This window comes from Vipera ursinii, assembly GCF_947247035.1.
Source record: "Vipera ursinii genome assembly, chromosome: 1".
Classification (NCBI taxonomy): Eukaryota; Metazoa; Chordata; class Lepidosauria; order Squamata; family Viperidae; genus Vipera; species Vipera ursinii.
The window spans coordinates 36,923,518-37,202,398 of record NC_139512.1 but is presented as its reverse complement, the minus strand read 5'-3'; the positions used below and the strand labels follow the sequence as shown (position 1 = coordinate 37,202,398).

The 278,881-nt window shown below is 38.1% G+C and overlaps 1 protein-coding gene and 1 long non-coding RNA gene across 7 annotated transcripts; one reads left to right on the top strand and one right to left on the bottom strand.

Moving 5' to 3' along the window:
* Window positions 1-37,296: 37,296 nt before the first annotated feature.
* On the bottom strand, window positions 37,297-187,867 carry BCL11B (BCL11 transcription factor B). Of its 5 annotated transcripts, XM_083349057.1 has the most exons (5): window positions 186,726-187,867; window positions 169,733-170,104; window positions 110,429-110,635; window positions 47,497-49,299; window positions 37,297-40,826 (listed from the first exon to the last, which is right to left on the bottom strand). In XM_083349057.1, coding segments are annotated over exons 1-5 (2,442 nt in total). In that variant the 5' UTR covers window positions 186,784-187,867; the 3' UTR covers window positions 37,297-40,824. The 5 variants fall into 5 exon arrangements, with proteins under 5 accessions (XP_083205183.1, XP_083205180.1, XP_083205181.1 ...); XM_083349054.1 differs by lacking the exon at window positions 37,297-40,826 and having other exon boundaries at window positions 45,293-49,299; XM_083349055.1 differs by lacking the exon at window positions 37,297-40,826 and having other exon boundaries at window positions 45,293-49,299; window positions 169,733-170,101.
* Window positions 64,231-91,040, top strand: LOC310632114. Of its 2 annotated transcripts, XR_014490772.1 has the most exons (4): window positions 64,231-64,365; window positions 64,769-64,930; window positions 89,689-89,890; window positions 90,789-91,040. It is a non-coding gene; the product is annotated as an uncharacterized lncRNA (long non-coding RNA). The 2 variants fall into 2 exon arrangements; XR_014490773.1 differs by lacking the exon at window positions 90,789-91,040 and having other exon boundaries at window positions 89,689-90,069.
* Window positions 187,868-278,881: the final 91,014 nt, after the last annotated feature.

Here is a 278,881-nt window from a genome sequence, read left to right as displayed (position 1 = left end):
TATATATATATATATATATATATATATATATATATATATATATATATATATATATATATATAAATATATATATATATATATATATATATATATATACCGTATATACTTGAGTATAAGCGACTCGAGTATAAGCCGAGACCCCCAATTTCACCCCCAAAAACTGGAAAAAGTTATTGACTCGAGTATAAGCCGATCCGCCGTTCTGCAAGCCTCTGCCGCCAGCAGAGGCTCGATCCGCCATTTTGCAAGCCTGAATACACAGGAATACCCTGTGTGGCCGCGGCTCGTCGGCAGGTCTCCGTTCCTCCTGCCGACCTTTGGGGGAGGTTTGGGCGCCTCCCCAAACCTCGGCAGGTCTCCGTTCCTCCTGCCGACCTTTGGGGAGGTTTGGGCGCCTCCCCAAACCTCCCCAAACCTCGGCAGGTCTCCGTTCCTCCGCACAGACCTGCCGACCTTTGGGGAGGTTTGGGCGCCTCCCCAAACCTCGGCAGGTCTCCGTTCCTCCTGCCGACCTTTGGAGAGGTTTGGGCGCCTCCCCAAACCTCCCCCAAACCTCGGCAGGTCTCCGTTCCTCCTGCCGACCTTTGGGGAGGTTTGGGCGCCTCCCCAAACCTCCCCAAACCTCAGCAGGTCTCCGTTCCTCCGCGCAGACCTGCCGACCTTTGGGGAGGTTTGGGCGCCTCCCCAAACCTCGGCAGGTCTCCGTTCCTCCTGCCGACCTTTGGGGAGGTTTGGGCGCCTCCCCAAACCTCCCCAAACCTCGGCAGGTCTCCGTTCCTCCTGCCGACCTTTGGGGAGGTTTGGGCGCCTCCCCAAACCTCGGCAGGTCTCCGTTCCTCCGCGCAGACCTGCCGACGTTTGGGAAGGTTTGGGCGCCTCCCCAAACCTCCCCAGGTCTCCGTTCCTGTTTGGGGAGGTTTGGGCGCCTCCCCAAACCTCGGCAGGTCTCCGTTCCTGTTTGGGGAGGTTTGGGCGCCTCCCCAAACCTCGGCAGGTCTCCGTTCCTCCGCGCAGACCTGCCGACCTTTGGGGAGGTTTGGGCGCCTCCCCAAACGTCCCCAAACCTCGGCAGGTCTCCGTTCCTGTTTGGGGAGGTTTGGGCGCCTCCCCAAACCTCCCCAAACCTCGGCAGGTCTCCGTTCCTCCGCGCAGACCTGCCAACGTTTGGGGAGGTTTGGGCGCCTCCCCAAACGTCCCCAAACCTCGGCAGGTCTCCGTTCCTCCGCGCAGACCTGCCGACCTTTGGGGAGGTTTGGGCGCCTCCCCAAACGTCCCCAAACCTCGGCAGGTCTCCGTTCCTCCGCGCAGACCTGCCGACCTTTGGGGAGGTTTGGGCGCCTCCCCAAACGTCCCCAAACCTCGGCAGGTCTCCGTTCCTGTTTGGGGAGGTTTGGGCGCCTCCCCAAACCTCGGCAGGTCTCCGTTCCTGTTTGGGGAGGTTTGGGCGCCTCCCCAAACGTCCCCAAACCTCGGCAGGTCTCCGTTCCTGTTTGGGGAGGTTTGGGCGCCTCCCCAAACCTCCCCAAACCTCGGCAGGTCTCCGTTCCTCCGCGCAGACCTGCCGACCTTTGGGGAGGTTTGGGCGCCTCCCCAAACGTCCCCAAACCTCGGCAGGTCTCCGTTCCTGTTTGGGGAGGTTTGGGCGCCTCCCCAAACCTCCCCAAACAGGAACGGAGACCTGCCGAGGTTTGGGGACGTTTGGGGAGGCGCCCAAACCTCCCCAAAGGTCGGCAGGTCTGCGCGGAGGAACGGAGACCTGCCGAGGTTTGGGGAGGTTTGGGGAGGCGCCCAAACCTCCCCAAACAGGAACGGAGACCTGCCGAGGTTTGGGGACGTTTGGGGAGGCGCCCAAACCTCCCCAAAGGTCGGCAGGTCTGCGCGGAGGAACGGAGACCTGCCGAGGTTTGGGGAGGTTTGGGGAGGCGCCCAAACCTCCCCAAACAGGAACGGAGACCTGCCGAGGTTTGGGGACGTTTGGGGAGGCGCCCAAACCTCCCCAAAGGTCGGCAGGTCTGCGCGGAGGAACGGAGACCTGCCGAGGTTTGGGGAGGTTTGGGGAGGCGCCCAAACCTCCCCAAACAGGAACGGAGACCTGCCGAGGTTTGGGGAGGTTTGGGGAGGCGCCCAAACCTCCCCAAACAGGAACGGAGACCTGCCGAGGTTTGGGGACGTTTGGGGAGGCGCCCAAACCTCCCCAAAGGTCGGCAGGTCTGCGCGGAGGAACGGAGACCTGCCGAGGTTTGGGGACGTTTGGGGAGGCGCCCAAACCTCCCCAAACAGGAACGGAGACCTGCCGAGGTTTGGGGACGTTTGGGGAGGCGCCCAAACCTCCCCAAAGGTCGGCAGGTCTGCGCGGAGGAACGGAGACCTGCCGAGGTTTGGGGAGGTTTGGGGAGGCGCCCAAACCTCCCCAAACAGGAACGGAGACCTGCCGAGGTTTGGGGACGTTTGGGGAGGCGCCCAAACCTCCCCAAAGGTCGGCAGGTCTGCGCGGAGGAACGGAGACCTGCCGAGGTTTGGGGAGGTTTGGGGAGGCGCCCAAACCTCCCCAAACAGGAACGGAGACCTGCCGAGGTTTGGGGACGTTTGGGGAGGCGCCCAAACCTCCCCAAAGGTCGGCAGGTCTGCGCGGAGGAACGGAGACCTGCCGAGGTTTGGGGAGGTTTGGGGAGGCGCCCAAACCTCCCCAAACAGGAACGGAGACCTGCTGAGGTTTGGGGAGGTTTGGGGAGGCGCCCAAACCTCCCCAAACAGGAACGGAGACCTGCCGAGGTTTGGGGACGTTTGGGGAGGCGCCCAAACCTCCCCAAAGGTCGGCAGGTCTGCGCGGAGGAACGGAGACCTGCCGAGGTTTGGGGACGTTTGGGGAGGCGCCCAAACCTCCCCAAACAGGAACGGAGACCTGCCGAGGTTTGGGGACGTTTGGGGAGGCGCCCAAACCTCCCCAAAGGTCGGCAGGTCTGCGCGGAGGAACGGAGACCTGCCGAGGTTTGGGGAGGTTTGGGGAGGCGCCCAAACCTCCCCAAACAGGAACGGAGACCTGCCGAGGTTTGGGGACGTTTGGGGAGGCGCCCAAACCTCCCCAAAGGTCGGCAGGTCTGCGCGGAGGAACGGAGACCTGCCGAGGTTTGGGGAGGTTTGGGGAGGCGCCCAAACCTCCCCAAACAGGAACGGAGACCTGCCGAGGTTTGGGGACGTTTGGGGAGGCGCCCAAACCTCCCCAAAGGTCGGCAGGTCTGCGCGGAGGAACGGAGACCTGCCGAGGTTTGGGGAGGTTTGGGGAGGCGCCCAAACCTCCCCAAACAGGAACGGAGACCTGCCGAGGTTTGGGGACGTTTGGGGAGGCGCCCAAACCTCCCCAAAGGTCGGCAGGTCTGCGCGGAGGAACGGAGACCTGCCGAGGTTTGGGGACGTTTGGGGAGGCGCCCAAACCTCCCCAAACAGGAACGGAGACCTGCCGAGGTTTGGGGACGTTTGGGGAGGCGCCCAAACCTCCCCAAAGGTCGGCAGGTCTGCGCGGAGGAACGGAGACCTGCCGAGGTTTGGGGAGGTTTGGGGAGGCGCCCAAACCTCCCCAAACAGGAACGGAGACCTGCCAAGGTTTGGGGACGTTTGGGGAGGCGCCCAAACCTCCCCAAACGTCGGCAGGTCTGCGCGGAGGAACGGAGACCTGCCGAGGTTTGGGGAGGTTTGGGGAGGCGCCCAAACCTCCCCAAACAGGAACGGAGACCTGCCGAGGTTTGGGGACGTTTGGGGAGGCGCCCAAACCTCCCCAAAGGTCGGCAGGTCTGCGCGGAGGAACGGAGACCTGCCGAGGTTTGGGGACGTTTGGGGAGGCGCCCAAACCTCCCCAAACAGGAACGGAGACCTGCCGAGGTTTGGGGACGTTTGGGGAGGCGCCCAAACCTCCCCAAAGGTCGGCAGGTCTGCGCGGAGGAACGGAGACCTGCCGAGGTTTGGGGAGGTTTGGGGAGGCGCCCAAACCTCCCCAAACAGGAACGGAGACCTGCCGAGGTTTGGGGACGTTTGGGGAGGCGCCCAAACCTCCCCAAACGTCGGCAAGTCTCCGTTCCTCCGCGCCCTGCCTGCCTGCTTCTTTCCGCTGCGGAAAGAAGCAGGCAGGCAAGGCGCGGAGTTTGGGGAGGTGCGCGCGCACCTCCCCAAACCTCCCCAAACTTCGGCAGGTCTCGGACGGCGGTGGCTTGGGAGAGGTGCGGGCGATCCCGGAAGCACCAAAGCCTCGGCCGCGCACAAGTCCTCGGTAAGTTTTTTTTGTTGACTGGAGTATAAGCCGAAGTGGAATTTTTCAGCCCAAAAAGTGGGCTGAAAAATTCGGCTTATACTCAAGTATATACGGTATATATACATATACATATACATATACATATACATATACATATACATATACATATACATATACATATATATATATATATATATATATATATATATATATATATATATATATATATATATATATCAGCATCCAAATGAATAAGATAATAGAGCCAGAGAAAATACATGGAAGGTTATTACTTTGCTGAAGAAAAATTGATGAAGTTCCATAGAACTTTGATATGGAAAGAGAACACACTAGAGTTGCATAATTACCAAGCAAGGTTTAAATGTCCATATTAAGATATTTACACTCAAACTGTCAAAACCTTTCCTTTAAAAATATATAACAATACATTTCAACCTGACAAAATCAATGCAAGACGAACTCTTTTCATCATAGTATCATTTTCATCACAGTTTCAAAAAAAGTGAACCCCTTTTCCCTTTACCCACTGTGCCAATGTATTTATGGAGACAAATCCTTCCCTTCTTCCCTTTTAAGATTAGAAATCATAGCGAAGACACAATGGGGAGACTTGAAAAGAAGCCCTGCCTAGTCATTCATCTTTAGTCAATAAAAATGACATGTGCTTGCTTTTTTTTTCAGGCAAAAATAGTTGATGGACAAAACTGGCCACAAGTTAAAAACTGACCTTAGAGATCTGCAGGTTTCCTTTCTGGAATGAATTTCTAAAATAGTATCACATAACCATACTTCCCACCAGCTTTCATTATCATTATCCTTCTGGCATCAGGTAAAGGCTGACTAAGGCACCTATTTCTGTTGTATCACAGGTACAGAAAGCTGAAGTTCAGATCCCAACATCTCCAGTTAGACGTTTAGGACTCCTATCTAAAACCAGCATACAAGTAGTCCTCAACTGACAACCATTCATTTAGTGACTGTTCAAAGTTATAACAGTACTGGGAAAAAAAGTGACTCATGACTGTTTTTCACACTTACAAGCTTTGCAGCATCCCCATGGTTACGTGATCAAAATTTGGATGCTTGGCGACTGGTTCGTATTGATGATGGTTGCAGCATCCTGGTGTCACATGATCCCCTTCTGCGCCCTTCTGAAACGCAAAGCCAATGGGGAAGCCAGATTCACTGAATAACCATGTTACTTCAAATGAAAGGCTGCAGTGCAATTCACCAAATGCAGTTGTTTATTTTGTTTATTTGTATTCCACCTTTATTATTTTAACAAATAATTCAAAGCAGCAAACATATCCAACACACCTTCCTCCTCCTATTTTCCCCACAACAACCACCCTTTCTGGTGGGTTGGGCTGAGAGTGACTGGCCCAAAGTCACTGGGACTGGAACTTTTGGTTTCCTGCTTTCCAACCTAATGCCTTTACCACTGGACCAAACTGGTGATAATTGTGTTGACATCAGTACTGTGTATCACTGGGCCAAAAAATATAAAGATGATGAACCAGAAAGAACTAATTTCAGTGGTGGGATTCAGCCGATTCGCACCACTTCGGCAGAACCGGCAGCTAATTTTTTTGTTGCCCAGGCCCAGAATGGACTTCCGGAAGCGGCATCCACACAGAGAACCAGTTGTTCACATATTTGAATCCCACCACTAATTTGTATGATCAAAAGTGAAGTGAATTACACATGACAGCAGCCAAGAGTTTTACAAAAAAAAGGTGAACTTATTAAGAAGAATTGGTACATAAGTCAAAAGAAAGATGGGTGCCTTGCATGTTGATAACAGAGATGAAAGCTTCACGAGTTGAAATTTGATGGCAATTATTGTCATGTGGCAAAAATAAAGGGGAGGAATTTCTTCACATACCGTGATAGCCAATGAATCATGGCCTCATCATTATTATGTAGAAAGAAGTGTCAGTCCATGGAATATGATAACAAAGTTTTAACCAAACTGGTGATAATTGTGTTGACATCAGTACTGTGTATCACTGGGCCAAAAAATATAAAGATGATGAACCAAAAAAAAATCAAATCCCAGCATCAAAATTTATGGTTACAGTTTTGGGGATGCAAACGGTATTACTCACATGTATTTCATTGAATCTGAGAACACTATTAATTTAGAATGCTATATTGCGACACTCAAAACTTTGAAACAATGATTAAACAAAATTTGGAAGTACAAGAAGGAAGTGTTTCTGCAACATGACCTCCCTAACCTCACACAGCATGAGCCATCTAAGAGCTAACTACAAATGAAACTCCTCTCTTACCCCATTCACCATATATTCCAGATTTGGTAGAATGCAACTTCCACCTCTGCCCAAAAATAAAGGAATTTCTTTGTGGGTAGCTGTTTAATTCAAATGAAGAGATGGAGAGAACTGCTAGGACCTGGTAGAAGAGACAAAATGTGGAATTCTTTCATGACAACTCCATTAAACTTGTATGTCACTGACAGAAGAATATAGCAAATGGTAGTGATTATACAGTATATATAGTAAATACAGATACCAAAAGAGCAAATTGCAAGAATTATTTTTTTTTATTTCTATCCCACCTTTATTATTTTTACAAATAATTCAAGAAAGCAAACATATCCAACACATCTTCCTGCTCCTATTTTCCCGAGAACAACACTTAGGTGACTTAGGTTGAGAGTGAGTGACTGGCCCAAGGTCAGCCATCTGGCTTTCGTTGCCAAGGTGGGACTTGAACTTATGGTTTCTTGTCTGGAGCCTTGACCACTAGATTAAATTAAAACATTCATATTTAAACTAAAGCTAAGAGTCAACATTGACTTGATAACATATAATCCAACTAAAATTATGAAGAAGAAGGCATATAACCTTCACATAGTTTTCATTTAATATTACATAACAGAGGTACAAATAAAATTTTAAAATGATAGGAAATTCAATGAGATGCGAAAATCAAAGGAGTTTATAATATAATATAATAATAATAATTTGGAAGGTACCTTGGAAGTCATCTAGTCCAACCCCCTGCTCAGGCAGGAAACCCTATACCATTTCAGACAGATGGCTGGCCAGTCTCTTCTTAAAAACTTCCAGTGTTGGAGCATTCACCACTTCTGGAGGCAGGTTGTTCCACTGGTTAGTTGTTCTAACTGTCAGGAAGTTTCTCCTAAGTTCTAGGTTGCTTCTCTCCTTGACTAGTTTCCATCCGTTGCTTCTTGTCCTGCTTTCGGGTGCTTTGGAGAATAGCTTGACTCCCTCTTCTTTGTGGCAGCCCCTGAGATATTGGAACACTGCTATCATGTCACCCCTCACTCTTCTCTTCATTAAACTACACATACCCAATTCCAGCAACCGTTCCCTATATGTTTTAGCCTCCAGTCCCCCAATCATCTTTGTTGCTCTTCTCTTTACTCTTTCTAGAGTCTCGACATCTTTTTTACATCGTGGTGACCAAAACTGGATGCAGTATTCCAGGTGTGGCCTTACCAAAGCATTGTAAAGTGGTATTAGTACTTCACGTGATCTTGATTCTATTCCTCTGTTAATGCAGCCTAGCACTGTGTTGGCTTTTTTGGCAGCTGCAGCACACTGCTGGCTCATATTGAAGTGATTGTCTACTAGGACTCCGAGATCCCTCTCACAGTTACTACTATTGAGCAAGGTACCACCTATACTATACCTGTGCATTTGATTTTTCCTGCCTAAATGTAGAACCTTACTTTTTTCACCATTGAATTTCATTTTGTTAGATAGTGCCCAGTGTTCAAGTCTGTCCAGATACTCCTGTATCTTAAGCCTATCTTCTGGAGTATTGGCTATTCCTGCCAGCTTTGTGTCGTCTGCAAATTTGATGAGTTTGTCAGCTTTTTAATGCTGGGCAGGTCAGAGTAAACTTCATGAAGACTGTGGGAACTCTAGTGTATTGCTGAAGGATATGAAAACAGAGTCTTGGGAAGCTGACAGAGATATTTGCTCTTCCCTCTTAAACCAAAGAAAAACAAGGTGGGGCAATCTTGAATTCCTTTGTTACTACCTGCTTCTTCTGTGACTAAGCTAATGTTTACAAAACAACTTTTGAATACCTTTCTCAAAGTCATCTCAATACTCTTCTATAGGTTTCATCTGCAAGTGCTTTAAAGGCAATAAAGGTGGATATCAATGACCAAGAAGCTAAAGAAAAGGATTGTGTTATTTTTATTAGATGTGACCAGCAAAGAATAGAGTATAATACACAATCTGAGCATTTGATGATTGAATTCTCATTTGAAGGTTGAATGGCTTCCCCATTTTGGTGTTTCCTCATAAAGTTGATCAATCAGTTGTTGAACAATATCATGGCTACAGTTCAATTTTTATTGCCACATGATGACAAAGCCACAGTTTATTGATCATAATTATAAGTATCTCATATAACTTGAATAAATATATAATAATCATACGCTGCCTTAATTCCCGCACGTTGTCCATTTCATTGCTATTTATTTATCTTTATACATCTGCAATCCAACCTGGACATTCAGAAACAATACAGGTAGATTCTAGTAAACATAAACATTCCTGTTCAAATCAAATTATTAACAACAAAAAATAGAACCCAATAATAATTTTATTTTTAATGATTTCACATCTATTTGCGATTATTCATAAGAAGATTATACCATATAATATCTCATCAACATTAAGTCCCATTGAATTGAATTTTTCAAGAAAATATTGACAGGATTGAAACCTTAATACCAAGGTTTTAGAGATGGAATTGTACAGTATGTGTACAGCACCTATATCTTGGCCTCCAAACCTTTGCATTGTCACATTCCAGACTGAATGTCTGAATAGGGCTACTGTTTGGGGAAGATGACTGAACTTGGATTTGGGAAGAGAATGCAATTTAATGTAATTCCGTGTGTTTGGAGAGCAGGATGTTGTGTAATAACAGAATGTCTGAGGTTATGTGAGATCAGTGTAAAATGGCACTTTGTAAGTCATAGGAAAATAGACTCTAAAAATGTATAGCTTTATTTTAAGGTCATGCCACCAGATCATCTGGAAAAGTGTCTTTTTGTTCTGGCCTGATCTCTGTCATAACAGAGATACTTGGAATATTACATGTAGCTATTTCTACCTATCAGTGGCAGAACTACTGTACAGAATCTGTTGAACTGTTGCCAGCTTCCTAACAGTAGTTGTATAATAATGCCACACTTCAATCTGTAACATTAATTTCAGAAAAGTTGAGCTGCCTCTAATACTTTCTTAGTGAGGTAACTTCCTTGAAGGCTGACATACAACACCTTGCCATGTTCATCAAATAACTAATCTTATTCAATTTGGTAATCTTAAATTTCAACTCGTACTGCTTATATTATCTTCTATTTTAAGCTAATGTTTATCAAAAAGGATGCGCATCTGCAAATTGTAAATAATTACAGATGTCAAAAAATATCTACAGAGATTTGGAAAGCCTAAGATTTTAGCTATCTGGAAATAAATTGCTCATACAACCTTAATAATGATCGTTATCTCAGGTCATAGTGCAAACAATTAATATTCATGGATATCATTTTGCAACAGTTAATAATTGGGTATATTACAGGACCTTCATGTTTGCTTTGCTTCTTGCCCTTATTGGTAGCCATCTTTCAAAAGGTCACATAAAAATGTTCCATAGATTTTTTCCCCCTGCAGGGTCAGATCAAGTATTTTAAGTGTATATCTCATAAATAAATCAAATAACATAAAAACAAAAAGTATGGGAAAATAGCAGTGCATATTTTGCAATGTGTGCTGAAAAGAAGAAATTAAGAAAATGGCCCTTCAGTGCCAGTGCATCTCAGTGACAACTTATTTTCTTGTGCCAATTGGAGAAACAAGATTAAAAATGAATGTAATTCTTACCCAGACTTCAGGCCAATAGAAGGCAGATTAAAATAATGTTGTAAGTCTCTGGAAAACAAGGCTACCAGTCACTTTCTCCCTTCCCAACTCTTGCTGACACACATATTTTGCATAGTAATATAATAATAATGAAAACATTTTTTGCTAGAAAGTGTTCCCCTGCCAGTGTGTTTTGGACACCTCACTGTATCACAGAAAATAATGGGGAACCTTTGAATATTACTTATAAAATTATGACAGCAAAGTTTGCTTAATAGAGTGATATTCTATGTGCTGTGGTAAAGGCTAATTTTTTAAATACAGAAGAATCATGTGGTAATCTAAGATTGGTTACAGGTGTGGATTTTATGCTTGCATTTTTCCATAACCGTAGGGGGAAGGCATAAACTTTTCTGCCTGCTCAACAAATAGATAAAAAAGTAATAATTCTGCCTCATTGTTTTTGTGTGTTCAATTTTTCTTTGGGCAACAAGTTTCTTAAAAGAGAAAACAAAACATAAAGAAAGCTATAATGGCATGAGTGGTGAATTAGTTATGTCTAGTGTCTGACTAAAACTAGAGACTAAAGTCTCCTTAGGAGCTTATTGGCCATCTCTGAATGAGTCACTGTGATTCAAAGCTTCTTCACAAAATAGTTGTTAAGGAGAAAATTTGAAACAGGAATTAGGGCCCTAGTGGAAAAGTAGCATATAAATTCTAGAAATAAATAATAAGTAGAGCAAATAATTAAAACTTCTACTTCATGCATGTTCACATTTACTTCTTTGAAATCTCATGGCTTGATTTTGTTAATTAGTTAACTAATCAGTAAATTCAGTAAAATCAGTAGGCAGGTATATAAAATTTGCCACTACAATTCCTGTTGCTTGCAAATGGTCTACAAGTAAACCCCCCCCCTTTTTTTTAACTATAATCTATTATAATGAATTCACCAAGTAAAGGTGATGGAGTTAGTGGAGATGGTATAATTGACTTTTGACATTTTTAAAAAGGATGTATCTTTTTTTTCCCCCTACTTGGATTCCACGTCTGGACTTTTTTTTACTCAAAACTGAAAAAATGAAACTTTTATTTTAGGTTTCAGTGATTAGACTGATTATTTAATTATAGAAATGGCTTAAAATGTTTTGAAACGTAAGGCAAAAGGCTGATGTTGTATTATTTTTGCAATGTATTGCACCAAAGAAAGTTGGAAGTCATTACTTTCTCTCTTTCTCTCTCTCTCTCTGCACTTTTCTGTCTTCTTTCCTTATTCTTATAACTTTTTTTTACATTATTACCTTATAATGAAACTTAATAAAATTTATTATGGTGATAATGGTCTCACACAAGTAAACTTGAGGATGAATAGCAAAAAATAATGTGGAACCTATGGCCACACTATCAAAGCCCCTCATCTCTGACACATGAGCAAAAAGGGAGGTGGCTTCGAATTACATAGTTGTAACCACTACCTTGAATTTTTGGGCAGATGCCACCAATGAATCCTCTCCTTTCCCAGTGTTAACAGTCACAAAGAAACCATCCATCAATATGCCAATGATAGGAGATGAGATGAGCATAGAGGTTTGAGAAATGTTGAGTTTTGTTATATAGTCCCAGTTCTGCAAGCCCATGAAACAATTATTATTATTTATTATTATTTATTTAATTTATATACCGCCCTTCTCTCAAGAGACTCAGGGCGGTTAACAGGGCAATACGTAAAAGACAGATACAAAAGTTAAAATTATTAAAACATGATTAAACAATGCCCATAGTACAAATTTAAAATTAAAGTCATAATAACAAACCCACCCCATCCCATCAGGCCAGGCCCGCTTCCTTAAAGAGATGGGTTTTAAGGTCGCGCCGGAAGGAGCGGAGGTCGGGCGCCATCCGGAGCTCTACCGGAAGATGGTTCCATAAGTCCGGTGCACCCACAGAGAACGCTCTCCCCCTGGGGGCCACCAGTCGACATTCTTTGACCGGCGGCACCCTGAGGAGGCCCTCTTTGTGGGAGCGTACTGGGCGGAGGGAAGTTGACGCCGGCTGCAGGTGCTCCCCAATTATTCTATGGGTTTCCAAGGTGGGAATTTTGACAGATCCATGTTTTCATGCTTAAACATGATAAAATGAGTGCAGATTGAGTGTGCTTTGGAAATTCTGCACCTTCACAAGTCACTAAACATTTATTATCTGGAAAACAGTTGTATTTACGATACTAAAATGTGCATGTAAATATTAACTTATTACTTACTTATTAACCATTATTCAGTTTGCAAAGATGTGCACTGCTGGATGGTAATGAGAGACAAGCAATATTAAGTATTAAGCAATGACTTCTTCCACTAGAAAATATTCTATTTTAATATCAAAAATGATTTGCCAGTATAATCACCCTCTTCTGAGAAAGATTTTCTTCTATTATCAACACACTTTTTCAGATTTAGTTTATTTTTTCCTTTTGTGTCTTATTATTATTATCATTGATTGCACAGTCAACCAGATGTTTAGATCAGATTTGGCATTTTTATCCACCAGGAACTAAATAGACAAATGTTGTTGTTTGGTGGTGTTGAAGATATTGTTGCAGGATATAAGCTGCTCAGAGTAAAGCTGCCTTTTGCAGTTGACTAATGGTGATTTAGTCAATGCCAATGATGTTCAAGTGGTGTTCCAAATGTTTTGGGATTGCACCTAAGGCATGTTTTACTACTAATACTAACTTTGCTTCCTTTTGCCACAGTTGTTCTATTCCAGGGGTCTTCAAACTCGGCCCTTTTATGACTCATGGACTTCAACTCCCAGAATTCCTCAGCCAGGAGTTGAAGGGCCGAGTTTGAAGACCCCTGTTCTATTCCTTTGTATTTAGTTATTTTCTCCAGTTCTTTCTTCTATTCTGCTATCTCCAGATATTGTTGTTGTTGTTATATTATTATTATTATTATTATTATTATTATTATTATTATTATTATTATTATTATTATTATTATTATTATTATTATTATTATTATTTATTATTATTATTATTATTATTATTATTATTATTATTATTATTATGTACTGGGTGCCCTCCTCTTGCTAACATTAAATATCTTTCAGAGTCAAATAAATGTAACCCGCTCACTTTCTAATAACTTGGCATGTTTTTTTAGATATAGGAAGAAAAAAATCAAACTATGTCTTCAAACAGCTTTTCATAATGAAATATGACTGGCAAGTGTCCTTTTTTTCTAAAGGGGGACAAGTTACTGCACCTTTAATAAATTTAATCCACTTCTGATTACAGAGGAAGAAAGTTCTTTTTTTAATCTTACAGGAAAGGAATATTGCAATAACTGTTCCATCAGTTTTTTAAAATAAGATTTGCTAAAGGTCAGCATATCTCCTGGTCACATATGCAGCAACATTGAAATTTTTTTGGCCAGGGAATAAAATAGATTCTATCATTAAAAATAAAAAGCATGAGGACTTCTTGAAAGCCCACAGGGTTCCCCCCCCCCCAGAAAGAGGAGACATTTTGTTATCAACTAGCAATCATAAGATTTTTAAGCAATATCTCTAATCTGCCTCTCTTTCCTCCCTCCCTTCTCTCCTCTTTCCTTTTCATATCAAGGTCTTTTTATCTTCCAATTTTGCATCTAAAGATGAGGTGAATGCCATTAGCTCAATTCAACCTCAAGTGTAGTCAGATGTGCCTGTGATTTCTGAAAGGCACTGTCTAAGGTCACATTAAAATGTATAAGAGCTTTTTCTATTCCTGAAAAGGGGGCTTATTATCTATCCATGGTGTATAGGAGTAATAGCGATGGCTACAGACATGGGTGAAACCAAAGAGAATGTCAGAACTCGGTGAGGGGGGGGTGGTTCTTAGGAAACTTCCAAGGTTTCCCATTCAGAATAGCAATCTTAGGAGTTTTGAGACAGAATAAATTATTTTCACTAATTCAGTCACAGGTTTATGTATTTGTTTTTTTCATTTAAGCAATGGACTTTTGTTTTTTTGTTTTACCAAAAGTTTTAAACTCCAAGATGCATCTTGAAAACAAGTGGCTTGCATTTACAAAGCTGTAACATTCTGGCTACAAAGAATAGATCCTGCACAGTTGACCCAATTTGAGTTCATACAGTCTGGCAGGGGAAAATTGTCTGAATCTCAGGTGCTCCACTATTCTGGGTCTAATAGACCCTCTCTTGCTCTAATATTGAATTATTTAGTAGGTTCTCAGGATGCACTGTATCCTTAATTGACTTTATTAGCCATGTTATGTGACCCCTGACCATTGTGTGCCATGATTCCACGGCTTTTTAATGTCTCTTGCTTTTTCCCATTTGATTGCTCTGAGCAATGGTCGGGACACTCAGGTTTGGGGTACCAAATGTACTTTTTCCCTTTAGAGTCCTGCAGCTTGCAGATGGTTTTCCCAATAGTGATGAAAATGGATTTTCAGGACAACCTAACAATATAAAGAGACCTTTCTGCACAGAGAGATATACATTCAGGCACTCATTTTTATACATTCAAATGCAAGCAACTTAGACTGGCAAAGAGCTGGAAAAGCATGCAATCCATCTTAAGCCTTTCTTCATGTTTGGTCATCTGCACATAGGAAACTGTAGAAGGTATAACCTGTACTCCAACTTCACAAAATCATTTTCCACTATTTCTGTTAAGAAAGAAGGCAAGCTTATGCCACATAATTTATAGCATGGCCACATTGCTTATCGTACCCCAAATTCAGCACAAAATCAATGAGACATTGAAATATTCTAATTTATAATTCTGTTTCTGCTGATATGGCCTTTTCATGCACTGAACCAACTTAGGACTTTTCTTGTTGGAGGCAATAAATAAGATTTGATGTCCCACCATACCATGAAGAGATGACTGGGCCAGCATTTCACTTTTCCTTCAACATGAGATCAGCATCCATTACCACACCAGAGGATAGTACAGTAAAGTTGCTTGATTTCAAGTGACATTCACTCATTCATTCATTCATTCATTCATTCATTCATTCATTCATTCATTCATGTATTATATTTATATAATCCCAACCATATCACAAGAGACCATAGCCTGATAGCATAGCTGGGTCTTGAGTGATTGTAGAATGCTAAGAGGGATGGAGCTAATCTCACTTCTGGGGAGAGAAGATTCCGTAAGCTTCCTCACTGGCAACCAATGAAGCTTGTGGAACAGAGCTATAATGTGTGCCACAAGCTGCATAGGACCACTCTAGAGGCCTGCACTGCTGCATTTTTCCTTTGGCTGAAGCTTCTGAATACTCTTCAAGGGCAGCCCCATGTAGACAGCATTACGGAAATCCAAACATGAGATGATTAGGGCATGAGTGGCAGTGACCAGTGTGACCCCCACAACTCAGGAATGGGCACAACTGATACACAACATGACTCCTCCCTAGACATCGCCACTGATCCAGCTGTGAGTGAATTTGAGTAATTTTGCCCAATAGAATGCTGGGGAGAAGCAATTTTTTTTTCTTTTACCTTCTTTTACATTATTTAAAAATATATTTAACAAGAGAGTTCTAATATTTACTAATTTCCTTTTTCTCTTATATTGCAAATCACAATAAGAATTTCTGAAGCTTTTAGGGAAAGCCATAGCCAGGATTTTCAAGAGGTATGAGTTCTTCATGCACAGTTCTTCATGCGATCAGAACCAAACATACGAGACATACATAGCTCTGCCTTGCAGCAATGTGCCATTATTTCAAGCATTTATATTGCCTGAGGCAGCTGCCACATTCTGCTGGCCCTAATTTTATTCCTCATTTCCTAAGTAGACTTGTCTCCCTTTTAAAATACTAAACTATGTTGTATTTCACATTGTGTGCTTTGTTATTTATCACACATTATAAAAACCACCAGACTTAAAATTAGCAAGCCAATGTATCTTTTTATTTTGCTGTAATTATGTATGTTGAACCTCACCAATGACCTTCTAAGTATAATGCTATTGTTATTGTTATTTCAAAACAACATTAAGGTTTGTTACAGGTAAAGTGAACAGTTGACAATGGCTGTCTGTGTTTCATCTTGGTTCTCTCCCTCTCCCCTTTTTACTGGAAGAGCATTGGACCAAGGGATGTAAGGGCTTTCAATCCATGGTGATTTTCCTTCAGAGCCAAGGGCAATGTTGAATTACCAAAGTATGATGCCTCGAAGAGACAGCATACATGCTCTTTCTACTCTACAACATTCGGCTGAACTCCTATGACCTGGGAAAGAAGCTGCACTCTCTTGGTGATCGCACAGTCAAAGAAGCACTGGGCCTTTGCTGCATAAAACAAAGGCTCACTTCCCTATGTTTAACAGTTCTGTCTCTCATTCTAAAGAATGAATGCACCAAAAGATCAAGATAGAAGGGTTTTTTTCCTTATGAATTACATTATTTTAACAAGTGCTTTGTTAGTATGACTGTCATGAGTTCAGTAGCATGGCATTCCATGTCCCTTGAGATCAAACTAAGAGCCTTGCTGTATCAGAAAAAGGTTTAATTTGTGTAACATCCACTTCCCACAGTAACATCTGGAATTTAGAGGCATGTTGCCTCATAATAACATAACCATTATTGATTTGTAGTCATCAATAGCTTTATCCTTCCTTAATTTGTCTGCAGTATTTAAACTGCTGGAAAGATCACATGACAGTTTCCATATTCAATTATGCACAAATAGAGTGAACATTTTTAAGTGCAAAATCTCTGTCAGTAGTACTTGGCATAAATTTGTTATGATTATATTATAACCCCTAACCCTGATCTTAATCCAGTAATGGCCAGTGCTTCAGCTGCATATTTGGATTTACTAAATCTGGTCATTTTGACCCAATCATGTCATTATGCTGGGTCTCTCATCATGTTTGATTTTGGTGCAGAAGAGACCTAAGCAGGCAATCAAAGCACTTGGAGCCAGAACACCACTTAGTTAGTCTGAGCTGTCTACCTGCTGAATACATGATGTGAACATTACCCTTGTTTATATTTTTGAGGTATAATGAAATATTCTCTCTAAGCCTGCCAAATTTCTTGTTTGCATTGAAAGTTGGCATTACTTAAACTCTGAAGAGTATTGTGAGCTAAGCCAGGTTTCCACAACTAATTCATTTAGCATCCCTGAAGTTCCCTGGTAAATTGTAAGAATAACCAAACACACATGGTGTTTTATATGTGTGGGAAAGACCTTTTGAAAGATTCTTTTGAAACAGTGTTGAACAGCACTAATTCCAGCTAGAGCAAAGATGCACAAACTGAGGTTCAAGAGATAGATGCAATTTGTGAAGGTGGTTTTTCCAGAATTTTCTAAGAACTATTAATTTCTAATATGACAGGAGGAGGGTATGATTAAATTTAAGAGTGGAGAATAATCTTAAGTTTTCTTTAATTTAATTGTATTTTCATAGAAATTAATGAAATCAATTTTACTTTTTGTCTCTCTATATTTTTGGAATGGCTTCTGGCGGATATCATAAAAGACTACATAGATTCTTGAACCTCCAAATTTGCTTACCTTTGCTCTGAGGTATTCATATTCTGATGGTTTAACATTGTCCTAATTGAATGTTAGAACCACGTTCCAAGGTAATGAGATATAGCAGGAAGTTTTGGACATGGTGATCTCTCCAAATGGTAGAGTATAACACAATATGTAAGAAGTAATAATTCTATCACCACTAGTTTGCATCCAGTAAGATGCTTGGAACATACTAGCAGTATACATCTGACTGTATGTTATGAGACTGTATTGTTTTTATCTTGAGGTTTAAAATTTCTGTATGCTATTTACTTCTTTTAATCAAAGATAGTGCAAAAATGTTCAATAAACAAAAACAAGCCTGTATATATTATATATATTACATATTTATTGCTTACATACAAAAGAGACTTACATCTACATTTTCAATAACAGAACTATTTCTTGGAGAATAATATTTTTATGCCAAAGGAAGAGAAGAGTCTAGAGTTCTAGTTGTCACTCACTGGAGACAGAATGTATCTCACTCTCAGCAACTAATGCAATACCTAAAAAAATAAAATGGGCAATCAGTGTGGTGGAACTTGCCATAATAAATCTATTGTGTTCATTTCAGAGTATCTGCAAATTGACCACTTCCCTAAGTGGGAAAATCATATCGATTTGCAAATTGACACTTTTCCACTTTTCTTTTATGTAGGAAAATAAATCTTGAGTTACTATTTGATGTGCTCTTGGACACAATGCTTCAACTTGGTGCTCAGCCAGGTGAGATAGGACCAAAACTTCCAGAATTTCCAGGCAGCACAAATCAGATTATGGAAGATGATGATGAACATTGGAGGCCCAAACTACAAGATATTACATTATCATCCTACTATCGTTGGTCAAACTTCATCCTTGCTATTGTGCATAAACTTCAGGATGCATTTGCTTGAATGCTAAAACTGCTTTTCATCTCCATCATTGCATCATACATTTATAGTTTACTGGCAATCTCATCAGAGAGAAAGAAAGAGACTTGCCAATTCCATTTACTGTGTCTCCATTTTCTGAAGGTTTCCCCTGAAGGAGGACCATCAAATCGTGAAAGACTCATGAGATTTACAAATTAAAGCCAACTAAAGTGCCTGTTCCAAAAGCTGAAATGATTATCATAGACTCATCATAATATATTTATCATGAAGTCTTATTCTGCCCATTCCAGCCATGAATTTGGAAAACAGTACACATACGCACAGTGTATACACACACACATAGACACACACACACACACACACACAGAGAGAGAGAGAGAGAGAGAGAGAGAGAGAGAGAGAGAGAGAGAGAGAGAGAGAGAGAGAGAGAGATCCCTCCATTTAGCAATTGCAATAGACATTTAGTTCCTCCCTTTTTTTGTATCTCTAGAAAAATGATGTTTCTACCTACTCTAATTAAACTGAATATGGGGGGGGAAACATCCAAAATGATACCAAGCCATCCATCAAATTAAGAGCCTTAATTCTGAAGTTAATAAAATGAATATCTAAGAAGTACAACAGTTCTAGTTGCTACAACCTAAATAAAGTATATTTGTAATTATCGAGGGGATGCCAAAAACACTTTTTTCCCCAGAGGCACATAAATGTGACATTACAAGAGATAAGGAGAAGGGCATTTTATGAGCCTCCATAGTTTGAAGGACTTAATAATAAGGCAAGGAATATTTCCACAATACTGTATGTGCAGTTTTCAGATGTCAAGGTACCATGATGAATATTTACATTCTTAATTCTCTATTCACAGCTGATGCCCCAGTAGACTAAAACCTTACACAAACCAGCTGAAAATGAAGATGGCTACAGAAATCCATTTCCAGTTTTAAATCCCTCTCACCACAATGATTTTCTAATCAAGTTTACTGTGACTCCTAATTGTGGATTACCAGCTTCTTTAATCTTCTCACCTGTGCTGGGAAAGTAGGTATCAATTGTTTTCCTTTCTGTAGGTGGGTCTATGAGGATTGGTGGTTTCCATCTTTTAGATGTGCCTCCTGCATTTCACTGGAACAGAATATTTTGTTTCTTCTTGGATTTTTTTCCCCAGAATTAATTGAAAAACAATATTATTTATTGTCAGCATTCCAAAATGGAGAAAGGATAGAATAAAAGTTCAACCTGTCTCTGTACAGTTGGGAATTGGATGATATCACAAAATTTAATATATTTCAGTTTTAATTATTAAATATATTCTCATATCACAGTATTTTAAATTATTTCATTGCCATTCTTTTGAGAGGTAGTAAAGAGAAATAATCATTAAATTTCATCCTTAATGAAATGCTGAAACTGAAAGTAACTATTTATAAAAATCAGACTAGCATTGAACTGTTACAGATATACCTCCCTCTTCTTCATATGATGTGCTTCTGTTACATATTTAGCATAATGAGCTACTTTATGAATAATCAGTCCTGGTAATTAGAAAGACTGTATCAGTAATTTTAAAAGATGCCATTTTTTCTGTCATTTTTATTTCATCATAAAATTTAGGAATTCTTTAGAAGAAGAAGATGTTAGAGAAACTCTCGTGCGTAGAAAACTTATATTTCGTTGTTGCCTTTATTTGGTTAGGAGGTGAGTAAATGGGATATATTTGAATGTTCTGTGTTTCATCATCCTTTCCCCAGTGATCTACAACCTCCCTGGCTTTCCACACTTAAGTCAAATCCCATGGGAAACATTATTGATAGAACTCCCATGGAATGTTTTTCATTGGGGTATGCCTTGTCCTAGAAAGTGTGATCTAATTGTTTTGTCCTCAAGAAATCAATTCTACTTGAAACTTATGTCAGGATTTCACCTGGAATCTTCCCCAGCCATTCCTGAAACTGGCAGAGATCACAACATATGCAATCTTATATCTGAGCTATGATAATAAGCCATGAGATAGTTATAGATTATAAAATTGTTTGATACTCTTTGATGTGCTATTTGACATCCCATCTGCAATAATTCCTGTTAAGGTACTGCCTCTCAATATTTTGCACATGTCATTCTAACTCTAAACACTTGATATAATGTAAGAGACTGAAAATGTTAAATTATACAGCAGAATGTAATTCAAAATATATAAATCATTGGATTAAAGCATTCAAAATTACTTGATGAATTTGATAAGTATTATTACAAACATACAAACTGCTTCTTAAGGATGCACGTTCACAAAGTGATTTTCAAAATGCTTGGAAGGGAAATAAAGGATAGAATACTTTATAAAGTTTTAATGATATAACAAACTAAAGCCCATAGAGAACTAGGGATTTAGAAAGTTAGAAAGATATAAAAAAACTAAAGATGAACAGTGACAGATGAATTTTATGCGGAGAAAATTCTGGGAAGTTTGATCAATCCCACTGCCTATGATTAGAAAATTATACAATATATTGACTACATTAACACCAGGGAGAAACAGTTTATTCCCCTTGCAAGGGTCACATCTGACAGGAAAGGAGGCTTCGAATGCATCAAGTGCAAAAACCTCCTATGATTTGTCCCAACATACTCCCTTATCTCCATGGTGGCAGAGAAACCATGACTCCTTTAGTATGATTCCTCTGCATGGAGTCATCCTTTTCTACCATTAGACTTGGCATGACATGGAATGAATGAATGAACGAATGAATGAATGAATGAATGAATGAATGAATGAATGAATGAATTGTATGGCGTTGCTACATTAGCCAGGAGACTACAATGCTAATGCAAAGTAGTAGTTTGCCTGCCTGTTTACCAGCTCTGAGGTATCACAAGGCAGCGAACTAGCTTTGCACCAGAAAGAAAAACAAGTGGCTTTTCCTGCAGCGTCATCCAAGGCCCTTCTCCCTCACCGAAGCCACCTCGCAAATTAGTGTCACAACCAGGAAAGTTCAGTGCTGGCAAGATTCTAATCGCTGCATGAAGCACTGGTTTGTCTCCCCACTAAAGCGGTACTTACTTATCTACTTGCATAGAACAGGCTTTCAAACTGCTAGGTGGGCAAAAGCTGAGGCAAGTAATGGGAGCTCACCTTGCCACACAGTGCTAGGACTGAACCGCTGGAGCAGAGACCCTTTCCAGCATCATTAAGCCACTGAGCCATCGCACCTTGAATGGATGAATGTTTGACCACAGAGGAAAAAATAATCAGTGGCACCCATAGCATCTCCCAGACTCTGTAGGGCTGCTCTTCTAATCTGAGAGCAGTTGCCATTCATCTATTTTCTTTGAATAAAAAGAGGCATCTGATCCATGCAACAGACTGCAAAAATAACAGGTCACATGGACCCTCTTAGAAAAGTTTTTATTCTCTCCTCCCAGATACGGGGAAGCTTTTGTTAAAAAATGATGGTTGCTATGATCTTTTTGTGCATAATTAAAAATATGCACACATAATTAAAAATAAAAAATATATAAAGAAAATATATATTTCTTTGAGTTCAAACTATTTACATATGAGGAATCCTTAATGCTCTCTGAGCTTGGTTGTTTTCTTGCAGACATTTCCTGACCCAAACTCGGTAGCCTCATCAGTGCTAGTCAACATTAGTAGTAGCACTGATGAAGTTACTTAGTTTGGGTAATGAAACATCTGCAAGAAAACAACCAAGCTCAGAGAGCACCAAGGACTCTTCATTTCAAACCTGAGCTACAAATAGTGTCCTTTATTTATGTATATGCAATACTATGTATGCTTTTTGATCAGTTAATGTAAATTATATATGCTACAATTGCTCCATTTTCTTTTATTGTTTAACATCATTAAATAAAAATAATAGTTTATATTATCACTCCATAAGTTGGGTTTTTCCCCATTATGGCTTTCAAGTTACTTTAAATTAGATTGATATGTACAATGACTGAGATGATGGTTCAGAAGCAGGATCTGGTATTATTAGAACATTGAAAGAAAAGAACTGGAAAAGTGGTGATAAACATTTGTAATTATCCTGTTAAATCCTTTGTGACACCTCAGAGATGGGAAATAAGAGAACCTGCAATTAAGACAATGAAAGCTATGTCAGGCCACAGTGGCTCAGGACAAAATTGTATCTGTACTATAAGAATAGCAAGCTTTCTAATGTATCAAATTCCATCAAGGAAAGTAACACATAAGTGATTTGTTCATGCATAAAGATTTTCTAACAAATGCTAATTGGCAAAGTGAAAACCAAGAACAGAGCAGCTTCGGAGAACTGGCAAAAATAATTTGACGATAATTTCTTACTTGCAGAGTCTACATCCCAATTCTGTCATATTTATATTTGTTTATTTAATAAAGAATAATTTACTTATTAATTCTTTTAAATCTATGCTGATCAAAAATACACCTTTTTCTCCTAAATCAATTAGAGGGCTTTTTTTTAGCATTTCAGATGTTGTTTGGACAGCTAAGCAATTTTTGTTGTATATTACAAAACAAAATGTTTACAAAAAACAAAAGACAGGAAATCAATATGATGTCAGACAAATTAATTATCAATAGTGTACAGAGCTAAAAATAATGGGATGAGATCACCTACTTAGCTCTTTTCGATGGACTCTACTTCTATAAACCTTTTGTCTAGATCATAGCTTTGATAACTACTTTCTAAGAAAAGAATGCATTCCTTAGGGATCACTGATACTTTGGTAAAGAATGGGCTCTTTTAATAAAAAGTTGCATTTGAATCCCAGTTGCTAATTTTAAATTTAAGTTCATTGTCTTTCATATTAAGCAACAATACAGATATCCTAATATCGACATCAACATGGTCTTGTTTGGAATTCTCTTCCTCTCCTCCCATTCCATATGCTTTCCCACCCACCAAAAACTACTACTAAAGGCAATATAGAAATACAGATATATCACTGGATTGAAAAAAAAACATTGACAATCATGAGAAGCACATTAAATAGTTCCGGAGTTGAACTATAATAGCATTTTATCACCTCATAAAGCCAATAGTTCACATCCATGCATTTGACCCCACTTTTCTTACCAAAGCACAAAGCACCTTCCAGATGAATAATGCAAATAATGTATGTCTGCTTCAAATGACATACTAAAACTCTATAGTCTTGTAGTGATGTCCAGCATACCTGTTGTGATTCAGTGTCAGCCTGTGGTTCCGGCAGCTGGGTCGGATGATTCTGAAGAGGGAGGAGGAGGTGGGGTTTGGAGAGCCTTTGGTGTCAGAGGGAGGTTCTGATGCACTGCAGGACTCTCAGCCTGGCCCCTCCCATCTTGTTCAGACTCAACCGTGTGAGCACGAGGGATTGGAAAAAGATGATCCACAGCTGGCTCTGTTCAGGGACGCTAGGAGCAGGAGGCAATCTAGCAGAGCAGAACAAAGGAAGGCAATGTGGCAACTCGGGAGAAGGCAATGAGAAGCCACGCCTTGGGACTGCTGATAAAAGGGGAAGGTGTGGGAGGTGCTGGTTGCTGAAGGCAACCGTTTGAAGATCTTCTGCTAGAGCCCTGGTCTGTTATTCTTGTTTAACTCTTGTTTAACCTTTTGGTTTAAGTCTTGTTTGAACTTTTTGTTTCACTTTTGTTTGAACTCTTTGGAAATAAATTTGGTTGGGTTTTTTCCAGCCTGTTGATTATAAAAAGGGGTTGTCCCTGACATTCAAACAGGGCCGGTCATAGGCTGGAACAGAACAATACCTTCTTCACTTATTTCAGTGGATTGATTGAGACATAATATTAAACCATAGTTCACTGTTCCAAGAATAAACCAAGTTGGCCTCCAATTATCTTGTGCTTCCCTTTCTTGCTCCAGTATGATTACAGAAAAGAACTCAGACAACTGTGCTTCCACTTTAGATTAACAATAGTTTTAATGTCCAGTCTGCATCAAAGATTTTGCTAGTCTTAACCTGGATAGCAGAAAGAGGTGAACTTAAAACCATTGTTATGAAGCTGACTTGTTTCTACTAATTATTGTAAACATTAACTGTAGTTTAGAATTTAGTCTGGAGATTGGAAATGGTAAGAAGAGCATATCGACCAGGAGAATTGTGTAACACTTCACAATGTTTTTTCACTATATTTTGATGCAGTCTTTAAATGATTCATCTTTCAGTCACAGGCTACTAGTAATTTCCTAGACATAATACAGATATTTCATTCATTAAGAAAGATGTTTTGCATCAGGCATAGGCAATCAAATGTGTTATCATATAGCAGTGGGCATCCACAGGAAAGGAAAGAAGGAATATCAAATACTTCATAACACCACTTCCTGGTTGCATTCCAAAACCAGCACAAGTTACATGATGTGTGATATTTGACAATAATGTCACAATGTATGTGACACCATCATGGATTCTACTGAACACCTATAATTACAACTCCCACATTTTTTGTCACTGGTTTGATAGGAGTCAAGGAGGTTTGGAAAGATATGACCACAATCTTTGTTCTGTGAGCTTTGGGGGAACAGAGCAAGGAATGGGGCAAGGAAATGAAATAATTAAAGCTTTCAGAAAAGAATAGCACTTCCTCCTTCCTTGAGTCATTGTCCCCAATACAAAAGTAGTGGATTCTCTTAATTGTTATCACCAGTTAGCACCCCATTTATTCATTTAAACCAAAATTTAATCATGGCAGCATCTCATCAAGAATGGATAAAAAAGGCAACTATTCTAGAATAGAATAGAATAGAATAGAATAGAATAGAATAGAATAGAATAGAATAGAATAGAATAGAATAGAATAGAATAGAATGGAATGGAATGGAATGGAATGGAATGGAATGGAATGGAATGGAATGGAATGGAATGGAATGGAATGGAATGGAATGGAATGGAATGGAATGGAATGGAACGGAACGGAACAGAATGGAACAGAATAGAATAATAACTTTATTGTCACTTTAAATGTACACTAATTGGCATACATTAAAATGAGATCTCATTGCATACAGCTCTCATTGCATACAGCTCTCAAAGCTCTCCAATATACACTGCACAAATGACAAAAAATAAATAAATCATGCATATATCCACATACTGTACACACATATATGGCCCAAACAACACAGTCTAGTTCGGATGTGGCGAGAAAAACAAATCTTGAGAGTTTATCAGACAGATGGCATGGGGAACAAAGCTGTTACAGAATCTGGTAATCCTACTAGAAATTTACTAGAATTAAGAATATTTAAGATTGATTCTAGTATCAGACTCAGAAGGGGATTAAAATGTGAAAAGCATGCAAGAAAAATAAGGGGAGCCGATGACAAAGGTGTCTATGGAGGAATGATAAGAAAATAGTGGAGTAGAAACATTAAGATATACAGTATTCAAGGTTGTGTATATGACAAAGATTTCTGTAGAGCCCTGTTTCTTTTTTATATAATTTTTATTGAAATTTATCATAATATAAAATACAAATAGAAATGAAAATAGTAGGGAATGCAGAAGAAAAAAAAGAGGGAAAGTAGTGTGAGGGGAAGGAAAAAAAAGAAATGACTTCCAATTTCTTTAGTGCAGTAAACTACAAAATAGAGTTGCAAACTCAGCTTTATACTTTTACATCAATGGTGAAATACTAGCCATTTTTATAACAGCAAACTAATCATAACCCAAAATCAAAATGTCATTTTTTTCTGTTTCGAGCACAAAATCTCGAAGCAGTCTCCAAGTGGAAACAAAACAGGGTACATTTTTTTCTTAATTAAAACAATTGATTTTGCCATTTTTGCCAACTCTTGTCACTTTTTTGATCCATTCTTCCATTGGATTTTTTAACATATATATATATATATATATATATATATATATATATATATATATATATATATATATATATATATATATATATATATATTGAAGTTTATTCTAATGTAAAATACAAATAGGGGATAATAAGGGAATAGGAAAGTGAAAAGGAGAAAGAAGTGTGAGGTAAAGAAGGAAAACAAAAGTTGTAGGTCAGTGGTTTTCATTTTCAGCAACTTTAAGATGTCTGGACTTCAAGTCCCAGAATGCTAGCTGGAGAATTTTGGGAGTTGAAGTCCTTAAATTTTCTGACATTGAAAACAATGTTGTAAATCTATAGAAACAAACTTGATTTACTTCCTAAGGCAGTATGGGATATACTGTATTTCTCATGTTATATTAACAGTAGTGTCTTGAAATATAGCTTATATAAAAATATAACAATTTATCATGTAATATCTTCTCTATAACCAGCACCTGACCAGTTATGAGCAACAGAATTTTGCTTCAGCAAAAGCTTACAGCAAATCTTTTGCACAATTCATAACATAGATAATAAGCCAAATAAATCGAACCCTCTCCCTTTGGACAAAATAAGCTATTTCAAAATGAATTTCCCCTCATTTCTCTCCCCCACCTTGTTCCTCAATTTCAAGAGGCAAGCAAAACTTATTTGTTTTTTAATGCATATTATGTAAGCATGTTTGTTCCCAGATTGAGCGTTGGAGTGCCAACATGTACCAAGGGAACACAGAGATGCTGGCACAACCTTAATGATCGGATGCATTTATATCCAACCAAAAAAAGGGGGGGAAGGGAGAAAACAGTTATCTCTCCTGTCAACATTTCCTATAATATGTTCTTCAAAGTTTCTTTCTGATTGAATACATTTGAGAGGTATGCTGTAGGTAGACAAGATAAATTAGTGCAAAGGGCAACAGCAAAACAAGAGCTTTGCAGTGACTTTATGTGTAACACCATGGTCACCACAGAAGGCAAAATATAGCAGCATACCCCTTTCTATCACCTATCCAGGACCAACCATTTCAATTCAGACCTGCCTCCATCAGCAATTATTCACTTGGTGGCAGGAAATAGGGAGATGAGATAGCAAGGTTATTACCATCAATCAATGAGGACCAAGAGTTGTTTGTTCTCCTTTCTAGAAGTGCCCTTTTCAGTGGTCTTCCTATCATGTCATTATGACTGTGATGAGCAAGATATGTGTTAAGAAACATGGAAAAAAGATTGATTTAATAGCCCAAGTGAAGGAACATCTGTGATCTAGCAGAGTAGAAATAGCTGGTGATTGTTCATTTCTTGGATAAGAACAATATCCATGGAGTCAGTTGTAGTAGTGTTTGGCCATCACCAGCAGTCAAGCACTTAACTGGGTAATATCAAAGTGGGGAGGATGAACTTAGCACTTTGTGTTTGCAATAGTGGTGAATATCTGTAGCTCAGGTGTAGAATGAGGATGAAGGTTTGTTCTCCGAATTTGTGGGTTGGTTTCTGAATGTTTCATTACAAGGCTAGGTAACATCTTCAGTGGAGTTTAGGGGATGTCAGTGTCAGTATTCTTCTGTTTGTAAGGGCTTTGTGTAGTAAGTAGGCATGTGTCAAGTGAGGGTCTTATAATGCATCTTGTGATGGGTCAGGTGTGAGTCATCAGTGTGGGTCATGTGATGGGGAGGTTACATCAGGTGAGGGTTATTGGGAGGTGAAGTGCTGCTTGGGGGGCTTGCATGGGTTGGTTGAGAGTTGCTGCTGTCTCTGGTTGGCTGTGTGGTTGATTTGGATTCTGAGGGGTTTGTAGGTTGGTTGTAGGTCAATGTGTCTGTTGATGGAATTGCTTGTGGAGTGCCAGGCTTCGACGAACTCATGAGCATGGTGGGTGGTAGCATGGCCAATGATTTTTGTGTTGCTCCAATCGAACTGGTTCTGTTTGGTGTTGGTGTGGGTAGAGGTTAAGAATTTGGGATCCTGACGTTTGACTGCCAGACAGTGTTTGTGGATCCTGCTTTTTAATTGATCTGATGTTTGTCCCACATAGAAGTGGTTGCAATTGTTATAGTTGATTTTGTAAATTACATTGTTTCTTTCATCCTTCTGTATCTTGTCTTTGTTTCTGGGTAATTCCTGGTGGAGTGTGGCTGTGGATTTGTGTTGCTATTGCTATTACACTTTGTGTTTCTTTAAGAATTTATCATGTTAGCCTGGGACTTCTAGCAAGAGAATTCAGGATTGTATTGGCAACATAGATTCTCATAGGACATACAACTTTGGTTAATGACCACTCATTCAGTGACAATGGTGCTGAATGAGTGGTGGTTATGACCCGTTCTCAAAATTCTGACCAACTTAGTATCTGCGTGCTAACATGATCACAATCTGGGTGCTTGACAATTAGCTTGCACTTAATGATGTTTACAGCATCCTGCAGTTATGTGATCATCATTTGCAACTGTCTTGCCAGTTTTCCACAAACAAAGTTAGTGGGGAAACTGGCAGAGAAGGTCACAAGTTACTTAGTTAAATCTCTTCCCCCCCCCCGTGAACCTCCCCTAGGCCCTCTGCATTCAGCCACTCAGACATCCTCACACACTATCTCCAAGCCTCTCAGCACTTATGCTACACTTCCCTAATCACTTGCATGCCCTCTCCCACCCTTTGTGCACACTAGCACATATTTTCCTATTCGGCAAATGGGAAAGCCTGTTCTCACTCTGTGCCTCTCTAGCACCAGGACAAGCCCTCATTCTCCCTCCCAGCCAGAAGTAGCCACTTCACCTGCCTATTTGCAAGCTTCTGGGACTTCCTGCCAGCTTCCCCACTGAGTTTGATTGTTGGAAGCTGGCAGATAGTTCCAAGGAGGTGATCGCTTAATGACCCAATAATCCTTGCTTAACAACAGCAACAGGGCCTACAGGGATTGCCATCACTAAGTGATGCAGCCATGTGGCCTTATGCTTTATGACCACATCATTTAACAATGGAAATTCCAGTCATAATCGAAGGACTACCTATAATGAACATTTGCAATCTTCTGTTGGGCATAACTGATTATCATTTCTAGCTTTAATAATGTATAAGATCTTTTTACATGAAAACTCCAAACCAAAATGTATTTACAACAAATAGATGTTCAAACACAATCTTTCAACATACAACATGACTCATAAATGCATAAACTGATAAGCAATATCTGCTGTAGAACAGGTGAGACTTGCAAGACTCTCAGTGGCGAGAGCGTTTCTTCAAGGTGCTTCTATGAATTCTTCCTTCTTTCCTATCTCTATACTGCTTTTCTATTGTCTACCCACTCACCCCATGATGGAGCATGCTAGGTCTTCAGTGAACTGTTTTACAATGTTTGCTCCTCATAAACAATTATTTTCTTTTGAAGTTTTTTTTTTAAAACATATTTTTACAAAGTATTTGCTACAGGTTTCTCCAAATCTGCTGATACCTTCTCCTTTGATGTGAATAATGTTGCATAAATATGCCTGTTGTGTAAGATACAGAATAATGACACAAACAAATACCTGTTAAGGAAAAACAAAGCAGAGAAATGTACAATTTATACTAAATAATTCCTAAAAGAAAAAAATATATTCATTTCTTAATATTTAGATAAGACATTTGCTTTCATTACAAAACAAGGCCTGATTTCAGTATGTGTATGTGTGTATAATATACCTACACAGTGATATATATAAGGCTAAAAATGATTAGTAAGCAGTTAAAAAGGGTGAGAGGATAAAAGCTTTATTTAAGATAAATGCAACAATATGTCCTTGTCATTTCTTGGCTCTGCAGCTTGCTGCTTAACCGAAACAAAAACAAGACAAAGTGAGTTTCCTGCACTTTTTTTTAACATTTGAGCAAACAATTTAGTTTAATATTAGAAACAAGTTTACATGTGGTTGCTTAGGAATGAATAATATTCCTTGATGCCCTCTGATATGCACCAAACTGCTCTGGGATGTTTTTGCAATTCAGCTTGAGCAGTTACCAGAGTATGCAGTGCAGAAGAACATGACATTGTAATCTTGGTCATGTTTTATTTATACAGAGCAGTGGAGCCAATAGGGTGTGTTAACAAACAAAGATGATTGCTTCAGGGGCAGTCTCTCATCCTGAGGTAATTAAGACAAAGTAGCTTCCCTAGCCGAGAGATACCCACTGCAGACAACCTTTTGTTTTCCTTTGCTAAAATGATCTGCCTCAACCAGGCGGGCAGGGCTGTATCTGTAGAAATTCAGTGGTGTTCTTTCATTGGTTAAAAGATCCATCATTAAAAAGGGCAGAACATAAATTATATTTCTTTTAAAAATCCATATTCCTTGAAAGCCACCAAATAGAAAATGTCAGACTCCAAGATAGAGCTGGATCCACTGAGGGTGGGGGAGTAATAATAACAATAAGAAGAGACTAAGATAAATGAGGAAGGCAGGAAGCTCCTAAATTAAAAGCATTATCTCAATGGCCAACTACCACTGCTTTGTACCACATATTGAGAGAGGTTCAAAAGCTATGATTTCAACCATTTATCTCTTTTAGGGCAAGATATGAAGGAAATCAGCCAACCTGTTGCTGTCTAGATACATTGGAACTGCAATGTACTTGTACTGATGATGTTACCTAGTTTGGTAATAAAATATCTGCAAACAAACAACCAAACTCAGAGAACACTAAGGATTCCATGGTTTATTCCTGACTTACAAATATTCTTTTCCATATGTTGGAACTATAACCACCAGGACTCAACAAAAGCTATGTTGCTGAAAAAATCTTGGAACTACAAACCGCAATACATCTGAAAAGTAACAGGTTGTAGAAGACTAATTCTAGGGCTGACCCAATGATGTTATGTTGTCTTAGACAAAGAACAAAAAAAAGGCCTCCTGCCATTATTCTATATATTGAAGTGGTCCTTGCTAGCAGCTGACTCTTACTTCATGATATGGTGACAGCATTTGTGAAAAAGATTGTGTAATAGTAATGAAATGCAAACTGAATATGTGAATGCAAAAGAGATCAATGTACTGTAATTTTAGGTTGCATTAACATAAATACCATTTATAAATCATGACAAGTAATAGTTCCAACCTCCGCTCTTTGGGGGCAGACCCTATCTCAACCACCATATTAAGTTATGGGTATCACTTTTTAAGAAGGATTCAGATATACTGGAACAGATTCAGAGTAGAGTAACAATGATGATAAGGGGACTAGAAACCAAATCCTGTGAAAAGAAACTGAAGAAACTGAAAATGGTTAGCCCCAGAAAAAGAAGACGGAGGAGAAATCTGTTTTTATGCATATATTTTAAAAGGTATCACACTGATGAAGATCAAGATCTATTTTCCGCCACTCCCAAGTATGGCTCCAGAGCAATGATTTCAAGTTCTTTTAAGGTGGATTCTTAGCAAATGTTAGAGAAGAAAAAAGCCCATTCCAAACAATAAGAGCAGTTAAAGGATTGAATTGGAGAACTTGTATATTCTCTTTCACTGTATGCATTTAAGCAGAGGCTAAGGCTAAACACATTTTGGAAGCGTTTTAATTTGGATTCCCCATACTTAGCAGAAGACTTGATGATATTTCTAAAAGACTCTTTAGTCTCCATGATGGTACAGTTTCTCCCTGGAATATGTATCAGTAGTGTAGTATTTTTACAGGGTCCCCTTAAATATCTTCATCCTCCAAAATAAGGAAATAGCTGAGGAGCTCAGCAAAAAAGCTAGGGACATCTTTACAACATCTGCTTTCTGAAAACACGTATTCACTCTGTCCCCTCAAACCTATGACTCTTTGACTGTTCTCTTTCTAATTATGCTTGTGGAATTTTTTTCCAGAGAAGAATAGGCTATCAACCATTGGAATAATAAATTACACAATGGCATTTGATAACTAAAGATTTAGCAGAGATGTATATATTCGCCTTTGTTCCCCCACCCTAAAAATATGTTTACAAATAAATGTATCATTAAAGAATAAAGAGCAAAGTAAAAATTATGGGGTTTTTTGTAGGGTTTTATTGGCAATGTGACTTGCACAGTATGGTTCAGTTTTTTACTTCAATTCAAAATTCAGAAGCATATTTGTGGCATGAACATGTGGGATTTTGAATTCAAAATATGTTTCCCAAGTTGTTCTGCAATATCCCTTGAATATTGGGCAAGGAACAGATTTTGTTTCTCCTTTTTTTCTTTTAAAAAAGAGCACTAGCTTCTGTTATGAAAGGAATATGTAAGTTTTCAAGTGATAAAAGCAAAATGAAAAGTTTAACTATTAATCTATAAAGCTATATACTCTTATGTAAAAGAGGATTATTTCACTTTCCAGTTTTGCCCAGAAAAGTGAAATGCCAGCACTGTTTGCAAACATTCTTGTAGAGGTACAAACTGCAGGCCTAATCTCTATAGTTTCTCTTTCAGTTGGCAGGTCATGTAGGCATTTAACCCCAAATTCACAATGGATGTAGATGTGTCTTCATGCTGTAGTATAGAGACAGAAAAGTGTATTTGTAAATACTGTGAAACCTGGAATTCATCCATAGTCTACTGATGAACTAATAAAATTCAAGCCTTTATGTAATCTTAAACCATTCCATTTTGAGTACTGGATGTATTGTGAAACCAGCCATATAGAAACATTTTAGGGATGCAAGCCATCTCCAATGAAATTTTAAATTGTCCTGCTTGATATATGCAATGATCTTCTCCAGATTGCTTTGAAAAGCATTATTTGAGAATTGAATATATAACATCCCTACATTTGGTAGACAAAGATCAAGAGCAATGTGCTGTTTTTTCTACTATGAGTTAGACTCCCCCCCCCCCGCCTTCAAGATTTCTCCATGGGGAGGATTTTACAACTTTCCCTGATATAATTCTGCTATATAAGAGAGAAGTAGACTTCAGATATTAAGGCACTGAACACTCAACACTGAAAGACTGGGTAGTTTTATATCTCAGTTTTTTGTTTTCTCACTAAATCAGGAATGCACAAATTTTCCCAGGGGAAGATTGCAGAATTTACCTTTTGAGCAGCATATCAAGGATTAGGATGATCAGAACTCAGAAGAGATTGGGGAAGGACAAAGTTTAATTTGATTTAAATTAAATCCCAATTAAATAAACTAATTAAGTACAATTTATTAAATACTTCTACTTCTCCTACATTAAAATTGAAGGATTTGGTGACAATGTTTGGGGGGATTCTAGAAACTGTATCCAAGGTTTTCATGGCTCTTAGCTGGTATATTCCTGCAGTAAATCAATTTTAAAGAGACCAACTGGTATTCTCAAGATTTTTAATGGGAAGATTGCTTTCCTGTCCAAAAGGTCCCCAAGATGGTATATATATATATTTTAAAAATACACAAAATAAAATAAGCCCATATTTAAAACAAACTGGGGAGCAACTTAATCCAAGTTGAAGTCTTCATTATAGCACAGGGAAACATTAAAGCTAGGGAAATATTGGATCACTATGATCTGCTTCAGACAGGAAGGCGATGCAGAGTGGTGAGGATGGCAAAAAAGATTGCCAGTTCTCTTCCTTCCATTGCTTAAGCAGGGTCCACCATGACCTGTTTTCCTTGTTACCTTCTGGGATGAGGCTCCATGGTATCTGAAGCAGAACATCCAGATTCAGTCAGTTTTATTCCATACAGTATCAACCTTGTGAACTCTCAAGCTTCCTTTTTCCGCTATGGACAGGATGGACAGTGATCAATATTTATGTTATTTATATGTAAGGGTGTAAATTTATACATGTGTTATATATACCGTGTTTAAATGTGTGTTATGTATGTATACACTTTTGAGAGCAAGCAACAAAATTTCATTTTAATGTGTGCCAGCTGCCCACAGTAAAAAATGACAATATTCTCTCTCTCCCCGCCCCACAAATGAAATTTGCCACACATATGCAACAATCTAATTTTCTATGTTTGTTGATAAACCTCATTAAATGTTAAACAATGAAGTAAAAACAATCTCTCAGACAGCCACAGACCTTTTTGATAAAACAAATGTTGGTTTGTTCCAGAGATATAGTGAAGCCATAAGTATGAACTCTAAGCAGAAATGCAGGATATACACATACATCAGAATAAAAAAGTAGAAGGAATTTAATTATCTACATAGTATGTGTCAATAAAGTAATTTAGCCACATTTAATATCAGTTGCAATCATCAAACATTCTCAGAAGCCCCACATAGTGTGCATTACAGTGGTCTAAAACAGGGGTTCCCACCTGTGGGCAGTGGCCCACTAGTGGGCTGAGGAGTTTGCAACTGGGTTGTGGAAATGGCCGGCAAGTGTGCACACACATCCTCACTTGCAGCAGGCAAGCTTGACTGTGCTCCAGTTACATGAGAGGCAGGCATGCATGCACAATACTTACACAAATGGAGCTGCACACAAGTGTGCACTTGCTATCTGCTTGCATGAGCCATCCCCTCCCTCCCCCCAGTCTGCAAAGCCAGAAACGTTGGGGGAAACTCTGGTCTAAAACACAGTGCTCAGATTCACCTTTTGCGGAAAAATGCACAAGTGAAATTCTAATTGAATAAACCAGATTATTCTGCTATATGGTTTCCACCCAAAACCTGAAAAAAGACAGTTTCTTTAAAAGACTGTTACATTCAAATACCTGTTGTCCAAATCGCTTCTTCCAAACCATTATTGAAGCACGCATAGCCCTAGACTGGGTTCTCTACCTCTGTGTTATGCTCCTTTCTTCAAGTGGTCAGGAAATACTGCCCAACTTTTCTATAATACTAATTGTGGAAAAAGAGGTATGTAGGAACACTTTTGGAGTGGCAAGACACATAGTATCTGTTTAAGGGAGAAAGAGAAGTCTCTGTCTTCTAAGCATAAAACTCTTTTTTTTTCTCTTTTCCTTTTTCCAAGTTCAGTGAGATATTTATATGCCTCTGAGGAAAGGGTTTTGTCCAGTATGGCAGGCGGCTGGACAGAAAGTGTCACCAAAGACTTCTTTCATTCTGGGCTGTTTTCAGGTTCATCTTATCACCTCTCCACATACTTTTGGAGAACTGTGGATATATGATGTATAGAGTTGGTGCAATTAAAATTGTTTAAATGTATTTGAAAATGCCCTGATCTAGCAACCTGCTCTGCTTTGTAAACAATCATGCACATTGTTGCACTGATCACATTATTAAAAGAAGTGTTGTCCTTTGCTCACAAACATTTCTGTCCTGAAAGAGGTTGAGGGGAGATATTTAAACAGGTATTGTTCTAAGAACTTTGAAGGTACCCAACTAAAGCTGCCTTTAATTAGTGTCCTCTGAAGCATTTACCATTTCTATTATATTCATCCCATTCGATCAAAAAAATTAAACATCTCTGAATCTTTCCCATTATAATCTGTGGATGGGTTTTTTTCCCAAATCAAATTTCGTAGCAACTCAGATTGAATCAGGTTGCTCTCAAATTTCAGAACATAAACTTGAATCAAATCATGCCTGTTGTGAATCCCCCAATCATCAAGTCATATTGAATCAGAGCTGAAGGCAACAGGCCTCATAAAAATTACGTCCTGATCGCCATCATAGCCTGATGTTACCTGCTAATTTAAGAATAACGAAACCATGTAGATAAAATTATGTAAAAAACCATCTTAATTACCCTGCATTGTTTGAAAAATCTTAAAACGCTGCTTAATCCCAACCACTGCTGAATATCAAAATAGGAAAATATGACCCACATCATGATCCTAATGTGAATTCTGTATTTTGTGTAACTTATCCATCCATGGTCTCCACATACAATTGTTTTTTCTCCTGCCCACTTTTTAATGTTTCTTCCAAGTTTTGTCAAGAATTGGGGTGGAAACTCCAATCCTTTTATATAATCCTACAACCCACACAGCTCAAGACAGCATCATTAATGGTGAAAGATGTTATATTTCACAACTAAAGCCAGTTTCCTTACTTCTAGGTAAAAGGCTATCACTGATATTTTCTTGATATCTACGTAGTCTATCATTCTCAGTAGGATTTTTTCAGCCTCCTGAAGTTTATGTACCCAAGGTATCCTGAATGTGCATAAGCACAATATGTTTCTTAAGTTTACTCTAATGCCTTTGCACAGTTTCCTGAAATGCGCTACTGCTTATTCCCTTTTTAACTCAGAACACATCCTTTTCAGTTCCTAATATTCTTTACTGCTCCTTCATCAAAACACAATGTTTAAAGCATATTTATTTGAATGTGTAAAGTTCTCTTAACTTATGCTGTGAACAAAGTGCTCCCTAACAATCATTTTAATGGTGAAGACTGTTTGTGCATCCCATACACTCCCATTCTCTTCACTCTACTACTGTAGATATCACTGAAGGTATAAAGCTATGAGGGCAGTTAAGACCTGGACTTTGGGCCATGATTCAACTTTGAGGAATTATATTTCAGCCTTGATTACCACATTATTGTATTGGTGCATAATAATATGCACTATTTTTTATTTGTTGGTTTTGCTTTTCTTTTAAGTAATGCCACTTGTCTGAATTGTGACTATATAAATAAAATTTGAGTATGACGTCTAAGAAACTAGACTCACTCCTTGAACAAGGAAAACAAGTACTTGAGTCTCTTTGAATGACCACAACTTTACTTTCAGATGAAACATTTTCCTTTTATCCACAAGTCTACAAAGTCAAGAAGGGAAAATGAAGAGGTGTTCTTTACAAATGTTTGAAAGTACACTTCCATATTAAAATAGTGTTTCTGGGACTGCTGTATACAAGGAGCTTAGTAATGTATTTTAACAATCCTCCCCCTCCCCCTAAAAAACATGGAGTCTAAAACAATTTTTTAGTTAAGGAAAATGTCTTCCATATAATCCATGCTAGTTTGAACTCCTTCAAATAAGCAGTAAAGACAATATTTGGAGATCATGTCAAATGTCCAATTTATTAGTTTTTATAACTTGAAACTGGAACAAACGTTGTTTTGAATGAGTGTACAAATGAAATGGTAGACACATGCTGAACTCAACAATATGACAGTAAGGGGAGAAAAGAGGCCAAAAGTCTTGTACAGAGGATAAAAGGAACAATAAATATTTTACTAAGTGATATTGAAATGACATCCTGCCATCTCAATATTTGTATCCATAATAGAAAATGTGCTCCTGTTTTTTTTAAATGGAGCACAAATACCAAGCAATAATAAATAGTTCCAAACTTGTTGTAAAAGACAAAACCTCCAAGTAAACAACAAAAGCTCATACAATAAGAAATAGAAAAGGTAATAAAAATAGTTTACTTGCTGGTACAAATGCAAACAACTGAAATCAACAGTACTTTGCTTTGCAATTCTAAAATACAAAGAGCACCATAAAATGAGTATGCCTGTGAAAATAAAACCTTGGACTGTGATCAGGACTAGGATGAAATGCTGAAATCATGACAATATTCAAAAAGTACATCTTAATTTTTTTATTTTAAAACCTTTTTTTATTAAAAAAAAAAGTCACTGCAGAAATGCTCTGTGAATGAATTTTAACAAGTGCGGGACAGGCTTGAAATATGGAATAATTTTGACTTAAACAATTTTTTTTTTCAGTTGTAACAGCAAAGATAACTAGGATATGCCCACAATTGTGCCTTGTAAAACTGGAATCCTAAAAGCAGAAAAAGTGGGGTCCTGCTAGTTTCACTGAATATAACGTTTGTGTTTTAGAATACCACACACTGTATTCTCAGGTATTCAAATCACAACTGCCGATGGTTCAGTTTTGAGTTCATCTACAATGAAAAAGACAGTGACAGATCTGAATTCACCTGATTACAGAATAAGATGAAACTAACTTCTTGGAATGAAAATTATACTCCTAAATTTTGACCAAAAATATTCCAAAATTCACTGACCCATTTCCCAATGTAGGAAAAGTCAAATGCACAAAATACTGTACTGTGCCTTTAAGAAGTTAATTTTATTCTCTGCTCTTTGAAGTTCATTATAGATACAACCAGTGAACTGTCTTTCCACAATGGATTTTACTACTAGCATTATTTTATCCCTAATTTGGAAAAGATGAACAGAACAGGTTAGATGCATCTTCTTTTCCTGACCATAGCATTTCCTAAAGAGAGTTTACACTTGGACATTTTCGACTGAGAGCAAGGCCCTCACCTGAGTTTTTTGTTCTCTGCCCCTAAATTTAGCATATGATGCCCTCAGGAATGGAAGAAACTGAGGAGAGGAATAGACTGCTGGGAAAGGAGAATTAATGAAGATCTAACTTTTCATCTACTGATGGATCTCTCCACTGCACAAGGAACTTCTCATGGGCAAGAAAAGCCCTCTTGCCAACTGAGACATTTTAGATCTAAATCTGTGTTTTGTTTTCATGATCAATTCCTCTCCAATGATTTTTTTCATAACATTATCAGTAGCTTTTTCACCAGACTTCAGCAATCACTGCCTGCCTTACTCCACTCAAATAAAATAAAAGATGGAGGGGAAACATACCTTAATCAATAAAATAAGTACAGAATTTCATCCTAGTCCTTCAAATATTTGTAAAATTTATGGAATGTACAATTAGGAATCAACAGTAGCAGCAAAGCAGACAAAAGAACACAGACTGGCAAAACCTGTACAATGGTCCCTTTCTTACAGGGAGAAAAAAAAGTAGGATGCGCCTGGACCAATTTTTACTCCACTGCAATTCACAGTTGTACTCAACAGAATGCTGCTCTTTCTTCTTTTTTCCCTTTTAAAATGACTTCAGCTGAAAGCTGTGAAGAGAATGGGGTAGAAGGTGGAAATGAACAGGTACCCTGATCCCATAAAGTCTCCAGATCAGGCCCCTCTGAAGGAAGAAGGCTTTACATAGTAGAAAACCTTGCACAGTTGGGTGAGTTGAGGTCTGGTTACACATTCCCTTAACCCACAGTTGACACGAGTGCTACCGTCTGTTCAATGATGAGAGGAGAGCAAACAGACCACTTCATCCCTCAGGAGATGCAGTGCCATCTAATTCAGTATCGCTGGATACCTTAAACACACATATAAGTTTTATGGAATGTAGTTAGAAAGTTTACATTTGCTAGGAAAAAGTCACCTTCCTCTGGGGTGAGGGGAATTGTGGAATGTTAAGTCAAACAAGTTCACAAAAATGAAATTTCTTTTAACAAGAGACAACAGCCAACCACCTAGTTCAACTATACCTGGGAAGGCCTTGATACAAGGGGTCCAGGCAGCTTCAAAGTTATTACTGCCTTGAAGGAACAAGCAGTTTTTTTAGGCCATTTCTGACAGAAAAAATATTTATATATATATTTATATTTTTATATATATATATATACACATGCACACAACTAAAATAGTGAACAAAAATTTTAAATGAAACAAAATTTAATAACCCTAACACCCCCTCCAATAATTAAAAATAATAATTGGTTTTTTTTCTTTTACCCATAGGTTGTCAAACAACCATTTTACTTTACCTTCTTCTGTACAATAAGGTCTTGACATACAAATTTTTTTTACTATTTTATCCTGCCAAATTAAAAAAATATATTATGGCAGCCTGTTTGTTTGTTTTTATTTTTATTTCCAAATTCACTAACAAAAAAGTACATTAAATCCCTTTAAAAGGACAAGCGTACAGTTAAAAAATTACAAGTTCCAGTAAAAATACAGCAAGTGCCTACATTATATGAATCAACCAATATCAATATTCATTCCAGAAGAGGGAAGGGACAAGGTGGGTAAGGAAGGAAGAGATAAAAATAGGTACAGGTCAGAAATGTGATTTTTTTTTAATCTGCAAAGCAATAACAATATTAAGCATTTTTTCTAAGTACTTTTTCTACATGGTGTAGCAGTCACCTTTTAATCCCCAAATACAGTTTCTATACATTTTTTCTTGAAATAAAAATTTAACACCCAAGGCAGAAAAAAAAATACTAAAACTCAGACTTTACAGTTACAGTGACAAGAACAAATTTTATAGACCCACCATTTAAATTTTACTGCAACATTTTCAAGGAAAAAAGAGAAAAGTTTTTTTTTCTTTCTGGTTTTGTAAAATGCCCAGGCATTCTCCATTATTACAAATACTGGTCCACTTTTACAGTAATCAAGAAATTTTAATATATATAATATATACTAAAACCCCGTCACCAAAAGAAAACAATATACACATGGCCATTATGGCATTTTTAATAACCTATTAAGCAAACTTTGAAAAAAAAAGATTGCTCAAACACACATACACACATTTTTTTTACCCTTGTATGTATTCAATACTGTAAACGTATTTTAAGACAGAGTGCACTAAATTTAACTTTTTAAAAAATTAGCCGTTGTTCCTGAATTATTTTTCATTCAATGATAACAACTTGCAATTTGTGTCATTTGAGTTTTAATTCAGCAGTAAATCATTTCCATTCCATTTCCTAAGCAGCGTTGTCCTGAAAAAAAAGAGAAAGGCTGAGAATAATTCAGCAAATGGATGTCCGAAGTTGTGCTGGATATACATCTTCATTTGATTGGGTCTTATGGCATTTTCATGTCCACTATCTTCAACCAGGCTTTTTTTAAAAAATGTAAATGTGGCTCTTTGTTTTTTCATCTAAAGAACATATCTTTCTTGTTCTATCTTTTTTGAAAAGTCTTTTCATTTCACAAAAATTGTTTGCATGTGTCTCAAGAGACTGAAATAGGAAGATCAGTTTTCAAGGCACTCACATCAAATTGATATGGCAGTAGAAAAACTGTCCAATAAATTATTAGTTTTTTATAGTGCCAGTATTGTGAATGCCATGCTTAGCAACACTGACACTTAATCTCAGATGTCCCCCCTTTAATAATTTCACCCATCTCTGGGCCAAGCAAAGACAAAAATGTTGTAATTTCTTGTTTAGAAGCCACTGGTCTTCAATGCAAACAAATAAACAAAAAAAATAGCTTTAAAGTGCGGGTCAACAGAATCAAAATGTAAATTTTATAATAATGTATACTAACTATATCAGGGGTTTTCAAATTATTACCTAGAAAGTCTTAGGTTATGAAGATTTGTATATGGATATGTGTTCACGTGTGTTTTGTTTTTCCTTCCATCCAATCATGTCCGATTCTTGGAGACTGCCTGCAAGTTTTCTTGGCAAAGTTTCTCATAAGTGATTTGCCACTGTCTCCTTCCTAGGGTTGAAAGAAAGTGACTAGTCGAGATAACTCAGCCGACTTTGTGTTTAAAGTGTGACTAGAACTCACACTCTCCTTGTTTCTAACTGGTTTCTGACTTAACCACTACATCAAAAGCACACATACATACACAAACAGATAAAGATTAACATTTCATCTGAGGGCACCTGTTCTGGTCTGAAAGGCTAAAAGAACAGCAAAGAATTAGAGCTATAATAACTTGCAAGAAGTATTATATGTCAGGATGAAAGGACCTTTGTAAATAAGGGAAAGCATATTGTTCCACATTTGATCAATTAACATGTCAGTTAAAGAAATTAGGCTTTGCTCTCAGTCAAAATACTCAAGTTGAGGAGAAGAAAATGAAGAAGAGCTTGTATCTCTTCTAGCCACTGTCCATGCTTCCCTCAGAAGAACCATGGAACTAGAAACAGAAAAGCAAAGCAAGTGAATAAACACTACAATATATTTTCTTCTTTAAATCAATGTTATTTACCAAGTGAAGGTTCCGAATTAAAAGGGTTTTCAATAAAATATTCAAACAGAAGTAACAGTGAAGCAACTGGTGACTTCAGTAAAATTCAGGGAACATTTCAGCAATTCCCAATGAAAGAACCTCTATTTACCATTTACAATTTAATTGGAAAAAATATTTAATATAAATGAAGTATCTCCAATAACTATGCAATGTGTAAAATGGGACTGAAATGTTTTTAGCAAAACAAATGTACAAAAACAGTGTATGTTTTAAAAATGCTAAATTAAAAAATGCATAAGTCCAAAGCATCTTATTTAAAATGGCAGAGTTCTTAAGAAAGTTTTAATTTCAGATATTAAGAAGAGCTTTGTATAACTGTATAAATTCAGAATTTATCAAGAAATTGCATTCTACATTTTGTTAAAGGACTCAGATCTGCAATTTCAAACACAAACAGTTTAGTGAAATCAAGCACCTTTCATTTCAATACCATTTGAAAGGCTGCAAAATTTAAAACCTTAAAAAAATTAATGCTTACAAGTTGTTTAAATGGCACCCTCCTAAGACTGGTTGTTGACCTATTTTCCCTACAATAACATAATTGTGCATTACATGAGAATATTTTGTCAATGAAAAAATGCCTCATCAGTTTACAATTGGTCCTTATATAATAGTTGCTGTACCTATTATGTCTATTATTGTTGGGTATGAGTTTGCTACTGAGGTCCAACTAAAAGGTTTACTTTCAGACTTAAGTTGCATGCTGCTATATTAACGTGTTTTCTTTTTTACTTTTTTCAAACACTTTTAGAAGCTCCTTTAGGAGTTTTAATATTTCCACTTGCCCCACACATTAAGAAACATTTTGATTAAACAGCCATAGCAACTATAAAAACATTGCTGTGTTTAATGTAAACCTGGCTGGCCACATAAGCCAGTGCAAATATACCTGTGGGCCTATCAAAAGTTAAACTTTCATTAATTTTGGGAGCAATATCTGCCTTGTGTCTACTCTCATCTTGAACTAATTTAAAAGCTATGAAGATTGTCTGAAGAGTTGCATCATGTTTTATGTGATCATACAAGAGCAACTTTTTAAAAAGAAAATGCTGTTTACATTCTAATATCAGGGTCTAATATTCTTACATGTGTTCCCATGAGAGTTTAACTGTGATGATTAGCAGCCTTATGTATTGGCTTCAGCATGCCATTAGTTAGAAATCTGTACAAGCTGACTACAAATCACCAGCAATATAGGGGCCTGCCAGGTACTCAAAAATCTTTGCTTCTGTATCTCCAGCAAGCAGCCAAAACAGGAAGCCTTTAGTGAACTACCATATGTGGGTGGTAGGCTGTTTCTAAGGCAACTATTAGGGTGTTGGATGTTATGCTGGTTGGTATCTGTTAAATACTAGGCAAAGTTAGGGAGACATATAATCTTACTGTTTATTCAGTTGTTCTTTTAAGTTGGCCATTTGAAAGAGAGATGAACTTTAAATATGAGCCCAATTTAAGCATTACCTTAGGAGACTAAAGAAGGCTGCAGCTGATCTCATGAGAACGCTAGATTCTCGTGAGAACACCCGCCATAACCCTGCTTGTACTCCATACAATTATGGTAACATAGAGGATAATGTCAGAAGAGAAATTAAAGGATCCTACAATGAAGCTGTAAATCTCTGTGTTGTTGTTAGTTGCAAAGTCGTGTCCGACCCATCGCATCTCTGTGTAATTTACAGTAATACTGAGAATTGAGTTTGGAGATGTATGTATTTATTCCAGGGGTCTTCAAACTTGGCCCTTGGCATGCTGGCTGAGGAATTCTGGGAGCTGAAATCCACAAGTCATAAAAGGGCCAAGTTTGAAGACCTCTGATTTATTCATTCAATTATTCATTCAATCAATTTGTATAGCTGCCCATGTCAAACCTGTGACTCTGGATGATGAAGTTCTTGGAACAGTAACTGAAGGAAGCAAAATTGCCATCTTTCAAACAGGTAAAGAACTGTTGTTCCTAAAATTAAACTGAATATTATTTTCATGTTCTGGAGATATATGTTTTGAAATCATCTAGGGCATATACTTCTGTTTTTCCTATACCCAGGGATTCAGAGTGCTCTAATGATATTGGCAGTCCCTTATTACTGCATTCCAAATATGATTTTACTCAATTATAGAAAAAAGTAATAAATTAAATCACATAAGAAGGATAATACTGAAAAGTCCTGACTAGTCCTGCTCTCTCTTCTTCAACGGCACAACTAGCTATCGTTGGGAATCTTATTTTTAAAACATGAACCTCTCATGGCACATCTTATGTTCCCCAATAACTGGTGTTTTGAAACATACCATCTTTGATTCAGGAAACAATGTAAGGCCATCGTGTCTACTATTCATGGATAAAGAAATCATACGCCAAATATCTAAATCACTTGGCATAAAAATTAGAAGGGAGGAAAAATCATTATAGTAACAGCAGATTTAATTTATACTGAATCTCACAACATTCTACTTTGCCGGATAATCCTGATTCTAATAACTGAAAGAAAAGCTTCTCCACAGTAGACATAATTTTATACATGTTTGTTTTCTCCCAAGCTACTTGCTTTTATCTAAGCTAAAAAGTCCCAGACGTAATGTTTCCTCACAAAGCAATTGCTTTTGCCCCTTGATAATTTTGTTGCTTTTCATGCATTTTCCAGTATGTTTTTATGAGATGCTGTGACCAGAAACATAGATAGATATCTGAGCGTGATCACATAATGAAGATAACTATTGTATGTATCTTTATGAAGATATTACAGTATCAGGAAATTAATTTATTTTTATTCCTTTCCTAATGATCCCTACTGTGGGGTAACACTTTTGCTGTTATTGTTTTTAAAAGAATTGTACACGGTCTCAATGTTATCTTTAAGCTAACTATCACTATTTGTAAAATCCATTTTCTGAGTGTATATGTGCCAGCTACATTCCATAAAAAAACTTATGAAATTAGGAATATAACGTACATAATATACTTTTTGTTCTGAACTGCAATGACCATCTTAATGCCCAGTTATGCAGTTTGAAAAAAGCTCTATTAGAGCTCTTTGCAATCCGTTGTTTTAACCCCCTAAAATAATGAAATGTCATCAAGCAAATTGGCCACTGGTTGCTCAGTCCTAATTTTAAACATTTATGAATGCATTTAAAAATACTGGCCCCAAAAACTAATCCTTAGGGAAAGAGCTGGATTATACAACTGATATGGTTTATTCTTTATTCAGTTACTAGCATGGCATATTACATATCAAATGAAATGTCTAGTTTTCCAGTGATATAAGTACATCTTTAAAATTCTGTTTATTATCCATCTTGTTTAAAGTACATGTTATTACATCAGCTAATTAGCTGGCATCCAATTTTTTTGCATTGGAGGCTGCAAAGTGTTAAAATTGTGTGAAATTTCCTTTCAAAAAATATTAGAAGAAACTAGAGAAAAAGGATTAACCTATTTTATAATTAAATAATACTTATTTAATCAGGACAACATTTAGGAAAAGTTCCTGGTATGACAATGATTTAAGATTTAGAGCCGCAGTCTTTAATTGATTAATCAGCTTTAAAAAGCATATTCACAATCTTTAACAGGGCTTACTCTCAGAACAATATTCTCAGCATACAGTACAATTGTACCATAAGTAAATAAAGAAATCTATGATTAATTGGGCAACTTTTTTGTTAGTCAACTAATACAATTATAAAATGCCAATAGTAAACATCATATAAGAAAAAGCATTTTCCCCTAACAATTACAATATACTGTCTGATTTCTACTGAATCTGTCCAGTTTGGCATTGCCCATATGAACAACACTTTGCAGAATTTCAGAAATGGATGTTTCCCAGCCCAACCTGAGGATGTCAAAAAATGAACTGGGAACTTTTTGCACACAGAGCATGCACAATGTACCCTTTCATTTCACACACATGGAATGATTCCTCTAAAATGAACGCCTACTGTACATATTCTATAACAAAAAACGTAAATTTTTCTTCAGAGGTTTTGTTTACTCCTAAGCAAATTTATGCAGATTTAACCTGATTGGTTTTTCAGTGAATGGCATAATCAAAATATCATTTTACTCATATTGTATATTGTGTATGCATTTCTTGATGCACACATATACTCACACGTTTACTAATTAAACTACTCTTCAGTTAAAACACTCGCTAGTCTTTTGCTGCATATTGGTATGGAATGGTCAGTTACTGTAAATGTACATATTCAGGTTATCAAGTAAAAATTACCATGTGCATAATGTGTAATGTGAACAAAGATAAGCAGCATGCTTGGAAAAACAAAACATCAAGCTTTCTTTGTTTTGCTTCCTAAGATTTTCAATGAATCTCTCAGAACTCTCAGTTTCTCCTTATTTAATGAACTGTGTAACAGAAGTGGCAGAAAAGAAAACGGATAAGGCATTTAAACAAATTCCTTAAAAATAATGCACAAATTTTGCTATTGCTTTTGTTATTATAGCTGCCTTTAGAAAATTTGGTGCCCATTTTTTTTATCTCAAAATGTTTATTTTAGAATCTGTTAAAAATAATATTTTAAATAAAGGCCTCTATTTTAAGTGGCATCATCAGTGCTAATTTTTAAATCCAAATCCAAAAGAAAGTGCTAAAATTTTAAGATTGTTATCCGCGACACTATTTAATATTTCCTAATTCTCCAATGATATTTTTTTTCTTTTTAAAGGACAACAACAAAAACATAAAATGTTGGCTTCTTCACAAGAAATTACACACACTCAGCGTAAGATTCAACAAAGCTGCGGCCCTCTAAAATTATAATTTAAATTGATATGCATCTCCCCTTGTAATGCAAAGAATCTCAGGTTACTATTGGGGAAAACTAGAATGGGATACCCAACAAAATTTCAAAGGAAATCTAAAACAAAAAAAAGTATTAAAAAAGTACCTGCACATGCCAAAACATAAACAAAAAAACCCAATAAATACAGAAATTATTGCACAGTTAAAAGGCTTCACAATTTTTACTGCCTTAACCAATCCTAAGGTTTAATAGAACTTTGTAGACACAGATTATATTTAAGTGCCAAATTCTGGCACCTGCCATAGTTATACTAAGATATGTTTATGGAGGCAAGTTAGGTCAGCTTTTCTCAATTGGCAATAGTTAAACTGTACAACTTAAATGTTACCTAGACCCCTGCTTTTAACCCAGTTGGGGGAGGGGGGCTTAACTTCTTTCTGCCTGCTCAATTTTTACATCATTTGTCAGCAAGTGTTCGCCATGCCACTTTTTCATGTGTTTCTCCAGGGTGCTGTAAACACTGAAGGGCATCTGGCAAATGTCGCAGCGGTAGACCTCCTTCCCTATCTGGCCATGCGTTTTCATATGACGTGTCAGCTTACTGCTCTGGGCACATGCATAGTTGCAGAGCTCACATTTGTAAGGCCGCTCTCCTGTGTGGCTCCGGCGATGCACCGTTAAGTTACTGCAGTTCTTAAAGACCTTGCCACAGTATTCACACGTGTCACTCCGCCGTCCTTCCTTTGAACTGGGTCGACCAGGACCAGGTCCACTGATATGGGGGGTGCTGCCTCCACTCGCCGTTCCACTGCGCCCTGAGAGACCACCATCCAGCATATCACCTGGTGGAGTAGAGAAACGCAGGCTTCCATTCTCTGAGGAATGCTCAGAAGATGTTGCAAAGGGGGATTGTCGGGAGTCTGTGAATCCTAGAAATGGATCCTTCATGAAGTGCCTTGATGCTGCGTATCCTACCAGCCACTGAGAGTAAACATTTTCAGAAGGTATTATTGTTGCTGGTGGCAAGTCCAAATCTTTTTCTATCTTTATTCTTTTGGAGGAGTTATTTAAATTGGGGCTTGTGATAGGGGTGGGCTTACGAGGGAATAGTCCTGGGAAGGGTTCACCTGGCCCAAAGTTTCTCCCATTCACTGTCCCTTCCTCAGTGCGGTCAAGTTCTCCAGCTACTGAGTCTTCATCACCTGTGTCTCTCTGGCAAAGGTCTCGAGGACACAGATCTCGCTGATCTGAAGACCTTTTCATAAAGCCACCTCTTTTCTGCTTTTCAGCCAACATGTCACTGTATTGCTGGATAGTACCGAGGCTTACATTCTCTATCACTTTTCCTAGGACAAGGGATTTTTCATCTGGCAGCGATTTGGAACCATTCTCTCGGTTACGGCTTAGTTCTGAATCCATGCTAAAGCTCGACTCAGGTCGACTTTCATTTTCCAGCTCCTCTTCCTCCTCCTCTTCCTCCTCCTCTTCTTCATTGTCATGGCCTAGAGAAGGATCACTCTCATTCCTGAAATCTGCCTCACTAGACTTGAGTCCCTCCCCAGTAAGTTCACTTGTGCCAGGCTCTGGGGAACTTGTAGCAGATAATCCATCATCAGACCTCCCTGTCATGGATCCAGCTTTGTGCATATGTGTTTTCATATGGCGTTTTAACTTGCTGGCTTGGGAACAAGCATGGTCACAGAGTTGGCATTTATAGGGCTTCTCTCCTGTGTGACTGCGCCGGTGGACAATGAGATTGCTCTGAAACTTGAAGGTTTTTCCACAAAATTCACAGGACTTACTCTTTGCCTGAGGCTGAGGAGGCGTAGTGCTGCTTGGAGGCATTGGTGGCAATGGAGGGGTGTTCAGAAAAGGAGATTTAGGGCTTGGCTGGAAAGGATTCAATAAGCGATGCATAGGGTTGCTGCGACTAGGCGAGACTGGTGGCGGGGTGGCATTGTTTCCTGCCAGTTCTCGAAGCCTTCTGGAGAAATCCATCGCTGGCGACTCAATTGCCATGGGGTTTAAACGCATGACTCTGTCAAAGGCACTAGGATGCTGGGCAACTAACCCCATTTCTTCGGCACTAAGGCGATGTGGATCCAGATGATGACGAGGTGGCGGACTGAAGAGGGGAGGTGTATTAGGAAGCCGACCTTCACCAAAGCCAGGATGATCACGCAGGATGGGACCTGTCATTCGTAAGAGACTAAAAGGGTTATTGTCACCTAGGAAATTCATCAGCGGGGACTGTGCAACAGTCTCGGGTCCCAGAGGAGGAGGGATGGTGATGCGTGGAGTAAGGGAGCTGTTTGAAGGGCTAGTTTCCAAGTAGATGCGGAATCCATGTGTATTCTGGGCATGCTGAAGCAAGAACCAAGCGCTATTAAAAGGGTGCTTGCATGTTGTGCAAATATAGCTTGAAGGCTCATCTTTACCTGTTGAGAAAAAGAAGGGATAGAGAAAAAGGGAGAATAATTAGAAAAGTAACCTAGGGGACTGTAAATAAACTTTACCCCCAACAGTTATAGTGTAAATATATTTAATAAAGAAGGGGCATCTGTTCTTGTTTAACATAACCTGTACCTGCCTAAAATCCATATTCATCCTAAACCAGTAATTTCGGTCCTAACTTATAGCAGAAACATTCTTTAAAGTTTTAATGCCAACTTAGAAGAAACCAACTTACATTTCTCCATATTGCAATCCAAGGTTCTACTCAATCACATTGAGCATCTAGCAAAAACTGAATGTTAGAATCATGTCTAAATCTGAAAAATTAATCTTGTGTTCAAGTATTCCATCTTTCCTTTTATCAAAAGCTTTGAACATGCTGATGTTTAAGCTACTATAATAACTGAATAGTAACAGCTTTTAGAACTGCATTTGAATTGTGTTTAATGTAACAATCATACCCATTATTTATAGGAAAACATTAGCAATTTATTTGCCTTTCTAAATATCCTTCTTTTTCCTTGAAATAGCCAGAAGAAAGGTTTGAAAGTTCCTAGAAGGTTTTCTCAAAGGCAGCATAGGCAACCTATAACTCAACACTCATGATTTTACAAATTATAAAAGGGAATACTGGACACAAAGGGCAGGATTTGTTATCATTATCTAAAATGTGAATTCCTCCATTGTGAAGCTCTAATTCAGAGAAATTCCTAGGTATTCCACCTTGATTTTTCAAAGCAGCTGTTTCATGCAGAAAAAAATTAACATTTTCTAATCTTATTTTTTTTTTATTCCCAGCAACAATAGGAGTGATGGACCAGGAGAATATCATGTTGATCTTCCTCTTTCCCGACTTATGCTAGAACATAATACATACATACCGTAAAAAAGAAACATGGCAATATGATCAGACATACTAACTGCCAATGGTACATGGGCCCTGACATTTAATTATTTTGATCATGGGTACTTGCCCTGAATATGACAAGACAGAATAAATGAATGTGAGCCAGTTCATGACTGAAACAGGAAACTGTCTTACTCTTATATACAGGCTGGGAGAGAAGCTAATCAGTAAGTAAACCAGGTAATTTAAGCACACAGATGCTACTACCTCCCAAAGTGTTGGCTACATTAAGAGTTAAAGTGTACTAAGAAATAACAAATAGGTGGAGGGATATTCATGCCTTGAGAATATAATACTCTCATTCCCCCTTCCCCCCAATTTTAATAGTGGGCAACACTGGTATTTCCAAATGTATGGTAGAGCTTTGGAACAATATGAATTTCAACTATAGCTTTCTAAAAGCAATTAAAATTGATGTTATAGTCCAAAATGTAAGAAAGGCCTCTTAATCCTAGCAGTTGAGGCATTTGACAGAGAGAAGGTGTTTTATGCCAATTCTGAGGTTGATTCAACAGTCAGTGCTTCTATTATTATTATTATTACTCAGTTAAATATTTCTTTCTTCAAACTAAATGTGAAAAAAAATCTAGACCATTAATGCTTCTTAAAAACACAATGGTAGCATAAAAAGTGATAGAAATCACAGAGGTATGTTAAAATTTATAGTATATTCTGTCAAAAAGCTATTTGAACAATACATTTTGCCTCAGCTTACCCATAAATGAATTTTAACAAATCCTTCTTTTGAAATGTGATCTAACAGCAAATGAGGTACACAATCTTATAAAGCGATATAGCTTCAAAAGAATGAATGTTCCACTTCCTTAAACTGATTTTATGCAACTAATTATTTTTTATTTATCAATAATAATTTATACCACTTTTTATGCAAATATGACTTGGAGCAATTTACAAATAAAAATTATACAATAAACTAAAGCACTGTAAAGTGATCTTAATTAAAATTGAGGTGTGGGTAGAGAAAAGGAAAGCAGAAGCCCTGAATGAAAAGATACTCTTCAACTGGCCCCTAGAAATATTGGTTGAATACTCATGGCCAAGTGAGTCTTCCATTTTTTAAATCACCAAAAGAATTTGCTATCAGCTACAAGGGATGTTCCTGAAAAATAGCTGTCATAATTAAAAGACAGTCTAAGGTCAATCCAATAAAAAGAGTTTCAAAATAGCAATTGCCCAGCCCTAGCCATTGGCATTTGTTTCCTGTGGCTGAAAAAAAAAATTTAAACCATATATTTACTGTACATTAAAAATGCACCATTTTTTTTTCTACATATGGCTAGAGGAGAGAACCAAAGAGTAGGACTTGATTATGTATTAGCGTTTTATGAACCCAGATCACACGCTGTTTGAAAAACTAACATATGTATGTAGAGGGGGGGAAAAGCTTATTACAAAAAAAAAATTCACCATTTTGAAAGGCAAGAGAAAATTAATCTATTTCACTTCTGCTTCCTGCTTCCCTTTCAAACCCCACTTATTAATCTGTGTCCCTGACATAAAGATATTGGTATGAAAATTTAATGGAGATAAAAATAGGCCTTCTTTCACTTCATATCTATTGCCCTAAATGTTTTTTGTTCAGCAACCCCTGTTCACAATGCTAAGAGACTGACTAAAGCTCCCCAACTACTAAGGTTGACAGATTCATTTCTGGGTTTTTTTTCCCCCCTTCTTCTTTTTCTGCCTGCTTCACTTTTCACAACCCTCAAATGCTCTCCTTAAGATTTCCCCTTTATTTTATATGAAGTTCTATTATAAATAAATAAATAAAATGTTCATTTCCATATTATCACTTCATGGTTATCATGCCTCAAAATTGCCCTAAGCAGTGTAAATGCTCACTTTTAAGATCAGAACAACGTCAAAAAGACTTTGAAGATCCACTCCGAATATTTTTATATGCTTAAAACTTGCCAAGTAGTTTTAAAATACTCAAGATGGTCAGATAGCGCTGTAAAGTGATTGCTATAGTTGATGCACATTGCCTGCTTTGGAAAAAATGTGCCGTAAGGTTAGTTTCACTGTGTATCTAAGTTGTCTTAGCTTGGCTTTGCATATTATACATAAGTGGGGAAAAGGCATTTGAGTCACACTCTTTATTGTTACTAAGGGTGAAATAAATGTTATGGTGTGGAGGGCAATGTTCTAGTCCAGGGGTGTCAAACTGCCGGCCTGTGGGCCGGTTTCATTATACCAAAGCCGCGCCCACCCCATTGCCGGCAATGCAAAAAGAGTCACGACATGTCACAGCACGTCACGTGATGTGGTGAGTTTGACACCCGTGTTCTAGTCAGTTGGTCTTAAAGGGGTATTCCATTCTTTTCCTTCATTTATCTATTTTCCTAACCTTTCACACTTTTAGCATTCTGGGTCCGCTGAATATGATCAATATTGCTAACCTTAAGGTGCTCATTTCTCCACACTTTGGTGTTCCTGAATGACTGATAGTTTCCTCTTGTATACCAATGGTATACATAAGGTTCTATATTGTGAGCAGAAGTGTGCTACCTGAATACAGGATATTTCCTGTCCCCAGTATAGAGTGCTCAACTTCTGGCATATGGCCATGAGAAAAATGCAGTTCTCCAACATGTAAAGTTGAATAAAATTCAATTTATACTTCTTTCTGCTTCCTTGCTTTGTTCAAGCTTATTTCTTTTTTATTGCTTTTACAATAAATCTGTTTAAATAATTAAGAACATCATTATAATTCACAAAAAACCATTCCTTTGTCATTTCCATCTGCATTCAGACTGTGAAAACTGCAGTATTCCCCCTACAAGTAGATAGATACACCATAATAATACTACATAACTTTATATCTATGGAGATTCGCAGTCATCCAGGTCATAGTTAAGGTGTTTTTTCACAAGGCAATTGGGCTTTCTTGTTTTTCTTTGAAGACATTTCGCTTCTCATCCAAGAAGCTTCTTCAGCTCTGACTTCCCTTCCATTCCCCACCATCCAGTCAGAACTGAAGAAGCTTTTTGGATGAGAAGCAAAACATCTTCAAACAAAATCCAGTTGCCTTGTGAAAAGGCATCTTTGGTACAGTAACTCTAGTAACAATAATGCTTGTATTTTGGAACGCATAATAAAGTCCATCTACAAGTGACCACAAAATAACACAATCATATATGAAGTGCTATGCAGGACTGACATTACAAATCCTAAGCTTACTGTTGATGTTATTTTGATTCAGAATTTGGTTACAATAGCAAGTAGGACTAAACAGGAACAGCATGAGGTCTATTATCTCATATTTAATCAGCAACACTTCTGAAGGCCATTTTCAAGAAGGGTTAGAGTTCCAATATAATTCTACAAAATGGGTTACTAGAAAATTACAAGTGGAAGGTTAGATTAAATCCTCTGGATATATTGGATGTGCTTATCAATTTAATTCCATCAATAACAATGGATAATTTTTTTTAATTTCTAAAAATCAAATTCATCATATTTTAAGGTTTTTTGCTTCTATAAATCAGATTTCTATAGAATTAGAATTTTGATTTATTGATCAAAATATCTGATTATGTATATTTGACAAATGTGTATTGTTTTCAGGAAAAAAACAGGACATTTAATTAATTGCTTAGGATGATGTCACACCAATTCAAAAGATATAGTCTTGTGCTATTATGATACCCTTTTGAATAAATCTTATTATCATTTATATCATTTATTTCTTCCAGAAGCTTAAGGTGGCCTATACAATAGTTTCTCCTCCAATTTTTTCCTTCAACAATCCTGTTAGATAAATTGGATTAAAAGAGAATAAGCTTCCATGGCAGAGTCTGATCTTGAACTGGGGACCCCTTAACGACTACACCATACTGGTTATCATAAGCTAATTATCTCAGATGCATTAGTTTTACGGATGGTCAAATCATTTTGAATTACATACTAGTAGTATTAAAACAAAAGGACAAAGGAAATGGTTATTGTGTGCACTTAGCTTTGAAAAAAGTCCTCTGTCCTCCATCAATTACCTTAAAAAATTACCTCTCTTCTCATTTTTAAACAAGCATTCTAATACCAGCAGTGTCAACAGTAAGATTATTTACCAAATAGATAAATTATTCTATATTTGATTTTTCATCATTTTTATTTCTAATATTATGCAAACTTACTTAAATGTAAACAAATTAACTGTATAATACATGATCATATGTGCTATGTTAACAGAATAATACATGACTATTCATGTATTTTTTTTCCTTGCAAGGAAAATAAAATTAATTTTAAAATACAATAATTTCTTCAGTTAGCCCACATCAACTCCTTATTCGAAATCATTTTTACACACAATTCACTTTTGGTATATAAGTATTATCAATGATTTGGTAACCACTTAGACTTCTAACAAATGTATTTCATTAGATTAAATAATGATTCTTGAGTATCCCATAGCTTAAACCTATACAAGTAATTAGTTTGTACATTTGCTGAACCCACCCTATTTTGAAATATATGTTTTATTCTGAAAATAATTGTTCTCTTCCTTATTCTGTGATGGCTGGCATTATGTGCAAAACCTGTATGCATTAAAAGGTAAGCAAGCAAAGCAAAGCACATCCACAGCTCAAGACAGGGCTTCCCCAAACAGCTCTGTTTCTTGCTGTGGTTTTGCCTTGGGTTGGACAAAAAGTTTTCCCAATGGACACTCAACAAAGAATGCTGGACAAATTCCTTCTTTTGAAGTATCTTTAATTTCTACCTTGTACAACCTTTTTTGATGTTGGAGGGGCAGGGAGCTGCTAGTTCTTGCTTTATTCTGGTTTAAGTCCTTGCTAGTCATCGTTCCATTCTGATTCAACCTGTCTCCACTATACCCAAGCAATCAAACTCTTGCAGACAAAGATCTGTTTATATTAAAGATAAAGAATTTGGGGGATTTAGTTCCTGGTTGCTATGGTGTTAACACTAATTGTTTTACAGGATTAACATAAACAAAAAAGCAATATGGCTTCAAACTCAATTTAAACTATGTGGCTACTTTTTCTCCTAAGTTTCATTTAAATCTGTGGTTCTTTAAAGTGAAGAGTTATAACCTTATGTAAGATTTAACATATTATGTATAAAAATTATTACTAATTATATATTTGGATTCTAAACCAGGTCTGGCTACATTTTTTATTCAATAGACAAAATGTCTACTGGACAAGAAAGTAGAATATTAACATTGTGAATATACTTCAACCAACAAAAGGGCTGATTATGAGCAAGCATTATGATGCAATATGCATCATGTAGAATTCTCCTGATCTATTTCCAAATGTAAAGGCTTAAACAGGAATTTTCAAAGCTTTTATATTCTACAGTTGTAACGTTTGTAGGTATTTGGTGAAAAATATGCTATTTGGTAGTCAAAGAAGCATAAATAAGGGGAATCTGCTTCTGTTGCTTAGGTTTCATAAAAATAAAACACAATAGTTAATATATTTTTACAAATGTATATAAGCTAATTATATTTTTACAAATGTATATAAGCTAATTATATTTTTACAAATGTATGTACGCTAATTATAACAGAAAGAATAATGTAACAGTGCTTCCTATTGTAGCATTTTAATTCAATAATTTTACCTGTTTTAGTTTCACTTGCTTTAGAATTTTAAAATAGCAATCAGTAGAATTTTAAAACAGGAATCAGTAGAACTGTGTCTCACTATATCACTTTTCAAATTTGTAAATTTTCTGTTTTAGCATTATATTTTATATTTTAATTAAAGTTGTTATGAAATAAATAAAAAAATAACCTAGTTACAAATACACTTGAATTTAGAGTGTAATCTGTATGCATGGCTGAAAGAAATACACCACAAAATCTTAACTTTTAAGAAAACATCAAAGGATTTTTTTTACAAATCAACATCAGACATCATAAAAAACAAGGAAAAATGTGGAATCAAGATTTGTAATGGAAAAAAATATTGGTAAATCTAAGCATCTGATTTGGAAAATATTAAAAAGAATATGACAGGTAATTTGGTGTAGTGGATAAGACATCAGGCTAGAAATTGGGATATTGTGCATTGTAGTCCTTGCTTTAGGTATGAAGCCAGCTGGGTGACCTTGGGTCAGTTCTCTATCACACTAGGAAGTAGGCAGTGGCAAACCACTTCTGAAAAAACTGCCAAGAAAACTGCACATACTAGTCCAGGCAGCCATCAGAAGTCAACACTGACTCAAAGCTATGCACACACAAAACACAGAAGTACAGAAGATGGGGTTATATTCAACAGCTTTTTAACTGATCTCATCAATACAGAAATGTATAGGAAATGAAACCAAAGTAAGAGTTGCCCATAGGTGGGGTGATTTCATAGAATTAAGTGACTGATTTTGGCACACATGCAGTCTTCAACTTACAACGATTCAGTCAGCAATCATTTGAAGTTATGACAAAAGTGACTGGTCCTCACACTTACCACCGATGTAGCATCCCTATGGTCATGTGATCAAAATTTGGACACTTGGAAACTGGCATATCTTTATGACAATTACAGGATTCTGGGAATCATGTGAACTCAATTTATGACCTTCCCAGCTGGCTTTTGGCAAGCAAAGTCAATAAGAGAAGCCAGATTTGATTAATGACCATACAATTTAACTGGGGTAACTCTCTTAACAACTGTGGCAAAAAAGGTTTAAAATTGGGCAGGGTACATTTAATAATTGCTTTGCTTAGCAATGGAAGTTCTGGTCCCATTTGTGGTCATAACTCAAGGACTACTTGTATTTTTAATAAATAACAAACTTGTGGGAGAAGACATTATTTATACTATGATCACTATTAGAGGATGACTTCTCAATAACACTATTTCACTTGTAAGAGCTGGATTGGAAAAATATTTTACCACTATTGAAATTGTTCTCTCTTTCTCTCACTATTTGTTACTAAATTAAATCAGAGTCAGAGCAGGCCATTCTGCCCTAGACCAAAACAGAAGGAAGAGTTTACACTGGAGACAATCCAGCTTCCTTGCTGTCAGTCCTTTACTGGACTTCTAAATGTTTACAATGCTTCTTCTTCAGTAACTCTGAATTAAACAATGAACAAAGATGTTCTGAATGTAAACATGCAGTGGATTCCATTTCAATAACAGAATAATTCCATAGTTTGAAAATCAAAAGAATGGATGGTAATATTAAGGGGGGGGGGTTTTGATGTAAATCACATTGTGTGAAAAAAGTGATTTTTTAAAAAATGACATCAAAAGATAAGAAAACAATCTGACATAATGTATGTCCTTGATTGTACATGGGTGAAATATATTTTAACGTGACATACATTGGAGGATATTAGATTATTCCTAGTCTGTAAATGAATGTACTTTTGTTTTAATTCTTTGCTTTAACAATTATGAAGTCACTACTCTGGATTCTTCAAATCCACAAAATCTGCACATTCAAGCAGAAAAAATACTGTAAAGGCTGTAAATCTTTTTTTTAAAATAGAATGTACATTAAGGTATGAGGAGATAATTGATGTTATAGAGAGCCTGGATGTTGAATTATATAGGTTATCTAATACAATGGGGACTCATTGAAGCACTACAAACAAGTAGTAATGTATGTATATTATTCAGAGTGGCATTATAGCAAAAGTGTTCAGGTCCGCAGAGATTTATAAAACACAAGAAAACAGCAGACATGCTCTTGTAAATTTGTCTCATTTGTCTCTGAAGTTAAGAGTTATTCCCTTGATCTGAATTTGTAATAAAAATCTCCTAGAGTTTTTGGGGAAATGTGAATATTTAAATGGTTCACAATGGTACAAAATTACAGAATAAAAAATCCTTTTGTAGATTTCCACGATATTTAGAGATTGTTCTATTTTTTTCTTGCCTCATTATATGTTGAATATGATGATGGGAAGATATATGAATTTCAAGTGAGAAAACAAAAAAAAATACATAAGCAGCACTGTTTGAAGTATCATTTATAATACGGATGATCAAAAATAAGCGATTTTTTCAACCCCTTCAAAGAATGCTATTCAAATAATCATAGAAAATTAATAGGGTAAAATTCAAGTTTAATTTAAAAAATACTCTACATTTTCTAATAGCTACTTGCTTCTTTGTTAATTTTGTGGGTATATTTTTAAGGCTTTTGCCTTGAAAATCCCAAAGTAAAATGGGATGATATTGCACTTTATGTGGTTGAAGATAGGGTATTTCTTCTACTCTGAGCACCACAGTCTGTTCAGGTTAACCAACTACAGTGTTAGAATAACTCCAGCTGACTTGTCACAGAATACAAAAGTCATCGGCGACTGAATGTTCTTTTCTGCACCGCAATTAAGACGAATCAATACGACGTGCCACAAATGGTATTTTACTCTCAATAAGAACTCGGGCTGAGTTTATTCAGAATATTTTAGCGCTTCCCCAGGGGATTTTGGTCCGACGCAGATGGCAAATAAAGTACTCAGCCTAGGGCTAGAGCACATTATGCTAATTCTAATGTCAGATGTACTTTAATATACAGCTCTATTTAATCACCCCATTATTTCACATTTCCATATGAAAAAACCTGCGGCACTTCTGCAGAGCTTTCACTCTGCGACAATGCCAGCTTCCTTCAACTAGCTCACTGTGAAATGGGAGGGGGATGCAAAAGAGAGAAAAAGGAAGCTTGGTCATTCTAACCAGTCAAAATGCTACAATTTCAAAGTTGCAATGTTCCTGAATTTCAAGTGGATTGCTCAATATAATTAGAAAAATTGCTCTGCTAGGATGCTGATGAACATGCACACAAACTGAGGAAGTGCTATCTGGAGTTAAAACACAAAACAACCCTTTCCCTCACCATTCCATATGTGCATGTGACATACAAACACATGAAAAACATATGCAAAAGAGGAAGAGAGGGGGAAATGCTGTCACACTGCAATGCAACCAATATTCGCAACACTGTCACTATCAAAAATGCCAGGGTTCTTGGCTTTGCAGCTTCCGTTGCTTGACATAGCTGCCAACCTATAGATGTCTCAAAATAAACCTTCCTTCCTCCTCTCCCCAGTAGTAATTAAAGTGAAAACTGTAAACCTGCAGCAATGATTATTAGTCTTTTCTGCTACCTCCATCCCCCTACTTCAAAAATTACTGGTTGCCGTGAGGTAACTTTACCCCAAAGCCCAGTTGATTGTAAGCCCAAACTGAAAACCCAGTATTCAAAGCAAAATTAATGATTTTTCTCCCCCCACCCCCATTCTGCTACATAATTTGTTTGCATACTAATCGAAGGATGAAATATGTGAGGTCACTTAATATGGATTAGCTGTTCCTTAACCATCCTGATGTAATCACAAAATAAAGTGGAATAGTTAAATGGTGGAGTCACCCTCCCAGGCTAACCTTTCAAATGTATGAAGTGGGGATTCTAATCCATGTTATTGATTGTGAGCAAGGTGTTCATTACTCTGAAGGAGCTGATGCAGAATACAACAGTGGGATATTATGTATGTGGAATATCAAGAGACATAAAGCAGGGTACGTGACTCTTATCCTCACATGATGGAACCATTACCTTAATTACTCCATAATCTTGCTTGTTAATACAAGCCTTCATGGTCTGTTGCATTATATTGTGAATCAAATACCTAAAATCAAGATGATCTGGCTATAGAGAATATGAATGGTGCAGTATTGGTAATACTGACAAGGTGGCTAGAACTAGAATTTCAATATTTCATAAATTTACTTATTTTCAATCATCAATGGAAGGAATAATCCAAGGCAATATAACTAGATTGCCTACATAATGAAGAGCTATAACATTGCATCTTTATACCATTTCTACTATATATAAGTGTACTTATATATTATAAGTGTACTTACTTGTTTATTTGTTTATTGTTTTGAATTTGGTGCTGCCCAACTCCAGAGGGACTTTGGGTAGCTCACAATAAAAACAGAATACAAATACAATAAAAAATAAAAAATACAATACAAGAAATGACAGAATGGCAGCCCAGACAACATCAACACAAAAAGAAAAAATATAAATTATCTCTAATAAGTAAGGTTCTATCCATCCTATCCCACAACCTGGGAGAACAGCTAAATCTTTAACAAAGACATGTCCAACCCAGGGCCTGCATGCACCCCTGGACAGCTAGTAATACAATCCAAGATCGTAAACTTTTAACATTCTATGTGATCAAACACATTAATATTAACTATTTTTATATGCAGCCCAAGACAATTTCTCTTCACTCAATGCAGCCCATGCAAACAAAAAGATTGGACACCGATGCTTTAAAGGCCTTCCTGAAGGCCATAAGGAGATGTCTGGACAACTATTTGTCTGAAATGGTATAGGGTTTCCTACATGAGCTGGGGGTTGGATTAGAAGACCTCAAAGGTCCCTTCCAACTATATTATTGTTACTGATTTCATCATTGCAGAAGCAAGGCATCGTAACACAAAAGGCACACTACCTCAATCTTGATAGATGACAGTTTGATCAAGGAGACCCAACGTGCACCCTTTCTGTCAGCTCTTACCACCTAGACAGAAACTGCAGGAGATAGGTTGTCCCTTAAATAACCAGCTGGGCTTTAGATGTGATAACTAGTACCTTAAATTGCACCCAGAAGCAACGTGGCAACCAGTGCAACCCTGATTTCTGTGAATTACAGTAAATTAATTGTTCTGTTTTCTCCACTCTGGAATGAGACAGATTAGGTCTTGACCTTCTATGTGACTTCCTTTTAAATGTTTGAAGAATGCTACTATTTGCCCTATTCATTTTTCTCTCAAGACTAAATAAATATCTGGAGCCTCTTCAATCTCTTTCCCCAGTGCTTAGATTCTATTATCCTTGCTGCCCTTTTCTGAAACTTTTGAAAACTATTTCTCAGACTAACTCTTACAGTATGTGTCCAGAACTGAACACAGTAGTTGAAGAAATACAAAAAAACCTGGACTTGTCCAAGGCGGGGTCTAAGATTTGGACACAAGTAAACAGGAAAAAAAATTATAAGTCCTCTTATTTGAAAAAAAAGTTACAATCATTAGATTCAATACTGAACACTTCACTTCTCAAACATTTCTAAATAATTCATGTTTAAACTAGATCTAAAATTTCCCACTTTCAAAAATCATGGCATTGGAAGCAGCTGCTTAAGCAACGTATGTTTGAGATACACAATCAGGCTTTGCCTGCTTCAACAAGGATTTGGAACAAAGTATTTGGCCCTTATGCAACCACAGCCCCTCTCTGCCACACTTTAAAGCAGGCTGTGTTTTTTCAGGCTTCTGCATGAACTAGAAAAAAAAGCTGAAGCTTTTTTTTGCAGTTTATCAACACATGAGCAGCCCTAATCTCAGTGTATTTGTTGCTTCATTTTGAAGTCTATATTTTGCTCACTGGGTTGATATGTATTGTTTTATTGACCAAAAGGCTATCAATATTCATTTGGCTTTCATGTAACTACCTCATGTTCTTCAATCTTGACTATATTCACAGCCACTCAATTTGCACGTATATGGGATATAACAGTTAGAGCAAGGGTCCCAACCCCTGGTCCATGGACCGGTCCATGGACCATGCTGTACTATGTTAGTGCTACTACAGCACTAATAAAATATTGGAGTTTGAGGTTGGGAAACAACTATTTTAGAAAATCTACACGGCTAACAAATAATTGTCATATTTCCCTAATGAAGATGTCTATATAATCTCAAAGTCTGCATATCATTATTAACCAAGATTTATACATCACCACCTGTACAATCCATTTTTATTTATTCAGAAATAAGACAAAATTAAGTAGAGTTCATTACAGAACTTATTTTAATGCCATTTTAACTATATTCCCTATTTTGTAAATCTTTCTGGTTGTAGTATTTCTGCATCAGATTTGATGTCTTTTGGACATAGTTTATGTATAGAAACAAACTTTGTTACTGATATTTCTGATATAGTAGTTACTAATGTCTGGCCCCATTCTTCAAAAATTTCTTGGAATATTTCTAATGTTAAAGCATCTTGTATCTTTCACCCTGTTCTTTCTTATTCTGCTTGGAATCTTCAGTCTCCTCTAGTGTCTAAACTTCTGAAATCTTGTATCTCAAACTACTGATTTTTCTTAAGAGAGACAAAACATTCTGGTTACCATGCCATTTATTTTATTTAAACTATTTGCAATATGTTTTAATAAAAGTCTCAATGTTTCAAAGTTGTCTGGATCTTAAGTATGTTTATAACTTCCTTAGACTAAAATCTTATTTAACTTTTTGCTGTTTATTTCTAATTCTTTACATTCTTAAACTTAGAATTTTTTCTTTTGTTCATGAAGAAAAGTAAATTCACCAGGTAGCTTTTCAAGCTTGTCATTCCAAGGTCTCTAAATAGACTTAGAATAATAAACAAACAATAGTAAACAATCAAAGTTGAAATACAAAAAGTATGGATTGCTATATAAGAGCTCTGGGTATACAAAAGAAAGTGGTTAAAGCTTTGACAATCAAATTGGAAATATAGGTGACAAATCAACCCAATAATATAAATAATGACATGCTGGATTTATGAAAAAGGTTTGTTAAAGTCTTGAAGACGGCAATGGGAAAATTGTATGATTTTGCTCCCTATTCTTTATATACTAATATTTTTTCTCTGTTACTCAGTTTACTGATAATACCATAGAAATAACAACCATGAATGAAGTAGCTACAGCATCAAAAGGAAAAAATCCTCAAAATGGAAGTGGGAGAAATATTATATATTGCTCCTTACATGTAGCCATATCACTGTACACTATACTGTATTTTTTAAAAATTGTGCTAATTTATTTTAATGTTACTCTAGTCCAGGGGTGTCAAACTCAATTTTATTGAGGGCCGCATCAGCATTGCAGTTGCCCTCAGGGGGCCAGGTGGGTGTGGCCAGGGTGGGCATGGCCTACTGGGTGGGTGTGGCCAGCTCTACATCGTTCGCATCAAGGGTGCCTATGGGGGCCTGGGCAGGAGTGGGACAGATCTGAGGGTCTCTGGCAGAAGGAGGGTCTCTGGGCCAGGGCCAAGGCAGTGGGGGCCATTCCCTCACTGTTTCCAGGATGGCTTCGTGGGCCACATGGAACCACTTTGTGGGCCGGATCTGGCCACCGGGCCTTGTGTTTGACATGCCTGCTCTCTTGTAAGGTATGATAAAAGAATAGCATTTCAAAAGCTTTGGAAAAATTTACTCCTTGAAATTATTTTTAGAACAATTTCTGTAGCATTGCTTCTGAGTTGTAGAAACACTCCAAATCAGAAAGTCAATTTTTCTTCTATTTGCAGAAGTGTGCTGGTTTTCACTGGAAAGGCGCCTGTGTTTTGTTTGGCTGCTGTTCACATACAGCTTTGGCAGGCTTCCCTTGGAGTGCTTACAGTGGATATTGCTCTCACATACAGTAGCATTCCCGTTTTAAGCATTGCAGCCACCCATTTTCTTTAAAAAAAGAAAGAAAAAAGAACTGCAAGAAACTTATTTGAATGACATTCCCTACTGCAGCAACAGAAGGGGGTAACCAAGGGTAATGTCCACCTTATCAAAAAGAGCTTTAAATGGAAACAAACTGTTTTAGCATATAGCTGTAATAGTGAAAACTTTTTAAACAGAAGGAGTAAAGCAAGAAAAGGAAATACACCAAGCACACTGATAGTGCCAAATCAATAAGACAGAAGATGCCAGGATTGCATATTTCAAATCCAGACCAACAAAATGCTAATTGTGCACCTGCCACCAAAAAACAATAACTACATAGCTACAGTAGTTACAAACTGTACTTTGAGCGTTCCAAAATACATGCCTTCCTTAAAAAGCAAGAAAGTAAATCAACATCACAAGAAAAAGGAAAAAGCTAAACAGTATCTGCATCCTTTCCTAAACTAGGGGCTAAACTCAGCTGCATAAGACCACGCAGAGCCATGGTGTCACAGTGATTAGAATGCAGTACTGCAGGCTAACTCACTGCTCACTTCAGGAGTTCAATCCTGACCAGCTCAAGGTTGACTCAGACTTCCATCTTTCCGAGGTTGGTAAAATGAGGACCCAGATTATTGGGGGCAATAGGCTGACTGTGTAAACCACTTAGAGAGAGCTGTAAACGTCTGTGAAGCAGTATGTAAGTCTAAGTGTTATTGCTATTTGCATTCTCTTCAACTGAAACTACATCTTTCACTAGATCTAACCAGCAAAGCAAACTTTCAACCTTTCTCCCTTTTGTTTCTGGAAATATTACAATTAGTGCTGGATTCTTCATTAGCACCTGCTGCATCCTGACTTTCTGTATGACATCAGGTTGTGGCACAGTAGCTTATAATTACTGACATTTTATTTTCTGCATCTAGAAAACGAAAGTAAGAGACTGAGAATCCCTGAAAAATGAGATGTTTAAACTTACCTGCAACAACTCTTACTAGCAATATTAAAAGCTTTTAGTAACCCTGGAAAATATTGCTATAAATTATTTAAAAAGCATACTAGTGCATCAAGTTCATCTACTCTCTGCCTCTCTCTCTCACAAGGGAAAGAGGAAACAGCAAAGAAAGAAGAACCAGCTCCAAAACAAGGGACGACGCTTAATAGTTCTAGAGTAAGCCATTTCATTGTCATATGGAGAAAGCGAGCCTTGGATGAAATGGAAGTCAGAAGAGAACACCTACCATAAAGACATCCATAATCAAAGAGTAAGTTGTATAAACCCAGATGTTTTATTTGTCCAGACATGTATAATTATTAGTCTTTGCTTAAAGATTTTATTTACCATCATTACTAGTTCTTTTGTGGCATTTTTTTCCAATGTATGACATGTTACAATTTTTAAAATTTTGTAAGCTTCCCAGACAATATTAAAAGATATTAGATGTTAAATAAGTAAACAATAAATTAGGGAGGAGGCATCAAGCCTGAAGAAGCTACTCTCAGTGACATCCCACATTTCTTCTAATATATGGCTTTGTCCTGTGCACTGGCATTACTTTTTTAGAAACTTCCCCATTAGAGATGTTTCCTGTTTACACCTCTTATGTTTTGCTTTATATTCTATCTACTTCACTCTCTCCCTTGTTTACAAAGGTTTCATTATGTTTTCAACTAATCAGGAAGGCTGCTAATACACAATTAACATGTGATTATGAAAAAATAGCTTCTAGAAGAAGGAAAAGTAATTAAGTACAGAACACTTTTCAATAAGTGCTCACTTTAACCCATTGTCAGAACACTGTTCAGGTTAGTCCACAATGGATGAAACAGATGCCAAGGGCAAAATGTTAAAAGCAAATAAAAAAGACATTATTTTCCTTGAAAAAAAATTTATCAGTTGCACAAAGCCTTACACAAGAACAGCATATTTCACTTGTTTCTGTTGTGACCTCCAGCTCTTTTTTCCCTTTACTTTTCTGGAGTGCTCTTTAAAAACGTTGTAAAAGAATTATTCATTCTTTCTTCACTGTGAAGCTACAGGGGCAAATCATCATTAAAATGTAAACATGGTTAATAAATTAATCATACAGTGCTTTCATTGTCTGCCTATCCATTTGTGGCAACTTGATCGAAAAACTATGGGACATTTTTCCCTTAGAAGATATGATAACAGCCATAGTCTGTAAGCAGACATAGCCTTCCCCAATATGCAGTACAAAATGGCTTATTTTCGTATTTCCATCGTCCATCTGCTTTCTAGATCCTTCTACAATGTGATTATTAATGCCAGAGAACCAATAATTGGTTCTTTAGGAAACCTTTCTACAAGGCACGAGGAAATCAATTAAAGCTAGTAAATGTACAAGTACTAAACTAGCCATTACCAATAGCCTAACAGGAAGAAACCAAACTGGTTATTACAGATGTATATGAGCACAGTCTTTGCCATATGACCAATTCATATAACAATTCACTCTTCTTACATGATCAATATACATGAATTAGTTTTTATAGTATTAATAGTATTAATAGAGCCTTGGTGGAGCAGTGGGCTAATGCCTCCTTAAGTAACACCAGCTAGTGCAGGTTCGAGTCCCACCAGGCTCAAGGTTGACTCAGCCTTCCATCCTTCCGAGGTAGGTAAAATGAGGACCCAGATTGTTGGGGGCAATTAAGCTGACTTTGTAATAATGCCGCTTGGGGTGTGTGTGAAAGCCCTAATAAGCAGGCATATACATAGAATGAAGGCTACTGCTAAGCTTGTAAGCCGCCCTGAGTCTTCGGAGAAGGGCGGGATATAAATGGAATTAAAATAAAATAAATAAATAAATAAATAATAGCAAACCAAGAATTTGTTCATTAAACTTTCATTTTTAGCGTAGCCGAGCGCATATAAATATAGACTGATAATCTGAAGTACTCTCTTTTTTTTATTCTTGAAAAAAACCAATGTTGCATCAAAATTGGTTTGGCCATTTTAGATCTAGCAATTGTCAACTATGGATTTCAAAGGCTCTTGTGTGCTGATGTTTTAATGCCAAACTTCTCTGGCAAAATAATTTCTTATAGATATATATATTCTTAAAGTACACCCTTGAAGGGGGGAAGCATTAGGGTTTTTTCTCTTTAGTCCCCATCTTCAAATATCCCTTGAATATTAAAAGCTACAGTGTAGCAGAGATCTAACAAAAACATACTGTTTCCTTGCAAAGTGGACACCCTTTAATTGTGCATAGAAAAAATAAAATTCAGTATTCAAATTGCTTCTAAGGCCCAAACTGTTCTCTTATGATCCGTCTTCTATCAGGAAACTAAAACTATCCAATGATCCACCTTCATCTGTTAATTTATGCAAAGGTACATATAAGCACATAATATTTCTTAGCTTAGCACAACAGTAAAACTGGTGAAATTACAACACAAATCACAACTGAACAGATTTATTAATTGCTCCTTTCCTATAGATTCTAAATTGTGTATCCCATTGCAGACTACTTTTTTTTTCTTAACCACTTTAAATACCATTCCATTGGCATCTTAAATAATGCAATTTGCATGGTTTACAGAGAGAGGAATTTTGATGCTAAGACAGGACAAATCTTATCAACCCTGTGAACTTTACTGCCCTAAGAAGCAGAAACAGAAAGCCAGTAACAAATTCTCAATTTCATTTCCAAACCCAAACCTGAAGGCAGTTAGTAACTTGTTTATTGAAATGATTGTTTTTCCAGGAAAAAATCCAGCCTTCACTAATTTTAGTAGTGGAATTAGAATGGGATTAGAATAGAATAGAATAGAATAGAATAGAATAGAATAGAATAGAATAGAATAGAATAGAATAGAATAGAATAGAATAGAATAGAATAGAATAGAAACTGGAAGGGACCTCAGAAGTCTTCTAGTCCAGCCCCCTGTTCGAGCAGGAGAATCTATACCATCTCTGTCTAGCCTCTTTTTAAAAATCTCGAGTGATGGAGCACCCACGATTTCTAGGGGCAAGCTATTCCACTGGTTAATTGTCCTCAAGTTTCTCCTTAATTGCTTCTCTCTTTGATCAGTTTCCAACCATAGTTTCTTGTTCTGCCCTGCTTTGGTGAATAACATAACTTTCCTTTTCTTTGTGGCAGCCCCTCAAATACTGAAACACTGCTATAATGTCTCCCCTATTTCTTCTTTTCTTTAGACTAGCCAAACCCAAACCATGCAGCCGTTCTTTATATGTTTTAGTCTCCAGTCTTAGTTGCTCTTCTCTGAATTTTTTCCAAACTCTCAACATCTTTTTTGAGATATGGTGACCAAAATTGGCTGCCATATTCCAGGTGTGGTCTTACTAGGGTTTTATAAAGCAGCACTAATACCTTGCGTGATCTTGATTCTATGCCTATGTTTATACAACCCAGGATTGTATTAGCTTTTTTGGCTACTGTTGCACACTAATGGTTCATGGTTAAGTGATCGTCCACTAGGACTCCAAGTTCCCTCTCACAGTCACTGTTTTTAAGCCAGGACTTGTGCAATCTGTACTTGTACCTTTGATTTTTTCCTACCTAAATGTAAAACTTTGCTTTTCTCCATAATGAAACTCGTTTTGTTGGATAGGACCCATTGTTCAAGTTTGTCAAGATCTTTTGGGATCCTGAGTTCGTCTTCTGGGGTCTTGTCTACTGCTGCCACTTTGGTGTCATCTGCAAATCTGATGACTTCTCACATCTAAATCATTGATGAAGATATTGAAAAACAGTGGGCCTAAGACAGAACACTGTGGTACCCCACTGCTTACTTCTCTCTATGTGGATGTAGTGCCATTGAGGACTACTCATTGAATACAGTTTGCCAGCCACTACAGATCCATCTGGTGGTGATGTTGTCTATTCCAGCTTTTTCTAGTTTACCAAGGAGTAGGTTGTGGTCTGCTTTATCAAATGCCTTACTGAAGTCTAAGTATACTATGTCCACAGTATTTTGCTGGTTTAGTTTAGTCACTTTGTCAAAGAATGAAATAAGATTGGTTTGGCATGATCTGTTTTTAACAAACCTGTGCAGGCTACTAGTTATAAATTTGTTTGCTTCTAGTTGTTTGCAGATCTGTTTTTTCATTATCTTTTTTAGGATCTTCCCAGGTATTGATGTTAAACTGATTAATCTGTAGTTTCCTGGGTCCATTTTTTTTCTCTTGAGGATGGGAAACACAGCCCTTTTCCAATCCTCAGGTGTTCCCCAGTGTTCCAGGATTTTTGAAAGTGCAATGTGGTGCAATGGTTCTGAGATAACATCTGCCAGCTCCTTTAAAAATTAGTGGTTTGTAAGGGAAAGAGGAACACTTTAAATTGGTAACTTCCAAGCCAGACATCAGCTTTGTGAGGAAAATGTATTTAAAAAGCAGTTTTGAATTCTAAGTCCATAACCTATGAGATTTTTAAGGACATAGTATTATATAATATTTTTTTTAGTTAAAATTATAAAAGCTACATGAAAGGAACACGAATTTGGGTCAGACTATGGTGTTCAGCCCTTTCAATTCCATTCAAAGCAAATCTTCTCTTCACTAAAAAAATGTGACCCACCTAAAATAGCAATATTATGCTGTTAAGTTAAAATTAGGTACACATATATCAGCCCAGTACTATTTATTGTAAACCCACAGCATTTATAACCAGAACCTTAAAAGCCCACCACTAGTACTGTATGTTGAGAAAACTCCTTCTTACCATTTTTATATTAAATGTTGTGAACATTTTTAGTTTCTGCTGCAAGGGTTGCACTATATATCCTTGAACCCCATAGTATCAAGGGCCTCAGTAATCTGATCCAGTTTTGGGTTTGGTCCTGCTCTGCTCCAGAAGACAACTTATACATATTGTTCTGCTGGTGGACTTCCACGGGCAAGAAATCCCACCCTGACCCATCACTGGGTTTCACAGAGTTTCCCTTTCTTTCTGGAATCCAAATCACCGAAGCCCCTTCTTCTCATCTTTCCCAGTTAGTCAAACAGTTGCTTTGCTGCTTCTCTGCACAATGCTCAATCTCCCTCCTCACTTGCTGTAAAAAAAAAGTGGTGAAAGAAGGGTAAAGATGAGCTGGGCACTGGCTGTTCACATTTCCCTACTGGAGGTAATAGTGGTCAGTTCAATGGGGAGGAGATCATGCACCAAGAATAGCAAGAGTGAGGACCATTATACAGCAGCATAAAAATTGTTGTAGATGATGACAAGCAAAGCACCTACAGAGAAAAGTGTTTTGACTCAGTAGTGGACAATGACCCAGTGATTCCCCTTCTTATCCTTATTCCTATTCCCAACGCAAATATGTATTCACATACCAAATGTTGAACAAATCTGATAAAGTCAGTTTAAGCAAATGTTTCCATTTGTCTAACCTTGTGGTTCTTTCATCCCATTTCCATGTTAATTTGCTTTTTTTAAAAAAAGAAAGGGAGAGCTGTATTATTATTCTTACCGTATGTTTCTAACTATGGCATCTAGTACAGAAAGAAATAACTGAACAGAAAGATTGTTCTATGGTACTTTATTTCTGTTCTCTCCTCCAATCACTGAAGCCATAGTATCCCTCAAAGATGTCATTTGGTTGCTACTAAAGTATCTCCAATGAAAAATAACCTGCCACTCCATAAAGATGTTATATCCACTTTCAAACAGATTCTATTACAAACTTGATCAATGTTTAGCCAAAATCTACTTCTTTGCCACTTCCATTCAAGTAATCTAGTCCTACCCTCAGGAATCGCAAAGAAGTCTTCTGCCCAACAGTCCTTGTGATATCTGCCTTCATAATTTCTCTTAATCTTCTCTTCTTCAAAATCACACGTACATTTTTCAAAGATGCCTGAGGAGCGTGAATAGTAGTATATTTGGTACCCTGATCTCGCAGAAATTTCCAGATAAAAATATATTAAATGTAATATATTTTAAAGATAGCATGCTGCTTTTAAAAAGTGTTTTCTCCTTATATCTACTGAACTCTCAAAAGCCATCAGAAAATGAAAAGACCTGTGCTTTGGCAATAGGTTTGTGAAGATGTGAGGCAAGAATAGAGGTATATACATACATTTAATCAGTCATGGGAAATCAGTTTATTATGTGCTGCAATTCAGTATGATTCCTAGGTATTATCATCATTTAAATAGTTTTGCTATATATGTTTCTATTATGTTAAGAAAAACTAATTTTGATACAAGTAACCAGTGGCTTCTAGCTATCACCTCTAAAGCTTCTCCAGACAAACATCTCACAGGAAGCCAGAAGAGAATTAAAAGTCAGAAGGTTATAAAAATGGAAAAGCCTAGAAACAAAAATCTGGCCCAGGGCCCTATTCTCATTCATGCCAAAATACATATAAATTGGAGCCTTGCAAAAGGATAGTTAGACAACAGCATTGCCCACAGTAATATGAATGGGAATTAGATATGATCATTGCATTTTCAACAGCACATCCAATCTTCTCCTCAACTCTCCCCCCTCCCCTTTTAATGGAATATATGACAAGTGATACTGTAACCAAGCAACCAGTTAGATGAAGAGTTTCAAAGTTCCAGCATGTGATCATTTTTTGCTGATGATTTTAGGAGAACAGGATCCAACCAAAGAGGTGATATTCCTTTTCCGATGCCCATAATTATTCCTCACTGCTGTTGGTTTTCTCTTTCAAAGCTTAAGGATTTTCTGGTTTTAAGTTTTCTTGTGCATGAACTGTTGCACAAAACAAAGGGATGTTTTTGTATTGTCAGGATGGAATTATTAGTCACTTGCATATAACAATAATCTCTTCTTCTCTTTTCATATTCTGACTACGACATATACACTCTCATTTTTACATACATGCTTACAGACAAGTTTGTGTTTAAATTCTTTATTGTTGCACATAAAGCCTACTCCTGATGGCAGTAATGCAAGAAAACTGCATATCCCCTTATGTGTACCATAACAAAGCACAAAATCTGCCAAATCCTTTTTGAAAAGGAAGGGCAGTGTTAATCTATTTCAGTTGCCTACTAAAGTAATAACCTTTCCTCTGCTCTAAGCACTGAATGAACAAGATCAGAAAGACAGATCTGTACAGCATAAGTTGTCAACATCATTAGGTAACTGAAATAGGTTAACACTGCCCTTAAGCTGCTATAGCCTTTCTCCTCATCTTGATCCCAATGACCTCAACACTGGTTTGTTCCTCTGCCCTTATCTCACCACCAGTCCAGCCTCGATGACAATTGTTTTTGATTCAGTATGCATAACTCAGAAAAGGATTAATTATCTCAAATTACATACATTTGAAGAAGACCAATCTGAAAGATACCATATTGCCATAATTATACTGGTATGTCTCTGGCTTCTTCTAGTTTTCTGTGAATGTATATCTATGGGAGCAATTTACCTAGGGAGGACCTGCTTTGGGGATCTTTGAACTATTCCCATTTCCTACCTTTGAGCAAAGGGGGGGGGGGGAGTCAGAGGTGAAAGCCAAACAAAGCAACATGGAATGAGTGTGTCTTTCAAATATTGTGCTTCCATCTGTCCAAGCCAATATGTTAATTGGTCAACCATAACAGAAATTAGATCTTGAGACAAATTGGTTCTCCATACCTTCAGTCAAGCAATTTTAGGCCTTTGCCTGTGGTATTGCAGACTAGAAAACAAGCTCTTCTCCTATAGGCAGTTTTTTTATAACAAATGAAACACTGTGGTATATCTAACACCATGTTAGCAAGTGGATAAATTCATGTGACTATACTGCAACTGCCCAAGCCTTTCAATAGAACAAAGCTACCAGTTTTTCAGGTTAGTTTCAAAATAAATATAGAAATCAGATCTAAAACAAATGGAGATGTGCAAGCAGCAGAAACTGTTTTATCAGTTAAACTTTAAGCAGGGAAGAGACCCTTACAGTTTTCCAACTGAGGTAAGAAAGAAGTGACTTAAAAGTAGTTGTTCAACATTTATGGCACAGGTAGACAAGTACAAGCCAACATTTTTAGGCAGGCAGATTGATAAGATGAAGGATAAGATAAGATGAAAGATCCATTCTAATCACATTCTCTAAATTAGGATGTCAGAAACTAAATTATCCTGAATGTGCTCCAAAATATTAGGTTGTGGGTTGTTTTTTTTAAAAAAAAATAATATCTGAATTGCAACTGTGCAATATCAACCATATAAAAATTAAGCAGGGATATTTCTGGATCAAAATCTGTATATTTATTTATTTATTTTAGATATGCAGTTCACTATATTCTGAAGGTTCAAGATGTATTTTTAAAAAAGGAAAAACAAACATTCTGCCTTCCAGTGAAACAGAATAAAATATAATCAAATAGCAACAGCACTTAGACTTAAATACCGCTTCAGAGTGCTTTACAGGCCTCTCTAAGCGGTTTATAGAGTCAGCATATTGTCCCCAGCAATCTGGGTCCTCATTTTACCAACTTTGGAAGGATGGAAGGCTGAATCAACCTTGAGCCAGTGAGAACCGAACTGCCAAACTTCTAGCAGCCGGCAGTCAGCAGAAGTAGCCTGCAGCACTGCATTCTAACCACTGCGCCACCACGGCTCTTAAATAGAGTAAAAATGCTATATTTTACCACTTTAATTTATAGACCTAGAGCCAAGCAAAAGAGCTAGATATTATATACAGGAATATTCAGTGGTAGGAACGGAATTACTTTTCCTATAATTCGTGGCTTTGTGCCTGTATTATATAATAACCATAATTGTTATGTATTTAATATAGATATATCTTGAGGCACTTTCCTAATATTGGTTAAGATTATCATGCCCACAGGTAATGAAGAAAATGCCTGAGGGAATTACCGTAAAACTCTGTATCAACTTTTAGATTAGGAAGCAGACTCAATTTTTAACTCAACTGTGTATTTTTCACAGAGTAGTTATAAGTGAATCATTTCTAATATTTTATTTTATTTATTCAAATTCATATTATTTACTTGGCGATTTATAGTTTTTCAACCATTGGTCTCAAATATATTTTGACTTAGCTGAAAAGCAGGCTTGCTAAAAAATCTCTAAAATATTATACCAAAACAAAATAAACCAATAATGAGTATGAAATTACTATCAGTCTTTCAACATCACACCAGGTAATAGATTGGAACATAGTTGAATTTAAAAGGAAAAATAAAATTAGAATTTAGTACCTTATTAAGGTCTCAGCAAACAGCAGCGCCTGCCTGACCTTGTTTGGCTTCAGAAACAATTATAATGGCTTGACCAAAACCAGATAAATTTTCAACTGACACTTGGGAAAACAACCACCTGCACATTTCCTCAGTTATCTAAAAAGAAAAGCCAGCTCCTAGTTCACACCAATGTCTTTTAGGAAAAGACTAAAAATAAGGTTACAAAATTAAAATAATCAAGTTGCTCAGACTTTGGTAATGTTATCCCTTACTTTTTCAATACATTTTCTCAGTGCTTTTTTTGTAAAAGAAAAAGGTGCCGGAACTCACACATGTCATACAACCTGCCTTGCCTACCCTACAAGGTTCCATCCAAAAAAGGTGCCGGAACTCCGTTCTGAGCGTTCTATGAGAAAAAAGCCCTGCATTTTCTTAAAGAAGACTTTTTTAAAATCTTGATTTCATTTGACAAAATTACCAAGAGCTTGACATTAGTACCAGCAAGCATTATGGCTCTTTTAAGGAAGGCTGCATTGTTTTGCATTCTTGACTTACCATGGCAGTCAACCTTTTAGAAACACAATGAATGATCACCAATGTTATTTACAACAAGAGTAATAGGTAGATGTGCAGGTCAGTCAACTGATTAATGCTATTTCTCAAATGATCAGTTAAGTGGTCAAGAACAGCAAGAAATCAAGTGGCTAACCTGTTTTTTCAGCACCATCATAACTTTAAACAGTTGCTAAATGAATGGTTGTTAAGCAAGGACTACCTGTACAATGCTGCTCTTCACTTTTCTAAGTACCCTTTGGTCTTCAAGAGATTCATTAGTGAAATATTTTCAGACAACTGAATGTGGTGATCTATTTGCACAGTTTTGGTCACCACAATGTAAAAAAAGAGGTTGAAACTCTAGAAAGACTACAAAGAAGAGCAACAAAGATGATTAGGGGACTGGAGGCTAAAATATATAACGAATGGTTGCTGGAATTGGGTATGTCTAGTTTAATGAAAAGAAGGACAAGGGGTGACATGATAGCAGTCTTCCAATCTCTCAGGGGCTGCCACAAAGAAGAGGGAGGCAAGCTATTCTCCAAAGCTCCTGAAGGTAGGATAAGAAGCAACAGATGGAAAGTAGTCAGTGAGAGAAGCAACCTAGAACTAAGGACAAACTTCCTAACAGTTGGAACAATTAACCAGTGGAACAACCTGCGTCCAGAAGCAGTGAATGCTCCAACACTGAAAATTTTTAAGAAGAGACTGGACAGCTATTTGTCTGAAATGGTATAGGGTTTCCTGAGTAAGGGGTTGGACTGGATGACCTCCAAGGTACCTCCCAACATCAATAATAATAATAATAATAATAATAATAATAATAATAATAATAATAATAATAATAATAATAATAACAACAACAACAACAACAACAAAACAACAAATAATAATAATAATAATAATAATAATAATAATAATAATAATAATAATAATATAATTAAGTTGATCTGTTTAGACATTTTATTTAAAAACCTATACCGAATATATCAGGAATACTATGACATAACTGTGCATACCCATGTAGTATACTAAGCTATAGAAATGTCCCACTGATCTTGCATTCAGATGGACCTGGCAAACTCCAAGTAATGTCAAATATACACAGTATTTTGGGATTCTAGGATTTAAAATAGACTTTCATCTCCAATACCTGTGGTGTCATGTAGATTCCAAAAATGTTTGCCTTAGATATCCTAGTCATTATTCTCCTTCAGGCCATTACTTATGAAGAAAGATATCTATAGCTATGTGCCTTTTATTCTAAATTGCCTAATACTTTTACTTGCTGATTGGAAGGGTCTGATACTAAGAAGAATCAAGCCTCCTTATTAACTGGATGGGAATCTGCCACAGAAAAACAGGGCTCTAGGCTAGATTGGAAAGTGAAAAAATATTCCAGAAGAAGACAACAGTAACCAATTTATGCACTGTTGCTATGAAAATGCGTAAACATGTCCTTGAATTTAAGGAGTTGAGCTTGACCATGATCACAATTCCAAAAGATTCTCTCAGTGCTTTCCAAAGGTAATATACACAGTTAAACTGTCCAAAATCCAATTAAAATAAAGTACAGAATGCAAAAATAAAATAAAAATAAAACCAATATATAAATTCAGGCGAGATGGTATCACGGTCCAAACATTCTCTCCAAAAGAACTCCATTTTGAGCTACTTCCAGAAAGCAACTTTATGTCCCTGGCAGGCTTTTCCAAAGGACTGGTGCTGCCACCAAAAACCAATGCCTCAAATCAAAGCTAAGCAAAAGCATCCCAAGGCATAGCTTCTACCTGGAGCCATAAGTCCAGGAGACTTTACTTTAGTAGCTTTTTAAGAAAACGTCTCTTTAGATTTCTGATATCTGATCATTAACAGTTTCTGAGCTGTAAAATCCAAGAAACCACTAGCTGGCAGCACAGAGGGTTTTCTTGCCACTAAGTGGTCATTTGTTTTTGCAGCCCTGAATTAGAATCTTTCTTGCATTCTTTGGAGAATATATACTTTCGGGGAGTATAAGAACAGCTTTTACATCACACTACTCTGTGTTATGTTGCTTTTATCTATTGCATAGTATGCATGGTATTACTAATAGTTCAGCAAGCCTTGTTTTTAGTATAAAAAAAGCTAAACTTAGTCCTCAATATTTATGTCTCACATTATTCTGAGGAAATTACCTCAGCAGAAAAAATGAGTTCCATTTTAACCCTTTTACATTTACCCATTCATCATCATTTTCAGATTATTGGTGTTCTTTTAGTACTACTCTTATGTGCTTGTATTATATCAGGGTTCCTTTGATAAAGAGAGAAGAAATTTTTGTTCATTTGTCCTCTAAGAAGCATTCAGAATATTTCACAATTGCTCTGTTCCATGCACTCTACTGCGGAGAGTGTATTTTTAAAAAAAAAATCAAGCAAACAGCTCCTTACTGAAGTAAAGGCAGCTGCTTACCTATGCGTTAATTACCATAAATATTTCACTTTACTCAATAAAGGACACAAGAGTGAAAATAAAACACTGATGGGATTCATCTTTGCAGATCCATTCCCCCATGTACTGGATAAAACTAAATCTTGTAACATGAGAAACTTGTTTTAATAAACATTGCACAGTCTGTCTTTGAATCTGTGCAACTTGCCTGCCTTCTGTTTGCTGGTACTTTTCTTGTTCAATTTGCAAACAGCTATGTCTCCCTGAGTGCACTATGAAAGTTGGTATGCTGCATATTGAACACCACAGGCCCATCAATTTAGTATGACACAAATTCGCCCAGTGGAAGGATGTTTTGCACTGGGCTATTGTCCACAAACCATTATTTGTCGAAAAACAAACAAAAGGGGAGACCGTCTGCCAGTCCTTTTACAAGAGACTTTCCCACTTTCTGAAAATGTGAGATAATGAATAAAAATGTTCATTACGGAATTATTCACTTTTCTTCATGATTCACATCCCAGTAATTACCATGACCACTCTAATAAAAACTGCTACAAAACGAAGGTCAACTAGCAGTTAGAAGTGTTCATTTTCATTTCAATGTATTCATCTCTGGCTCTTAATGGCCTCATTTTCTCCTATGCTCTTTAATAAATACCACTGAATTACAGGTTAAATAGCTAAATTAAATTATTGCAATTACAGCGCACAGAGCACTGAAGCTGGTTTACCTTTCCCAGTTCAATGACAGGGGGAAGTTTCAATGGCCTGAGAATTCTGATTGCTGTCAATACACAGATTGTTTGAAATTTATGTTTAAATGGTCAGATATTTGGTTACATTTTCTGCCTCTTTTGCACACACCACTCCACAAATCCACCCTGGACACTTTTCCAGGAAAAGGGCTGTCATGGTTACAGCAGGAATTCAATTTTAGGACTGGACTCAATATAATGATACACAGGATCAACCCCATTTCTTTTATGCATTTCTTCATTATTTCCTTTTGCTCAGAATATATTTACTCTGATTCAGTAGGTTTTACATGCAGAAGAGACTTAAAACAGAATTTTGCAAGAACAAGAACTATCTCATTTATTCTAGTAACTGGAAGTTTCTAGGCATTAGAGAGTTTTGAAGAGAATAAAGCATTCCTTCTCTAGAGAATGTTTCTGTCCCTTTTTGCTTAAAATAATGTGCTTTTTTCTATCATTCTAACTTGTGGTCAAACCTTTATGCTGTTGATACAATTTGATTACAAGCTGGAGTGTAGCCAATTTTGGTCACCATACTACAAAAAAGATGTTGAGACCTCGGAAAAGGTTCAGAGTAGAGCAACTAAGATGATCCAAGGCCTGGAGACTAAAACATATTAAGAATAACTGCAGGACTTACTTAGGTTTGGCTAGTCTAAAAAAAAGAAATAGGGGTGACATGATAGCAGCATTCCAGTATTTGGGAGGCTGCCACAAAGAAGAGCTGGTCAAATTATTCTCCAAAGCACCAGAGGGCAGAACAAGAAACAATGGTTGGAAACTGATTGTTGTGATTCAGGGTCAGCCTGTGGGTTCGGCAGTTGGGTCGGACAATTCAGAGGAGGAGGGGGGTGTTGGAGAGCTTGCTGAGGGTGTTGGAGAGCTTGCTGATGAGCCAGGCCCCTCAGCCAGGTCCCTCCTACCTGGTTATGACACAGACCCAGCTGTGTGAGCCTGACAGCGTGGATGAAGATGACCCACAGCTTCAAGGACGCCCGACGCAGGAGGCAGTCAATCAGGAGTAAACAGAGGAAGGCAATGGGGCACCTCGGAAGGAGGCAGAGAGAAGCCACGCCCTGAACTGTTTAAAAGGGGAATGCGTGGGAGGGCTGGTTTGCTGAAGGCAACCGTTTGAATAGCTCCTGTTTCATGGTTCGTGTCTTGTTTTTGCTCTGTTTGCTTTTGTGTCCATAAATTTGGCAGGCTTAGTTCCAGCCTCTTGCCTTCTTGTAAAGGGCAACCCCTTTACAGTAGTAGGCTGGTACAGAACACTGATCAAAGAGAGAAGCAACCTGGAATTAAGTTCGTAACAGTGAGAACAAATAACCAGTGGAACAGCTTGTCCTCAGAAATCGTGGGTGCTCCATCACTGGAGGTTTTTAAAAAGAGACAGTCACTTGTCTGAGATGGTATAGGTTCTCCTGCTCAAGCAGGCAGCTGGACTAGAAGAACACCAAGATCCTGTCCTGTCCTATCCTCTCCTATTCCTAGAAACCTTGTTTGAAAACCAGCATATAAGTAATATGGATATGGTAAGAAATAAGCACAATATATTCTATTTTTTTTACAAAAAATTTAATAAAGAATCTGTTCTCATGTCTTTACTCCATATTTTCAAGCAAAGGAACTATAGCCTATCCATCAAAAATAAGGGGGACAGAACATGAATTCACACACAACACAAGCATACCCAAAAACAGGGACACAAGGGATCTCCTCTCACCAGCAAGGTATATAGAACTGGTTCAGAAAGCAACTTCAGAGCATAACTGACTCCATTTTTGAATAAAAGGGGAAATTCTTGAAATTGCTACAAGTTTTTACTGTTAAGAAAATAATGCAACCTTGCTCCTTTGCAACAAATATGAAAAGAACAATTTAATAAATTTGAAGGTTTAAGCTGCCATCAGCCTGCAATTATTTTACATGAGCAAATTAAAAATGTTCATTATTTAAATATATTCCTGCATTTATTTACATAGTCTCCCTCCTTCAGCTTAATTATTTAACATCCTCTTATAAGAATGAATATCTTAATAATGAATGCTGTAGAAACTGTTTTTTTAGGGTTTTGCTTCCAAAGTTTATGTGAATTTCAGCTACATTTGTTGTGGAACAGCTCCCCCTGACTACATCATTCCTAAATCTGCAAAAACAACATAGAGTACAACTAATGAGGGGGAAAGGGAAGGAATTTTTCCCAATGTTTGAATATTTAGATACAATCAATCCTTTAGTACTATTAATACAAAATATGCATGCAACTTTTATTGTAAGCCGCTCAGATTCACTTAGGTAAAATGGACGGTGTAGAAATATGATAAATAAATAAATAAACTTACACTTATGAGGTTTATTCCCCCCAAAAGTATTTATTTTTACCTATTAATCCACCTGAATGAATGTCCCATCCTAAATGGAATCATCCTCATATTTTTTGTAGGTTGTTCAAATGATTTATTATTGTATGTAATTAGCAACTATATGTGCATGATATAGACATGTGTAATAAGTATCTGCCATAGCATCATTATATTTAGACAGGGCATACATATCAAAAGCGGTATTTTATTAAAAAAATACCTGCTAGGAAACTTAGGTTAATAACTTAACTTAATATGAGTACCTGGTTCATCATAAATAGTCAGATTTGCAACAGGTAAAAGGACCGAAGAAAAACAGCTACACAGCTCATTCCCTCTCATATACTTTTTAAAATTCTCATTTCTAGGAATATAATGCCTGGGGGGAGGATAAAGAAAAAAAACCTACAATATTTAATGTTTTGAAAATCAATATAAGAAAGAATGCAGCTCATTTAAGATGTGACATTTATTCATGTTTTGACACAGCATGAATGATCTTGAGTTCATGTAGTTTCTCTCCTTGTATCTTCCTGTACCTTTTCATTTGTGACAAATTACAGTTTGCCATTACATCAAAATCATTGAACTATTATTTGCATTTGCCTTTCAACCCAGAATTGCAAAACATTTTAGCCTGTCATCTAAAATTCAAGATCACTAGAAAAAAGATGGGAAATATTACTGCAAAACAAGAGAGGGAATGTCTTGATTCTCTTCTACCAGCCACAATGGAATATTACGGTATATATCTGGCATACCAGACTCCTTAGCAAAAATCTAGACGACATGCAACTAAAAACGTCAATAAAAAGAAACTCTCTCCCACCCCAAAATTTAGTGATATGCCCTATATACAAGATTCAGAAGTAATAAAACAAGACTAGCAAGAATAAAAACAAATAAAACCAATAGACTTGAATCATTCAAAGGTAACAGCAATTAAATATAAAGGATGACCTACCAACTGACCTTTCAAAACCTATGGATACAGATCTCATTGTGAGAAAGAATAACCAAACTTCTTTTGAGCCAAGCATAAGTGCAGACTGGTCCATCTGACAAAATGCTACCAATTTTCCCCCTATATCATAAAACACACCTGTAATAATGTGTATGACTATACATTAGAAGTGGGAATAGAGGCAAGAGTTACAGTTGGATTCTTATATATTATATAATCTAAGGATGGGATTTTCAACTGTTGACTTCTGAGGTAAAAAGAATTCAATAGTTTACATCAAAGATTACATCAAAAACAGCAAAGACTTTTTAGTTGGAAGAAGCATTTTCTGCCCCAGACAAATATGCAGGTAGCTCTATGGACTTTTTGATTTGGTAATGCAAAGGCTATCTTGCAAAACCATGTGCACTCTTTATCAATCACACCTACAAGAATACATGGACAAAGAAAGGCAGGTTCACACTTGCCAACTGGCCCAATTAATATTGTTGTAAGATCTAGGTTGTGAAATGGGTGGGTTGGTGATAGTTCACACTTATAGGAGCAACTGTTCACACTTTTGTAAGAAATTCCCCTTGGAAAATGACGTGTATTCATCCTTTGTCACACCCTTTTCTCCTTGTGACAAGCTTAGGATACACTACTGACTCTTTGTCATGAATGTGCTTTGGCATTTGATATTCCACTAAATTGCACACAGAAAATAATGTCACAACACAGAACACAGCTACATTTATTAATTATTACAGAGGGGGAAAAGAGAGGTATGCACAGCTACTGTTTTTGTGAATAGCCACAAGTTTATCAGAACATTTAATCTGGCCTTGTGTATATTTCCAAAAAGAAATGAACACCCACACGTTCTCCCCTTTATGGTTACATCACAACTTAGCCCAATTCTCCCACATTTTAGCAATATTACAGTGCTAAAATGGCTTTACCTGATAGACAAATAGTACTGTTGGGCAGAAAAACTTAACTATCCTTCCCTCCAACCAGTTATCTACTAGAAGAAGGACAATTACTTCCTCTTATAGATAACCTGATTGGAGGGGAAGGATAGTTAAGGAAAAGGTTTCCTTAGAACCTCACTATTTTTAACTAAATTGATCATGGAGGTGTGCCCTATATTCATGGACCAGGTAAGAATGTTGAGTTCTGCTGTTGTTGACAGTTCCTACTGATAGTTTTGAAGTGACCTGAAACAAAGTTGTAGTTTATGTGATATGCCATTAATGGAAAAAGATTTATTCTACTATATATGTGGGAGTAAAAGTAAAAGTTAACAAGGAAAGAAATTCATAAGTGCTTTAATAATACTGTTTCATAGTTTACACATGGCAGAAACAGCAAAAATTGAATTACAGTGCTACTCAACAATATCCAAACTCCTGAAATAGAACAGAATAGGAGAGGGTCTTTCCTCTTAGAAACTGCCACAACATCCCGTCCCTCTCCTACCCCAATTCTTTGGTCACAGTGAAGAAATCTCAGGAGAAACTAATAGGCTTTTATGTTAAAAGAGCTTGCTTACTTTTGATACTCAAGGTCAATTACTCCACTTAGAATTTCTTAGCTCTAAATGTAAATTATGTGCATTATGTTCAAACTGATGAATCTTGGGATCCTAGAAATTATACAACTGATCCCACAACTCTGAAATCTACCTATATATTTTCATCTGGAGTAGCTTCATTATTTGAACTTTATGGACCAATGATTTAATTTATTGTAATGCAGCTTTTCTACATGTTTGAAGTATTTACAAGATGTACTATTTAAAAGTAGTTATTGCTTCTGACTAGCTAGCCATTTCTATTTACAAATATCACCTGAATTTGTTGTTAAAATCATTTTTACTGTCCCAGTTTTGTCTCATGAGTAGTAGTATTCTTATTGACCTTCCACACTTTAGCCTAGTGTTCTTGCGCTCTATTAATACACATTTTCTAGCTTTCATTCATTGAACATTTGAAGGTAAAAGCTTTAAGTCTCAATAAGTTATTTTTTTCACAAAGCTTCACAGAAAACTGAAACACATCATAAACAGCAGCATCTGATAACTAAACTATTTTGCACTGCACTCTAGTTCACACTTCAATTATTATAGGAATGAAAATGTAAATGCTCCCTGCACACCCATGGCTACCATGTCAAAGACTCCATCTAGGCTCGCCTTCTATTTGACATGCTGGTTTTGCACAAGCAACATATTTTACATTGTATTTAGAAGAAATGGAGAATATTATAATGAGACAGCTCCAAGTTGGATGTTATTCAACACTGAGTATAGCATACTCAACAGCCATGAATGTATTCTTCTACATGTGAGACTACTACATTTTTTTCCTGATAACACTCATTATCAATTATGCAAGTATGCCATCTTGTTCAAGCCATGGAAATCCATGATCAGATTTTTTAATATGGTCTTTGTATCAAAACAGACATACAGACCACGGCATTTTAATTTTTTCACCATGCCACTTCTCAAACCTAAATTGTCTCCCAGTGGTTCTATTAAGTACCTATAAAATGAGTGCAGAATTATAAGAAAAATTTATAACCTCATAATTTTCTCTACCTTGCAATTAGAGATTTAATCCTCATTTGAACTAAATGACTTTCTATTTAAAGAAAGGAAGTCAGAATTATAACACGCGTTGCCTTTGTTGGTTAGTACAACTTTTTCTTTTTTAAACAGAAATAGACAGCTACAGGGCAAACGTCTTTCTAAACACCTTTGGCATAAAGGGAATGAATAGCACATTCCAACAAAGAATTTTGAACAATATTCCATGAATAAAATGCCAAAGTGATGAACTGGCAAGAACAGTAAATAAAATTAGAAGAAAAGAACTTTTGGATTACAGCTCAGTATGATACCACTATGGGCAAGGATGCTTAAGACAAAGGAGAAGTTAGAGAAAGAAGATTAAATACAGTTGACATTTCTTTGGAAAAGAGCTGGAGAGGTACTGTTGGTCAGGATTATTAATTGGCTAGCAATTTACAGAGATTTTATTAAATGTCATAAACTCCCATTGAGTTTATGAGCCACACATTCATACCCCTCAATATTTAATCTTAGTTAGCAAGACCTTTCCTGCAAGGAAAACAGATGTTGCTTGTGAATTTATGTGATATATTTAAAAACTGTTCCTTGATAATAAACATGCTGAAAGAATTTGTTCAAAGGATCTAGGCAATGGACAATCATTCCATGTTTTTTCAGAAATGAATGTCCAGGGACCCCTGAGTAACTCCTTCATATTTATGAAAAAGCAAATAGATTCGAATATCAAAGAATATCAGTGTAAAGTAGCAGTATGATTTGCCTGGGGATGGCTGACTTTGAAGTGCGAGAAAGCATCCCTTCTTTTATTCAGGTGTCAGCCCAATCTTTCCCCCAGGTCAGGAAAAGGAGAGCCTGAGGCCTAAGCACAAAATGAAGAAACCCTATAAGTAAACCAGATTAATCAGCCTCCCTGGGGCTCTAGCTTTTGATGACCCTTCTCTCCACACCCTTATTCTTTACTCCTAGTTACCAGCATAATTATCTCACTATTATATAAGTCTAGTTAAAATTAGAATTTATTAATAAGATGGAATCCTAATAATCTTGAGGTTTGGTCACTGCTGGAATTTACAGTCACAATTTTGTAATTGTAAAAACTGCCAAGACCTGAAATCGAAAACAAATAGCTATGCTTGGTTTATATTAATTTTAATCTTGTTTTTTTTCTGCATCACATCCTTACCACAGACCATTTGGGCCAGTATTTCTATAAAATACACATCAACCATTTTGACAGAAATTCCCATTTCAGTCTTGCGCATCTCCATTTGGAAATATTAGGAACTACGTGAAGGAAAAGAGCTAAAAACCCAGGACAGCTGCTGGCAGTTAAAGGGGTAATACTAGGCTAGTTGGAGAAAGAAACTGACAAGTTCCTTTGTTCTATGATCAATCATTCAATGGCTATGTTCTCATAGACTGAATTTAATCCTTTTCTGTGGTTGCAGAATATACAAAATTGTACACTAACCACATAGCAACAGCACTTAGACTTATATACTGCTTCACAATGCATTACAGCTCCTCTCTAAGCGGTTTAGTCAGCATATTGCTCCCAACAATCTGGGTCCTCATTTTACCGACCTCAGAAGGATGGAAGGCTGAGTCAACCTTGAGCAGGTGAGAATCGAACTATCAGCCAGCAGTCAGCAGAAATAGCCTGCAGTACTGCATTCTAACCACTGCGCCACCATGACTCATAACACACTGCCATTACACATTTAGCCATAAGAAATTAACCAGTGTCAAAACTTACCAGGCATAATGTTGTATAAATGCTGCTGCTAAGTTGATAGCTGTCTTAATTAAGCATACTGTATGAATACAGTTGATGATTCACAACAAGTAGCAAATTTAAACCAGCACCAGATAATATAAATGTATTCCCATGATAACTATGCTGCAGTGATTGGAGGCCCTAGCAACCATCCTCAATGTGACAAGAACAAAGGTTAACAGCCAATATCCTGCGTGTTAGCCACTATAAATATGTGGATCATTTGACCAATCATATTTATTTATATGCATACTCCTGACAAGCAACCAGACATTTTATTATGTTCATTTTATTAGCTTCATTTTTAAATATGTTGTATTTTTTTGTAATATAAGGGAACTTATTCCTATGTAAAAGTATTAGCTGATCATTGAAGGAACCAAAATATCTGTAGCCTAATAATCAAAACTGTGCTATGACTTGATTTTAAAATGTAAATCAGGTCTTACCTAAAAATATTTCTTTTTTAAATGTAAGTTGGTAAATATGGCTGTTCTGTTCTTATATTTGGTATGCAAAAGACAAGAATTTACATGTGCTTCCAAACTTAAATAATGCATGTCTGTCTAAATCAGACATGTCAAACTTGCGATGTCACGTGACATTGCGTAATGCAGGGCTTTTCAACCAGTGGTATGGGTACCACCTGTGGTACATTGGCACCTGAGAGGTGGTAAGCGACCATCCTAGAAAAGTAGTGGGGGAAGTGAATGAGCTGAACCGGTGGCAGCACCACACAAGCCTGAGCGAGAGATGGCTGGAGCTGCAGGGCTGTCAGGGCTCAGCGGAAGCACCAGGATCAGCACTTCTTTGGGGCTGTCAGGGTTCAGTGGAAGCACCAGGATCAGCGCCAATCCTGGCGCTTCTGCTGAGACCAGAAGAAGCGCCGATCAGCTGGAATGTTGCATCATCCCCAGGGTCTTGTGATTTACATTCAGATGCTTGGCAACTGATTCATATTTATCATGGTCACAGTGTCCCAGGGTTATGTGAAGTGACCAAAACATGCGGCAACCACCCAGCAGACGGGGGGGGGAATAAAAACCAAACATACCCCCGCCCCACCCCCGCTGCCAATCCTCAACAGAAATGCTCACAACAATGAAAATCTCAGACAGGAGGAAGAGCGCTGCTTGGTGAGCAGGCAGGTGTCTTGCTCGGCTGTGGCTTGGGGGGCACTTTTTTCAGTACCATTGTAACTTCGAGCAGTCACTAAGCAAACTGTTGTAAGTCAAGGACTACCTGTACTTCATCATTTTTTTCCTTTTTGGGGGGAGATTCATCACGTTTTTGACACCTTGCTAGGCGACTGGTGGTACTTGGATGTTGCCATATCCTAAAAGTGGTACAATGGGTGAAAAGGTTGAAAAGCCCTGGCACAATGTATTGGGATGATTTTGCCATTGCTGGCAATGGGGTGGGCGTGGCTTCCACATGACACATCCAGCCTGTGGGCTGGCAGTTTGACACCCCTGGTCTAAATCCTCTCCTCTGTTCCTCTCACTCCCACATTTTTCTCTACTCACACACTCAAATGCACAGTCCAATATTACCAGCTTGTCCACTGTTGTCCTACAATAGCTACTTTACATATGCATGTTAACACTATACTTGCAACTGCCTGATAAATTTCCCTTTGAGGATATGCCCTAAATACAAACTTCTAACGGAAGTGTGTAGTATGGATAGAGATAATGCAGAGTTTGGAATCACAACCTAGGACTCTAAAAATCAAACTCAATATTATACTTAGTTTAAAAAAGTAAAGCAGACCATCCTTTTCTTCATAAAAAGAAAAATACATTCTGCCACGGACGCGACACAATACAGATGTCACCAGAATTGCAAAACAAGTTCTTAGTATTTTAACACTATGGAAATCTATTTATATTTCCCAGCTGTTTCTCCAAGGTGCCATGTGGCATTATATTGCTACATACCTTCTCTACTGAGTCAGCACTACATCTACCGGTAAGTGGTTTTGCCCATTCCAGAGAATCCCCGTGTTATTTAATTGCAGTTTAATAGGCCAAATCTGGCAAAAGCCCTTGCTAGCCTCTGCTTCTTACACTGTTCTCTTCTAGGAGCTCTTTAAACATTAAATAAGTAATTCTCTAAAGTTTAAACTATTTGCCTCTGTTTTGTTTGAAGCAGAAAGGAAAAAAGAATACAGCTTGTAGAAATTCTCAGGAAATTCTAATCCAAATCAGCCCAGTTCCATTTGCTTCACACATTTCCCTCCACACATGTGTGTGTGTGGGGGGAGGAGAAAACTTAATCACTTCAGGGAAAAATTCAAAGAGCAGCTATTTGATCTGTTAACACTGAAATGAACTTGATGCATTTGCTATGATTATTATTTGTATATGTCTCTGGATATGTTATACACATACACATATACCCACATTTATGTATATAATAAATTTATTAAATTTAAATATGAGAAAATTTTAAAACCTCATTTGAAAGAAACTGTAGCTTTGATTTGCATTTTGAAAACTCAAACCCAAATCCTAACAGCAGCTGCTCAATGTCAAAATAATTAGCCTATGCAGATGCAATAGCATACTCACTGCTCCCATCATAGCAATAAACATTACCAATAAATAATTTAAAACTATGTATGAACTATGTAAGAATATGAATATGGATCTATATACCAAAAGTTGTTTCTGGGTCAGAAATCAAGTAGATTTTTCTATCCGTTACAATAAGCCTCCAAGTTTACATTTTAATATTATTCATTTAGCATTCTTCAGCATTTGCCCCAAGCAAAATTACAAGAAACACCTAAGAAAGATTTCAATGCAGGTATTAACAGCTCCCACCCATTGGATGAAATGACATCATGCTAAAAGCAGAGGATTTTCCTGTGTCTTGGCTGTAACAAGAAAGACAGCTAGTTTGATCTTGTCCTCTGTCCCACAGGCTGCCTAAGATATACTGTGTAGCTTCATTGCCCCCAGACTCACAGTCAAAGCCCCAAATAAAGCTTAAGAAATCTTAAGAAAGGGGCAATATGTGGAACAGATTAAGATGAAATTTTAGACTCCTGAGTTTTGAGATTTCATGGAGCCATTTCCTCTAAATTAAATAAAACAAGAGAAACTTCCTTACATAAACTTCAGTTCAGAAACACCTAGCTCTCAGCATCCTCCCAGCCATTTAGCAGGAGTAATAACTTTAAATGTCTGTGCATTTGTGTAAAAACAACTGATTGTATTTAAGCTAATCAGGAAGCTTAAGACTGAGAAACATGATTGAACTTTTTAATGTAAAATTTTCAAATTTTTATTTTTTCAAATTTTTTCACTTGTCAATTACCTGTAAACACCTTTCATTATGAATACCTGCGGAGCTACCCTAAAAGTATCCAATTTTCCTGATGCAGTTATAGTGTGTAGAACAGCTCCCCATGTGGCTTGCCTAAGTATAAGTTCTAAGTACAGAAGCTGTTTGCTACATCCTCCACCATGCCAGCCAAAATATATACATGTTCTTAAAAGATCTATGCTATCTTGCACTTAAAGCAGCCATCTATTTTTGGTTATGCTACTATCTCTGCCAATGCAACTAGGTGAAAACCATATTAAAAAATGCAACTGTCCCAAAACTACAATATTTAAATGGACTGCAAAACGTCAGCTTCTGCTTAAGTGATCAGTTGCATGAACAGTAAAAAAAAAACGAAAAGGAAATCTTTTCCTTGTCTGAGAGATAAAGAGAAAATAAAGTATAGCACATACTTCTTCCTAATGATATTTATCTTTATTCTTTTTTTAGAATTAAAATACTGTCATTTTCCTATCGAGGGGATAATTAATTCCTATTTAGAATTAGGCAAAAGAGAAGGGAAGAATCATATTGTCCATTTTCAGGCACTTTTTCCTGAGTAAAGCACAGATGAATTAGGCAATGGGCATCACTTTGCCAAATACAATTCTTTTTACTATCCCATAACTTCAGTGGGAGGAAGCTAAACATGTATTTAACTCTTTTAGTAAAGTCATCAAGAATTACAGTACAAGTGTTTCCAACTTTATTATCCACTCTTAATATAAGACTTTAAATGTGTTTTTTTCTTTTTTTGTAACAGCAGTGAATTAATGAATAGGAGATAAATATGAGACAATAGAAGCCAATATTCTGGAGAAAGATATCAAGAATCATAAAATAAATTGGTTTTGTTTATTTTTGGCAGTCCATCACTATCAAAGTCCACTAATAGTATGGCCACAAGACTCTATATCTGTATATTTATAAACTGGATGAAATTATCATAAATTGTTATCTTGGCTCTCTGTCAGTATGTGTATGAACTGTATTTGGCACTAAATATCTATCTATTGACAGATAGCTATATCTCAGCAGCCAATGCTGTCAGCCACTGCTGATGAGGGCTGGAAGACACTTTCATCAAAGTAACATCTGTTTTCAATTTTCATTTATAGATGTGGAAACTCTTCAGCTGGACATTAATCATTCTCAACAGCAGCAATTAGATATGTGAGACATATCAGAACAAATCAAATTAGCCTCTATCTTAAAAAAAACCCACTGAAATAAAAGAGAAGACCAGAAAGCAACAAGCTTTTATGAGTGTAGCAAAAACATTAAAAGAAAATTAAGTACATCGTAATAGTATTAAAACAGGTATGTTTTCAAGCATTAACTGTTTCTAGTCAGGCAGAAGAGAGACTTTTTCCAAAGTCCTTAAGAGATTGACTCTCTGTGTGCGTGTATGTATACATATGCATGTATATTGTATAACTCCCAATTTTTAAAGCAGAAAATGTATTTTGACGGTGGAAGAATTTGGACCATTTTCAAAACCATCGGATTAGACAAGCGCTACTTAAAATTTGGAATAAAATTAGAAAACAAAATTTCATTAAAGTACCAGTCTGGTTGTCCACCCTTGAAGCGATAGTCTACCCAAATTTGTTTAATTTGGAAAACAGTACTACATACAAGGATATTACGAATGAAATGGGAGAACTGAAATCTAGACAGGAACTGGAGCAACAAGGGATAAAATTGGAATGGTGGGCTTACCTACAGACACAAACACGATATGGGAAAGATAAGAAAGTGTAGGGGATAAATATTCAAGAAACTGCATTGGATAAAAATTTATTGGGGCCAGATGAGAAACAAATAAGAAAATTGTATAGTTTGCTATTGGGGTACAAAATGTTTGAGGAACAAGTTAAAGAACCAATGCTGATATGGGCTAAAAATTTGGGACATGGCATAGATTTTGATATTTGGCAAACTCTCTGGGATAGAAATAAAAAGATAACGCTGGCCTCAGCTTATAAAGAAAATTTATATAAAATGTTTTACCGGTGGCATCTCCCCCCAGCACGATTAGCCAAAATGTACAAGACAATATCCCCTAGCTGTTGGAAGTGTTCCGAAGAATTAGGTACTTATTTCCATGTTTGGTGGTCCTGTAATAAGACGCAAAAGTATTGGCAAAGGATTCGGATATGGTTAGAAGAAATATCAAGACTGAGTGTAGATTATAGACCAGAATTTTTCCTTCTAGGCATAACAACAGAGAAGCATACCAAAGAAGAGTTATACATAATGATACACACCATCACAGCAGCGAGAATGACGTTCGCCCAGAAATGGAAAAACAGTGAAATACCGGACGAGAGTGAAGTGATAAATAAAATTTGGGGGTGCGCAGAAATGGACAAGTTAACTTTGGAAATTAAAAATAAAGATCAGTCAGATTACTACAAAATTTGGAATAAGTTTTACTCATGGTGGGAACAGAAAGGAAGGTCACAACAGAAACACACAGGGTGCTGATTTCACATATTACTAGAATAAGCAGGCATATACATAGAATGAAGGCTACTGCTAAGCTTGTAAGCCGCCCTGAGTCTTTGGAGAAGGGCGGGATATAAATGGAATTTTTTTAAAAAAATAAGGTAGTTGATAAGATTGAATATTCTATAACTGTATATAAATGATATGTACATAAAGTGTATATATGTATATAAAACACAAAAATGATGTAAGACAAGAAGGATTGTCAGACCGTTAACACCTTGTCCCAAGTTTTAAATAATAAAATTTGCTATTAAAAAAAAGTAAGCTGTTAAAAAAAAATTGTGCTATTCAAAAACAAAGCCAAGCTTCTCTCCCTCCTCTCTCCTCCACATCCCAGTTGTTTGTAGATAAAACTGCAAAGACAAAATTTAAGAGGAATTGGTAGTTTGATTTCAAGTGATGGATACAAAAAGGGGAAAAAAGCTGAGTAGAATAGAATGTAAAAGAACTAATTGAGAAACCATAATCTAATTAATTAACACATTAAAAATATATTCAGTCAAGATTTTATTTACCTTGACACAGTAATGTCAACAAGCATTACAGTAGCAGAGAGTAGAAGGTGGCTAGAAGTACTGATATCAGCACTGATATTCTCTGAAATCAAGAGCCTAATTTTGATTTATTTCTGTAAAAGGAGAATTGATCTTAAGGTCAAACTGAACGCCAGATGTACAGTCATTTCCATCAAGAGAAAATTTCAGACTGAGGATAGATTGGAGGACCAACCCCCCTCCAACTGTGGGACATCCACACAATGTTCTCTAATATTAACAACTTCTTTTCAGCTTACATTATATGAACCCCATGAACTTCAATAGGCTTCTAGTGTCTTAAAAGATTGGAATCATCTAACTAAATCAATATTCAAATTAATTATATGAGTTTAATAGCTGGGAAGAAAGACCTTGATAACCGAGGCCAAAGCCTATGGATCTTATTCATGAAAGAATTAGCACTGAAGATAGCGTGACTCACACATAATGCAAAGCAGAAAAGAGCCTTCTCCAATCCACCCACAAGGGCATGTTTCAAACACCCGCCTCTCCTGCTTAAAAAGTTCCCAGCAGAGAAATCCAGATGTTTGGCATATTTTATCCAGACATCAGAAAAGAACACTGACATCGGTCAAACAAATTCTCTATTATCCCATACAAGAAATATATCTGCAACAAATATTGCCCTTTTCATACTTGAACTTTGGATATCTTAGGAAACTTTCCCCAACCTAGACAACTCCCATCATTCCCAGACATCTCTCTGAAGGTCATGAGAGTTGTAATCTATTCTGTTAGTGTCTGGATAAAGGGCCAAACTGGAAAAAGTTGTCTTAGAATAAGGATTATTTTTATTATTTTGGTTACATTGTTACAACATCTATGATAAATTTAACTAAAGCCTTTTTTATGCACTTGATTGTCTATTGGTAATGGAAGTGCCTATGCCCAGTTTTGCTAGCTGTTTTTCAAATGCATCCAGAAAATTTCCTACACTTTTTCTGGCAATCAATGTAGTCACATAATAGTGAAGGACACATTCATCTCCATTTACAGTATATTCATAATCCCTTATCCCTCATAAAATTAGGTTCTTTGGGCCTAATGATTACCTTCCAATGTGCATTCAACAGATTTATGCAATCAGCCATTTCACAAAAAAATTAATACTTTGCCATACTTGACTGCTGCATAGCAATCTTTATTTTTTATGGCAATTTTCTATTTCCAGACAGATTGGAAATATAATTTGAAAATCTAAGTACAAACCAAAAGTTCCCAAATATGTGCTTTATAATAACAATGTTTTCCAATCTAGAATGATCTTAGAATTACAGCTCAAATGTTATTGTGGAAAAGATATGGAAAGTCAGCTGTAGCAATCCATTCAGTGGAAAGAGCCTCCCTCCACTAGAAGCCTAGTACAGGTAGTCCTCGACTTATTATCACAATTGGCACTGGATTTCTGGTTGTCATTACAATCAGAAATTGAGGCGCCCATGTGAACTTGATTTTATGTCAATTTTTGCAGATGTTAAGCAAATCACTGCAGCCATTAAGTGAATATGTGGTCATTAAGTGAACACTGAAGTCATAAATACAAATCTATTCTTATGAATGGACTTCTTTGGCCACAAACTGGCAAAAATGCCAGAAATCAGCAAAAAAGTCACAGATCAGACTCACATAACAGTAGGAGGCAATATATTAAGAAATCCTTGATACAGTATTTAGTGAGTGAAGGCTTCAATACACATGATGTTTAAAGCCTTCACCTGCACTGTGGTATACCTTTTTAAAATTATTATTATTTTAATCAATAGTTCTCTAGAACAGACAGAAATCTCTGTATTGAAAGCTTGACAGATATTTTGCCCATACTTCAATTAGCAGCAACAACTCAAAATGGAGCCAATAAATTTTTTTTCACTCCATCACGATTTGTAACATCTAACAATTTAGATATAGAATAGAGACATTCTGTGCTTATTATTAAGTTTTAAAGACCCTACATTTTCTTAAATACAGATAATGTATTTAACAACACATGCACTTAGGCTTTATATTGAATATTGGCTTTATATTGAATGTTTTTTTTATCTATCCTGCATTCAGAATCTACTCAGCAAGACTCTAAGGTAATTACAAATAAAATAACAAATCATAATATTTGCATATGTAACATAATCCTAAAATAGCAATCAGATGTAGCATAAAATATTTCAAAACAGTCCAGAAGAACTTTTAAGGAATCTTCCTATGGTAACATTCCTTTCAAAAACAACAACAAAGTTAGGTTTCACTGGGAAAAGATACTGTACAAATTGTATACTGCAAATGAAAATGGCTGTCCTCCACTTACCACCTTATCACAAAAAACAAGAATAACTTCAGAAAAGCATTGCCTGGACATCTTAGCGTGAAAGCAGACTGATGGGTGAAATTTCAGGTATCTAAGTTTCAAATCTTAGTGGGGTTTATGGATTAACACTAGTGCCCTAATTTTATATATTGTACATTTCAAGCGATTTTAGCAGAAGACAAACTTTTGGTGGCCAAAGGCAGGACTTGATATAGGTGGGGTGAGAGGCATAAGGACCACTACATTGCATTGCTAAGCTGGTATTTGGAGCTGAATTCTGAGGATTTTACTGTTAACTCTGCCATGCCAGGAGATTGATTGATTGATTATCTGCCATTGCAGTGGTGTTATTTCTTTGTGAACGCATACAGTAGATGCATTTTCCTATTGACAATTTGTCCTTAACCTGATTTTTCAGATCTTCTTATATTGTACTCATTGCCACTGTAACTGAGTCCATCCTCCTTGCTGCTGGTCATCTTTTTCCCTTTCTATAGCTATCTCCAGAGAGCTAGATTTTGCACAATGTGTCCAAAGTAGGATAATTACATGTTTATTTGTTTCCTATTTCAAAATAGAGCAAAAATGTGCTTCAATATTTTGGCAATCGTAGTCAAACATGGTTCTGAGAGCCACAAAAAAAGGAAAACCAGGATTATGTGCAAACCTGGGCCACAAATTGCTCATCCATACTTAAACCTTCAGTTACATTAAAAGACAGAAATTAATGTGTACCTGTGATGCAATTTGTCTCTTCTTTCCAGGAGTCAAATTGTCACTAAGAGATCTCCTATATGGCATGCACTGCAGTAGTCTATCCTTGAAATCATTGAAGTGGCAATAGCAATAGCAACAGCAATACTACTAATAAAGCAAGATTTAAATTCCTATCTGCTTAAAAATATCTCTGAATATAAAGCCCCCACTGGCTAGTTATACGTTGCTATAAATAAAGCTATCTAAGTGATGTAAGCCACAAAGATTTGACAGTGATGGCTATTAAAAAAATTATGATGAATGCAGGTGTCTTACAAAGCAGAAGCCTAACCTCAACTCAACTATTTTTCAGCCAAGGATGAAATTTCCCCAGCCTTCTATTATTCCAGAATATTTTATTTTACACTTAATAAGTGTGACTTGTGGAAAAAAAATAACTTTGCTCCATTTTCTTAATTTCATCTGTTCTATCAGCCAAGAGAAATACACTAATTTATAACTTGAAGGAAGCCTGGAGATACTGTCACCCACCATTCATCCAAATTTGTCACTAGCATCCCATTAAAGCCATAATTATTTTTTAATTAAAACTAAGGAAACTGGCGTGCATGTGCCTACTTTATACATCTGTTATGGGTTAAAATAGCTTTTTTTATATATAAAAATGTTTTTTAGACCGCAGTCTTTTGTGGCCACAGTCCATGCCAAGGAAAACGCAAGCTTGCTTATTTTCTCTGTGGGGTGCAACAGCGCCTGTGTATGCCTGAACAGATTCGACTGGCCGTGAAAAGAATTCTAAATAAAACACAAACATGGAATTTGGCAACCTCACAGAAGCAAGCTTAAGACTAATTCCAGCATGCGAACGACTCACACAGCAAGTCTGGCTCCACTATAAATGAAACCAGGCTCTGTAAAATATCCAGCAAAGTTTGAGAGACCAGATTTAAAAGGAGTGTTATTGTTGATGATATTATTATACTTACTATAATAGCGGTATATAGTACCTGGTTTATTTGTGTATGTGAGTGTGTATGCATGTGCAAATGTGTGTCTGCCCACGTTTGAGAATTGTGCTTTCCATCAGTCAATAATTCCAATGTTTACTTACAAATTAAATCAAAATAATTTTGCTTGTGGAGTTGGGAAACTCTGAAATAAGAACAATGAATGAATGCATTATATTACAACTGACCAAAACAGAGTTAATTAAAAGATATTTTACTGATTTAAAATAAACCAGCAATGGAGAATGTTACCTTGTTAGCATGCTTGAAAAACTAAATGCTATTAAAGCACAATCCCCAAAGAGGATACCACATTATAGAGATCACACACACACACACACAAAAATAGGTGGAGAAGCTATGATCTATAACTGGGACCATCATTTGCTTACACACATTTGTACAAAGCTAGAGAGCAAAAAGGGGTAGAATATGAGATATATGTGCTGTCTTTCTCGTGTGTGTGTGTGTGTGTGTGTGTGTGTGTGTGTGTGTGTGTGTGTGTAGCTACACAGACATATCATTTTACATATCTAAAGAATAAGTTTCTGCTAGGTTTCTATACCTCTGTAATGTGAGAGAACTAACATACTATAGATGTTATGGGTGACCTGATAAAAACAGGAGATACCATCCTCATTCTATCTCTAATAGTAAACTCATGTGGCTAAGTGCAGTCTACTTTAGTCTATAAAATTCTGAATAACCATAAGATGGCAACAGAGAGATAATTTAAACTCTTTGCTGCCACCCAGTAGTTTTCTAAAAGGTAAAGGTAACCCCGCACATGCGTGCTAGTCGTTTCCAACTCTAGGGGCCGGTGCTCATCTCCGTTTCAAAGCCGAAGAGCCAGCGCTTGTCCGAGGACGTCTCCGTGGTCATGTGGCCGGCATGACTAGACGCCAAAGGCGCACGGAGCGCTGTTACCTTCCCACCGTAGTGGTCCCTATTTTTCTACTTGCATTTTTACGTGCTTTCGAACTGCTAGGTTGGCAGAAGCTGGGACGAGTAACAGGCGCTCACTCTGTTACGCGGCACTCGGGATTCGACCCGCCAAACTGCCGAACTTCTGATCGACAAGCTCAGCGTCCTAACCCACTGAGCCACCGGGTCCCTAGTAGTTTTCTAGTTTGCAGCAAATATGGATGGCTTTAGGTGTAATTGATTGCATGAGCGTTTGGGGGGACTGAATTATTTCGGACTCTGCTCCAGTTTATAGGAAATATTAGCAAAGGTGATAATTTATTTTCAAATATGGTAGTTCTGCAAACCTTATAGTTAGGCAATTTTTTTTCCACTGATCAGAACTCTTGCCTCACCATGGGCTCCAGCAAGTCATTATATAATCTCCTATTTCTATGGCTTTTCTTTTGTGTGCATTGTTTAGAACCTATTTTTCCACACTGCTTTCAAGTCCTGCCTTGACAGCAACATGTAACCATTCTTTGCAGTTCTAGAAGGTGAGAAAACCACCTAAATGCAAAATTGCTGACGTGTTACTATTTTATCTTCATAATTCACAAGGCAATAGAGGAATGGTGGTAAGGCATCTGGGAACTTTTTGGCAAATATTAGTGCTTTCACAATCAACTTTCCTTGCATCTTTCCATTGCACCAACTATTTATTTGCATACTACCAGCAAATGGACTCCAGAAAATGGTAGACAGGAAGGCCTGGAGGAACACTGTCCATGGGGTCGCAATTGGTCAGACACGACTTCGCAACTAATATCAACAACCAGACAAATGCAAACAAAAAAATGGAAGAAAATACATTAAAAAATTATACCATTTCTTCTACAGATGGAATAAAGATATTTCTGCTATTCAATGATCTGATGTAGCTCAAAAGACAGGACAGATTGTTTGTATTTTTCTGTTGATCAACTGTAGTGAAAGAGGGTAAGAACTGAGTTCAACACATTGGGTCCTCTGCATGCTGTCTGCATTTTGAACCCAACAGAAGTGAAAATGATTGCAGGTTGGTTTCAAATTGTGTTGTGAAAAACTAAGTGGAGGTATGTGGATATGCCAGTAGTATGAACATTTTCTCTATTATCTGATTGATTGATTACATGGATGTTGCTTAAAAAGTATTTTTTTTAAAAATGAAAAGTTATTTTATACATTTTCCAATGTCACAAAAAGTTAAAATTCATTTTAAAGTGTCAGAAAAAGTAATTTAATAGATAGCATACAAGTACAGTAAATCTATATGATTTCATTTCTTTACACATTATTTATTTATTTTATTTATTTAGTTACATTTATATACCGCCCTTTCCCTGAGGAATCAGGGCGGTTTACAGGGAATTAAAAAATCCAACATACAAAAGTTAAAAACCAAATTAAAAAATATTAAATTGACCCTGTACACTTAAAAACCCCAATTAAAAATTTTCTCCTCAGCCTGGGCCCGAGAGCTCAAAGAGCCAGGTCTTCAGGCCCCGGCGGAATGATCGGAGGTCGGGGGCAGTTCTCAGCTCCACCGGCAGCTGGTGGAGGGCAGCTGACTGTATGAACTGTTTTTTTGTGAAAAATATTGCAACTAAAGTGTGAATAAAAGTAATTTCTTGGATGATAGAACTACCATGATCCATTCAATCATATAAGTCATCATTAGATTTATTTCACAACACTTGATAAAAACTAGCTTCTAGTAAATGCATTGAGGCCCGATTTGACCTTATATAATTAATCTATGAAACAATATTTATATACAATAGAAAGAATGTGCTTTGATTTGTTTATTAGGAATATAGCCTCCATGATTAAATGGAGAGGTTACTGGATTTGGCCATAGAATATATTTAATGAACATTCAGTCTACTGGAATACCTCGTGGTGCTTCTCAACTCCATCTGAGAAAATATATTATAAAAATTGGAAAACACTTTGTACAGCCAAAAGGATTACCAATAATTTGAATATATTATATTCTGAAATAAAACATACAGTGCAAAACCAGCAGTTATTTGTGGCTGGCCTGCCCATTTGGAATCACATTCCCAATGAAGTCTGCACAATTCAGTGATGCGTGGGGGGGTTGTTTAGTTTTTTAGGAAAATCCTTAAAATCTAGGATAATTCAGCAGGTGCTGAGGAAGGATGGTTGTAACTACATTTGTTATCAATTATTTTTGCTCTTCTTGTATGTATTAGTGTTCTCCCCAACTTTGTGTTTAGTGTTGTTCTGTTATCATTAGTGGTTTATTGATATTCTGAGTTGTTTTTTGTTTTTAAAGTGTAATTATTAATTTATTCTACATCACTCAGAACTACTTCAACAACTACACAATTTATCTATTATTTAAATAAATAAATAACTTTCTAATTTGGTAATAAACATCATAACCCAGATTTACACACTTTGTGACAGCCAGTAGTGTAATCTTTTCCATTTTGCAGGTGCAAGGAAATTTCTGTTACTTATTATGACAAACTCAGCTTTCCTCCCATTTTTGAAGTCCCAGGAAAACAACAATAAAACCTATTGAATTCCTTGGCTGATAGCCTACATTTGGTTTGGCAAATTACAAGTTGTTCTAAATCAGGGATAATATGAAACATACAACCTCAGACTCATCAGATCATAAAGAAAATCCTAGGAATGAAAATATCTATTTTACATGGAATTCACTGCCACTATCAAGAACACTGTAGGGACGCGGTGGCTCAGTGGGTTAGGACACTGAGCTTGTCGATCAGAAGATCGGCAGTTTGGCGGGTCGAATCACGAGTGCCGTGTAGCAGAGTGAGCGCGTTACTCGTCCCAGCTTCTGCCAACCTAGCAGTTCGAAAGCACGTAAAAATGCAAGTAGAAAAACAGGGACCACTACGGTGGGAAGGTAACAGCGTTCCGTGCGCCTTTGGCATCTAGTCATGCCGACCACATGACCACGGAGACGTCCTCGGACAAGCGCTGGCTCTTCGGCTTTGAAACGGAGATGAGCACCGGCCCCTAGAGTTGGAAACGACTAGCACGCATGTGCGGGGGAACCTTTACCTTTATCAAGAACATTAATACTCAATGGAGGGCAGTTATCAATAAGTTTACCTCTTACATATGAACTATTTGTGTGAGCCAATAGCCTTTCTAGTTGACTTTAAAATAGAACATCAAAAGTGTTACTTATACAGATTGTGTAACTTGGTCCCTCTAACTAGAGATTCACACAATTTATATAGAAAGAGATTAAAAATATTTAAAGTGCAGTTTTAGGGACATTTTCCAAATGTCCTTGTCACCTCAAATATTCACACCTTCCATAAGTTCACAGACTTCTAATTCTTTTAGACATTCATTTTTTTAAAAAAATAAACTTGTTTCATATGTCAGACTGATCATACTGAATCACTGAGGCTTTGATTTCCCACTTTTTAGAAGACAAAAAGAGGCTAAAAACTGTTGTTCTAATCTTATAAAATTGGCTAAGCTTAACAAGATATACCAGAAAGTCCCTTCTTTCCTATATTTATTTTTCAATATTTCATTAATTCTATGCTACAAAAATAGTGGCACAACACATTGAAAGAAGCACTTTGATTCAAGACAGCACTGAGTGGTCTTCGAATTTTGACCTATAAAAGAATTAGTAATACTGCACAAAATATTAAGAACATTTTTCATTAACTGCTTTGTGCTCTCATTTCAAGAATGATTTTGAAAAGAAAAGGCTCTAGGGGAAGTTGTAAAATGATTGGATGGATAGATGGATGCATAAATGCATGGACAGACAGATGTATATTTGACCTCTGGCTACTTTGACAGTAATAGATGAGGGAGGGAGGGAGGGAGGGAGGGAGGGAGAGAGGGAGGGAGGGAGAGGGAGAGAGAGAGAAAGAGAGAGAGAGAGAGAGAGAGAGAGAGAGAGAGAGAGAGAGAGAGAGAAAGAGAGAGCTGTTGAACAGCCCTGTCTCCTAAATGTTTAGCCATCTCTACAATAGCAGTATGCCAGACTATTAGATACAAAACAGTCAATAAAATGTTGACAATACTATATTTCTATCCAAAATTTTCAATTTATTATGACTTAAGAATTAAATTCTGACAACAATAAACATCTCTGTTACTATATTCAGCCTTATCCCTACAAAGTTCTATCAATTTTTAAAAGTGTTTTGGAAGTGTACTTTTACACAAGTATATCTTTGGCTACCTTCTAATGACAATGAGTAATAAACTAGTACTATATACATGCACATTAAATGCAGAGTAAAGGTGCTAAGACAGATAATTTTCATGGAACAAGAACATCATTTGACATATGTCAGATGAAGTATTTCTATTAATATAATTAGAAAATAGCTGGAAATACCTTGTTATCACATATGTATATCAAAAAATCTAGGGCTAAACTTGTGCCGAGCACAAGTGTATGAAAGTCCCATGCTCCCCATAACAGACTAATATTCCTCTCCTGTTTTTTAAAAAAAAATTAATGAAGTATTTGCAAAAAGTCATTCAGCTGGTTGACTGCATTAAATAAAAATGATGAGTTGTAAGATTAAGGTAGTGCAGCTGACTTTACAGTACAAATCACCTATAGTGGTTTATTCTGTTTCCAAGGTGATGTTGCTTAAAAAACAAAGGAAATTTTTGTCCAATTTCTGATTAAGGAAATATACCCAAGTATTTGACTGCTCCATCCATGTCTGGAAACTAATCATCAGCATTTTTCTGGCATTATATTATAGTCAGAAGTATCTTTGTCCAAATGGTATAATGGTCTGCCTATGTTTTTAGGCATGATGTTCAATTGTAAAAGCTTCATCTGACATTTTCTTAGAGCTGCTGTATTTAGAGAAATCCATCTGGGAACAAATCTGTAAATGAAATAAGCCACTGAGGAACAGGCCAGCATTCTTTTCATGCTACTTCTAACAGTTACACACATATCACTTTATATGTGAACTAGGACAGGATCATACTGAAAATCTGGACCTATTTCTAAAATGAAGCCATTTTTTTTAAAAGTACAAAGTTTAAAACAAGGTTGCATCTCAACCAGATTGATGATGTTACTTCTGAACAATCCTGCGCCCCCCCCCCAAAAAAGTGGACATTTTTTCCCTCAAATTTCAGGAGGGAAACTAGCCCATACTTAAAGGAGTAGTGAATTCTTTTTCAACATTTTTTAAAATCATGCTTTACAATGTAAAAGGTTTTTAAACTACATTAACCTCACTCTATAAGCCCCTCTCGAAATTCCTTAAATGGCTTCCCAGTGCCAATTTGATCAGGAAAAAAATTGTTCCTTTAATTTTGATAAAACCAGGAATACAGTAGTAGAGGCTTAAGGTAAATATATCAGCTGAACAATCAAGTTACCTATTCTACATCCTGAGATATTTGTTCTACCTATAATAGCTGCCTGGAACAACAACATCACCAGGTGTATCTTCCCCTGCAATGGCCATCCTGTAATAAAATATGTCTTGTCCAGGAAACTATTGTTTTCTATGAAATGTTTAAAGACACAGAATCCTGGATATAGGAAGGAGTTGCCAGGAACTGTAATTGGAACCCTTTGCTGATATTCCCTTCTTTATCCCATCCCACCTTGGTATCATGAAAATCCCCATTTGGTTTTGGTTTTGAAAGTGGGCATGCACTCTAATTATAGAGAAGAGAAAGAGAAGAAAACAAAAGTGCAAATAGATTGTTTATTATTTGGTCAATTATCAGAGCAAACGATTCAAGCCTTTTACCAGTCCTCCTGGTTTTCTGTCTTCCAAATTAGTGACTCCCCCCCCCCCAAAATATGAAGCAAATGTTGGTTTTTATTCTGAGTGTAACCAACCAAAAGCCACAAGAAAAGGCGAAGGCTCCTATTATTTTTGAATGGTTTTCTTGGAAGAATCCCAAAATCTTCCCCTTTTGTTTTCTTTTAGACTTCAATTCGAATTTGTATTTTCCCAGAGGGCTCCCCTGTTTAATATTTACAAGCTGCTTCTGAGTTTTAATATAGATTGGTAGACAAAAGGAGGGAAAAGTTTCTTCTCAGTCCCAGTGATACATCTTCCTCTTTTGATGAGGGCTTTGTTTTTTGAGCAGAGCTCAGGCCATTAAAAATAAAAGAAGGGCTTCTATGTTAGGCAAATTTAACCATTATATTTGTATCCTACCCATATTAAATTCATTTTTAAGGTGTTGAGAACAGCCTTTTTGAGCAAACGTAAGGCTTGCCCAAGGCCACACAGCAAGCTTCACAACAGAGTGAGGATTTGAGTATAGTCTCACAAATCTCAGCCAAACATCTATCTATTGTATCCCCTGGCTCAGGTTGTTATTTAAATACTTTTCTTTTTCAGGTCTCCTTGCATTTTATATGCAATGTTCCAGACTATTATGCCTGGCGAAGGAACAGCGAGCTGATGACAGCTACTTTCTCTTTTCCACACCTTTTTTAAAATGCAAAACTAGAGCTTTCTCTTTTAATATTTCTGATGCTTGTTGACCAGTGTCAGTTCTCCCCCCCATATAGTAACTGCTTTAAAGCACTGCATAGAGCATCACATTAAAAATTAATTACACATGTTATTTTATTGATAGTGCATAATGTAATGAGCACCAGCTGTGCTAAACATCCAAATTCCTTTTTAAGATAGCTATAAAAAGGAAAGAAAGAAACTATACTTCCAAATGCTTCTCATGTCAGAAAGGGGCGGGGGGAGAGACAGACAGCAACATCTTGTATGGATTTGAAGCAGAATTCTTTGATTTAGTTCTACATTTGGAATGTTTGAAGAGTTCAGGCTCTTGGACTGGGAAATTAGAATAAAATCCAGTTAACTCTCTAATTGATGGACCTATTGTCTTTGTTGCAGCTTTATTCTCTTAGTGTTTAGATTATACGAACTACTTCTACATGATAACTGTGTAATTTAACATGAGCACATAAATATACAATATCAAATGCCTAAAAGTTGCAAGCATGTACTTTTAACATCTTTTAATATTTCTATCCAATGTGTTCTCTAAAGATGATTTGCCAGATTGAATCAATTTAAGTATCTTTTTTCAAATTAAAAAATTGGTTAATTTAGTAACAGCAGAATCACTGCACATGGGGGAAATAATTCTCAAAAAACAAATTTCCCTTTTTTCTTAATGCCTACAGGGGTTGACTTCTTTTGTGTATGCAGTGTTTGTATTTTCTACACTCATCCATATCTGAACCATATTTTAAAAATATGTAAAACAAGACCGTATTCAGCCATTGAACATGTTTGCCTATGAGACCAAATTAAATGAAAACATATAAATGTAGCATTGATTTTGTCTGAGCTAGGTTGGGGAGGGGGAGTTCACATACTTTACATAGTGCAACTATGGCACACAAATTCAATTTTTCCAGATATTACGGTATATGGATTTCAGCATAATCAATAAATAATGTTTGCTAAACCCAAACTTCAGCAGTTTTCACCTTATTCAAAGCTGTATTTACTCTGTAGGGAAAATTCTGTTTATATATGGTACTAATATATGCCTTTGTAGTTCTTTGTCTGCATATGTACTTAATAAATAGCCCATGTTCTTCTTACCATCTTTGTCACCTAAATGGATGTAAGGGGAACAAAGGCAGACTATTTTCCAATGAAGTTCTAGAGTGTCTGGTCTGCATAATGATATAACTGGTCTAACACAAAAATTGTACTATTATCTGTTCTCCTCAGCTCTTGATGAAAAAAATGTGGATGAGTTTGCATTCTCTACTCTGATTACTGTTTTGTTTTCCCATTGATCCTCGGTTTTAATAAACCCAGTCTGGAATGAAACAAAAGCCTGCATCTTGTTTCAGTATGAAATGTGCAGAACACATACCATATTATTAACATAAACGCTTCTGAAATAATGCAGCTTTCTAGACAGATTGTATTAATTGCATCAGACTTTTTTCTTTTCCTTTCTTCCAGCAAGGGTGGTCCAATCTAGATTTCTCACTGGCTGAGCTGGTATATAAATCTAACAAAAATAAGTTCAAGGATAACAGTGATGAGAAGACAGAAAAAGAAATAACTACAGGTAGTCTTTGACTTACAACAGTTCATTTAGTGACCCTTCAAAGTTACAACGGCACTGAAAAAGTGACTTATGACAGTTTTTTACACTTACGACCATTGCAGCATTCCCATGATCAAAATTCAGATGTTTGGCAAGTGGTTCATATTTATGATGGTTGCAATTTCCTGGAGTCATGTGATCAGCTTTTGAGAACTTCTGACAAGCAAAGTCAAAGGGGAATCCAGATTCACTCAACAACCACATTACTAACTCAACAAACGCAATGATTCATTTAACAACTGTGGCAAGAAAAGTCATAAAATGAGAAAATAAGAAAATATGCTGCTGCCAAAATACAGCTGGTAAAAATGAAATAGAAAAAAAATGAAAAGGAATAGCAAATGATAAATATCTTGGATGTGAGAGCTATGATAAGTACAGTAATCCTACATGAGAACCAAATAGTTAGAAAAAGAACAGTCCATGATTTCTACTCAGAAAAATAGGCAAATCATGAGGAAATTTCTGGGGAAAGGGCAAGAACTGTCCCTTGATCCACAATAAACCTATGGACCACATTATCTTACTTACTTACTTACTTACTTACTTACTTATTTATTGGATTTATATACCGCCCCTCTCCCGAAGGACTCGGGGCGGTGTACAGGGCAATTAAAACACTATATACAACACATAATATACAAAAATTAAAATAAATTAAACCAAGTAGCCCTAGACAATAAAACACGTTCTAAAATGTAAAATCTAAAATCTAAAATGCCAGTCCCTTAGTCCAGGCCGGCAAGTTCAAATAGCCAAGTCTTCAGGTCACGGCGGAAAGAGCGAAGGTCGGGAGCCATCTGGAGCTCAACAGGGAGCTGATTCCAGAGGGCAGGGGCGCCCACAGAGAAAGCTCTCCCCCTGGGGGCCGCCAGTCGACATTCCCTGACTGACGGCACCCTGAGGAGGCCCTCTCTGTGGGAGCGCACAGGACGATGGGAAGTTAATGCCGGCAAAAGGTATTCCTGTAAATAATCCGGACCCATGCCATTTAGGGCTTTATAGGTCATCACCAGCACCTTGAATCTCACCCGGAAGACAACTGGAAGCCAATACAGCTCGCGGAGCAGAGCTGTTACATGGAAGTAACAGTGAGAGGTCTAATAGGACTAGGACTATAACACAGAAGGACCATCAGAGTTTTCATACAAATTAAATTAGATATCCAAGTAATAAAAAAACTATTGCAGTTAATTTTGTGCTGAATAACAGCTAAAACAGAGGAAAGAGACCGTATTTATTCAGACACCTCTTATCCTGAGCCTAAGGACAAGAAACAGAGAAAATATTTACAAATATTTCCAGAGGTCAGGTGCTGAGCAATTTATAACTTATATGCAGACCTGTTTGATCAGAAAAGTACACACATGCTCTCACTGGCCTTATGGGGAGTACTACTTGCCCAGCTGGTAAACCCAGTAGGAGAGATTGTTTCAGTGGTGGAACAACTGGAAGATGTGCAAACTGAGAGCCACCAAATGTGATCTGGTTTGCAAGAGTTTCTCCTTTCCTTTCCTTTTCAATACTTTGTTCCAAGAGGGCAAAATAACACTTCAGGAAAACAGAATTGGTAGGAGAAAGATATTCATAGTACAAGAGTACCAAAAAAATACATGTATGTGAGGAAGTAAATGGCCTAAAAATCTAAAAATATTTCTCCAAGCAGATATACACACTTTTCCTTCAAGAAAAGCTAACAGCACTAGTACTAGCAGAATGAGAATTCTTTCATTTATTAATGAAAAAAAGCTACTACTAGGGAATATAATTGGGCTTTATTAGTTTCTAGGACTTAAATGACTATTTTGTGTAGCACAAAAGCATGTGGACAGTTTATATACGTGTATATGAATGCTATGAAGCTGTGTATGTATAAAGGTAAGCTTATGATTTTAAACTTTGTCACAGTTGATGGCATAAAAACAAAAGCTATAGAAGGGGACTTGATATATTGAATTTGGAATAAAAGTAAGAGAGGATGAAAAAGAAGACGGTAGATGAAAATAAGTCTTTGTTCTCTTAGATAAAAACTTTAATAACAATACACGGAAATTTAATTTATCCCCTTTACTGCAAAGCCACCCAAAAATTTCCCAAGACATTTTTACTTTTAACCATTAAGAACACTAAGATGTGATGGACTTTCATCAGTCGTGTAGTATAACTGCTAACTACCTTCATAGAAAAATATCACTACGAATAAAGGTAAATATAAGTGTCCCAGGATAATGTTACAATATCCAATCTAAAACTGAATTACAGCTAGGTGATGCACCAACTGCTAAAAAGCAAACACTCAAGGATTTTATGTACTTTCCATTGTGCCTGAAAAAATCTGTCTCATTTTGAATGTAATGCTTGATTAAAAAGGTAAAGGTAAAGGTTCCCCCGCACATGCGTGCTAGTCATTTCCAACTTTAGGGGCCGGTGCTCATCTCTGTTTCAAAGCTGAAGAGCCAGCGCTTGTCCGAGGACGTCTCCGTGGTTATGTGGACAGCATGACTAGACGCCAAAGGCGCACGGAACGCTGTTACCTTCCCACCGTAGTGGTCCCTATACTACTTGCATTATTACGTGCTTTTGAACTGCTAGGTTGGCAGAAGCTGGGACAAGTAACAGGTGCTCACTCTGTTATGCGGCACTCGTGATTCGACCCGCCAAACTGCCGACCTTCTAATTGACAAGCTCAGCATCCTAACCCATTCAGCCACCGCGTCCCTCTATATTTATATTACGCTAAGTAAATTACATAGAAGCAAATATACAGTGGGAAAATATTAGCAATATTAGCTGTAAAACTCCTCATTCAAATAAACCAAGCACATCATTCAAATAAATGCTAGAGTTAAGGATATGTAATCAGTGTTTGTCACTGAACTTTTGTTATCACATTCATTTTCTCACCTTGCACTTTCAGATCTTGCACATGCAAAGAAGAGAGGTTTTTCTACCACTGTCTTCCCAATCAAGATGAGACACTCTAAGATGGATCCTTTTAGTGGAATATGTCAATATTTTTTCTGGAATATTTATAGTACCAGGGGTACTTGCTGTTGGCTGGTATGTTTTCAAAAGAATCACAAGATGTTAATTATTACTTTTCAAGGCTTTAATGATTTGGAACAAGATAAGTTACTTGTAAGTCAAATGTAAACCTACGAACCTTTAAAGTTAATTATTGTGACCGTATCTTTGTTTTCTAAAAAATATTTGGTGGCATCAGACATTGACTTATTTTTAGGACTCTGAAGCCCCAAAAATTATTTCCTTCACTATATTCTAACTATGCTTCAAGTATTTACCTTTTCTACAAATTTTAACATTCTTTAGATTGTGTGTTAAATTTTTGCTCTCTTTTTAATGCACTACTTTATATTGTCAGTATATATTTTTAATTACTGTTATTTTGCATGTTTTGTTGGATGCAGGGAGGTGCAGGTTATGGATATTAAAATAAAACCAATTTCCTGTATTTAAAACCTAATAAAACCTCCTTTAACTCTTTTGTCCAACTACTTCCCCTATGTAATCCCTTTTCACCGAATATGGATTGTTTTTCTAAAATGCTATGACAGCATCATTTATTCACATATAAAAATATGGAAAAATTATGTTACTATTTCCTTTATGAAGGTCTTATGAATATTACAAGGCTGCATCCAGGTCATAAGAAACCAATAAATGAACATTAACCTTGGAAAGTAACAACTAAGCTATATTGTGGCCTAGAACTAGACACTGCTTTATCTTAACTTTAAAACCAGCCAACTCTATAAGAAAAAAATTCTAACGTTTGTTCAAGCTAACATCATCCATACTAGCAGCACATCATGGTTATTTGGTAACATTTTGTTACATATTTTCAAACTTTACAGGTAATGCATCAGACATACTAAACAATATCTAAAGGTTACCATTTCTCCAAAAAAACCCCATTTTTTCATGTTCAGAGGCCTACTGGGAATAATATATTTTAGATTTTAAATAGTTTAGGGCAAGGACTTTTATGCCTCACAAATCAGTCTATGCCAAAGAAATAAAAATGTACAATTACAATAATAAGTACTATAAGTGTTAGACAATACCTGTGGCTAACTTGCTGCAATAAATAAATGCTAGCTACAGTGATATGAAAATGTTAAAATATGAAACAAATTCCTTCAACTTACATTTATGTAAAAATGTACGTGTAGAATTCTAATGTATAGAATTCATGTTTATTGCAACCCATATACCTATATTTCATTCATTCTTGCTTGGTCCATTTTTACCTTTTTGCTTACCCTTTTATTCTTTATTCTTTCCCTTTATTTCTCCATATGAAATTGCTACTTCTTTTCTTTTGTATATCCATCTCTTTGATACACATTTCTCATTAGATCATATAAAAGTTGTGGATCACTGACAGTGTGTTTTTGTTGCTTATATTATGAATATTTGTAGCAGAAGTAAGTCCAATCCTGATCTTCCAGAACACGCATGTCAAACTGCCGGCCCATGGGCCAGATGCGTCATGCTGAAACCACGCCCACCCCATTGCCAGCAATGGGGAAAAAGTCGTGATACGTCACACAATGTCATGTGATGTTGCGAGTTTGACATGCCTGTTCTAGAAGGATTTTCTTATAATGGTAGCCTTATACATTACAAGGGGAAAATGGGAACCTCTCAAAAAGGCATTATTCAAATTTCATATATAGCATAACCAAAGATTTGACAAACTTCAAGCAATAAATGAAATTTTAGAAGAATCTGAGAAATAGTTTTTCTTCCACAATTCAGTCTGATTTTTCCCTTTGCTATTTTAAGGGCTAAATATGAGCCGAGATTAATTTCATTTAATATTCTGGTTCACACTATGGCCAATCAAACCTGAAGGCAAATCTCTTTTCTCCCAGCAGTTATTATTCAAAGGCATGTTACCTCTACCTAGACCTTGCTTACAGTTCTTCTAATTAGCAGTCATGAAAGCCAGCAGTCATCAAATGCTGGAGCAGTGGATGTCATTGTTAAATTATGCACTTCATAAAAATATACTTGTTTTGCTTGTATCCTAAGATAGGGACTCCAATGGGTCATCATCAATTACTGAACTTCTCCCGCTGAGCTTCCTTTGGGTGTTGGCCAAATCTGGGTAAAATTAGTGGACTACTTTTTCAGTGGTATTCAATATTTACAAAGTCTTTTCCATAAATATTGCTTTCCTTTCATTGCTTTCCATACAAGTCAGTGATGGAACAAAGACAAAATTAATGAGAGGCTTTTATAGCAGTGGAGGGAAAGTGTGCAGACCACAAGTATGCCATGTTCCAATGAGATCTGAAGAACGCAAATCATCACGAATAAAGACTTCAGATGCTAACTGTTATCCAATTAAGTTTAGCATAAACAGCCCAGAGAGATGAAATCTTGATATCAGAGTATCACATTTGTATGAAGATTCTTAGACATTTGATCACAATGAAGTATAAACAAACCAGCAGCCCCAGTGTCGGTGGCAACATCTGAGATCAACTAGCCCATACCCCCAGCAAAACAAGACCAAACTGGTTTCAATTCCTGTCTCAGCAATGATAAGGAAGATTTCTAGTGTTTTAACTCTGTCCTTACATCCAAATGGACCTGATGCTTCCAGAGATACATCACGTTGGCAGCTGATCTTCAGAGAGCAAAAATAAAATGTTTCTGTTACCTGACAACTGACAATGACATCCAAATGTGCCTGATGTCTCACTCTGAGACCCACCAACTGAGATTGCGCGCGCACCACAGCAGGGCAGGCTCAGGCAGGGCGGGACTGAGGTTAGAGCACGGAGAGGTGGCGGTGCGATCACTGATGCATGAGGGTGGGAGGAGGCAGTTATGGAGGCCGCCGGCAGCTTTGCAGGCCTGGACGGCCCTGAGGAAAAAACAATAGAAAAATCTGTCAGTGGTACCGATGTTTGAAAGCAAAGATGGAGAACAGGAGCAATGTAGGGCTGGCATGACCTACAGTACATATTTGCTTAACAAACTGTAATGGAAGGAAGGAGAATAACTTTGAGGAACTGGATAGAAAACCACAACCAAGAGAACAGGGGGGAAAAATCTGAGCTCGGCCTTGTAATGGTACTGTGAATAAGCATCTCAGAAAAGATGCTCCCTGGTTTTCAGGAAGATAACGGGAGGGAGGAGGGTGAGTTGCGAGTGCATGGTTGATGTCACCCTTTCAAGGTAGACCAAACTAGGAAACCATCCATGCAAATACTACTTGTAGTATTATAAGATTATAATAAAGGAAACTTTCAAGTTTGAATGCACTTCTCCCCTCTCTCTCTCTTTATCATCCTGAGAACTAGGGAGTCTTTTCTGATATGCTTTCTGAGTTTACACCTCTGGCCTGGACTTAGATTTGTTTTATCTAGTCACTGCCATGGTTATGGGTCTTCTTCCTGTTTCACAAGGTTATTCCTTCTGCCCACTGCACAAATTCACAGGGCAGAGAGAGACGATAGTCAGTAGAAATGCTTCTCTTTTCACTACGGCTTTTCCTGTGAGAAGGATAATGATTGCATCTTCCCTCTTTCTTTTAAATGCCAAATGTGTTAGCACTATTTATTTGTAAACTCTAGAGGTACAGGGGATGGGATGCAGTATAGTAGTAGAATAAATATATAAATAAGTGAATTAATAAAAGCTGCAGTCATAGTACCAAAGACAAAACTTGATTATGAAAATCATACTTAGAATCTCTGATCTAGATCAGGGCTTTTCAACCAGTGGTATGGGTACCACCTGTGGTACATTAGCACCTAGCAGGTGGTACATGACCATCCTCGAAAAGTGGTAGCAGGGGAGGGGAGTGAGCTGAACTGGTGGCAGCACCGCACAAACCTGAGCAAAAGATAGCTGGAGCTGCAGGGCTGCCAGGGCTCAGCAGAAGCGCCAGGATCAGCGCTTCTTTGGGGCTGTCAGGGCTCATTGGAAGTGCCAGGATCAGCGCCAGGCTCCAGCTGGAGTTGGCGCTGATCCTGGCGCTTCTGCTGAGCCCAGAAGAAGCACCAATCAGCTGGAATGTTGCAGCATCTCCAAGGTCTTGTGATTTACATTCAGATGCTTGGCAACTGTTTCATATTTATGATGGTCACAGTGTCCCAGGATCATGTGAAGTGACCAAAACCTGCTGCAACCACCCAGCAGAGGGGGGGGGAAATAAAAACCAAACACCCCCACCCCACCCCCGCTGCCAATCCTCAACAGAAATGGTCACAACAATGAAAACCTCGGACAGGAGGAAAAGCACCGCCGGGCGGGCAGGCAGGTGTCTTGCTCAGCTGTGGCTTGGGGGACATGTTTTTTAGTGCCATTGTAACTTCAAACAGTACTAAGTGAACTGTTGTAAATCAAGGACTACCTATATTTCATCACTTTTTTCCCTTTTTTTGGTCATCAAGTTTTTGACGAATTGCTAGGCAACTGGTGGTACCCGGATGTTTCCATATCCTAAAAGTGTTACAATGGGTGAAAAAGTTGAAAAGCCCTGATCTAGATGATAAATTTTAAGCATCCTTATTTTATGATCGCTTAGGGAATATTTTCTTTGTCTACGCCAGATCTTCTCAAAGGAAGGGAATATAAACATAAATATATATGGCAATTATTTTGGTGTTATTTTTCTTCTTCCTCCGTAACTCTCAAGACATTGATAAATATGCAGTCCTTGATATACGACTGGTTGCTTAACAACTGTTCAAATTTATGACTGACCTGAAAAAGTGGCCTTATGTTATATAATTGCACTTTGGGCACTTCGAACCAAGCCAATTTTACAGCCATTTGCAGCACTATGCTTTACAACAGCTTTGCATAAAACTAGCACTTCTGGTTTTTGGCAAAACCGCACCACACCAAAACCATGGACTTGCTTAATAACCACAGTGTTCACTTGACTGTGGCATTTCCACTTATGGCCACCATGTTTGCTTAACAACCGCCCCAAAAAGTCATAAAATCAAGTCAGTCATGTGACTAATCTGTTTTATCACCATTACAATTTATGCGCATAATGGGCAGGCTCCATTACAGTCTTAATCTATCTCTGTTTATTGGGTTTTTTCTTTCTTTTTTTATCCCTCCATAGTATAAACAAAAGGACTACAGGTAGAGTTTAGCTATATATTATCTGGCAAAATGGCCGGCATCCTAACAAACTTCTGTCAGTCTCCAAAAATGTGTCATTTATTTCTGGAAGTGCCAAGAAATATGCTTTAAAAAGAACATGCCAGTTGTTCCGTACAAATATAAATGAATACTGTTGCTTTGTTTGTCCTAAAAACCAAAATAGTGATACAAAAAAATTATATTTAGACAGAAATTTTCCGACAGTGTACTAAACAACTGTGTGTTGCTAAAATCTTCTTCATAGTTTATGTATTTTTTGCCCAGTCTCAAGAGTTGCTCTGACCATAATTTACCAGGTCAAAAACACCACTTCTGATAAAACAGATTTGTATGCAGGAAATAACCTCTCCCAATAACCCTATCAGAGTTCTCAGCAACATTCATGCTGTTAAGAAGGAACCCAAAATGTAATAGTGATAGGAGGGGACAATGTAATGAGATAAGTCATCTTATAGGCATTAGGGAGGAGCACCAGGGGACATTGCCAGAGCTACAGGGTATGTCCTTAGGAATAAAATTGAAAGGGGATTATTGTTTATGGCCATCCTAACCCAGCTCGCCAAGAGAAAAAAGGGGGAGAGCTGCTTGCCAAGTTACAACTGAACCAGGCCCAGCACTAACACAAAGTGCCACAACTCATAGCTGAAGCAACTTCATACAAGTGCCAGGAATCGAGCTCCCAGAATAAAGCATTTATGGCCCATCATGGCTTCATCACTACTTGAGCTATAGCCAACAATGCATTCTGTGTGTTTCATTTCTGCATTATATTTCCCATGTTAAGTCTATACAGAACATAACCTTTCTTTGTTGCTAATAGCTGGAAAGAAGCATTGTACCCTCAAACTGTATTATTCATTTAAAACACATACACGCATATCTAGAAATCATCTGTTATTTAGAACTGTATTTAGTCTCTGTTTCTGGTGTGTTGGAAATGCTTTCCCTCTTGCTCTCTTGGCAGTCATCAGAATGACTTAAGCAATTAAATAAAAGCATAACACAGACTTCATATTGCATGAAGTTAACTTTTAGTTAGAACTCAGGCTGGTGTATCCATTTTTCAATAAGTAAGTATTTGGCTGCCACCAACAATTACCTGATGCTCTTGAATCAATATACTAACTCCAATTTCTGTAAAAAGTATAATAGTCTGGCAATTTATTTCACTTGAATTTCATAGATAAAGGGGTCTTAAAAAATTACAAACTCCATGTTTGTAATTTCCAGCTATTTAAATATGCCTATATACACTAGAATATACCCCCCAAAATACATATCTTTCAAAGAAATAGGAATATAACAAAACAAATAACAAAATTCATCCTATAGAAACACCTAAGTTATTCACTATTTACATTTGTACAATTAAGACTGTCAAATCACAAGATATTGAGATATGAGGAAAGAAAATATGGACAAATTTCCCTTCTATCTACTCAATACCTTTGTTCCCACTGAAGGATTCAAAGAGCTATCGATTTTAATTTAGAAATAACCCAAAATTATTTAAATTTTAATTTTAACTGAGAAAATGCCTTGATTGGCTTGGAGAATGTTAGGGATAGGAAATGGATCCTGGTTATCACATGCTTTTGGATATTGTCAGTGACAGAAAGCTTCTAAACACATATTATTATATGTAATAGCATATTTTACTACTCTAAATAGGGCTAAAGGACAACTGTTTAGCACTATAGCAGCTGCCTAGTCTACATTCTATGCTTTTACATTATTTAAAAGGTATTTAAAATCACTGGAAAAATAATTGGAAGTCTATTGTCATCAATGATTGGTGATAACTCTTACTTGTTCTCTGACATATAACTCTAAGGTAACTTTATCTGATATTAACCATTTTTATTATTTATTAAAATTAATATTAATTTATTAGATTTTTATCCCAACTTTATTACTTTATAAGTAACTGAAGATACCTAATACTCCTTCCTCCTCCTATTTTCCCCACAACAACCCTGTGATGTGAGGTGGGACTAGAATTTACTGTCTTTTGATTTCTAGGTCATCATCTTAACCATTAGACTTTGAAAACTGCTTGTGTTCAATAAAGGGCCACATGAAGGAAGAGACTGAATCCAGATAAGACATCAACCTGCTATGATTAGCAGAAACCCTTATCTAAGTATTGGAATCCAATCTGTTGTGGAACATGTCTTTCTGTTCATAAAATATGTATCTTGGGATTGCCATTTAAAAGGATCCCTGGATCTACAAGTATTTAAGTATACAAATACTTAAAATTTGCTATCTGTGGCCATTCCAGAGTTAGCCTGACCTGGCAGCCTTGCTTATATCATACTTATCATGAATGAAGGCAAATTTATGTGTCCCAGGACAATGTTGCAGGATCCAATCTGGGTCGGTCACTGGGACCAGAGGTTTTGTCTTCTGAGCGTTTGGACCCATGCTAGAGCCCATCCTCCATGAAGATGAATCTGGGTCGGTCACCTCTGATCCCAACAACCAACCCAAATTGGATCCTGCATACTTATCACATCATACAATAAGCTCTTTCAAATTGGACTATGCTTGAAAAAGCATCAAATGTTACACAAAGACTGCTGAGCTGCAAATCAATACATGGTATTATGATAATATTACTCATATTATTTGAAAGTTCTGCAAAAGTTGTCAATTGCTTTCTCTTATCTGTAAACAGCTTATGTACTGATTATCTGCAGAACTACCTTCTTTAAGAACATGCCTAAGCATGAGCAGAAACAAACATTCCTGGTCACAGATGTTTGGATGCTACATTTCAGACTGTTCTCCATCAGGACCTAAAATTGGTTTACATCCTTTGCTTTTTAGGGCGAAAAAAAGACTTCATTTTAATCTATTTAAGTGAAGAGTCATTTAATTTACTAGTAATGGCTTAAATTTGTTTCAATGTTTCAATATAGTTTTATTGTTTTATGCCTTTATTAACTGCTGTTGTTACTGGATTTGTTCCATCTCAGACACAGTTGAGAAAGTGTTGCATAAATACTATTAAAATATAAACAACTATAACTATTACTTATGATTTCCTCCTCCTGTTCGACTAGAAGGCCTAACTTTTCATTAAAAATAGAGTTTATCCTCCTCATGTTTTTCATTTATTTGTCCAGGTCTGAAAACTATAGCTAGCATGGTGATCTGATAGCTACAGATGTGAATCCAGTAGAAATACTTCATCCTTGGCACTGCATTTAGCATTTCAGTCTGCATGGACTGCATTTGATTTTGTCATTTATCTTAAATGGCTAAGAGACTACCAGGGCAACACATTTGTGTGAAGTTGTTGCCAAACCACAAGTGAAGGGCCTAAATCCTTGGCATAAATCCTTGAGCTCTGCAGCATCAAGGATAAAATACGTGTCCTTTGTGATTTTTATTTTTTTAAACAGAGTCTGGACCTTACTTACTCCTTGCTCTCCCACCTTCTCGTTTCAAATTGTTACACAAACAGGTAAAATAAGATACTGACAGAAACTGTAACTACATTGCAATCTGGAGGTGACTTCTCTGCTGAGCCAATGAAAGCAGATGGCAGACGTGGAATGTCTAAATATACATAAATAATTTTGCTTGGCATTTAGAAAATGCATAGATAGTGTCATGATCTTTTAATACCGCAAGAAAGAGCTATGAGTAAAGAAGACTCCCAAAATTATTTTAAAATTTAAGTTTTTAATTGCTGAAAAATCATGTATATCTATTCTATTTACATTAATGTTACAATTACTGATTCAATTAGTTTCAACAAACCTACAATGTATGAGTGTTGTTGATTCTTCATGTATCCCACATTGACTATGATCATTGCTTTCCAAAGACAGAAAACCTGTTTGTAGAAAACATCTATCAAGACTAGTCTCACTTCAAAACAGCCACAGGCTGAGATTACAGTTTCAGAAGACTTTTTTTTTTTTGACAATTAACCCCGGCCGCAGATCTGGAAGCAAAGCTGTGCCGACCATCCTCGCGCTGGTGGGGGCAGCAGTGGGGGAAGGTGAGCTGTGGCACGCACCCAACCCTCCCCGCTGCCACCCCACATCACATCATCCTGCACGCAAAGCCCGGAGGCGCATGTGGGACTATGTAGGGCAGCAGCAGCAAAGGGTGGACGCACACCAGATCCTGTCTTCCCCCGCTGCCGCCGCCACCACCAGCACAAGGATGGTCGGCAGCGCTTCACTTCCAGATCTGCTGACACTATTGGCCCCCCGCACAGAGGCCAGTGAGCGCATGGGGGCCAATAGTGTCCGTCAGCAGCCACAGCATGTTGGCTATCCTGCATAATGGCAGACTGACCACAGAGCCTGGGTCCACCCACTCAACGGCTCTGATGGGGGTGGCTTCTGCTGCTGCTCCAACCGGTCAACCATGTAGGGAAGCAGGAGGGACAGCTGGTGTGTGAAAACACTGCCTTGATGGGCTGCTAGCGAGCAGCTGAGGTGGCTCCACCCCCCCTGGCTGCCCCTCCACCTCCTCCTGCTTCCCTAAATGATCGACTGGTCAAGGGGCTCAGAGCAGCAGGAGTAGCCACTGCCCCCATCAGAATCATCCTGTAGAAAGGGCCCACACCAGGTGAGGGCTCCTTTCCGGGTGTCCTGGGGTCATCTCCGCCCATGCCGTTAGGGCTGCACTGCGGAAGGGAGATGGCGGCTCTGATTCCCCCCCTGCCGGCCATGCCCCCAGCCCCCTGCCCGGTGCCCCTTCTATGCAATCCTACATGACCACAGTGTGGATGAGAGGCTCGGCCGGCGGAGACATCCAGGCTCTCCTGCCACCCGTAGCCAGACCTCCTTCCCCCAGCCAGGACCTGATGACCCCCACCCTCCTGCCCCCACCCCAGCTGACCCCCTGAGCAGCCCAGCCCAAGATGGAGAGAAGGCAAGGCAGAGAACCGTTTGTTAAATGATTTTAAACCCACCACTGGTTGTTTCCAAAGGTCGCTCACTCACTCTCCCACCAAAACTGCTCCTTTTATAGGTTTCCTCACCCCGCCCAGCTCTCACAGATGTTCCTGGACTCCGCATGCATGGAGAGGGGGAGGGGTGGAGCCTGGCAATGGTGTGTGTGCCCACAGGGACGGCTCTGTTTGCCGCCTGTGGCATGTGTGCCATAGGTTCGCCACCATGGGACTATCACATCTGAGTTTAAAAATCTAGACATCACTAGATTTCAGTAAAGAAATCTGAATCTGTTTGCTGCCATCTACTAAGGTTCAAGGTTTTTGCAGTCCAAATTTTTTGTACATTTAGGGTTATAGAGATATTTTTTATAGCCCTATTAGTTCCCTAGATCCAGAATGACCTTAATACAAAATGGCTACCAACATCATTCCCACTCTTCCATTTTCAAAATCAGCAAAAAAATATCCATGTTGGAAAGAAAGAACCCATGTTATTATAATTACTATTTAGCTGCACCCACTGGAGTAATTTATTTTCATCTGAGAAAAAAAATACCGATAACTCTCTCCAGAAATAGGATGGAGAATTTTGAGAAGCCATTTTCACAGAACACAAAAAGGCACATACCATTCAGCTTTTTTAACTTCTCTCTAGAAATTAACAAAACACACTGCACAAAGGCCACAGGCCTTAACATGTAACTTATTCTGACCAAGGCTTTGCAAGTTTTCTGCACAAACCACACCTCAATTAAATATGAGGGTGGCTAATATCTTCTGCACTGAGTCACATCCCTTGGGCTCTTGAGTAGCTGCCAACATAATTCTAAGACAGTCAGGGCTACAGCCTCTTCTGTTAGACAAAGTGATTCTTAATAGGTAAAACTAATGAGAAAAAATATTCAAAACAACTGCAGATAAGACAGAAAAAGCAAAAAAAAGGCAGCCTTGCCCAACCTGGTCTTCTCCAGATATACTGGACTATAATTCTCCTCCCTTCCCAACCTATAGTTCTAATAGCTGAGCTAACTGATGGATGAATCCAACATATCTGGAGCATGACAAACTGGGAAAACTACACTATCCTATAGTACAGATAGTCCTTGACTTACATTCATTCAGTGACCATTCAAAGTTAAATGCCATTGAAAAAAGTGACTTGTGACTGGTTTTCACACTTACGACCATTGCAGCATTCCCACGGTCATGTGATCAAAATTCAGACACTTGGCAACTGACTCATATTTATGATGGTAGCAATGTCCCAGGGTCATTGTGACCTGTGGACAAGCAAAGTCAATGGGGAAGCCAGATTCACTTAACAACCACGTTACTAAGTTAATAACTACAGTGATTCACTTAATAACTGTGGCAAGAAAGGTCATAAAATGGGGCAAAACTCATTCAACAACTGTCTCTTTTAGAAGTAGAAAGTCTGGACTCAATTGTGGTCAGAAGTCAAGGACTACCTATATCTAACACTGGCACCAAAGAGAGAATTTATGACACCACTTGTATGCAGGTAGTCCTTGGCTTACGACCATTCACTTAGTAATCATTCAAAGTTATGATAGTACCAAGTAACTTGTGATTGATAAAAACACTTACAACTGTCACAGCACCTCTGTAGCCATATGATCATAATCTCGGTACTTGGCAACTGAGCCACATTTATGACAATTGCAACATCCCTGAGCCATGTGATTGCCATCTGAAACCTTCCAAACCAGCTTTTAATAAGCAAAGTCAATGGGAAGCCAACAGGGAAGATTGCAAGTCACAGTCATGTGATGTCTTCACAACCACATTGATCTGCTTAACAACCTTGGCAAAAAGGTCATAAAATTGGTGCAGGTATATGATATCTCACTTAACAACCGTACCATTTAAAATTATTTTTCCAATCCCAATTGTGGCTATAAATCAAGAACTATGTGCATCTCCTAAAATTTTAGACATAAGAATGGTTAAAGACAAATAAATAAATAATACTATGAAAAGAAAACAATTACATATTAGAATTATGCTTTGAAACAGAGATTAAGTGTTCATGTAGACAATGTTGCTTAATTATAGCTGAGAAATTTCATTGTAGAAACTTTGGTTTCAGCTAGCTCCAAACTGGAGAATACAGTAATTATTTCCCTACTGCAAAACGTATAGTTTTTGGCTAGCTTTAAGATTTTTCTAGTTTCATGTCTGTAGTGCTATTATTTTTAAGAGACATCAAGGTTAATCCCATTGTAACTCTTATAAATATTCTAGATTTTGGAGAAAACCAAAGTATATGGTGGAATAACCGAAGAAAGAGGGTCTAATAAATTGTTACAGGTTTTGCTTTTAGGGTTCTCATATTTTACAGTAAGTTTTTTTGTCACATTTTCCTGCAATATAACATTATCAAATTTTTCTACAGGTGTTCGAAATACATTATGTGCTTAATTTACCAGCATCACAGCTCTGAATTTTGTGAATTTGTATTCAGTACTGGTTCAAATACAGCAAAACAATGTGGCTTAAAGGAAACACAACTAAATCTACTTCTAGTGCTAGAGAAACCAAGCCATATTTCTATTTACCAAGTAATAGACACAAACACACACACAATAGTTAGATGACAACTACATACAGAAAGTCATTTCTCTGTTATTTACAGTTGTCTGGATTTTTGCACTCCAGATATAATAACCCTCAATACTCTTCTTTCATATTCATCTTGTTGAGGGGGAACATTCTCAAGAAAACTTAGTATTTTAGAATTTTTTAAAAAATATTTTGATTGAAACCAGGAAAATGGTTTCCTCAATATCCTCAATATAAACATAATATTGACAACCCAATGAAAGGGAAATTATATTATAATTAAGATTATGTCTTTCTGATTAATGTTATTGGACTGCCAATCACATGCAAAAATTTACCTTAGAATTTGATCTACCGGAATCCTATAAAGCCAGCCAAAAGCTAACTACTGTTTTTTACAATAATTCAATTTAAAAATTAAAAGTATGCCCTTTCCCTTAATGTTCACATAGATTACATTTAGGAAAAAAAATAAATGAAAGCAAACTGTCAGTGCATATTAATTAAAAACAGAGAATAAGTTTGCTCAGCTAAGAAAATTATACTAGGACTGCTTACTCTTATCATCACCATCACAGTCATTTTCATTCTTTTTCCATTTTTCAAAGCTATATGCTCTCTAGTTTAAAGCACATACATATTATAAACACAGTAGTAGAATCATAATTAATATGAAAAAAATTAAACCAAGCTAATGTAATACAGCAGACATGAAATATGTGAAATAATGTTTTTTATTAATACTTTGTCTTGTTAAATGAAAAAAAAATCAAATACCAGTAAAATTCTCTTCTAGATACAGAACAGTTACTTATTCCACAGGGGATATATTAGAATATAAAATACACTTTATCTATTTTGCATACTGGTATATTCTTTAGACCATAAGGTATCATTATAGTTACGTGGCTATACCAATTTTTGAAGTAGCACAACAGAAGAACCAGGTTTATCTTTCCTACAGTGAAACAAAACATGGAACTGGACTGTCCGTATTAGAAGCTATCAAGAATGCTCAAAAAGTGCACCCCCTCTGCTTTTCATGGAAGAATGCCAGTAAGTATGGCTTGAATTTAAGTCTGCTTTTGAACATGTAATCTCTCTGGTACTTTGATTTTCCTATATGGCCATTAGGGAAACAGAGAAAAAAAAAATCTTATAAACCCCACAAGGTCTCTGGATCAGCTTACTTCACCTACTAAAAGTATCCACTTCACAACAACGTAAGCCGGATTTTTAAAAATAGAACAATTAACAGTAATCAATTTCACTTTTACCTCTACCCTGCCATCCAGTAATCATCCCCAATGAAAATTATTTTGAAACAAATAGTTTTTTTGGCCTAGATTAAATATCGTTACTGCAGATGGGAACTTTGGTTTGGAGACTGTAGACACTGATGAATACCAAACACATTTAAGATATGTTTTTATACTTCCTCTCTCATCACATAAGCTACATACACGCACACAAAAAGAAAGCGAGAGCAGTTTAAAGAAAATCAAACCTCAAGATCCAAATAAAATTTAAAACATACACAAAAGGCTAGGGTTGCCACATTTAAGGTATGTTCCTCATTTATTTTCATCTGTATCTAAGATCTGTGGGAAAAACACTGCTAATGCATAACTGTACCCACATTTTTAAAAAAATAAACCGAACAAAAACCTGTGCAAGAACACAATTTTTGCACTCAGTTCTTTTTTCCTTTGCCTTTGATTGTCTGAGTAAGAGACATAGTTTCTTTTAAGAGTATGCTTGATTTTCATAGTGGAAACATGACCATTTTCTTTTTGTGCAAGCTGTACACAAAATTATTTATTTATCATATTTCTTTACAACCTCATCTTCCTCGGAAATTTGCAAACCTCACACAATTTTTCAAAGTAATTTTTTTTACTAAGGAATTGCAAACTGCTTCATAGATACTAGAAACAAAATGCACAAACTTATATATTATGTAGACCTTCACAACTGATATACATGTATGCCATTTAGAAAAAAAAATGCATACATAAAAGACAGCCACAATTATCCTAGGTCCCATGGAACTAGCATACAGCATATGCTCCCAGTCAAAACAAGAAAACTATGGCTCTCAACAAAATTTAGGTGTATCTGTCAACTAAACTGGGATGTGAAGCAAAAGCAAAGAAGAGGAATTTGAAATGTGAATGAATTCCTGCTATTACATTGGGGGGGGGGATGTTTGGATTTCCTGTGCAAAGCATTTGGATGCTACTGAAACAAAAGATGCTCTAAATCCAAGTGTCTTTGTGTTACAAGACAATAGCAGGCAAAAGGCTATTCAAGGAATTGTATTGGCTACTGACATGCTTAGCCTCTTTTACCTATGAACAATCATACTGTTATACCAATGAATACAGAAGAAGAATATTTAAAGCAACCACTGTCAGTTATGGATATTAATTAAAAGTCACTGTTGTACTGCTATAGAAGTTTACCATTCATAGATATGTAGACTGTTTTGGTTGCCTCCATATACAAGTCCGTTTAGCAAAGAAATGTTATAAAGCCTTTCCAAAACCTAGCCAATTCACTTCTTTCTTATTAATCATTTAAATAAAGATTTTTACAAAAGAAGCTGGTAGTCAAGATATCATAATGCACATAAAAAAGCATATAGATAAAAAGAGATAGGAACAAGTACACGTACAACATGTTGAAGAATAACAAAGAGCTTGAATGTCCACCAATGCATAAGCCAAAATCTCTAAACAACATGCATAGGTAGCAAGAGGGGTTTTTTTTAATGTGCAAGATCACGTAGCAAGTGATTTCTAATAGTCTCTTTAAACCTGCTTGCTTTTTTTTAAGCAAGGGTTTATTCTTAAATTGCATTTCTTTACATCCAGAATTCCTACTGATTTCATATAAATGAGTTATAGATCAAGCAAGAAATGTTGAGAGCAGAAAAGAGAGGCTGAAAGTGAGGGACACTGGCATGGAAACCTGATAGTCCCCTTACTGCCTCCCCCTGTCTATCCCACACACCCCCTATGCCAAGACATTAATTCTCACAAGTCAGAGAAAATTACTATGCATGAATGCAAAAAGCATGATCAGGAGTAATTAACGTGGCTTCATATGCAAATTTTATTAATGCAGAAGTACAAAGTCATTATGCAAATGAAACTTACGTCAACTCTCTTGACAAATATTCATCTCTGAAGCTCAAGTTTCTCCTTTTATTGAAAAAAAAAGCGCTTTGAATTTAAAATAAAAGAGAGAAATTGGGGAGGAGAGAAGTGATGAAGACTCTATGATAAGTTTGTGAAGTTGCTTTTCAACCCCCCAAAAATCTTGTATTGTTGGTGTGTGCTTTTTTTCCTTGTTGTTGTTGTTGGCAGGTACACGGCAGAAAAGCTGGAGGGGGGTGAGAAAGCTACCAACAGCAGGCAGCCAATCAAAACGCCAGCGGCAGTAATGAGTGCGATTGATGACTGTTTGGCTTTACTGCAGGGTAATGAACTAGAATCCAGTCTGAGGAGAAAAAATATGAATATTCATGAAGCTGTACTCCTGCCTTTGATGATTAAAGAAATTTTTAATATTCAAATAAGCGCTTGCCAAGTGATTAACAAAGAACAAGCATGCAGGAATATGGAAATAGAACTGCGGAAGATTGGGGAGTCACAGCCTGAGCAGCAAAGACAGCATAAAATTTCACAAACAAGATAGGCAGATAACCCAATTGAAGCCATACAATTAAAAAAAATTAAATCATTGGTTCAATGTTTTATCAGCTGCTTTCTTTTAAAAATGGGGGATAGAAAAAAAAGGCCTAAGTGAGTAGCAAGATTGGATCAGGGAAGGGAAAATCATAATTAAATATACTGTTTGCTCACAGACGAAAAGCCCATTTCTTCATAAAGCATGCCCTGAGAAGAAGATTGGGCTTTTTTAAAATAGTAATTATGTTTTGGTTAAAAACCGATAGAGCTACAGAAGGATAATTTTACTGGGAAATGTGATGCACAGGTTTTCATTATATGTCTTTGGAGGGTGTGGGAAGAATTTTATTTCTATCACTGCAATCTACAACAGGGCTCTCAAGGGGAAAACGCTCAGAAAGCTATAAATGGTGAAAATCTATAACCTGGGCAATGCCAAATCTTTACACACCATCAGATGACCAATGGTTTTTCTTTTAATGTTATCAGCCTGCTCCCAAGGATATTCAGTCATTTGAAAAGCATCCTGTGGTACACCGAGTACTCAAAGACCTTCTGTTTAAACCTGACATGTCTTTCTGGCAAATGGAGTTGCATGCACTATGGAAAAAGCAGGAAGGTGGATTTTTTACCACATTTCTCTGACTCTGTGCCTCCTCCAAACTGTTGTAAAGGCTTAGGGATTGCACAGAGTGTGTGAACACAGAGTGAGAGAACATGAGACACAATGGACAAGTTTCAAATCTCCATAGAAACAGCATCTTTGGGAGAGGTCATATTTTAATGGGAGAGCATACGCTTTGTGTGCAGAATACCCCAGATTCTATCCTTGGTATATCCTGTTAAAAATACTTCAGGGCTAGAAAAGTCCTAAGAAAAGTCACCATGGGAAGCAAATTGGTCTGCACTAACACTGGAATGGTCTTGTTTAGCATAAGGAAAGTCACTGTGTTCAACTGCAACAAATATATGTAGATGCAAAGGTAAGAGGCAGATCCTCTTCATCACAAGCTCTAATCCCTGCTTCTTACCAGTGCCTTATGGAGCAGTAGAAGGCAGTTTCAGATGTTTGTCCTTGGAAAGGAAAAGTGAGAAAATTAATTTCTAAATCACTGGCCTTCTGCCCCAGATTTCTGTCTCATTTAACACCTATCGATGCCTTCATCTATCGATGTTTGATGAATTCAGCTTTATTATTTAAAAACTCTATGAAATAGTCACAGTGAAGCACGTAATGATGTTAAATGACAAACATGGGTTTCTCACTTCAAATACCATTAATTAGTTAGCCGACAACATCAACTTTTAGGCAGTTTTGAATAAGATATTTTGAATCCTTCACTATTGCATGGTTAAGAATTCTATGGTATTCCAGAGATGAGAAGCAACATGTTCAGAACTCTTAAGTGCAAGAAAAACAAGACTTTTCCACTGGTATAACTGTATTCTATAGATCAACAGTGAATAACCCATTGGTGGCTAAAACCACAAAGTGAGTAAGAGTACATGACAAATATGGGAGGAGTTAAATTTGAGCTTTATGTATTCCATTTCGTTATTTATTTGGGATCTATCTATATGGTATGATTGCAGTTGCAATATAGCATCAGTTTTCAATAATCATAGTTAGATTGTGCTTCCAAGGATCACAAAAGGGGGATTTGGGAATCATAGGTTGCTGTTTCTACCACAGAAAAACAATTATCTATGACAGGACAGGGGTTAGAACATACAATAACTATTTTACTCATTTTCTTCAGCTGATAATAGAAAGCTTTGCCTTTCTAAAAGCCGAAACATGCTAATTTAAGTATTAAATTCTTAAGTTTCACAAAGATGATCTTTACAAAATAAGATCAGTAAATCACATGGAAGAGAGGGGGGAGGGAGGTGACAGACGTACAGACCTTCACTTGTCTGATAAAGCTAAGAATCCTTTGTACTCATAGCTGTGCAGTTGTGAAAATGAAATGTAAAGTTTCACATCTCCTGGTCAACTATTCAAAGCAAAGGAGCACAAAGGAAAACAGGAACAATTCTGTAATTATTACTTCCCTGGCACTGTAAATATATGAGGTTATGCTTATAGAAATTTGGTTTTTATTTTATGAAATGCATCCACAGATGGAGTGGGTAAGAGTTTTTACCCTTTTTTCCTTCTGCAATTTTCCCTATACATCACTGTCCCAGTTTTTCCCTTGTGTCTGAGAAAAGATATGGATATCTTCCAGCAACATAAAAAGGTCCATTCTCTCTGATCTTATATGCAGATTGCACCTTCTATAGTACATTTTTACTTACAATGACATGGAGGGGGATTTCTTTTAGTAAAAGTGATATATGTATGAGTATTGTGCATATCCAGCATTTCAAAAAATCTATTATTAGATTTCCAAAAAGCACCTCACATATCTGATGTTTAGATTGCCTTTTATTAATATGTAGAAATGAATAGCCTACCCAAAACAAAGGTTATGTAGAAAAAAAATCCTACAAACTGCAAGAAGAGGAAGGGGCTTGCACAATTTCTTATTTTCCCCATCATTTGGCTTCTCTCAAAGGAGTGTAGCCTAGCATTACCCTTTAACATAATAGTTTTGTACATATGGTTGTTATGTGGGAAATCCAACCTCTACTACACTCAAAGAGAAATGGCACAGTCATGAATCATTTTACCATGACCTGTAGCTAGTATAATCCACTCACAGCTCTTTTAAACATATGAGATTAAACATTTTTGTAGCATTATTAAGTAATCACACAGACTAGAATGCTGACTCAATATGGCTTGTGAGGTTTCACTTTTTTTTTTGCTTAAATTGAAATACCTATCCTTAGCTGTTAGCTTACGCTGTATGTCAATTTAAACATGTTGCTTCATTCTTTATCAAACATGAATGGAGTCTTCATACAACCATACTATAATGAATATGAGCATCAGAGTCTATGAAGCAAGTAAACATTCAAGCAAGGTTTTAGAACAGTTCTACTATCTCAAGTATGTTTACTTCAGAAACAGCTACTGCTACTTCTGTAAAAAGTCCTCTATTTTCCTTATGTCCATAATGGTATTTCTGGGGAAAATAAGAATTACATACTATGTATTAACTAAAAATGACTTAAATCTTACTGCAATTTTAATGTCATTTTATATATTTACGCATATATTTATGGTTTGATTTTAATGTTGTAAGCTGCACAGAGGCACCTTGTTTGTGGCAATATGGGTGGCAAACAAACCTAATACATAAATTACCATATCAAAAAAATCTCAACAATTCAAAAATTCTCAATGTTCACCATCAGGGAAGTTCTGAATGTTAATTCATTAATAACAATTAATAGAAATATTTTTCATACTTCTAGTGTCCTCTGTTGAAGAGTTCTGAGGTATATACAAGCCTATATACATTAAAATAAACTTAACTTTAAATTTATTCCAACAATACCTAGAGACTATCCTAGCAGAACTGTCTTTCCCATGTGTACACTCATACCCTGAACACCTTGGTTAGGGAGCTCAAAGTAACTCTATCAAGTCTTTTGAGTATATGCTTTGCAGTTTCAAGAAGATCCAGACAGCAAACCTCCACACTTAATGATTTGCACAGATCTATTAAACTTTAATTTCCTGTCATAAATGCATATAAACAACCAACCAATAGTTATTACTATTTTAGAGACCTGGCTAAATATTCAAAGCCTTGGGTAACATTAGAGTTGAGGATGTAGTTTAAAAAATAGTTTCACTGATAACATGTCCTGGATATAAATCAATCAAATAAACAGTTATGAGATGGGAGTAACTAAGTCTCATAAGCACATATGACGACTTTGGAGGTAGCAATTTAAACTTAAATTAGCAGGATGACATAGTGAACTTCAGAATGTAGAGCCCTCTCACAACATCAATTTATCCGTAGTATAATCTCTATACATCTGCACGAACACTGTTGTGTGCCATATTAAATTCTGAATGTGTTTTAAGGTTCACAGCCAGCTCAAGCAGAGCATTATTTCAGCCAATAGAATCTTACAATACCCCCACAAGATCAGAGAACAAAACCTGGAATAAACAGTAGGGGTTTGCAAATCCTTTAAAGGAATCACTTTGCCATGCACAGGAACAGTTACAAACCATCTGTTTTTGAATTGTTAAGCTATCCACATCTTTTTCCAATCTGATCCAGTTGCTTCAGAAGCATTTTCCAGCACAGCCACTTTGCTTTTACTGGGAAAAATGCAAAGTAAAATGGCTGTGCATGACACAAAGGAACAGCTTTTTGATATACCATGTAAGCATGGCAAAAAGAGTCAGTTGCTTCACCAGTTTATAAAAAGTGCTTCTTATACAGTATACTCCCAACCATTCCAAAACCCTTCCTTCAAGGGTAATGCATAGTCTTAAAAATATAATACTTCCCTATGAAAGAACAGATTTAGTTGAAACGAAATTATCAGTCTACCACAAATGAACTTTTTATTTATTCCTTAGCTCAAAATACAAATAATTACAGAAATACCCAAAATTTTTGCATAGCCTTTGAATAGATTAAAAGCTCTATATATTCTATTACTTGGATTATGGTCCCTTCTCAAATGCCTCTGAAATAATTACTGGACTTACCATTTTAAATTTCAGTACATTAAAACAATATTAAATTGTTCTAGGACAAATAAAATTACAGCTTTGCTTATTTCACTTATGCTGGGACCTTCTCTAGCAGTTTTTCAGTTCCTGAAAACACTGTATAAAAAGGACTGGAAAGAAAGCAATAAAATATCTAATCAGCAATGGCAACAAAACCATGCACCAAAAGAAAATAAATGGAAAGAGGGATGGCAATGAGATAGGATAATGTTTTCATACTATAGTCTAAACTGATTAAAAAAGTCTAAGACTTTTTCAAGATATTGTATATTCGCATAATATATTACCTATGCATAACTCTCCCTACCCATGTGAATATAGATATTTGATTTTAAAAATCTGTTTTTAGAGGATACATGTAGATCACATCTTAAATAAAGAGCCATTTTTTCCCATGAGAACAGAAAGAGAATGCCCCTTCTTAGTTGCTGCCAGATGTTTATTTTTTACTTCGCAAATTTATATACCACCCATCTCACAAAACAAGTGATTCTGGCAGCATGCAACCAGTTTGTATTTTTGGAGAGTTTTCCTTCATAATAATAAAATATGTAAGAACAAACCTAACTTCCACCTGAAATCTGCTTTGGATATTTTGCAAATACTGCAGAACAGATTTCAGAGTCCATAAGAACTGCAAGGAGAATGAAGAAAAGGGTATATTCCCTAATTTGATGGAGGATGATATCATGCTGAACGCTACCTAAATAGTCTTGAAATTGATTTAAATGAAAGGTTTAAAAAACAGCTGTCAAGTGAAACATCAATTTCACCCTGAAGTGATTTGCCTACACTTTGCTCACTTTTCAATGCCAAGTTTTTTTACAATGTGATTTTTAGTGGCAGGATGTCTTGGTTTTGAAAACAGGTTAGATTTAGGTTCCTTTCAATCTGAAGATAACACAATAAGCCATAATGAATTGAATGATTTAACTTAGGTTGCAATGTGAACCTTTGTATTGTGATTTCTAAATAGTTATTTATTCCTCAGCAGATTGTGCAAACCCTTTCAAATGTGATTTATTTAATACCATATGGTTAAGCATAGTTTACCATACTATGTGAACTACTGAAAGCCTATGTTCTAAAAGATATCAGAGGTTGGCACTAACAGCCAGAACAAGTGTGCTACACAGATCTAAATGCTGTATATCAAGGGAAGTGCTCCAAATGCATACCAATTACCAATGACATCAATTGTATTTTATTTTAAATTATATAAGGGGTAATTCCCTTAGTTAATGTGTCTATCTTACTGCATCTTACTTCTCTTTGTTCTTATATAGATGCTTACAGGTTTTTTCAGTAACTTTGTAAATATTCAAAACAACTTACCAAAAAGTATATTCAAAACAACATAATGTAGAATAAAAAAAGATCAAATGCATAAATCAACCACAGGCAAAAAACAGCCATTAAAGATAACCTGAACCTTAAAAGAGCCTAATTATTAATCACTAAAAAAAGTTTTAAATATTCATGCAATAGTGGTTACTTCCAATGTATTAAAGCCTTCTGAATTAAAACATCTTCCCTAGAGGTGGAACAAGTGAGGCAATTGTTACCACGGATAACAGCAAAACCTTAATACTTTTGACAGACATTTCCTCACACAGGCAAAGAAAAACAAAATCATATCATTTATATTATTCCTTAACTGGTAGTATTACTTAATTGTTTATATGAATCATAAAATCCAGCTCTATTTAAGAGATTTCTAGTTTTGTACTTCATGTGCCATCCTGTTGACATCAAATTTTGAGATGTAGTAATGAATGAGTTTCTTAATCTAAGTTCAGGGGAATGTATTATACTGGTTAGTCAGCAGTGAAGCTAGATTTATTTCTTAGCCAAGTGTATTTACAGACTTCCCCCCCCCTTTTTTTTAAGGGAAAAACAATACAGCAGCATTATTTGTTTCAAGGTTAAACAACAGTCCTGGCTTCAACATGAGAAAGGATACGTTCAGTTAATCTTTATCATCTTAGTAAAAGAAATGCCAGTGAGTTTCTGTTTTGCTTTGTCTTCAAGTGAAACTGAATCTACTCAAATTGGGAGCTCCCTGCTTTGTGCCAAATGTAAAAAAAAATACATTTTTCTGTGACCTATTGTGTTTCAAACCAAGTTTCTAAAATGTCAGAGCTTAAAAAAATTGAAGAGGGCTGTAATTAATTTCAACAAAGTAGCCCTTTTAACCCTGATTTTGAGTTGGTTCATGGCATTTCAATTTAAATAGTGTGAGCCTTCTTAAAAAGATGAGCAGGATCTGATTACCAAATCATCAATAGTCTTCCAATTTAGCATTCTAAAGAGCTTCCTAGGTTTTTGTTTTCCCCTAACAAAAATCAATCCCTCTGTCAAGCCTTTAACGAGTGATAAGAGGAAAATATGCAGTCATATTAGTATTTGCAATAAAAAAGAACAGTAGCATTTCAAATTACTAATTTAATAAAGGTTGTTATTATACATTACACTAGGCTAGTTATTCGTTATGATTTAATATGCAAGTAAACTGGATTTAGCAGAGGTTTGGTTTCTACCACTATTTAATATAATTAAACAAACTGGTAGGGAAAGCCTCCACGGATATGTCATTTCTATCACAAAGTATTCCCACTAGAAATTTGGGGAAACAATAATATATAAATTTTGAGTTTTGTTTAATTTCTTTGCCATGAAATACACTCTGAAAGTTATCAAGCATTTTTTTTCCCAAGGTTTAAGGAAAGGGAAGAATGACTTTTCAAAGTCATAAAGGTTCGTTTGCAATAAATGATAATCTATAGCAAATAACTGATTAATTAAAAAGATATAGAAATCTAAGTAAACAAGTTCTGGTTAAAGAGAAAGATTACTGGGCCTTCTTTATCATTCTTTCTTCTTTACTCTTGCACTAGTTAACTAACTGCATAGATCCAATTTGCATAAATCCAATTTCAATTATGAGTAAGTGGTGCTTTTAACTATGTAAAAAGGTAAAGGTTCCCCCACACATGCGTGCTAGTCGTTTCCAACTCTAGGGGCCGGTGCTCATCTCCGTTTCAAAGCCGAAGAGCCAACGCTTGTCCAAGGACGTCTCCGTGATCATGTGGCCGGCATGACTAGACGCCAAAGGTGCACGGAACGCTGTTACCTTCCCACCGTAGTGGTCCCTATTTTTCTACTTGCATTTTTACGTGCTTTCGAACTGCTAGGTTGGCAGAAGCTGGGACGAGTAACAGGCGCTCACTCTATTATGCGGCACTTGGGATTCGACCCGCCAAACTGCCGAACGTCTGATCGACAAGCTCAGTGTCCTAACCCACTGAACCACCGCGTCCCTTTTTAACTATGTAAGAAACAGAAAATGTTTAAAACATCAGAATATGAGGAGAAAAAGTGAGATAATCAAGTAAATCTCACAACTATCCAGGGACACCATATAACAGGACAGAAATATAGCAGAGAAACAACATGAAAAATTAGAGCATTAATCATATATTATAAAATATTTTTTCCATTTTGTATTAAATTGCTCTGTATGCAGGGAAAATGAATTATTATGGAAAGTCACAGTCAACTGCAACCTTCCAAGATGTCCATATTCAATCAAGATCCTAAATGTAAGATTTGGTGTGTCTAGTAATCAGAACAAGCAGTTGTGTTGACTACCTTAATTACTGCTATATCTTAATAATAAAACAATTTTACCTACTGTATTAGATAAGCTGATAGCAGAATGATGAAAGAGTGAGGACTGATCCATTCAGGAGAGTTTTACAGTAATTTAGATATGGTGAAAATCATATATGTAATAAACAATTACTATAATTTAGAAACAAGTGGCTTTTTAAAAACTTCCACAGTAGAGCTTTGTATTAAAATTAGTTTACATATGTCTATTTATAAATTGAAAATGAAAATATATTGAAGCAGATTCTCCTAACTATACAGCTAACTAAAAAAATTCTCTCTAACTTACATGCATTTTATGTCTTCATTTTCTTAGCCTAAGATATATGACTTTATTAAGAAAAAATATCCAAATGAATAGTTGTTGCCTAATCATGTTAATCAGATCTTAACAAAATATAGATCTCTGTCTAGTGAGATACTGTATCTACTTTGAAGAGAATAGAAAGACTTCCCATTCAACTCACTGTCTGGTGACTACATGGATACTGTAGATTCATCTACATTTTTAGTGACAATATGGAAGAAATTTGCCAATGCCTTCTTGTGAAACTTTTTCTAGGCTCATCCAAAGCTGCAGTATTTGAGACAAGATAAACCAAAGACTTCAGCTAAACCAGCCATGGAGAACATGGCTGGAAAATCTAGAAGCTGTAGTTCCTATCCATCCAGAGAGAACAAGGCTAGGGTAGGCTGCATTAAATAGAATACTTATTACCTTTAGAGGGGGCAGGAGATTACAAACACTACATGGATTCCAAAGTGGAATTCCTTACTTCAATTAAGAATCCTATTTTAATATAGTTATGGAGATATTTTAATAGAAAGAAATCCAGAAGTAAAGCAGTATGTGAGTTGAGCTACAGGAAAAGGTCACCTGCACCAAACCAGTATGTTCTGCAATAATCTACATAAAATTTAGCCGATGCAGACATCACAAGCAAACACAGAACTTGCTGAAACCAAGCAAAAGCAAGACTATATTATACCATCAGCTTGTGACTCTGAGAATTATTTGCACATCAATCCCAATTTCTCCACTTCTCTAGGGAGATACAAAACAGCAAATGCAACACAAATATAATTGGGTCTTTTTGCTTTTTCCAAGATCCCAAACTGACACAAGCATTGTCCTTAAGCAGGATGGGAAATAATCTACATTCAAATTTTCTTTGACAACTCTGATCAAATGCCAGTATCACATTTTCCTTTCTGCAGGTTTTAATGCCCTCAACTCTATATCCTTGTTTCTTTTGTTAACTGGAAGCGGGGGGGGGGGGTATCTTGCTGCTGTTGAAAAAGAAGTGCTGGGTTTTCCAGTACAGAGCTTAGTTGGCAGAGGCAACTGCTAGTTGGCATAATCCACTCATTTGACAAAAGTACTATTTCTGGGCATACACTCAAGAGCAGGTAGGAAGCAAACCTGGAGAAATGAGTAAGTTTAAAACAGCCAACAATTTTTTCTCCTCCCCCAGGAAAGAACCCAAAGTAAATATGATTTATTTAACCATGTTAAGCATAACTCTTTGCACTAGACTGCAAAAAATCTGCCTGAATTTAAGAAAGAATTAAAACAACAGGTATTTTAATGATGATATTCACTACTGAAATCCACAGTACTTCTTCTGAATTGTCCAATTAAACAAGTTTATTCTACGCAAATATCACCTGCTACTAATAAAAGCTGAAGTATAGAAAAGCTAACAATATTTAGATTGGTGCTATGGGTACTTTTCAGAATATTTTAACAGTCACTCCATTTGTGGATGAACAGTGTTTTTATGAACACACACACAAAGTACCATCACAAACAGCAAGAAAACACACAAAAATTCAATTCAAGCATAACAGCTTCTATTTTAACGTTGTAGGATATTGTTTGTGAGCAGTAGAAAGTATTCCAGTTTTTCCTTTTACCATAGCAAAGCCTAGTATCTGGTTGAGCAAATTTTACTTAGACCTTTATTCAAGTAGGAAACCATCTTCTGGCAGTATGCCTAAATTTGTTACAATAATGTGACACTGAAGGGTGGCACATTCCCTATATAAATATGAGCAATGCAACGGGGAAAGACATCCTCACAGGATGGATGGACACTGGCTTATTTATGGCCCTAATTGCTCACTCATCAAAACTATGCAGTCAGAAGACTCCACAAAAATAATTCCCATGAAGTCATAGTAGGCTGATTGACAAACTGCCAGTTCTGACGCTTCTTCCAATTTAAGTTACTGGAAAAGGTATCTTGATCATCTAGTCCTCTGGCAACCGATCAACAGGACTTAGCCTAGTGATATATCATTAAATAATACATTATCTATAGCCACTGATTACTTTGTGCCTTTTGTTTTTCTAATCTCTCCCTTTGGTGATAATCATGCAAGCAGCAGAACAAGAAGATAACATCTGTGCACATAGGCTTCCAGTTGCAGAGGGACTTGAGCAAGTCCATGAGCCTATAATACCTGTCATGAAGCATATAAGCCCCTCTGTGAGAGAGATGGGAGGTTAATAAGTCATATACAGTATATAAACATACACACATACATACATACAATACAGGTAGCCCTTGACTTACAACCACAATTGAGCCCAAAACTTCTACCCCATTTTACAACATTTCTTGCCACAGTTGTTAAGTAAGTCACTGAAGTTGAAAAATTCATTAACACAGTTGTTAAGTGAATCTGTCTTCCCCATTGATTTTGCTTGTTAAAGATTGCAAAAGGTGATCACATGACCCTGGAACAATGCAACCTTCATGAGTCAATTGCCAGGCATCTGAATTTTGATCTCATGATCATAGGGATGCTAGAAAAGTTGTAAGTGTGAAAAAAGTCACTTTTTTCAGTGCTGTTGTAACTTTGAATGGTCACTAAATGAACAGTTGTAAGTTGAGGACTACCTATACTCTGCCTCATCACTGAGTTAAGTTTATATACAATTGTCCCAAGTTATTTCATGCAAAACATACCCTGTATTTTTGTCTGTAGTGACAAAATTTACCTAGAAAGAGTTCTTACTTGTATCATGATGTCATGGTTTCACTCATAAAGTTCCCACAAACATGGCAAATTTAAATCCTGATCTCCACCTTCTTTTCCACATTATCTACATAATCATAATTACGCCCTTTGGGTGATTATCAAACTCCATCTCTTTCTCAATTTTCCCATATTACTTCCTGTAATTCATGGATACAATTCTCATACATTTGGTTTCAACATTTTGGCCAACATTTCAGCTTTTGCAATCACCTAAAAAGTGGCACACTGAGCCAATGCCAGTAGCATATTGTGAGAGAAGCACTGTAGCCAGTCAATATAGAATAGTATCTGATTTCCACAAAGTCCATCTACCAAACAGAATAACATAGATACATGTGCAAATAAATTATGTGTCTCATCATTATTTATTCTATTTTATCCCAATTGTCAATTACTGTCCTTCAAAGTAGCTCATATCAACTAAAGAACAGAGTTAGAAATGAAGAGAATGCTCGTTTAACAAGATAGAGACGAGCAACTTATCAGAATACATAATGACTTTCAAGTTCACGAAAGTTTACTTAGAGATTCATGACCAATTATATACAGTAGTAAAAACCTGCCTACTTCTATAGGTAGGAGATGCATGTTGTCCACTTGACATGGACAAAAGAAATAGATGAGACTAACCTCATGACACATACATGGGAACATGGGAAAAACAATACCAATGTGTTGAAAAATGCACACGTTCACATGAGATAGTGTGGTACTTACTAATACAACTACAACTAACTCACAATGTCCCAGCAGACAGCAGAAATAAAGTGAAAAATTAAGAAGCATATGTGTCCTTTGGGAAAAAAACATTTTTAAGAAAGGAAAGGCCTTAATTCAGAGCCTTGCTACAACTCAACCTGATTATGATTTTGAGTTCGATTATAGATGTTTTGGCTTTTTATTTTCTGAAATCTATCAACAAACAGTTGCCAAACTTCAAAGAGATTTAAAGAGCAAGTCGCAAAGTTTTTCTCCCCAATGAATGAATGGAAAAAGGAAATGCATAATTAGTGGGATCACACAATGTGCTAATACACACTTTAGCTATGGCTTGTTGAATAAAATACAGTTTATTGAATAAGCAATAATTTGTTGAGATTTTTTTCCAGTGCTAGGTCAACAGCATGGTTTACAAAGAAGTTACTGGATTCATTCAACCAAACCTAACCTATAATTTGCTCATATAGTCCCACTTACCTAGTCCATTTTTTGTATGTTCCAGGTTTTGCACAATAGATCCTTGCAGCAAGTCCTCTTCCCTGAATATCTTGTTGCTTTACATATTAGCCCACATGACTTACTGCTTTTGTTGCTATATTATTATATTAACCAGAACAATGATAATAAAATTGAAGGGTTTTGCTTTATGCACATGGAACCATATCATTCTGTAACCATGCCCATGACAGAAAGCTAAAGTAGCTTATTCACAGTGCCTACCAGAAAGATACCAGAACTGTTTTCTGGAAGTTGCTGGAAGAGTGAGTGCAGAGCTAGTAAAAATAGAAGCCATATCTCCAACTGGCATCAAACACATAAGTAGAGCACTGCTTACATGTAAGACAAAAGATCTTAACATCTCTTTCTGCAGAGAAGATGTTTCTGACAACATGCTTATTTGCTGCCCCCTATGGAAGCACCAAGGAAGACATCAATTTTAAAGATAATTTTTGTTATGTGATGGCACTCAGCAATCTGTTCAACCACCTTGAAATATAGATCAGAATTGTTAGCCCCTGTACTACAGAAAAGCCACTTGACAATGAGGTGCTAACTGACCACTGATTCTGGGATCACAATGCAAATTAGGGGACAACAGTATGAGGCACTATGACAATGATACTGTAGTCATCTTACAGATTAAAAATCATATTGCGGATTTTGAGGTAGTAAATATGACAATGATATTGTAGTCATATTGCAGATTTAAAAAAATCAGGCATGGGCTAAGGTATCAGCTGATAAAAGTGATAATGCAGACCTAAAAGAAAATGTTAAGAATCACACTATGATGTGAAACTTACTTTCCTGCAGTGAATGTTGAAAGAAATCAAAAAGATGCTCTTCTAAAACCTTTATTTTACAGGGTCTATTAAAACTCCTCTTTGTCATAACCTCAATACTATTTACTTGGGGATAAAATAAATATTGCTTGCTCCTTCTTGTGAATTTCACTATACTACAGCTAAGCTAGATGATTTACATCTGAAACTGAAACCAAGGAAGTACTAAGTTGCCCAGAATGATGAATTATAGAAACATAAGTGAATTCCAAATTCTTCTAATGCTTCAGAACTCTGACAAGATTTGAGCCTGGAATTCTGTACATAACCAGTAGTATTGCCAGTACTGACATTTGGTTCCACATTCCTCCAATCAAAGCCTTACCTCAGTTTGTCTATTTTATTAGCTGTTTCTGGTTTGTCTCAGTAACAGCCAACACAATCATTTTGCTGCCTGAGGACTAAGACAGTTTTTTCACAGACAAAAACTGCAGGGCTGAATAAGCAGATAATAGGACATGATGTTGCATAACCTATTCCTAACTTTATTACCATGATTACTACGTTGATTATCTTTTCCACAGATATGTTCTTTTAGCAAATTCTTGGCCAACATAATCAAGTTAAAACAAAGGAATCTAGGGAAGCACCCAAAAATGGAACACCTTCCTGGGATTAATCCCAAAGGATAATGTTCCTATTTTTTAACGTCAGTTTTACTTCTTTGTGCTAATTTATTCTTTGAGCATCAAAGCTAGCATTTTAGAATACATATTTAAATTCAATTATTCAGCAGAACATAAGATCTGTGATGCTTGAAATCTTGGCCACTCACCAGCAAAATGTAATCCAATAAAAAGGTGTCACCTTGCCTGCTTCTGGCTGCCTTTTGCTTTTAAGCAGACAAACTGTACTTTCATCCTCCCCTTTCTCGTTAAAGATGTACCACCTTTCAGAACAATGAAGAAGTCATAGGAAATCAATAGATTTTCATAGATACTCTAAAGATGGTATACTTATGAGATAACAAGAGCAGTAACAGCAACAAAGCAATGAATCTAAAAGTAAGCTAAAGCGAGAAATGCTATGAGCAGTAGCTGTACACTCTCTTGTCCTAGTGTATTCAAAACAACTATTTAAGAAAGCAGGAGGAATGCGATCACTTCTGTCATAAACTAAATTTGAACAAAACAAACCTTAAGTACCCTTTAAAACAGCTAGGCAAATAAGTTGGATTCAATGAAACAGATCTACATTGCAAATATATGTTAGATAACTGTGACATTCATCAAAAGACACTACCATACCAGGGCTCTGTGACAGTTTAAAAACAGTTCTGGATCTCTGCTACCACATGTAAAAAAAAAAAGTACTCAAGAATGGAGCAAAACTATTTCTTGCTTAGCTAGAGCACATTTCAAGTTACCACGAGACTATGTAGAGTAGATTTCTCTTATTTTCTGTGTGGTCCTTCTGGGTAAAATTCTACTGGTGGGAATTTCAATATCACTGGGCATCATTCAGCTCCTGGCGTCAGGTTCTTCAAGATGAAAGGGGGTATAGAAACTACTATGAAATCTAATCTGAGATTTAGGAAGTGAATTTTCATTTATGTACTGGATATTTATGTACTGGATGCACTGGATGATCGTCAAAAGATCATAATTTCTCAGCCTCAGTTCTTTTATCAGAAAAATGAAACCAATGCACATAGTCAAATTATAAATAATTCTTATTACTATCATCACTTTGTGATAAGGACATAAATAGTATGTTCTTGAACTGGCTAGGAAATCTCAAGTTAATCTCTGCATTTAAGAAAATAACAACAGACTTGGGAAATATAGCACACAGATGCTATCTGCAAAGGCTAAACTCTATGCAGAAAATATTGCAAAAGCCATAGCAGGTTTTTGTTTCTTTTAAATGTTTCATTAAGATAATTTTATTAGCTAGACAGTTTTACCCAGATAGCTGCACCACAAACATAGTAAAACAAAATCTTCTACAGAGTGAAGATTTTGAAAAATAAAATAAGCAAAACTTTTTAAACTGCTAGCTTATATCTGGTATTTGCCATTTGCACATAACAACCATCAACTAAAATTGAAAAGTATACTATAGATGTTAGTTTAATATTATTTTCTAGCTTTAGACATCAACAATTATGAACAAAGTTTTGTGATCTTTAGCTGTATTTACTGGCATTCAAAGGCAGATTCTATCTTGTTAGTTTGTTATAAACGAGACCTCGTGGATTCAGTATAGTTTGGCTTTGGCAGCTGCAAAAAGCTTTTTTTTTTCCTTCTCCAGATGCTTTTCTTTGAGGCTTGAAAATTATAAAAGAGGAGAAAGAGAAGTTTTTTTCTCAAATCTTTAAGATAAGGAACACAATCCAATAAGAACATTTTTCATTCACAGCTTGCACAATGAGTATATTTGGTCAATTACGGTCATCAAACTTAAATTGGCCTCTTATTTTTTATTTTTTTTTGAAGTGTAGTTTTTCTTCAAGCTTGCCATTTGTGTGCATTTTTTAAAAGTGACAAGAGAAACAGATGCAGAAGAGACCTGTAATTATAAAACATGGTTTAAAAAAATTAAAAACACATAGTATCTTGTTCCCTTTTAGTTTAAAATATATTCTGTCTGGTCCAGACCTGTTACTGCATACCTCAAAACATTAACACACTTCCGACTCCATAGTTGAGAGGGTGTCATTTCAAAAGATAAACTCTGAATCTGCTATAGGCAAACACTGCACATTTTCTATTTCCGGAGTAACAGCTTGAGAGAAATGTTTAAACAAGAATTTAAGAGATAGTTGTTCTTTCTTTTTCTGCTTCTCGATGTACTCTTTGAGTTCTTCAACTATTTAAAAGTTGAGGAAGAGCAATTGTGACAGGGAGCGAAAGGATAATAAAGACCCACAGCAAAGTATTTACATGTTTGTTTTTTATTTCTGATTAATACAAAGGAAATATTGTAATGAAAAGCAGTTCTAACTATAAAGTCAACTGTCCCGATCATTTGTTTCCCTGAGAAACTAATCTGTGACAGTCTTTAGGACTTGATTTCATCACCATATTATAAAACTTTAGGAGTTTTTTAACAACTCATTATTTCTCTTCAATGTGCTTTAACAATTCACAGATGGTCTTTCTTCAATTTTTTTCTGAATTTGGGTCAGAGATGGTCATCTATTTGAAGCTAAAAGGGCCAAATAAAGATAAGTTGCCAAAACTTTCTTCTGTACAATAAGCTTTTAAATTTGATATTTAGAAGTGTGAGGGCAATGAAATGATTATTAACTTTTAAAAGTTCTTTCCTTATTCACTTTTTAAACTACATATAATCAGGCTATCATAGAAAATATACTAGCATTCAGAAACAGTATCTATATTTAATATTTAAGATCACCTTTCTTAAATATAGTATTTGGGTGCTTTTTATAAGTGCATTTAGACTGTAACAATTCATTTATACTTGAACACTGTGTTTAAATCATGGCAGTACAACTTATTTATTTATTTATTTTATTACATTTATATACCGCCCTTTCCCGGAGGACTCATTTCATCCCTGCTGCAGTTAATCCAATTTGATATTTCAGTCTATATTGATCAATCATAGCTCCTGGCTATACACCTAGAAATCACACTTCGTAATTTCCAGATTTAATTCAACAAAATAAGTTGGTAGAGAAGAGTATACTGTTGTTATTCAGGATGCTTTTTCACATATACCAAAATGCAAAACAGCTACTGAGAAATATGTATTACATTGTAACAACTACGCTTTTTAATTTCATTTCAAAACTATTTTTCCTCTTTTGCTTTCACATTTACAAACATCTTCCATCAAGGGTTTTTTAATTTATTTTCATTTTATTCAATTTGTGATTATTGATACAAATGAGGGACCTTCTAATGTAAAGTCAGGAGTAGGTAAAAATCCAGCCATTGGTACAGACGTAAATATTCCAAGAATTCTTGGAATATTGGTGAGAAAAAAGGGGGAGGGTAATCTGAAAAAAACTGAAAATTTTTGTGGACATATATATGGACCACTAATTTGCACACATTTTACAAATGCCAATGAATAAATAAATGCTACCAAAACCACTCCCAGCATTTTAAATCTAGTGGAGAACAGGAACAGATGACTAACTTGTAGAAAAGAAAAAGAAAGTTCATGAGCAAAAAGAATATTTCATTGTCTCCTGGAGAAAAAAAAGTGCACTTTTGTCCTTGCATTTGAAAATTACATTATATAGATCAGGGATGCTAGTGGTCTAGCATAATTGTAGAGCCCTTTTACATAAAACTGTTCCTATAACATAGATCTTAGGAGCTGTTTTGCATAGCAACAGATAAACATATGCAGGGTTTTAAAATATGAGAAAATATTTCATAATCTATTTTTAAAGTTTTTTGGGAGGGAAAAGAAACAACTAAAACTGCCCCCTGAAAATCGGTCGCCTCATATTTTTTTTCCTCATATACCAAGTCACAGAATATATTTTCACAAAGGGAACTTCTAGCACTTTTTCACAGAACACACTGTAGACCCAAAATGATTAACACCTCTAACTCAATTTCTAAAGAGATTTGTAATCACAGTGTTTCACTTCTTTGGAGCTGAGACTAGTCTTGGCTTGCCCTATCAAGAGCCATCTTTCTAACTTCCTGGTCCCAGTTGGAATTCCCTGACAGAATACCATCTCCCTTTAGCAAAATTCATCCTTTACATCATCCAGAAGGCATTAACCTTCAAAGATGCTATCAATTCATATTAAGCTATAATGAATACATACATTATTACATGCTATAAATATTATATGGATGCAAACTCTTATCATCATGTCTTGTTTCACTTAATCCATCTGAGCAACCTTATCTATACACAGTGAAAGGGGCAAAACAAAACAAAAAACAGAATATAGAATAACGTGGATGTAGATTTATCTTTGATTTCTAAATGCAGATGACTTTTATCCTCAGCTAGCACATATTCAATTTACATCTCTTCAAAGTGAATGTAAGGTGACGAATTCTGGCAGTTTAAGCTAAGCACGTTAATTATTGAGCAAAGTCCAGCCATGCATATCCACACTTTGCTACAGTAAAAGATCCTGTAATTTCTTCCCTTGTCCTGTTCCTTCCAAAGGTTGAAAAAGGCTGGAAGTAGCCAGACTTCCCAGAGTGTGGCTGAAAGAAGCTGTTTTGTTCCATTAAATGCCTCAAAGGAAATTCAGAGGCCGACGCTCGCTGGAAGATGCTAAAAGCCGAAACCGACAATTCCAAACACTGTAAAAAGTATCAAGCAAAGCAAAGAATGCATTTTAAAGACTTCAGCCCTCATGTGGCTGGAAAAGGAAAGAAAAGGGAAGAAACTTCTTGTTATTAGGTAAGGGAGCCGAGAGAGGCATCTCGACAAGGAAATCAGAGAACAGAAATAGTGGCAGTGGGAAATGTTGCTTCTTAGCAAAGAAGGGAGCGTGGTGGCTTGAAGACAGAGGTGAGCAAACCAGCTGGACTGCTTACAGCATTAATCAGTAACAAAGAGGCCAGGTTCGCTGGCAGGCTTCAGCCCTTGAACCTGTACTCTGCTCTACACATTTCAACTTAGAATGGTTCCCTTCTTCTTGAAAGACAGGCTGGCACCAAGCCAAGCCTAGCCATCTCCACCCCATAGAAGGGTGGGGGGAATAAGAAACTTTTGTGGTTCCCTTCAATTTCAAGATGCCATTTGATTTTAACAAGCTAATAACAGGGCCTCTTCACCCAACAGTAGGCGGCCAGGTGAAAATTAATTGAGGAAGGGAGGGGAGAAAATAAACCACTTGAAATACAGAATGAAACAATTCAAGGGCTGTTTTCATTCCCTTTATGTCCTGTAGCCTGGACTTTGTCTGTATAGAGTAAGCAGCAGCTCTGGCGTCTAAGGTTTCAGAGCCCACCTCCTCCAGCCAAGAGTTCAAGCCTACACGTTTACAGCATTGGGCTCCAGAATGACACTGAAAATAATAATAAACATCTTTTTAAAAGGAGGGCAAGGCGTTTTTAAGACCTGCTTGTATTTGCTTCTTTCTTTGCTTCCTCTATCCCTTTTATGTGGTCACTTAGGAAAAGAAATAAACAATGGCTGCAAATCCAGATGAGTTATTACTTCGTAAACCATCTTTATACTGGCCTAGCATTCCAGTATGTTCTTCAATCACCACCAGTGTAAAATAAATTTCAATCTCTCTCTGAGTTACTCAGAAGAATAAGAATATTATACGTAAATATTGTGGGGAAAATAGAAAAAAATGTTAAAGGAACCTCTCTCTCAAAGCAGAAGACTCTATACGCTTATCTTTGCAAGTCTCTGATTGTTTGAATGAGTGCAATCCTTCCTCTCATGGATGATAACTACAGGCATTCTGTGTTTGTGCACCTGATTCACCCTGTTCTTCAAAAGGGAAGAAACTGCATGGTTGTGGCATTCATTCAAACTGGTATCTAGATGAGTGAGTACAGAAGGGGAAGACTAACATTAAGCATTCTCTTCATTAAAAGCTGATTAAAATAGAATTTAGGCTTAGAAATACATAGGCTAAATCCTATACCAGTGTTATGTGTAGATAGTCTAGATTATGATCAGATTGGTTTAATATGATTAGATAATGATTAGATACCAGAGACTAACTTGGTTTTAAACCACAAAGCTTTAAATTATTTATAAAGAACAATATATTATAGGCTCTATGGTAAAAAAAATCCTGATATGCTGCTTCTTCCCTTTTGTGTGTAGGATATATCATATAACCTACATATATATATATACATACACATACATACATACACACACACACACACACATATGCATAAATTCTCACAAATATGCCTTTAAGTCCTTTTTTAAATATTCCAAATATATTATCTCAGACAAGATTGCATTAACTCAACCACACTGAATTACAACACTAGCTTTTTTCCATGAAGTATTCAGTCACACCTATCCATGCAAGTACACCCAAAGTTATGGTAGCAAAACATCAGTAGCACCTTTTGTGACTATAATTTGTTAATTGAAAAAGATGCTACAGGAATCCTGATTTCTTTGCCACCATAGACTAATGCATCAGAGCTAGCAAAAGCTCCTGGCTATTGTTACAACCCAGTGGAAAACATGTCTGTCAGTGTACAATACTACAAAATTAGAGTGCAGCACCTCGCAGAAGACTGTGTAATGACTTCTAATATTTAAAAAAGAGAAACAGAATTATTCACAATCAACCTTATTATGATGATCAGCCCCATGAACAGACCTTCCCAAGCTATCAACAATTTTTCCAAATGAAAACTGAAAGGGAATAGTCTGAAAGGAGTGTGTGTATAAAGGGTGGAAAAGTGGGAGGGAGGAGGTGGGAGGGAGCTGTCAAAGTGGAAAGAAAGAAGGCAAAGCATCTATTCAACAACTAGGCATGCTGACCAAGGTCAGCTGGGGAGACATGGCCCCTCTAGCAGCTGCACAATTATGCCTAAATTATGCAAGGCGGTGAAATTCCAAAGATTGGAGACTGGTCCACCCAGACAAGGAGACACAGGCGTATGGGACAGCAAAAGGGAGATGTTGAATGATTTTAATTGCTTTGCCAATTTCTAAAGGCTAGATTAAGATGTGCCATGCAGTTTTGCTAATATAAAGGCAGATAAAAGATCCTAATGAGAAGGGGGGAAGGAGGGGCTTAAATTACTATGCAGTAGCCATGATCAAAAGGTTAAAAAAAATCACAAAAAAATCACAGCACAATCAACAGACAGGATGGCCCCAGCCTCTTTTCCCCAACCCTAGATATAGGCATGCATGCAAGCACAGCTTAATTAGTTTAACTTATCCAATTTACAAGTAAAAGAAGAATACAGCATGTTGTTTATGTATGTTTTTAAACAGATTTGTGTTCTCTGCACATGATGCTTCTAATATGGGTAAGGTTTTCTTTAATCTATTCTGGTTTCTTGAGTAAGCAAACTTCCCCTTTCTTGCTCAAACAAATTTAATCGTAAATGCATTTTAAGATATTAGCAAATATCAAGAAGCTGTCATGTCAGGGGATATTCCAGTTTATCGTTTTTTTAAACATATATGCATGCCTATGTATGCACACGTGCATATGCATACACCACACAGATGGTAGAGCATGAATGAACCACTGAGGAGGGAAGACAGACAAAAAGAACCAATTGCTTTAAACACAGCACTGATTCACCCCACTTGTTGAGGGAAAGCTTTGCTCTGCCCCTTCCATCACTGCCTCCCACTCTTAGACTGCTAAATAGTGGCAAATGCACTTTATTGCTGCTGCTGTGCTTGCAATTCCAGGCATTTATTCCAGTTAAGGGGTTAACAATTCATTTCCACTACTTCTCTCGAGAAAACCTACAATAAAAACATTGGCACACGAAAGCACTCTGACTGCCAGAATGCCACAGCGCAAGTGAAAAGTCCGTTTTGTTTTCATTACATCGCTGGGATTTCCGGCTCAGCTCCTTAGCTTAGATACTAAATCCCAAGATATCCCAATTTTTTTTTTTAAATAGACCCATGGTCTTTCCTTTTGAGATTCCTGCAATTCACCAAATGTCTCCTTTTGTCAGTGGCAATGATGGGTTTTAGGATTCTCTTTTCAAGAAAAGGGGAAAAAAAGCGTCTGATGATAATAATTCATACACATGCACAACAAAACATACAAGATAACATTCTGCGAACCTCCAGTGAGCTTGGTCACCTGGAAGTGTAATTTGGTTAAGAAATATTACCTCTACTTACAGTTTAGGGAACAGTAACGTCTCCCTTCCGCTCTTTGGATAGATTGCATGCTTTTAACTCCCACCCCTCATCACTGACACTTTCAAAATTCAAAGCTAAAATCAATGCCCTTCTCAGTACAACCCTGAAACCTGAGATGTTCTTATGCAAATACAAATACATACACAAACCTGACAGAAAATATTCTGTAAATATGCTGTATAACTGCTTGTTTGCTCTATGAGAGGTAACCTAACTGTACAAAAGGGGCAGGGCTTGAAGTGTGGCCTAGCGGACACTATCTTGCAGATTTTGAACCCACCATGAAACTCCTGTTCCTTCCGAGGAAAGAACTCCCCACAGGGCCAAGGAAAGAAGGGGGCAAAGATTTTAAGACTTATTTATTTATATATGTAAAAATAATTCAAGAGTTGTTAATTAATCACCCAGTTGTCAAAGCATTTGTTTTTCTATCAAAAATCATAGGATGGGATGCACTGTTGTCTTTTTCAATATGTATACTTTCTTCAACTAATCCTTAGTTAACAGTAAATACAGTATCTTTGCTTACCTTATAATATATACCAGGAATTTGTGTTTTCTTTTTCTTTTATATTTAATATCATGTTTGATTATTAATGGCCTATGATTTTTTTTTTCGATTTTTTTAATAGCAGAAAGAGAAAAGCTGACAAATTGGTGATTATCATCTTCTACCAATGTTTCTTACATCTATGCATTCCAAAACATTCAATATGTTAATATGAATAATTACTGTCCTGTATTATGTAATTGTGTGTAACTTTCTTTGCACAGATGCCCACAAAGGCTTTGATGTTGAATTTGAACCAATCAACTGAAATACTGAATACTCCCTCCAGGTCAGTTTATAAAATACTCACTCAAGTATAAAACAAATTTAATAGATTCTCGTGCGCATGTATGTGTGCGCATATGTATATATGTAATACACATGCAATCATCCACAGAGAAGGATGTTGGCCAGAACTGCATGCTCAAAGGCCCATTTCCTTTTCACATGTAACTCCTGTAAAAAAGTGATTGATTGATTTGATTGAGTAATCATAGGCACCATCTTGATTTTCCAACCAGGAACATTTCAAAAATGCTCTGGAAGAAGTGCCTTAGATTTTACGCTCAAGCAATCTTTGAAAATGCTTCTTCCAAAGCATTTTTAAGCTATGCACAGCCCTAAAATATATACACGCAGAGATGTTTAGAAGGATATTTAATCATGTAAACCACTTATGCGCACCAGAAGAAAACTTGACAGTACAGACAAAATATCTAAATTGTGTTCCAGTTTGCTTACTTATTTATTTGAAAAAAATTATATGGCCACCAATTTATTCACTCACAGTGATTCCAAGTGGCTTACAGAAATAACATCCCAAATACAAAATCCAATAAACCCCCACTCACTTGTTGACAACAATCAAACAAACCACCTGATGGGCTCCAAATCATCTTGAAGTTCCAAGACCTGCTGGCAAAACCATGTGTCCAGGGCCTTCTCAAAAGAATATCAAATTGGGGGGTAATCTTGTGACTGCAAGGATGATATTCCACAGAGAAGGAGTCACATACATGACATACATATGTATATTAAATGTAGTTCTCAACATAATTAATCCTGGCATTGTGATTGTAAGTTGCATTGATCATTAAATGAATCAACACGTGACCATGTATTTTACAATCTTTTCTGCACAGCAAAAAAAATGTAAATCATAGTCATGTGATCGCACATGGTTATTGAACACCCAAAATATGATCATGTAACTGTTCAGAGGAGCAACCATCAAAACTTCAAATCCAGGCTGAATGTAGCCCTAAGGAGATCCATCATAACCTACACCCTCTTGTAAGTTAAGGCTACCTGTACAGGGTCAACATAACTTAATAGTACAACATACAACCTACAAGCATAAGGTAAAAGGTAAAGGTTCCCCCGCACATACGTGCTAGTCGTTTCCGACTCTAGGGGCCGGTGCTCATCTCCGTTTCAAAGCCGAAGAGCCAGCGCTTGTCCGAGGACATCTCCGTGGTCATGTGGCCAGCATGACTAGACACCAAAGGCGCACGGAACACTGTTACCTTCCCACCGTAGTGGTCCCTATTTTTCTACTTGCATTTTTACATGCTTTCGAACTGCTAGGTTGGCAGAAGCTGGGACGAGTAACAGGTGCTCACTCTGTTATGCGGCACTCGGGATTCGACCCGCCAAACTGCCGACCTTCTGATCGACAAGCTCAGCGTCCTAACCCACTGAGCCACCGCTTCCCTTAAGCATAAGGTATCAATATATATTTACTTAAAGCAGGGCTCTTCAGTGTTCTCACTGTGAGTAATTGCTGGAAACTCATAATTCCTTGCCATGTAATGTGCTATAATTCACATATCATTAAAAACTTTAAGCCCCCCCCCAACCACCTCCAAAGTCAGCTCAACCTGCAATCTGTAACCCTCTGGTCCCCAAACCCTGAATTAAAAGAATTAGGTAAAAAGACAATACCTGTAGCAGCAGAACATTACCAAAACATTTATAGAATCAAAGCAGTATTATTTAATTATTGTGACGTGATAGACAGACAGACAAGACAGGATAGAACAGACAGACAGACAGACAGACAGATGCACACACATACACACATGTGTGCATCTGAAAGCCAGCCAGCTGGGTGACTTGACTAGTTGGCTCTCTCTCAACAGGGCTGTTGTGGGAAATATAGGAGAAGGAAAGAGTACTCTGTATGTTCACTGCCTTGAGTTACTTATATGGTAATAAAGACAGTATAAAAATATTTTAAAAATATAATAAATATTAACAGATACTAATGATTTCCCATTGTAACCATGTTTCAATAACATATTTACTTCCCAAGTAGCCCAACTAGGAAAAGATTGTCTGTAATTTGTTTGGAATTCACTGTGTGGTCTGGAAGGTATTACAGGGAGCAACTAATCAAAGACTGTCCCCAAACTTTGTTTATATGTAGTTGATTCCTGCTGCAAGTAATCTGCAAACAAAGAGTTTCTTAGCTTGTACCATCAGAAAAAGATCCAGATGACATGAAAGGATACATATTATTCCTAGATTGGGGAGGTCTGCTCACAGTCACTCATGCCCCAGTAAGCACCTGATTAGAGTATTATAATATACTCTATAGGAGCTGCCCTTGAAGAATATCTGGATATGTGCCTCTAGAACAGCATACATGACACCCCTGCTCCACAAGCTACAATGGTTGCCAGTCTGCTTCCTGGTCCAACTCCAAGATGATAGTTTTGATCTTTAACATCCTCCATGGTATGAGTTATTTGAGGGACTGCCTGTCCTGTCAAAACTGGCAGAGGAGGCATGCTACATGTCCTATCTCCTAGGGAGCTACACTTGACCCAAAAGACAGGCCTTCTCTGTGTGGTACCCATCTTATGAAACATCCTCTCCTTCCCCAAAATGAGATTGGCTGTATCGTTGATTTTCTGGAAGTCCCTCAAAACCTGATTATGCCATCATGCCTAGGGCTCCTGGGGACCAGCAAGGTACTGAGGTAACTCTATTGTTGCTGATGTCCATTGTCTTCTCTTAGCCTTTAATTGCAATACTTTGAATTTTTCTGAATAATTATCTTGTATGTTAAATGTTTTATTTTACTGTATGTCACTGAAGTCAATTTTTGTTATTATAAATTGGATGGACGGATGGAAGGATGGAAGGAATTAGCCACTGTTATGGTTTATCATGTCATTTGAATGAATCTACTCAGTTATTTGGAATAAAATTTCTTAAGAATTATAGTAAGACATATTTAAGTTCTGTTAGAAAGAAATAAGTTTCAAGCATTGTAAAGTAGGGGGAAAAAATCCTAACCCCTATTCTATAACCCACTTCATATAATGCTTAAGCCAACTTGTAATTTGAATTCCTTATTTCAAATCTCAATTTTGTCCAATACTTTTTCTTGAGGAATAAATGACATAAGGCACAACCTGGGTCTTTTCCTATTACAGCAACAACTATTGGTGGTGAATACAAAAGCAGCTCTCTATAGTTAAGTATTATAAAGAATGAAGGGCATGTGCTATTCCTATCAAAGTAAGTGCAAATAAGAGGTTATATGCATGAACAAATATGTTTCTCTAACCTTAATCTGTCTGCTCCTGATTCTGAGTTTAGCATGATTCATTTGCTTAGCTGATTCGTGGACATTTCAATCTTCAGTGCCTCCATCTCTAGGTTTCAGGAAACCTACACTGCATGCAGCAATTTGAAGATTTACATGACTGTGTATTATTTATTCAGCTGTACTTCCAACAATGATTTATCAAAATATCAGATTGAAATGGTATCTCAAGTCATTTCACATTCACTGTAAAGACGACCCAATCACACATGTATTTTCAACATGCACTGGTATGGTGGCATTGCGTTAAGCAAAACACAAATGAACATATATTGCAGTAGACTCTCTTAGTATTGTGAGCTGAGATAACCAAGGTCAAACATAAAGGGGAAATTCAGAAAAGAGACAAACCTGTGAGTGATACATCAGCAAAGTGTGTCATGCCTAGTATCACCTCTTTCCTTAACAGTTATTTATACCTATCAATGCGTGTTTCTCAATCTTTTCTCCAAAATAACTCATGAAGAATATTTAGCTCTGTTATGGAAAAAATATTCACCCCTAATTTAGAAGGATCACCTCTTCTGCTGACAATCCATCTCCCAAAGTGCATTGGTAAAAGGAACTGTGAAGATGTAGACTAAAGTGAGAACAAGAACTGCAGATACCTTTTGTTATAGCAGAATAAAGGCTAGATCCAAGTCTTTCTTGGTATTGTAAAGATTAAATAACCATGAAGCCTTATTACAGAGAAAGTAAATGCCAAGATTAATCTAATTCAAAATATGACCAAATTAAAACATGTGCCAGCAAATGCTACTTTGGTTTCATGTAACCAAGTTAGTCACTTGCCAGTCAGCCAGCAGCAAAGCAATCCATCAACAAGGATTCAAAAACCCCTGGTTTTGATCTCCATTAATAAGTCATACCATTGCTTATAAGAAGAAAGAATCAAAAGAGGATCCCTCTTCAATATTATACGTAGAAATATTCCTAAATCTATGAACTATGAAGGATGTAAGGTGCAAATAAGGGCCAACTGTATACATTTTCAAACACTAGAATTTGAACTTCCAATTACATTAAGATGCAATTTCCCAACTGAAAGAATGAATAACAGTAAATAAATTCGATTAATTTTCTTTCTGAAACAATAAGGTTGGACAGTATGAATATAGGTGCAGTATGAATATAGGTCTTCAATACTAGAATACATAAATGACATAGCAATAGCACTTAGACTTACCGCTTCAGAGTGCTTTACAGTCCTCTCTAAGCAGTTTTAGTGCCAGCATATTGCCCCCAACAATCTGGGTCCTCATTTTACCAACCTCGGAAAGATGGAAGACATACTGCAACCAATTAATTCTCATACATACATTATGCTCACATATAGTATAAAAGAGATCTCAATTCATCAAAACTGCTAATATTTTACTCCAAATGTTTGGACATGTTGGTATTACTTCTTAAAATCGTTATTTATTTATTTAAGAAAATTTATATAGCTGCCCAACTTACTCTCAGTGACTCCAGGCAGCTTACAAAGATAAAAATCCAATATAAAAAAAAACAATAAAAAACAATATTCCCCCCGCCGAGACAATAATCAGTCAAATAAGGCATTTGATGGACTCAAACCAGGTCTTCAGGGCCTTGTGAAAGAGTATCAAACTGGGGGCCAAGCTTATCTTCTAATACATTAATAAACGAGAAAGATGTAAAATTGATACACGGACCATTGATTGCTACCCAAGGGGACAGGGAGAGGAATTCTTCATGTAACAAATATTCTGCTCCAGTCAAAATGACAAAATTACACTTCAAATCCTGTTCTTTTGTCTCTTTGGTGTCTCTTTAATAGCAAGGGACATGGCCTCTTTTAAAAATAAAAAGTGACTTTCGCAAAAGACATTAGATTATACAATTTTATCCATAAGAAATGTATAAATGTGAACAAGGTTTATTAACTTTATTACATTTGCTGTGGCTGTTCACTCCAATAGACCATCTGGGTAGTTTACAAAATCTAACACATAGTTAAAACAATTAAAAACCTAGATAAAACAAGATAAAAATGGCCACAATAAAAGATGACATGAGACATTGAAAATCCAGATTTTATGACAAATGGGTAAGAATGGGATAGGGTCAGACAATAATTAGGAGACGCGGTGGCTCAATGGGTTAGGACGCTGAGCTTGTCGATCAGAAGGTTGGCAGTTTGGCTGGTCGAATCCCGAATGCCGCGTAACAGAGTGAGCGCCTGTTACTCGTCCCAGCTTCTGCCAACCTAGCAGTTTGAAAGCACGTAAAAATGCAAGTAGAAAAATAGGGACCACTACGGTGGGAAGGCAACAGCGTTCCGTGTGCCTTTGGCGTCTAGTCATGCCGGCCACATGACCACGGAGACATCCTTGGACAAGCGCTGGCTCTTCGGCTTTGAAACGGAGATGAGCACCGGCCCCTAGAGTTGGAAATGACTAGCACGCATGTGCGGGGGAACCTTTACCTTTTTACTATCTCCGTAGCTGATGTAAATCAGTAGAGCTAAAATGAACTGCAGAGTCCATTCAGATGTACCAAACCAGAAAGTCTAGTTTAGGCTTCCACACAGCCATCCATATGTGATTATTCTTTACCTTTACTTAACACATATAAATGCAGAATTTTAAAACATGAAAAAATGTTTTGGAAGGAAAGGAAAAAGTAGTCTTATGACTCTTCAAAAGGTCAGGAAAAAGGTATGCTATTCAATAACTAACAAGAAAGATGGGCATTTGAACAGACATAATAAGTATGGTCTCATAGCAAGCTTATTGCTGCAATTATATACATCTGGATGCACTGTAAGTCTGAATAACACTATCATCAGGACAGTTAAGTGATTCTGTTATAATCATCTGCATTGTATATAATCTCTGTATTTTCTTGAGTAAGATCGCTTAGAATGAGTTAATTTCTATAAAATTAGATGACAGTGGTATTATGGGGCAGAATATAAAAACAATATATTAATACACTATTCCCACTGCCTCATTTTAGTACACAGGCTAACTTTATAATGAAACAGCTAGCTATGGCTGATGCCAATAGTGAGCAGAATAGTAATTAAAAGTAGCATACATGTTTCAAAGCTATTTAATATATAAAGCAGAATTATAAGGTTAGACCCAACACTCTAATCCTGTGTCTTTTTTCGCATATAGTACATGGATAAGGAGTATTATTGTGTAATTTTGCATTTTTAAACCATTATGTGAATAAAAACGTATCTGAAACATGCAGTTCTTTGAATTTTGCAATTACAGTTTGCCAATTATGAAGCAAGATATGGGGAATATGCAACAGCATAGTTTCTGAAATCCTTTCCAATAGCCAAATGTGTCTAATGCTTCCATGTGCAATGGGAAGCATGGGGTGCATTACATATACCCTCTGGGCCAGGAGGGAATGGATTATCAACATCTCAAGCCATTGTCCAACTGCTTTTCCTATAAAGATGTACTGAAGTATTTTTCCTCCTTCTCTGGCCCTTTAACTCAACATTTCTTTTGTTAGTTTCTTCTACTATACCAAGCCTGGCCCATATCTGAAAATTATCTTGCCAACATTAAGATAAGAGTCCCAACCACTTTTACATAATTTCTTTCCACCATTCCACAGTATTAGAGAGAATAAAATGCATGTTAAGGTAAAGTTATACAAAAATATGCATGTTCATTGAAAAAGTGTACCTAAATATATATTAAGACAAATAGGAAAGCTATACACATTAGACAAAATTGCAAACTAGAATTTATATATCTGGAGGAACATACACCAGTCTACAACAATTAGTGCTGGGTGTTTTTTTTTTTAAAAAAAAAGAAAATAAAAGCTCTCAAATTCAATTAATTGAAGGTGACAAGCAACAGGGAGAAAGCAGAACTATTTAACTCGTTTTTTGCATCTGTCTTTACACAAAGGGAAAAAGCAGTCCAACCTATCAAAAACAGTGCCATAAAAAACAGAATAGAAACACAAGTTAAAATAGGCAAGAAAATGGTACGTGTATAGTGTATTTAATAATACTGTATTTTACTGTATTTATTTAATTAATCAGTATTTAGTGGGTTGTAAGTTAGTGGGGAAAATTTCTAGTTCTGAAAGATAGAATAAAATTTAACAAATAAAATAGGTAAATAAAATTTCTCCATGCTTTAAAATTTTGGGCCCCACATTTGAGATAATTTGAATTCTAAAATTTCTAGAATTTCTAGAATCAAAATTAGTGGACCACAGGAATGCTGTAGATATAATTTACTTGGACTTCAGTAAGACATTTGATAAAGTAGATCACAACCTACTACTTGATAAGATAGAAAAATGTCGGTTAGACAGCATCACCACCAGATGGATTCGTAGCTGGGTGACCGGCCGTACTCAGGGTGTGGTCCTCAATGGAACTGTATCTACATAGAGGGAAGTGTGTAGTGGGGTGCCCCAGGGCTCTGTTCTGGGCCCAGTGCTCTTCAACATCTTCATTAATGATTTGGATGAGGGGATACATGGGGAACTCATCAAATTTGCAGACAACACCAAACTGGCAGGAATAGCCAATACTCCAGGCTTAAGATACAGGAGGATCTGGACAGACCTGAACACTGGGCACTATCTAACAAAATGAAATTCAATGGTGAAAAAAGTAAGGTTCTACATTTAGGCAAGAAAAACCAAATGTACAGGTATAGTATAGGTCAGGGGCAGGCAACCTTGGCTCTTTTATGACTCATGGAATTCTGGGAGTTGACATCCACAAGTCATAAAAGAGCCAAGGTTGCCTACCCCTGGTATAGGTGGTACCTTGCTCAATAGTAGTAACTGTGAGAGAGATCTCGGAGTCCTAGTGGACAGTCACTTAAATATGAGCCAGCAGTGTGCTGCAGCTGCCAAAAAAGCCAACACAGTGCTAGGCTGCATTAACAGAGGGATAGAATCAAGATCACATGAAGTGTTAATACCACTTTACAATGCCTTGGTAAGGCCACACTTGGAATACTTTATCCAGTTTTGGTCACCACGATGTAAAAAAGATGTTGAGACTGTACAAAGAGTACAGAGAAGAGCAACAAAGATGATTAGGGGACTGGAGGCAAAAACATATAAGGAACGGTTGCTGGAATTGGGTATGTCTAGTTTAATGAAGAGAAGGACGAGGGGTGACATGACAGCAGTCTTCCAATATCTCAGGGGCTGCGACAAAGAAGAAAGAGTCAAGCTATTCTCCAAAGCACCTGAAGGCAGGACAAGAAGCAAGGGATAGAAACTAGTCAAGGACAGAAGCAACCTAGAACTAAGGAGAAACTTCCAGTAGAAGTTAACCAGTGGAACAAACTGCCTCCAGAAGCGGTGAATGCTCCAACACTGGAAGTTTTTAAGAAGAGACTGAACAGCCATTTGTCTGAGTTTCCTGCCTGAGTAGGGGGTTGGACTAGATGACCTCCAAGGTCCCTTCCAACTTATTATTATTATTATTATTATTATTATTATTATTATTATTATTATTATTATTATTATTATTAACAATAATAATAATAATACACACCCATAGATAAGCCAAAAATTTTAGGTGTTAAAATAAATAGCAAAAATTGGGTTCAGCTTATCCACAGACGGGCTTATCTATGAGGCTATACTGTGGTACAGTATATTACTATTATTGTTATAATACTTTTTTGAAGTATCCATATATTTCATACAAGCCCCAGAATCATTTCAACAGTGAGATGGACAGCATATAAATTTAATAAACAAATAAACAGACCCTCACATTATTAACCAAAATGTCATTGGCCTATCTGCAACTGGTACATTTGTCATGGTATTTTGGTGAAAAAAATTGAGGGTTGGCTTACCCATAAGTGTATACAGTACTCATAAAATTGACAGATTCATCCCTCTGTTACCTCTATCCCACAAAACAATAAGTAGTCCTGCTTGTTTCTCTTATCTAACACATTTTCATTTAGATAAGCTGAGAAAATAGAATCCAAAGCCAGTAGAGATAAAGTTGCTCTATAAACATATGTGGTCTGGAATTCTCACCTCCCAGTGGTTTCCCTCACTTCAAAGTCTTTATACAGAAAATATACTGGTGAACTATAAACTCTGCCTAGGTAAGTTCTCCCAAAAGGGAGATGGAGGGTGACCAGTAGGATGCAGTACGCTAGCCTTCCCTTTGTCACCATATGCTAAAGTATGATTTGTGCTAGTTATATACATAATACAATGCAACAGAAGATTATATCATTGACACCTGCTTGTGGCTAGTCTACTTCTGTACTATGAACATAAATCTGCCAGGAGCGTGTAAGACAGAAGCAACTAATTAGCCAATTTCACTTCTCCCACACACAATAAGCGAAGAGCCTTCAATTATAAAAGCACAGATGATCATTTCAAACTGAGGCTGTTAGCCTGGAATTGTCTCTGTAGCATTGATGCCAGACCAAAGAGATATTTTTGTGATATAGGACATCATTGTTGTTTGATTATACCTACTGATTTTTGTCTTTTTGCTTCAAAGAAAGAACAAGAGGCCACAATAGAGATCCTTCCTTTAAACCCTTCCATGTGAAACGAATTTGAGGAAGGAAGTGGCTTTGGGGAAGGAATCCTAAATTATCCACTTCCATGTGCTGTGATTATAATTCAGATCAGAGCCCCACATACTTGCTTTCAAGTAAAAAAGAGGACAGCAGCACACTTCATAATTATGATAATGTGAAGTTCAGCTTTCTGACATAAAAGTATTGTACATCTTGGTTAGTTACTGGGTCTTAGCCTTAACTTATCAAAGGATAGTTGTGAGAATAAAACGTGAGGGCTAAGTCACAGTAACCATACCTTTTGTATATTTGAAAAGTGTTATTACAGTCCTCACTCATCTTTTCCAAAATGGAATATATTCAATTCCTTCAATCTGTCCTCCTTACATTTTCAATCCTTCTTAATGTTCACTACACCAGGGCTTTTTTTTGTGTCATAGAACACCCTGGAACAGAGTTCTGTCACCTTTTTTGACGGATTTTCCAGAGTTGCGTTCTTTTCCTATTGTTTCCCTTCCTATCCTCGTTTTTGAAAATGCCCTGCTGGCGGTATGGTGAAGCGGGGTCCCCTCCGGCGCTCTCGCCTCCTCTAGGAGGAGCCATGTGGTGCCGGAGCACCATAGCCAGAGTGTGTCTTGATTGGCTGGATTGGACCATATGGTGTGGAAGCCGATGGTGGTGGGACACACGTAAACATGGTGGCCATTTTTCACGAGAGGGTGAGTGAGCCTTTTGCCTTCCCTTACAGAGGTGGGGTGTGTGTGTGAGATTAAAAAGAGGCGAAGCGAGAGGAAAGAAAGGCGGCTGGCGTGGAAGCTTGCCCGACCATGAAACTTTGCTGTTTCAGTTCCTTGGGTAGTTCAAAGGCTGGGAGGTCTACAAAAATCTCTTTTTAGTCTTTTATACTTTATATTCAAACTGCAGACGGGAAGAATAAGAATAAAGTCAATGTCTTGTGATTTGGAGGTATTATTATCAATAATATATATTAATTATGTATTGGTCAGATGTAAAGGTAGACCTACAGTATAAGGTTTAATCAGATCTATTTATTAAATTGGACTTAATTTAAAGGTAAATTAAAAGTAATCTGTTCACTGACAAAGTTTCAACTTTAATTTGTTTCAAGTCAATATCCATATTAAACTCCAAATGTATATTTTTCCACCTTGTTTGACAACTTCTTAAAAATAATTCAATCTTTTACAAGCAACAAATTTTGTTTTATTGGGCCAATTTCATTCCACATAGAAAGCTGACATTTCCACTCATTAAACTAAATGGGTATGCCAGTGATAAATGTCCCGAAAGATTAATAAAAATGCCTTCTTGTGGTTTAAAGCCACACAGTGCATGGTAACATTATTAGTATTAACTTACCTTGAACAAAATCCTATTTTTTTAGATACACTAAAAATTGAAGGGGTTTTTTTCCAACTACAAAGGTAAATCTTGTAGGGTAGGCAAGGCAGGTTGTATGATGTGAGTTCCAGCACCATTTTTTTTTCACCAAAAAAGCACTGCACTACACTATTCCATTTTCTCTGAACCTTTCTTAAAAGGTGATATCCAGAACTGGACATAACACTGTAGATGGGGTTTGATTATCTCAGCCTTGGCTACTGTGGATTATCTCCCAGCTATCAAGGATTACATCTGCTAAAATTAAAACATTCAACACTTTATGAAGCTGCTTTAAGTGGTAAACAACTCCTGTAATTGGTAGTTTTGTCCTGTGGGTCTAATTTCCTAGGATAATTCTTGATTCTCTTCTAGTCCTTGTCTATAGCTCAGTCCTAACACCATTAACCAACACACACATATCACTTTCCACGCTCCCTTTGCCTGACTACTACCCAGCATAGAGCACTAGTTGAGTGCTTTCTCAGCCCTTTGATTTCAATCTGTCTGCTACTGCAGGAACTCAAAATAATTCTTTCCAATATATCTAGCAGCATGCCTTTTTCTGCTATCTACTGAAGATGCCATTATGGCTTATCTGACTCCCAAAAGTTAATATGGGGTGCCTGAATCCATAATGGTACACAATGTAAATGACTGTCTCTAGGTAGACAGCAATAATAATTGGCTGTCATAAGGAAAGCTAATCCATGCCACTGAGGTAACAGTCACTCATGCAACACACATGTATTTTACTTAATTTGGAGGAAAAATAACAATTCTAAATATATCAAACAGCTTCTTTTCACAGCAACATATGACAATGTTTAGCTTCCAGTACATATATGTGATTTATTTGCCTCTTTAGCAGCTTAATTGTTTAAATAACTAGATTAAACATTCATAGGACAGGGGCTGCATTGTAACCCTCTTTTTGATACTTAACTCCCACCCACTACTATCTTTCTTCGTTTCGTGTGTGTGGATGTGTGCATGTTTGTGTTCTGTTTCTACTCCCCTCCCCTAAAAAAAGTCTGACACCCTCATTAAATATTGGAACTATCAGCCTATACTCTTCCTATATTGGCTAATTATTCTGGGAATTATAGTCCAAGACATAGTGAGGGTACTTTGTTCATGAAGCAGAGACTACTGCTTTAGTGAACGGACTAAAAACTGACTTTCTGTTGTATCTTCTACAATCTTTGCAGCAATTAGCATAGCTGTCTAATGAATTTCAACTACTGGTTTCATTGGTCTTCGTAACTCTAAATGTTGTCTCATTCTATTGCTGTGAGCTGCAGGTTAACATTGCTACACTGCACCAAACACAGATGTGATGCAATCTTTCCCCACAGGTTTCAATTTCTAAGCACCTACGCACATAATCAGAACCATCAAATGGCCCTAAATTGCCATTTCCACCTTAAGACAATGGAAAGAGGAATGGGAGAAAAATTTTTGAAGATTCACTACATTAAAAAACTCTGTACTTGAATGCCAGTAAAAACAAAAGAAGCTAGAATCTTTTTTTCTTATCAAGTTATTTCATTTGGAAAAGCATCCAAGCATGTAAAATAGGTTTGTAAAATTAAATTCCAAAAATACATGCTATGTGACAATTTCAATTGTATTTCAGCTGAACATTGTAGAAACAACACAGGACAACTTTGGAGCAACAGTGACAAGAACCCAAGTCTATATTCTTATTATAAAGACCAAATTTGAAATCTGGACTATAATTTAAAATTCTAAAAACATCATGAAATCAGAGGTTTTTTTCATTACATATACACGTATTTATTAATATACTGCTCAAAAAAATAAAGGGAACACAAGGTAAGACATCCTACTATTAAATACAGTACATTGTGTTGTTTAAGTGGTCCCTTTATTTTTTTGAGCAGTATATATTTGTCAATTCTATTGCCAAAAAAAAAGATCTTGCATAAAATATCAAGTGCATTTTTTCAGCGTTTGTGTCAGCCAGGCCTCTGGTCTCTTTCAAGACTCTATGTCATTTCCCCCAGTGTCATGCATTCTCACTCCTATTTTAAGTTTTTAAAATTACCTACCACTTTTTACATTCTTCACCTCTCTATCTAAAGGAGAAAATAACATCAAACCCCCCTTACTGGCCATATGAATATGTAATATAAATGAAATGTAAGTATTAGAGCTCTTATTTGTAGCAAAAAAAAACCTTTTAATTCTGAAAAGTCACTGAATTTTTAAGCATGAATAGCACAATCCTTTTATATTAAGGAGATCGCTTTACCATATATCTTTTAGGAAATCTATCCCCTCAGAACTAAATTAAGGTTCAGAAATAAAAAAATAAAAATAAAAAAGGGAGGGAGGGAGGGAGGGAGGGAGGGAGGGAGGGAAGGAAGGAAGGAAGGAAGGAAGGAAGGAAGGAAGGAAGGAAGGAAGGAAGGAAGGAAGGAAAAATTGCTGAGGATATGACAAAAGAGAAATTATGTACAGTTCATAGCACTTGGAGAAAAATAATTCTATTATAAACTGATTTCAGATTTTTTAAAATGGGAAACTACATATGCTACAAATAAACAAATAAATAATAAATAAAATCAGCTTCCGTAATATGCACTGATGAAAGACGGGTTTTTAAATGATTTAAGAACAAAATTAGACCATTCTGTACACAAAATTGGATAGGTCTGTCAACAATTATTGGCAACAGCATCTAGAAACTTCCATATTTATTTATTTATTTATTTATTTATTTATTTTAGTGGATTTATATACCGCCCTTCTCCTGAAGGACTCGGGGCGATGTACAGGGCAGTTAAAACACAATATACAAGATTAAAAATAAATTAAATTAAATTAGCCCCAACAAGTAAATCACATTCTAAAAATTAAAAATCCCAAACCCTCAGTCCAGGCATATGTGAAGCCATTATATTTTCCAAGTACTAAGTTTGAGGAACCACAGTAACAAAGGGCTAAGCCTTTGTACCAGAGGTTAGATTTCCCAACATGGTCTTGCTTGTTATTTATAGAAACAGTATGAAGGATCTTCAGGCTGACTCAGCAGCTTTCTATGTCTTGTGATTGAAAGAAAGGAGGGGGAAGAATAAATGGTAGGTCAATCCAAAGGCCTTCAGTTCAATAACTTCCATCCTCCATTAAGGCTGGGAAACACTTCTGACTGAAATCTGGGATAACTATTTCAAAACAATGTACACATCATGTGGATTTTTATTTCACTGTTTCCTACCTCCTTAAGAGGTAGGAATCTGGAGAGAATGCAAAATGGTATACCATCATGAGATCTACCTGGAATACAGTATGGATTTCTATTTGTAGATGATTTTGTTTAAATGAAATCATTCAGCTCACAATTATTTCATCAGCTCGTTACTATAGACAGTACTTTTCTTGAACATCCTTATTTCTGAAAAGCACATTCCGTAAATTACAAATCAGCAGCTAAAGAAAATACAATGGTATATAATGGAAAACCTTCTTTAAATTAGACATCCTTCTTGATTCTACCCGAATTGCCTACAATAGAATTCTAACTAATCATTGGGCTATCACTATAGATATATGCACCATTATGTACAATTATTTGCTAGCACTGCAAAACGTAGGATTTATGTTCTAACATTCTCACGTGATTCCATCCATAATTTTCACTGAGTTTCTATTCACCTATCTGGCTGCATATACTGAAACCCAGCAAAATGTTGTAAATACAAAGATTAATTAGGCAGCCAGAGTAGTTTTAATGTTGGCTTTCTGTAATTTTAAAATATCCAAACACCATAGTGAATAAATAAACTGGCCAACCAAATCTGGACAATATTGTGGTCCAACGTGCAAGATTTTCAGGTCTTGATCTCCAGATCATGTGAACGTCACAAGTTCAACATTAAATATCCCCATTTATTCTCGTCAGCCAAATACTTTACATTAACGTCACTCTCCATATCTTTAAAGTTTCTTCATAATTGGGTACATGTTTTATTTATCCAGTTATATTGCTTATCAGTGACTTCTGATTTTTTGTGCACGAGGACAGCCTCATTTTTATCACTTTATAAAAACTTTCAAACAAATGGAATAAGAACATTTTCCACAACACAAAACATGAAAAAAACTAAAAGTGGGGGAAACTGTCCTTTAATACAAAAAAATGTCCAATACTAATGAGACCTAGGAAGGAAAACAGTGAATTTCAGATCATTCATTAGGATTACAAAATGAGTAAGTAATATTGTCAACAAATAACCAACTATGATACCACCAAACAGAGGGGTTTTTGAAACTAGCTACATGTGGGAAGAAGGAAATGTAGTCATAAGAAAAATACCAGTTCAAACCAAGTGCACCAACAGGAATATGGTCACTTAGGATTCTGTCAGGATGCAGCTGTGGAAGGAGCAGGTTAAAATAAGTGTGAACATTCAAATGTGCTTGCAGGTGCTGTTTGAAATGTATTGCCCATGAACTAATTGCACCGCACAATTTGTTCTACCACCCAGAAAAAGAAAGGTAGAAACATTTCAGCCAAACCCAGAACTTCATCTGGTTATGCCAGAACGTGGAAAGGTGGTAGGGAGGGTGGAATGGCAATGAAAGCAACTTTCATACATCCCTCTGAGGGAAAGAAAGTTTAAGAAAATGGCATGAGTTTGAAAAAAGTAACTACACTCTTAAGGACAATTCTTAAGCTATTTCTGTTTTTTCCTCTTCCAACCTAAAGACTCAGTTATGTTTGAACAACTTGCTCTTCACATGAATTGACAGATTTATTTTCAAGAAATAAGGGAAACTTATCTACTTTCCTTTACTGTTAATCTACACACAAGAAATAATAAACAGAGCTTGTCTATCTGAAATGCAATGGCTGCAGTCCTCAGAATTCAATTAAGCTCAAATAATTAATGCTTCTGCCATATTCAATTACTTTTACACATTTGAGGCACTGATGTTTTCCCCCTTTATTCTTTAATCTTTATTTCTCTTCTCTTAATTATTTATTTTTCTAAATTTGTTTTAAAGTGCTGGTTGAGCAGAAAAAGTAAAATATAAATATGAACAGAGTTTGCAGTTCAAATGTTACAGTCTCCTTTTAGCTGACATAGCATGTCAATTGTTATGTGTCTTTGATTAAAATAACATTTTAAATGCTTCCAACAAATATTATCTCCTCTATTCTTCTATTATTTTACATATTTCTTAGTAGAATAAAGAAGTTTTCATTCTTCCTGTCGTAGCACAGAAAAGCCTAAGAATATCTTTTGTCATAGAGAAAGTGAAAATATTATAGGCTGCTGATTACCAAAAAAAGAGGAGGTAGGAAAGTAGAGAGGGGGTACAGAGAAAGAGAGAGAGTGCGCTGCCTTAAAGATTAAGTTTCCCTTTTATGAAATCGTATTTAGTCTCTCTTTTTTTAACAAATCTAACAACAATGCTCTACAGACTCTCACTGGGAAATACCTTTAGTGTTAAATACAGATTCTGATTTTCTTGGCTAATGCAGAAAGCCTTTCTATTGAAAAATAAATAAGGGGTTTGGTATATCCCACTAAAGCCTTTTCAGTGAATGACTTTTGTAGGGGTTTTTTTCATGGCTATCCTCCATGGCTGTAATATGAAGCTTTTATCCTACTATTGAAAACTATCCTGTGCTGTTTAAAAGAAGAAAGAGAAAAAGAAAAAGGGGAGAAGGTGAGCAAAAATCTTTCACTAATATAACAGAACAATACTGAACTTGAGCTTTGACCCTAATTTTAATGCCATCTTTTACCAAAGGAATTTGAATCCTGGATAGGGAAAAATCAAATGAAGCACATATTTTTATTTTATTTTCAGATCCAAAATCTTTCAATCATTTCATATTTATCTTTGCTTTAGCTTGGAGAAAAAAATCAAGACCTCCAGTTCTCCTTTTTTTTTTAATGGTATGCTTAGTATCTTCTTACTCGTTCTCTCTATACCAAGAGTAATGGGGTTTTTTTTAACTTGCAGACTTGCCATGCTGAACGTGAAAGTATGCTGAAGATAACCAAAATAAAAGGCAACCTCATAAAACTAGAGGTTTTATAGATGGAGAACGTGGCTACCAAAATATAATTGCTAGCCAAAGGCCTGAAGTATATAGAAGAATTGGTATGATTCATACAGATGTATATTGCAAGGATCAATGCTGACGAGTCTGCATGTGGGCACATGTACCACACAGAGCTCATGGCCTCCAAGGACAACCATCTTATTTTTTCCCATGGAAATGAATGTCAAGTCTTCATGTTTATACAAGAAAGCAAAGGATTACCCAGGAGAGTCAATATGGTAGGGTAGTTAAGCAGCTGGACTGGGACCAAAGAGATTCAAATTCAAATCCATACTTAACCAAGGAGCTCACTGGATAACTGTATACCTGTCAAGTTTGTTGTTGAAAGAATAAAAGGAGGGGTAATCACCATTTTTCAGTCTTGAGCCTCTACAGGAAAGGCAGGACATAAAAGCAATACCAAAATAAATAAGGGAAATCATTGAAGCAAAGTTTAAATTTGGTTTTCATGTACTCCTGCCGTTAAGAGCGAAACCAGCTCTTATCTCCATAATTTTCCTCTGAGTTTTCTCTTATACGATATGAAAAGGGTGAAGCTAAAGTTTATACTAAGCTCATGTTTGCATCATGTTTCTTAAAAGAATACAAGTGGCTGTGTTTCTGAGAAGAATCATAGTAGATTCTAATAAAAAAATGAGAAGTTTAACTATTTTTTTCCATATTATTTCTGATGAGACTCACTCTCTGAAAGCTAATATTTGTATCGAAAGGAAAATATCCATTGTTATCAAAGAGGAATTCCTCATAATCCAAGGAAATTCCATGCATATGTTCTTTAAATCACCAGGAAGAGCAAGTTCAGCTCAAAAAGAACTTTTCTTTATGTCATTTTTTATGGATAAACTACAAAGGGGTTCTTGCTGCATATTCAACAGACATCTCTTATTCTAAAAGGCTGGAATAGGATCCAAAATTAAACACAGCATATAGGGAAAAATAACCCTTAAGGGTGCAAAACGTAAATGTGCAGGTATAACTAACTTCCACAATTTGAAAGTGAATTCCATAGCTGCCCTGTGATTTGTGAAGTCTGAAAGTTAAGGACAAATTCATTCAACTCTTTTACCAATCATGTTACACAGATTATGCCTGTGTAAAGGTTTGGGGGGTGGGTTTGTGTCTTTGAATCAGTCTTGATTCTTGGCGATTATATGAACGGGTCTCTGAAGTTTTTTTGGCAATATTTTCAGAAGGGGCTCACCATTTACCCCTTACTGAGAAAGAAATAGCACCAAACCACCCAGTTAGCACCCATACTCAAGGCAAGAGTAAAATTCACATCTCTCCACTTCTAGTCCAATGCCTTGGTGTACCTGTTAAAGGTGTTGTGCTGTTAACTTGAAGATTATGAGTTCTAGTTCTGACTTAGGCATGAAGCCAATTAAGAAACTTCATAGTCTCTCTTTCTCAGCTCTAAGAAGAAAGTAATAGCAAACTACACTCAAAAATGTTGCCAAGAAAACTGCATGGACTTGAGTCAAGCCTGACTCAAAGTGACAGTTTTACATGTAAAAATAGAGATATATTAGGTTACCTTTCACTGAAGTTGTCATATCTTCCAACTTTAATATAACAGATTCAATGTCTTAGCTTTGGCATTAGGAAGCCTAACTTAAAACCTACTACAGATACTCCTTGACTCATAACAATTCATTTAGTGACCATTCAATGGCACTGAAAAAAATGACTTATTTTTCACTTGTTTTTCACACTTACGACCACTGCAGCATTTCCATGGTCACATGATCACAATTTGGACACTTGGCAACTCGCATGTATTTATGACAGTTGCAGTGTCCTAGGGTCATGCGATCACCTTTTGTGACTTTCTGACAAGCAAAGTCAATGAGGAAGCCAGAGGCCGGTGTGTGGTGTTGTTGGTTCACATGGTGTGGAAGGATGGAGGGTTTGTTGTCACTGTGTGTTGGGGGGAGAGAGCACGGGGGGAGGCTCAGCTAATCTCAATGTACACATGTTGTACTTTGACAAAATAAAAAAGAGATTCACTTAACTACCATGTTACTAACTTAACAACTACAGTGATTCATTTATCACTGAGAGGTCGTAAAACGGGGCAAAACTCATTTAATAATTGTCTTGCCAAGCAATGGAAATTTGGGAGTCAATTGTGATCCTAAGTCGTGGATTACCTGTATAAGTGAAAATGTGGGATATGTCTTTTATAAGACAACTTACAAGTATAGGAATCTTTTTATATGAAGTCAGATCATTGATTTCTCTTGTTAGCAGATATCAGTGTTGGGTAGCAGTAATTATCCATGATTTCAGTCTTTTCTAGCCCTACCTCAAAACTCCAGAGAAATCCTTTCAAGGCCTAGGAATTATCAGGAGAAAGTCTGCTAAAGCCGAAGCAGTGGACAAATGAAAGAAGACTGGACATTTCTAAAAATAAAACAAGTCCAACACAAAAGCCATTGTCTCTCTGCTAATCAGTCCAGGGTCCCTGAGCAATAGTTCTTAGTTCCTGAAGTTCCTCAGCTCTTATGTCTATAACTCCCAGAAGCTCTAAATGGATTGACAAGTCATGAAGGTTTCTATCCTGCTAGAGACAATACATTCAGCTGTAGCCTGTTGTCTAATTGTTAAAATAAGATTCAATTGATTTCAGCTTGATTAGTGGCCAGGTACATTTATGATAATTATTCAGAGCTTAAAAGGAAAAAAAATCCAAGTCAATTTTTCCTAGCAAGCCAGACTTTCTGTAATGCACGGGTGTCAAACTCGCCGCAATACTTGATGTGTCACGATGTATCGAGACTTTTTTCGCATTGCTGGAGCTGGAGTGGGTGCGGCCTCCACCTCTTGCAACCAGCCCACAGACTGGAAGTTTGACACCCCTGCTGTAATGCCTCTTTAATAATGTGGTCATCGGCTGAGCTAAGTGCAGGGTACTCATTCCCTGAACAGTCTCGGGAAGGCCTCTACATGTCTGTGCACTTTTACAAGAACATTCCAAACACTGTGGAAATAAAAATACTGTGTTCTTGTGACCTCAGACTAGTTCACATTCATTTTATTCTTTACTAGCAAAAAATAATTTCAGAAACAAAGAATGCATAATTATTTATACAACTCTTTTTTTCTTAGAAATGTTGGAACACCTAAACATCAGAAGTTGCAGGCCTGTTCAAAGGCTATGAAACCAATAAGATCAGTTCTAGGTAAGCCAGAACTTGCTTGTTTAGTTTTATACTGTTCTGTCTGCAATGCAAAACTAAGAATGTGGTAGAGAACAGCAGATTTGTATGGGTAAAAACCTATAGAATCTTCACTTTAAAATCACAATACCATCCCACCGGAACAACAGCCTAACCAAAACAACACGTGAACAACATGTGGGACATTTTATCATGTATTGTGGACATGCAAAAAAGCCAAAAAAAATGGATACAAATAAATACACTAATTCAGAAGAGTTTTAAGCACAAATTTACAATAGAAACCAAAGACTTTTCTTTTGAGATTAAAGGAGAGACAACTAGAAAAAAGTCATGAAACTTAGTTTTATATATGAGAACTGCAGTGTGATATGCTCAAAGAGTGGAAAAGACACCATCCATAATAGACACGATACACTATACACTTCACTGTAATAGGTGAAGATGATGAAACTTACAGAGACGGCTAAACTGACTTCCTTGATTAGAGAAAAGACAATATATGCATTTAAGGCTGACTGAAAACCCTTATAAACTTTTTTGCAATGAAACGGGAAAAAATAACATGAGTTGTGATTTTAATGATTAGAAAAAATGGATAATAGAAAACAGTGGGCTTTTTAAATTATACAGTAAGAGGTAACTGCAGTCATACTTATATTTTCTGCAAAGGAAATCAGAAACTTCCTTTTTATTTTTATTTTTTTTTCCTTTGTACCCTTATGTCTTTTTTCTTTTCTTTCTCTTTTTCTTTGTTTTCTTTATTCTAGATTAGTTTGTATTAATTTTTATGTCCTTTTAATAGATATATGTGTTTGTGCGCATGCATACACACATATTGAATAACATACTAGAGAGAAGAGAAGGATTATGCAAATTAACCTTGTTTTATATCTGTAGGACTGAACTATCCCTTTCTTCAGAAATATATTGTATTCCCATTGAACAACTGCCCTGTTCTCCCACTGTTTCATATAGATTCTGGAAAACACACACTAAATGCATCTCTATTAAACTACTTTAAAATTCAACAAAATATTATCCGCTTATATAGTCCTGATATTCTTCTGCCTGAACACTGTGTACAGATATTTACCAAAGAAATAGCTAAGTAGTACTAAGCTATGGGAAGGCTGCCTTCTGTAAAATATCAAACAGTGCTGAGCAATCTGATATGAGGTACAGGCTCCTCAACATCTTTTCTGTTCTCAACAAGCCTCTTGTAAACCTTAACTCCCCCAAATCAGTGGCAATTTCCACCATTTTGAGGTAGGAAATGCACAAAAACTCTGCCATATTTCTTAAAGTAGGCTCAACATGGTTATAAGAACCAAAACAAAAACCTCTACAACACATGAAATACAAAAAAAAGGTAGTAACTGACCTCCCCACATATGTGATGTCTTCACCCCTTATTATGCATCACTGCTTTTCATTGATATTCTCTCTACCCTTTAAAAATATTATGTGTATACTTTGGCTACCATACTTTCAAAGCTAAAGATTAGGCAACTATCATCATGACGACACCATTCTCATTGGGAAAAATATGCAAGTTCAAATAAGTGTTCTAAAAAATTAATTTCTAGGATCTTTTTGTCTTATTTTTGGTCTGCAAAATGTGAAAGTACCTGTTCCTTAAGTGTCTGTGCCAATCCACAGAGCTGAGAATTATCAGTAGAAAGTCAATGAATTATTTAATGCAAGCAAAGATGGGATTAGGAGATGACTTAAGGGACAGTATCTGACTTCTCAGATTGGAGAATCATAACAGATATGGAATATCTGGCACAACACAGACTAAACATTATCACTCAAAACAAAAGATCTGCAGAGGGCACTCCACAATCCAAGGATCCAACTAAACCCATTACAAACTGGGATCAAGTGGATTCTGAGGCTTAGAATCAAGAGGATCCTTAAAGTCTGTTATGGCCTCATGCAGTGCTCATGGGCAATCTTACATTTTTCATTATGTCAAGAAAAAAGGTGGGACAAGGAAAGGCTACCTCTACAGATGAATGAACATAAAACATGCTGTACCTGCAATGTTCTCTTGCTTGGGGCAAATTCCTTTTGTAGGCGTGAGAACACGGTCTTCTTCATCGGGTGTGACTTGGATCCCGATTTCCACTGGCTCTGACACTTTCCTGAGCTCGGAGCGTGATGGAGGGGGAGGACTGCTCTTATCCACGTTCTTTTCATAGCAGGCACCACCAGCACCATGGCACTGTTTCTTCTTGTGCTCTATAAAAACCAAGATGTCTCCCAGGGGAAAGTTCATCTGACACTGTCCACAGGTTAATAGGTCAGGGTCTGTTCCACCCACTGCAATGCTGAGCCCAACTGGCTCTCCTAGTGCTAGGCTCTCTTCCTCATGGGTGATGATGGCAGTGTCCACGTGGTCAGCCTCTGCTTCATTCGGAAACCCAAAAAAGGTGAGGGTCAGGGAGAAAGGGAAAAAGAAAAAAAGAAGGGAAAACAATTGAGAGCAATTGGTTTAAATATTCATATAATTGTATTTTTTATCTATTTCCCACCCTGCTTGTCTCCACAAGTGATCTGAGTACATTTTGCAATCAAGTCTGTCTGCACAACAAAATAATAAGCATATTTAATGAGGCTTTTCTGAATCAACCATCAAAGTCCATAGCGGATTAATAACAGGGGAGAGTAGAGACCTGTTAATCACCTCCAGAACTAAAACTGGTAGGATACATTGAACAGAGCCACAGATTTACATCAAGTTCTAACAGCTGATCTATGGTCCAGTTAAGTAACTCTAACCAATCATCTTTTTGTCTTTATAAAGCAAGAAACAATATTGAACTATGACTATGGAAGCCCACCATTTTAAAAAAATTTATATTGAAAATATTTTATATCACTGATTTTTCTGATATTTTCCAACTATTTGGTGATCATATAGAGTGTAATTTTCTCAAAAAGGTTGTAAGATTAAACTTGTTCTACTGTGATATTCTTGGAATTTTAGCATATTTCTAGCTTCTTGTGGCTCACTCACAGACTCACCTTTCAAAACATTTTTTAATTGGGTTCATTCCATGGCCACCATTCCAAGGACTATTGGAAGCAATGAATATGCAATACTTTAGGCTTACAAATATAGTCAAGAGGCTGATTAACCTAACAAGGTAGCACTAGCCATGTCAAATAACCATGAAAAGCTTTGGCAACAAGCAGGCACCTGTTCAAAATGAATTTGAATGGAAACGGTGCTCAGTGCATCACAGAGAAATTAATTATCTCACAGGATTTATTAAAAATATAAGGAGAAGTCATGCTTACAGAAAGCAGGTTTTCTGTCACCACACACATCTTATATAAATGTGTTTCATCTGACTGTGGTTTTATGCATCACCTTTCCAAGATGACCACAGGAGGAGGAGCCGTTTTGCCTCTTGATTCCTGGCATCATAATCCTGCCTTTCCCAAGAGGGAAGCCATTCCAGGGACAGGATTTTTCAATCACTATTGTACCAAGAAAGTGACAGCAATGATGCCTGAAGGAGATTTATACAAATTTGCCAAAACCAGTTTAGAAAACAAGTTCCTGTGGTTCCTGATGTCTGCAATCTCTTGGAAGGCAGCATAAGGGAGTCACAGGTTCTTGGGCTTGTCTTGAGCAAGCTTGTCTCTTTCAACCCTACCCACAAAGCAAGCCTGAGGTCTACAAGCAGCAGAAAGCGACACGTCCATTGGCCTTAAGAGAAAAAGTAGGGAATTGATCCCACACCCAAAACACACCAATCATGCTTTGATCTATCCCCTACATTTCTTAAATGCTCGGCTGGGGGAAATGGTACCCCAAATTGCCAGGCCACACAATCAACTTAATGTGACATGGCTCAGGGTAAAATGAAAATATACCCATCCCACACCTGCAATCTCCAGCTGATTTTTTTAATGCCCCATCTGAGAATGCACACTGAGCTTATAGACTGGTTTATGGATGGATCATGGGGTTTGTCCAGAATGAATGGCTCCCTAGATTCAGTCTCTCAAATGACACCCACGCAAACAGGCTTTCACACACTTAAGGTTTTCTAAAAATGACTTTTTCTCCAGAAAACCCCCACAGCTAAACCATGCTTTCAACTGAGTAGGTTTAGTAAGCTACTTGAATCTTTTTCAACTCTTAACAGTCCTGCTCAGCGGAAGACCTTAATATCAAGCTTTTTTTTTATTTTAAGGTCCCAATTCTGTAATGTAACAAGCCCTCTTTTTCTCCCTTTCAGTTTCTTTTACAAAATTGTTGTACTTTCAGATCTGAGCAACTTTAAGGCTTTTTATTTTTATTTTATTTCAGTTAACCAGTAGGCAACATTGAGGTTTTAAAGAAACAAAAGACAAATAGAAGAAAATAACTCAGTTCAAATTGATTTGGTTAGATTATAATGCTATCCACTTATTAGCTGAAAGAAAATGAAATTTGCTCAGAACATTTCTCAACTTCAGTCCATTAATATTATCTTAAAATGCTGAAAATTAAATGGGAAAGAGTCAATTTTCCAATTCAATTCACATCATGGTCCACACTGATCAAATTTTATTTATATAGTCTTCAGAATGCTCAACATTTTGAGTTATTTTTTAATTATCTATTAGATCCCAACACTATTATGTGTGACATCCTCTCATTACTTAATGTAACTAGAATTTTGGGACAATCTTAATGTAGCTAATTCATAATATTAGTAGGGTACAATAAACTTTTGTTTCGTTTTGTTTTTATTTCCAAGGCAGGCTAACTGCAAAACCACACGAAATGTGGTCCCCGATCAGGCACAGCTCCCAATGGCTGGCAGGGTTTTTGCTCTAAACAAGAATTTTATCATTTGGCCTGATCAATGCACAGTGAATTAATGACATGTAAATAAAAGAGATGAGCCACTGAAGTTTTATCAAGAGAAGGGAATTGTGAAACTCCGCAGGGGAAAAAAATGAACACATGGAAATACTGGCATTGGTGATTTGTTTCCAAATTTCCTGGAGATCTAAAAGCAGCAGGACAATGTAAAACATTTGTCATACTTCTGAATTGCAATCCCTGAACCAAATGGGAAATTTGCCTAAGCAGTTTTTAAAACTATTTATTTTTATTTGGATTTTTTTTGTTTTGATTTCTAATAATAAAAGGGAAACTATCTAACTAGGAAGCTAATCCCCAATTTTAATTAGATCAAAAGGTATCTAACTTCTGTTTTTGAAAGAAAATATTGCTAATTAGTACATAAATGTAGTCAAATGCATTTTTGCTATTTAAACATAGGAGGTATGTACATAAGAAAATAACTGAATGCATCAGAACTTGGGCTTTGTTGGATTCATAGTACTTCAGATTAAGCCCACGCTAACTGCCTTCTCTTTACAATTAATGGAGGTGGATGAACAAGAAGTCTGCCTAAGAAATAGGAGATGCATGCATAAAGGCTTTTGAGTTTCCTGTACTTACTTGTAGCCAAATTAATCCACTAGGTAACTCAAACACTAGGCATAATGCATGGTGTGTGAAACCCATTAATTACTTTCCCTCCATCCTTTCCTCAAAGTTTACTTTAAAAGCGGCTGGTAGACAATGCAACGTAATTAATTTACCAATTTATTTTATGAAAGGACTCTTTTGCCATCGTGAAAATGTAATCATAACCCTAGTGCTGAGCGGGAAGTGAGTAGATTTCTGTGCGAACGGTTTGTCACAATGCAAAAGGTAATTATTTAGTGCTTCTGTTCCCTTTAATGATCTAACATTGAGCAATACTGTTTATATTGAAGAGCGCTTGCACCTTTAATTACCAATTACATATACATAATTTTAGAGCCAAAAGGGAAAGGAAAAACCGAGGGCTGTGAAAAGACTCCTTTAGACAACATATGCATCCTTTCTCAAAAAGAATTCCTATTAGGTGGGAGCAGAGTGTCAAAATATTAAAACACACGCACACAAAGGAAGATAAGGTAAAGGGATTGGAAGAGCCAGAAATGAACCTAGGTATAAATAAGGAGCATAATGAGTGGAAGTCGGAAAATAGATAAAAATTCAAAAAACATGTCTTGGCATTTCCTTAACACTCTTGCTTGCTAAAATGAAATATGTGGTTGAAATTACAATAGGCTATGCATGTGTTTTAATATGGAATGGAAGGGGGAGTTTTCAAGCTTCTTAACTTTATGATGTAGGAGATACTGCTTAATCAAAAAATAAAAAATAAAAAAGGAAAGACACCAAGAGAAGAGTAGAAAAATTCAAACCTTCCAGACCTCATATTGGTTGTAATTTCAAAATCTCCTTCAACTGCTAATAGCTGGTTTTTTATTTAAAAAAAAACTATTATTAAGACTTAAAATAGGAATGAATATATTTTAAAGGGAAAAAAATCAATTTCCTCAGTTTGCAAAACAATTTAGAAATCAAACATTCTTAAAGTCATCAATTTTTCTGTTTTATTTGGCCATTTTGACATCCTGTGCTATGCAAGTCTCATTAGATTAGTAAGTCTGTGTGTCGCCATTTATCTAAATCTTCTCCCCTTTACTCTCACCCAAGTAAATGGTGTGCACAAAACACAAACACAGTAATTTTTCATTCTCTGGAGCTATCACATTTTAGAAAATCAGCTTTATATTTCCTCCTTGTGCAAAGTTCTCTCTCAAATTATCATTGCTGTTTTCAAAGAAATCAGTAGAAGTTATTTAAACAGTCATTTTAATTCTGATTAAATTTAATAACCCAGACAGAAAGCTATGCTGATAAATGGAATAGTGCAATCTTATATATATCTACACACATGTAAGCTTTGTTGAATTGAAGGAGGCTTATTCCCAGGGAACCAAGTATAGAATTGCAGTATTATTGCAGATTAAATTATCAGGAGCAGGTATAAGTAATGTTAATAGATATACTCCAGAGTAAGTGGGGTCTTTCTTCAGTAATAATGGTTAAAAATTTAACTCACAGAATTGTATTTTATGTTGAAACAGAATTAAGAAAAGGCAACTAAAAATAGCAATAAAAGAAAAAACATGCATTTCAACTAATCATTACAGAACTAAAAAAACTTCATTGTTAGTTATCAATATATTGGTGAAATAAAGGTAGCCTAAGAAGCAGCCTACTATCTAATGAAACCTAATATATAGAAAACAGCAAGTATATAATTTTATACCCTGACACACACACACAGTATATACGCATATGTACATTACCCACATTAGTCAAGAAAAATATGAACATCTGTGATAAGAATTTGATGAGAACTTGAAGTTTTTCCATGCATAAATTAAATGAAAACATGATGACATTTTTTTAACTGGCCATTTATTCATTAAAAAAAGCAAAACGCAAATGCAGTACAGCTCTGTATGGGTTCGTGTAGAAATAGAGATGTAAACCTGTTTCTGTTTCAAAGTTTTATGTTCTCATCTAAAAGCAGTTAATGCAGACTGAGTCACCCATCTAAGCATAGAAGGGGCTCGATCCACAAGACACCCCTCCTAAAAAAAACAATTAACTTCAATGGAACTTCTATAGAAAAAATCAGCCAAGGCCAATAATCCAAGCTCTGGTATGGTAATGCATAAGACCTTTTAGTTTTAGATTATGTTTGCCTTAGCTCTTCCAAGCTACATTCATGAATTCAAAAATGACAATAAACATTAGGTTCTGACAAATGCATTACCAAGACAGAGCAAAATCACTGATTCTTCTTCACACACACACACACACACACACACACACCATGCATACAAAGACACAAAAGAAATTAAGACAGTTTAACAATCCAAACCTTCAACCATATTGTTTGAATATATCCACCAAGGCACACATTCCAAACCTGTTTTCTGTTCCTAATCAATTGAACTTAAATTTAATTCTGTAAATTAAATTTGGAGACCCTATATATCTACACTTAGGATAATGTTCTATAATTAAGAGATTCATTATTTTAAAAAAATCAAGGTATTAGAATTATAACAATCATGTAAAATATCTTTAAAAATCAAACAGGCCAGATGCTATTAAATTAAAAGAACTCGTCTTCATTAAACCTGGGTAACCCAGCCTGTCAAAACTAACTGTTTCCCATTTCAAAGTGTGTGTTTTCTTCCAACACAATTGTAGCATCAAAAGGTTTTCATTCCATCTGACTGAAGCATAGCATAGTTAAGTGGCTTAATAGTTACTCCATTCTTCATGGGGTGGGGGGTGTTTGCAAACCAGCTCCACTAACCCTTTTCTTTCAGTAATGTTAACATATTTACAGTTGGGCAATTGAAGATACAATGGACTACACATTAATAGATAAGATTTCTTGCTTGCAGAAGGGAAAGAAATCAGTTTAGGAGCAATATAACAGGGTTGTAAAAAGAAAGGTATTAGATACGAATCAAGAAACAATCAGACGCAAATGCAAACTTTTTGGTTGCTGTGCACTTTGAATCAAGGTGCCTGGGGGATTTTTTCTTCTTCTTCATGATTTATAGCTGAATTAAATGCATTAGAATAGCCAGTGAGTAAATTAATAATTCCGCATGCATAATATGCATGCCACACTGTTTGCTGTTATGAGTAAAAATGTGTGCTAAATCTATTTGCCTGTTTTTACGATCTCCACACTTTTCATGAAAACAGCAAAAGGAACCTTTTTGGTGGATAACTTCCTGTACCAATTGACACATTGTGCAAAAACAAAACCAAGTCTGCCTCTATGCAGTCATCAGACAACAGTCAGTTATCTCACAATGTAACTATGTGCTCACATCTGTGTGGTCATATTTTTATTCTTAAAATGTAATTTGCAAAGAGCTCTCTTGAGATCAGATTTGTTTCAAAATACTTTATTTTTTGCAGAACCATAAAGTTTTTAAAGGAGAGGGGAAATAGTTGAATATCTAATACTCTTTTTTTCTAATCTTATCACCTATAGTGGAGAAAAGAAAAATTCTTACTTTTTTATAGTAAAATATGAATAATGGATTTTTAGGAATTCTTAAAATATTCCATCATTCTGCTCTTCTTTAAAAATTAATGGCAAATAATAATGCTTTCTCTTCCATGCTTGCCGATAAGAACATCAAGTTGTGCAACATCACAACTTTCTCAGAGCCAGAAGCCAATAGAAATGGTGCTGATACTACGTGCTGCTTAGGTGTTAAGCAGGTGCTATAAGCATCATAGGTATCATAATGTTGGTTACGATGTAAATCTCTGCAGACCCAGATGAGCAGACTGTAGATTAACTATATCTGGCTGCTCTTTGTAATGATGTATTGATGAATCAAGCAGCATTTGCCAGCTGCACAGCTCTACAGGGAAATCCTAATTTCAGAGGAATATCCAACAAGCTCCATATTTTCCCCTCAAAGGAACTCTAAGCACTCCCGCGTTTTCCCAGGCACAGCACCCAGAATTTGAGGATTTTGATAACATGAAAAAATTAGAAGCTTTGTATTTGAAAACTATGCCCAGACATCCACCAAGAAAATTGCTTTCATCTTGAGATTCTGCTCATAAACCCTCATTTAAATTGCTAATGGGTGCATAGGCATACCACTATGCTTATACACCCATTAGAATTATACAGTGGCACATAAAAACCTGGATCAATCATTCAGTGAAGATTCTGAAGATGCTAAAATAAATATCCTCAATTCATGGAAAACATTATCTGCTAATCATCCCAATTATTGCATATTGATTTCCATATAAAATCAGCATAAAAAAAGAGAAATGGTGTTTCCTGCAGACCAATATGAACGGTGAATAAAACAAAACTAATCTGATGATGTAAAATGGCTCATCACAACCACAATTTGCAAGTCAGCAAACTCATATTGTCCCATAAATCTACTTGTAAGAGGTCTAAAAGTATATTTCTGCTCAGAAGCAAGAGCCACAAAGCAAGGTGAATTCCTACTGAGTATAAAATTGCAACTCAGAAGCATTTCATGCAATGTTAATTAAGTTGGACTCAACAATCTTTCGATTCAGATAAGTTTCAGATGTAGATATGGCCAGGCATATAGATGTAATTTCCCTATCTTTGTTGGTTGGCAGGCTTTACAAATATGAATGGTATAAATATATAACATGAATAGTTTCTGTTCCACCTTCTTAAAGTATTCACATCTGGTAGAAATGAGAATACAAAATATCTGAAATCTACTTTTTAAAATGACGTGCACAGGGCAGCTTTTGGGAGGATTTCCATAACCCGCTTGTCCTTCAGACTTGACCACTAACGCTATTACTATGACAAGGAGAAGCAGTTCGATTCTCTTTAGGACTCAAAGATAGGAGATTGCCTTGGTAGGCACATACAGGTACATACATACACATATTTATACTGGGCTGCTTTGCAAAACTACCGATCAAGCTCTAGATGTGAATGATTTCCAATTACTATGGAGGAACCAGCATTTTTTAAGCAGAATTGCTTAAACTGCTTGGAATTGCTCATTTGGAATTAATTTATGCAAATGGCACTCCCACGGCTATGAGTTTCTAAACCCTTTTCTGATCACATTTTGCAGAACTTCCCTTAGGCTTAAGAGAACAAGTTAACCCAGTCACAAGTTTGATTTGGAATGGGGAGTATAAGAAATAAAATTACAAAATCAAAGTCTCATAGTGACCACTTAAAAACTTGCAAAGTGGTGGCTATAACTGTATAGAACAATAGGTTATATCAACTTCTGGAACACTTGGTATTACCCTGGTCTGCTTCTCTCTATTTCTTTCTTGAGAAATGACTCTGCTTCCCGAATTTAAATAAAACCTACATGAATATCTGCATATTTTGCTAAATGAACTAGCTATTCAAGATGCAGAAGGAAGAAAAAAAAAGATTTATTACAATTGAGAGGCTAAAATACATAGGTCCTTGTACAGACCATAAAAGCTGTAAATCTTTACAAATAAATCAGGGACTGAGATGATATGACTGTGATAAAAAGCTTCCTTTGTGCCTGTGTAAATGGATTTGTTTTAGTTAAAACCAAATATATGAATGGGGAGAGAGAAAGTGTCCATCCAAAGAATTTTTGTACTTTTGGCTATAGTAGAACAGACTTTATACACTATAAATTTATAGCAATATATAGATAACAAGTGAGACCAAGTGGATTGAAAACAGGTGGCATCTTTGTCAAATGTCCACCACAAAAGGTAGGGGTCTTTTTCAAGAGAATTATAATTCATCGTTATTACTTACACCCAATTCTATTTATGTTATTTTTCAAGTTACACAGAGGCTTTGGGTGTTGTAACACTCAACAAATTTTGTCAGATTATTCCAGAGGCATTAAAAGAAATGAAGTAGAGGTGATGCTTTATGTGCAATCACATGCATTCCTGCAATACATTCTTACTGTACCACATGTGTTCACACTATTCCCAACAAGCATTTAAGCACTTACAAAACAATCACTAGATCTTTCCAAGAAATTTTCTGCATTCAAAAATGTTGCGAATGGAAAACTAAATATATTTGTAGAAACCTTCAAGCCATTTCTTATGAATGTCATACCATTAATGAACCTCCCAAATACCTCTTTTGCCAGAAAATTATATTCCTGCATTATGCCCGTGACCACTGATTATCCTTCCCCAGTATATGTCTATGCTGCAAGAAATGTATCTTCTTCCTTTTATCTGTTTTCAATTCTATTTTTACATTTTTGAATGTATGTTCTTACAGAACAACAAAAAAAAATCAAAATCCCCAATATACAGTTGAAACTTAGTTGACTGAAAGGGTACTTTTTCAAAATAAAGTGGAAGAACAGAACAAATGCAAATGCTTCTGAGAATGGTATTTTATAACACCAATTAAGCAGAAACAAGAGAAGTGTATCCTCTTAATAGCTGATAGATTTCTTTACATATCAGTAATGCCCAGTCTGTTTAAACACATTTCCCCTAGATCGTCATGCAGTTATATTCATAACAATATACCCACTTCTTGTGAACTGTGCTAAATGCACTAAAGTCTTGGACAAACCAAACAATGCTTTGCAAGATTATATAACCAAATAATTTTCCAACATAAAATCTCTGAAATTAATTGAAACTAAACAAATGCAAATGTATTGTGTCCTACCTCTTTATCTGTCTAGATTAGAACTGCTTTGGGGATGATTCTCCGGCATCCTTAAATCACACAAGCCCAAATGAAGCCTCAAGATATAATTTAATGAAAACAGTTTTAAGGTCTCACCAATATAGTGAGACCTTGTTAGTAAAAATGCATCTGTATGATTTTCTTAAATCAGATGCTCTTAATCTTATCCACTGTTTTTAACTTCAACTAAATTTGAGTAATACACATAAAAAAGCAGGCAAGAAAAATATTCAGAAACAAGTATTTTCACAAGCGTGGAATATTATTGGTGATGCTTTTATTACTGTGAAAAGTTTTTAAAATCCAAGGATTGAAGCAAGCTGTTAGGGACAAAATTTGAAGCTTTCTAGAGCCTACATGTATTCTAGTGGTGCGAGTGGATGTTAGGCAGGGAAGACACTTTATCATCACTTCATTTCCAAATTAGTCCAATAAGATGCCTGCTGTCTCTATGCTTCCAAGAAACTGGATGGGAACACTAAATGAAGTGAAGAAATGATCAGATAAATTGCAGGCCCTGTCTAGCTGAGAATGAAAGGTTCTCATATATAGTAAATGACAGATCTACTCTTTTGTCTGACTTTGAAAGTTCAAATAGGGCCTTTACACCATCAATGGAGAATATCTACCCACAGATTTGTGCCCTGACATGAGAGAAAAATTTGCAGAAGAGTTAACAAAACCTGATCCTGACAAATTTCTTCTACAAAACCTTTCTTCTGGTTTAGCTGGATCTCTGGATTCTCTTTTTATAACTCATATGATATACATTTCAGCACTAAATAGGATTCAAAAGTTTCCTACAAAGCTGGTCAGGGGAATCTCGTAAATCACAAGCACATATAATCACATGCTGTCAAAGTAACTTTTTATGCTGTTTATGTTAATCTCTGTTTTTTCAAGTAAAACCTCGATGTCCATATTATTCTAACAAAGGTAAAGCAATGAAAATAATCTTCCATGACTCCATAACATTCAGAGTCATGATAATTAAGATGTTTCTGAAAGGTTTTGCCGCTATAAAACTATACTGAATATTTGGTTTCTCTAAAGTAACTAGAATAAAATGTATGTGCCAGATGAATCCAACAGTATGCAGTTATCAATTATGAACAAGTATACCGCGGACTAGTGAAGTCCTTGTAAGATCTGGTTACCTTAAACCTTCACCTTCACCTTTATATATATACATACATACATACATATATATGTTTGTTTACTATTGTTCTAATGAAGTGATAGACATGAACATCTGCTCAAAACTGAACCGAAATCTGAGTTGATATACAATTCCCTTCCCCCACCATTAAACATACAGCTTTTAAGTTTTTAGTTTGCCCAGGGTATTTATGTTGCTCACAATGTGCATCTATGATTTTACACAGAAAATGTGTACATATTGACATATAAATACACTCTCTGTAATTCTTAACAATTTAATCTCACTGATCTTTTTTATTCTTTAAAAATAATCCTGTTCTATGCACAAGTAAAATGTGTACAAAAGGCAAATTGTTCGCTGTGCATAAATATACTGCTCAAAAAAATAAAGGGAACACTTAAACAACACAATGTACTGTATTTAATAGTAGGATGTCTTATCTTGTGTTCCCTTTATTTTTTTTTTGAGCAGTATATATACCAGCACATACGCTAAATCTGTGAATGACTTATTCTTTGCTTTTAGTTAATCAAGCAACTTGGAACTGAGAAAGTAATGACAAGCAACTAACAGAAAAAAAACACTTTTAAAAGCTAATTTTAATTAAAAAACATCCATCTTGCCAGAGTTATTTAATCAGTCATAATTTGCTTAGAAAATAGATTTATCTAACTTGCAATCTCTCTCATCTTGTACTATACAGATCTCGGCATGAAAATCAATACCACAACTTTACACCTAAAACATTTTGTAGGCAAGGATGGAAACCTGATTCCTATTGCCTTGCCTTCACAGATGCTGGGAAACTCAAAATCTCTATCAGACAGGCTATGAGCGCCTCCTAGCTGTCAAAGCAAGCTACTGATCACCACCAATGTGGCTTCAACTGAAAAAACGAGGAAGTTTATTTTGGAGAGCATTTTGTAACAACAAACAAGAGAGTGCAGAGCAATCTCAATAGAAAACGGAAAATAAAAGCCTTGTATGTGTTGAGTTAAACTAATGGAACAAACTTCAAACCCACTTCATTCTAATAAGGGAGGGTGAATGTACCAACTAGAGCCAATGACATGAAAAAATTACCTGGCCAAATTTCATTTTTTGAACAGCCTTTCTTCAACTCACACATCCATGTAACTAGAAGAGACACACAATAACCTGCCTTTCAATGAACCATCTACTTGTGCATGTGTATCTCCATTCTTACTAAATGCTTAAATAAGCCTAACAAATTAATCCCTTTATTTGCCTATCAACAAAAAGCAAAACTGTTCCTTATTCCTCGGTGTGTTTATTCCTCCTAAACAAACTAAATCATTCAAAGGCCATCTAAAGATGGCAAAGTGAATGCTAGGCAATGTCTGAAAATCAAGACAGAAAGGGGAAATAGAGTTTTAAAGCCAAAATAGGTCTCATAGAATATCTTACAGTCTGCAATTTTAACTAAAATACATCCTGTAGAACTCATGAAGTACAATTCAGGGTAGATGTGGACAATGGAAGAAGCAATAAAATTCAGCGTATAATACCTGCTGCATACACAAGTCACAGCCTCAGATATACAGAAATTGAAACCATTTCTACAAATTTATTTCTAGCTAATTCCTGAGTTTAATCAATCTCTTAAGTTGGATGTCTGTTAGTTTTCTCAATTGCTTCTGAATGAGAGTATTCCTTTCAGTAAAGATAAAAACAGAAAACAAACTTTAAAATATTTTGTTTTTACTGGGACCACGGTGACATTCTTCAAATTAGCATGGTCCAAAAAGGAAGACCAGCAAACCACTTGTTGAATAGAAGAATTCTAGAAATCTGACAAAATTTATTTTTGCAAAGCAAGGGTGTGATTCTATTATCAATCCAACACCACCACCCTGAAAAGATTGCCTTAAGGGAGATTCAGCTCTATATTACAATGAGAATTATTTTGATGGTTGGTTCTTTGATTGCATTCTAACTTATGAGTTCATTTTAAAGCTGTAGTAGTGCTGTTCAAATCTTGTTTTAGCAATTAAACTATAAATTAAACTATAAACTAAAAATCCAACATTACTATATAGTACAGAAAAATCTTAACACATTTGTCTGCATTTTCCTCAAGATCTATTTTAATTTTCTAAATTAAATGCAATTCGTTTTATTTTCCCACTAATCCTTCAATAGAAAACAACCAGTTTTTCCTCCATCAACTCATTAATCTTTCACTGACAGATTAGGTGAGATTCATTTATCAAGAAGGAATTCAGTGAAATCAGAGAAATTTATCTAAACAAATAAATTAAAAATTCCATAACAACGAAGTCAGAGTGCTGTCACTGAAAGATAGAAACAAAACCCTCCTGAACAGTATTTGGATTGTTCCCTTAAGATTGCAAAGCCTATACATACTTACCTGAGACTAAGAACCACTGAACTCAGTGGTGCTTATCGGATCAGTTTGTAAATATTTTTTCTCTCAGACCATATTTTCCTTTCTGCCTGCTCACCATTCAAGGTAAGAATCTTTATTTCAGCATCCAGAAACTAAAATCTAAAGCACTCCAATGAAAGGGGGGGAGAGAAATGCCTGTCTAACAGAGCCATCCACCTTGAAAAGAAGCTGGTTGACCCTTCCTCTTTCACATACTTGCAGTTTTCAGAACACCTCATATTCACTGAGGGAAAAAATACAGGTGGAGAAGGGGGAATTTTATATGAATTGGTTTACTTATTTGGTCCTTGTTTGTACTTCCCATCCAACTTCATGACATTTGTTGTTGTTGTTTTTAAATCAGACTACTCTTCAAAAATGCATTAATACCTTCCTGAAAATTGGTCCAACCAGATCTTGGTGAAACTCTCTCTCTCTCTCTCTTTCTGTCTGTTCTGACAGTTGAAACAGTGACATTTTCTTAGTATTTTTGTCTTTCTTCCCCATGTCTACTCACATATCCAAACACACACATTAGCATCCTCCATTTGTGTCCATGACAAAAGATTATCTCCCTGATTTTGCTTTCTGCAGCCTACTTCAAGAAGCCCTATCTCAGGACCCTTGTTAAGTCCTTCCACCTGAAAAGTGGAATGGGAGACCTGAGGGAAAAAACGTGAGTACCTGAAGACTTTTTAGCATCACTGTAAACCTTAAGCCACAAGTACAGAGACATTTGGGGGAAATCTTTCCAGCAAACCTTAGTATCAACCTCCCAACTAATGAGGGTTGGTTCTCACAATAGAGAAAGTGAATTTCCCAAATCAAGCCAGATTCAAATTTCCCAAAATGTGTGCAGTGTCTGTTACTTCTCCTAGTGCCAACATCTGTGATGCTTCCCCCCCCCCCACCTTCTTCACTATCAAAAATGAAAGTCCACCTGCCAACCCTTCAGAAAACAGAAGACTTCCTTGGAATAATTTGGGGGGGACGGGAGGGGGACAAGAATCCTCTTCCTTCCCTTCGGGTATTTCACAAACTGGCTAGGGTTTTTTTTCGGGGGGGGGGGGGGAAATAGTTTGCTCAAAATGTATGACAGGTTTTGCCTGAGTTTGGGTTTTAAATCCACTTTAAAACCAGCCATCCATTCCCCCGCTCAAAATCAATTTAAACGCGGCTACCAAACGTATCTTCCTCGGTGCTGCAGCTGAGTAGTAAAAAGTGGGGGGGGGGGTATGCAAGAATGAGGGAGAGGGGGAAGGAGAAAAAAAAATGAAGTAGTTGGGGGAGGGGGCGAAGAAAAACAACATTCACGAGCCAAACGCCATCCCGGGTCGAGCGCCTTCGTTCTCCAGTCCATATAATGCCCATGTATTCTCACAAATAACAATTTTATCAGCTGTAACAAAGGAAAGACCAAGAGCCACCGCTGTCACCAAATGCTGCTGGCAGATGGCTGCTAGTCCTAGACTCTCGGGGGGGGGAGGGGGAGACACAGGGCCGTGTGTGCGTTTATGTTCATTTAATATTTGGAGAAATCTTAACATGCATATTGTATTCTTTCCTGGCTTCCCACCCCCCCACCCCCCAAACAATCTCTTCCACTCAGCCCTCTCTCCGGGTCTCGCCCAGACGCGCGCCTCCTTCCGTTGCTTCGCCCAGCTCCCAGAAGCAGCGGCAGCTCTCGCGGCAGCCCGGGCGTGCAAAGGAGCTGTTCCTTGCAGCGTCTGCTTGCATTTCTCTTGGTTCTGATTTCGTTCATTTTTCTTCTCTGCAATATCTTATTTCCCCCCCTCCTCCTCCTCCGTCCCGGAATACTACTCTAGGTCTATCTGTTTCTTGGCCAGTTACTTTTATGTTGTACTTAGCTATTGTTGTTTTTTTTTAAAAAAAAATGCCAAGAGAGAAAGCAGTGGGAAAAAAACAATGCTTCTTTGCAAATCCTCAAGGCACTTGCGACAGTATTTGGTGTCTATTGCATTTCAAAGTATTCGGGACAGCGAAGAAAGATAGGAAGAAATGCAAAATAAAAGGCTGGTTGCTGTTGTCTTTTTTTTTATTTAACAGTCCCATAGGTTTTGCAACAAGAAGCTGAAAGCGAGGCACGCTGACCCCTTAGATCCAGACCCCCCACGACTCCAGACAACCAAGTCCTGGATTTCCCCCCCCCCTCGCTTCCGACTTGTGGAGTACCTCATTCTACATCCCTTGGCCACCCCCATCTGCTTGAACTATTTTGGGCCACGTTACGATCTCAGCAGCACCTTGCTCTTGCAGGATTAGAAAGTGGCGCGCTTTTCACGGGACTTCGCTGGCTTGCTGCTAGCGCGCGCTGCGTTTTGCAAAATGGTGCTTGCCATTACTTTGTGAGGTCCCACCAAAAAATTCCCACACTCCCCCCTCGCACACATACATCTGCTTTCTCCCCCCCCTTCCCGGTCTTCGCCTGGGCTCTCGCCACACGCCCATCGTATGCAAAACCACCCTACGCTTTGCGCCAGGCTGCCGGACCTCGTCGAGGGAGAAGTCGCTCCAAAGGCTCCGAGCCCGCCCGACTACCTGTCCGTCGCCGCCATCCCTCCCCACCACAAGTCCGGTTCCTATCTCCATTAACGAGCGGGGCTTCCCTAATCGGGGGGGGGGGGGGCGAAGCAGCCCCAATCACTGGATCTCCCCCCCACCTCGCCTGCCACGCTCCTCCTCCGCCTCCCCCTCTCCCAGCTCCCCACGCCGGCCTCGCCGCTTCATCCCCGGCCCAAGCGTTCCCTCCATGTGGTTCTCATTACGGATCTCCCTGCCGCGCTCCAGCCACCTTCCCCTTCCCCTGCACGCAGCCGCTGCCTTCCACTCGCGGCCAACTTTGGAGCCGCCTCGCCTCTCCTTTCAAGCTCCGGTAGCTCACCCCTCACTGCTTCTTCCCTGCCATCCCCAGTTCGCTTCCCCCTTTCGGCCGGCTCCTTGGCCTTCTTGCTTCTTGCTTCCTCCCGGCTGCCTACAAATTCCCCTCAAACTTTCTCTCCCTCCTCGCTCGGCTCCCGGCATACATACCTCTTTCGCTTCGTTCTGCCCACCACCACCCCCCGGCACACATACGTCCCCCTAGCTGCCAGGCATCCCCGCCGCGGCCAGAGTCTCCTTCCCCCTTCCCTAACTCTCCAAGCCCCCCCTCGCTTTCTCCCTCCGGCACCACTGAAATCCTCCGTCCAGTTTCGCGTAAGGCGCCCAAATCGCATCCAGATTCGAGCCTTTCCCCCCCCCCCCCTCGCTTCTCCCGACAGACATTCCGCTTTCCGAGTCGGCTGCTCGCGAGGCATAACTTACGCGTGATAATTTCCCTTTGTGATAAGTGCTGCGGGTTCCCCTGCTTGCGACGGGACATTGCCCTGGCATTTACACGGTCATCGCCCGGAGAGCTGGACTTAGGTAGGGGGGAGGCGGAGGAGGGGGGGAGCGGTCGTCTTCTCCTCTTCTTCTATGCTCTTCTTGACGGATTTCTTCTTTTAAAAAGAAAAAATAAAGAACTCGAGAGAGAGTGAGAGAGAGAAGCACTTTCCCGCCTTGACGTTCTCAGGATGAGGTTCTTCGTCCAATTAAACAAACATCATAAATGAAGTGGGGGAGGCTTAAGATTTTATTTTCATAAGACAACTGTCTTTTGGGGTTTGGTTTTTGTTTTCCTTTTCCACAGCTTCCAGATCTTTTCTTGAACTTCACCAAGCGTTGACATTTATTTTTCCAGAGTGGTTAGAAGAAAAAGAAGGGGGGGAAGAAAAAAAAAAAAGCAAAGTGCACTTCTTCCATCAGGACGGTTTTCTTTAAAAAAAAAAGACAAAAAGGAAAAAGAAATGAAAATTGAATTAAATGTATACACGCTCGCACAAAAAAAAGTAGAAAAATTGGTATTTGCCCACGCGCGGAGAAAAACGCCACCAAAAATACCCTTGCTGAGTTAATTAGAATTCTTTTTTTGCTTTGCTTTTTTTTAAAGGGGTAGCCCAAACTGTGTCTCCTCTTTGCCAGTTCAAGTGCTACTATTTGAGGTTGGTTTTTTTTTTCTTTTTCCTTTTTTTGCTTTGCTTTGCTCGCACTACTTTTACCAGTGCTTCCCACCCGCCCCTCGCTTGGCACAAGGTCTTGGTAGGAAGGAAGCCCCCCAGTGCTTCTGGGTTGAGTGCTGGCTATTACTGGGAGATATATTGCAATGTGAAGATGGCGGAGTCCTGGTTCCCTGGGAGCGCTCAATCTCTCTATGGCTGGGTCTGCCTCCGTACAATGGGATAAAATTCAAGTTCAAGTGCGGACGTGACGTTTAATCTGCACTAGAGACAAAAAAGACCTAGAGAGTAGGAGCACTGGGGGCGACTAGCGGTGGCTTTTTAACATTGTACCCTGCAAGAGAACAAGAGGGGGGGGGAGAAAACCACCCTCCAACACACTCCCAGCACACGCACGGCTCCGATTGCTTAGCCAAGGTTGCCTTCCGCAGAGCCACAGCCAAAGCGAGATTCAGGGGGGGGGGGAATAAAAAAGGGGGAGCGATCCAGAAGACGGGGAAGAGAGATCTTTTTTTTACCCGAAACGTGCCCGCTCCGGTTGCGAAAAAGAAGCAGCAAAGGTCTTGCAGGTCTTAGGCAAAGGGAGGAGGTGACAAGGACCCGGGCCATCCTCGCCGCCGCCGCCCGCTGGCAGGAGGCCCAAATGGGACGGCCGTCTCCCAGGGGAAGCAGGGTGTGGGTAAAGGGGTTAGCCGAGCCAAGCAGGCTGGCTCCGGAAAAGCAAAGGGGAAGGGAAGAGTTGGAGGCGGCTGCGATCGGCTCAACCCGGAGAACCAGCCGGAATGAGGCTTGCAGCGAGAGCCCAAGGTCCGCGGAATCCATCCTGTCCTCGCTCGATCCACCTGCTCGGAGAGCTTCCAGGCGGCTGGATCTTGGCCTCAAAAGAGATTCATTCACTTCCCCCTTTTCAACTACACGCTCCCTCGCTCTCTTCCCTGCACGCAGACTGGCGGCGGCGGCGACAGCGGCGGCGGCAGTAGCAGCTCGACTCTGCTCAAGAACACCTTCGCTGTGTATTTCCGACAGTTTTTTTACAATAACACCAAATATCTGCGTGGGGAAAGAGATATTTCTCTCCCACCCCCTTCTCGATGTGAAATCGCGATTGCGGAGGGAGACACGCACAACACGCACGCCCTTCTCTCACTTTCTCCCAGGCGCCTCACCACTTTACGTGAAGAAGGATCCCTGTAAGGCTCCCGAGGGCTCTGCTAGTCCAGACTGGAAGCGGCGGTTGACCTAAGCAAGAGGGCTTGCAAGCCAGGTTAAAGCCAAAGGGAGACTCCCTCCTCCCGAACCTGACTCCTGACGCTTCCACAGCCAGAGCTGGGTAGTTTCTTGGCAGCGGGACAGACGCGCCTTGCCATCGCCTTGCAACTTCCTCCTCTAGCCTGCAGGCCTGGGATTCTCCCTAACCCTCAATGCAGACGGTCGCTTAGGCTAATGGGTGTCTTTGCAGAGCCCCCCCCCCATTGGAAACATTCCAGCTTTGATCAAGGAGCCGGCATTCACCAGGTGTCTGCAAATAAAGCACTTTTAAAAGATTCCTGCTATTCAGATGTTCGGAGTAAAAGGACCAGGTAGCGGGGTTGCCTGGTCAAAATGATCGCTTCCTTTCCACAGCGCGGGAGTGAACTTGGAGCGCGGGGGGGGGGGGCGGGGAGGATAGGACCCAAGGCTCCTCGATTCCACGAGGGTGTCGTGCATCCCTCTCAGCCGAGCCCCCATTTTGGGCTAGACTGCCAAGCCAGCTGGTGCCATCAAACGCAGCTAAGCACAAACCCCCGGAAAGTATATTTAGTAAGACCTGTACATCCGAAGCTCCATTCTACTGCTATGTCTCCCATGTTCCCCATACAGCATTAAAAGTGACCACTTGTACAGTGCGTATTTTCACTTGAAATATGAAGCGGGAGTTAAGGCACCTATTACTTGACTGCAGCCCAGCTCACGTTGTGGGCCACTCCAGACTCACCCATTAGCCTGAATAATCGTCTGAACGGAGAGTCACTAAATAAATATAGATGACTGCTAGATACAGCCTTTCAATCCTGATTAAACAAGCCGTCATAGCAGTCACCCATTGAGCAAATATATGGCGAATCTCTTATCAGAGTTCCTGGGACTATTATCCAGAGGCCTACTCAACAGACAAGCCCCTGGGGTGCCGCGGAAGTATCGCGAAGTGCACCCTGTGCAAGGGATCCCGCCATCTCCGAGAGGGATCCCGCCATCTCCGAGCTCGCGCGATTTCATTGGCTCTTCTAACAAATGCAGCCCACCCGGGCCCTGCCACTCAGCACGCCTTGCAGCGTCTGAATGGTGCTACGCTCAAGGCACTTGAAAACAGGCCAAGATCTGCCGTCAGAGTTGCGACTAACTGCGCTCATGGAAGTTGTGGATGGCGGGCTGAACTGATGAAACTCCTGAACTCACTGTCAAATACGATATAAAGGGGTTAAGGTGTCATATACCAAAAGGCAGCAGTCGAATCTATTTTTCCTCAGGTGATCTTTCTTACCTGACACTTTTGACTGTTATCACCACCATCCCTCCCAAACAACTGAGAACAAACAGGTCTTTTTCTTTCGCCCCCATGCTTCACGTGGGAAGTATTCCCTCTTAGCTATGTTCAGCACTAAATTTAAGCCAACTTGTGGTGGACTCCGGCCTGAATTTGATCTGGGACTAACTGTTGCGAAAAATGATGTTTCTTTGTAATTCAGAACTACTGTTGCAAGAGAAATTATCCCTTCCAGGCAGTTTTAAGATTCCACTCTCCACCCATTCATCAGTGTGGGTGAGAACGTTGGGAAGACAACCATCAACTTACACTCGCTGGATCAGTCTTAACAGACAGTGGATGGTAGGGAGAGAGAGATCTGGCTGAACTTCATTCACACCTTGGCCAGATTCAGTACCGCTTAGAGTTGGGATACATAACTCCATAGCCACGAGTTAAATCCATGAAGCTGGGTTCCGACATCACCCTAAGCCACAACTAGACAGATACGGATTAGGAGAATGTGTGAATCAAGCTGTTTAGTTAATAAGCTAAGTGAATCAGCAACAACAATCAACCCATGCTGATAAGTCTCCTGCATTTCCAAGAGAGACTTAAGCATACTCAAAGGCTATAGTAGCCTGCCTGCCTAGCCCCACTCAATTCAATTCGACTCATTCCTGAACAGAAGGGAGGCATACATTTATATAATTTTTCCACTGCAAGCGATGGAATTTGAAAAGTTCTTGACCCAGCAATGCACATTTACTCAGGATTAAGCCATCCTTTATTCAGCGAACTTTTTTCCAGGTAAGACTGAATAGGACTGAGGTATCTATTTAGCTTTCCTGGCTCCGGTTTTTGTTTGGTCATAAGCAGCCTTTTCTACCTCCTCTTATATGTGTTGTCTGCCTATCTATCCATCCATCTGTCTATCTGTCTCTGAAATCTAACGTCCACACGCAACTTCTCCGGATTCAGCTCGCCTCACCAACGCCCTATCTTTTAACTTAATTTTTTCATCACCTCCATTTAATAGTGCCACCGATGGTGATGCCAGTCCCTCAGACTTGTTCTCAACCGGACAGCCATCCCCGGCGCAAGAGGGTGCCCTGGCGCTTAACCTGACCCGGCTGGCGCTGGGCCAACCTTCCTTGGCCTACCGCTCAAGGGCTTTGCGAGCAGGGCCAGCTACTGCACGCCCGCCTCTTCCACCCGCGCCCTCTCGCTTCTTGCAGCTTTACTCGGGCTTAGCAGGGTTAGGCTACAAAAGAACGAAAGTCGGTACCACGGGAAGCCGCCGCCCTACAAAGGGGGAGGGGGCTGTTTCTTTGAGATCCGCACGCGCTGTTTTCCAAAGTTGTCCAAACAGTCCTAGGGAAAAAGAGGAGGGGGGCTCTTAAAGGATCCACTGCTGGATGTGGGCTGAAGGAGTTGAAGAGCCTTCACGCTTTTTGAAGGATCAGCTACGACTCTTATTGCGCTCCCCATGCGTAATTAAAATAATAATAATAATAGATCTCATGTTCTCCCTCCCATTGATTCTTGTTCACCATGAAGGTTTAAAAACGCGCCAGTTCCATTTGGCGCCAGACTTCGGGGTGGGGAGACTCAAGGTAGTTTCCCAGCACTTAATCTAAGTGGGGGGGAAAGGTGTGACAGAAATTGCGGCAAAACTCAGGAAACAAAATCCCTAGGAAGCCACTTGGCTATGAAGTTCCACGCGTGAATAATTTTCTCGGGCAGAATTTCCACCATAACTTCACCGAGAATTTTATTTCTTTAACTGACACAACACTTATATTTTCCAGCGACTATGCGTCTAGCTTTCTTCTTGAGCCTGAGATATTATCGATAAGCCAAAAACATCTCTAAAAGTGACATCCTATTTGTTTATATTTACTTACTTATTTTAATGCTTACTTATTTTAAGTATTTACATACTAAATTTCACCCACTCCGTAAAATCCACGGTTGCGCTTTCTGCTGAATGGATCCGGTCATAAGTAGTTTTACGTCTTAGGATCATATTGAAATAACACTTTCTTCTCCTGTTTTACCTGGGACCAGCTCGACTATAAGAGAAATACTCCTCCTCGCCAACCTTTCAGTGCATTAGTGGGTCATATGTGGCTATCCCCGCGCCTAAACTAGACTCCTGCACTCTTCCTTCCGAATCTCCCCTTTTTAAAACACAGGACATTGAGAATTGACGTTCTTGGGGTTCTAATCACTCAGTTATAAAAACGTGAAATTAAAAATACTCTTAACATATATCGCCATCCCATAAAACACACCGAATAAAGAAGCAAGTGTGGACCTCAGCTTACAATAAGTGGCGTTTATAAAGAGAAAGAATTGTCAGAATTAACTAATATGAAAGACGATTCCGAATTGAAGCAAGGGTAAGTAACTCTTCGTGCGGAGCTAGGATGGGTGTGGTCTTGCGAATGCGTCCCATAGGCTAAAGCTGAGAAGTGCGTTAAACCTTTACCATTTTTTTTCGGACTACAAAACTTAAGAAGGTGGTGATCGATGTCCATCTTGAATGTTTTGGCTGGACCTACCAGGAAATTTCAAAGGAAAAGAAACAGGGAAAACATGTTTGGCGTAGCTCATCATAGAATAACTCGGCCTTCCCTCTCTTGACTAGAATACCGTCGGGCAGGGAGCTTTCAAAGTCAGGACGACAAATAAATGACTCGGAAACACACACACACACACACACACACTTCCTTTTGTGGGTCCTCTAAGGATCGACGAGGCCAGTCTTTCCCACCTTGGTGCTTTTCGGAAAGGAAATGGAACAACCCCATCACACCAAGCCAATGTGGAGACACCCCACCCCACCCCACCCCACCCCCGGAGAGGCCCGGGATGGCGAAGGCTAGTCTCAACCACGGAAGGGGCGATTTGAGGTTTTGACTTCTACTGGCATGAGCTCCAGCGGGGCGGGAGGGGGGAGGGGGTAGGAGGAGGAGGAAAGAGAATTCCAAAGTGATTTCTTCGCCTCTTCTTTCTCTTGCCAGTCTGGCACTTGCGATCATTAGCACAAGCGAAAGCTGTTAATGTCTTGTCTCACAGCTCCCCCTTTGGTCTCGTTGCGCTCCGCGCCTCGCGTTTAAAGTCAGATCAATTGCCGTCTCTCGCTAACCTTGACCTATCCCCTCGGCCCCGCCTCCCTCTTGCAGCTGGCCCAGGGTTTTGCCCCTCCTCCCACCCTCGACATCCCTGCTCACAACCGTTGATAGCGGATAAGCTAGGACAGGGGTCGGCAACCTTGGCTCTTTTATGACTCGCGGACTTCAACTCCCAGAATTCCCGAGCCAGCTATGCTGGCTCGGGAATTCTGGGAGTTGAAGTCCGCGAGTCATAAAAGAGCCAAGGTTGCCGACCCCTGAGCTAGGAAGACGCTATGCGCCCTTCTCAGGGCAGCAGGAGGGAAAAACATATTAATACCTGTCCCGGCTTTCTCCCCCTCCCCCTTTCCTCGGCCTCTCTTTCAGGTCGCCAATCACCAGGTGAGCGCCCTGGCTTAAGAATCTGGATTTTAGTTCTAATTGTTGCTTTGTCTCGATTTTTTTTTTAAAAAAAAAAACAACAAAAATTTCCCTCCGTGCAATTTTCTTTTCTTTTCCTCTGGGACGTCGCCGGTAAGTTGCATGTGAGGAGGGAGACGCCGGCAGGCTTTCTGAGCAGCTGCGTGCAAGTCGTAGCAATGACAGTAAAATCTTGGCAAAGGTTTCAAGGCCAGGGATTCACTGCCTCCCCGCGGCAGACACTCTCAAAGGATATTGATAACTTTGAAAACAAGGAGAGATGTGTCTCCCGTCCACCCACCCCCCACTCCACACACACACACACACACATACATTCCACACCCTGTCCAGCAAGTGTGAGGTGCTGTGGACGCAACTCTGTAAAAGTTGCAAGCGGAGCGTGTAAATGCGCTCATTGCTTTGGACACGCTTTGGGAGCGATGAAATAGCCAGGACACTTGGAATCACTACCGGCCGCGGCTTCCTGCCGGGTAGACATGGTTAGGATCCAATCGCAAACCAGCATTTTTATTTATTTTTTATTTATTTATTTTATTTGGGAGAAAGGTTGAATGAATCACAGTGGCATTTAAGGGAAGAAAACCTGGAAAGTAAGAATTAAGCGGTATCGTTTTTAAGAAAGAAAAAAAAAAGAAAAACCTCTCTAACTCTGAACATTTTACATTATGCATACTCGATTGACATACCAGCTTAAATCAAAAGTAGCTTCCGTTACAGGAACTTAAAAGAGAGGGACATATCTGCTACAAGGGAAATAAAGGTCCCTAGAGTCTCTTCAGATTGCACATACCTACTTCCAACGCCATCATATTTTAGCCAGATTCGCGGCCATGGTGCTCAAGCCAATGAACATTTACTCGGAAGGAAAGCCCACCGAGTCTAGGGGCGCTTAGTCCCGAGTCAACAGTCCGTGAAAAGCCTCTTTTTGAAAGAATGAAGTTGGGCAGAGAACAAAAGTTGTTTAAGGTGTCTGGGCACAAGAGCGTTTTTAACAGCGCCTTAAAAGACTCTACGAGAAGCCGGATATTATTCTACGATCAAGAGCTTTAGGCTAGCTGAGCCGCGGGAAAACACAGCCGTGTAGAGCAGCGTTTCCCAACCTTAGGAACTTGAAGATGCGTGGACTTCAACTCCCAGAATTCCCCAGCCAGCATAGCTGGCTGGGGAATTCTGGGAGTTGAAGTCCACGCATCTTCAAGTTCCTAAGGTTGGGAAACGCTGGTCTAGAGGTCCGACGGAGGACTTCTCGCCACCGCCGGAGTTGAGGTTTATTTTGCCGGTCCAAATACAAGTTTTGCGGCGTCTTGACTGTAGCCTGACTTAGAAGGGGAGACGCGCACCGCTCCTCTTTTCCGCTTTCCAAGATTGTGGGCGTTGCCACTGCCGCAGCAAAAGGCTGCCAACCTGAACCCAGGGTTCAAAATACAGTTTCGCCAGCCCGCCTTCCGCGGAGAACTTTGCCCAGCGCGCTTCGGCTCAGGGACTACTAGTTGGTTTCTCGAGCTGGCTGGCGCATAACTAGCCATGCTGGTCTACACCTCCCAACGTCCCTAGCTAAAAGAAATTAATAGCGACGCTGACAAAAGACTAATGTGACAGCTAACGTGGTTGGTTGGAGGGCGCCGGATTGGGACAAGGCTGAGCTGGTCAGTTCTGCTGAAGCAGAGGCCTGGGGACGCTCCACGAGTTCATGCCGTAGCCCCATGCTGGCTGGAGCAGAGGGAAACGGGGGGACAGACAACCATAGGCTCCCAGGAAGGCGGCGAGTCTGCTGCGGCTGGTGGTGGTGGTGGTGATGATGATGTTTCCCTTTCCCTATCTTGTAAGGTAACTTAGTTTTTCAGGGCTGGTATCGCAGTCTCTTTCTCGTGTAGAGAGACTAGAGAAGTGGGAGAGAGAGAGAGAGAGAGAGAGAGAGAGAGAGAGAGAGAGAGAGAGAGAGAGAGAGAGAGGGAGGGAGGGAGGGAGAGAGAGAGAGAGAGAGAGAGAGAGAGAGAGAGAGACACGCAAAGAAGGCAAATGGACTCGCTTGTCGCTCCACCTTGTGAATAGAGGAGGAAGCGCACTTTTGAAGCAGCCTTTTCCAGAGACGCGCGGTTCTCCGACGCAAGATATTCGCCCTTGCGCTGGCCGTCCTTTTTCTCTTCCGGAAGAATCCAGAGCAAATCCCCCTCATAAAGGGACCCGAGAAGGATTTCCAGCTTTCCAACCTAGTCTTGTACCTTCTCAAAAATTTGTCACCCTGTCTGCTTAAAAATGTAGTGGCACTTTATTCGAGGCAAAACTGAGGGCAAAACTCTGGGCAACTGGTTAATCCAGTCCTTCCTTAAACAAATTACTATTTTCAAGGAAATTTCAGATAGGAATCCTACGAATCGCTAAGGTTAATAACAGAGAGTAATGGCTGTTATTTCAACTATCTGTAACAGCACACCTGCAAAGCAGGCCAGTTTAACTCTTAGAAGGAGAGAATTCCAGATGCCAGGCACCTTTAAAAAGACTGCTCCTCCACTTCCCCCAATTAATCAGCACTTTGCCAATCATTTTGAGATCTTTTCAGTCTTACAGACATATCATTCCAACAATTTTAGCATACCTATTAAGTTTCAGGGTTTTGGTTTAACTGGTGAATCTGTTGATTGTTTCATAAACTTGGTTTCCGAAACTGCATTTTTCTAGCAAGGTAAGCTGCCCAGAGTAATACAACTGCAACAATTAGCATGATATCTCTGTTTCAAGATAAGATAATCCTGTTTGTGCCAGGCAGAGGTAAGAACTATGAGAAGGAAGGTGGGAAAAGTCTGTGAAATTCTAAACTTCTCTGTTTCCACTTTGTTAGAAACAGAAAATATAATGGCTGCCTTGTCCCATCATCCTTCTAATTGGAGCATCCTTCCCTGACCACAGTTGCCTTGTACAAATGGTTTTCCTCAATACAGTCTTTTATTTCTCCCATTTTTCAGATTGGAAACTAAGATGAACAGGTGGGGTTTGCCCAAGGTGTCATGGGTACATTAAGCCAATGTTCATTCTGGTATTCTGACTACTAAGAGACCAGCTCTTCTTGATTCTGTACATGGAGGAAGTTGACCAAAAGTTGAAATTTGTATTGTGATTTTTTGAGTTCCATGTATACTGAAGTGATGACTCAATATGGAACCAGCATACTTTTCCTTCCTGGTATTGGTGTTTTTAATGGGGTTGACCAGATCACTAGATCTGAAGATCCATTATTGACCAATTCACTAATTAAGAGGGAACTGGGTTGGACAAAGCAAGAAAGTAGATGGCAAGAGACTTCTGTCCCTTCTAAGCTGAAACACCAAGAGGGTTCTTTGATAAGAGCTCTTTCTATCCTTCCTTTCTCTGGTGGAGATAATACAGATAGAATTACAACCATAATTAAGGCTAAATTTTTTGTTGCTAAGTGAGACATTTGTTAAGTGAATTTTGCCCCATTTTACAATCTTTTTTACCACATTTGTTAAGTGAATCACTGCAGTTGTTAAGTTGTTAAGTTAGTAACGTGGTTGTTAAGTGAATCTGGTTTTCTCATTGATTTTGCTTGTCACAAAAGGAGATCACCTGACCCCAGGGCAATGCAACTGTCATAAGTATGAGTCAGTTGCCAAGCATCTGAATTTTATCACATGACCATGGGGATGTGGGACAACAGTTGTAAGTGTGAAAAACAATCATAAGTCACTTTTTTCAGTGCCATTATAACTTTGCACAGTCACTAAATGACCTGTTGTAAGTCAAGGACTACCTGTATTCAGAAGAGGAATCAAAATGCCCTTACAGGATAAATGTATAAAAAGTTGCTCACCAAGACACAAAAAATCTGTTCTTGGTGCACAGATACTTGCTGTGCTCAACCACATATAAATAGCAGCACCTTAATTGGCTATTGTGATCTTGTTGCTACACCAGAGCGACAGGCCTTTTGTCCTAAAGACCTGTATTTCAAGGCGATATCAGTTTTAGACTACTGCAAAAGTCCACAGAAGAATTTTAGGAACTATAGATGATAAGCAAGAATTATTAAAATTCCTCTTCTCTTTCCCCTCACACCCCAAATGCCATTGCCACAGCAATGAGCAATTTGAATGCCTAAAAATTTAGAAGGCTAGAAATGCTATGCCTTGTTTTTTGCATATCTAAATTTCTGCTCTTGTTGCTAGGGCATTCTACTTTTAGCAGAGCCCAAACTTTTTCATTTGAAAATCTGAGATGGGAGGAAAATTGCAAAACATACATCTCCAGGATCAATGCATTCATTGTGCCATAAATTTCCAGGGACTAGAACTAACTTCAGTGGGTTAGAGTTAGCCAGTAGAGTTTTGATATTACTAGCTAGAAATATATATCAGAATTTGCCAATATATATTTTAATCTGCATTTCTCCTTAATAAATAAAAACTATCTTTTACATAGTGTTATACAGTTTTATGTAGCTGAGGAGAAAGTAACCTGCAGCCTGCATTCCCCCCCCCCAAATCTTCAGAATACAGTGCCAAAATATTGTGGTGATTCCCCCCACCATAATTAAGGGTGGGAAGGAAAGCTATTTTGTTGTCAAAAATTGGCAACATATTCTTGAAGTATTTTCTTGCCTTGGGAGAAGTTTTAAGAGGGATTGGAAGTAGTTCAATTTCCTGGGGCCCCTTTTTCTATTCCCACCTTTACCCCCATCTAAAATGAGCCAACAAAATTGCTTCATCCCTTCCTGTGACATTATCACAGCCTCCAGTGCTTTTTCAGAAGATATGAATTAAAAATGGTGGATTACTATAACAACCTATTGCTCAACAAGTCTAATTATTCCCAATATAAATTTTTACATAGTTCAGAGCATCAGGATCTAATTTAAGAATGATGAACTTGAAATCACTAGAACAACTTAGTCAAGATTAATCATAGAACAAGTAATAGTGCATTTCCATGCATGTCCGCTCAGAAGTAAGTCTTACAGAATTTAGGGACTTTCAGGATTGCAACCTTAATACAATTATCTGGGCTCAAATAGACTATTTTTTTTAGCAACTATCATTACATGAAACATGTTTGCATGACAATTTGTGTCCTTCGTCAGGTGACTCATAATGCACCTGTTATTGTGCACTGTTATTGTGCATGAGTAATGATACATAAAACACCTACTATCTCAGTAAACTGATAGTGATGAGGACAAATTAAATCTTTGTAGGTAGTCATTGGTGGCAGAAAAGCACTTTCACATTACTCAAGAGCCCTTTAGCATACTCTTGCTTTGCTGCCTCTAGGACTGTGTAAATTAAGCCATGAACATCACACAAAAAATGTGTTCCCACTAGTCTTGTTCACGATCCTTAAAAGCACTTTTTAAACCAGACAAACTGAAGGGATTTGAAGAAATGAACAACATTCAAAACATTGAGATGCAGTGAAAACATTTGCAGTTCCATTATTCTTGTCAACCAAGATGAAACACTGAACCTACTGAGGACAGCTAACCTGGGAGTGATAATTGTGGATTGAACATTAAGCGTAGCTTATTGTTTGCAAGGAATTGGTAATGGTGTTTGTTAGGAATGCAGCTTGAATGAATTTAACGAGAGGAATATCATTATTCTTGTCTTTTGGGGAACCAATTATTATTAATCTGTTACAGAGCACTTTAATTGGGCAAAATGATTCAACAAAACTTATTTCCCTCATTCATCCTCTTGACAGCTTTGTGAGACATGTAGAGATTTATTATTTCCATTTTATAGGTATATGAAGTACCATAAGGTAGAGACTGAAAAGGACTAATGAAATATGTCTCTCAGACAGAATTCATAGAAAGCTTTATTATTATTTGCAATTCTAACTCACAGTTACTTTTCTAGCTCTTTGTTTAGAACCTCGATACTTAACATGTAGCCGTGTTTACTCAGAAGTAGGGTGATCCTATATTCCCCTTTGCAGACAATTATATGGAAGTATGGTTCCCTCTGGGTATTACTAAATTACCATCTCCTAGCAGCCTTGGTCAGCACAGACAACCCGACTTGGCACAGACTAGGGGACAAGTTCATGCTGTGGCTTATAGTTCAGCAACATCTGGAGGGCAACAATTTCTCTATCCCTAGTTCAGTGATTCCCAACCGTAGGAACTTGAAGATGCGTGGACTTCAACTCCCAGAATTCCCCAGCCAGCTATGCTGGCTGGGGAATTCTGGGAGTTGAAGTCCACGCATCTTCAAGTTCCTAAGGTTGGGAAACACTGCCCTAGTTTATTTAAAGGCATCTTCTATTTTAGGGGTGTCAAACTGTCAGCCTATGGGCCAGATACATCATGTTGAAACCACGCCCTCCCCATTGCCAGCTGGTTTAAAAATGAAACATAGAGCAAAGCTCAAAATTAATGATCAAGAAGACTTACAACCTGAAAGTCAACTGAGTAGATACATGCATTATACATCAACAACCTTCAATATGGTGTGATGTTTCCATCAAAAGCTAAGTATATATTTCTAACTTGCTGAAGTGGGTAAGTCAGTAGGGTGATTAACAGAGATATATAGATAGATACATACTGTATAAGAACAGTTACACACACATGTGCTATGTTTCATATTTTTTTGTTGAAGTTTAAATGGCTTTTCTAAATTTCCACAGGTCTTTGGCAAGAAAACAGGAAAGTTAAGACCTTGAAAAGTGTTTAAATGTATAATGTAGACATATCTATGTCTTTTTGTGGAACATCATATCAGGTGTATTTCCATGAGACATCAACCAAGTCTTGCTACTTGAATGCCCACGCCATCTTTTTACCTTGTCCCATTCAGCTTCTTAAACCTTCTCTGTGGCTTTAAATTACATCTTAAAATTCTGTTTAATGTGTAATCTTGGACAGTGTGGTGGGATAAAATTTTTATCAGTTTACTTATTTTGTTCCTGAATTTACAATATTTATAGACCACCCCAGTCATAAGACTGAGAGCACACATAACAAAGCCACTAAGATAACAAGTGATAAAAAAACACATAACTTAGATATAATGAATTAAGACTGAAGGCTTTCACTTCCTTGCAGGATATGTGGAGGGAGAGAGGTATGCCTCTCTGTGGAGGAAACATATTCCAGACCAATGGGGTCACATCCCATGCATTTCCTGGCCTGGGGTGGGGGAGGGGAGAGGGGGATGCAGTGATTCTCTGCAGGTCTTCTTTTTTTTATTGAAAAGTTTTATCATACATTTTATCTTTAACAAACCCCCCTACCCCTCCCCTATCCCTCCCTCCTTGCCCCTCCCCCCCGACTTCCCAGAGCTAAGTACAAGGTATAAAAGACAAAAAAAAGAATCATAAATAACCATATGCTAACAACCGTAAACTCTAAAATCTATCACTCTCTAGCTCATATAGGATAACTACAAACACTATTAATATAAAATATATAAAAAAGAGAAAAAAAAGAGAAAAGAAGGGAAGACTTATTCAAATGCTACATGAAACTTTTTAGTCCCATATTTGTTCTGGATATACTCAATCCATTCCTCTTAACAGTTTAATAGCCTCCTTAGACTTCACATCCTCTGGATTCAAAATCAAAGCCTTTTCTTTTTCCTTTATTTCATTCTCCAATTCTTTCCTCCTAGCTTCCACAGCACATCTATGTTTATTATTCATATATATCAACACCCCTCTCATATAGGCCTTGCTAGCATCCCAAACCATGTCCATAGAGGTGCCCTTATTCATATTAATTTCTAAAAAAAAACCCTTCATCCGCTGTTTACATTCTTCCACATTTCTCTAGTTTCTAAACAAATTCTCATTTACGCGCCACGAGCGCCTATCTCTATTCTCCTTATTAATCTCTAGCCAAACTGGGCTATAATCAAAAATAGTTCTTGCACATATCTTCACCTTCTTAATCCTAAAAAAGTCATTAGTCAACAAAATAAAATAGATCCGGAAAAAAGATTGATGTCTGTCAGAAAAAAAAAAGGGAAAAAAAAGTATAATCCTTTTCATGCGAATGTCTTTCACGCCAAATATCTCACAGTTCCAAGTCATCCTTCATTTCAAAAAAGGATTTAGGCAGTCTAACATGACTTGGGACGCGCTTAAAAGCTCCAGCCTTGTCCATCTGTACATCCAAAACACCATTCCAATCCCCCATAAAAATAAAAAAATTTATAATCCAACTGGGTATACTTTGTATGAAATAAACTAAAAAAGTCAGCTTGTTATTGATTAGGATCTATCATAACGTATCTTCCATGCTTATCTGCTTCAATTAAGTCCGCTGATAAAGCACTTTTAACATAAACAACCACTCCATTAATATTGAAAAACTTTCTTCCTCTTCTATGGTGAATTTAATCCATTAGCGTTCCAAGTTAAAAATTTAGTTGCCATGCATATCATCCCAAAGCTCTTGGAGCACTGCTTAAATAGGACTATCTTTTTTAGGCCGTACTCCTCCCACTGCTTGGCTGTGAGTACATTTTGGAAATTCCATAGACTTCTGCTGACCTTATTCTTTTATTTTTCTTTGATCGTTTTAAAGCAGCACGCGTCTCCCTCTGCTCTCTAGAATCATCCAAAGAAGTTGTGGCTTGATCTCCTCCAGCACCATTCTCCTATGTCTGTCCATCTTCAGCCTCTTGGTGTTCTCCTTCTCCAGATCCCTTTGCAGCTTCCAAAAGTGATAGTGGGGTTGCTTTTAAAACGTCATTATAAAAATCACGCGCCTGCATCACAGTGGCCAAACGGTGCCTTTTACCTTCATGCATCACCATCAACCCAACTGGAATCTCCCATCTGAACCTTATATCTTGTTGCTTGAGCTCTTGCACTAAAAATGTAAAATCCTTCCTTCTCCTTAAAATCTTTGAAGGAATTTCTTTTAGAACCAAAACTTCTTGATCAGCAATCACAACTTTAGTACCATAGGCAGCTTGAATAACTTCATCTCTAATTTCCCTCTTTGCAAAATAAACCACCACATCTCTAGGTAACTTTCTCCGTCTAGCAATCCATGAATTCACACGAAACACTTTATCCATGCCTCCCTTTATTTCAGATGCTGGCTGACTCAATACTACTTCCAGAGCCTCAGAAATCACCTGCTTTAGGTCTTCCTTAATATTCTCTTTTAAACCTCTGATTCTAACAGCATACTGCATCTGGAAATATTGAGCAAGACTCAGTTCTCTGTCCATTTTGTCTCTTAAATCTTCATTCTCCAGTACTTTTGCTTCTAATATGGCATTCTTTTGAGTCAAATCTTCCACTTTTTCCTCCAAATCTTCCACACATTCAGCCACTCTATACACTGAAGACAAAATGTCTACCTTCATCACTCTGAACTTCTCTTCCATCCTCTCTTCTATTCTCTCCTCCAATTTCTCCAATTTCTCCTCCATCTTTGCAAATTTATCACCCATTGTTTCCAGAATTACCTGGGCATATTTTTCAAGAGCATCTTGTAAATCCTTCGGTGTCAATACATCAGGAAGAAGCAACGCTTGCAATGATGACTGTTGCATCGGAGAAGTTCCAGCACTCCAAAGAGCTTTTGGGGGAGGTTTAGCCGCCATCTTTACTTTCACTTACTACGCACTTTCACTTTTAAATTTATAAAATCCATTAAGCTAGAAAGCAGCAATAAAAGTCCTCTTCACCTTTTCCTCCTGTACCGCTCTGCCTGCTCCTTTTATTCCATGATCTTTCCTTCTGGCAGGGGTGGTCGCAAACGCCTGGCTCCGCTCCAGAAATTGCGGAGCAGAGACGCTGACCAGCTGGGAGCAACCCAGGCTACGGGGGAGTTCGATCCTTCAGCCGCCCAAGCTTTAAGCTCAGGTGGCCCCGGAGAACTCAACCCCTACCTGGGGGCTCACCCCCTCCTCTTCTCCCGAGGAGGGGGCTTCAAATCCACCCGAACAGCTGATCGACGCTGTTTCGGGTGGAAATAACACAGCTGAGCCGCGGGCAGCCCGCAAGGGCTGTCTCCGGCGCCGCGCCGCCACCGGAAGTCTCTCTGCAGGTCTTCTTAAGATATTCATACCAGTGCCTGATGTAAGCTAGGGCTATGTTATGGAAGGCTATATCAATCTTACCACATAGACCAGACAGAAAACATGTCCAGATAAGCTAATTCTACTTTATTGCAAAGCTACATTAACAAAATCTTGTGAAAGTACAATTCCGCCATCACCTTTACAGCCCAATAACTTAGGGAGGGTCCCTCCTAAGCCTCTTGCTTCGCCCACTATATAGCTGTGAGCTATGCTTTATTTTTATTTTTTTATTTTTTTAATCCCATTTATATCCTACCCTTCTCCGAAGACTCAGGGCAGCTTACAATTTAAGCACAAACCAATGTGCTTAGCAATAGCCTTCATTCTATGTATATGCCTGCTTATTAGGACTTTCGCCCCCCCCCCAAGCGGCATTATTACAAAGTCAGCTTATTGCCCCCAACAATCTGGGTCCTCATTTTACCTACCTCGGAAGGATGGAAGGCTGAGTCAACCTTGAGCCTGGTGGGATGCGAACCTGCACTAATTGCAGGCAGCTGGTGTTGCTTAAGGAGGCATTAGCCCACTGCTCCACCAAGGCTCCTATTTATTTATTAAATTTCTATGCTCCCCTATTCTCCTACAAGGTGACTCTTATCTGACCGTTCCCTAGACAGCATCTCTCTGCCCATTCTTCCAAGGTTATTCCACATACAATTAGAAGCTGAGAATGGGATAACTGGCATTTTGACTTGGGGCTGATAATCTAAAAATCTGTAGTGATATCCTGCAATAGTTGGATTGCTGTATTCTGGATCTAATGAGGTTTCCATTTGCCTCAATGGGGTAAATAGAGTACGCTGGAGTATTTTACTCGGTTTTTAAAAATTTAATTCAATTGGAAGCCAGTATGCTAAAGGTACCAGCTTCAAGAATCTTCTTTAGTTCCAAGCATCCCAAAACATCCCATATAGAAGAATAGCCTTAAACAATTCTTTGTGTCGAAATGTGACAATCTGATCAGAATTACATAAATGCCAGCAGGCCTAGTAGAATTACACTGGAAAAGCAAGGTTAGAATCAGAGAAGCAACCTGTTCTATAAGTGCTTTGTAATCATTGTGTTTCCTGTGATGGGCTTAGTTGGTTTCTCATTTTATGAGTGTGGCCACAATGCTTTCTCAATATTCCAGACTGGGCCTACTAACCCAAAGTACTGGGGATTCTTAGCTTAACATATTCAACCACAGCTTTGGCCCAAAAAATCTTAACAACAAGTATGCTATGCAAAAGCCACACACTCCAGTGCTGCATCATTGTTTTCCAAGTTGCACCAATGGCTTTTCTTGCTTGGCCTTCAGAAAAAGAGAATAAGTGAATCCCCAGATGCTTTATTTTGTTTCCTGCCTGGGAACTGTGGGTCAAGGCCATAATTACAGATCAGCTGTTCAGCTCACCTCAGCTGACACTTTGAAATGTAATTTAGGAAGATTAGGCAACCTCAGAGCCGACAGGATAGGAAGAGGGGGGGGGTCTGATGCTGTGGTAAAAAGGAGGAGGAAAAGGCCTCTCTGATGCCTTGGCTCTTTTTGAGTGAGCCAACTGTTCCACCTGGACCCCACCACAAATTATTGTTTTCAATTACCACCTGTGTGCTCCTTCCCATTCAACTTATTGATGTCGAATTATGACAAACACTGGTATAAATAAGTTATGCTGTGGTTGTAAAATGGAAGAAAATTTTGTTGTAGCAATTATGTTCTGCAAGATGACAAAATACATTTCTATTGCTGTGCTTGCCACAACTTGGGGAATTTAAACCTCATAATTTCCATTCATTTCAGATAATTTGGAGTAATTTCTATATGTAATAACTTCTGTAATGAAAAACGCAGCAGTAGCACAGTGATTTCAGCTCTGCTCTTTTGTTTCCATTGGATAGTTGAGGCCCCAATGGCATAACGTGGCACCAAACGCATAAACACCCCCCTCCCACTATTTCCCTTTCATATAAGTTGAGTAATTCTTTCAGCAAAATCACAAACTAATACCAAGACTGAATCTCTGTCCATGAAATGAAAAATAAATTGAGTTAAAGAAAGTGAAAGCATATCCAAGGCCTTGGATGTTTTATTGCAACTTTATTGAATTGTAGCCTTTTCTAGGCTCGCTCACATGTCCTGAGGGACTCGGCTTCCACAGAAGGGCACAGAAACACAACTGCACTCATCCCTCCTAGATCAACCCTACAGACTGTCAGTGCAAATCTCTCTGGACACTTTTCTTTCCAGCCAACTTTAAATGGAAATAAAAAGGGGACATTGAGAATAAACAATGAGTGGCTAGTAGCTAAAAAAGAAGTCATTTAAAGGTGTTAATACAGAATTATTTCTCATGCATTTCTACCTTCAAAGCTCTTTAGGAAATAACATGTTATGTAGTTACATGTCGATGGGAAGCCAGGTAAATACTTGCTACAATTGTCTCTAACAAAAGTACCTTTGTTGCCAGCTTCTAAAAAATAAACATGTGCCATCCCTTCACATTTGGAGGGCATTAAGTTGGGAATGCTTACCTAACATGTTGTTTGAGTGAGTTATGGAACCCTTTTGTCTCATGGATTTACAGCTTTATACTTACATCAATAATAGCTTGCTAGTTAATTTTCAGGACAAAGAGAAATGAAACGGCAATTATTTAAACCTTAAATAGGTCCAAGAAGACATATTTTTGGTTTCATGGCTGTTTAGTGTAATGTTCCAGGTAGTATCAGTGTTTCATTAGTAGAGCTATCAGAAACAGGTTGTATTAATATCCTATCAATTGCTAGAAAGACTGTTTGACATACCACATAATAGCTTTTAATATGAACATTAGGGAAATAAATTGAAAATTTTTCAGTAAAGCAGCTTTGGTCCTAGCAGGTATTGAGAAGGTCAAGAAAGCTAATATGACCGGCAGCGCACCAAAAAGTAGATGCAACTGTAATAAGACCTGTGTATGATACAATGCAAATTTACATTTAAGCATAACATTTCAAAAGTAAAGACTGCTGCAAGTTGAACCTGATCTCTTCTGTCTATATGGACATGGCCATGAAACTTACTAGAAAATAGTGGAAGTTGATTATGATATCTTTTTTCTGGGATCAATGAAATCAAATGAAATGAAAAATGAAAACAAGGTAGGTAGCAGCAAAGAAGTCATTCAAAATCTAAAGCAATGAGAAATTTTGGCGACCATGCCTGAAGGAATCCTGCATAGTTCAGAGCTAAAAAACAAAACAAAATTGGAAGCAATGTAATCTGTTGGTGCCTTTTTACTGTGGTCCATGTTATTTCCAGTGGGTTTCTTTTTTCTAATGGAAAGCTGTCCAATTCTTTTAACTGGCTTTTTTTCACATTTTCCTTACCAAAGAAGATTCAGAAGGACTATCTTGGACAAGATAAAGAAAGACAAGAAATCCCTTTCAGAGCTTAGTTTAGTAAAAGCTTGTTTATTGGCGCACAGTTTGTACTTAAAAATTACGCACATTTCTTCTGTGTTTTCTACCTCATTCCAAAAGGTGTTAGCATTCTTCTGGCTGGCTTGCATCTCTCCCTTATGTATCTTTAGCAAGAAGTGATTTCTAATTGAGTTCAATTGGATTTATGCCCAAGCCAACTTTCATATGATTGCTATCTTAAAGAAGTTAGCACTTCATTAAGTAAATACTAATCTTCACTCTAGTGACCCTCATGGTACCTTCAGACAGAGCTGAGATTTCCTGGGGATATTGGCAGTGGCGTAGCGTGGGTTGTCAGCACCCGGGGCAAGGCAAGTAATTTGCGCCCCCTAACCCGTGGATTTTAGCACTCGAGTCTCTTCCACTAGATTAGTTAAAGAAACCCTTACCCCCTAAGCACATGTATTGTTTGTTATGAAAATACTGATGTAATTAAAGTAAAATGCATCTAATGCGCCCCTCCAGATGTTGCGCCCGGCCCCCCCCTGCACCCCCCCACGCTACACCACTGGCTTAAAGGAATGCCAGGGACGACTATTGCTCCCCTTGTGTGTTCATCAAAACCCTAAATTAAAAAAAATTGGCGTGTGATGCACGTCTCCCTGAATAAAGGTGGGTCGGGGCGAATGAATCTCTGCCCCCCCCCCACTTCCGTTTGGATTGGTGCTTTGAGAGGGCTGCCTTCGGGTCAGCGATTTTCAGAGTTCAGCCGCAAATACTCAAGGCTTTTGATGTGCGCAAAGTAGCTTCAGATTCCCTGGGGAAAAAGAAGCGAGCGGGGTGGGGTGGGGTGGGGTGGAGGGAAATAAAAAAAAGGCGAGTAACTCGTCCCTCACAAACTTAACCCGCCGTTCCTTTTCCCCCTGCCATGGCAGCCGCAGGTGCAGCGGGGATTAACCACGGCGCGGAGCCACGTGGACACTGCGGCGTCCCGCTCCGCCCCTCCCGCGAGTGGGTGGCTGATCTTCCGCGAGGCTCGTAAGCCGAGCCTTTGCCGGCTGCCTCCATCCCCAGCTTGGCTTCGCGCGCGATCGCGGAGACGAAGTGGCAGAACCCACTCGGGCCTTCCGAAGCGCCACTGAGCTCCTTGGCGCCTTTGTTTATTTATTTTTTTTTTTTTGGCCCCGGGTGCGAATCCGGCACGGAAAGGGCGGCAGCGTCGCTGCTCTTCTTTTTGCCACCGTCCCAACGCGCCTTGGCCTGATCCCAACGGGGCATCGGCGGACGGAGAGGTGCCGTGCCGGCGGCGGGATCGGACGCGTTGCCGGGCTTGACCGGCTGCCGTCCCCCCACTACCACCGACCCTCGGCGAAGCGGAATCGTCCTCCTCCGGCAAGCTTAATGGGCGCCCCCCCAGATGTTGCGCCCGGTGCGGCCGGCCCCCCTGCACCCCCCACGCTACGCCACTGGATATTGGGTCCAAGAGTTACTGTCAGAAACATCGACATTATTCTGGTAATATTTAATGGCCAGCGGCTATCATAATCCTTAATCAGATTGCCCAGCTTTCCTCTGCCAAACAGACATGATTGGGTAGCATGTGAGAGCCAAAAGTTACAAACTACAGGTAGTCCTCAATTTACAAACACAACTGGGACCAGAATTTCTATTGCTAAGCAAGATAATTGTTGAATGAAACATGCCCAATTTTATGACCTTTGTACCCTGGTTATTAAGTGAATCACTGCACCTGTTAAGCGAATCGTGCAGATGTTAAACAAATCTGGCTTTCCCCACTGACTTTGCTTGTCAGAAGCTGACTGGGAAGATTGGAAATGGCAATCATATGACCCTGGGAAGCTGCAATATAAATGTATACCAGTTGCTGAGCAGCCAAATTTTGATCACAAGATGCTGTGACAGCCATAAGTGGGAGGACCCGGTTATAAGTCATTTTTCCCCCACTGTCGTTATAACTTCAAATGGTTGGTAAATTAATGGTTCTAAGTCATGGACTACCTGCATAACCTGCTTTCTTATGCTTTGATTAAACTGCTATTACTGTACTGGGAAAGGGCCAATACAAAAGAAAAGGGCAGTATTCATGGACTGTGATGCCACAACCTTCAGGTTCACCAAAACACACCCCTTCTCATCTTTCTGTCCAGGTTTGCCCTTAGTAAATATCCCCTTGCTGTCTCTGCCTTTAAACAACTTAGTATGCAGCAGATTACAGAAAACCAATGCCTTCATTTCACTTCCTGAAATTGCTACTCAACCAGCATTCTAAAAGTTTTGTGACTATGCTACAAAAGGCTTGTTGAAAAAGCAGCTACTCTGGTTCTCTGAAGAACTGATCACTTTGGAATAGAACCAAGTGGTCTCTATAAACTAGATATAGTATAGGTAAAGAATAAAAGAAAACAGGAGGCAAATCTAGGCTCAGAGAAAGTGCTAACCTGACACATTTGCAGGAGGGATAAAACTTGATATAGAAATATTTAAATATATGCCTGAAAAACAAATTTATTATTGATGTTATATCTCAACTTGAGTGAAATAAATACGGTGGTTTGCAACAATAAAAATGCAAAATATAAAACAATATACATCTAATACAATAGAAACCAATCACTGGAATAATTAATAAAAACTTGGGAAAAGCAATAATAGCCATAACAATAGCACTTAGACTTATATATTGCTTCACAGTGCTTTACAGCCCGTTGTAAGTGGTTTACAGAGTCAGCATCTTGCCCCCAACAATGTGGGATCTCATTTTACCAACATCAGAAAGATGGAAGGCTGAGTCAACCTTGAGCTGGTGTAGATCAAACTCCTAGAGTAAGCAGTGAGTTAGCCTGTAGTATTGCATTCTTAACCACTGCACCACCATCTTCCCAAATGCTAGAAGAGAAAGAGCCAATGGTAACTCCTTGGAGCAGAGGTTTTAAAATGGCTTCAGGCCATGGAAATGATCAAGAGGCTGGTGATAGGAAATTGTCTCTCATAGAACCCCATCAAGTTCTCTCAGAACCCTCAGAACATCATTTTTGAAATACTGCCTTGGGTATATTCCATAGGCTGAGAGACATAAAGAAGACTTTTTCCTATTGACCCCCATCTATAAATTGATATTCTGGAGTAGAGGCATATTCAGAATGGTCTCCTGTTGAGTTAAGAAATTGGGCAAGTTTGTAGTGGAATAAATGATCCTTGACTTAAAAGACCACAAAGACAATGTGCTTGGTAGCAATTGGCAATCAGTACAGATTTTTCAGTACAGACATCCATTTTAGCTTAAGCTGGTCAGAGTCTGGCTTCTGCATTTTGTAGCAATTGCAATTTCTGGATATTTTTCCAAAAGTAGCCCAACACCATGTGAAGGTTGTTCCAATAGCTCAGATGGGTTGCAACGAAGGCATGGATAATTGTCACTGTCTGACTGGCTTAGAAAAAATAGCAGTTGCTCTTCTACCTACAAATCCAGTAGCATCTGGAGGTCAAAGCACTCTTTCAAACTGTCAACATTTTGTGGAAATACAATGCCCCACCAAGAACAGGATTTGCCTCAATTCCAGGTCTACCTTTCTCCTTACCAAGAACACTCCAGTCTTGTCTGGATTTAATGTGCTAAGCACATTGATTTGTGCTTCTTAGATTGTAAGCCGCCCTGAGTCTTCGGAGAAGGGCGGGATGTAAATGGGATTTTTTAAAAAATCATTTTTTTCTTCCTCATACAGTTTAGTCTGTGTGCTGGAATACTGATTGTTTCCTCGGAATTAGATGATAAGGCACATAATGATGCCATTATCTCACTCCAAACCTCTTGGCATTCTCCAATAATTTCATATGCAAATAACAGATGAGACAAGTTAGAACTTTACGGAATTCCACAGGTCAATAATTTAGATGCTGAACAGCGCCACCTTCTGGGTACACAACAAAAAGGCCCAGACAGTCTCTCAGGCTTGTTCTGCCAGGTACCCCAAAAAGATAACATAGTATACTGAAAGTCACTAAGAAGCTGGAGAGAACCAGCCCTTCCACAATCCCCTCTTCTATTTTCCAGTGCAAGTCATCCACTCAGTTGAAATCTCAGTACCATATTCTGACAAAAAATATGTACCATATCCTGTACCTGATCAAAATAGGAACACCACCTCCTCCAGGTGTGTCTGGATCTGTGAATCCACTACTTTTTCAATCATCTTAGCTAAGTATTAAATAGTTGAAGTAAATCAGTTACCGTGGTAATTTCACAGGATAACCCTGCACTGCTCCTGATGCCAGGATGGCAATGCTAAACTGCTAATAAGAGAACAGACAAATGCATAGCAAATGGAACCTGTAGTACTGTACATAGGCAAAAAGGAGAAGTTAGAGATACAAAGAGACATACCTCGAAGAAAGCGAAAGCTAATGTAAAGACTTCTTTGTGTTAAACTCACCTCCTAGTGACTATGTCTATGTCATTTTGCCAATGATGTTTTTTCCAACTTTCATCTAGTCTACAAACCTGAGAAATTCTGTTGGCCTCCCATCTGGGTACTATCATTGTACTGTTAATCTGACAGCACTTGGATTTTTCAAGCTCAAATTTGTGCTGTCATATGCTGGGGCCATCCATTTTTTTAAAAAAAATCTAAACATGTTTTTAAAAATCATTTGGGACTGGGTTAACCACTAAAGGGATCACACTGAAGATTCCAGTATTGCTGGATCACTAGCATTTTGGTGAAAATAGGAGGTAGATGCCAGCAATCCTTGAACTTCATTTCTCCTGTAACTGTTAGATACCAAACATATCCTAACAAAGGACCAAAGCTAGTTTACAAACTCATGGCAAAGGCAGTTTTGGCTGCCACTGTTTCCTCTGCATTTTTTTTAAAGTTGAAAGTTTAAATTCATCCTGTTTGTGCTCATTGCTCTGGCTGTAGTAGCCTTCTCCAGTCTAAAAATCCTCTAGAACTTAATCTGCCATAGTCCCTCACCCAATATGGCCAGGGAAATAGAAGAATTTCCAGTTCATCATGTCTGGATGGCAGTAGTTTGGGGAAAGGTGCAGCGCATGATACTGAATTACCTTGGGAACAGATTGCTCTCAGCCAGGCAGCTCAAGTTATAATTATAGGTCAAAAGTCACAAGGCCAGGCACATTTACTGACAGATATCTCACTAAACTTTAACCTCTTATGGCAAAGAATTTTCAATGAAAATCAGAAAACAAACAAAGGTTGGGCACTAAAGAGTAGTTACTCAAAAGACTCTGGGTTAGGTTCAGCCATTTATTTTGCAAAGGTTTTTTTAATGACCTATCAGACAGAAAAGGTGCACTGTATTCCTTTCTTGTCTTGGCACATAGACAAATACAAAGATGTACTCGCTGGTAATTACCATCCTGATGGCCCCATCTATAAAAGCCAATTAAGCTCTGCCACATTGATGTTCATAGGTCAATGCCATAAACCAGAAAGTCCATCTTGAGGCACCTTATTTACACAGATTTACACTAGTGCAGAAACAGGCTTGTCGATAGGAATCTTAAAGGGAGACTTAAGTCTTTAGAATGATGGCCAGATGTATGAATGACCTGCAGTCATCTTCTTACTTGTGATAAGATCAAATTAAAAAGGCAATTGTATTACAGATGATAGGGGGGTTGCAATGTTGTGAAGCAGAAACAGGAAAGCTTTAGTCTTGTAATCAGAATCTGAAAGATTTTTCTTTAACAAAATAACTGAGGAGTTTATCATGAAAACAATTACCGTAGTTCTTCATTGATCAGGCCTTAACTGTGGAGTCTCTGGTGAACTCTGAGCTTGGTTGTTTTCTTCTAGACATTTCATTACCAAACTATGTAACATCATCAGTGTACTGATACTGTTACCTAGTTTGGCTAACGAAACACCTGCAAGTAAACAACCAAGCTCAAAGATCATCACGGACCCCTCATTTCAATCTGAGCTACAAATATTCTCCTTTATCAGACCTTATCTGGTTAAGGCAATAAAGATGACAAGCAATACATTTTTTTTTCTGGCTATGAAGTAGTAATTACAAAGTAATTGATTTAAAGTATGTATTTCAAATTCTGTCAGAACTTTCTAGCCTTCCAGCCCCCTCTTTTTAGTAGAGTTTTCCATAAAGTTAAATATTCATGAGCCTCACCATCAAAACCCAAACTATAACCTAACAGGATCTACATATGTCTGGCTGCTCACAAATCTGGGAACTAAATATCCTTTCTATTATTGTATGTAACCACCCCAGCAATTGCCAAGACCTTAATAAAAATACATTAAAAACTTTCCAGCCACAAAGGCCACAAAGATTGATGCTCTACTAAATACTCATACCACACAAATGTAATTAATGAAAATATAAGTCCAATTATGTTTTTGAAAATCTGATGAATAAAAAACATTGTCTTCAATAGGTAATCTCTGCTTAGCTAATGACATCCTAGATGGTCTATTTTCCCATATATATTTTTCAATAGTTTATTCACCCAAAAATATTCAAAATACATCTTTTTGAATAATGTTTTTTTATGTAGCTTATTAGTATGTGAAATGTTAAACTGTATTGCCAAACTTTGGAAATTGACTATCTATGAGAGAGTTATGGTTGCATCATAATTGGTAGTTATTGAGAGATTTATTTTGAGATTTAAAGGTAGTAATATACCTGATGTTAAGAACTGGATGCAAGAAATGCATGGTTAATTTATTTTAGAAAAGACAATTTTATTAATTTTTAAAAAATCAATGTTTTTCTCTGTCACAGATTTATGATATTCCGTAATGTTTGAGAATCATTTTTTTTACTTTTTTCTGAGGTATATTTAGAAAATTGTTTAACATACAGTATATAACTCATCTAGTTATTCCCTTGTCCATTCTTTCTTGATTGTTTGCTTTTATCATTAATAAAAAGCTGAAGCTGTTCTAAGGACATTCAAGTAATATCTCCTATCCCAATGATCCATCTTATGTACTGTTTTCTTTTTGTACTTGCTTCAACCTTGCTAAACATAGTATTTTTTTAGTCTACCATCTGCCTGCATCACATGCCCAAAGTATGTGAGCTTCTGTTTACTGATCATTGCCTTGGGGGAGCAATCAGCTTCTGTTTGATCCAGGATTGATTTTGTTCTTCTTGAAATCTATGGTACTCTTAGTAATTGTCCCTAGATGTACATAATTTGAAGGTGCCTATCTTCTTTTTCTTTCTCTTCCCCTCTCCTCATCAAGCTGAACATTATGATTGAAAAGACTATTTCTTTAATTTAGAGTTTCCCAACCTAGGCATGTCAGCATATGTGTGCACGCGCACATGCGCACAGACACACGCAGAGAGAGAGAGAGAGAGAGAGAGAGAGAGAGAGAGAGAGAGAGAGAGAGAGAGAGAGAGAAAGAAAGTGGATCTTTAACTCCCAGAATTCTGCAGTCAGCATGAAAGGAAACTAAAATCAGTGTTTTTGAAAGTTGTCAAAGTTGGGAAATATTGTTTTAATTGTTTGGATGTTTATGGCTCTTTATATCTCCATTCTATCCTCCAGCTATTTATTCTATACCTTTCCAAGTCACTATACGCCCACTGCAGATCTACTGTTCATTTCATTCAAGTCTCATTATGTGGCATTCAAATAATGAAACGTTATAGTTCTATATAAGCATTTTTACTATAATAATGAAATACTTTATATAATTATTACTTTCTTTTCAGTAATATTTTAGATGTCCTTTTCCTACATGTCAGCCATGGAAGTAAATTCTGGATGCTTTTTAAGAGAAGCCCTACATATTTAAATAAATTGTGTTGGAACCAGGGTATGAATAATTATTGTCATATCAGACTGATATATCAGTGGTGACTGGTATGCAAAAATAATTTCTGTCATCTGAAGTGTTACAGCTAATGCAGGGTGAATGAGCACCCAAAACCACAAACTTTCAGGAAGAATAAACTTTCTCTGAACTTTCAACTGGATAATTGAATTTCTGACTTGCCCAGGCTGAATCTCAGGATGTTTATCTTTAACCTGTTCATTGCAAACCAACACAACATTCAAGGCTGTTGACTATTTTTAGGAAATAAATTGAGCTTCAAGTGACTTCTATAAGCAGTTTCAAATAGATATTGCTGTGTTTATAATGTTATCACAGAGCATAGTTTTAACTTATTTTATGGTTCATGAATATGTTCTAAACCACCAGGAATCCATCTGGAGTTTACAGTATAGAAATATTCTGAATGAATGAAGCAGAAATTATGGGATATCACAGAACACCAACCATGGTGCCAAATAATAATACCATTGACCACCTTCTGAACATGATACTTTAATACAGTGTCCCCCAGTGGCCAAGTTGGTAAGAGTGATTGTCCATGTAGTACTGAAAGGCCAAGAAAAAAAAAAGGATGAAGCTTCTCCCTCCAGTTCCTAGCCTAAGCTATCTACTAAGACAACAAAAGCAGTCTTGCATCTATATAATGCCTAAAATCTTGGGTTAAACTGGATTAGATAGTATAGCTTACAATATACTAGTTTTTAAATAAGTCTAATGCAGGGGTAGGCAACCTTGGCTCTTTTATGACTCATGGACTTCAACTCCCAGAATTCCTGAGCCAACCTTGCTGGCTCAGGAATTCTGGGAGTTGAAGTCCACAAGTCATAAAAGAGCCAAGGTTGCCTACCCCTGGTCTAATGGAACAATATACTTGTAAGCTGGCCAAATCTCTTTTCTACTTATTATGATATGATTGATTAAACCACATTTTGCTGTGCCAATAGAATCCCAATATAAATGCACAGTAACTTTAAAATTTCTTTTCAATTTATCCTCTACCACATTAAGAATTATTTCATTTGTAGATTTTTTTTAAGAATGCTTTTCCTAAACGCCATTTCAAAGGGAACTTGTTTTCAAAGGAATATATATGTTGCATAGGAGATATGCTGCTCCTGTGGTCCCCGTTGTGAAATGACTTGCCTACTTAAACTGTTCCCTGTAGGACTGATAGATACTACAATACAAACTGAATTTATCTTGTATCTTATAAATAGATGCATAGGCAGCTAGAACCTGGTTGTTGAATATTTGGTTTGCATTCAAGATTCCATTGTAGGACAGACAAAACACATTCTGGAAAAAGATTTTAGGTAATTTACTTGATTCATTGTGTTTTAGGAGATGATATTAATTCAAAATATTCTTTTTTATTTTGGGATCAAATCATTGCATTGAAATCTGAACCAGCTGCCAAATCCTGGCTATATAGGATCTCTTCTATGTTTATTTCTTTAAGGGGTGCAGCAAAATTGAAGCAACATATTTGGCTACATAGTGGGAATCATAGCTTCATCCAAGCAGCTCTTAGCACACCTGTGTTGCCTAAGGTGGCTGTAACTGTGGTTCATAAAGCTGATTTTACCTAACCACTATAAATTATAACAATGGAAGTGGATGCATGCAGATTGCAAGCATCAAGATGAATTTAAAGTGTATCCTACCTTTTTTCCTTAACGAACTGAAGTTGTCAAAAAACAAAGTGGTATGGTACAAGGCACGGGTCGGCAGCCCGTGGCTCCGGAGCCGCATGCGGCTCTTTGAGCCGTCTCCTGCGGCTCCCAGTCGCCCGGTGCGCGTGCACCTCTTCGAACAGGCAGTGGTGCGCGCGCACCTCTCCAAATGGAGAGTGGCACCGCCCGTTCCAAGAGGTGCACACGCACCTTTCCGAAGGGCAGAGGTGCGCGCGCACTCTCCAAACCGCCGCCGTCCTGTTTGCACAGCTGCCGCGTTCGTCCATGTTTGACGAACGCAGCAGGTCTCTGAACGGGACGGCGCGCACCTCTCCAAAGGGGAGACCCGTCGCCACGCAGGTGCCTCCTATTTTGCGCATGCACAAAATGTTTTTTGCACATGCGTGTGAGTGGACGCATGCGCACGCACTTTTTGCGGCTCCCACTTTTTTGTTTGTGTGATGGAACCGGTTCTGAGTGGCTCTTTTCCTTTTTCCAGTTGCCGACCCCTGGTACAAGGTAATCCATACACTAAATACTTTGCTGTTGTATGTTTGTTGCTTTATATATGAATAATTTGGCTACTAGAACAAGCTGGAGAAGCCCCCATAGTATCTCAAATAGAATAACATTTCTGTTTAGTCATTCCTAATTTTAGAAGACTTGTTGATTTGTAAAAACACAACAAGACACCTGTTGCATTAGATATGTGGTCAGTCCAACTGAGTGTCCATTCATACTCGCGCACCATTCAAAGGGTGTTCATCCCAAAGGGCATAGCTAAATGTCTATGGAGATTCTCAGTCATCCAGGTCATGGTTGTCCCAAAGGTGCTTTTTCAGGAGGCTACTGGACTTTCTTGTGTTTCTTTGAAGACGTTTCGCTTCTTATCCAAGAGGCAAAAAACATCCTGCAGCTAGAAGACTCCACACGCATTTATACTACTCAGGTGACCCTGAGGACACAGCAAACCTCCAAATGTCCCCAACAACTCTCTAAAACAGGGCTGTCAAACTTGCAACATCATGTGATATGTTGCGATGTATCGTGACTTTTTTGCCATTGCCGGCAATGGGGTGGGCACAGTTTCGCTATGATGCATCTGGCCCGCTGGCCGGCAGTTTGACACCCCTGCTCTAAAAGAATGCAAATGCAACTGTCAGCAAGGAATATAAATCCTTCCATTCCCCACCATCCGGTCAGAGCTAAAGAAGCTTCTTGGAGGAGAAGCAAAATGTCTTGAAAGAAAAACAAGAAAATCCAGTTGCCTCCTGAAAAAGCACCTTTGGGACAACCATTACCTGGCTGACCAAGAGTCTCCATAGACAGTGCAATTAGATCATTTTAGATTCCGTGCAATAGATTTATGGGGGAGATTTCTCTTTATATTATTTTGAAATATGTTAGATCCTGCTGCTTATTTTATTATATAATGGCAGTACATTATTGCCATAGTGCTTTGTCCTAAATGGATAAAATTTTGATACCTACAAAGAGAAGAGTTTATTACACAGAGAAAGTTGTTAGTATCAATTAATTCTAGGACCTTTTTATTTTTATTATAGAAAACTCAAAATAGCTTAAATAAATATCTTACAGGCCATTTTCCATACAATTATGCTACAATCTGCTTAATTTTAGCAATTTGTAATAAACAAATATAATTTAACTTAAAGTGACCACATAACAAAAATAATACTATGAAGCTGACTTCTGCTGACTGATCCAATCTAGTCCAATACTTACCTGATCTTACTTACTGGCTGAAATCTATGTTAAATTGAGTAAGCCAGGGCTAGAAACTGAAATCACATAAAAAATATATATGCAATTCTACACCTCCCCCCCCCCCACCACCACATGTTATGTCTTTACCACAAGGGGTCAGACCTCAGCTTACATTAAAAACTAAAGTTTCCTCTTTGTGCATATGTTTTTCCAGAGCTTTAGTCATGATCTCATTAATGCAGGGGTGTCAAACTCAATTTCATTGAGGGCCGCATCAGCATTGCAGTTGCCCTTGGCGGGCCGGGTGAGAGTGGCCAGGGTGGATGTGGCCTACTGGGTAGGCGTGGCTAGTTCTACATCATTCGCATCAAGGGTACCAATGGAGGCCTGGGCAGGAGTGGGACAGATCTGAGGGTCTCTGGCAGAAGGAGATGGGACCGGGGCAAGTGCCAAGGCATGGTCCACTGGAGGAGCCTCACTGTTCCTCTCTGGCCTTGGGGGCGGGTTGGATGGTGGCGTGGAGGTCAAATGCCTAGCCCAACCCTCAAGCACCCACGGCACTAAGCCCAGCCCCACTTCCCCAAGGTGGTGCCCAGCTGCACTTACCTCCTCCTCAAGGCTGCTGCTGCTGTGCTTGCTCTCCTTAGCCAGGTTGCTCATGATGGGTACGAGGGCAAAGTCAAGAGGGAGGCCCACTCCCTCTCCATGTGAAGAGACCTGGCTTTGTATCCAAAGCTTCCTTAGCAATAGGATGGGAGACCCCCCCAGGATAGGCCAGGAGGAGGGGGCAAGGGGATGGTGAAAGGGCAGCAGGGAAGGACCAAGGCAGGACTTCCCTCAGACCCTCCCTCTCCTTCCTTCCTTCCTTCCTTCCTTCCTTCCTTCCTTCCTTCCTTCCTTCCTTCCTTCCGAGTGGTGGGAAAATATTTGAGATGAGGGAGGGAGAAAAACAGGCAAGAAACGCAGCTGGGGAAGTGCCATCCTTCATGAGGAATGAAGAAATGCACCATCGCCTGGAAGTGGTCAGCACATGGCCCTCGCCTACTTCACATATCCAGCTTTCGTAGGCTCTGGGGGAGGGGATGCCATGAGCAGCATGAGTTGATGTTACCTATGCAGTGCTGCCCAGCCCTCAGCCTGCCCGGTTTTGGCAGGCAGCGGTGCGCTCTTCTCACAGTGCTGAGAGGCTGAGCCGGGTGGTATGAATCTGAAGAGAAGCGCAACGCTGCCCAGGCCCTAGTCTGCCCAAAGTAGGCAGGGCCATGTGCTAGCCACTCCCAGGCAATGGTGCATTTCTTCATTCCTCACAAAGGGTGATACCTCCCCAGTGTGTGCCCAGGGGGCAGTGCCGATGCAGCACAGGTGGGTCCCTCACTGTTTCCAGCTGGCCTTGTGGAGCTAAGACTGAATGTATTTCAGCATAGATGACCACCATGAAATTGGCTTCCGGCTGGCCTGGGCTGGGGCCAAGGCAGCGGGAGCCATTCCCTCACTGTTTCCAGGATGGCTTCGCAGGCCACATGAAACCACTTCGCAGGCCAGATCTGGCCCCCGGGCCTTGTGTTTGACATGTCTCCATTAATGTATCTTAATTTTGTATTTAAATCCTTTGCTAAGAATATTCTGATAGAATATCATCTTTGAATACAACCTTTCTGCTATCACCAATTATCATTATTTCACTGGAATATAGCCACTCCAGGACCCCTTTGGCTTAGTATTTGTTTTGTTTTGTTTTTGGTCATATCCATATCTATAATGGAGGGTATATTTTCTCTCCCTTGAAGATCTAGATAGAAAGTGCCATTTCAGCAGGTGTAGATTTGCCTGCTGCTCTGGGATAGTAGCCACATTGTGTATAGCTGCCAAAATACCTTCATTTAGCAACAACTTAGAAAATTTAAGAGCCTTGTGCTGGCATGGACCTGGTCATCCCACAGAGTCTTGGCCCAGAGAATTATTCATGACCTGAGGTCTGAAATTCCGGGGTTTCAATAAAAAATCTCCAGTTTGAAGGAGGCAGGTCCACATTACCAGTTCTATAGAGACCCTCTGCTAAGAAAAAGAATTCAAATTGCTAATGTTGTATAAAAATTATGTTGGTTATAGTTAAGGTTTGTTAAGGAGGTGAGATCCTAAGTGAGCCCTAAATTCTGGTTCTGTGACACAGACCTAAAAAGTAGCTGTGAAACATAGAAAAGTAAGAAGAAAGAGCCAAATCTTTTTATTTTTCAAGGGAGAACTGTTATTGTTTCCACGTACTTTAGCTCATCCAGGAGAAAATATGCAATTCAATGTATATTTATTCAGAAGATTTCAGAAGATTTCTCATTGATTTCAATATTGGGTTAAAATATGCATTGATTTCAAGGAATCACAGAATTATAGAGTTAGAAAACACCTTAGGGATGATCTAGTGACAGTGAAATTTTCCTCCAATGGGATTTTCCCATGTATTTTACCAGGAAACATGGATAGGGAAGGCTAGAAAAGTCAGTTCCCTCCTAACCATACCCAAGCACTCCGAATTAGTTGGCAATGTCCATTTTCCTCTCCGAGTTCATGGTGACATAACACTAACCCTAAGTCCGTGGTGGCGAACCTATGGCATGTGTGCCACAGGTGCCATGCAGAGCCCTCTCTGTGGGCATGCGCGCCATCGCCCCAGTCCTAGGCCTTCAGCTGGTTTTTTTTTTTATTGAAAAGTTTTATCATACATTTTACCTTTAACAAACCCCCCTACCCCTCCCGTATCCCTCCCTCCTTACCCCTCCCCCCCTCCCCCCCGACTTCCCAGAGCTAAGTACAAGGTATAAAAAACAAAAAAAAAGAATCATAAACAACCATATGCTAACTGAAGTAGCCGAAGGACCACTCGGGACGACAGGCTAGTAACAACAGGTTTATTTAAGAGCAAGGCGAACATAGAATAACTTGTCCGGCTTTTATAGCCGGCAGCTGGTCTCGAGGACCAATCAGAAGTGTTTATTTTGGCGCCGTGTCAGACAGGGACCAATCAGCGCCGTCTTCTACTGACAGCTCCGGCTTCCGCGTGGTGTGGTGTTTTGACAGCCGCGAGCTGTCAGTGGTTGCGCCTGCGCTGTGCGGTGACGCTTTGACAGCTCAGGCTTCCTCACGGTCCGGAGTTTGACAGCCGCGAGCTGTCAATGGTGGCGCCTGCGCTGTGCGGGGAACTTTGACAGCTGTCAAAGTTCCCGCGTGTTTTTCTGTCAGGCGGCTTTTCGTTTATACCCTTTGACGCTGCAGTATATTGACTATATAAGCATACCTATTAGTGGCTTTTACATATATAACACACCCCTTACCCCTCCCCTGGTTCGTTTCTTTCCTCTTGAATGTTTGAACCTGCCCACTGATAGTCTTTTAGGTAGGTGGGTGGTCTTCGATTTCTGGTTGAGCGGCGAAGGGGTGGAGGGTGGTCTGGTTCTGGTCCTTCGTTTTGGTGTTCTTCTTCCTGGTTTGGGATAGGCGGCATTTCCGGTGGGGGTTGTATGTCGGCACTGGTTGGTTGCTCAGAAATGTGTGGTGGTTGTCTGGGTCTGAGCTGATCAATATGGCGGCGTATGTTGCCCTGTGCTTGCGTAGCTATAAGGTATGAGATGGGCCCTGTTTGTTTTATTACTGTCCCTTGGACCCACTTGTTTTTATCTGTGTATGATCGTGCCCAAATCAATTGACCTGGGTCGAGTGTGCGGGTGGGGTGGGGGTGCTGTTTTTCTTCTGGATATGTATCTGGGTGCAGTCTGTCCAGACGTGTTATTAGCCTTCTCCCCCATCTTAATTCCGCCGGTGATTTGCCGGTCGTAGAGCATGGTGTTGTGTGTTGTGCTAAGAGGAACTGGCTGAGGCGCCTCTGCCAGTTTCCTTTAACGAATTTTTTTAACGCTTCTTTTGTGGATCGTACCATAATTTCAGCCATCCCGTTCGACGATGGGTGGAACGGCGCCGACGTGACCAGCCTAATACAATTCTTCATAGCGAAGATCTGAAATTCACGAGAGGTGAATTGAGGTCCATTGTCAGAAACTATGGTGTCAGGTAGGCCGTGCGTAGCGAATATTTTTCGTAAAGCTTGAATAGTGGCTTGGGACGTTGTTTTTCTAAGGGGTGTGGCTTCCAGCCATTTAGAGTGGCTGTCTACTACAATTAAGAAACTTTGGCCCTGGATGGGACCTGCAAAATCTATATGTATACGTGACCAAGGGTTCCTTGTCGTCTCCCATTTATGGATTGGTGCCTGGGGTGGCTCATTCCTGGTCTCTTGACAGGTATAACACCCACCCACATACTTTTCTATTTGTTTATCTATGCCGGGCCACCACACATAACTTCTAGCCATCGCCTTCATTTTTACAATTCCAGGGTGTCCTTCGTGTAAAATTTGTAATGTTTGGTCAATGTTTTTCTCTGGTATGATGACCCTATTTCCCCACAGCAGGCATCCTCTATGTGTTGAGATCTCATTTTTCCTGTTATAATAAGGTTGGAATTGAGGTTGTGGATTTTGAGCTGGCCATCCTGTTGTGGCCCATTTGAGGATTCTGGCAAGTATTTTATCTTTGGCTGAATTATTAGCTATAATGTTTGCAGTCAGGGGGCATTCTGGAAGTTGGGAGATTGCTAAAATCTGGCTGGCTGGGGCTGGGTCTGAGTCCCTGGTTTGTATGGGCAGTCTGCTGAGGCAGTCAGCATGTCCCAATTCTTTACCTGGTTTATGTATTAGTTGATAGGAATAGGCTGCTAAGAATGTTGACCATCTTAAAATTCTCGGAGAGAGAATTTGTGGAGTAGTTTTGTTCCAAGTGAATATGCCAAGCAGGGGTTTGTGATCTGTAAATATCGTAAATGGTCTTCCATACAGGTAATCATGAAATTTTTTGACCCCAGCTACTATTGCTAGGGCTTCCCTGTCAATTTGTGCATAGTTTCTTTCGGCTTTGGTCAGAGTGCGTGAATAGAAGGCTATGGGTCTTTGTGTACCATCCTTAAATATGTGACTTAAGACAGCCCCGATTCCATAGGGAGAGGCATCGCAAGCGATGCATATTGGGGTGTCCTCTCTGAAAAGGGTGATAGTTGAACTGTGACAGATAATCTTTTTTAACGATTGGAAGCTATTCTCATGTTCTTTGGTCCAGGACCAAGTTGTACCTTTGTCTAGGAGTCTATGCAGAGGCTCCGCAATAGTGGCTTTATGGGGGATGAAGGCGTGGTAAAAGTTTAACAATCCTAGAAAGGATTGCAGCTCTTGTTTATTCCTAGGGCTGGGTGCGGTCTGAATAGCCTGAAGTTTTTCTGAGGTGGGGTGAATGCCCTGGCTATCTATTTTGTACCCTAGGAATTCAGTGGATGTGACTCCAATAGAGCACTTTTCCCGCTTAAGTTTGAGGCCGGCTTCTCTGAGCCGGCTCAGCACAGCTGACAGCCTGTCAGCTAAGTTCGCTTCGTTTTCTCCGGCGATGAGAACATCGTCGAAATAGGGGCAGACCCCGGGTATTCCCTTCAGGGTCTTCTCCATGATACCCTGAAATATACCCGGGGCCGCCGATATGCCAAATTGGAGCCTCTTTACCTTAAAAGCACCGCGGTGGGTGACAATTGTCTGGGCCTCCGCGGTGTCCTCAGTGACAGGCAGCTGCAAATACGCCTGTGTGAGATCAAGCTTGGCGAAAAGGGCGCCAGAGCGGATGGAAGCAAATACGTCCCTTACCGCTGGCACCGGGTAGGCATGGGGGCTGAGAGCTAGGTTGACTGTCGCCTTATAATCAGCGCACAGTCTCACTTCCCCGTTAGGTTTGATTGGGGTGACAATAGGGGTCTCCCAGGTTCCCCCTTCTGTTGGCTCAAGCACCCCTAGTCCTACGAGGCGATCCAGTTCGTTTTCAATTTTTTCTTTAAGGGCAAAAAGTACCCTCCTGGCTCTTATCTTAATTGGTTGGATTGCTGGGTTTAGCTGTAAGGAGATGGGGGGACCCGTGTATTTCCCTAAAGTGCCATCGAAAACGTCGGCGTACTTATCGCAAACGGCTTCTAGGCTGGGTGTTAGAATGGTGTTAACCCCTGTTAAAGCGATGCCTAGTGGACTGAACCAGTTTAGTCCTATCAAATTGGTGCGGTTCCCTGGTGTAACTAAAACCTCCAGGGGACCCTTGAACCCCTTGTACTGCACTACGACCTTGGCTTTCCCTTCCAACGGAATGGGGGTCTTCTGGAAGTCAGCTAGGTGTACTTGCGTTTGTTTCAGGGGAATTTGTCCTCGGCCTTTCTGACAGATCTCCTGATAGGTGGTCAGCGAAATTAAGGAAACTGCTGACCCAGAATCCACTTCCATGTGGCAGGGCACCCCCTGAATTCTGACCCAAATCTTAACCTTAGAGCTTATGCTGTTTACCCTGTCGACTGTCTCTACCAGGGGCCCTGGGTGGGGTTCTCTGCTGGCCTGGGCAGCCGGCCTACCTGGGGGGTTTGCCTCCACCTCATTGATGTTGTCCCGGCCCTTGCTGCGGCACACCGGCTTGATGTGGCCAGTCTTCCCGCAATTGTGGCATTTCGCGTTCCTAAAACGGCAACTTCCTCGGGCATGATTGCCCCCGCAGCTGGCACAGGCGGCTCGTTGCTCGTAACGTGGTGGTGGCGGTGGAGGGTTCCTGGACCCCCGGCGGTCCGACGTTTTTCCCCTTCTCGGCTGTCGGTGCTCCATTCGGCGCTGTGGAGCTTCTCCGTCGGTGAAATCTACCGACTCTCCACTGTCGCTGAAGGCTGCGCTTTCCTGGTAGACGGTCGCGGGGGTCTCCGGGGTCGTGTTGGTCGGCTTCTTCTTGTGGCTGTGTTCGTATGCCATGATCTCCCTGGTCAGCTCGGCCAGGTTCATGTCGGGTTTGGACGTCAGTTTTTTCTGTAGCTTCTCGTCCCTCAGACCGATCACCACCTGGTCTCTGATGCGGTCTTCCAGGTCGGGGAAGCAGCAGTTCCTTGCGGCGTGTCTGACCCCGGCGATGAACTCGTTGGCGGGCTTGTCCTGCCGTTGTTTCTTTTGTGCGAATTGCACCCGCCAGTACAGTTCTGATCGAGCCGGCATGTAGTATTTGCTCAGCTGGTCCACCAAGTCCGCGTAGGAGACTTCAGTGATGGGCACTGGGCTGAACAACCCGACGGCTGCATCGTACACCGGGGGCCCGCTGATGTACAGCAGAGCGGCGGCCTTTGCTCGGTCGTCAGTGATTTTACTGACGAGGAGGAATCCTTCGACTTGGCCGAGGTGTGATTGCCATCTCTCGGGATGGCGGGTATCAAACTCCCTCACACGGCCGAAGTTTGCCATGTCGTCCGGTCCTGGGTTGCTCCGATGGAAGTTAAAACTTCCGTGACAGCTCTTGCCGGGAACTTCCTTCCTCGGCCGTGACTTCAGCTCCGGAGCGATCCCACCTTCGTCGCCAGTGAAGTAGCCGAAGGACCACTCGGGACGACAGGCTAGTAACAACAGGTTTATTTAAGAGCAAGGCGAACATAGAATAACTTGTCCGGCTTTTATAGCCGGCAGCTGGTCTCGAGGACCAATCAGAAGTGTTTATTTTGGCGCCGTGTCAGACAGGGACCAATCAGCGCCGTCTTCTACTGACAGCTCCGGCTTCCGCGTGGTGTGGTGTTTTGACAGCCGCGAGCTGTCAGTGGTTGCGCCTGCGCTGTGCGGTGACGCTTTGACAGCTCAGGCTTCCTCACGGTCCGGAGTTTGACAGCCGCGAGCTGTCAATGGTGGCGCCTGCGCTGTGCGGGGAACTTTGACAGCTGTCAAAGTTCCCGCGTGTTTTTCTGTCAGGCGGCTTTTCGTTTATACCCTTTGACGCTGCAGTATATTGACTATATAAGCATATCTATTAGTGGCTTTTACATATATAACACACTAACAACCATAAACTCTAAAATCTATCACTCTCTAGCTCATATAGGATAACTACAAACACTATTAATATAAAATATATAAAAATATATATTAAAAAAAGGGAAAAAGAAAGGAAGACTTATTCAAATGCTACATGAAACTTCTTAGTCCCGTATTTGTTCTGGATATACTCAATCCATTTTCTCCACTCCATAATATAGCGTTCTTGCGAATGATCTTTCAGATAGGCCGATATCTTTGCCATCTCTGCCAGGTCAGAAACCTTTAAAGTCCATTCTTCTATAGTCGGCAGTTCCTCCTTCTTCCAATACTGACCTATTAAGAGTCTTGCTGCCGTAATTAAATTCAACATCAACTTAGTGTCCACAACTGTAGCATCTGTGATTATTCCCAACAAAAAAAGTTGCGGACAAAACTTTATCCTCTGTTTAAAAATCTTCTGCATGTTCCACCAGACTTTTATCCAAAAAGCCTTAACCTTTTTACAAGTCCACCATATGTGAAAATATGTTGCGTCTTCGTCACCACACCTCCAACATTTAGGCTGATAATTCGGATACATACTTGCAAGCTTTTTAGGATCTAAATGCCATCTATAAAACATTTTGTAAAAATTCTCTCTTAGATTTTGAGCTTGTGTAAATTTTACGTTCCTCACCCAGATCCTTTCCCACGTGTCCATTGTAATAACTTCTTGGATATTTTGGGCCCATTTAATCATACAATCTTTAACAAGCTCTGTTTCTGAGTCAATTTCTATCAATGCAAGATATATCCGTTTGATATGTGCTGGACCCTGATTTCTAATTTGCTTTATCAGCTTTTCATCAGTCATTGTAAAACCAATTTTCTGGTCTTCTTTCCACCTGGCCCGTAGCTGAATATATTGAAACCAAGTTTGAACAATCTTCTCATCTCGCAAGAGGCTATATGATTTCAAACACCAGACATTTCTTTCCAAGCTCAGAATCTCCTTGTACGTAGTCACATCATATTTGAAACCAGCATGTATATTTTCTATTGCGTGTTTTGGAATTGCCCACAGTGGTATCTTGCAATCTAACTTATGTCTATACTTCTTCCAAACTCTCAACAATGCCTGTCTTAGAATATGCACTCTAAACACATTGTCTACCTTCTTGTCATACAACAAATATGCATGCCAGCCAAACAACAAATCGTGGCCCTCAAGATTTAATAATCTCTCTTGTGTCAAATTAATCCAATCACTTATTCCTACTAATGCAGCAGCTTCGTAATATAGTTTAAGATTGGGCATTTTAAGACCACCTCTCTCACGAGTATCCTGCATAATCTTAAGTTTAACTCGTGGCCTTTTCCCTGCCCAAATAAATTTATTGATACCTCGCTGCCATTCCTCCAAATTAGAATCTTTCTTAAGAATCGGTATCATTTGAAATAAGAATAAAAATTTAGGCAGGACATTCATTTTCACTGCTGCGATCCGTCCCAACAAAGACAATTGCAATTTTTCCCAACTCTCCAATTCTTTTAGAATTTTCCCCCATAGTTTTTCATAATTATTTTTATATAACTTTGTATTAGAGGGCGACAAAAGCACCCCCAAATATTTAACCCTTTTAACAATTTCAAATCCAGTTAATCCTTCTAAGAGAGCCTTTTGCGAAACTGTCATATTTTTGGCCAGAATTTTGGTTTTCTGTATATTAACTTTAAATCCAGAAACCTTCCCGTATTGTGTTATTATCTCCATCAGGTCCACAACAGAGTTCTCTGGCTGGGTCACTGTAACAACCAGATCATCTGCGAATGCTCTCAATCTATAATCCTGATCTCTAATTTGTATACCCTTAATTTTTTCCGAATTCCGTATTTTAACCAATAATATCTCTAATGTTAACACAAATAACAAGGGCGATAACGGACACCCTTGCCTTGTGCCCTTCTCAATATTACATGCTTCTGTCAGGCTATTATTAACTATAATTCGGGCAGTTTGTTTTTGATATAATGCCCTAATCGGTTGTAAAAAATTTTCCCCAAAATCCATTTTGTCTAAAACTTTCATCAAAAATTGCCAATTCAATTGATCAAAAGCTTTTTCAGCATCTAAAAAGATTAGCGCCGCAGGGATCTGGTTGTTCCTTTCCAAAAACTCTAACACATCAACTATATGCCTCACATTATTTTTCATTTGCCTACCACTAATAAACCCCGTTTGGTCCCCATGAATCACCTGTTGCAGAACCCTCATCAGTCTATTAGCCAACACCTTAGCAAATATCTTGTAATCTGTATTTAAAAGCGATATCGGTCTATAATTTTTAACTTGAGTAGCATCTTGGTCTTCCTTCGGAATCAAGGAAATAAAAGCTGTTCTCCAAGACGGTGGCACCTTTCCCCCCCTCTGGATTGTCTGAAACAGTTCCTTTAACGGTTTTATCATCTCTAATTGTAAATTTTTGTAGTAAGCCGCAGTCAAACCATCCGTACCTGGTGCTTTATCCACCTTCAATTCCTTAATTGCTGTAAAAATTTCTTCTTCTGTAATCAATTGATTAATCCCCTCTTTTTGTACTTGCGTAAGAACCAAAATGCTAGCATTCTCCAAATATATATCAATGTCTTTTTCATTAATCTTCTCCTTAGCATATAATTTAGAATAAAAATCCACAAAAGCATCCTTAATAAGGTCCTGTTGAAACACAACCCTTCCTTTATGCTCAATTTTGTCTATATTAGAAGCCCTTTGCTTTTTCCTCAGTCTATAAGCTAACCATCTACCTGGTTTATTAGCGTTGCAAAAGGTATTATGTCTGGCAAACCGCAAATTGGTTGCCACTTGGTCAGCCATTAATTTATCAAATTGTCCTCTTAACAGTTTAATAGCCTCCTTAGTCTTCACATCCTCTGAATTCAAAATCAAAGCCTTTTCTTTTTCCTTTATTTCATTCTCCAGTTCTTTCCTCCTAGCTTCCACAACACGTCTATGTTTATTGTTCATATATATCAACACCCCTCTCATATAGGCCTTGCTAGCATCCCAAACCATGTCCATAGAGGTGCCCTTATTCATATTAGTCTCAAAAAAATCCTTCATCCGCTGTTTATAGTCTTCCACATTTCTCTGATTTCTAAACAAATTCTCATTTACGCACCACGAGCGCCTATCTCTATTCTCCTTATTAATCTCTAGCCAGACTGGGCTATGATCAGAAATAGTTCTTGCACAAATCTTCACCTTCTTAGTCCTTAAAAAAAATCATTAGTCAACAAAATAAAATCGATCCTGGAAAAAGATTGATGTCTGTCAGAAAAAAAAGTATAATCCTTTTCCTGCAAATGTCTCTCGCGCCAAATATCTCGCAGTTCCAAGTCATCCTTCATTTCAAAAAAAGATTTAGGCAGTCTAGCATGACTTGGAACGCGCTTAAAGGCTCCAGCCTTGTCCATCTGTACATCCAAAACACCATTCCAATCCCCCATAAAAATAAAAGATTTATAATCCAACTGGGTAAGCTTTGAATGAAGTAAACTAAAAAAGTCAGCTTGTTGTTGATTAGGAGCATATAATCCAACTAAGAGCGTCTTTTTACCTTCTAGCAGCAACTCTATCATAACGTATCTTCCATACTTATCTGCTTCAATTAAGTCCGCTGTTAAAGCACTTTTAACATAAACAACCACTCCATTTTTCTTATTCATTGCAGAAGCAACAAATTGCGTACCCAACCTTGAGTTCGATAAATACTTTTGGTCCATAACCAGCTGGGTTTTGTAAAACTTTTTGGCTTTAGGCCTCTGCCGCCATGTGCAAAAAAAAAGTTTCAATCAATCAATCAATTTCAACTTCTCGCGGGGAAAAAAAAAGAATCTCACAAAGTTGGAACTGATTGAACTTTTTAGTCCCACCCAGTCTGCCGTTACCACCACAGCCATGCCCACCCAATGGGCCACACCCACCCAATTGGCCACACCCACCCAATGGGCCACGCCCACCTGGCACCTGACGATACATAAGTGGGTTTGGGGTTGCAGTTTGGGCACTTGGTCTCTAAAAGGTTTGCCATCACTAGTCCAATCTCTTTCTCAGTGTAGGATCCATTAGAACACCTTAGCTTTTGTTTGAAGACCTCCAGCAAAGGAGAACATATCATTTCACTTTCACTTCAAGGAGTACACATCACCATTTCACTAACTGACATATTATACAGTCAGGACAGAACTTTCTAATATCTAGCTTGAACCTCTTCCCTTGTAGTATAAACCTGTTTGTTTTGATCTTGCCCTCTAGGACAAAAGAGAAAAGGTTCTTTCATCTCTAGTTGAAGGCTCTTGATCTACCGTATTCGATATTGCTATCATGTCTTCTTTCAGTTGCCTTTTCTGTAGGTTAAATATCTAGTTTCATACCTATCACAGGGCTGGTTTCCAGACCTCTCACATTCTAAAATAATTCTCCTTTGTTACTCTTTGAACTGTGAAGCCCAGAACTGGATAGAACATTGTAGGTGGGATCTGACCAAGTCAAACAAAAGTTGAATATTTTTGAAAACCACAAAAAAACATGTACACATGAAAGGGTCACCTAAATCCCTTTCATGTGTACTACTGCCAAGCCAAATCTTCCTCATCTCATGCTTCTTCCTTCCGTTGTTAATAACCAAATGCAGAACTTTGCATTTCTCTGTGTTAAATTCCATCCTATGCATTTTAGCCTGCTGCAGATCCACTATTTATTTATTTCAATCAATGATCAGTAATTTATATAAAAACATAATTAAAAAACAGCATTCAGGCTTGCATCAGTTTTCTTATTTTCATTATGACAATACAAACTTCAACTAATGTACAGATAATAGATTTCTTATCTGCAAGAAGGAGGTTCACCTAGTAATTGTCAATTCATCTGCATATTAGTACAGCAAGGATAACATATAACTATTCCAAATGTTCTTGCAGAAATTACAGTAGAAAGGCAGGACTGTTTCTATCTCTCTAGTTCTGCTTGGGTAGGAGTGCTTGGCTAGTGTGATTTTAGAGTTCCCACGCTGTGGAAGGGACTGGCCCTAGAAATGCTTATTTAAGATAAAAGTATTTGATTACTTCACAACCCAAGTGCTGATGTGCTGTGGCAACCTGCTGAACTCAACCTAATGCTCCATATTATTTAATCTGTAAATTTTGCTATTCATCTTCCAGAGGCATTAGAAACACTGATGATAATATCTATGATATTAGCTTTTGTTCTACTGCAACTTTCCAGTTTGAAGAGTAAATGTCAGCCAAAATTAGACCAGTAAACCTGTTGGATTTATTGGATCTTCAGCCAGTAATTCACCATCAGCCTCCAGCCGTATACTTCGGCTTTAGACATTCCTATCTCCAATCTGATCAAGGCATTTGCTACAATCACAGGAGCAACAAGTATGATTCTCAAAAATTTGGTTTGCACTAGCAAACCGTATAGACTTCCACTTCTGTGCTATATAGGTTTTGGCTCAGGATCTAAGCCTCAATATTTTAATGCTGCATATATTGGTTTTTTACACTTACAAAAGAAGTGCTCTGTGGTAGATGAGAATTTTGAGGCTAATTGGAAGACATGGTGTGAATTTCAGATCCCTTTGTAATGAAAATCCCCCAAGATATCCTTATATAATCCAGCCTTGATGCTTGTCTCTTTTAGCAAAACATTAAAAAAATATTTTTGAATTTTCAAGATGGCACATCAGCCTATTTTGCTTGCTGTGTGAAGTACGAGCCTCCTACTGTTTAAACCCAATGGGGATTTGCAGTATGACAGCAATAGCATCTGCACCAAGGAGTATTGGTATGTTATGCCCTGCAATATGAATTGTACATAGAAACAGTAGCAACCAGTGCAATTCTCAAAATAGTGGTGTTACATGATTAAACCAATTGAAATCCATAAACTTACTTGAGCCACTGTTTTCTAGATCAATTGTAGTTTCTAAGTGGTCTTCAAGGACAACCCTTTATGATTGTAAGCCTCCCAAAGTTACCCTGAGGTAAGATGACAAGAAATGGGTGGCAATAAATTTTACAGATAAACAAATAAACCCCATATAGATCAAATTGCAATAATCCAAAAAAGAAGTAGGGTGAACAGAACATTGGCAATAACTTTTCCTGGTGATGGAAATTCTATTGAATAGTCTTCTCCCTGAGGTCAGTCTGGCATCTATCTTGAAAGGATAGTGGGATGGTTTGGCTTGGTGGGTATTGTTAACTGGTATTGTTATCTATTGTTCTATTTTATTCTCTTTCATGTTTATATACTCAATTGTTCACCATTCAAGAATTTGTTAAGTGATTATTGTGTATACAGAATTGATAACTAAAGAAATATTCAAAAAAATTCTTGTTAATTACCTGCATCTATCTTCATAATAGTTTTCAGTCATTTCTAGAAACGAACTGCAAATTTGAAATTATTCAAAAATTTTTTCCAATAGTAGGATCGATGTTGCTTATATTTCTGTGTCACACACCATTTTTCTGATCGCATTTTCAAATACAACCAGTACATCTGTGTGTTTGGGACATGCATTTGTCGCAATTTCATTTCTGCAGGGCTTCAGGTTCAGTGAATAGTGGAAAAATATATGAACTGGACTCATCATCACAATCCTCATTTGTTGTGTGCCTGGAGACAAGCTTTTTAGTAGGCTTGAGAGACAGAGAAACAGAGAGAGACAGAGAGAGAGATCTTGCTACTGCTGGTCTTTGGTTTGTTTGTTTGTTTCTCACAGGCCAATGTGACTGTATTTTTTCCTGCCAAGATATAAGCTTTGTCTCCTGCAAACCCAGGAGACGTTATAAATAATTAGAATATGCTGCTGAAACATGAAAATGATAACTTTCCTTCCTTATTTATTTGTCCCTCTCGTGCTATTAATCTGAAGAGCTAACTCTTGCCTTGGCATCTTCCCAGTAAGAGATCGTGCCGTGCTCATTGCCGGGACTTCAGAAAGCAGCTTCTTGGTTGATTAAGAAAGTTTAGCTTCACTTGGGAATTGGATTTCCACCTGCTCAAGCACTTTGCTGTCTGCTGAGATATCATCTTCCCTTATTTAGTTAATTTTTTTTAAAAAAAGAGGAAAGGCAAACATGTATCTATTAGATGCTTGTTTTCAAGGCTGATCATTTCATCTTCATCAATATTTTACGTGATAAACAGGTCACTAAAGCCATTTTTAGAAACAGCTCGTTGTAATGATGCTGGCATAGGATACAGATTTTATCTTGGATGAGAAGTGAAATATTTTCAAGGAAAAAAAACCTCAAGAAAGTCCAATCGCCTTTTGAGAAAAACACCTTTGGGACAACCATGACCTTGATGATTGAGAATCTCCATGGACATTTCCACTGGGAAAATCTTTTCATTCTGATATTTGGGCATTAGGTGTTCTAAGAGCATAAGAGCTTGTGTTATTTTCCTGACCATTTGTACATTTTTCCTGACCATTTGTACCCTTAATTTGTTTTCCTCTCAGACAATAACTGTGAAGAAAGAAATCCTACCTTAGTATTTAGAAGAGTTATGGTCTCAACATCCAGCATCTTGAATGCAAGGTTTGGGAAGGTTCTTATTTGAAACAGCAATAGCACTTAAACTTATATATCACTTCATAGTGCTTTACAGCTGTCTCTAAGGGGTTTATAGAATCATCATATTGCCCCCAACAATCTGGGTCCTCATTTTACTGACCTTGGAAGGATGAAAGGCTGAGTCAACCTTGATCTGGTGAGAACTGAACTGCTGGCAGTCAGCAGAGTTAGCCTGCAATACTGGATTCTAGTCACTGTGCCACCACAGAAATCCTAAGTGGGTAGCATGAATGTATGACAGAGTGATCAGGGTAATTAAATTGAGCAAGAAAAATGTTCAACATTACTCTAAGCCATGGAATCTCACAAATGACTTTAGTTCAATCACTATCTTTCAGTCCAACTTACCTTACATGGTGGAGTGTACTTAGAGGAAGGATTATTATGTACTCCTTCTTGAACTTAAAGAAAGGTTGGGTATAAAGCATCAAATAAATAAAAGTGCTATTGTGGATCAGTATAAACAATACTGATCTATGTAGACCTATGGTTGGTTATACTATAAACCAGCTACTTGTGTTAGTTTGATGGGGCCTGGAACTTCCAACATTTTACTTTTTTTTAGAGTAATACTCAACATCAAGATATTAATTTTATTGAAATTGCATTCTTAAGGTAGGCTGTATTGGATGCTACTTCGATTTTAGTCGATGAGGAAGGAAAAAAATGGCCTGGTAGGTTTGGGCTTCTCCTCCTCCTTTTTTAACATATGGAGAAAATTACTGGCAGAGGTCTTCCATTAGTTTAAGGTGAGGTATACTGAGACAGAGGGATGTGATGACTCAGTGGTTAAACTTAGAGTTCATCAGCTGGAAAATCAACAGCCCGGTTGTGAGACCCACGTGCTGCCCACCTAGCAGTTCAAAAGCAGAGAATATCTAGCTGAATATAGTCACCCTGAGCCCAGTCAGAGATGTCAATGAACTCTTAGTCCTGATGCCTGGAGGCTGTAGGATGAAGGTATAAAAATATGGGCTAAAGTTAAACCTATACAAACTAGAGTTGTTGCTTGTTCATTGCAATTTTACAACTTGGGGGTCTTCTTGGATTAACAGGTAGGCTGGCAGATACTACGGCCAGAAAACTATGGTTGGTGTGACATAACTTCTCTGAAACAAGACTTTGCTATGATGACTCATGCTTTTATTTTTATACAAATGACTACTGCAATGCACTTTATATAGAACTTCCTTTGACGACCATTCAGAAATTGCAATTGGTTAAAAATGCAATGGCTTGGCTCATAAACTGGCACTGTGCACCATTGATTAATTAATCATTCATTTGTTCATTCATTCATTTATTTTTCAAATTTATGTAGCCACCCATTTCATAGGTATGACCCTGGGTAGCTTACAAACAATGAAAGCAAATATAAAACAATAATATAACATGACAATTGAAAAAAGAAAAATCAATATAAAAGTGTGTAAACCAAAACAAAGTTCAGGGCCTTGTGAAAAACCGGTATGGTCAGTGCCAATCTGATCTCTGGGGAATGATATTCCACAAGGCCATGGCAGAAAAGGGTCTCCTCTTGGGTTCTGCCAGATAATCTCTGTCTGATAAAATGAAGTTTTTCTTATTAGGCAAATCTTAAGAGCCAAGTTCATTTCTGAAGAAGATGGCTATATCAGCTCCTTTCTTTTGAGGATTTTTAGAGGGTCAAAGCTAACAAATGCAGTAAGAAAAAACATCTCAATGTTTTGAAAAGATCACCTCCCTGGCCAGCAAGGCAACAAGAAAGATGTTTGTGTTGTATAGAAAGATCCCAATATCTCATTTTCTGTACTTAAAAAACAGAAGTAGGTATTTTTCTCTGCCAAGAATGATATTTTCACAAGAATAATCTGTTGAGGACTGCACCATATATCAGCACAGTGGCTGGAATGAAGTAAACACGGCCTTGACTAATAAGGGTGGGGCCAAAGCAAAGATAATTGGTAAACATTTTTTTAAAAAAATGAATAAAATTATAATTCAGTAACATTCTAAAAATGTGTTTATTTTTTAAAAACTTGTAACCTTACTCCCTTGTCTCTGGAAAGGCAGGGGAGAGGGGAAGTGCTTTTACACTTGCATGATTCTATTACTATAATCTTACAATGCAGGTAGTATTAGTACTCATGGTTTTGGTTTCCTGTCTGGAGTACCTTGAAGGTCTGACATTACGTACTGTAACTTAGTATTATAATAGTGTTCTGTAATGATATTCCTTTGTGTTTACTCTTGTATTTGTTAAAGTCTTTTTCAACATAAGTTTGATTTCTAGTTCTACATGAACAATCCATGTTCTTTTCTTGACAACAATATGATTTAACATTCTCTTTGTTTCTGGGTTTGCTTACTATCTGGTATTTGAAGTTATAAATGCACTTCCACATATCTAGTAACTAGGTCTAACTAACATATGAGAGAATGAAGAAAAAACTTTTAATAAACCAAAACCAAATCAGACCATTTAAACCTTTAAAAAAAAACAAGTGGTATTAGTGTAGCTATCTAGACCAGTCTTTCCCACCAGGTGGAACTTATAACCTGCCAGGTATGACTGAACTTGAATAGTCCTCAGCTCCAGTTAGTATAGGAAATGGTGAAAGATGATGGAAGTTATAATTTAACAGCAGCTGGATGGTCATAATTTCCATTCCATTCTAAATGACACTTAGGTTGAAGTGTTGTCAAAATACATGATCACACTAATTTGATTAGTATAAATTAGTCAAAAGTTTGTAAGCATAATTCTTAAATTGATTATAGTTTAACTTGTTTTAAATAGGTTGGATTCTTAGAAACAAAAGGGGTACAAATAAATAAATGTTAATGTGTCCTGTTCTCCGCATTAAACTTGTACTTATGTTAACTAGAACTGCATCAAAGTGGCAGATGCATGGGCACCATCAGTTTAAGCAATACATATATACATCAAAAAGATTTTTTTTAGCAAGTAAACCTGCAGAAATTAAAACAACCATTTATATAAGGAAAGTAGACACCCTTAACATTTGGAGGTAGTTTCACCTATTTCCAGATTTTTTTCCCAAGATAAATGTAGGTATTGTCATCCCAGTATTACTTTTTCTTTTAATAGATATCCTTCAAAAAACCTGGTCTGAGTTTCGCAAAGGAAGACTAGACCCTTAAGAGAGAGAAAGAAAGAAAGAAAGAAAGAAAGAAAGAAAGAAAGAAAGAAAGAAAGAAAGAAAGAAAGAAAGAAAGAAAGAAAGAAAGAAAAAGAAAGAAAGAAAGAAAGAAGAAGAAAGAAAAAAAGAAAGAAAGAAAGAAAGAGAAAAAAGAAAGAAAGAGAAAGAGAGAGAGAGAAAGAAAGAAAGAAAGAGAAAGAAAGAAAGAAAGAAAGAAAGAAAGAAAGAAAGAAAGAAAGAAAGAAAGAAAGAAAGAAAGAAAGAAAGAAAGAAAGACTGGAGGCCAATACATATAAGGAACAGTTGGTGGAATTGGGAATGTCTAGTCTAATGAAAAGAAGGATGAGGGGAGACATAATAGCAGTTTTCCAATATCTCAGGGGCTGCCACAAAGAACAGGGAGTCAAGCACCTGAAGGCAGGACAAGAAACAACAGGTGGAAACTAACCAAAGAGACAAGCAACCTGGAGCTAAGGAGAAATTTTCTGAAAGTTAGAACAATTAATCAGTGGAACAACCTGCCTCCAGAAGTGGTGAATGCTTCAACACTGGAAGTTTTTAAGAAGAGACTGGACAGCCATTTGTCTGAAATGGTGTAGGGTTTCCTGCCTGAGCAGGGGGGTGAACTAGATGACCTCCAAGGCCCCTTCCAACTTTATTATGATTATGATTATGATTATGATTATGATTATGAAAAAAAGAAAGGAAAGAAAGAAAGAAAGAAAGAAAGAAAGAAAGAAAGAAAGAAAGAAAGAAAGAAAGAAAGAAAGAAAGAAAGAAATGCATTTATTTCTGTCAAAATCATGTAACAGACAAGCTTATCATTTCTGGTTCTTTGACAGAGGCCATATTATCAAAATGAAAATAATATATCTTTCTTCTTCATATCTATACAACTTAAACCAAGTAATACAATCTTCAATCAATGGTTGTATTTTACTCTTTCTCTAACTAGCTCATATATAGCTTATACTATTTCCCCACTATTTCTCATGACATTCTAACCAGGCAAATATCCTGATTAATTAAAATAGGAAGCTGGTTTCCTGGTTCATATAGAATAAGAAACTAGTTCAAAACAGAAGCTGCTTCCAGAAGCTGTGAACACTCCAACACTGGAAGTTTAAGAGGAGAAGTATTAAAGGGTTGTGTACAAAGAGAGAAAGGGATGAAAAGGTGTCATACAGGCAAAAATCAGTTCATGAGTCTGCTTCACGTAGTTATTGATATTATTTAGGTATCCCGTATTTGCAGAAGAGAAACAAATGCATTTATTTGTTTATTTGTTGGACTTGCCATATGTGAGTGCAGTTTGCTAAAATACTGATACGGTATTCTCAAACACCCCAGGAAACCACCACCACCCTGCCAAAAATGATTTTTTTTCTTCTTTAATAGCCATGCAACACATATCACAGTATGGTCCAGGAGCATATGGATTATCATTTGGAGAGCAATTGCCACCAAGATCACATTTCAGCTATTGTATATGGGTACAATCTGCAGAGTCAGATTTTATGACTATAAAATCCTACTGATGCGAATGTCTTGGAATGGGCTAAAACTTCATCTAGGCAAAACAGGTGATCTAATGATCAGGGCAAACACATAATCCTGAGACAGTTCAAGAATCAGACAAGCCAGATAATTAGAGTTCCAATCCAGAAAAGATAAGAACATGTCAAAATATGTCCTAGATAAAGTTCCAAGAAATCAGAGAAAGGTCCAAGACAAGGCCCAAGATAGCAGGCTACAGAGGGATAGAAAAACAGAGATATTGTTTCCAGTAGTGAGTTACTCCCAAATAGAAAAATATATATGAGAGTTTTCATATCTTTCCCCGTAACATCTCTGGCATGTAGATTACTCAGAACACTGGACTCCTCAAAAGCTAAAATAATGCCTTGTAGGCTTAGAGGTAATTCCAAGGAAATTGAATCGTATTTACAGGGTCCACCTCTTCCATGCTTGCTGTTCTGGGTTTGAGATCTCTGAATTCCTTGGCTTCAAGGCTTCTCTGGCTCATTTCATCTTTGGAGAATGAGACCTCCAGAGTAAGCAAAACATTCTTCTTCTATGGGGAAGTAAAGATGATGGCTGCTTAAAGATGGAACTGGACTATATGTTCTGCACTAATATTCAACCTATGCTTCAACCTATCTGTCAATCTAAAATTATTATGCTTCTGTTTCATTTTACAGTTCTTTTTGTCACAGCTTCTAATATTGTGGAGAATGGAAATAGTTTTTACTTTTTCAAAGAAACCTTGCTTTTTTAATAACAAAGAACAGTACTAATATTTTTATTTATAAAATATTTACAAAATGAAAAATTGGAATTCTGACAGAGTAGACAAGACTACAGGTGGACGTTGTGAATACTCTTAAAAATACTCTTTAAAAAGTAAATAAATTCTCACGTGTAGAAAATTAGCAGGGAAATGTTTGATCTGTGAAATAAAACAGAGAGATAGATGCACCTGGGAAATAATTACCAGTGATCTGAAATTCACGTGATACATTTACTATGCTACCATATAACAAAAACTATTTTTAGGTGGCACACAAATAAGGAACAAAGCAACACTCAGTAAAATATATAGGGGAAAAACAAAGTGATCTGGAGAAAAAAATATGACAAAAAGATTGTCAAGTAGCACAAAACCCCCCTAATAATTAGGAAACTAATGATTCAAAAGTTTGAGATTTTTAAAACAGAATATTTGCCTGGTTGTTTGTCTTGTGTATAGCATAATCGAAACCATCTTGTATTCTATCTTTGACCACTACATTTCTCCACAGCCAGCAGTTGTTATTTATCCTTAAGCAACATAAATTCTAAAGGAACAAAATTAGCTCCTATAGGTATTTTCAACTGAGTCCAACCGAAGACAGTGCTAGTCACCTAGATAGCTTGGATACCTGATGGAGTTCCTCCGCCAAAATCACCATGATTAATTAATTGATGGTATGCAATCAAGTTAATATCAACTCTTCTTAGACAGATATTTACCCTGACAATATGTCTCTAATCTGGTCCTCCAGTGCTTCCAATGATCCTATTACCAATGTAGCTGAGTCTATCCTCTTTGCTACCAGTCATACTCTTCTTTGTGTCTTCTTCTTCTCTTTCCTTCCATCTTTCCCAACATTGGTGCCTTCCCCAGAGAGATAGGTCTTATGTAGAATGTAAAAAAGTTGACCTTGACAGAGATAAACCATTATGTGGATTGGCAGTGATAAAGCAAGTAGAAAGACTCAAGCCCAAAACAATATGAGGAGAGGAGGAAATGCCTCAGATACCCATCCACCCACTTTTATAGGGGGTGGAAAAATAAAGCACAATCATAAGTGCAGGATTCTGTTACTGTGGCCAATATAATAAAGTGGTTTTAAGCTTGGTTGGAATTACTTAGTTGGAGTACAGAGAAGAGCAACAAAGGTGACTAGGGGATTGGAGGCTAAAACATATAAGGAACGGTTGCTGGAATTTGTTATGTCTAGTTTAATCAAAGAATTGAGGCCTTTGAACTATGGTGCTGGAGAAGACTCCTGCGAGTCTCTTGGACTGCAAGGCGATCAAAATGGCCAGTCCTAGAGGAGATCAACCCTGACTGCTCTTTAGAAGGCCAGATCCTGAAGCTGAAACTCAAATACTTTGGCCACCTAATGAGAAGGAAGGACTCACTGGAGAAGAGCCAAATTCTGGGAAAGATTGAGGGCAATAGAAGAATGGGACGACAGAGAATGAGGTGGCTGGATGGAGTCACTGAAGCAGTAGGCATGAGCTTAAATGGACTCCAGAAGATGGTAGAGGACAGGAAGGCCTGGAGGAACATTGTCCATGGGGTCGTGATGAGTCGGACACAAACAATAAGTTTAATGAAGAGAAAGACTAGGAATGACATGATGGCAGTGTTCCAATATCTCAGAGGTTGCTACAAAGAAGAAGGAGTCAAGCTATTCTCCAGAGCACCTGAAGGCACAACAAGAAGCATTGGATGGAAACTAATCAAAGAGAGAAGCAACCTAGAACTAAGGAGAAATTTCCTGACTGTTAGAACAATTAATCAGTGGAACAATTTGCCTCCAGAAGTTGTGACTGCTCCAACACTGGACGTTTTTAAGAAGAGATTGGACAACCATTTGTCTGAAATGGTATCAGGTTTTCTGCTTGAGCAGGGGGTTGGAGTAGAAAACCTCCAAGGTCCCTTCCAACTCTGTTATTCTGTTCTGTTCATCTATGGCACTTTCATAGCCTTGTTTACAGCAGAGCTGACATCTATTTTATTGCTGTTTCTTGTTCCATTCTAATCTTTTTCAATTAAAAAAAACCTTCTTTGTACCCTATTTAGTTTGGGTACAAACAGTTTAATAATGAAGTAAACACAAAAACATAATGAAGTAAAGACAAAAACATAAGCTTGTTGGATGAAATATACGTAAATCTAGTGACCTCATCTGTTGTTGTCCTCCAATTCTAAAAGCTTCACTTGAAGAATGTCTCAAAGGTGCTTTTTGCAAAAGGCGACTGGACTTTCTTGGTTTTTTCCATTGAAAATGTTTTGCTTCTCATATATATGCATATGTAAGGTAAAAGTAAAGGTTCCCCCGCACATGCATGCTAGTCGTTTCCGTCTCTAGGGGCCGGTGCTCATCTCCATTTCAAAGCCAAAGAGCCAGCGTTTGTCCGAGGACGTCTCCGTGGTCATGTGGCCGGCATGACTAGATGCCAAAGGCACACGGAACGCCGTTACCTTCCCACCGTAGTGGTCCCTATTTTTCTACTTGCATTTTTATGTGCTTTCGAACTGCTAGGTTGGCAGAAGCTGGGACGAGTAACAGAAACTCACTCTGTTACGCGGCACTTGGGATTCGACCCGCCAAACTGCTGACCTTCTGATCGACAAGCTCAGTGTCCTAACCCACTGAGCCACCGCATCCCTTGTATATGCATATGTATATATATGCATATGTATATATATATATATATATATATATATATATATATATATATATATATATATATATATATATATATATATATATATATATATATATATATATATATATATATATATATGCATATGTATATATATGCATATGTATATATATACAGTATATGTGTAAATTTTTTTTGGCTTGCTAACAAAGAATAAAGAGAGACCGATATGATCATTTCAAACTTATTTGTTTTCATCAGTCAGCCATACCCTTCTGGCTGACTGATGAGAACAAATAAGTTTGAAATGATCATATCAGTCTCCCTTTATTCTTTGTTAGCAAGCCAAAAAAATTTACACAAATATGAGCTGCCACTGCTGTGGCTACTGCCTGTAAGATGGCCTTGGGCTAGGCCAAAACAGGAAATAAGATTTGTCCCATCTCTGGGACTAAGCAAGTGTATTCTGAATGCTTAACAAACATTTAACATATACAGTATATATATATATATATATATATATATATATATATATATATATATATATATATATATATATATATATATATATATATATATATATATATATATGCTTTATTATCTATTTATTATTTTATATCTATAGCTTGATAACTATATACCACTATTTTTCCTCTCTTTCTTTTTTCCTTTTACAGAAGTAAAGTAAAGCATGCCATTCCTGATATTTTGATCCATTCCTTCCATTTACTTGGTAAGATATTAGTTGTCTTGTAATAATGTGTGCTTAAATAAGCTCCTCAGATAGTTCCTTCTGAAATATTGTACATCACATCTTTGGAAGGGTGGGTTTCTTCTTCCCTGTGTGCCCATGACTTTGTGTCCCTATCTCTCTGCACATGTATTTCCTCTTTTCCTTCATGGAATCCACTTGCAAATGATATCAACCTGTCTACATAGATCACTTGCTGCCTGCACAGCCATTTATCAAGTTGCTGTGTCTGAGTGCAAACTTCCCCATTTTTTTGCTCCAAGTTTCTCCTAACCAGGAGAAGTTGTATGCATGAGTGAGAATGACAGAGGAAAGAATTAGAAAGGGAGACAAGGATAGCCTTTTCCTTTCCTGTTCATGGAAAATACAATGGAACATTACAGAGAATGCATCTGAAAATATACAATTATAAATGGAGACTGACGGTTCCTTCTGTCCTCCTATTCCTCTATCTCCGTACAGATATTTAGGGAGTACAGTAGCCAATACTGGACATGTTGTACTAAGAATACCTGAGCCATTTGTGTGATGAAGTATCCAGCTTCCTTCTCAATAGCATTCCCACTTTAGATCATAAACGTGGTGCTCAAAAACCCTGAAGTAAAAATTACTATAAAATTTGAAGACAACATTTATCAAGTCCTCTTAAATAAAATAATTACCACTTTGTGCAAAAGAGCTTCATCTGCATCTGTGAATATTTAACTATTATCAATAGAACTTTAAACTTGGAATAAAAATAAGTGTATTACATAATCATAACTTACGACACTTGAGTTCTAGTATTTCTGTCCCCACACTTTCCCTTTTGACTTGAAGTTCTATTATTCAGCTTGAAGTCTGGGATTCTTTCTATGGGATAGATTCCCCAAGGATGTTCATTGAGAGTGTGTGAGTGTGTCTTTTTTTGTTAGTGTCAGTCCTAGCTACCATCTCTAATAAATATCATCAGCTGCTACTGGTTGCCCCAAAGATCTGATTTGAAAACTGGTCTTCCAAATTTTGATGTCAAAGACCAGGATCCCAGTTCCATTCTGATTCAAAGGGAGCCCCTTTCTTTTGTAAAAGTATGACATATACCAACAGTGATGACTAAATCTAACCATTTCTCCTCTATATATCACCACAAGCTATGGCCATTTAGATACCTTACCTCTGTATGGAACATGCAACAGTGCAAAAAAAAAAGCCTTGTTTGCGCTTTTGGCTTCCAACCTACTACCTAGAAGGATATATTTGGTTTCAAACACCCAACTACAGTATACTACCTAATGTCCTTAGTAGCAACATATATTATGATTAGTAATGCAGTGCCAGCTGTGTTTCCCATAATACCTAGATAATATATGATATCCACAAACTTTAACTTGGGAAGCAAGTCATTACCTAATCTGTGTGTCTGTCACAGAGCCTTCTTTTAGAGTTTAATAATCACATTTTTCACTACTAGAAGCTTTCAACCTCTTTCCTGGGATCAGAGTCTGGAAGCAGATGAGAATTTCATTTCAATCCACAAGAAATGGTTCTTCTCCTTTTCTTTTCTTTTCTTTTCTTTTCTTTTCTTTTCTTTTCTCTTTTTCTTTTTTTCTTTTCTTTTTTTTGCTTTCAGTCCAAAAGAGTGATGGAAAGGAATTATGTTAATGGAGTTCTGACTTGGTTGACCCCTCTATCTGTACTTCATCAGGATAACTCTCCTAAAACAGAACACAGCAGGTCTAAATGTGGTGTGCATGTGTCAGGGTGAATGAGGGAGAAACCAGCAAAAGAAATATCTTTAAGAATAAGCTGGATCAGACCAGAGAGGGCAGAGAAAAATATCCTTACTATTTTTGCAGGGGCCCTCCAACTTGGCCACTTTAAGACTTGTGGAATTCAACTCCCAGAATTCCCCAGCCACACGTACACCACATGGCTGGCTGGGGAATTCTGGGAGTTGAAGTCCACAAGTCTTAAAGTGGCCAAGTTGGAGGGCCCCTGTCTTAATGCATCCCTATTTGAGAGAGTTGTGCATTGGCTTGAAATGGGAGCTGCTCTTCCATTTGAAGTCCTTCAGCTGATGTAACCCAGAGCAGAGCTTGTGCTGTCTGTCTGGACAGACATATAAACCCACCTGGAACACAAAAGGAGAGAAGGAAAACAGACACAATGTATCAGTTGATTACAGGTTGTCCTTGACTTACAACCACAACTGAGCCCAAAATTTCTGTTTCTATGCAAGACAGTTGTTAAACGAATTTTCCCCATTTTACGACCTTTCTTGCCACAGTTGTTACGTCAATCACTGCAGCTGTTAAGTTAGTAACAGGATTATTAATCTGGCTTCCCCGTGGACTTTGCTTGTCAGAAAGTCACAAAAAGTGATCATATGACCCTGGGCCATTGCAACAGTCATGAGTCAGTTTCCAAGCATCTGAATTTTTATCATGTGACATGGGGATGCTACAACAGTCATGAGTTTGAAAAATGGTCATAAGTCCCTTTTTAAAAATGCTGTTCTAACCTTGAACGGTCCCTAAATGAATGCCTGTAATTCAAGGATTAGCTGTAAACTAAGAAAATGCAGGTGCCTACTGGTCATGGGAAGACAATTCCAGAAGCCACCCTCTTTGTGTTCTCTATTCCTCTTTCTCTACTTCCTTGAAATGTATTTATTTCTTCTATTTCTATGCTACCATGCTGCCAAAGTTCTTGTAGGCCATTCCTTTTTCAAATTCCTCAATTTCCATAACAGCAGGTAGGTTTTACACCCAAAGACAGGACAATGATAAACTCCGTTCCACAAATTCTCTGCCTTTTTCAGCCACTTCTATTCAGCTCCCTTTCCATTTATTTCTTGAGACCTAGAATCTCATTTCAGGTATATAGTTATGTGATCACTGAAAGGAAATATCCTGGACACTCCTCCACTCACAAGACAAACCCATCTCTTTCCTTCTGTTTTCTGGCACTGTGTGCTTATCTGGAAGATGAATTACTTCCAAATAAAGGGAAGTATGTGTGCATTGTGGGCCCACTTGGCTTACTGCTAAATGTATTGCCATCTATTTATCTTATCTTTTGCTCTGACCCTTTGTAATCCAGGCTCCTTCTTATTCTTGAAGTCCTGGGCTGCTAGACAATCCAGGAGAATTTTGTTTTTCTCTCCACCTGCAAACTCTCTGGAATTGGCTAGCTACTCACAGATCAACTCTCCCTTCCATCTGACCCTCATGATTCCTTTAATCCTTCGTGATTCCTCCATCTGACACTCATCATTCCTTTGAAACAACAGAAGTGCTCCCTTCTCAAATCAGCTGCTAGAGAAAGTAAAAACAAATAAGAAACTGGAACTTTCAAAATAAAGACACAAGCCCCGCTTACAAGCAGAGAAGTCTAGTTCCCTCAACTCTATCTGCCTCAAATAAAATAATCTGTTATTTGCTTGTTCTTCACCCACCAGTTTATGCAGAAAACTAAAACACTATTTTCTCTCTGAAAAAAGCGTTCAAATATCAGTTTTTATGACATAATCATGGCAAAATTTCTGAATTTTTTATTCCAACATATTAACTCTATTACAGAGAACATCTTAGAATTGCTCTCTGAACCCAAATGCAATAGCTGTTTCTTTTTCTTCTCCCCACCCCCTCTTGCCCCATTCAGAGGTTTCGAACAGGCATCACCCCCAATACATATTACAAACTCTGTTGCTCACTCTGCATCATGTGTGCTTGTGTGTGTGTGTGTGTGTGTGTGTGTGTATTCCAGTTCAACTTGTGAAAGTCAGTCATTCAACACTTGCAAAAGAGAAATTTTAATGAGGTCTGATTCACCTGCACAGGCATCACTTATCTCATCTCTTTATTACTCAACACTTAATGACTCATAGCTGAATGTGTGAACAGACTCCATTAAACGTGTTGCATTTGAGATGATGTGAGTGTAACCTTTTTGTCTTGTCCCTGGCAGCAAAAGAGAACAAATCTTAGTGACTTCTTGTGATCACAAGGAAAATGTTTCCCACTCACAAGCCTAAATTGTTTCAAAATAATGTTTTCATTTAAAGGAGGGAAATGAGTTAATAAACTTAGGCTGTGTTCATAAGTGACCCTTCATTCAATTTATAGCATTGCATTTCTGGCTGGGGGGATGGAGGAATGATACAGTTTTCAGATCTGCAAGATTTGTTTGTGCTAAGTGCAGGGAACCCTAATGCACCCTATCTATAGAAGTGGGGAAATCATGACCAGATGTTCTTAGAAGTCCACATGTTTGCTTTATTCACCTCTCTATCATTCCCTTCCTATTTCTCCCCCACAGCAATCAAGATCATACAAACAGGTGCTCTCTTATCTGCACATGCATAGAGATTTCCGGCTTGCTGTTATGCATATGCCATGCACAATGCACATTTAAGAAGGATGTAGAGAAGCAGTTTTAGATCCCTATGGAAATTCTAGGCAGATCACATTCAATAAACAGTACATCTGTTGAACATGTTGGGTCCTTGGTGTTCTCTGAGTTTGATTGTTTTCCAGCAGACATTTCATTACCAGGCTAGGTAACATCATCCATTTAAGGCATATGGGCCTGGTAGTGAAATGTTTGTGGGAAAACAACCAATCTTAAAGAATATCAATAATCCAACACTTCAAACCTGGACTGGATATACAGTATATTCTTTACTATTTAATTAGTGTGTAGCATATTTAATATGCATGTGCAAATTAGTTGACTCATAACCAGCTGAGACGGTACCCCAAGCTGCTCTTTTAATGTGCATTGTTAATATTTCATCAAGATAATTTCATGTGACATTGTAATGCCATCTTTGTCCTTTATATATCCTATTTTTCTTACTTTCAGCCATTTTCCTTCTAATATAATTAATCCATTTATTTAGAAGGATCAGAATGCTTTGAATGTGAACTGTTTCCTTTTTATTTATTTTACTAACTTATATCCTACCTTTATTTTGCAGAACTCAAGATGATGCATAGGTAAAGGTAAAGGTTCCCCCACACATGCGTGCTAGTCATTTCCAACTCTAGGGGCCGGTGCTCATCCCCATTTCAAAGCCGAAGAGGCAGCGCTTGTCCGAGGATGTCTCTGTGGTCATGTGGCCGGCATGACTAGACACCAAAGGCGCACGGAACGCTGTTACCTTCCCACCGTAGTGGTCCCTATTTTTCTACTTGCATTTTTACGTGCTTTCGAACTGCTAGGTTGGCATAAGCTGGGACGAGTAACAGCGCTCACTCTGTTACATGGCACTCGGGATTCGACCCGCCAAACTGCCAACCTTCTGATCGACAAGCTCAGCATCCTAACCCACTGAGCCACCGCGTCCCACTAAGATGATGCATACAGTACTACTTTCTCTTATTTTTCCCATAATAACAACCCTGTTAGTAGGTTGGACTGAGCAATGATGCCTGGCCCCAAATCACTCATCCGGCGTCTGTAACTAAGGAAAAACTAGAGCTTGTGGCTTCCACTCTCTGATCCAGCTTCTTGATCAGTGCACCAACCCGGCTCTCCAGTTAGAGGAATTCTTCAAGCTGGTACTTGGGGAACATCAAGGACTCCCACTTTTCCTAAATGGAGATAGTCCTCAACTAACAACCACAACTGGCCCCAAAATTTCTGTTCCTAAGCAGGGTAGTTGTTAAGTGAGTTTTCTCCATTTTATGACCACCTTGCCACTGTTGTTAAAAGAATCACTGCAGTTGTTAAGTGAATCATGAGGTTGTTAAGTGAATCCAGCTTTCCCCATTGACTTTGCCTACTGGAAGTTGATTACAAATGGTGGTCACATGATCCTGGGACAGTGCAACTGTCACAAAGACATGCCAGTTGCCGGGCACTCAAATTTTGATCACGTCACACTAGGAAAGCTGCTATGGTCGTAAGTGTGAAATCTGGTCATAAGTCATTTTTGTCAGTGCCATTGTAACTTTGAACAGTCACTAAATGAATGGTTGTAAGTCAAGAATTACCTGTATATTGCTTTTTTTTTACGAGAAATGCATTAACTTTGTGCACTTTCACATGTAAGATGTTAAGTTTTAAATCAAGTATCCTGTAAGTTTCATTATTTTGAATGTGGCTGCTTATCTACTTTTCTGATCATCTCTTTTGCTGAGAATAGAAAGAATATATGTTTGCTTTTACAGCTCTATTCCACTTACTAGAGATATTTCACTCTGGGTATGTTTATTTCTCATGCTGAAATTACATATAGGCTTACAGCTTGCCATCCTTAACAATAAAGAAAGAAAATTTTTATGTCTGAAACTGAGAAGGTGGCATCAGATGAGTCATCTGATTGTCTATGCCACGCCAAACCCCATTTCAATAAATAAACCTGCCATTTCCAAGTTAAAGAATGATGCTACCATATGTTGAAGAATAACCCTAGTTGTTAATACTGATCGTGAGGAAAGTATACCATTGCTTTCTAGGTAAAGTTTCCTTATACATTAATTTACCTTCACATAACTTCATTAATCTTGTCATTAATTTTTTGCCATTGCAAATAACAGTCACTTTCATTACAATGTAATTCTTGTAAAGTATCCAGAAGCTTCAGCTGGTACAGAATGTGGCCATGCAAGGAATTGGGGGTGCCCAAAAATGGGCATGTGTAACATCTTTGCTTTGTTAACTGTACTGGATGCCGGTTTGCTTCCAGGCGCAATTCAAGCTGTTGACTATGATCTACAAAATCCTACAAGACCTGGAGCCAGGCTACCTACAGAACAAGCTTTATCTGGTTACATCATCCCGTTCCACCTTGTCAGGCAGGGAAGGCATGTTACAGACCTCTCAGTTTGAGTGGCAGGGTCCAGGAAGGGAGCCTCCTCTATTGTTGCCCCTGCCCTGTGGAATATTCTCCCCCATCCCCCAGAGGTGAGACAGTCCCCCTCTCTCCTGACCTTTCGCAAAGGAGTTAAAATATGGCTCTGCGGCCTCCTGTGGGGAGCCTAGAGGACCACAAAGCTGTGGGGCTGGCTAGTGCCCTGAAAGCCCTCTCTTTACCCTTTAATTAATTTTGACAGTGTTTCATCATCCTTGTCTCTATTTTTTTTAACTTTTATATAATCTTTTTATATTTTAATGTTTTATTGTGCACTGCCCAGAGTCCCTCTCTGAAACAGATGGGCAGTTCAAAATAAAGTAAAATAACTAAAAAAATAAAATATAAAATACTGGTAAAAAGGTACTCAGCAGAAATTACTAAATATTAAGCAGATACCAGCAGATGCCTTCTAAGATTTGGCCAGGTTAAATACAGATTAGTCTAATTAAAGAGTATAAGTGCTTATCGATGATCGGACCCTGATTTTTTTCTGCAAGTTAAAATTCTGTCTACTATAGCAAAATAAAATACCGGTAGTTGATTTTTTTTATTTAAAAAAAAAACCCTAACATTTTAAAACATTGGTTAGTTTCTTGTCTGATACAGTGACCAATGTTGCACCAACTTTTTAAAGCTGATGCTCTGGGGCCCAGGACAAGAGCCTTTTCTGCCATGGTGCCTCAGGCACTACGTGGAACATGTTGGAACATCATATTCCACCACCACCCCTCCCAGTGAGATCCACACCCATCCTCCTGAACTTCCATAAGGGCCGGATGACCTGGCTCTGCCACTTGGCTTCGGGCCCCAATGGGGGATACACCACTCTGGAGGTAGTGTTCAGATTGAGATAAGACCCTGCTGCTCCCCTTGTACTTCATTCTACCTTGACCCCAACTTTCAATTCTATATTACTGTTATAATTGTTTATTGTTTTATCTTTTTAATGTTTACTGGTTTTTAATGTTTATAAGCTGCCCAGAGTCATTTCTAAACAAGATGAGTGGCATATAAATCTAATAAATAAATATAGAAATATTTTACAGACTCTAAGGACCTGATTATGACTAATGCTTTTTAATTTATTTATAAATTAACTGAAGTTGTGAATAAGCAATTTGACAGCCAGGTTTGTGCTGATCCCAAAATATTTAGAATGATTACAACTTAAAGGCACTGTGGTCAGCTTCAAAAGAATTCTCCAACCTATGGAAAAAGACACCCACTGTTCAGTGTAAACAAATGTAAAACAATAGCTTATTAATATTCATGGATAGCTGAATGAAGCAACTACTCCAACAAGTGGCTGCAGTGAAAAAAAGTCCATGCTGAGGAGCATTATAAAAAGAATTGAAAATAGACTCATAATAATTTCATGCAAATAAATGGTATGTCCACACCAAGGATACTACATGAGTTTCCAATCACCATATAATAAAAGAACTGGAGAAAGACTAGAGAGATATGCCAGAAAGGTCAAACAAATTGACTCATCCAGTTGAAGAAACTGGCCTGGAAATGTAGGGAGGCATATAATGAGTGCAATTTGTTTCTTCTCTTTTGGTCCAGAATAATCCAGTAAAGCTGAAGGGAAGGAAATTCAGAATAAAAAATGTACCCCTTCACTAACTCCTTATGCATTGTAGAGGTTAAGATGTTGGAACAAGTCCATCTTCTCTCTCACTATCTAGCCAGGGAAGGGACTAAGTTTCAACCCAACTTATCTTATTGAGTTGGTTTTGTGCTTCCCAAAAATGGAAGACCATGGTGTGGAAAGAAGTTGGAGACTACATGAAAGGTGGGATATAAATTGAACCAAGAAATATAATGAAAAGTATTATTTATTTATTTATTTATTTATTTATTGAGATTTTTATACCGCCCTTCTCCCAAAGGGACTCAGGGCGGTTCACAGGGCATAAATATAAACACCAATACAAACATTAAAAAATAATTAAATTAATGCCCAAGTTAAAACCAGAATACTAAAACAAACCAATAAAAAACCCAAGTACCCCCATCAGGCCAGACCCGCTAGTTCAAATAAATGGGTCTTCAACCCGCGACGGAAGGATCGGAGGTCTGATGCCATCCGGAGCTCGACCGGCAGTTGATTCCATAACGCTGGAGCACCCACAGAGAAGGCCCTCCCCCTGGGGGCCACCAGTCGACATTCCTTGACAGGGGGCACCCTGAGGAGGCCCTCTCTGTGGGCGCGCACAGGGCGGAGGGGAGTCGACGCCGGCAGCAGGTGGTCCTCGAGGTATCGCGGACCCATGCCATGTAGGGACTTAAAGATCATAACCAAAACCTTGAACCTTACCCGGAAGACAACTGGCAACCAATGCAGCTCACGGAGCAAAGGTGTAACATGGGAGTACCGGGAAACTCCCAAGACAACTCTCGCGGCCGCATTCTGTACCAGTTGGAGCCTCCGAGTAGTCTTCAAGGGAAGTCCCATGTAGAGAGCGTTACAGTAGTACTTAATCTTAATCCACGTTTAGTTATGACCACCATTTGGCTGGCATTAAAATTGGAAATAGAGATATTATTGGAGAATAAAGCTGACTGGTGTACAGTTATAAGTACTAGAGGTGTAAAATATAGATTTGTATATAAATGAATAAGACAAATTAATAATACATTAACATCCACCATGGGAGACAGTATTACTATCAGCATCAGTCTGGGGAGACACGAATAGATGAAATAGTCATGAACAGATGGGTAAATTCATACACTATTTGAAACATTAATATTGGTGTTCTGTAGAGAGGGGAAAGAGCAACAAATGTCACCTTCTGCAATCTCATCTACCTAGTTTGGCTTTCCTTGCTTTCTTCTGGGGACCTGTTATTTCTCCTTCTCAGCTTTTGGGTGACAGGTGGGCTGTTGGCCTATGGCAGGGGGAGGCAACCCTACCTATGGCTCAGGAATTCTGGGAGTTGAAGTCCACAAGTCATAAAAGAGCCAAGGTGTCCTACCCCTGGCCAATGGGATAATTCAGTGGACCCCTGCGATTCATGGTGGGAAGAACAAGGGAAAATTGGAACAGAATTTGTAACACTGCAAGATAAAGACCTACTTGTTTGAACAAGCCGGCCTGATCTGATGGGTTTGGGTTTTATTATTGTTTTTAACGTATTGTATTTATTGTTGTATTGTATTGGGCATTCTGTTTAATCTTTAATCTTTTCTTAATTTTTGTATCTTTGTATTTTAGTATTTATTGCCCTGTTCACCTCCCTGAGTCCTTCGGGAGAAGGGCGGTATACAAATAAAATTATTATTATTATTATTATTATTATTATTATTATTATTATTATTATTATTATTATTATTATTATTATTAATTATTATTATTATTATTATTATTATTATTATTATTATTATTTGATGAGACTATATGCTAAGCCCCTCTACTCTAAAGGTAAAGGTAAAGGTTCCCCCGCACATGCGTGCTAGTTGTTTCCAACTCTAGGGGCCGGTGCTCATCTCCATTTCAAAGCCGAAGAGCCAGCACTTGTCTGAGGACGTCTCCATGGTCATGTGGCCGGCATGACTAGACACCAAATAGTGGTCCCTATTTTTCTACTTGCATTTTTACGTGCTTTCGAACTGCTAGGTTGGCAGAAGCTGGGATGAGTAACTATACTGTGATGCCCAATTTGGTAAAATAGTAATTTTCAGTAGGTCAGTCCTAGTAACAAAAACAGACCTAGTGCATGACTTAAAAGAATTGTCAAGTAGGCCGAATTTATTTCATGAGCCAATGGCATCGATTCAATGCACATGGAGGAAAGGGAAAAAATGAATGGGCATTGTAAAATACACACCTTCTCTCAAAAAACAGTGAAGCCCAATAAAACTTCACTGCAGCAGGTGCACTTTGCCTGACTAGTCACTGCCAATATTTAACAATTGTATATTTAAAATACAGGTAGGTATATTGCCTTCTCCCTTTGCCAGGGTGTAGTTTATGCCTTTAAAGCATACACAGAAATGTCAGCACAGCAGGGGGCTAGACAGCTCCAGGCTATAACCGCTTTGGCTGGAAAGCCTGAATAGAGCGAGTCGTTGACAGCCCCAGGGCATGGTCAGCTCTGGCGGGAAGCCAGGGTTCAAATCCATTGGCCACCTGCACTGGCGGGAAGCCCAGGTTTAAATCTATTGGTCACCATTCACCTGGGCAGGTATAAAGAGACACCAGGTAACCCCTTTGCCCCGGCTTCATTTCTGACTCAATAAAGAATCAATACCCAGCTCAAGTGTCCGCCTCTCCGTTCACCACGCGACATTGCACAGAACTAGGCTGGCTGCCTTTTCTTTTTTTACAACAAAGATATTTGCCTTGACATTCCTATTGAAGTTTTGGCATTGCCATGTTGCTTAAGCTAATTAAAAAAAATCTCTTTAAATGAAAAAGACTGCATATTTCCATCAGTCAGCGATCTATTAGTCATGCTTGACCATCTGTTATTTAAAGGGAATATGACAAGATGATTCTTATTTTTTTTAACATGGCAAATTGAAAAATGTGACTTTTTGATCTGTATTTTAATTACAACCCCCTTCTGCTGTATCTCTCTTGCACTTTTGTAAGAATAAGGATTGGCTTATGGAAATAAAATGGTGCCCTAAAACATTTTTTTCAGTAATCTTTAAGTTTCTTTCCCCATTCCATCTGTCCACTGGGTGGTGAAGAGACTTTTTTTCCCTGAACAACAAAGTAATGAAAAGATCCTGTCTTCATGAAATGTGACATTCGGAGTGCTTATTCCTTGAGGGCATCAGATCAATATTGCAACATTGAAAATTAATAAGTTCTGTGGCTTTAAGAGAACAAAAGCAGGATCTAGAACAAAATGCTGTAGCATAGTATCATTTTTTTCTAGTCACATTACTCACAAAAAAACTAACAACGTTTAATTCTTCTTGTTTGTTTCTCAAGAATTGGATTTGCTCTTTTCCAGTCCTCTTGCGGATTCCAAACCTATGCACTTTTGGGACAAACATGCTGGTCTTTGGTATAAATGCAATGGGACAAAGAGTGTGAATATGGAAAATAAAGGAAAACTAAGAATTATCATATTGTAGAAAATATCTATTTGAATATCCTGCTTCCCATGGTGTTCAGCACAATAATTCTGGGAAATCCTTAGTACAGTATGAAAGGAAACCTGCCTCTTCACATTACAATCCATATAGTAGCCCTTCCTAATAACTCAAGAAATAGCTAAAATTCAGTTCAGAACCAGAGTGATGCAGCTTTCACAGCTAGCATATCTCGTGGGGTCAACTTAAAAAGAAATCGCCTATATTCTTGTAATGGTAAAGTGGGATAAACGTTTCATAATTTTTTCATGTCACTCCATTCCACCTTAATTCTGTTAGCTGAAAAGAAGCATTAGAATACTGGGGAAATGATAACTTAGCCCAGGTGGAGAGAAATCTGGGAAGATTTCAAATCACTCAGGAAAAAATTCTGCAAAATAGTATTAGTTTTTAGATCCCTTTATCTTTTGGAATGTGTATTTTATTCTGTAAATACAGTAAACCTTTAATGCATTTACAGTGCAATCACAGTAGGACTAATATCTACCGTTCTGATCACTATGCTAAAAAAAATGGAGCAAAGAACAACAAAAATTAAGAGGGGGAAAATAAAGCTTTGAAGACAGCTCTTGGGCTGCTCTGTTTTAGCTTAGAAAGAAATCAGGCAGGGAAACATGGCAGAGCTATATAACGTTGTGCCCTTTGGAAAAAGTGGACAGTATTAGATCTCCAAATCAGTCATTGGAAGTAGCTTTTAAAAAATTCAGGACCAATAAAAAGAAGCACACACACACACACACACACCCCTATACATACCCACACCTACACAAAATAGATGATAGACAGATAGACAGATAGACAGATAGACAGATAGACAGATAGACAGGCAGGCAGACAGACAGACAGACAGACAGACAGATGAGAGATGAGAAACAGAAAGTTGAGAGGAACACAGAGAGAGATGTTTGATAAATAGATAGACAATAAGCTATTGAATTCATTGCCACTAGACCTGTAAGTGCAAATTTAGGTGATTTTAAAATTAAATGAATAAGGCAGATTGGGTTATCACTAAACCTGCCTGTTGAGTCAAAAACACTATAACATTCATGTTACTGCCAGGCAACTACCCTTCCCATGTCCCCCCCAAATATATCTAGTTGACCACTGTGCCTTTAGCCTGGCCCAGTACATCTTTTCCCCCCATTTTCATAAGGTCCTCTTTCCATTTTTCCTTCTTTAAAAATAAATAAGAATGGGGACTTTTTATTCTACTTGGGGAATGGCAATTGAACCATATGGTTCAAAGATGTAGAGGGCACTTTTGGTCTTTGACAAAGGACAGTAACTGTATTATGGAACATAATCACATTTTCACATATAATGGTGGCACTAAGAGGTATCCCACAGAATCATCATGACTAGTAAATTATAATCCTACTCACAGCAACTCAAATATGTCTGCAAGCATGTCTGAAGGCCACAGAGGTTGAAAGGAAAAGGTGGTACAATGAAGTATGCTTAAGATAGGCAACTTGTAACATTCCACTGTTACGTACTATCATTCCTAGTATGCTTCATCACCTGTCTTAGCACTTCTAGGCATTCAGATCAGCAACATCTGGAATACCACCTTTTACCTATCCTTGGAGAACTGCAATATATAATTTCTTAGATTTCAGTAAGCCATTTGATAATGTAGACCACAGGCTACTTGGTAAAACAGAAGAAAGTGGGACAGACAGTACCGCCACCAGAAGGATTTACAGTTGGCTGACCAACCGTACTCAGCATGTGTTCCTTAATGGAATTATATCTGAATGGAAGGAAACATGTAGTGGGGTAACTCAAGATTCTGTCTTAGGCCCAGTGCTCTTCAACATCTTCATAAATGACCAAGATGAGGGAAATGAAGAGGTACTCATCAGATTTACACATAACACAAAGTTGGGGGGAATTGCTAACACTTTGGAAGCTAGACTCAAGATTCAGAAGGACCTTAACAGACTTGAGTATTAGGTTCTATCTAACAAGGGACGCGGTGGCTCAGTGGTTTAGGATGCTGAGCTTGTCGATCAGAAGGTCGGCAGTTTGGCGGGTCGAATCCCGAGTGCCGCGTAACAGAGAGAGTGCCTGTTACTCGTCCCAGCTTCTGCCAACCTAGCAGTTCGAAAGCACATAAAAATGCAAGTAGAAAAATAGGGACCATTACAGTGGGAAGGTAACAGTACTCCGTGCGCCTTTGGCATCTAGTCATGCCAGCCACATGACCATGGAGACATCCTCAGACAAGCGCTGGCTCTTCAGCTTTGAAACGAAGATGAGCACTGGCCCCTAGAGTTGGAAACAACTAGCATGCATGTGCGGGGGAACCTTTACCTTTAACAAGATGCAGTACAGTGGTGAGAAAAGTAAGGTCCTGCAGTTAGGCAGGAAAAACTAAACACACAGGTACAGAATAGGCAGTATTTGGCTCAACAATAGTACCTGTGAGAGAGGTTTAGGTGTCCTGGTGGATCACTGCTTAAGAATAGCCAGCTGTGTGTCAAAAAAGCCAACATAGTCCTAGACTGCATCAACATAGGGATAGCATTAAGATCATGAGAAGTGATAATACCTCAGTATACTGTACTAGTAAAGCCACATTCGGAATACTTCATCAACTTCTGGTCACCTGATACAAAAAAAGATGTTGAGATCTTGTGGAAAGTATACAAAAAAGCAATAAAGATGATAAGGGGTCTGGAGGCTAAACTATATAATGAACTGTATGTTTAGCCTACCAAAGAGAAGGCATACAGATGACATTGTAGCTATCTTCCAGTATTTGAAGGCCTGTCACAGAGAAGGGGGGGGGTCAATTTATTCTGCTAAGCACCTGAGGGCAGAACAAGAGGCAGTGGGTGGAAGCTCATCAGAGAGAATGGAACAGTGAAGGGATACAGAGCAGAAAACATCCTGCAGCCAAGATTTGAACTACTCGGGTGACCCTGAGGACACAGGTAAACCTCCAATTGCCTCAATGACTTTCCAAAAGAATGCAAATGCCCAGCTGTCTGCAAGGAATATAAATCCTTCCATTCTCCACCATCCAGTCAGAGCTGAAGAAGCTTCTTGGATGAGAAGCGAAATGTCTTCAAAGAACAAACAAGAAAGTTCAGTTGCCTCCTGAAAAAGCATTTTTGGGACAATCATGACTTGAATGACTGAGAACCTACATAGACATTTCCTGACAGTGAGAACAATTAGTGCAATAGCTTCCCTCTAATCTAGGAGTTTTGTGGATACTCCATTGCTGGAGATTTTCAAGAAAAGATTCGACAACTATTTGTCCAGGATGGAATAAGGACTCTTGCTTTGGGCAGGAGGGACAAAAGACCTCCATGGTCCCTTCCAGCTCTATGATTCTGTGATTTCTATAACATATCCTAAATCTTTATTGTTAATGTGTATGACTAAGTGCTTGAAGTGTTCACACTTTGAAGCAGATGGATTTTGTAGAAGTTAGTACTCCTTGGTGCAAAGATAAGTACAGGGAATAGAATGCAAATGCAACAAACCATCATGTATTTCTCTCTTCTTGTCCTAAGCTGTATTTTACTGAGTTTATTTTGTAACATAAACAGCCCTCTAAAAGAGGAACAGCCAACATCTGGGAAATAATATTCATCTCTATTTTTTACAACCCAAATTTCATATTGCCATTGATGGAATTTTCTTTGGCAACCAATTATGAGAAGGAAAAGCAGGAGGTTTTGCCTGAGCACTTAGATTTTTCTTTTTGTTTATAAGCTCAAATTACATATTGAAAACTGAGAAGTGTGAAGGGAAAAGAACTGTACTTGAAATGGTGGTTAGGCTTATCTTCACTTTCATCCATGGCAGCTTTCTTCTGCTTCTTTTGATGGGCTTCGTGATTCAGTCAGATCTGATGGCATATGTCAGTAAAGCTTAAACATGGCTGGAGCCAATCATGTTTTTGTCCAAGTTGCACATGTCAGCCTAAAGTAGATTGATGAAATTAAGGACAGATGGCTGTGGCATTTTTGTTCTTTGAACTGACAGCTGCTGGTGTAAAAATACATTAAATTTTAAAAATACATTAAATTCAATTGCACATAAATTAGATTTTATATTAAAATAGTTAAGTAATCTTTAAAGGTTTGTTCAGAAAAAGAAGCACAGAGAACTGGCAGCTCACAAGGTTTGCATGCATAGATTTTGCTGTCTCTTCTGCACTCACAGAATGCAAACTCTCAGACTGCCCCAGCCATGACCTTTGGCCTGTCTCAGAAACAAAGTGCTTTTCAAGGACAGAGAGAGATAGGGATTCCTTGGTACTACTCATCCATTCCCAAGGGATTGATGATGGAAACAAACTCTGCTGTATGCAATCAAAATTTATAGGATGAATCAAACTAGATTCAATATGTTTTATCATACCTCTTTTTATAACAGAATAATCTGTTCGGCTGATCAAGGGAATGCTTGGGTGATAATGTACCTGGATTTCAGGAAAGCATTTGACAAATTCTGATATCCTTGAAGACCACATAAAAAGCTTATCCTGGTTAATAATGTGATCAAGTGGATTTACAGTTGGTTGAATAACTACACCAAATTGATATATCCACAGTTCTGCATCCTAGAGGGAAATACCACATGGGACATTGATGAGGTTCCTAGAGCTTCAGCACAAATCACAATTCAGCTAAGTTCAACAGGCTTGGATTAGCTTTGAACTCAAGTCAAATTCAATAGAATAATAATCAACTGTTCTGACAGTTCTTATATCTTATACCATGCAGATTTTCCTCTGGAGCTGTGGAATGAGCAGTTTCCCCACTGGTGAACAATTTCACAACACCTTCCATTCCAGGATTCCTGCCCTCTCTGTGTAGCCAAGTCGCTGTGTCATTTTGTCACCATTGTCACCCTCCCCCTGTTGCCCAAGGGATTTTTCGCTGTCCCCCAGCAGAGCAGCTGGATGTTTTATGACTGTGAAAAATAAAGATGGTGAAAGAAGAATAAAGGTGGAATACCACGGGATGGAGGGTGGGAGGACTGTTTGAATGGAAGGATAAAATACACCAGTGAAAACAGTTGTCCAGTACCCCTAAACTGCTGTAGAGGATAAGATGGTTGAGGTCCATGACTGCATGGAAATGATCTTACAGTATAAGAAAGCCCAGGGCTTTTTTTCTCATAGAACGCTCAGAACGGAGTTCCGGCACCTTTTCTGGATGGAACCTTGTAGAGTAGGCAAGGCGGGTTGTATGACATGTGTGAGTTCCAGCACCTTTTTCTTTTATAAAAAAAGCACTGAGAAAGCCTAAGTGTATTTTTCAAGCTGCGGCCTGTGAAACCTAAAATTCTGTGAGAACTTGATGAGACTCTTAAAGAGACTAAAGGTAGAAGAAGAAAAAGTCACTGAAATGTAGACAGGGGCATCTGTAGCCATTTTTAAGGTATAGCAAGAAAGGACAGATATTGTTTTCCCTTGAGAAAATGCCACAGCCACAATTTTGTGGATCAGAGATTCCAGGAAGTTTTCTAAAACAACTATCAAGTCTGATGACTTGAAACATTTTAAAAGCTTTGACCTAACCTAAGGCTTTGAATAAATGTTAATTCCATGACAATATGCAACTTAAAATCAGTTCAAATATTAATCAAAATCTAGGATAGAAAGGTTAGAGCTATTGCTGTGTTAGTTTTGGGGCACATCTGTTTCTCTAAGAAAACCATTGCTTTTTCCTCCCAAGTTGATGGGTCCTCTTTTTATTTGCAATTCTCAGGGGAGCACTTTCCAATCTTCTGTGTTTGTATCAGTTAAAGAGCAGCTATTTTAGATCAGTATAAAGAAGTGATGTGTCTGCCAGCCTTGTTCAAGTGCTTTCAGCTGTTTAATAATATATGTTGTTGTCCATTACAGCGGCTATGTGGCTGTATGTTAAGATGAGAAGCAATCATGCCAAGAGATGGACTTTGGGATAGCTGCCTAATGCTTTTGGGATGGAGAAGGTGTCTGGACTTCAGATGACCTTCACCAATGGAGAAGCCAACCCTCCAAACACAGAATTAGCTCAATGATTCATACTAAATTTGCTCTGCATGTAAAGATGGCCATGCCTTTGGCTTTTATCTATCCTCTATCCATCTATCCTCTTCAAGCTTTCTGTTTGTTTATAACTTTTCCCCAACAATAGATGAAAGCAAATTTCATACACAGTATCTGTTGAGTTCAATCCAGGCTCCTAAAGTTCTCATTCTAAACTAGTAGATTGTGCAAATTGTTTAGGAAGATTATAGGTGGAGGATGGGCTTGGAGAGCACGAGGGCACACAATCTGATACATGCAATTCCTTAAGCCCTTCCCAAAGTTTCATCAAAATTATTATTTTTATGCAACGGGGGAAATATTTCAACATGTGGGAATAAATCAGATATATGTATGGATTTGCTTCCATTTTATTTAAATTTCAGGGTATATTAAATTAGATTTGTTTACTTATAGGGCAAAAGCCAGTTTGTAATGTTTAAGGCATCAAGCTGGAAACCAGGAGACTGTGAGTTCTAGTTCCACCCTAGGCACAAAGCCAGCTGGCTGACACTTGGGCCAAACATATTCTCTCAACTCTAGAAAGGAGGCAATGGCAAACTACCTCTGAAAAATCTTACCAAAAAAAAACCTGCAGGGACTTGTCCAGGCAGAATTGAACATGACTGGCCTGAAGTAAAAATACCTTATCGGGCATAGCTGCAGGAAAATCTCATAGGGACAAATGTGGCTTGTGGCCCATGTTTTTCATTTTGTGCCCTGCCTCAATAGTTCAAGGTAGTGCCATTGAGTTTGGTCAAACTTAACAGTATTGGGGCTAAACTGGTACCCCTAAAACTGTAATTTTTGACTGGAGACACCTAAGTCTCTCTTTTTCTTCTTCCATTAAGTTGTGCCCTATTCTTGAAGACTGTCTATACAAATTCCTGCAGTTTTCTTCGCAAGGTTTTTCAGAATTGGGTTGCCATTGTCTCCTTCCTAGGGCTGAGAGAAAGTAACTGGCCCAAAGTTAACCTGATTAAGGAAGAAGTCTCTGAGTCTCTGAGTTTCTAGTCCGATAGCTTAACCATTGCACAAAACTGGCTCTCTTTAGCTCATATAGTTTCACAAAATATTGTAATGTTGCCTTTGTCAGTATTACTGCAAGGCATAATTATATGCTAGAAATGTATTTTTTCTCAGTGAAGGTTTATCTGTTCTCACCACAGCATCAAAGGTATTTTATAATCACATCATCATGAGGGGAATGGCAGAACATTCACACACCTGTAACACTATAAAATCAATGATGTAGTGCAACTGGAAGGGGAAGTAATTGTTTATCAGATCATTGTTTTGTAGTCCTAGGATGACAAAACTACGAGGCAACTTATCCAAGAAGCATAAATGAAAAATCACCCAGGTATAAACAAAAAAGAGCAACTGATATGGGCAAAGAAAATAACAGATTAAAATGTTTTTTTTAAGAATTCAAACAAGAAAGGGTTTTTTTCAGAGCAAAGAAGTGAGATACAACCATAAATTCATTCTGTGAGTTTCCCATATTTTGATTCTTATTGAAAGCAAATGGATTCACTAGGATAATGTGGGATCAGGAAAAATAACAGTACATCAAAGAAAGAATACACTGATGCATTTTGAATAAACTGTCCTAGATGCCAGACATTGGTGTATAATATTTAACATGAAAATTTATTCTGAATTTATTCCAGTCTTAGCATTCAGCTTCTTCAATTTAACTAGGTTTTGTGTGTGTGTGTGTGTGTGTGTGTGTGTGTGTGTGTGCCCATGTTACTACTTCCCAGGTATCTTTTTAAATAGCTAAATGTTATATAAATCTTTTCCCCAGTCTTCGTTGCTTCAGTTTCAGTTTAACATGTTCCCCCTGCTCCTGGAGATAAAAACTGCCAGCTTCATTCAGCAGTGCCAGCTTAATGAAAGTCAGTTGCCTTCATTCAGGAAAATGAGAACAGACTGTAGAAATGCATTATGAACAAACATTGTAACTGCATGTTATTCAGGGCTTTTTTTCTCATAGAACGCTCAGAATTGAGTTCCAGCACCTTTTTTTGGATGGAACCTTGTAGGGTAGGCAAGGCGGGTTGTATGACATGTGTGAGTTCCGGCACCTTTTTTATTTTACAAAAAAAGCACTGATGTTATTGATGTTTTCTTGTTTGACATAACTTGGGAAAGCCTGAGAGTTAGTTTTCTTAATAGGTTTTCAAGAAATTAAAATGTTAAAAGTGTAAATTTTCCAGTCTTCATCACAAGTCTTGTCTTTTCTTTTTGCAGCAGCAAAATGAAAATAACATTGTTCTTCTTTAACAATGAGTTACTACTCCAATTACTTAAGAACTTGGGGGTAAAGTGAGACCTTTTAAAAAATATGGGCAATTTAACGTGGATTTGAAGTGTATAACATTTGAGTGCCCTCTTGTAGCTCTGTGGGAACAGAAAGTGCAGAAAGTACAAGTGATCGTTTGATGCAAAGTTTATCAGACACCAGTGGAGCACAATCACCTTTTGGTCTTTGCTGGGAAAAGAATAATCAATTCTTCTATTACTTCACAACTGTAAAAATGTCAAGGGAGAAATCTCCTGTCCTAAAACAGCAATTACTGCATAGTCCAAAATGCCAATGTTTTGTCTTTATAACATTCTTCCAGCTACCTGCATTTAGGTCATTCACAACAGGAATACGCACATTTTGGGGAGCATGGGCCTGGCATGCTGGTAAAAAAAAAGGTGCTGTTTTGATTGTGAGATCACAGTCACAACTTTGACTTTTATTGATCCTCCTACCACTTTGTAGAAATCCCTGGCAAGGGCTGCACTTAATGGCTTTTGAGGTATTTTATGTGGATTTTTTGCTTTTCCCTCTGCTGTTTGAAGGGGATGATGGATGAAGCCTTTTTTAGGTTTTCAAGATGATAATATTATTGAGAAGTGCTCTAAATGTTGCTGGAAAACTTTTAGAAGAGAAGAATGACAGACATTGCTTATATTCCCTGCATAGCATTCTGAAAAGGAGTCATCTATGAGCTGTTCCCTTCATTTTTAATTTCCAGGAGCACCAAACAGTGTCTTTTGTCCATGCTATCTGGGGATTGTAGAAGTTGGCTCAAAAGATCTGGAGGACTTCAAGCAGGTTCAGCTCAACTGAATGTGACCCTCCAGGGGCAAAAGTAGAGAAGCTATTATAGGCTTATAGCCTGAAGGATGACCAAAGGAAATCTATCCTTCTATCTCAAAGAGTTGTATAGAAGATGGAATTTGGGGAACAGTGTGACATGCAGAGATGATAAAAGCCAAACCTCTTGGAGAATCCTTATTTGTATAAAACTAATACAAAATGCAGAATGTCGCTCCTCTCCTGTGTTTCTGATCTTGCCCTAGGGAAATGTTTTTATTTTTAATTCAAATTGATTACTTGCATCAACTCTTAGCAACCATATAGGAGACATTTTACCTTACAATTTGCAATCCTTATATGGAAAGCAGGTATGAATTTTCCCATTTCCTTCTTCATGGAGCTTGTGCAAAGGAAGATTCAAGTTGGGTGGAGTGGGGAGAAACCTGATATATAAGTATAAGAAGTACAATTAGCCTCCTGAATGCCCTTTAACCAATCTTTTTTAATTTCATTGTGCTTGAATCTGTTTTTCCCCTCCCCAATCATTTTCTCCAAATGGCTTGGTATTCCCATTATGCAGAGTTTCTTAATGATCTAGGAGCAAAGAATGTAAAAATGTTCTCATTAAAAAATTAGGTTAACTAGTCAAAAGTATTAGGCCTTCTGATGGATCTGCCCCAACTGAAGCTGGGCAATATGATAAGTGAAAAAATCCAGCATATTATATAAAAAGCAGGTATACTCTCTCTCTCTCTCTCTCTCTCTCTCTCTCTCTCTCTCTCTCTCTCTCTCTCTCTCTCTCTCTCTCTCTGTGTGTGTGTGTGTGTGTGTATCAGAAAGTAGAATATCTTTGTAAGAGAAAATTTAAACTTTTCAGGGGTTTGAAATTAATGGTGTGAATCATCACCATAGATTGCTTGATAAAGATGTGCTTTTGCTGTGCAGCATAAATGACAGAAGTAAGGAATGGGCAGACATCCAATGTGGCTCTCAGCAAGAACAGGTCAGTTTCAATTTAAACTCAAAAACTTGAATTATTATTAAGATCTTGTTGGAAAACTACAGTTATGGTGTGCTTAGCATTAAGAAGAGTAAGAAGAAATAAAAAATCCTGTGCCAAGGGAGCACAAATCCTGGGTCAGAGAAGCTGAGTTTCTGCTTAGTATGCTGGACTGTGCAAAGGAAGCATGCTGGAGTATGACACTATCAGATAATGAAACCTACCAATCTAGAAATTAGACAGCATGTAAATGCAAGTAGATAAACAGGCACCACTTTGGTGGGAAGGTAACAGCACTTCATGATGTCAGGATAGCCTCAGAATGGAGATGAGTGTTGCCCATCCTATTGTTGGCAATGACAAGGAAAGTAAAATTGGCAGACTTCTCTACCCTTAACTTCAATGTAGTGTTCCTAATTTCTGATTGTTTATTAAGAATTTGTAATCCTGTATGGATTTGAGCTGGTGGGTGGGGCTCCTGGAGCTTGCACAGGCAGAATCTTAGAGAGGTTGGGCACTCCGCTCTAGACTTACCCAAGTCTTGGTTCTATATAGTAGGTGAGCTGCCTCAACCATAATCAAACTGTGGACGAGAGAAATCTAATTACAATCTGGCCTAGCTTTTAATAGAATCCCAGGGCTGCTGAGAAGTTGGTGATCAGTATCAAGGACAAAAGTCAGAATTGATGTCGGCTGTCAACACCACTTTCCCATGATAAAGGAATGATTTAAAAATATACCAATATTATGTATTATAGTAATAAATGTAAATATTAGAAGGCTTAATTACTCTGAACTTTAATTATCCATACATAATTTTAAGTTAGCTGAATTAAAGGCACATACTTTTCCCATAAAACTTGTATTCCTAATAAAGAATAGCAGAAAAAGAGAAAATTAATATTTATAGTTTAGTTTGACTTCGCTTTAAACAATTGCAGGATGGATAACGTGTTTTGGTGTTTTCAAATATATTCATATGTTGGCATTTGAGTTTTCTCCCTTTCTTGCTTTAATCAGTGTGTTTTAAAATATTGATATAGCAAGCCTAGGGACATTTGTATAAGCAATGTATTTATAATATCCACTTTAGCTTAGTGATAAGTCCACAGAAAAGGCAGCCTATGATGACACTAGTCAATTATAGTACAGTAGGTCCACAATGGGACGTGGTGGCTCAGGGACGTGGTGGCTCAGTGGGTTAGGATGCTGAGCTTGTCGATCAGAAGATTGGCAGTTTGGCGGGTCAAATCCTGAGTGCTGCGTAGCAGAGTGAGCGCCTGTTACTCTTCCCAGCTTCTGCCAACCTAGCAGTTCAAAGCACATAAAAATGCAAGTAGAAAAATAGGGACCACTACGGTGGGAAGGTAACAGCGTTCCGTGCGCCTTTGGTGTCTAGTCATGCCAGCCACATGACCACGGAGACATCCTCAGACAAGCGCTGGCTCTTTGGCTTTGAAACGAGATGAGCACCAGCCCCTAGAGTCGGAAACGACTAGCACACATGTGTGGGGGAACCTTTACCTTTAGGTCCACAAAGAAACAGAACACAGCAAAATACCTTCTGAGACAAAATGCTCATTCTATATTTGTTTTTCTAATAAATATTTTATTAATTTTCTAATTTTGCAATCATTAAGTTCTTAACAAACAAAGTGTGGTCTGGGTCCATTAGTAATTCAGTGGTGCATATTAACTTCCTCAATCTAGATTCAATACTACACCATCCAGTGCTTCCTCTCTTTTCCCACTGGTATACATTTTTTCACATACAATTCTTATTGCTGTTAATACATATACAATTAAATAATTTCTTTATCTCATTTTTTCTAATTTTATACATAATATCAATACTGTCAGTTTAAAATATATTTTCTAACCAAAACATATCTCAATTGCAATTGCACTTAAAATCATTTGTTCAATCAATATCCTGTTTTTCCTGCTTATTAAAAATTTTGATTTCCCATCAATGTTCAGTGTCTCTATTGCTTATAAGTTTCTCATAATAAATAATATTTTGGTAACCAAAAGCTTCCCTTATTCAGACCCTCTTAGCATTTTCATATTTCTCTCATACCAAAATATAGTATTCTAGTCGCAGATCCTATCTTTCTAGTTATAATAATACTTTTATTTCTACAATTATCTATTGTCTTAGTCATGTTCAAACATCTATTTAATTATATAGTATCCCATCTAATGGGTCAAAATCTCTATTTTCTTCAGTCTTACTCTAGCTTTCTTCCTTTGCCAACTAACTTTCCAAGTCAATGCATTTGAATCATCAAGTAGTTCTTCTATTTTTGTGTATATTGTTTGGAATAAGAAAGGCAATTTGATTAAAGTATTTTTAGAAGGACGCTCAGCCCATTGATATTCATTAAACAGCCTCTCTCCTTCTCCAATTTTCCACAATTCTCCTAACAGCTTTATCTTCCGTTCAATCAGCTCTTCTTCCTTATCTTCAAATATGTTCAGAGATCTTGACAAGTAAGATCCCTTTTCCATTTCTGGTATTATCGCTACGTCTTCTAATTCTTCATTTGTCTGTCTGTTGATTCCTTTCTTTAGGTCCTCCATCTTTGGATCTGCTTCCTCTAATTTTCCTTTTATTTTCTGGGTTACTAGTTCCTTCTTTGTAGCCATTTTCTGAATTTGTAGGTTTAGATTAGAAAATTGTTCTTTTATTTCCTTTGCGTTATTTTTAGTCTCATCATGAGCTAAGGCAATTGTCTCTTGTATTGATTTCAACATAGAAAGAATTTCTTTCTGAGATTCATCAACATTTTCTTGCTGGTATGTCAAGCTGGAGGCTTTGAAGACAAGTGTTAGGGATGGGGTTTTTTTACCATTTAACGGCTAATTATGGAACATCCATTTTGTTTTTTTATGTGATTTTTATAGTCCAATCTATTTAGGGATTTTAAAAGTTTCAGTCAATTGTCAGTTGAACTCCAAATAATTGAGCCAGCCTATCAGTCCGTCCTTAAGCCTCCCCTAAACAAATATAAGGAAAATTCAAGTTTTTCTGTCCAGTGAAAAATATATCCTTTCTGTCCAGGTAGAAAAAAGCAATTAAAAGTTGTTCATCAATCAAAGGTTTATAATCCAAAGTATTCCATCATTTCAATCAGTAATACATGTTTTTTCTACAGGGAAATAGCTCCATGACACAGCTCTAAAAGTCAGTTAGTATTTGTATTTGTAATCCAGGCAGGCCAGTTTCAAAATAGTTTATCATCTTTGCCACACAGATAAGCAACCCAAGAGGGTTTTTTTCCCTTTTACCTAGCTGCACTCTTCAAAAGTGAAAGTTTCCAAGGACAACAAAAGTCTTTTCTGAGTCTGGGCTTCAAGCCAAATTTCCTTTAAGCATAATATATTGTAATGCCATGGTTTGCCACTAGATGTCATTGACGCCATCTTCCAGCTTTTTAAATCCAAACTTATATTGCAAGCTTTTCAAGTCTCTTTTCTAAAAAAGTCTCAAAAGCACTTTCAGTCCCCAAATGTCAAAGCTATATATCTGTACTGATTCCAAATTAATCTTGTAATTTTCTCTGTTTTCCCCAAGCAATTAGTTAGCCACTTTTCTTTTCCTGTGGGAATGGGGCAGAAATTCCCCTTCCCTCTCTCATCGGGGGGGGGGGATTCTTTGCTTTAGGCATTTTTTTCCCAGGAAAAAGTCTTAAAGTCATAAAGAAAGGATAAAGTCTCACCCAATTCTATCCACACTGCTCAAAAGTTGCTTGTTAGTGCTTATTTTCTTCGGTTGTCAGCAGCTTCTGACTGGCCACACAAATGTGGCCACTCTTTTCCCCACCAGTTTGGAGAGCTTCCTCCGATCAATTGGAAGAGCTGCTGCCCCTCTGCCATCAATGAGGCTCCCCTCCTTCTTTGCCAACTCTTCTGGGCAACTTTTGACCCTTTTTAGGGTCTCCAGTGGGGCAAAATCAAATGTGGAAGACGGAGCCCCATCTTCCTGCATCCATTATACCATGACACCTAACCAGAAGCCCCTTGTTTTGTTTATGGTTGCTCCAAATCCATCCTCGTCTAGCCAAATTGGTTCATTTTGCTGCCTGAGGTATCAGCCATTGTTGTCTTCATCCTAAATCAGTATGCATGAAACCAAAGACCAGCCAAGCTGTTAGGGCATTTAAGGTAATAAAGATTATTTCTTAGTCCCCCTCCAAAGTAAAAAGATACCAATAATAACTAAAAACAAGTTTCTGCCCTTTTGTAATATCCAAAACCAGCTGTGACAGATGTCTCATTCTGCCTAATGTAGATCTAGCATTATACAATAGAGAAATGGCTGTTTAGAAGCCTTATGTAACCCAAACTTGCCCTAAAACAAGGTATTCCCAATTCCTCATAGTAAAAGTTTGGGTGATAGTCAATTGACTTCAGAAGGAAAGTATTTTGTATATTTGCATATGCTTGGAAGGGAAATGGGTCAGGCTAGAGAGACTGAAAATGAAATGTGAAAAATCATATATATTGTATATGTATTCACCCACAGTGTGGCTTACCATGTATAGTACACTTTGGAAGAGGCATACAATTATATCACTATGGAGAGATTCTCTTATGAGAAAAGACACAATATTTTAGATTCTTTGGCTTGGGGAGGGGGAAGAAAGGTCAAGCAAAGAATAAAGTGGCAAAGATGTACAAAATTATGGATGAAATGAATAAGGATTTTTATTTGTATTGTATTGTGTAGCATATCGGCATGTACAGTATCCTATAGAATAATGTTTCTCAAACATGGCAGCTTCAAGCATAAGTATTTTCTGTGCACTGCAATATGAATAAAGAGTTGAGTGCACATCCGTGGAGTTAATTCTTCTTCATCTGTTAAGGTGCTGAATCAAGATGAAATTAATTCCATCTCATTTCCATTGAAATGACAGTATGCTAGCTGATGTTATAAGTTAGTATTAAAAAGCTAAAGGTAAAGGTTCCTTCGCACATGCGTGCTAGTCGTTTCCAACTCTAGGGGCCGGTGCTCATCTCTGTTTCAAAGCTGAAGAGCCAGCGCTTGTCCAAGGACGTCTCCGTGGTCATGTGGCCGGCATGACTAGACGCCAAAGGTGCATGGAACGCTGTTACCTTCTCACCGTAGTGGTCCCTATTTTTCTACTTGCATTTTTATGTGCTTTCGAACTGCTAGGCTGGCAGAAGCTGGGATGAGTAACAGGCGCTCACTCTGTTACGTGGCACTCGGGATTCAACCCGCCAAACTGCCGACCTTCTGATCGACAAGCTCAGCGTAACGTTTCTCTCTGTAATTGTGAGAGCTAGGAATTCTAGGAATCATAATTCCAGAGCATCTGGATGACACATGACAGAGGAAGAGTGATGCATATTCTTCATGCAAAGCACATTTCCAAGAAGATTTGACTCTTTTTCCTTTTTCGTTTTGCTGCCACTAGTGTTAAAATCTTATATCCCAAAGGTTTCTGCTTCCCAAGGACATAATAAATTGGTGAGACATCCCTGTGATTACAGTACAGGGACATACATTCCCAGAGGTAACTGTGAAACATCAATTGAGACCCCTCTCAACCTAGCACAGAACAGCCAAAATAAGCAGATGTGATCCACTGGTGTCCAGAACTCATTAATGTGCAAAACATTTGGGGCAAACAAAAAAAGGATTTCATTTATTTCTTTGTTTGATTTATTTAGCCACTAATCTCACAAAATAGGTGACTCTGGGTATAATGAGAGCAAGATTAAATTCTATTCCAAGGATACTCACTGAATTCTGCAACTTCACCAATTCTCCAATGGAGCTTAATTGTATCATTTAATAAATAGGAATTTCAGTAATGAGGCCAGGATAACAGATGTTGCATCTTCTTACCACATCAAATATATCTGATATTACAAGGACAAAGTTCTTGCTTGTAGTCTGCCCACAAAAATCAACCATACAGATAACAACAAATCCACAGAATCTATGGCCTTCCAAATCTTCTTTGGTTGCCCACTCCCACAGCTGTGGTCAGGGATGGGATAACTGAACTTCAGTTTCTGTAGACAACAAGATCTATATGCTGCATTATCATTTGACAGCAGTGTATATTTTGTATTCATAAATACAAAACAAATTTATTTTCTTATTCTTATTTATAAAATCTCTATTTCTCATTGATCAACAATCCTGAGATTATTTAAAACAAGCAAAACTGGTTTTTTTACATTTGCAGTTTAAAAAATTACATTATTGCCCCTAAATAGTGGACAATCTCATATCTACAATTACAATCTCATATCTACAATTACAATTATTAGTCTCTTACTAATGTCTGTGTTGTCTTGGAATTCTGAGAGTCCTTGTGCCACTGTGGTTGGAAAGCTAGAAGACAAACAGTCTTATAGATAAGACATCACCCTATGAAAATTCCTCCTGCCATCTTTGGACAGAACTGCTTTTGCATTGCTGTATTGATTGATTGATTAAAAGGCATGAGCTTTCATGAGCTGCAACTCACTTCAGCAGATGCAGAATGGCTAGTTTTGAGAGAGCTTACGACTTTTAATTATAATTAGCTGGAAAAGGTTCTATTAGGTTTCTTTTTTTGCCACTTGGGCTAGGAAATTTCTTCTAAAACTGTTGAATATCACTTCATTTAAGATTCAGGAGGCATCAGACACACTTCTATAGGTGAGCTGTGGCAATTTAGTTCTCACTAATGAATAGCGATATTACAGCACTAGCAAAATATGATTTACATTTTTTCAATAAAAATGTCACTGGAAGTCCAGTCTCCCTATGTTAGTATTTGAAGCCACTGCTATCAGCCTACACTTTGGAGATTAATTAAAGTGAAAGATGACAGCATTTGGGAGAGGAAACCACATTGTACGCTCAGCCAAAAGGACCTTTAACAAGTGTTGTTCTTTAGTTGGACTGGGTCATTACTAGAGATTACAAAATGATTTTTTCCAATGAAGCCCAAAAGGCTGAAAGGCTGATATAGACTTAATCCAAAATCACTTCAGTACATTTTCAAAACTCATAATTTCTCTAGGGCAGTGTTTTTCAATCTTAACAACTTTAAGAAGGATGGATATCAACTCCCAGAATTCCTCAGCTAGCCAACCATTCTATGCTGGGGAATTCTGGGAGTTGAAGTCCACATGTCTTACATTTACCAAGGTTGGGAAACCATGCTCTGAATCAGCTCTCTGCCTTCACACTTGAGGATTGAATAGGGCAAGAAAGATGCTATGAAGCATCTAACAGGAAATTTTGAAATATATCTAAATAAAAACCAGAGGTTTTGTATTTTGGACATTTAAAATTTTGGAGAATGAAATTTTCACTGGATTCATCCCCATGTTATATACTTGTAGAACAAGAAAGTCCAACTTTTTTCATGCCAAAGTCTTACTTACTTACACCAAACCGCAGTGGGCAAAGTCAAGGACAAAAGCTGAATTTGATTTCATTTACAATTAAATGGTTAAGGGAACTACTTTCCAACCATGTAATTGCCTTCACAGAATTTTAACATTGTAAAACTAGAAAGGGCCTTTTTCAATCACAGCTGGAATTTTGTGAAAATGACATTCCAATCTCTAGTGAAAACATACCCAGTAAAGAAGACCCCAATAATCTGGTGTAACTGGTTTCACTGTTAAAGTGCTCTTATTTTTGAAATCATTTTCCTAATGTCAACCTGAATGTTCTTTTCTGTAACTGATAGCAGTGTTCCAATATCTCAGGGGTTGCCACAAAGAAGAGGGAATCAAGCTGTTCTCCAAAGCACCTGAAGGCAAGACAAGAAGCAACGGATGGAAACTAATCAACCAGAGAAGCAACCTAGAATTAAGGAGAAATGCCTTGACAGTTATAACAATCAGTGGAACAACTTGCCTCCAGAAGTTGTGAATGCTCCAACACTGGAAGTTTTTAAGAAGAGATTCTACAACCATTTGTCTGAAATGGTATAGGGCTTCCTGCCTAAGCAGAGGGTTGGACTAGAAGCCTCCAAGGTCCCTTCCAACTCTGTTATTCTAATATTCTAACTTAAGTATACTAATTTTTTTTCTAATTCTTTCACTCGATGGAGGTTAATTTTCAGTTCCTTGCCCAATCACATTTGCATTGTCCATTTCTTAACCTGTTCAGTTTGTATGAATCTTAAACTATGGAGCTGGAGAGGTGCAGTGACTCACTGGTGACTCTGTTGTGAAGTTCTCTGTTCCAGCGGTTCAAGTACCAGCACTGCATGGTGGGGTGAGCTCCTGTCACTTGCATCAGTTTCTGTCCATCTAGCAGTTCTAAATTGTTCTATGCAAGTAGATAAATAGATACCATTTTGGTGGGGAGACAAGCCAGCACTTTGTGTGGCGGTTAGAATCTTGCCAACACTGAACCTTCCCAGTTGTGATGCCCATATACGAAAAAGCTTCGATGGAGGGAGAACAGCCTTGATGATGATGATGCTGGAAAAGTGGCTCGTCTTTCTTTCTGGTGTGAAGCTAGCTCCCCTCTTGTGGTTCACCATGGGAAGCATACAAGCAGGTACCTAATAGAGCAAGGCTGTTATTTAATTTTCACTTTTTAAAAGTATTTTAAATATCTTTCTCCAAAATTCTGTCTACTGAGTTGCCATCCAAAGCTTCAATTAAATAACAGTTCAGAACATAATGAACTGAAAAAAATCACACTTTGAAGTGAGATAAGAATATAGCAAGGATGGTGAGAGAATTAAAAAGGTACAGTAGAAACAGAACCAGATGCTGGCTACTGAAATTTGGCCAGCTTTTGAGAAAAATGCAAAATGGTAACTTATGGAAATCAATGTACGTTTTGTACTAGTGAGTCATTACTCCTGTTACTTGATAAAAATCCTTGTCAGTAGGGCTAATGTGTAAACGTAGGTACAGAGATTTGGGTAGTAGATTTAAATAGAGTGATTCCGCTGATATTACCAGAAATTTCCTGGAAACAATCATTTTACATTTTAGCTGTATTGTTACAAAGAAAAAAGAAAAGCCAGGAGATCTCCTCTAAAACAGCTCCTAATTTCCATATCCTTTTAACTTAAGCAGGATAATAAGGCAATGTATCATAAATAAAACATTGTTTTTGCCAGAGTTTACTTCATATATTCAATATTAAAATTAGAGCATTTCAAAATATAAATATATAGTGGGAAACTAGCTGATCCTCAAGTAAAGATCCAATTTGTTTTGGAAAACACCATTTTAAGAATGGCTGAGAGGCTGTAACTGGCTGAAGCTTATTTCAATGTATTTCTAGTGAATATGAATTTTCTTTGACTCAATTCCATGTTGACTTCACTTTGCATATTCTTTTTTTTATTGAAAAGTTTTACAATACATTTTATTTTTAACAAAACACAACACCTCCCAACCCCCTTCCCACTCCCCAACCCTCCCCAGCCCCTCCCTCCCTTCCCCCTCCCCCCTCCCCGACTTCCCAGAGCTAGATACAGGGTATAAAAATACAAACAATCATAATCTACCTTATGCAAACAACCATAAACTATTAAGTCTATCGCACTTTAACTCTTATAAAGTAACTACCAACAGTATAAATATCACATCAATAATTATTCAAATGCTAGATGAAGCTTTTTAGTCCCATATTTACTCCACAATATATCTCTGTTGCAAATACTCTTTCAAGTACGCTAAGATCTTTGCCATTTCCGTCAGGTTGAAGACTTTTACAATCCATTCTTCTATAGTCGGCAGTTCTTCCTTCTTCCCATATTGCCCTACTAAAAGTCTTGCTGCCGTAATTAAATTCAACATCTGCTTAAAATCCACAACAGTAATATCAATAATAATGCCCAATAAAAACAATTACAGACAAAACGATCTCTAATTTACTTTACCAAATTTACATCAGTCATTAAAAAACCAATTTTCTAATCTTCTTTCCACCCAGCCTGTGGTTTCCCATACTAAAACCAAATTTATACAATCTTTCCTTCTCTTAAGATATTATACAACTTCAAATGCCATACATTCCTTTCCAAACTTAAAATTTCCATATATGTAATCACATCATATTTATATTTTCTATTGCGTGGTTCATGATTGCCCATATAGGTATCTTACAAATTAACTTATGTCTATACTTTTTCCAAACTCGCAACAGAGCACGTCTTAAAATATATACCTTAGACACATTATCCACCTTCTTATCACACAATAAATATACATACCAACCAGATAACAAATCATGGCCTTCAAAATTTCAGCAAAACATTCCTTTTCACTACTACAATTCTTCCCAGTTAACTTTTCATAATTATTTTTTAAATTAAAGCAACATAAAGTATTACAAAACATAATTATTTTTATATAACTTTAGATTTGAGGGTGACAAATATATCCCCAAATATTTAACCCTTTTAACAATTTCAAATCCCGTTAGCTCTTCTAAAACAGCCTTTTATGATACCATCATGTTCTTAAACAACATTTTAATATTTTGTATGTTAACCTTAAATCCAAAAACTTTCCCTTATTACATTATTATCTCCTTCAATTCTACAACTAAATCTTCAGGCTCGTTTCATTCATCTAGAAGCAGCGCGCGTCATCCTCTGGTTTCTGGCCTCCTCCAATGATACTGAAATTTGATCCACTTCTGTAACTTTCTCATCTATCTGCATTGTTCCTTCAGCGCCTTGTAAATTCTCTCTGCGTCATTGAGACTCTCCCTCACCATTCTTCTTTATAGATTCCAAAAGTGGTATGGGGGCTGCTTTTAAAACATTACTATAAAAATCACGTGCCTGCAACAGTGTAGTAAGACGATGTCTCCTACCTTCATACATCACCACCATACCCACTGGTATCTCCCATCTGAACTTAATATCACGTCGTCTTAATTCTTGTACCAAAAAAGCAAATTCCTTCCTTCTCCTTAAGATTCTTAGAGGGATCTCTTTTAAAATCAAGACTTCTTGATCAGCAATTGCAAATATAATATTGTAGGAGGCTTGAATAACCTCATTTCTAATCGCTCTCTTTGTAAAGTAAGCCACCACATCTCTGGGTAATTTCCTTTGTCTTGCAATCCACGAATTAACACGGAAAATTTTGTCTATATCTTCTATAATTCCATCTGCTGGTCGCCCCAGCACCCCTTCCAGAACCTCAGAAACTATTTTCTTCAAATTTTCTTTAGGATCCTCTTTTAAACCTCTAATTCTCACAGCAAACTCCATCTCATGATACTGTACCAAGGTCAAATCACTATCAATTTTCTCCACCACATTTTCAGTTTCTGTCATTTTTACATCTAATCTGATATTATTTTGGCTGAGATCTTCCACTCTTTCATCCAAACGCTCAATACATATAGCCATGTCTTGAAATACAGATAAGATGTCTGCCCTTAGTTCTGTTAATTTCTCATCCAGAAGCTTTGTGAACCTTTTATCCAGAAGCTCAGCAAATTGTTGCAATTGCTTTTCCATAGCCTCTTGCAACACATTCTGTAAATCTTTAACTGTAAGAGTTGATGCAAGTACAGGTACAGGTGCAGAAGGAGGGGGCAATAAAGTTTGTAACGAAAACTGCTGCACCGAAGAAGCCCCCGCGCTTCTAAAATCTTTAGAGGATTTGGCAGCCATTTTCACCCACTATTGCCTGCTACGCACTTTCACTTTCAAACTCCGCAAAGTCCATTGAGTTAAAGATCGTAAATTCCCTTTCACCTAGATCTCCTGTGTTGCTCTGCCTGCATCCCGGTTCTCAAAGGTTCTCTCTTGCTGGCAGGGATGGTTGCTGATGCCCTGCTCTGCTCCAAAAAGCCCGGAGCAGAGGCGCCCTGCAGTCCGGAGCATACCCAGGCTTCGGGGGGGGGTCAATCCTTCAGCCGCCAAAACTATTAGCTCTGGCGGCCCCGGAGAGCTCTACCCCTACCTGGGCGCTCACCCCCTCCTCTTCTCCCGAGGAAGGGGCTTCCGAGCCACCAAAACAGCTGATCGGCGCTGTTTTCAGTGGCTCTATGGAGCTGGCGGGGCTGACAGCCAGAATGGCTGCCTGAGGCGACACCTTGCCACCCGGAAGTATTCGCTTTGACGTGTGTTTGTTTGGGGACAAAGGGTGCAAGACAGAATATCTGCATTTACCCTAGCAGTACATATATTATTATCATTTGACCCAGGGAAACTGGAACTGGAACATACAGACATGCAATCTTTCTATATATTCTGAAGGGGAATTAATGGCTTTAAAACATTTACAATATACAGTCATAATGTGTTTTTGCTTTCATTGTCAGAGGAACAATAGATGCTGGATGGGGATGTCTGTGAGAGTGCATATATGCTTATACAATGCGCGCACACACACATGCACACACAATGTAAGTTGCACCATCAGTCTATATACCTTAAAGATATGTACCTTCCATACCTTTATGGAAATTTATTCATTTTTGAAGACTATTTCCAGAGCCACAGAAATGAGCCAATACAAAAAATCATACTAGTCCTGGAGTCCTTCCCCCTGCACATAGTAGAGCCGGTAGAAACCTTTTATGCAATTATCAACTGCATTGGAAAAGACCTTGTAAAATAGGCTTACTGCTCTATATAGTGCAGAAATCCACTACAGTACTACAGTTTCTTTGACACTCTCTGTCTGAAAACATCCATCAAAGATCTCCCTATTTTCCAACGCAAGTCTGCTTCTTTGCTGAATAACTCTCATGGTTAGGAATATATTCCAGGTGTCCAATCAAGGTCTATTACCTTGTAGTTAAAATCCAGTGTTTCTTCTCTTGTCATCTGGAACATCTGTAAAGAACATCTCTATAGAAATCCCTATCCATTAGATGTCTGAATTCAGCTGTCATGCATCCCCACTCTTTATTTCATCCAGATAAATATACTCGGAATCTCCAGCCACCCATAGGAGGCCCCATATATCTTCAGTGCTTTTTTCTGGACATGTTATGGCACACTAAAAAATTGATGGTTTTTGAAACACCCACATTTCTTAACTCCCAATATATTACCCCTATAGATAGTCCTTGACTTATGGTCACAATTGAGCCCCAAGTTTCCATTGCTAAGCAAGATAGTTGTAAAGTGAATTTCCCTCCATTTTACAACTTTTTGTTGCCACAGTTCGGTGAACTCTGCAGTTGCTGAATTAATAACATGGTTGTTAAGTGAATCTGGCTTCCCCATTAACTTTGCTTGTCAGAAGGTCGCATAAGGTGATCACACCTAATCCCAGAACATTGCAACAGTCATAAATGTCAGTTGCCAAGTGTCTGATTTTTGATTATGGGACCATGGAGATGCTGCAATGATGATAAGTGTGAAAACAGTCGTAAGTCACCTTTTTCAGTGCCATTGTAACTTTGAATGGTCACTATAAGAATGGTTGTACATTGAGGACTGCCTGTAACTTCCTCTCTTTTTTGATAATGGGTCTAAAAATGGCTGCCAGACTTTTCACCTTTTTTTAGCTTATTAGGTACAATAATTCTGCTCCTCTTGTTGCCCACTGTTTGGCTGCCATCCTGACAGCTGAGCCACATTCCTACACTCATTTAATAGCTATTTATCATTCAGTAATCTGCCCATTTTCGAGAAGGAATGAAGTTATGTATTCCAGAAATTAGAAAAAAATTGAAAGTTGACCTTTATTAAATGGGTTAATTGTCACCATCACAGCATGTATGAAATTAATGACCAAAAAGTAGAATTTCTGAGTTTCAGAAGAGTAGGTTAATATCCAAAAAAAGGAGAAACTCTGACCTTTTTGACACATGTCAGAAGAAACAGCCACCTTAATAAATTACTAAACCATCACTAGCATACAATCACTTAAATTAATTGCTGTAAGACACCCTGGATCTACTTTAGTCATTACAATTATTCTCAAGATTCTTCAGCAGCTAGGTTTTGGAAGGCAGAGTCATTTTTTTCAACTGTACTGCCTTATATAGAAATCTATTGTTTATTAGGGATAAGATTAAGAATACTCAATAAAAGGCACAGGAAAAATATTAAAAGAGGCATATTTAAGAATAAAATGGTTAATTTTATAAGCAGCCTGAAGCAGAAAACTACAAATTAATGTATCATTGGCAGAAACATGATGTTAAATACAAATTACTATTTCTTCATAAGGAAGAAAGAAGGGAATTCTAAAACACTAAATTCTA

Bases quoted from the DNA above. Each gene is read 5' to 3' on its own strand.
- BCL11B (XM_083349054.1), bottom strand. From the start codon at position 186,783: ATGTCCCGTCGCAAGCAGGGGAACCCGCAGCACTTATCACAAAGGGAA. The intron at 110,636-169,732 runs GTACAGCATGTT...TTTTTTCCTCAG, and splicing joins CAAGCAAGAGAACATTGCAG to GGCCGTCCAGGCCTGCAAAG. The intron at 49,300-110,428 runs GTAACAGAAACA...TTTTCTCAACAG, and splicing joins ATGTCATTGTCAGTTGTCAG to GTAAAGATGAGCCTTCAAGC.